The 288,358-nt window shown below is 39.0% G+C and overlaps 2 protein-coding genes across 2 annotated transcripts; both read left to right on the top strand.

The window, feature by feature from the left end:
• Positions 1 to 18,258: 18,258 nt before the first annotated feature.
• CTXN3 (cortexin 3) lies at positions 18,259 to 18,504 on the top strand. The gene has a single exon (XM_078451394.1). The coding sequence runs from the start codon at positions 18,259 to 18,261 to the stop codon at positions 18,502 to 18,504; it is 246 nt and encodes an 81-aa protein (XP_078307520.1).
• A 48,957-nt stretch (positions 18,505 to 67,461) lies between these two features.
• Positions 67,462 to 279,430, top strand: CCDC192 (coiled-coil domain containing 192). The gene is made up of 8 exons (XM_060637897.2): positions 67,462 to 67,767; positions 72,641 to 72,692; positions 102,006 to 102,113; positions 126,217 to 126,348; positions 127,590 to 127,646; positions 210,990 to 211,122; positions 232,220 to 232,291; positions 279,085 to 279,430. The coding sequence occupies exons 1-8, from the start codon at positions 67,706 to 67,708 to the stop codon at positions 279,369 to 279,371; spliced, it is 903 nt and encodes a 300-aa protein (XP_060493880.1). The 5' UTR covers positions 67,462 to 67,705; the 3' UTR covers positions 279,372 to 279,430.
• The last annotated feature ends 8,928 nt before the right edge of the window (positions 279,431 to 288,358 follow it).

The following is a 288,358-nucleotide window of genomic DNA, read 5'->3' as shown; positions in this document are numbered from 1 at the left end:
TTTTGAGACACTGCAGGTAGGTCAAAAATATGAAAAGGGAGTACCTAAATGACTTACCTCTAAGGATCTCAAACCTGAGACAGGGTTGGTTGCCTTATCGCGGAGATCCAGCTCCCTGCCCTCCACCTGCCTCCCAGTCTCCTCCACACCATGCTCTCTCCTGACTTCTACTGGCATAAGACATTTCTGCAGACCAAAGGGTCAGCGCTCAAACTCCAGATCTGATGCAGTCTCTTGTAGTGTCCACATCCCCTTTCTCTGCCCACTAAGAAATGAATGTTTTTCCAGAGTACCCTATCAGAGTTTGAGTTATTCTGAGACACCGTGTCTATTTATCTGAGGTGCTACAAAAGAGAGGTAGGCAAAAATACTTCAAATGCAATCTTTGTGTTCTTGAGCAAATCACTTCATCTCCCCAAACCTTGTCTATGTAGCTATAAAATTGGAATAATGATATTAAGTATCTTGGGAGGGTATGGCCCCTGTGAGGTACTGGTTGGGACACTTGACCCATTAGGGATGGTGTCCAGGTATGGGAGCGGATCTAGAAATGTCAGGCTGTGACTTTGCCCTCTACTCAAGAGCCAGAGATTCTTGGAACTGCGCTGGAAGGGCAGCGTGCTAGATGGACTGTGTTATTGTGCCAAGCTAGAGAGGAGACGAGACATAATCTGAAAGAGAACCCAGGAGATGAGAGGCTAGAGAAACCAAATGAACCCAGGCATGAAAATCCAATCTGAGACTGGGAGCAAAGGGAAGACAAGGAGGTTGAAGCAGAAGATCCAACCAAGGTCAAGGCAAACTGGAGTAATGACTGGATGGGAGCTAATGTGGGTCCAGGATGAAGCTCAAGGATGCTGAGATGACAGGGGATGCTAGACAAAGGTTATCATGGGTGCACCATCTATGGGAAGTCATTATGTAAAGGGTAAAACGCTAGTTAAACATAGTGGTAGACTATGACATTGTTTGACAGTGTCCCATGTTCCTTCCTAGGGAAGAGTTAGACTTCTTAGCCTATGAAATTCAGACGTGGCCATGAGATTTACTTTGCCCATGTAATTTAAGCCATCTTGTAGAGCCTTAAGAGCCAACACATGATTTGCTATGCTCTCTTTTCCCATGACCTCCATGGCTGGTAGAGGCTGTCTCCTCTCTGTCTGGGTCTTGGAATGAGGAAAATGATCACACTGGAACAGAATCCTCAGGTAACCCTTAATGGACATGTAGTAAAAAATAAATTTTGCTATTTTCTGCCACTGAAAATGCATTCGTTTTTTAATTGCAGCATTATCTAGCCCATCTTGACAGATACAAATGCAGATTACTGGTTGCAAGCTGGTGATTAATGGTTATGCTTGGTTAGACTTATTTTAATATGGCTGGCAAAGTATGGCAATGATGTTGCAAGAGAAAACAAGTAAGAAAAAAATACAACTATAATGTTTATTTAGGACAATGTGTAATAGAGAATGTAGTCTGTGGGTAAAGTTGTTACTTCTGCTAATATCATAGTCAGTCAAAATAAATTAATAAATAAATTAAGAGAAGGCTCAGCCTCCTTTATTCTCAAGTATCTTCTGGTTTAATCAGAAAGTGAGAACAAATTCACACACACGTGCACGCACACACACATACACACACGAACACACCCTACTTTCACTTGATAAAACAAGTAAAAGGGTACAATTCTTGCCATCGTAAGAGTTTAAAGTCTAGGGAGACTGAAGGTATAAGGTTGCTGAATTTTATCATTGCAATTGTATTGTTATTCTAATTATTGTTACCGTTGCTTTTGTGGTGTTAGACATTAAGAAGCTATCACAAGAGTGGTTGTGGATTGGAGTTGCAAAAATAAGTTCCATTGTTTGTCTTTGTCATATTTAGTCTCCTAAGCCAGGTAGCTTTTGAATGGACAATACATGATGGGAGAAGGGTAATTTGTTATTTTAGATAAACAGATGCCTGAGGAAAAGTTGTGGTTCTGGAGTGATGGGACTACAGAATGAGAAAGGTTTTGGGAAAAAAGATGTAAGGAACTGTAATCAGGTAGTAATCAGGTAGACAAGGCTTGGACTCCATCCTCAGATGGAAATCAAGACAGAGCTCCAAGAGCCAGCAAGAGCTCATCTGAAATCATAGAGGCTAATTTTCGAAGGCAGGACCAGAGAAGGGGTGACTGTTCATGATGAATGGGCCATTCTGCCATCCTGACTTGGCCTAGAAATGTGGGCATGTGCCGGGAGTGATAGAGATTTTTCTTCATCCTTTTCTCATCTGCAAACACAGCTTTTCTGGGCTTATACATTAGTAATCCATAGTCCATTGAATATCGTGTTGGCATTTAACCCAAGCCCCTAACCATATTCATGATATGCAATACCAATTGCATGGCTATTGGCAATGCTAAATGTTCATTTTTCTCAATTGGCTCCATATCCACTTTTGAATTAAGAAAAATGTTGAGCACAAGAGCAAGGACCCTTCCTAATAGTGATGCTGAAGGGCATTCTCATGAGGATGAAAGCAAAAGGAAGTGAGACTTAGTGACAGTCTGTTCTGCCTCAGGGCACTTTAAAGGTGCTGTTCTCCAGCATTTCAAGTGAAGAGTTGCCTTTTTCACAAGCTCTTTGAGAATGTTTCCTGAATTAATATTCAGTCTCTATTAATTACCCATGCAACATTTTCAGCTTGGCATTAGTAATATGCACTGAACTTATTGATGGCTATGTGGTTGCATTTGTTATATATATATATTTCCTAAAAAGTCAAGTTTATAAAGAAACAAGGTTTTTTAATTTTTCAATATGGTGTCTAGTGCTTCAGCCAAGAAAGCATTCTGAAAAGATTTTATTTTTCAAAATTTGAAAACAAGTACATCTAGCCTTTTTTTAGATTGGCCATGGGAAAATTCACTGAATACATAATAAAAGTGGTATTTTGCTACCACTAATGATGTATAATCTACTTCACAACTTTCTTCAAACGTTTTTGAAATTTAATGGGGTATAAATATATACACATAAATTAATGAACAAATAATTGAACACAAGTTAGCTAGCTAGCTAGCTAAATAGCACGTATAAAAATTAGATGATGTCTGAATGATACGAGGAAATCAAGGCCATAGTTTGGCTTTTATTGCATTGCATGTGATTACAAGAAATCACGTTTTAAGGGCACCCAAGATGTTTGAAGAGTGCCTAGAAGGACTAGTTTTACTTATAAGCAGAAAGGACTGTAATCCTGGGTGGGGGAGATTCAGGGGTTCAAAGAAGCCCCCATCCCCAAAGAATTATCCACTCATTTGTTGCTGGACCCTAAAATGCCATTATAAAGAGACTCATTGCCTGGGTTTCAAGCAAGCATTTTATTTCTTTTTTAATGGTTTGCCCATATTACTCTTACAGTTTTTGCAAAGTGGAATGGCACATAGTTAAACAATATGCACATGGTTAAACAATCAAATTGCTTAGAAAGCCTTATAATGAAAAGTAGCCCTCCCGGGTGCTACCATCCCCTCTCAGGTCTAATCTCAGACAGAACAAAATTTTAACAGTTGCTCTTTTCAGGTTTTCTGGTTATTTTCTTATTAACAAATTGACCTCACGCTTTCCTATTTTATCAATGCTGACATTCTCTTTTCCTACCCTGCTGTCCTAAGTGACAATTTGGCTCAATCTTCACCACTGCCTCTCCTGATAATTAGATCAGGGTTCCCGGGCCCACTGGATAGTGTACAACCACAAAAGACAGGGGCGTCACTCGCTTGTCCCCAGACCTTACACTTTTTCCTGTTTGTAGCCCTGTTTCTCCTTCCTGAGCTTCGTCCCCACTGCTGGAAAGATCCCTCCCTCCTCCATGTCAGTTCCAGCTGAAGCCCCCTCTGCAAGTTTTCTGAGCTCGCTTCACCAGTCAGCCCTCCTTGGTTCATTTCCTGTCCCCGAAATAGAAATAGACCAAACTCCTTTCTGCCTCTAGTTCCACTCTGCTGTCTTCATCACTACCGGCCTTTATTGTGGGCACTGTTCACTACCACTTTATTGCACATAAGATGGGGAGGAAGAAAGAGAAGATGCACGTATTTTGAAAGGAAATTTCAGGCAGAAGTTCTCTAAGCAGGATACAGTACATGCATATTTCTAGTGATGGGTCCATGGGTTTAATCGAAGAATCTGGGATACCCCCAGAGTTAAGCTTAAGCTCTTCCCTCAAGAAGTTAAAATGCTTAATCTTGTGGTGAACACAGCAAAATGTATAGATGGAGCTGTGGAATCACTATGTGACACACCTGAAACTAATGTTACATTGCACGCCAACTATATTTCAATTACAAAATAATAGTAAAATAAAATGCCTAATTTGGCCAGTCAAGGAGGGAAAAAAACCAATTAACTTTATCATTTTCCAAGGGTAGACTTCATATTCCCCATCTCATTAGTCATATAGGTTTCTTATTCAAACTACAGATTCTTGGCCTTAATGAATTAAAAAAATGTGGGTCTATAAAAAGTAAAAAAAGAAAAACGTGGGCCTGGGCTCCTCAAATCTGCATGCTTAACAAGCTCATGAGATAATCTAATATCACATATAATAGAAATAGAGATGACAGATAATATTCACACACTTAATATATATAAATATAACATAGATATTATTTACAGGCAAAATTATAGATGGTAGGCTGCTTATCAAAGTTTGAAACATAGGATTGGAAAAGAAAGATGTATTCTTAATGCCTGCCTTTTAAAATAATATGCTACATGACCAGAACTTTTGATTGATCTCAATGAAATATTGAAATACTTGTAAAGTTAAGTGATTTTTCAAGCAGCAATTGGTGACATCACCCACTGAGGCAGCTGAAATTTGCATCCAGCGACTGTGTTTCGTAACTTCTGTTTATGGCCATTTTTTTAGCCTCCTTTCCATCGTTTCCACAAGCTGAAATATCAGAAATTGGGATTCGTTTTTCATAAATTTTTTTAACCCGCATTTTTAAATGGTCTCGTATGATTATTTTTCTCCTCTGGGGATTTTCAAATTGATTTTCAGTGGCAAGATTTTTAGTTCCAGAATTTGGTCAGGTATAAAAGTCAGGCTAACAGTTAAGTAATTCTCAGGCCTATTCTATTTTATTTTCTAAATCATCTCAATGTTGTAATTTGCTCAGTCCTCCAACTTTCCATGCAGTAGAGGTCCCTTCTAATGTACAGCTGTTGAACAGAAAGAATAATGCCAAAATAAGAGCATAAAAATTTAGAGGAGTGGTTTGTATAAAACTCTAATTGGCACTTTACATGACATTTTAAAGGCATTAAGTATTTCAAAGTCATTAAGAAAACTGTTATTATTGTACAAGTCATTTAAAAAGAATAAATTTATCCACCAGGCTGTTAACTCCTCAGTATGAATTTCTTTCGAAGAGTGAATAATCCATACTGACGTTCTCATACTTTCCTGCTGTAATTAGAATTAATATCTGAAAGTTTGCAAATATTGTCTCTAAATAGAACAGGGTTGGACATCAGTGTTTTCAAGATGCATTTCCTTCGTTGATACTTTTTTTTTTAATGTTTATTTATTTTTGAGAGAGAGAGAGAGAGACAGAGTGTGAGCGGGGGAGGGGCAGAGAGAGAGGGAGACACAGAATCTGAGGCAGGCTCCAGGCTCCGAGCTATCAGCACAGAGTCCAAAATGGGGTTCGAACCCACGAACTGTGAGATCATGACCTGAGCTGAAGTCGGATGCTCGATGGACTGACCAGCCTGGCACGCCCCCTCCCCTTTTTTTTTTACTTATAAAGAGAAAAATGAGTGAACTTGTTCATTTTACAGGGCAGTCTGAAGTCTTCACATGAATTACATTCTATCAGTGTTTTGTTTCTTGCAAATACATTTCCACTGAGTTGCAGCATTGATTGCTCCTCGTTTCATTTCAAATACTACTCTGTTCCAGATTCATCAGCTGCTAATTGAGCATTCAACATATCACAGTTGTGATGGGTAGAGATGCATACAAGAAAAGATCAAACCAGGAGGCTGCCAATTTGTGGCTGGACTTTCACCTGCTTGCTTTTAATAATGCTTGAATATAGATCCTAATTTATAGGCTTGGCGTGAATATTATTAAACCTTCCCTCCTGTCCCTTGTGCTTTGAATGTTCACCGACCCATGAAGATAGCTGAGTGGATAAATAAACTTATACTTAGACCTGGCAAATCAGCGGGCTATTAGAAATAGAGCTTATTTTAATTTAAAAAAACCCAACTTTATATGACATGATATATTGGTTTACTTTTTTAAACTAAGAAGAGATAAATATAAAAATAAGAAATAAAATGACTTTCACTTTTTTCTTTTTATGAGTTCAAAGTGGTAGAGCCATTAACACGCATCCTGGCCTGCCTGCTTTTCCACCCTTAATTTCATATTGGTTGGTGGTTTCCTGAGTTAAACTTGGCTTTAGCCTCTAAGGGAAGATGAGAGATGAAGGAAGGAGAGGCACCAAGGGGGCATCAGGGCAGAGGGGTAGACCAGGAGGGAAGAGGGCTGAAATGAGATACCAGCACTGCTGCTCTGCCTCACTCTGCATGTCCTTTTATTAGAACTTTTCTGAAGAGAGCGGACAGCTATGTTCAGTGTTGCCCCAAGGGGAGCGAAGACGATAAATGCAAGAACTTTTTTTGTTTGTTTGTCTGGGACAATGAGAAGCCACAGACGACCTTGTGAAATCAAGTCCTGTAGAAGAGTGAGGACATAATTCAGCGGTCTGCTGGCTGAGGAGTGAAGAGGGTGTGCGGGAGCAGGAGGCAGTGAAGGTGGGCTGGTCTGTGTGGGAGTGGGCCACCACTGCTGGATGTGGACCTCCTCCAGCTCCTCACCAGGGAGCCTCTGAGAGTTGTGCAGTGACAACCTTGAATAAACTCACGCACGGACTGACTTCCCCTATTTTTCCTTCTTTCAGCACCCAACACAGAACACATCTGATGCTTCATGAATGAACTGAGCGAATGCTTCTGGACTACATGAAAGGAAGATGTACACAAAGGAAGAAACAGATTATTACAAAGAACCTAGTGGTGAACATGAAAAGAGAGTCATGTTTCTATGTGGAAGATCAGTTTGAAGATCAAACCAAGAATCCATTCAATTTTGAGAATCAGGCAGTCAGAAAGAAACGCAACAATGGTCATGTTAATAACAACAGCTTTGTGTTGGCATAAAGCTGTGATGGCTCACGGAGCGTTTTTTCTTTGTTTTTTAATAGTCATTGTCTGTTACCTTATGAAAAAGTGCGACATGGAACATTGAGGGAAGAGTTGTAATCTAAAGAATATTCAAGGTGACACTTGAAATTACAATGTAGACAAAGTTCTTAAAATAGATATCTAGGGGTGTCTGGATGGCTCAGCCAGTGAAGCATCTGACTCTTGGTTTCGGCTCAGGTCACGATCTCACAGTTCATGAGCTGGAACCCCATGTTGGGCTCGGTACTGACAGTGCACCGCGTGCTTGGAATTCTCTCTCTCTCTCTCTCTCTCTCTCTGTCCCTCCCCCACTCATGTGCACGCTCTCTGTCTCTCAAAAAATAAATATTTTTAAAAAGTAGATTTCTAATAATATTGACTCATGATGTTACATGGTTAAAAAGAAAGACTGAATTAACACTGAGAAGTAACCCTGGGATCAGAATACGTAAGAGAAGCACAGCTTGAAATCATTCTATTCAATACAAATCTGTATTAGTCTGAGCTTTATACAGCTCTGTGTAGCATTCTAGGTTCCCGGTCTAAAGCTGGAAAGCAGAAATTTGAGGAAGAATTCCGAGAAGAGGTAAAAAGAGTATTAAAGAATCAAGAAACAGGACCTACTATGAAACGTTCAAAGAACTCGACTTTTCATGAATCCTTATTGACTGTTTCAGAAGTCACGACGAGTCACAAAGTGTAGCTGCATGGCGGGGGGTGGGGGGGGGAGGGCTCAGTCTCATAATTTCAATTACAATGATCTTATAAAAGAAACAGCCAACCTTCGCTGTGGGACCTTCCCCAAATGTTCTTTGGTGGACCAAGCTCAGCTTCCTTGGGGGAAGAGCGCTCTCACAGAATTGTATGGTGGATAATGACTGACTTTCTGCCGCTAGGATATCATGAAAAGGAAATATGCCAGCCCATTTAGACTAAGTAAGCAACGGAGACGTTAGTTTAAACAGAGGTTGTCAGAGCAGGGTATGGAATCTAATTCTCTGGAGAGTGTTAAAAATAGGCCAGGCACTCATCTCTCTGGGATGGTTTCAGCCTGCGGGGGAGCTGAAGGGCAGCCCCGGCCTCTCATGTTCTCTACCACCTCTATGAGTCTGTAGAGGAAAACAATATCTGAGGAGGCCTCATGGGCAGGGTGAGTTCACAGTAACTCAGGCTCATTTCTAACTAGAGCGCTTTCTCAGCCCATGGAATGATAAGTAAGGGTGGGGTCAGAATGTTCCCTGAGCCACACTCTGTGGGCATTACTGAGACAGGTCCCTCCATCTACCAGCGCCGACGGCTGAAAAGCACAGAGGATACCAGTTAGTATTGAATGATAGTGCTTTGTCAGATTTCATTTGTCCCTTTGCTCTGTGTGTGTGTGTGTGTGTGTGTGTGTGTGTGTGTGTGTAAAACAGTCAGAAAAACTAAATAGAAGGAGATTCAGTTAAAAATCTTGAAAACATATGTGTAGAGAACCCTCATATTCTGGTGGGCTTCGCTTCTAATGGCAAGCGTTTGATTCTGACATTAGATCATAACATTTGGCAATGACATCTTCCTGGGTCTGAGGTCTATCCAGGATTGTTGTCTGTTGCTAGCAGATGGAAATTTTCTTCTTAGAAAATGAGCTCTGTTCCAGTCCCCTACAGCTACCGGGTAATGGCCGGCTTCTTGCGAGAGCCAAAGAGACAGCAAAGCTGACAGGCACAGTCAGAGTGAGCTTTAAATACCATGCACCCCATCATTTGGTGGGTGGGTGTTGTTGCTAACTGTGTTTCCACTTCAACAAAGAAAGTGGTGAGTTGCCAAAAAACAAGGATGTTCCATCTTAGGGATTGTGTTGAATTCTTTCCAGAGAAGCAATTTTTTTTTTAAAGATGAATTTTATCCTAAAATATTTTCCAAATTTATTTAGGCATTCTATCCAAGGAAAATAATTTAAGTATTGTGCCATGTAACTAGAATCTGTAGAATTAGAATAACTTTCTCTCACCAAAGCTCTATTCATCAGCAGTCTCTGACAGCCTGTGTGGGGTGGGGTATGGGCCAAGGTCACAATTACGCAGGCTGGCCAATGATACACGGGACCTGGAAAACTATAGCCTAGCAAATTTACAAACAGGTGGTAAAAATATGATTTTTTAAATTGTTCTTTCCTTTTCGCCTCCTATCATTACTACTTTTCTGAAAGGTCAGTTTTGTTTTCTTTAGGAAAAACAGCCTTTCCTTCATTTCCCAAATACTATGTTGATGCCCTTCCTTAGAAGTCTTCCTCTTAATTAAGTTGGCCCGAAGGTCATAAACCGTAATCAATATGGAGGCTGGTCGCTGCAAGGTGCTAATTGACATCCCCAAAGAGGAACCGTGTCAACAATCGATACAGAAGAACAGAGTACTGGTAGATTTATGGCTTTGATTTTGAAAAGGTATGGGAATGCCCTGTGATGTTCCCCCCCCCCGTACTCCTTTTGAATGTTAATGCTTTCTTGAAGATGATTTCAGACACACTGCTAGGATACTGCCTCTACTCACTGAAGCAGAATCCTCTGAAGAGTTGCTGAGGCAGAACTGAAATCATGGCTCGCCACAAAGAAGCAGCCGTATTGGCCGCTAATGATGCCTCACACAGAAAGGCGATGCTCCTTTAACTCGGGGGTTTTAATGGGAAGTTTCTAAGCCTGAAACAACAGCTTTAGATCTGGGGTGTGCCATCAGCTGCTAGCAGCTACCACTGTCTACTGCTTCAACACAGCTTGATCGGGAAGAATGGGAACTAAAGAGGCTTGTAACTACCTGTAACTGTTCCACCAGGAAATGGATCAAGTGTTTGTTCAGCCAGACCCAGGTACTTGACCAACACTGTGTCTTTGATGGGCTAATTAATGCTTTTCTCTAACTTTACGATTCATGCATGAGCAATGATCACATAGATGCTTTTGGATCCAAGATCTGAATTTAGATCTAGATGCCAGATAAAGTCTAATTAAACAGTTGCCGGGTAAAGTTAATACGAGGGGGGTGAAATGTAATGGTACCTTTATTTTTAAAGCATGCTTAAGTTTATGCTACTGATACTGGATAAAAGAGTAGTAAAATAGGCTTTTTTCTTTGCTAAGCTGCAGTAAATTATTCTCGAAAGCTATTTGTCCATTATAGTATTTTTTTTTCCATTCACCTAAAACGTCCAACCTCCCAAAATGTAACAGGGATGTTTTAATTTGTTCACAAAGAATCACAACTCAACAACTCATAATGATGATGCTGACCATCCCTGGTGCCCCTGCGTGGTGAGCCCTGTGCAGCTCCAGCCTTCTGAGGTATCAGCAAGCACGCTTTTGCATTAGCAAACACACAAGGAAACAGAAAGAAAACTGGGTATGACAGTAAGGTGTATTGTATGAAGTTACAAGTTCCAGTTTGCTACTGGTGCCTTTTGGTACCCCCACGTACTGCCTGGGCACTCACGTGGGATTTTTCTCAGCAAGGCTGCAGCCGTGCCCTGCAGTCCCTTCAAAACTCTTCTAGCAGATGTTAGGAGGAAAATGAAGACAGGGAAGAAGTAAAGCTGAGGTTAGGGCTCAGGCTGAAGAGAAAGCTCTTGTGCTGACCCAGAGCTGGTGAGCCAGAACAACAGGGTCCACTCCCAAACCCAAGCAGACATCTGCAGGCTGACTTTGCAGTGACAGTCAGAGGGAACAGACCTCTCATTGCAGCAGTGAGGGCTGGCGACAGTTCCAAAACTGCCTGTTGACATTTGTAGCTGACCACATTCACATGTATTTAAAGTCACTGTTTTAGGGCTTTTTAGTAGCCTTGGGTCTGTTTGTTCAGTGTGTAAAATAATATCTGTCCTTAGCCATCCTGTGAATTCTGAAACATCAGTGCTATTGTACTGGATCAAGAAGTCCGTATTCAGAAAAGAAAAATATGGAGGTTGCCATACATTTATGTGAGCCAAAAAAAAAAAAAAAAAAAAAGGGAAGGGGAGTGTATGTTGGTTAACATACATGAAGTACCTAGAAAGAGCCAGGAAATCTTTACCTGAATTTATTTCTGGGCTGATCACTAAGAGGGCCATGAGTTCTCTGAATTTATAGGAAATATTTTGCATCCCTGTGTGTATATCCTGGAATGCAAATTATTGTTCACTGCGTTCCTACACAGAATTTCCACAAGATTCATAGGTAATAGCTTTTGTTTATGTAGTGATTGGATTACTTAGATGATGAGGTGGCTTTTGTGGAGGGCTCACAGTTAGTTGTAAGGGGAGATATATAACAGGGCTGATGGGGATGTTTACACATCCAGGGTGGGTGGGTTGGGACAGAGGGTGGAGTATATCTCCAGACACTCCAGTTATGCAAACAGCAATGCAGCTGAGGTTTTGTTTAGCTCAAAAAAGTAGAGGTGATTCTATTTAGCCTCAGTCTCAGGGTATGTACCACCGTTAATCACCCAAAGGCATGCTAACATTTCAACAGTCAGTTTCAGAACTGTTGCAGAATAATGCAGCACTTTGAGGAAGTTTGTCTCTGCTGGTCATTGCAAATTCAATCTTGCCTACCCAGTCAATTCCCTTCCTGTTACAGTCTACAAATTGGTCTCGCTAGTCTGCCAGATAAATATAAATAAGGTACACAGGATGTCTTTGTAGCACAGAGCGTCCTGTCCGTTAAATGTGAACGTAAACTATACAAACCTGGGAGTGTTCTTGTTCCACAGACACACTGTTTTTTACATCTACTTTTGGAAAACATGTCGAGTCACATAACCAGGTTTCTGGCTTAGAAGTTTTAAAAATGAGGTGCGGTGCTTATGTGGTTTAGAGGTACTTAAAAATACAGACACTATGGCTTGCCTGCACCCTGCATATCATTAGCAGCGGGGGGACGACCGACTTTCTACTCATTCTGACATGCCGGAGAGAAACTTGTGAGTCAGCATCCTTGGGGAGATGCTTCTCCTCTGGTAACTGGTTTTTATGATTTGGGCCAGTTTACTTATAATCTCCGCTCCCTGGTGTGCTTGTTTGCATAATAGAATTTAGAGATAAACCTCATTTTGCACAAAAAAACGGCGCACAGAGAAAATGCTATTCATCATCACATATTTATTGAACGCCCACTATGAGCCGGGCAGGACTCCACATGACATGCATCCATTGTAGCTATTATCATTGCAGCCCGTTGCAGGAGAGGGGGTATGGGAACGGATCCCCACAAAAGTGAGATGGTGGGATCAAATGCTCCACAGAGCGATGTCTCCAATGCGCTGAACTAATTCTGTGGCTGTCACTTTAAAAATAAGAAAAGACATATATCATTGCTTTAAGGTCTATTTTCTCCAGATAAAATAATTTTCCTTACTGTTAAATGGTATCATGCGATGCTCGTGCAATGAAATGTCCAAATGAGCCGAGCTTGAGGGAGGGTCATGTTGACATTTACAGTTTCCAGGTAGGTCATCTGGATTCAGGATATTTTAAATGGCAGCTCTTCCCCACCCACAAGGCCAATTAACTAAGAAAGTCTTGAGCCCTGAAACAGAAAGTCATGTGCTAATTTTTCTGTTTGATGGGACCCTACCCATCAGCACTGAAACCAAGGAAAAGGTAAAAAGCCAAATAACTACTTTTTCAAATCATGAAATCCAAGACTGACGAAGAGTCACAGTGACCCAGACTACCTGTCTATATTCTTAGAAATCAGACCTATTGCAAACATGAAGGTCTGACATCCCAGTCGGGCTGGATGACATGTGCTTTTTCACCCCTTCTTTCTATCAGCTGGCACCTCCAAGTTTGAGTTCAGTTCCTTGGTTGGTAGGGGCCAGAGATTTGATTGAAACTCTGTTTAAAAAGGCAGTGACCCCAGAGCAGCAAGGGATTCCTCAAGGAGCTTGCTGTTTCCTAAGGAGACAGAGTTGAACACCGCGGAGACTTGCCCTGTGTGACGTGCTGCCCCAGGACGCAGGTGCTGGGCTCCAGGGGACAGAGCAGGAGGCACCCTGGCCGCTCTGGTGAAGGGAGAGACACGCAGGCCCCACCAGGGAGGTGGTATTTGGTGTGTACCCTGAGGGAGGGAGCGAAACCCACAGGCGCGAAGAGAGCGAGGAGGAGGGCATCAGGCAGAGAGCATCATGACTAAAAGCTCAGAGGTGGGAAACCTGGAGGAGTTCAAAGAACAGCCTGTGTTAGGTACAGCTGCAGAGCAAACCAAGTGAGAACGGCTTCCTCAGGTGTCTGCACACTCAGTCACACGTAAGTTTTTGCCTCTTGGTCATTTGACTCCGGACCAAACGCAATTTGAGGTTTGTTCTTCTGGAAACTTATTAGGAAAATAAATTAATGCCTTACAAAACTTCCATTGGAAGAAGATGACCTAAATCTTGCATTCGAGAAAACAGGGGTATCAGGTCTGTCTGTAAGGGGGTTAATGGGCAGTCAGGGTCCTTGGACATCGGAGCCCAAAGGTTTTCCGAGGGAAGAAGGGTTGAGTTCTGAGCTGAGAGAGATGAATTTGACGCAGTGTGTCAGAAGCATGAGGAAAGAAAGACAGGCCTCTTTGCAAATTATTATAAGTAAGGCGAGTGGCTATTAGTGCCAATGGTGATGGCTAAGATGAGCTGCTCACTTGGGGCGTCATAAGTAATGCGGGGGTTTTACACTTTGTGCCCATCACAGAGTCCGGGGGTTTGACTTAAGAAAAGGAATGTGGTATATGATTTTTGAGAAGCACTTCTTTTTAATTAAGCCTTCCTTGGTCCGGTATGAAAATTAGACTTTGCTGTGTCCTGAGTACTTGCAAATAGACCTGCAAAGGGGACACAGGGCTGTGCCGTGGACGGGGATGCCAGCTAGGATTAAAGCACCGCTGTGAGTACCGTGGTCCTTGTTGTACTTAAAACAACCGCCTTTTGTTTTTGTTAGCACTTAGGATGGTTGTGTCAGAATCCTTTCAAATAATTTACTTGCCCAGATTTCTCTATTCACCTCAGAGGAAGATTTCATTATTCAGGTAAAAGCACCCGTGAACATTTTCTAAGGATCGTTTTTTGCCAATAAGGGACATTTCACTCTAAGGTAGACGTTTTAAAAGATCTTGATGTCTTTGCATATTTTTTTACTGGGGCAGTCAAGTGATTACATTTCTTTCTTTTTCTGCATCTTACTCTGTCCGCTGCTTCCTTTAACTTAGATGTGCTGTTGAGCTTTCCAAATTTGTAAATTATTGATTAGCTGATTGCGGGTTTAAAATCAAGCAGGCTCGTCCAGGGATTTCAATCAGTCCCAGGCAAAGCTTGGGCAAGAGCTGGCTTTTCTTCCTGGATCTATGTATCCCCCATATACCCTGATGAACTCTCTCCGGATCTTCTCATCTATAGCCATTATCCCCCACCCTCTCCAGGACTTTCCTCCTGGGCCATCTGCCCACAGAACCTCATGTCTGCTGCCCCCAACCCCGATGGCCCCTCACTTCCGGAAAGACACTTCACTTTCCTTTCTGTCTACCATACCTCCCCTCCTTCAAATAAAAGCAGTTTTCCTAGACAAATTCCTGTTAACGTGTTCATGTGTCATTCTCCTTGGTAAAATATTGCAATTTAATGAGAGGCTTTGATGATTTGACCAAATGAAGTTATTTTAATAGGAAGTGGGTTATCACAGTATGGTGGGAGGGGAGAAGCTTGCAGTTTATAAAGGGCTGTGGAGTTTTTGAAATACTTTCATCTCCGTTTTCTCATCAGTTTGGTTTATCAGCAAGGGGCTGGTGACGAAGGGGTTGGAGGATATATATTTATATTTTGGCAGGCTTGTAAAAAGCATGTGATGAGGCTATAGAGAGGGTTAACCATATCACAGCATCTGCTTTTAATCAGCAGAGGGTGGTAACACTGCAAATTAAAACTGATTTTTAGATCATTCTAAGAGTTGACTTCCCTGGGAAGAAGCCAGGCTCCAGACTCATTGACAGGGAGACGGAAAAGGGAAACGTAGCTGATAATGTGAATCAGGATGACTAGGTGACTTGCTGGGACTTCTTGGAATGATTACCCATCACTGCAGCCCCCAAGTGAACGGTGGACCAGCTCGAAAATCTGAGTTCTGGAGGAAGCCTAGGAAGTATGAGCTGGGAGAAAAGAAGTTGGCATTTTGCCTTGTGTGAAGGACAAGGCTGGGGAAGACAGCTCCCGGGCATCAAGCGGACACCGGAGGTGAGAAGGGAAAGGCTGACCAAGGTATCGCTATATTAGCCCCCCTAGCTTGTGTCAAGGGAGCCGTCACAGGCTCAAATGGTTCTATGTCTAGTTCTTCACCATGTTCAATGAACTTCACAGATCCAGAAATCTTTACGTTGTGTGTATACACAGTTAATGGCCTTCACTTCTCCTGATTTCCTTTCTGGCTTACATAATGTTTTCGTAAAGAACTTCCAGAAAAGTCATATCTACCTCAGCCGTGTTAAGAACAGACAAAGAAAACGGCTCTGGCCTCATTCGGGCTGGAGGGAAAATGGACATAGAGTGGGATTCCAGGAAGTCAGTGGAGAGGGCAGGGTCAAAGTGAGGGGGTCCTCCATAGGACACAGAGAGACCAGAGGGACCATGACAGGGGTAGCTTAGGCGCCTCTCCCTCTATCAGCATGTGACTTTCTTTTGACCCAGCTCTTGGTAATTTATTTTTAATTTTTAATTTTTATTTGTTAGAGAGCACAACCAGGGGAGGGGCAGAGGAAAAAAGACAGAGAATTTTAAGCAGGCTCCACGCCCAGCACGGAGCCTGTTGTGGGGCTCAATCCCACGACCCTGGGATCATGAGCTGAGCCGAAATCAAGAGTCGGACCCTCAACCGACGGAGCCACCCAGGTGCTCCCCCCTTGGTGGATTTTATACTTGGCATGAATAAGTCTAGTTTGGATATTTCCTGGGAGTGCAGATGGCCCATTACTGGAAACACTAAGGATGCTGCAGAGGAGGTTCTGGCCACCCTTTCCTGCCCCCTCCCCTCACCCAATTATCTGCTGAGAATTAACACCCGATGTCGGGAGGGTGCCTAAAAACAAGCGCACCAAACCAAACCCGATCCATCAACATCCTCTATATCCCCACGGAGCTCATTTTTAAGAAATATAGTCAAATTTTATCATAATCTTACTTCAAAATAAAAATGAATGATAAACAAATCTACCGCAACGACTCCAGCCTTAAAAATATCTAGTCATAGAGCTGCAAAATTTTTTTTTTCCTCCTAACTGGTAACTCCTTCCTCCCAGACAGTGGTTGTAAATCTCTTTATAAACTGTGCCTTAAACCGCGATTTTATAAACTTTGAAGTGTCATCATACAGGCAAACTGTTATTATGATTACTAATGCAACAATTATAACTATAGAAATATTGTATTACAGCTTTAGGTCATCATTTCTATTTTCATTTGGTTGCTTCTTCTAATTGAATATCATTTATTTTGATTCCATGTTAATTCCTATAGCTGACTACTGTGCTGTGTAATTTTTCTTATAACAGACTCATACATAGATTTAGTTCAAAATATCCGAAGTTTTTAAGGCCGTTGTGGATCCTCCAACTTGCCTTTATTTTTTTAATTTTCAAACAATGTTTAATGTTTACTTACTTTTGAGAGAGTGACAGAGAGAGCATAAGCGGGGGAAGGGGCAGAGAGAGAGGGAGCCACGGAATCTGAAGCAGACTCCAGGCTCGGACTGTCAGCACAGAGCCTGATGCGGGACTCAAACCCATCAACTGTGGGATCATGACCTGAGCCAAAGACAGACGCTTAACCGACTGAGCCACCCAGGCGTGCCTTCCAACTTGCCTTTAAAGACAAACAGTAATATTCATATATCTTAATTTATCCACCGGTAAAATGGAAATAGTGATAACTTATCTCTTCCCTTGTCTTCCTCCTTTTCAGGTGGTCTTACACAGTAGGAAGCTACTGTAAAACTTTTTAAAAAAAATACAGCCAATCAATCCCTTTTCCCTAGCTCAGTTCTCGAGGTGCTTCTCAGGGTCAAGTATTGAACCTGGTCTACGTTTTCTGAAGAAAAAAGACAAGCAGCGGAAGCTTGATAGTCTGGGAGTCTGAGACGCCTCCTTTCTCCCTTGAACCAGGCAACAGAAAGGAAAGAAGCAACCTGGCTCCCATAGGCAGTTCTTAAGTGAAGCGACTCTTGATTTTGTTTGTCTTTCTTCTCTGTATACTTTCCGAAGTGTTTTCACAGACATTCATCCTCATTAAAGCACCATGAGATACACAGGCATTTCTGATTCCGTTTTTACAGCCTAGTGACTATAAGGTCCCACACTCATTTAGTAGTAGAATGGAGGCCAGAGGCTGGAGCCCAGAACTCGATACTCCCTGGGAGTTTCTGTATTAAGCACCTTTTCCAGCCTCAGTTTCCTCCCGCTGAGGCTCTAGAGGTCTTGGCTTTCACGGAGCTTGTAGTAGAGTGGCTAACCTATGTTGCGTCTAGCTAGAGTCTTGGCACATAGCTGGTGTTCCATCAATGGTATCATTATAAGAATGATGTGAAAGTCATACTATTGGAGGGAGTCTGGAAGAGACTTGGCAGGGGACACTGGCTTTGGATGTCAAGTTGGCAGCACACCCCGAGGTCAACATTACCTTGCGCGTTTCTCATCTTCTGTACTCTGGTTGTCTTCCCCGCCCATCCCTCCTGGCTCCAGGTGGCTGCTCTGAGGACAATCTGGTAATTTCATGCAAGAGTAAAATATTCTTTCCCGTAATTACACAGAATTTAGCATCTTGGGTGAAAAAGTTTAGAGATTCCTTCTTCTCTCTGCAAAACATGACTGTGAGCGCAGAAATAAAGTTGCTCGTTGGTAGTTTATTCCCTCTCCTTTCCCTTTCTGTCTTCTTGCAGATAACTCAGCCTGTCCAAGGCGCAGTAGCCACCATGACCTCAGTAGACTGATGATGGAAGAAAAGGAAACTGGGAGATCCTGTGCTCTAGCTTCCCTGGACGATGGATGGAGGACAGCCCGTCCCTTCACCCCTAGTGCCCCTTGAGAACACATCATCAGATTCTAGCATGTCTCTGGAACAGAAGACCACATTTGTTTTTGTGATTTTGTTGTTCATTTTCTTGGGCATCCTCATTGTCAGGTGCTTCCGGATTCTTCTGGACCCGTATCGGAGCATGCCAACCTCGACTTGGGCTGATGGACTTGAAGGGCTGGAGAAGGGGCAGTTTGACCATGCCCTTGCTTAGCGGAGGGGGAGCAGGATCCCCTCCGGAGGAGGTGACGTGCATCATGATTTGGCAAGGATTTCTCTTTAGCCAATATTCTAAACACACCAAGTTTCATCAACACCCGGTCGTAGGTCCACAATCCCTCATTTATTAACCATGCCGTTGGGTTACAAAACATTTGAGGATACGGGGGATGAAGGTTTCCAACACTCGCCAAAAATAGGAAGGTTTGAATTTCTCTGTTTACTCAACGAATGAATACTTCTGAATACGTGTGGTGGTGAAAGCAAGAGCACCAGCACTGACATAAACTTTGCCATAAAATGAAGCACTCTCCCCCCTCAACCAGAGAATAAAGAACAGAATGGCTCTGAAATGAATCTGGTCACGGGGCCACGAAGAGACTTCTTTGCTCTGAAGGTGTCTCTCAGTTTGCTTTACCATCGTGGGAATCGGGTCCCTGGCAGAGAGTAAGGAAGACTGTGCTGAGTGGACCGAAGAAGGTCCCTATTATCTCCTACAAAGCAGGCAGCTTTGGGGAGCAAACAGCGCAAACAGTTCAGCGCAAACGGTCCCATCCCTAGTAAAGATGAGTGAGGATGAGCTCATTTTATTTCTCAAATACAACTGAAATCAAAGACTTGCGGAGGTTTGAAAACGCTTCACCAGGCCAAGTACACTCTAGGTATTTGTATTAATAACCTGTGTGGAGGTGTCCATACATAATGCGAATTTACTTTTTTCACACACGTGACTGAAATTCTGGGTTGCAAGGGCAGCTACGAGTCGTGTTTGTAAGCAAAAAGTTAATTGTCTAGAAGAGAAGACTTTCACAGTCTTAAGAGGAATGTGTGTTTATGACTGAATAGGGAAGCCAAATAAAACTTTGCAAGAAACGGTAGCATCTCCTCTCCTATTTCACCGAGACGAATGCACTGGTGGCCACGTGTGAGACAGAATGCGGAGGACAGACAGTGTCCCGAGAGACAGAAAAAGCTGCAAGGTCATCGAGTTCAACCCTCTCACATTTCAGAAAGGGCTCCCACAGATCGTCCTGCCTGCGTACAACCTGTACTAAGCACTATTTAAGACCCCAAAAAAGAGAGATGAGAAAACCTCTTATTCCAACTTCTAATGTAGGAAAACCTTGTACCTAAATGAAACTCCTGAAGCTGTATTTATAATCTATGTCTTCTAATTTTCTCCTCAGCTAGCCATCCTATTTTTTTTTTATTAAAAAAAGAGTTAAAAAGGCCAACCATGCCTGAAAAGGCAGCCCTTAAAAAAACTGCTTTATTGTCTCCCCCCCTTTTTTTTTTTAACATTCTTTGGAGGACCTGCTGTGCAGATTTCCCCCCTCCCCATGTTGCCTTTGACTTAAAAATATTTGTTAATTAATTTTTTAAAAATAATTCCTACACCCAACGTGGGGCTTGAACTCACAATCCAATATCAAGAGTCAGCTTTTCCAAATGAGCTAGCCAGGCACCCGTCTTGAATTAAAAAAATAAATTAAAAAAATAACAGCTTTATTGAAATATAATTCACATGCCATAAAATTTACACTTTTAAAGTGTACAATTCAGAGGCTTTTAGATCCTTCCCAGAGTTGTGTGACCATTACCACTGTCTAACTCTGGAATTCTACACCCACTAGCAATGACTTCCCATCCCCTTCCACCCAGCCCGTGGCAATCTTGAATCCACTTTCTATCTCTATGGGTTTGCCAATTCTGGACATTTTATACAAACGGTATTATAGAATATGTGGCCTTTGGTGTGTGGCTTCTCTCACTTAGCATGTGTTCAAGGCAAGTTCATGTTGTAGCGTTCCTTTGCATGGCCAAATAATATTCCATGTTTGGCTATACCTTGTTTTGTCGGTCTATCCTCTGTCATGGTTATCCATTGGCCAGTCTGGAGAATGCTGCTGTGAACAACTGTATAAAGTCTTTGTATATTTACAAGCCCATGTTTTCAGGTCTCTTGAGTATATTCCTAGGAATGGATTTGCTGGGTCAAATGCTAACTCTATGTCTGACTTTTTGAAGAATCTGAGACTGTTTCCCAGAGGGGCTACATCATTGTACATCCCCACCAGCAACTTTTGATTCTTAACTCTCTCCAACTACTTAAATTTCGTCTTTAGCTGTAGATTTTATAATTGAACACACCACTTCAAGAATGAGTCCGATTCAAAAGAGAGAACTACCTTGTGATACCTACATGCTGGTAGTTTACTGACGCCTCCAAAGATCCTTTGCTGTTAGATCTAAAGTAGAATGCTGATGCCAATCTGTAGTCATCCCAGGGTCCACTATGTCACCTGAATATTTTTTCTGTTTTACGAATGCATATTTCTTTAACCCGCTAATTATAATGTTGTTTTTTTTAATTCAAATGTACCCATGTCACATATGTCCCTAGTCGATTTTTTCTATTTTAATGGGAGTCTATTTAAACCCATTCAAGTAGCAGGACACCTGGGTGGGTTAGTCAGCTGAGCATTTGACTTCATCCCAGGTCATGATCTCGTGGTTCGTGGGTTTGATCCCGGCATCAGGCTCTGCGCTGACAGTTCAGAGCCTGGAGCCTGCTTTGGATTTTGTGTCTCCCTCGCTCTCTCTCTCTGCCTCTCCCCTGCTTACGCTCTGTCTCTCTCTCTGTCTCTCTGTCAACAATAAATAAATATTAAAAAAAACACACTCCTTCAAGTATTTATTTAAGCGCCTGCTTTGAGCCTGGCATTTCTAGCACTGGAGAAACAGGAAAAGTACAGGGCAATTTTCTTGCTCTTGAGTACCTGTCAGTCTTGGTGGAAACCTAAGAAATGAAAGAAGGCATGCGTCTGAATTCTCATTCAAATGACTGCTATGGACCTATGGTTCCCACACTATCAAATTCATCTGGGACTTTAAAAAATATATATGCCCCCCACACGAATTGTTCTTATAAAAGTTGTACATGATCATGATTAAAAAAATGTGTAAACATCAGGGAGAAATATAAAGTAAATATTCATAGTCAAAATTCTGCCTCCTTAGGTTACTCTTAACTCCAGTTTTTCCGGGGGGGAGCTTGTTGAAAATGTAGATGACTACAGCCTTCCATCCCTAAATTTGATTCTATAGAACTGGTTCAGCGAACAAATACTTCAAGAAACAGAACATGGGACAGATGGATGTGGGTCAAGATAATGAGGGAAATATCCTAGTGGGACTCAAGTGTGATGGTCCATGTTTCAATGTTGGCTATAAAGCTTTACGCAATGGGAGTGATTGTGATGAAATAAATTATATCTTGACCTAACAGGATGGAGATGTTTTGGGCATATGCGAAGGAGGAGAGGAGGGAAAACAATAGAGTAAAGGAAGAGAGGGGCTGGTGTGGAGCTTGCAGCCAGGAGGGCAGACTGGCTGGGGAAGGTGGAAGGTGGTTGGGGGGTTGCCGGAACTTGTATAGAAAGGATAAAGGTGGACCGGAACAGCAGGGCGTCCTTAAAAGCAAAATGCAGTGTGGGAGTCAGTGCAGATTGGTGAGAAAGAAAATGACATGAAGAGTGGCTGTCATTTCGAGTTTACGCACCCTTCCTCAGGGCAGCATCGGGATGGGCTTCTATAACGGGAACAGACCGAAATAGCCACCTGGCCTCTGCGGCTCTGAGCCCGGGATTGCCAGTAAGTGCCACGGGGCCTCTGGAAGCCTGCTTTTCTTCCCTTCTTCCCTTCATTGCTCACTCCACTTCTGTCTCCCCTTCTCAGATTACTGTTCCTTGTTCATCGTGCCCTCACTGGGTCTCCCCTGCTCCTCCCCTCTCTTGGTGAGAGCAAGAGTATCCTAGCAAGTGATCACAAGCTTCGGGCTATTCGGAGTAAATCGATCCCTTCCGTGAGAAGTGCTAACTCTCTGTTTTAATTACTCACAGCTCCTTGGGGTGAACAGTGTATTCTCGAAAGGTCACATAAGCCCTCTCTTTCCCAGCTTTCTGGCTTCCGGAGTCACAGTGCAGCATTTTGCCTACCTTACAAGATATTTATAACAAGTGCAGCTGCCCTCTACCTTGTATATCCGCATCCCAGGATGAACACATTACTTTCCCAAGGTCACTCTAGAGGAGAGCTACGTCTGGATTCAGAAAGATGTGGCAAACTCATTGTCAGTCTAAGCTCTGCCTGGTTAATGCCCCCAGGAGACCCCAAGTTCTAGATCAAAAGTGCTCCCTCCAAGAGACCTTTTTTAAATATCTTAAGCACTGAGTAAAGTAAGTCTAACATGGGGTGTGAAGCAGATTAACTTGACTCCTGCTGTTAAAGTAATGAACATTCCAATCCAGATCATTCTTTCACTATTTTTAAGGGTTAAAGCTGAAACAAAATAAGCAACAGTTTTAGGAGGCAGAAGTTGGAACAGATGCTTATGTATGTAGGAAAAAATATGCATTTAAGTTCCTTTTTTATTGGCTTCATTGCACAGTGTTTTATTGAAAACCTGAAGCTTTCATATTGTAAATGTATTGGTGAATTTGGTGAGATGTGAAATTTTATTTGTCCACCATAAGTCATTAAAAGAAAAGGATAGTTAAGCTGTCAACTTTCAAACCTGACATGTAAAACATATTGAGACACAATTATTTTCAAAGATATTTTAGTCCCCAAACCCTAAATAAATTCTGAGATCTGATTTGTGATATTTGAAGTGTGTGTCTTGTGAGACAAATTATGCACAGGAGTGGGAGGCGGAGTCTCAATTGTTGAGGAATCTCAAAGTTGTAGAGTAGAGCCCTTATCTCCAAAGTGCCCAAATCAGTAAATGTGTAGCTGTTATCTGGGATCAAACTAATCCATGCCGGAAAAAGTCATTTGCTTGCTGTGAGGTATAAAAGAAGGACACTGTAAACTCTGTATCTCTTGTTTTTTTGTTTTTTGATGTTTATTCATTTTTGAGAGACAGAGACAGAGTGCAAGTGGGGGAGGGGCAGAGAGAGAGGAAGACACAGAATCCGAAGCAGGCTCCAGACTCCGAGCTGCCAGCACAGAACCCGACGCGGGGCTCGAACTCACAAAACGCGAGATCATGACCTGAGCTGAAGTCAGAAGCCCAACCGAATGAACCACCCAGGCGTCCCTGTATCTCTTGTATCTTAAAAGACTCAACAAATCATTTCCAGACAGAAGTCTATCTCTTCAGAAGCGAGGCCTCCCCAGCCTACAATGTGCCCTGGCCTGAGGAGCCAGGCTCCAACACTTCAGCCAGTCTGCGGCCTTTTCCAAGGTCAGTTTTTAGAATAGCATTCCAGGCTGATTTAGCAAAGAATGGAAATTTTGTTTCCAGTTTCCTGCCATAAACCACACCCAGGTCTTGTCACAAAGCAACACAGGACCCTACTCTACCCCTCCATTCCATGGCCTTTCCCCATATCCTGACTGATGTTACTACGCTTTAGGGTAGGAGAGATTCTCTTTAAACCATCTTTCAAAGGTGATTTCGCCCTCATTTTTTTCCCAAGCCCTATTACCATCCCTAAGAGCTCCAAATTTATGCCAGCTTTTAAGAAAATGGCTCTTCCTGGATTCTTTGGAGTCTGAAAAGCTGGAAAGAAACACGGCTGCTGTCTATTTCAACACCTCACTTTCCACGTAAAGAAAGAGAGAAGCAAACAGGTCAAATCACATCCTCCGTCATCTCTACCCGCTGGCTACAGCTGTATATCACCTTACATAAGTGGTGTGAGAAGGAATTCAAACAGAATGGGCAGGTGATAAATCCACAAAGTAAAAACACATCCATTTGCTAACTGTCATGATGGTGATTCTTAAATAATCTCACTCTCCTTTTCTCTCCCCCCTTTCTCTCTCTAGAGGCGGGAAACAAATGTTTCATGTCTTTACAACAAACAAACAAACAAACAAACACCCTATGGATAATGTATTTTCTTTTGAAGTATTCCCAGACTTCACTTTAAGTGTCTGGACAACCAGAAGCATCTAGGTAGATTATAAAGGATTCCTTAGAAAAGATTCTGTTTCTCAAAACAAGGATAATCAATCTAGGGCAAAGCTTCAGAGATTCTTTATTTCCAAATAGACTTTTGAGCTGTTTTTCTTAGCCGAAGGAGCAGACGAGGGAGATTACAACATAATGTTCGTAAAGGCTTTGGATACAGCCCTATCTCTGGCTTATCAAAGAGATGTCTGGATCCTCTTGGGGCCCAGATTGAGCTTTAGAAGATATACAATGAAGTATTTCAAGTTTGAAAGTACCCTTTATCCTTTTTTGTCATGCATTTTTTCCTAGTTACTTCACTTCTTTCTTTCCCTCTGTTTTCTGATAAATGGAGTGTCAGAAGCAGCTTAATGTAACATTGAATTCAACACTTCTCTGGTATATGAATATTAATAGTCCTTCACAGTCACTACAAATGGCCGTCTGGCTTCTGCCTGACCACATCTAACTTCTTGAGAAGTCCTTTGCATTTTTGGCTTGCCCTGCTTCTTGTTTCTTGTTGTGTTTTTTATAAAAATATTTCCCTATCCACCATAAATGTGGCTTTTGGTAACTGTCACCAATTGGACATGGTTTTTTCCTTGGAAGTGACGGATTTCTAGAAGTGTCATGTTTTTTTTTTTTTTTTTTAACATGACAAAATGTTATTGTTGAAAACAGTGGACGAATCGCTTCTCTTTGTGCCCATCTTTCCAGCGGAGGCACTGATAGCTTTTTGTTCTTTTCAAAGCTGGGTGATGAGAGACAGTATCTCCCATCCCATAGGAAAATCATCGGACGGGTTTGCTTGCAGACTATGATAAAAGATTGGGATTTCCTAATCAGGGTTCCTTTCCCATAGTGCAACCCACCATGTGCAGGCGCTTCCTGGTTCTTTTGGTGTTGCCCTGTGGGATTGGAGTTGAAGGAACTGGCACAAGAAAATGCTGATAAGCTGGGTCCTGTGATTGCTGTAATGAAGTGTCCTGTGTCTCTGAGTCTTAAGGCTTCTATCAGCATCCATGAAACTGTATCAGGCTAACTTATCAGCTTGCAAGTATGGTAAAATCTCAGCTCCTTCATAGCTCTTGACATATCATTATTCCCCCAGTATGAAAAAAAAAATCCCGTTCCTTTAACTAGTTTTCATACCATCAGGTCTTTTGAATCATCTCTTGGTCTTATCAAACATTTTGGATACTCTTCAGTTTAACCATGTCTCTGCTGCACAGCAAGGAAGATAACAGTCCAGACGTGGTTTGACTAAAATGAGTGAAAACAAATTGTCATTTATTTTGTTCTGAAAGCCACATGTTGTAAGACAGCCCAAGATGAAATGATCTTTTTGGCAGCCACATCGCTGTTGACTCGTATCAAATTCACAGTCAACCTAAACTCTGGAGCATCCTGACCTATGCCAAGGTAAAAATTTACGTATGCCAAGGTGACGTCAAACATAAGGTCCCACCCCATTCTTGTACAATTTCTAAATTTTGCATCTGAGTCGAGGGATTTAAATTTTCTCTTTTTTGATTTCACTGTATTCCATTTGGACTATCACTGTGGGCTTTTTATAACTTGATTCCCTCATTAACATATTCATGGTGCTCACCATCTTTATCCATAAGATAAAGATAATTTATGTTATCCATAAGTTGGCTGAGCAAGCCGTGTATATATTTATCCACGTTAATGAGAAAACTCTGAACATATCAGAGCTGAGGAGAGAGCCCTGGGCCGTGCCACCGAGGTCTCAATGCATTTAAGGCATCATTTGGCAGCAGTAATTATAAGCGACTGTTTCCCGCAGAAGCTCCATGGAGATGCTCACCACGGGTAAGCATGGAGCACGAGTGCTCATTGAAGTGTGCAGCAAAGCCTGAGAAGACAGGGAAACCCCCAAACTGGTATTTGGGGAACTTTCAGAGCTCACTGAAATGCTAGGCCAATCCCAACTGGCAGGTGGGAGCCACACCGATGTCAACAAGGGACTCAATCCACATTCGCTAGAGCTTAAAACTCACAGGCAGTGAAAAGACTTAGCTATTCTCACTGCTCTGCCCAGCACTGTCGCTCTGGTTATACATGAAGATAATCATGTAATTTCTGCCTGAGGAAAACTTCTCTGGGTGGCAGAGATCATCAGTCATACGTTAATCCAGAGGATAAAGCACGGAATAGTGAAAGCACACACGCCTGGTATTCTGGCAGCTCGGGTTCCTTACTGGTTCCACAAGGAGCTAGCTGGGAAGCTTTTCAAAGTCACTTAATTCCTCTGGGCCTCACTTTCTTTCCTTGTAAACTGGGATGTTTGGACTTCTTAATCTCCAAATACCCTTTTACTTCTTTAAAAAAAAAAAAATTACAGCCAGGGGCTCCTGGGTGGCTCAGCAGTTGAGTGTCTGACTTCGGGTCAGGTCATGATCTCGCAGTTCATAACTTCAAGCCCTGCATCGGGCTCTGGGCTGACAGGTCGGAGCCTGGAGCCTGCTTCGGATTCTGTGTCTGCCTCCCTCTCTGCCCCTTCCCGCTCATCCTCTGTCTCTCTCACTCTCTCTCAAAAATATATGAACATTAAAAAAAAAGAATCTTAAAAACAATTTATAGCTAGAAATTTGGAAACCACTTATTGAACACCAATACGAAAGGGACTTGAAGGACTCAGAGAATATGCCCCAGGTCACAAGGCCAGTGGGAGGCAGAGTGAAAATTTGAATCCAGTTTTCCCTGAATGCTCCCCTACCTACAAAATAGTACTAGTCAAACCAGTGGTGAAAATTCTAAAAATAGGAAAAACTCCAGAAATAGAAATAAGGTTTTCTAGAAATACTAAGCTGAATCAACATTCTGCTGAGGTTTTTGTTGTTAATATTGTTATTTTTAGGAAACCACCTGGAAAAGAGGTTTTATGGGCTAGAAAGTATCCTTTGACAGGGCTTTGAGGTTTTCTTAATATAGTGAGTTTTGTTTTGTTTGGAATACTCAGCCTGTTGACATTTCGCCTCCCAACCCTCATTAATTTTGTGATCTTGGGAAAACGAGTTAACTTTCTTAGACCTCATTTGCTCATCTGTACAATGGGCATGATATCACTACCACCTCCCCTCCCCCAGTTTTGTTTTTATAAGAATTAAACGAGAAGATGAGAATAGTCCTTGACTAGCAAGCTTTCAACAAACGTTGGCTTCGTGACTATACAGTGCAGGAGAGGTCTTTTACATGCATGTCTCACTGTGATACTATGTCATTTTTTTTTAATTTTTTTTAATGTTTTTATTTATTTTTGAGACAGAGACAGAGCATGAACGGGGGAGGGGCAGAGAGAGAGGGAGACACAGAATCGGAAGCAGGCTCCAGGCTCTGAGCCATCAGCCCAGAGCCCGACGCGGGGCTCGAACTCGCGGACCACGAGATGGTGACCTGAGCCGAAGTCGGACGCTTAACGACTGAGCCACCCAGGCGCCCCTATACTATGTCATTTAAATACGTGCCTCATACACAAAACTCTGCCACTAAAAATTAGGCCATTAAGGGAAAATTTTTTTTAATTGTGCTTTTGTGATTAATTCATTTGTTCTTCCAAGTTCGGGATGCAATGAGGAAAATGTCCATTTAAAGTGAAGATTACTTTCAGCTCTGCACCTAATGTAAACGCTCTAACTTTGGAACTAACATAAACCTCTGGGCATTGAAAGACAAGGCTTCTCTTTTTCATTCCCCAGAGGCACTCTTTCATCAGAAAAAATTTTTTCTTTACAGGAGCCAACTCGCAAAATCTTTGGAAGCAGAAAGGATTCTCTCTCAGGTTTCTAAGCATTGTTTTGCTGGTGACCTTGGTAAAGTCAATTGAATTCCTTCACGGTCCCTCATAAAATGGAAAGACAGTAATAGGTTGTACGAGTTAGCAGATAAATCAAAGATTCTCTTGGAGTGCTTATAATCTTGCCAAAATATTAAATATCAAAATATGAATGTTTAAAAATAATGAAGTTCTGTTTGTGTTCCAAAAAGGAATCAATTAACCACACATTTTATTGCTAAAACAAGAAATACTGGGGCGCCTGAGTGGCTCAGTCGGTTAAGCGGCCAACTTCAGCTCAGGTCATGATCTCCTGGTTTGTGAGTTCAAGCCCTATGTCTGGCTCTGTCCTGACAGCTCAGAGCCTGGAACCTGCTTCAGATTCTGCGTGTGTGTGTCTCTCTCTGCCCCTCCCCCACTCATGCCCTCTCTCTCTCTCTCTCTCTCTCTCTCTGTCTCTCAAAAATAAACATTAAAGGGGCGCCTGGGTGGCTCAATCGGTTAAGCGTCCGACGTCGGCTCAGGTCGTGATCTCGCAGTTTGTGAGTTCAGGCCCCAGGTCGGGCTCTGTGCTGACAGCTCAGAACCTGGAGCCTGCTTCTGATTCTGCGTCTCCCTCTCTCTCTGACCTTCCCCCCATTCATGCTCTATCTCTCTCTGTCTCAAAAATAAACGTTAAAAAAAATAAATAAACATTAAAAAATTTAAAAAAATGAAAACTACACAAGAAATACTGCAAAGGTGGCAAATGCTCCTTTGTAGTCCCTGAATAACGTATTTGGTACTGAAACACTGGAGAATTGATCATGGATGTTTTCTAGCAGGATAATCCCTGCCCCTTTCTAGCCTGCCTCCCCTTCTAAGATAAGTAAAGCCTGTTGCAGTTATTTTTAGTTGTAAATCAGTTTTAAATAGGGAAAACATTAATCTTGTGATTACCCTCCCCATAGAGTTCCAAGATGGAGCTTTCTCGGAGGTCACACTGTTCCTATGAGTGATCTGTAACTGAAGTTTCAAAGAATACCCAGGAATGAAACTGTGTTTATTTAAATATCTCACCAACGCAGGAGGAATATGAGAATGATATGTCCTCTAACTTTTGCAAAGGAATTCTTGGCAGTAACTCTGGCTGACTCTTTAAAATTGGATAGCTCCACTCAGTACATTGGACCGTTTTCCAGGATATCAGGTTATTGGTCATGGTTTTTTGTAGTGAGGTTTCTACGGGGCAAACACCTCTGGGAAGAAAGCTACAACTGGAACATGCTATAGGATACCATGGGGAAGCTGAGCGGAGTAGCTCCTACGGTCTGCTGTAACCACCATCACCACCCACAGGCGAATTTTCTCAGAATGTAATCTTTCTCTTGTGCCCTGGGAAACACCTGCCTGTTTTCTTGGGTTGTTCTGCATTACTGGGTCATTCTCTTACCTTCCTTCACCTTTCTGGGGAATTTAAATTGAAGAAGCAAAGGCTTTCACATGCTGCAACATCACATTTTTCATGAATCTATTCATTCATTTATCCACATAAATCACTGGTGCCTAGTGGGTATCAGGCACTGTACTAGGACCTCGTTAGGTTTACCGAGATAATGACAGAGCACTTACTGTTAAGGAGTATACATTCTAGGTGGGAAGCAGAAAACGATTCAGATTCTGACTACTTACTACTTCATAATTTTTGCAGAAGCTAACATTTTGATAAAATTTTGCCCAAGGTGCCTCCTGAATTCAACCTGTGTTTTAATTTACCTTCTGGAAACAAATCACTCTGTTTTTCAATGGATATAATTTTAAAGCATTTCATAGAATTCTGTAAAATACGATACATGAGCAAATGTTACAGATGCATGTAAATGTCTTGAATGAGGTGGTCACGTCCCACAACCACCCAATGCTCCATTTCTGGAAACGTCTTTCAGGTGGATTTAAAGAAAATCTTTGGATTTAGGCCAAATGAAGAGTCCTAAGTTCTAGGAAATTGAATTAAATCAGGTAAATGGTGACAAAAAGTTGTCCGGGTAAACCAGACCCCTTCTTCCCTAAGGAACCAGTGCTAAAGTGTATAAATGAAGAAAGGGTTGATATTCAGATCATCTGATTTATAAATAGTATTCACACTGCCTGAAAGCTCTGATTAATTTAAGGATAGGAATTACTGTTATCATCTTTATTTACCTTATATTTCCTAGCCAGCCAGAGTTAGATACAACAAGGATTCAATAAGTACTTGTCAAATAGCATGGACGCAAATTTAGTTAAGTGCCCAAGTGTCTTCTTATCCCTGTGATAAACTTCTACTCTCTGATTCTTAAGGTCAAAAACATGGAAGGCCTGTTACTGCCTTTTCCTTTCTTTCTATCCACCCTCTCCCATTAAAAAAAAAAAAATTACTACTAGGCCCTCTCGGAGCAAATTTTGTGGGTTTATTTTTTATGTGTGGGGATCTTCCCTGGGGTTAATTTTCATTAGGTATAAGTTTTACTTTCTAGCCATCTTTTGAGCCCTATGTAAAGGACATATTTAAAAATAGAAATATATTGATGTTTTTGTCCCTTTTAAGCTAATCCCATCTTATATTAAATTTTTGCTTTTTAAAAGTCACTCCCCAGCCCCAGTTTGTAATGGAATTTAGTATAATAAACATTTACTTAATAAACATAACCAGGACAGAAGAACTGGGGTGACAGATTATCTTACATTTAAACATCCACTGGCAAAAACTAACCAACTCTTTTTCCATTTAACTTGACTAGATCTTTTTGGCTGGCAGCCTTTCTGTACTCAGCTGAGCTGGAACTCTTCATATTTTAAAGAGACACATGGATTTTCAAACTTAATCTTTAAACCTCTTATAGCATGGTCTCTGCCATAATTCACTAATTCCCTTCTGCTTATTCTAATGAAAGGAAAGGCTTACGCTGGAGGGATGCAATTATTATTATTACTTTTGATCAGTAACAAACTTTAAAATGGATGTGGAGCTTTTTTGTTCAAGGAGATCAAAATTCATGGCATTATGGTTTCTACTTTTTACATTTTCATGCATCTATTTTCTCATTATCAGCTTGATAGCCAAGACTCCAAGTTGCTATGTCATTTTCCTTTGTTTAGTCATTTATTTGATAAAAATGCATGTAGAGTTTCCTATGTGGAAGCCATTTTACCGGGCATATATTGTGTCAACATCATGGGCTTTGATATGTGTAAAATCTAAGAGGAAGCTAAGGATCACAATATCCAGGAGGCTACAGACTGAGTATGGGCAAAGAAGGATGGGTCTCGGCTGGTTGGTCATAATGAAGGAGGTGCCATTTGTCTTAGATCTTGAAGAGTAGGTGAAACTTCAGTATGCAAAATCAGAAGAAAGAAGAAGAATGAATGACGTAATGTAAGACGCACATGTCTGCAAAGTGACAGATCTGAGTTCTGACCACTCTCAGAAACTCACTTCCTGAGCTCCAGGATCTCTGTGTCTTCATTTGTAAAATAAAGGATTGAGCTAGAGGCTGGAGAGGATGTGGAGAAAGGGGAACCCTCTTGCACTGTTGGTAGGAATGTAAACTGGTGGCAGCCGCTCTGGAAAACAGTGTGGAGGTTCCTCAAAAAATTAAAAATAGATCTACCCTATGACCCAGCAATAGCACTGCTAGGAATTTACCTAAGGGATACAGGAGTGCGGATGCATAGGGGCACTTGTACCCCAATGTTTATAGCAGTACTTTCAACAATAGCCAAATTATGGAAAGAGCCTAAATGTCCATCAACTGACGAATGGATAAAGAAGTTGTGGTTTATATACACAATGGAATACTACGTGGCAATGAGAAAGAATGAAATATGGCCTTTTGTAGCAACATGGATGGAAGTGGAGAGTGTTACACTAAGTGAAATAAGTCAGACAGAGAAAGACAGATACCATATATTTTCACTCATATGTGGATCCTGAGAAAGTTACCAGAAGACCAGGGGGAAGGGAAGGGGGTGGGGAAAAAGTTACAGAGAGGGAAGGAGGCAGACCATAAGAGACTTAAATACTGAGAACAAACTGAGGGTTGATGGGGGGGAGGGGGAAAGTGGGTGTTGGACATGGAGGAGGGAACCTATTGAGATGAGCACCGGGTGTTGTGTGGAAACCAATTTGACAGTAAATTATATATAAAAAAAATTAAAAAAAAAGAAAAGGCATGGGATTAGTATGATGGTCTGGAATGAGTACTAATATGGATGAGCTGGTGTGTGTGGGTTCACGTTGAAAGAAATAATAGGCTTTGGTCTTGAATAGCAAACTGAGAAGATTACCTTGAACGATATTAACGATAATAATGACATCCCCTATTAAAACAGGATTAGATTTTAGTTGGCAGGAACAAAAACTACGGAGTCTGCTCCACCCAATGTTTGACACTCAGAAAACAAGCAGCCCGGCTTGACATCTGCATGAGGTATTGTCACTCTTCCCTTCCAGCTGCTCCAACTAGTTGCTTTAGAAAAGTTTGGTTATTTCTTGCTCTTCTCAGAGAGGAACCTGTTCCGCCACTTGGGACCTTGAAGACAGAATATGATCAATCCTGACATTTCAAAGGAGAAGCTGAGATCCTTGAACAGCATCAGAAACCCTACCTACAACCCTGTTATTTTTTTCTACCCTGTTTTTACACAAGGTGCTAGTTCTGTCAACATGTTGGGGGGTTTAGGAACTCATGAAAGAGGGTATTATTTCAGTTTGTGAAATATTTGCGAAGGTAATTTTCTTTGAAACGGGTTGGATCAGGTTAAAGTGACCAGCTCCTAGAGAGATGCTATTTGACTCCCACAACCTCAAAATAAAAGTGTTGGGGGAAAGATTCTTCCAGGTAAACAGACCTTCATTTTGTCCTGCATTACCTACTACCCCAAAGCATCACAGCTCACTTGTGAAAGAGCAAGGAGCTGGGGGCTATAATGCTATAACAGTTTGGATTGATAGGAAGAGAGAAGTAACTGTCATCAAAAGAAATGGTTTAATTTGAACCTTTCATTAGGAAAAGTGATTTGGAGACAGAATGCAGCACGGATGAGGGGCAGTGGAAGAGGGAGACTGCAGGCAGAGAAAAGTTTCAGGAAGCTTTAGCCAGATGTAATAGTAAGACTGGAATGAAAGACATTCGAGAAATGTTGAGAAAGAAGATTAGAATGATCTAGAACAATGCTGTCCAATAGAAATATAAAGTGATCCATACATATAACTTAAATTTTCTGGTGGCCACATTAAAACAAAACACAAAAAAAATAAGAAAAATTAATTTTAATAATATATTTTATGTAAGTCAAAATTTCTAAAATATTGTCATCGCAACATGTGATCAATACAAAAAAGTATTGATGGGATATTGTGCATTCTTGTTTACCACACTAAGTGTGTGAAATCCAATGTGCACTTAGCACATATACGTCATCACAATTCAAGCTAGCCACATTCTTTCTTTTTTTTTTTTTTTTTTTTGAGTTTATTTATTTGAGAGAGAGAGAGAGAGCACAAACAGGAGAGGGGCAGAGAGAGAGAGGGAGAGAGAGAGAGAATCCCAGGCAGTCTCTGTGCTAAGCCCAGTTGTAGGGCTTGAACCCAGGAACCTGTGAGATCATGACCTGAGCCAAAACCAAGTCAGACACTTAACTGACTGAACCACCAGGCATCCTCAAACTAGCCACATTTCAAGGACTCAATAGTCACATGTGGCCAGTGGCTACCATAGTGGTCACTGCAACGCCAGAACAACAACAAATCATATATGTACTGGAGTCTGGAAAAAGGGAAGGGAATATCTGGGGGTTTGAGTCTCAAGGAAGAAGAGTGGCTCCTTTATTACAACTGGAAATCTTAGAGGATGTATGCGGATGGGGAAAGAGAATGGATGTAGAGGATGTGCAAGTAAGGATTCCATCATTTTGACTTACAGGTGCCAGTGAAAGAAGTGTTAAATATGTAGCCTGCAATTCTAATGGAAGGGTTACAATTTGCATGGACCACAGAACTCAGAATAGACAGAGAGACTTGGGAACTTGTTATAAGGGGGTGACAACTGAAAGGTGGTATTCAGTGAGCTTACCAAGCACAGGGAGAGGAGAGAGGCTTGAGAAGGGCTGCAGTTGGAGAGGACCAGGAGGAAGGCAGTCTGATAAATGAGGAAGGGTCACAGGCAGAGAGGCCTGGAAGGAGAGGCAGGTCTGGTTGCAGCAGGGTGAGGGATATTGAGCTGAGGTCTACCCAGGATTCAGAAGGCACCCAGGACATAAGAGAAATGGAAGCACAATAAGAAACAGGTAGTAAGAAATGCATGTGTTAAGTTTGAGTTTCAGTCTGCCATGACTGGCTTTAGAGAAACTACTGTTTTTCTGAGCTTTCATTTTCTAAGTAGAGTAATAGAATAATACAAGGTAACTCATATTACTTGCCTCCTCTCCTATGTGCCAAATACTGTGCCAAGGGTTTTAGAAAATTCTCTTACTTGGTTTTCACAAAAGCCTTGTGAAATAAATCTCAGGCATCACAGTGTGATAGGGTGTTATTAAATGATAATATGGCCAAGGGACTCACTTACAACTTACCCTAAATGCCTTTCTTCTTAACGAAGTTCTCAAGAAGTAGAGAGATGTCTATGGGACATGGCAAATAGCAGATTTATAAATTACGCATATATATTTTTTATCCCCCTCTCCAAAAAAACCACCTGTCAGCTTAACACCATGCTTTCTTGGGCCTTTGGGCATATTAATCCTCCAAACACCAAGTGATGATATTAAGGTTTCTCCTGAAATCAACTTTGCCATACTCATGTGGTTTAAACTCTCTTAGGTCAGAAAATGACAAGATTAAAAAAAAGTCTAAGGCTGGGGAAAGATTACATTTTATGCTTGTAGCAGAGGCTAACCTTGATCATTCTCAACTTGCATTTGGCATAAACCTCCTATGATTTCATTCAGACCTCGCCTCCCTACATCTTTGTGACTATATGATCCATCTTCTAGAAATTGAGGCTAAAATGACATTGGTTTTTTTTGTCCCCCATCAACAATAACCAAAACTAACAACAGCCAACGTTTTGTGCAAATTGCCAGCTTAGGAACATAACCTATGATTGTTATTCAACCATAGCAAAATAGTCAGCATTTGTAGAGTGTTTTCTGTTTACTAGGTATATTATATGCTGATTATGAATTAATTTGTTTAAATATCCCAGGATTCTGTGAGTTAGATGCTATCATTGTCCATAGTTTATAGGCAGAGGACACTTAGGTCAATTGTTCAGGTCACACAATTAGTAAGTCGGAGAGCTGGAATTCAATGACATTTGTGAACACTGTATATTAACTAATAGAAATTAAAATAAAAACTAAAAAAAAAACAACCCAAAGACAGTGTGGCTTTAACCACTAAGTTATATTATATTTCAACCAGAGGGCATGGATGTCTGAAATGCAAAGAAACAGTCTAAAAAGTTTAGGCCCCACTTTAAGAACGGATTGTAATTTCTTAACCAAATTTACAAGCTAAATGGAAATTTTGTTATTTCATTTTATCGATGCACATTTATTTGGCATCTATGATACAGCACACAAGAGAGAATGTTGTAATGCAAATTGATCATCCAGAGTCCTTGCCCTTGAGTCATCTATAATCTAGTTGGGGAGACAAAATGACACGTGGAGAAGACAGCAATAAAAGTGTGTAGTTAAACGGCCAGTCACGTGGTGTATTAAGCTGTATACTGGAAGGACGAAGGGAGAAGGCAGAGGGCCAGTGTGGGCTAGGAAAGACTCACAGAGGATCTTAAACGATAGAGAGAAGCTGGATTAGGAAAAGAGATGGACGGATACAGCAGTCAAGAAGAGCAAGATAAAGATGAATGGAAGCTCGGAGAAGGGAATGAGGATGATATGGTGTTTGCTAGTCTTTATCCCTCGCTTTCCTTCTCCTTTTGTCCCTCCCTCCCTCCCTCTCAGTATACACACACATTGCTACATACCTACGTGCTTACAGGTGCATAGGAGAGTATGTATAAACACATAGATTTAACTCCAAATAATACTTGTCTTACACAAGTATTATTAAAAGTTAGTAATTAAACATTAACCATTAACCATTAAAATGTTTCTGATAAATTTGAACGTGATGGGTCTCTGGGAGATAACAATTTATAATCTTTCAATCTGCAGCGGATAACCCATAAAAATGAGAGGATATGAGAGAGAAATAATATCCAGCAAAACCACCTTTCTTTCAGAAATCAAGAATAGGCCAATTCTTACACTAAGAAGACATTTTTATTTAAAAAAAAAACCTCTTTATATGGTAAAATTGATTGTTTTTTGATTGACATCATACTTGACTCTTCACTTGTACACATTTTTTTGGTTCACCATTGCTATGAGCAATAGAAAGAAAATTGCTCTGTAATATCATCCCTCTGTGTTTGGCAATAAAATCCAAGAAAAATAAAATATTCCTTCAGTACAGTGAGTTAGGGGACTGAGATGAAAATTTCAAGTTTTATGGGTTGAAGTAGAGTTGTGAATCATGGATGCTGTTACTAAAAAAGCTACTTTCTGTGACCAGGACAAGGAATTCTTATATAAAATTCACAGTATCTTTTGCTGCCTTGATTGTGTAAAACAGAGGGACCAACATTTCTGCTTTTATTTTTTAAAAATTTGAGACATAGTAAATTGGATTTGATTTGCCACAGGAGTTTTACAATGGGTAAAAAGATATTGCTTCACTGCGAACTGAAAACCACTGTAATACACAGCCTGGGATTTAAAAGCTATCTTATTTCACGTCAATTGAGTATGATATTCTGGTTCTGTTACTGTATCTTTAACAACCCTCCATGAGCAATCTGTGAAGGAACAGCCACGTTTGTATTCTGTGGATGTGCTCAACTGGGCAATTCTATTTGGGCACTATCATATCTGGGAGTTCACTAACATGAGAACCAGGTGGCAAAATTGATTCTCTCCTCTTTTCTAAAACACATTATGAATTTATAGATGTTATAAAAGTAATAAGTAATACTAATTATTCCTGATTCCATCAAAAGGAGGTACATCTGTATCTGAGTCTTTGTGCCTGGGTGTCTAACCAAGAAATTCACCTCTTGAAGGAATCACACGTACTCTGGATTTCTAGAGTCACTTTTGCCTTAATATTTAGGCAAAAAGTTCATGGACACCTCGCATGTGGTTGGAAACGTAGCATGTTTTCCAACAGTGAGATTGATTTTTGTTGGGGTCGATTGGTGAGTGGCGTTACTTAGATTTTTTCCTGAGGACTTCTGACTTCTGGTTCTTGCTCTGTTGAATTGTCAATCTCTTCTCAGTCTTTCACTTGCTATCTGTCAGGCCTTTCTCACTACTTCACTCTGCTTTGCACTCTCTGAATCTCTCCACTAGAAAAATACCTCTGGACCTAGGCTATGTGTGTAATAGGTTTTCCGGAAGGCCTGCTAGGTTAAAGAAGGGTTATGTAAAATATGTAGCATATTTGATGGAATCCAACCTTCCATGTTAGACAAGCTTGTTCTTAAACTGGATCATTGCCACCGCAGCTGATTTTCACTGGTTATATATTTGACTTTGGCTGCATTCTACCATCATGTTTTTGGGTTCCCCTCTCTCTTCAGCTTACCGGTGTCTAACCTCCAAATTCAGTACTGTAGAATAGTTTATCTGTATCTTCAAGTGGAAGAATATTACCAAAAGTGGCCGTACGAAGCTCTGCTCTGGAGACTTCATCTTTGTCATCAAAACACCCCGTGATATGATGTGTGTGGCTAATTCATAAATTTAAAATGTTTTTCTAAAGAGTGATACACATGGGAAATATTACAGAAGAAATGATATGTCTGGGCCTGGTTTGAAAATAATGTGCGGGAGAGGAACGGGTAGAGGAAGAGATGAAACAATGATGAGGATGAATTGTTATGTCAGTATGGTTGTGTTGGGTCAATATTGAACATGACCATTGAAGGTGGCTGACAAGTACAGGGTGGTCCACTGTACTTTTCACTCTACTTTTCCATATGTTTAAAATACTCGATAATAACTAATTTTGTTCTACCATATATACATATATTTAATTTATGTAAAATTAGCTAATACATACTATAATATATACATAATAGTATATAATTAATAATGATACTGTATATAATTAAATATAATTAACATAAGTCAATCTAAGATTAGTAGACTAAAAATCAGAGGATAAAGGCAAATGCTGGATGAAAGACAAACTTAAAGGCACCCTAGAGATATTTTAAGATGGGGAGGTGCAGTGATAACAAATGTGTTAGTTATCTTTCAGTGCACAACAAATCCGAACAACATTTAGTGGCTAAAAACAATAAATATTTATTATCCTAAAGTCTCACGGGAAAGGAATCTGGGCACAGCCCACCTGGGTGTCTCTGGACCAAGGTCTTTCAGAGGGCTGCAATCAAGTTATCGACGGGGGCTTAAATTATCTCAAGGCCTGACTAGGTGAGTATCTGCTTCCCAACTCATTTATGCAGCTGCTGGAAGGTGCCAGATCCTCACTGGCTGTTGGCCAGAGAGATCAGTTCTTTGCCCACATGGTTCTCTCTATTGTGTAGCTCCACAACATGGTAGTGGCTTTCTTTCTTTTTTTCTTTTTTTTAATTTTTTTTAAAACGTTTATTTATTTTTGAGACAGAGAGAGACAGAGCATGAATGGGGGAGGGTCAGAGTGTCGGAGACACAGAATCCGAAACAGGCTCCAGGCTCTGAGTTGTCAGCACAGAGCCCGACGCAGGGCTCGAACTCACGGACCGCGAAATCATGACCTGAGCCGAAGTCGGCCGCTTAACCGACTGAGCCACCCAGGCGCCCCGATAGTGGCTTTCTTTAGAGAGTGAATGAAGAGCAAACTTAAGACAGAGGCTATAGTCTTTTTGTAACCCAGTTTCAGATGACATACCATTGCTTCCGCTATGTTCTATTTGTTAGAGGCACATCCCTAAGTCCAGCCCACGAGGGAGAGGATTACATAAGGTGAAAATATGTGGAACTGAGGATCAATGGGGGCCATAAGAGAGGCTGCCTATTACAGCCTGCATTTTAGGCCCCAGTAATTCACATTCCTTCCACATTCCAAATGCATTCACCCCCTTGGACGCTCCTCAAAGTCTCATTCCATTATTGTGGCAGCTCAAAGTCTAGAGTCTCATCATCTAAATCAAATCCAGATGTAGATGAGGCTTCTCAGATGTAGCTTCTTAAATAGTACCCTGTGTGCAGTTTCTTTCACGTACAGACCTGTGAAACTAAAGGTCTGTGTCATCTGCTACTGATACACTTAACGCATAATGGTGGAATAGGTATAGGATAACCATTATAAACATTTGTGGTCCGAAAAGGAGAAAAATGGTAGCCACAAAGGAGACTTTGGTGCACGGCGATTCTGACTTCTAACTGACAGAATGTTGGAAATTCTGTGATTGGGTCCAGCAATCATTCTCCACGGCTTTTGGCTCTGCTATCTGGTCTTGTATTAGTCAGCTCAGGCTGCCATAACTATACCATGGGCAGGGTGGCTTAAACAACAGCAATTTATTTTTTCACAATTAGGGGCCAGACGTTGAATATCAAGCAGCAGCACTGTTGGTGTCTGATGAGATATTTTATCCTGGTTTGCAGATGGCCACCTTCTCACTGTGTCCTCACATGGCCTTTCCTCTCTTAATGCATGTGCAAGAGATCTGGTGTCTCTTTCTCTTCCGGGAAAGGTGCTGGGCCTATCTAATCAGGGCTCTACTTTTATCATCTCATTTAACTGTGATTATCTCCTTAAAGGCCCCATATCCAAGTATAGTCCCATTGAGGATTAGGACTTCAATGTATGAATTTTGGGGGACACAATTGAGTCCATAACAGGGCTTTTGGTTCTGCTTGCTGAGTCATCCTTCCTTTTTCATGAAACATCTCATGTATTTGCCAGTGAGTAGCTTTCTCAGTCTATTTTCTGACATTTGGGGGGATCCAACTTCGTCTTTGTACTTTTACACTGTTTCTATCCTTTTTGTACATCTTTTAATCTCAAAGTGCCTTTTCTATTACTCTGAGGCACTAGCTTTGATCTTCCTGAGGTCTTAAAAGATTTTGCAATGACACTCTTGGCTTCATCTCTAGACCAAGGTCACAGTATCATGTCTTCGGTATTTTTGCCAAAAATGTACAACTGAATTTAATCATGAAGAAACATCCAACAAATCCAAATCGAGAGAAATTTTACAAAACAATGAGCCAATGCTCTTCAAAAGAGTCAAGGTCATGAAAGACAAAGAAAACCTGAGAAACCATCCCAGATTGAAGGAAACAAAAGAGATGTGACAACTAAATACAACATGGGGTCCTAGGTTGGACTCTAGCCCAGAAAGTGGACATTAAGAGAAACCTGGCAAAATTTGAACAAAATATGTAGATTATTTAATAGTATAGTAATATGAAAAGGCTGGGTAAAAGTATATTAGCATATTGGTATATTGTCCAAGGAGTATTTACACCAGAAGACACAGGACTTAAGAGAGTAGGGCAGGAAGTGGTCAATAGTGGGGGAATTGTCTGAAGAACAAGGTAATAGGTAGAATGTATCACAGCCAATCTTAACCATTCCCAATTTTGGACCACCAAATTAAACTAATCGTGGTCATGAAAATACGGTCGATACTGGGTACCGATATCTATGTTGACTTTGCTCATTTTATTTATTTTTCTAGATAGATATGTAAAGATACACAGATAGAAATGTCTTTCTCATTATTATCATTTAGATGCCAATTCAATATGCATAAAATTTGGGATAAATTATTCATTTGTAGACCACTTATGTTCATAATTATTAAATAGCAGACCAAGAAATATATAGTATGATATATCCAAATAAGCAGGAATGGTATAACAAAAAATGTCTTGTCTCTGTAGGTTTGGATACTGGAATGCTGTTATGCCAGTAGAATGTTGATTGCACCGTCTTACACAAAATTAGATAAAGTAAAACAAAGAATGGGTACCTGGGCCACAAATTCAGGTTAAGGATTGTGTTTTCCAGGGGCAAGGGAAGATAAAAACTTGTGTGGAGTGTGGATGGGAGACAGAGGCAGAAAATGGGGCTCTGTAAGTTCGACTGTTACAGGAATGTGTAAACTGGGGTGTGTGTAGTTGAGGTTTGTGCTGACATGCAAGGATACACTCATCTCCAATCTGGTGAGTGTGCAAAACCAAAGGCATTTCCAGATAGGTCTGATTCAAAATTGGGGTCCTATCACAGGGGCTAGAGCAATATGAAGCATCCAGTGTAGCCAACTGTGAGAGTGTGGTACCTGATGTGTTAATTATAATAATTAATGAAAAAATGGTAGGCAGGAAATAGTGGAGTATAGAAGAGTCATTAGAACAGTTTTTATCAGAGAGTTTCTGGCTCTGCCCCTCACCAGTGATGTGAGCTTTGGAATATTAATTATTAATTTTGATCCTTGGTTTAGAGTAGTAAAACCTGTCTCATAGAGTTATTGTGGAAATTAAATCAAGAAATGTATATCAAAAGCAAGACAAAGAGTAAGCATTCAGTGAATGGAAGCTTCTGTTTATATCATGATGACAGTGAGGATGATGTCAGGCTGCATCTAAGCACAGTGGGTTTCGGCCACAGGTGTCCTATGAAGACACTGAGTTACAAGGCAGATGAAAGGAAAAAAATCAAAAGAATTTTCAGGATAATGGTCAACATTCTGTGGTTTAAGGGCAAAAATTATAGGTTGGTGAGCCTTGGAAGTTTCGGGGTTCCACTCAAACATTGCAGATCCTTGGAAGAATCCAACAAAATGATTTCTGTTTTCTCTGCCTCACAGATAGAAGTAGAACTAATATGTTCATTTTATCACTCAGGAAATGAAGAGGATTTCATTACATCATGCTGTTGAGGTTTCTCAACAGCAGCACTATTGATTTTTTGGGTCAAATAATTCTGAACCCTGATCCTCTGAAGGATGGGTGGGTGGAGAAAGCCAAAGGGGAGAGCAAAGTCAACAGCAATTGAAAGACCCTGAAGATGAATTTAGCAAGCTTGCATTTCAAGGGCACGGAATGGAGTTCAAATATATAACACAATTTTCTATAATCACAATGGAATACATTTTCTGACTTTGAGGCTTCACATCTTCATCTGCTCAAATGCACAAACATAGTCGTAATTTATTCTAGGTAAAGTCAGTGAAAATACGGTGATTTCTCTGGCAATGCTAGCACATTATATTAATTATAATCCAAACACGTTCTGCATAAAGCTTTCTCTTTGGCTTTTCTCCCTTCTTTTCTCCCTGGATTTGAGTCTAAGTTGGAGGATTAAGGTAGGTTGATAAAGAAACTAGCTCAAAAGCCATGCAATATTGTTGGGAAGGAAGCCAGATCCTTCTCAGTTTTGATGTGTTTTGATCCTATGCAGATGTCCTTTGAGCTGTAACTAATTTGCTTTGATTTTCAGGCACACCTCATGTTTTAGCACCCGCCAGAACATACGATTTCACAGTTGGAGCGTGGTCAGTTGTTCATCAGCCTCTGCCCAGGGTTTATCCATTTAGAAGTTTGTGATGTTTCCATGGTCTTTGGTTGTCACACTATATTACTGTTGGCCCAATCTCTAGGCTTCTTTTGCTCTGTTTTCTCTTGGCCTAGTTCTTACCCCCACCAATCTTGAGATTCAAGATTAAGGGATGCTCAGAGGCTCTCACTCTGTCCCCTACACTGTCTCTTACCCATCTCTGCTCTATTATCTGCAAACTCTGTTCTCAGGCAGAACACTGACTTGATGACTAATTCTGGGAAATCAGACTGGATCAGGAAGATATTCTCTTCCATCATTATGGTGCCAGGGACTTCTCCATGTATGTTGCTCTTTCATTGAACCTCACCTAGGATGCAAGAGAGGTTACCTTTTGTCATCAGAAACCAAAATTTAAATGACATTTCCATTGTACCCTTCCCCAGCTTTGGGTGTGGGGAGAGTGACAGGGAGGGTCAGGGTCAGGCACCAAGACAGACAAAAGTCTATAGGTTCTTGATTCTCTTCCACATTTGTTCCCTTTCCTGCACAGCTTGGATGGTTTTCTGGTCTGGGGATAGGAGAGGAGCATGGATGTACTTCACCAGATTGCTTTTCCTTTCAAATCTTTCTGGTCATACTTTACACTTGCATCAATGGTTTTGAATTTAGGAGCCGTGAATTTGGAATCTGCTCTCCAGCCCCATCAGATCCTAGATAAATGGCAGGCTCATCTCTCAAGATCCATCATGGAAGGGGTACAGGAAGAAAGAATAAATTGATATCTCAAATTATCCCCCTGAAAAGTGAATGCTGTTCAGGTTTGACTTGGCCTCTAATAGAAATCCTGCCTTCTATCATACTTCTGCTGACAGTAACTTGTAGGCTGCCCTAAAAAGGATTCTCCTATGTCATACACTCCTCTGATAAAGCACCACTAGTTCTCCTTGGGCCAGTATTCTGGTTTTATTCATTCAATGTGCATTCCCCTCTGTTGACAGGTCCCTGTTGTCCACAGACTGCACATGCTCACAACCTCCCTTCATTTTTCTGGATCTTATCTGTAAGACATAAGGTCAGCTTTAAGCACCTTATGACATCTTTCCCCTGCATCTTTCTTTTCTAACTAAGACGTAGTTCCTTCTATTTTGAGTTATTTATTATTTGTTTCATAACTGTTAGTGTTAAAAAAGAGCCAAGAGTCCTGAAATGGGGTCACTTGTGCTAATCCCACATCCCCAAACCAAGATTAACACCTAACCTAATTTCCGCCAGGAATTTAATCCTTTCTTTATCGAAGTATAATTAACATAAAATGTTTTATTAGTTTCAGGTGTGCAACATACCGATTCGACAGTTCTATACGTTATTCAACGCTCACCATGTTAAATGTAATTACCATCTGTCACCATACAACGTTTTACTACATTACTGACTATCTTCCCTAGGCTGTACCTCTCATCTCCATGACTTAATTATTTTATAACTAGAAGTCTGTACCTCTTAATCCCCACTAATACATTGCCCATTCCCCCATCCATCTCTCCTCTGGCAATAACCAGTTTATTCACTGTGTTTAACAGTCTGTTTGCTTTTTGTTTGTTCATTTGTTTTGCTTTTCAGATTCCACATATAAGTAAAATGATATTGTATTTATCTTTCTTTGTCTGACTTATTTCATTCAGCACATACCTCCTAGGTCCATCCATGTTGTCACCAGATCTCATTTTTTTAATGACTGAGTAATATTTCATTGCATGTATGTATGTGTGTATGTATGTATATATATGTGTGTATGTGTGTATATATATGTGTGTATATATATGTGTGTATGTATATATGTATGTATATGTGTGTGTATGTATGTATATATATATATGTATGTATACATACATACACACATATCACATATTCTTTATCCATTGTCTTTTTGGTATTAGCCCAAGGAATGTAATCTTAACCAGTAGGTCTGGAACTTCCTGGTCAGCGATAGTGAAGTAATCCACCAGATAGACCCCTCCAGTCCCCCAAAGGAAGGCGACCTTGCATGAAATAATCTATTCTTCATTAATAATTCCTTGTTCCACCTCCCTCTGCCTAGAAAAGTCTTCCATTTTGTGTAGCTCCTCGGAGCTCCTTCTGGTTAGACAGAGATGCTGCCCAACTCATGAATCACTGAATAAAGGCAATTAGGTCTTGAAATTTACTCGATTGGTTTTCAGGGATTTTTTTTTTTTTAAACATTGTACTTTTTCTCCTACAAGAAATATGTTACACGAATGTAGTGATCATGCCCTACACTGTGAAGCGTTTAGCATGGTGCTGGTACAGAGTTGATGCTAAATACTGATTCATTGTTCTACAATGGTTTAAAAAGAAACATGGAAGCCTAAGCACTGTTTGAAATTTTTTCCTAAGTTTTGACAACAGTTTGATTTCTGTTTCCTGGAGACGTAATAGGCTTCTGAAAAACAGAAATGAATATTGCTAATTTTCTAAATTTTGACCACATGACTTATAACAAAATGATGATCACAGATGTGACAAGCTTTCAAAATTGACAGGTAAATAGTCTGGTTGGCTTCTGTGTTTACTACTACTCTTTTTCAGCATGTTCAGCATGTTCACACTGTTTTCAGAGTCTGTTGTCCTTGACATTTTCAAGTTCTCTTTATGAGATATAGGTATGAAAATATATTTTAAAAAGTAAAGAAAGGCCACTACAGCATTCATACGGAGACTTGTGCTAAGGAATAATTAGATACATAGCTGATACCAACCATAATAATTTCCCAGAATGTCTTTCTTTCAGATAAAGATAAATTCACTAAAAATACCACTGGGTAAATCAAAATTACGTTCAATTATAAAAAGAATTATATTAGAGGCACCTGGGTGGCATAGTTAGTAAGGCATCCAACTTAGATCTTACCTCAGGTCATGATCTCACTGTTCATGAGTTCAAGCCTCACATCAGCTCTGTGCTGATGACACAGAGCCTGCTTGAGATTCTGCCTCTCCTTCTCTCTTCTCCTCCCTGGCTTGTGTTTTCCCTCTCTCTTTCTCAAAATAAACTTAAAAAAACTTTAAAAGTGACTTATACTATTAATCTATAATTATTTGTATCTTACTAATAAGATTTTGTCAATACTCTATGCATCTAGCAAATGATTACTAATTACTTACTACTTGCTAGGTATTGAGGTTATAGTGGTCTCTGTTCTCATAGAACTTACAAAGTTGAGTTTCTAATTCTATAGAATGATTTAATTTTCTATGTAAGAAAGGACTAGAATCAAATTAAGAATATTTTCAGGCATCTGAGAGACTCTCTCACTGGTTCTATTTGTGTAAACACTTTTTTAAAAATCATTTGAAATAACAGTTAAAAAAACATTTTGTGAACATGCTCAAAAGGGCAATGGAACTTTAAAAATATATGAATATTTTTTATTTTGATTTTAAATATGTATTTGCATTTTCACTTGTGGCCACGAAGACACCTGGATTTGTGTTGAAAGACATAGCACAATGATTTATACTTTTTAAAGATAATTGCCTCTGAGATACTAGACGAGAAGAAATGGTTCTCAGAAATCCCCTGGCTCACTCACTGTCATCTGAATTAAGAGCTTCATTTTCATATTAGCACTTGGAAGGTAAGCACCCCCAGCCTCCAAGGGAGGTGATGTTCCCTGGCTATCATATGACTCCAAGTGGGAGGTCAGAGAAACTGCTCAACTGTTGACAAGCAGAGGCAAGTAAACATTTCTGCCAGAAACATACAAATCTACCATTAGTAACATCACTTTTGCTTCTCTGCCCTGGTGGATAGCAGACATTTAAAATTTTTTTTAACATTTGTTTATTTTTTGAGAGACAGAGAGAGACAGAACATGAGCGGGAGAGGGGCGGAGAGAGAGGGACACACAGAATCCGAAGCAGGCCCCAGGTTCTGAGCTGTCAGCACAGAGCCCGATGGGGTTGGGGGGCTCAAACGCATGAATCACGAGACCGTGACCTGAGCCAAAGTCAGAAGCTCAATCGACTGAGCCACCCAGGCACCCCAGGTAGTAGAAATTTTAGAGTCCTCCCAGAAAGATGCCATTTGTAGGATATAATTTCACTTTAAATAGCTTTCGGTAGGATGTCAAAAAGGATCTCTAGAAAGACAAACAAACCAGATAGCTAATAATTCTTTGGGTGATTTAACAAAACCCCACCAAACATTCCTCATGGCCAAAGATGGTCATTTGACAAGGCTAGAATATTACCAGCATGTTTGTTCTTGGCACTGTGCTCTACTCTGCTAAGGTCTGCTGCACAGTGGTGCTCTGCTGACCTGGGAGAGTATTACTAAATATTAGGAATGACTTGATATCCTATTTTGACAAATGAAACACAGTATGAGAGGGAAGAATGGGCCTTCTGTAGTTGCCCCTCTTCTGGGCAATTACCGAAGGCGTGGTGCACAGGATCCCGAAGACCTTCCCTTTCCCTGCGCTAGAAACGGCACATAAATTGCCAATCCATGTCCCTTGGAAAATTCAAAAGTGATCCCACAATTAAAATGTTTCTCTGTTTAGACAGTGTTAGAGCCTAGCTGCTCAGCTTTTTTTTTTTTTTTTACTTCAAAGCCAAACAATGTATTTTCAAACAGCATTCTCGTTAAAGGAGATTTTTGTAAGCTTGCTTTGATTCTTTGCCTTTGATTCTTTGAATACTCATTTGGGTCCTGGTGCGGATAGCTTGGTTTGCTTAGTAAAGCCCACATTATGGTTTTCTCAGTGTAGGTAAAGAGTTCTAGTAAAGGAAACTGCATCCACGAATTGCTACCATCACACTTATTTTTGAGATGTGATATACTAATAATAGTTCCTTTTTAAAACCACATTAAATGGGTCATGAGTAAGTGCCAAACCATCTGAAACATGACTAAGTGAATGAGGAGAATATACTCCTGGAAGGGAGCTAATAAGTAGAGGGATTTTTCTTGAATTGATAAATACTGGTGAGGTTCTATGGTGGGGAAGTATTAAAATATTAGGTTACAGGAGACTCAATGGGACCAACAATCTTTCTTTTACTGCAATCTTAGAAAGGCGGAGGTTCCTAATTCACATGGGGTAGTGTTCTGCATATCTCAGATGATCTGAACAGAACCACAGGTAGTTCTTTTCAATGAGATCTTCACATTTGCCAGACATCTCAGAATGGGAAAAAACCACAGTGCAAGTCAGGGAAAAGGAAAAAGAGTGGAATGACCATTTTCGTATAAGTTGCTCTGAGCTTCTGTTTTTATAATAAATACCACATAATATAAAATGAATGGAAGAGAAATTACCAAACATCCCAGAAGCCCATCTCAGAAAATGTAAAATCAGAAAAAGTCTTTTGAAAACTCTCCTAATGAGTCTCTCAGGACTGAAAGAACTGTAGCTATTTCAGCCTTGTCCTTCTGACCCTACTTTCCTTCTAGTGAGTCAACAGAATTCAGTAATCAAATGTTTCATGGGATGCCCAAAGGTCTGAGATAATTCCTAGGCACAGTTGATGGAGTTACTACTGGTGAGAGGCAGAAACCCTAAGTACGTCTTTGTTGAGTCTAGGTCTGACTTAAAACCAGAGGAAAACCATAAAAGCATCAAGCCAAGAGGACAATTGTATGTTTGGCCTTCCTGTAGAGACAATGGTAGTACTATTAGACTTCCACATTGTCTCAGAGCAAGTTTCTAGATTTCCTCTATCATAAATTCCCTTCCTGAGATTCTCAGAGCAGCCCATACTCAAGGACAAGGCGCCGTGCAAAAACAAGATTTAATTAGGGACCCAGGAGGTGGCAAGATTTAGCATTATGCAATCAAATTAAATATTCTTCTGCAGCTTTTTGTTTTCTTAACAACTTAGCAAAGTTACTCAGAATATAATAAATCCAATGGAGAATAAAACCAAGTGATTAAATCAATGGTGGCAAACTCTATGACCTTTTCAGAGCGTTCTGAGTTTTCCATTTTTGTCTGAATCCATTCCAAGAACTAACTTCAGAAACAATGTGGAAAATTATTTGATCCGGTGTGCAAAATTCAGGGTTTTGTCAGAAAGAATCAAATTGTGCCTTTATGTCGAGGATTTACTGAGGACTATTTCAGTGAGTTCTTTACCTTTAAAGGTTTTAGGTATCCACTGTGGAATAACTGGGAAAGTAATGGGATCTAGCTATGGCTTTATTCATTAATTTGTTTATTCATTCATTCATTCATTCACTCACTCGCTCATTCATTTGTTCACTCACTCACCCATTCTTTCCACAAATATTTGTTGATAACTACTGTGTACTGTGCCCTGTGTCAGGCACTAATGACACCATGTTGATTAAAACCAAACAGCCAGGGGCACCTGGGTGGCTCAGTGGGTTAAACGTCCAACTTCGGCTCAGGTCATGATCTCGCAGTTTGTGACTTTGAGCCCCACGTTGGGCTCTGTGCTGACAGCTCAGAGCCCGGAGCCTGCCTCAGATTCTGTGTCTCCCTCTCTCTCTGCCCCTTCCCCACTCACACTCTCTCCCTCCTTCAAAAATAAATAAACATTAAAAAATTAAAAAAAAAAAAAAACAGCCTTTGTCCTCCAAAGCTTACTAGTCCAGTGAGGAGGAAACCTATGCTATCAAATAATAACTACACTATAAACTTCTCTAAAGGGACACGATGCTATAGCAGGAGGCCTTAACCAATCTGGGCACTAATGGAAATCTTGAGGACAAGATTTAAGCTGAGACCTAAAGGATGATGAATGAGAAGAGTTCACTGTATGAGGAGGAAGGAAGAGTATTCCAGATAGAGGGAATAACATGTACAAAAGCCTTGGGCAGGAGAGAGCATGGTGTTTTAGAAAAGTTTAAGAAAACACAATGTGATTGGAAGCAGCAACAACTCTAAAAATGGTGTGGCTCTTGTTTTTTAAATGTCATTCTTTACTAACAAAAACCAGGACTCCCTGGAAAAATGGCCAATTCCAGGGCTGGGGAAGGACAAGTACAAGATGAGACCAGTAAGAAAGTGCTCAACAAATACACAGGGCTTATCAAAATTACACTGAAGCAAAGCCAGCTTTAAATAATGTGACCAAATTTCTGGCAATTTGAATATCAAAATAATGATAATAGTACATTATAAAACATTAACTGCAACAGGAAGCCATAAGCGCATAGTGATGTAATTACTATACATGGATAAATTCAAAGTTTGGTGAAGAATGAGATATTTACATAGTCTCAAATTTGAGACCTTTTTTTTTTTTTTTTTAATTTTTTTTTTTCAACGTTTTTTATTTATTTTTTGGGATAGAGAGAGACAGAGCATGAACGGGGGAGGGGCAGAGAGAGAGGGAGACACAGAATCGGAAACAGGCTCCAGGCTCCGAGCCATCAGCCCAGAGCCTGACGCGGGGCTCGAACTCACAGACCGCGAGATCGTGACCTGGCTGAAGTCGGACGCTTAACCGACTGCGCCACCCAGGCGCCCCTCGAATTTGAGACCTTCTTACAAAATATTTCTCAATTAAAAAAGGAAAAAAAATTATGGAGAAACTTGGCAGATACTACCTTAAGGAATCAAAGTTAACATCATTAGTAATCATAAAAGTTGAAATAACGTGCTTTTTTCTAGCGATCAATCAGAAGAACACAATACCATTTCTGATTCTTGCATAAATGCACAACCGTCATGAAGAAAAACCAGACCAATCCAAAGTGAGAAAGATTTTCCAAGATAATTGGTCTATAATCTCCAAATTTGAAGATGATAAAAGAATGAGAAATTGTTCCAAGTTGAAGGAGACTAAAGAGAGGTGATAACTAAACACAATGTGGAACTCCAAACGGGACCTTTGGCTATAAAGGATATTTTCTGAATACTGCAGAAAAATTGAATGGGACCCAAGGGATGAATTGAGATTTTGATGGTCGTCTTTTAAGTATGGAGGGGAATACCCTTGTTTATAAGAAATGCACTAAAGGTTTTGGGGGTAATGGAGCACCATATCAGAAATACACGCACCCCAATAATTAGGGGGAAAAATTCTGTGTTCTATACTTCCAACTTTTCTATAAGATCGTTTTGACTGATTAAGATTGTTGCAAAATAAAAAATAAATCAATTAATAAAAAAGAGAGCAAAAGGCCAATATAGCTAGAAACCCTGGCCCTCAATTTCACCACCCGAACAATAGGGAAGGTATTTGAAACCCATATATTTCATTCAGCTCCATTTATACTACAGTGGGCTACCTCGTCTCCCAAAATGACATACAAAAGAAAAAGAGTATGTATTAGTTTTCTATTGTTGTGTAACAAATGACCGCAAACTCAGTGGCTTAAAAATACTCATTCATTATCTCACAGTTCTGAAATCCCGAAGTCCAGAATGGCATGGCGGGATTCTCTGCCGAAGGCTGAAATCCAGATGGCAGCTCTCCAAATTCTCACTGTGTCCTCTTGGGCTGTCCTCTTCCAAACTCACTCCTGTTACTGGCAGAATTCAGTTCCTGGAGGTTACAGGACTGACGTTGCCACTTTCTGGCTGGGAACTGCTCTCAGCTGCTAGAGAATGTTCTCAGGTTCCTGTCCTGTGGGCCCCCTCTGTCTCAGCAATGGAGAAAGAGACTTCTGCACATGGACTCCCTCTCGCAGTTTGAATCTCTTTGGCTTCCTCTTGTTTTACCATCTAGAGAAAACATTCTCCTTTTAAAGGGTTCGTGTGACTATGTCAGGCCACCCTTATCATTTCTCTATCTTAAGATCACTTGATTGGTAATCTTCACTTCTGCAAAATCGCTTTCACCATAACACAATCAGGGGAATAATAATGGGGTGGGGGATGGGGAGATTGTGGGGGCCATCTTAGAACTCTGCCTGGCACAGGATGGAAGAGAGAAATATGTAGAGTCACTGTCAAACAATATGGGTAAAGAAGGAAGGGTAAGAATGTGCCTCTCGAGCGTGTGAATTGGGGGTTGGGGAATTTTGGACTAAAATATTTGAAACATCGTCAGCAGTGAAATGCTTTGATTTGTCTTTATTAGGCTGTGAAAACAGGCACTGTGTGTTTCTGATTTACTGTTGCATTCCCAGCACTCACCTTAATTCCTGGCACATAGTAGATAATCAGAAATGTTGAGGGTATGAAGAATAAACAATAAGTGAATGATTAGCTTTGACAACCAAAGATTTATTTTCTTATTTAACTAATCAAAGTCTTCAGTGCTGCTCCCTCAGTGACGTGTTCTTCCAGAATAGCTTTGTTAAGGGGAAACCTGACAGTTAATATTCAGTTCCCTTTTGATTGATGATATTTGTGGGTATGTAAAAGTCCAGACTTCTTTTTTTTAAGTGAGTATAATTTGCCAAGAAGACTTGGAATACATTCAATGATCAATAAAACCAGCTAATGCAGTCAGATTGAAAAAAATCTTATGATGCTATGTTTCAGTTAATGTATATTATGATGAAAGCTGAAAACATTCCCACATAGGAGTATAGGAGGAAATTATATTAAAGAATATTTTGGAAATATTTTTATTGTTATTATTATAAAATGTGAATATGCTCAAAATACAAAAAAAGAAAAATACAGAAGAGTAGGAAAAAGAAAATAAATATCACCCATAATCCCACAACTCAAAGATAATCACTATTAATATTTTTGATATATATCCTTTCAGATTTTTTTCCTCTGCAGCCCTGGTTAACAATATACCAGCACATACAGGTACAGTTCCTCACAGATAATTTTATATAGAGATTTTGCACTGTCTCTGTTGTTTAAAAGTACACCATGGACAGAGTTCTAGGACTATAAATGTACATATGAACCATTATTTTTATTAGCTGTAATATAATTTTTTTGTGGTTGTAATAACATATTTTATTTAGTCAGCCCTTCCTGGTGGACTTTTAAATCATCTCCATGTTTCTAGAAGTATACATTTCATTGTAATACCACCACCTCCAGTCCCACCTCTACATAAATCTTTGTATTCTGTCTTCGTTATTTCTTTTTAACATTTATTTATTTTTGAGACAGAGAGAGACAGAGCATGAACGGGGGAGGGTCAGAGAGAGGGATACACAGAATCTGAAACAGGCTCCAGGCTCTGAGCTGTCAGCACAGAGCCCGACGCGGGGCTCGAACTCACGGACCGCGAAATCATGACCTGAGCCGAAGTCGGCCGCTTAACCGACTGAGCCACCCAGGCGCCCCTGTCTTCATTATTTCTGTAAAATAAGTATGTCCAAGTACTAGTGATAAATGAAAAAGCATGCCAAACTTGATATTACCAGATTTTCCTCAGAAATAGTTAACCCACAAGCAGAATGATTATAAAGTACCTATTGATCCTCACCAACAATGGTATTAACAATTCAATATTTAAGCTTTTCCAACTTGACACATAAAAAAATAATATGTTGTTTTAATTTGCCTGTGTTTTTAACATCTTTATTTTTCTGTTCAGCTTAAAAAAACATTTAAAGCTGGCTGTTAGACATCATTATCTCTTATTCTTTTGCCAGAAAGTATATTTTTGACCTCTTATAAATATTTAAGTCATTATCTAAACAATTTCCAAAATGCATTAGTACGGTAAGCAGCGTGGCTCCCACTGATCTCAGCCCTCTGGTATTCACAACTTTCTGAAATCCCTCCCCTTAAGGGTGAGCTGGCCTTGTGACTCCCTTCTTTGTATTGCCAGTACAGTGTGGCAAAGGGGAGTAGACGTCACGTCTGTGATTAGGTTATGAGCTAACGTGACTTCTGTCTCGTGAGCAGTTTCTCCCTCCCTTGGCTGCTTGCTTTGATGAAGCAGCTGCATGCTGGAGAGGCAGTGTGACAAGGAACCAACAGGAGGCTCTGGCCAAGGCCAGCAAGGAACTGATGCTCTCGGTCCAACAGCCCTGGAGGAAGTGACTCCTACCAACAACCACGCAGGCTGGAAAGTGGATCTTTTCCCAGATACATCTTCAGATGCGGCCTGAGGCTTGGCCAACGCTTTTGATTACAGCCACAGCTATACCCGTGCCTTCTATCATACTGTCTCACAATGAGCTTCCCTCCGTGGCACGTTTTATCTCCCAAGTTTATAATGTGGACTTTCTGGTGTACGGAAATGTGACTTTAACATATTGTATCTTACAGTATCAAGATCAAATGTTTATTTTGAAATTCCTATATAAACACGTTATCATAGACTATTATAACAATACGGCGATTTTAGAATAGCCAAAAGGAAATGTGGTCTGAGATTTATTTACTTTTCACAACAAATCTTGTGTTTGTGCCTGTTATTTTTGTTACAGGACTTATTGGATACCCTCTCAACATTTTACTTTTCAGCTGTCGCTGGGATTCTTAATGACTCTCTTCTGCTTTGATTTCACAATAAAGATTGGACATTCTATACCAAATATATCTGCATGTACTTGTATTCATATAGGTTTGAACAGGTACTTATATACGTCCAGACTTGTCTAGATTTCATGAAAGATAAGAAAGGTAAATATCTTACTTCTTGATCCTGGGGTGATAATTCCTCTGGGAAATGTTTGTTGGAGCAACTAGATTGTATAAAGGCATACCCATTCTGTCGCCAAAGATTTTGAGGGCATCTCTGTTTTCTCCTATAGAATAACAATACTTGTCCCTCAACATTTCTATGTTAATGTGTGTGAAAGTGTTTAAAAACTTAAAGAGTTTTATTAATGTAAGGAATTTATCACGACTGTCTCATTTGTCCCTCTGTCTATGAGGCACGGTAAGGGATCTTGAAATTGTAACTTAGGCGGGGAAAGAGAAAGACTGTCCTCCCCTTCCACACTGTTTCCACCTCTCTTGACTCCTTGACTTCTGCTTTCACCACATTACAATGCCACTTCAAGGGATTCCTTTGTCATGGGGAAGGGTAACTATTTTTTTCTACTCCGTTAAGTGTCTATTAATTATGAGAGTTAGAGGAAAATTTTAATAACACCTTATAGGGACTATATTCACACATTCACTAAGTGAAAATCACAAAATGGCAAATTCAGCAGTGAACCAAACAAGTGTAAGTTTTTATCTGCCAAGTATTTTTTTCTCATACAAAGGAAGGGGACAACACATGAATTTGAAAGGTGAGAGCTACAGGTGGACTGATGTGGGCCAAGAGAAGAGTTCAGAAGGGAGAGGGGTGAAAGGGGAACATATCACCTCATTCACAATTTTTATTTATGTATTTATTTTTAAAACATTTTTTAAGTTTATTCATTTTTTTTTTTTTTTTTGAGAGAGAGACAGAGACAGAGACAGAGTGCAAGCAGGGGAGAGGCAGAGAAAGAGAGAGAGGGAGACACAGAATCCTGGCTCCAGGCTCTGAGCTGTCAGCAAAGAGCACCACACGGGGCTTGAACTCATGAACCGTGAGATTGTGACCTCAGCCGAACTCGGACACTCAACCTACTGAGCCACCCAGGTGCCTCAACCTCATTCACAATTTTAACCCCAATCAAGCCATGTCTGAGTGACCACTATACATTCTGTTTTATTTTATTTTATTTTATTTTATTTTATTTTATTTTATTTTATTTTATTTTATTTTATTTTATTTATTTTATTTTATTTTATTTTATTTTATTTTATTTTTAATTAATTAATTAATTTATATTTTAGAGAGAGAGAGAACATGATGGGGGAAAGGGCAGAGGGAGAGAGAGAGAATCCCAAGCAGGCTGTATTCTGTCAGTGCACAGCTCGATGCTGGGCTCGAACCTGTGACGATGGGATAGTGATCTGCGCCCAAATCGAGGGTCCGATGCTCAACCGACTGAGTCACCCAGGCGCCCGACTGTGTTTTAAACAAAACAGAGTGGTTGCTTCCTTTCTGCCCAAAGTCAGAGTCCTTCTTCTTCTTACCAACTTGTATCATCTTTTTTTGGTTTAACATCTTATTTTATTAAGAGAAGTCCAAAAGCCGGTGTTAAAGGCTAAAAGAGCTCTCATCCTTGGCAAGTCAGAAGAAATAAAACCTATGATGCTTCCCACGGAAGAATGAAGAGATTAGTCTACTTGCAGATATACCATAAGTACAAGGGGAAAGACTGGTGTCATAGGAAAGCTCAACAGAAGACACATCTCAGAAGGAAGACGGGGAATGATCCACTAAGAGAGGCTGAGGTCCTCATTCATAGAGCACTTACAGAGTAAAAGATGGGCTTTCTGGGAATTTCCCTGAGGCGTCATTAATATCTAAGAAGGGACAAGTAAGGGTTTTACCTCTACTTTCTTCTTTTGAGGACTTTCAGAACGAACAGATATGTCACACAGGATGATGGAGACAGAAGACATAATTTGGAATTGAACACTTAGATGTCACCCAGTATTTCCACCTCTGTGAGCAACTCATTACATCTCTTGACACCTCAGTTTCCTCACCAGTAATAATGTCAGCATGTTGTCTTGAAATCCATGGAGATAAAAAGTGTGAACTATCTTGTTCTCTACATTACACTTGCAATTTTTATTGCTACGTGTGTATAAATTCCAGAACATTTTAAGAGAAGCAGCATGACTCAGTTGTCCAAACACAGATGCCGTGACAGAACTGTAACTCTGCCACTCATAGGCAGCAGGAAAGATTTGAATCTCCATTCCATTCCCTTAGGATACATCTAAAGATATGCCTGGCACAGAAGAGCCTTGCAAAGTTTTTTCACTTACCACACACACAACTAAAATAAGCCTGGCTAGATGTTTACATAAATCACAATCCTTTCTGATGACATGAGTCTTAGGAGAAACCAACCTTTGAATTAAGTGACCAAGTTTTTTGCATTCTACAGAAAGTAAACGTAAAAAAAGGTTAAGTATGAGGGGAGAGTAACTAATATTTGTTCTTGAAAAGATGTGAGGCAGTCGGATGGGAGGGGAGGAGAATCTTGTCAGTTTCCCGAAGTGTATACTGAGACAGTTAGACCTTCTTACAAACATTCAGTGGATGAATTTGAGTACTCTATCTACTTCATGACCTACAATGTACACATTATTTTGAGTGTGTGGTGGGCTAGAGGAAATGCACTATAGATTTTTGGTGAAAAGTATGGATTTTAGTTCCAGAAATGTACATGTTTGCTGCAGGATCTTTATTTCCTAGTTGTGAGATCTTGGGTAAAAGATTCGTGCAAGTCTTGGTTTCTTCATATGTGAAAGGGCAATAATCATAATGATTGTCAACCACAGAGTTTTAAGACTTAAAATTAAGTAATAATAAAAAGAACTAAGTCTGGCACAGTGTAAGATCTCAATAAATCATGGCTCTGCTTATATTGCTAATTTTGATGCACCTTTAATTGTTTAAAAATAGAAATCGTGGAATACATTTTAATGATATTTCTAAAGTTCTGATTCCATTCATTTTCATAATTAAGACACGTACGTATTTCTCATTTTATGGCAGCGTTTTCCTCTTTTGTGGATATATTCTCTCTTGAAAAACAAATCATTTTGATAATGAAGGCTGAGCATTACATTAAAGAAATAGAATTTTTCAACTTTATTGAACATAGAGTCTTTTGAAAATCTTATGATAGCTATGTGTCCTCTTTCCGACCCAAAGCACAAATCCTTATGTGCACAAAACTTTGTGTATAATTAAAGGGACACATGGACCTCCCCTAGCAAAGTTGAGATTTGTAATGAAATGAATAAACATTCAATATTGCAAATAAGTCAACCTTTAATTTTTCTGTTGTATAAACTCAAATTTTCAAATAGTGAATTTTAGTGAAGTACCTTATATACACTATCGCTGTTTAATGGGGTCTGAAGCGAAGTTAATGTCACAACGTTTGCTAGATAAAATGATCTTAAACCCAGGCTTATTATTCATGCTGTACGGAGCGGATTTTTATCCAGTGAATACTCACTGGTATACTGTCAGTGTTACTGTCAGGGGCTACGATTGAAACACACAAGTTCATTAATACTTTCTGTTAATGCGTTTTCTATGCTAAAAAAGCGCAAAACACCGTGAAGTTTTTCTCTCAGAAGAGTTTTTTTTTTAACTTTATATTTTCAGTAAGTATCTTCCAGAATTACAATAAGGTATTTATTCTCCTAGCATATCAGTATCTACTGGGAGTAATTGAACATTTGGATCTTAAAATCAATCAGTAAGGTGACAAGTTTACCACTAAATACTTGGCTTCACTCCTGGACTGGATATCATATTAAAGTTAATGTAATCTGGTGGTTCAATATTTGAAAATAACAAATGGTTAATAGACTCTAAAGACTTCCCTGCCAGCAAAATTTGATACTCCTGCTAATAAAAACAAATCACAATGATACCTTTGAATATATGTCCAAAGCTATGTTCTGCAAGACATAAAAAAAATCTTGAGGCAATAGAGTTTAGCTATTAGGCAACTTTAAAATTTTCATTTCTGAAATCTTAAATTAGCCAGGGAAGTAATTTAAGGAGAGGTTCTCACCCTAGGATAACCTGAGTTATCGTCTCATTTGTGATTTTGATCTCCTCTACATCTCCAAACGTCAACTAATGGAGTCTTATTGTTAGCTTCATTAAAAAAAAAAATTTTTTTTTTTTTACATTTATTTCTTTTTGAGAGACAGAAAGAGACAGAGAGCAAGCAGGGGAGGGGCAGAGACAGAAGGAGACACAGAATTCAAAGCAGGCTCCAGGCTCTGAGCTGTCAGCACAGAGCCCAACATGGGGCTGGAGCCCACAAACTGTGAGATCATGACCTGAGCTGAAGTCACACGCTTAACCCACTGAGCCACCAAGGTGCCCCCATTTCTTTTTCATAAGCGATAGGACTTAGAAAATCCATATGATATTTACGGTGTTTTTGATTTTTTTGCTTCTAATGGCATTAGCTAAATCAAGAGGCAAATACAAGCAGTTCCGCAGCAGCAGAGAAATAACTCCACTGGCAGGAAGTTTGTTTGGTTGCTGACATTTTGCATCTGCCATGGTGAAATGACAGCAAGATCATTCAGGAAATTCGATACACCCGCAGAGAGCAGCCAAACATGACAGCTTATTTTGGGAACCATTCTATCATGAGGGTACTTTCGTTCTTGGAGTAGTCTCCAGAAAGCCTCCCTCTTATCAAACTGTGTTTTGATTAAAGGGACAGCTAATGTCTGCTACATAGAAAGGGGTCTTCAGTTGACAATGCTGTTTTATTATTGTCAATGTTTTCTATTGTAAAGAAGATACTTTACTGTTAAATATTTGATTGTTGTCTGTTTCCACCAGCACAGCTTGCAAGATGCTTCCTGGAAGGCTGGGCATAGTCAACTGATAAATTTTAAATAGTAAATATTTATAATAATGTATATGGCATTTTTATTTGTAAACAATATGCTTCTTTTATTTAAAAAGTTTATTTATTTATTTTGAGAGAGAAAGAGAGAGAGCATGAGCAGGTGAGGGGCATAGAGAGGAGAGAGAGAGAATCCCTGGCAGGCTCTTCACTCTTAGCACAGAACTGGACATGGGCTCGAACTCAGGAACCGTGAGATCATGATCTGAGCCATGATCAAGAGTCCGGCGCTTAACCAACTGAGCCACCCAGGCTCCCCTACAATATGCTTCTGAAGAAGGATTCTTGGCAATATAACTGCTATTTCTCTACATATTTATTTGTGATCATTATACTTGTAGTACAGTTTGCCAAAATTTATTTAGTAACTAAAATATAGAAATTAATTCAGAAGATACTGTGTTTTTACCAGAGCATTTACATGAAAGCAAATAATGTTAATTGTAGATAAAAATTAAGACTATGTGTCACCTAGGTGACTCAGTTGGTTAAGAGTCTGCCTTCAGCTCAGGTCTTGATCTCATGGTTTGTGAGTTTGAGCCTCACACCAAGCTCTCTGTTGTCTGTGCAGAGCCTGCTTCAGATCTTCTGTCCCCTTCTCTCTCTGTCCCCTCCCCCACTTGTGCGCGCACACTCTCTCTCTCTAATAAATACCTAAAAATTTTTTTAAAAAAAGAATGCACTTAATTATGCTTTTCATCTTCCCTTCTCTTAAATTATCTTCTTTCTCTTATTTATAATTTCTACCCAATCTTCAGATTTACTATTCATGTAACTTCTTTTGCTAATGCAAGTCAGAATGGCCCAAATAATCCTTCAACATATTGAAGGTGGGTAGGTAGCTCTATCTTACCCACTTCTAAATTGCTGAATTGCTTTTAGATTTAGCAAGTATCTCACAAACCTTCTCATAGAATAATAAAATAATCATCAATGTCTTACAAGGACAAGCAATAATTCACTGGTTGAGATGTGTCTGGCAGACGGTGAGCTTTTTTTTCCCTGTGTGGTATAGGTTGAGTGCTCCTACTTAATGCTAAGAACAATGACAAAACTGATTTTTTTGAGTTGGACTAGTTAAAGAATTCTTTTCTTGTTTCTGAACTGTCACACATTCAACATCTTAAGTTTCAAATTTTTTCTCTTTGGCTTAGATTGCAGTTAATAATTCTTTTCTTCCCCCAAATTAAAACCATAAATACATTTCTCAAGACTTTTTAGTCATTCAGGATTACCTGAACTTTTGAAAATTTTCCTAAGTTGTCTATGAATCAAATACTGCCTGATGCTGACTTAAATGAGCAGATTCTAAGAGGAATCATTTCTCCACCAGTGTCATAGACTCTGGGTCTAAAGTTCTCTCTTGTGTAGCAAAAAAGCGGGACTCAGGATGAGAAACGAGAGATGGTTAATGCCTGGGAAAAGACAAGAGCCCCAAATAAGGGTACTTGCCCATTTTTGTTAGGATCAGAAGCCTTACAAACATGGCAATGGATATGCACAAAGAGACAATGAATCTGTGAACATTAACCTGTGGACATGAGGGAAAGACGGTCTTAAAGATATTCAGGGTTAGGGGTTTGGGTTAATACAGAACAAAATCCTGATGCTGGGCAGTCTGGCAGAAGGTTGTTTACAGAAGACATGAGGCACACCCCTGTTTATCTTAGCTAGCCTAGGGGATGAAACAGGTAGGGGAAATAACCTCAGAGTTAACAACGCACCTTTCTTTTGTTAATCATCCCAGCTCTGGGCTGCTTCACCTGCAACTCAGCGTTCTATAGCCCAATTTACCTGTTTACCTAACTTGGTCCTTTCTTCCTATTGAAAGCACCTTTCTGCTATAGTACTAAATTGGGGGTGATTCCACCCTGAATATCTAATCTTGTTTGTTTCATATACCTATGTATTGGGCAGCTTTGTGCCCTTATTTTGGGGCCTTTGCCCCTCCCTCTCTATTGTGGGGGCTCTGCACCTTTCTATTTTTAGTGCCTTTGCACCTCAGTGTTCTTGGGGTGCCAATCTCGTTTACCCAAACTCAGGTGTGAGCATCCTATGGCTTTGAATTTCTTTATGCCTTGTTAATCCATTGGTATAAGCTCAGGGAATTTCTAAGCTTATTCCCCACACGCCACACTGATGTCTCATGCTGATTCCTACTTCTAGGACAGCAAAATCTTCTGTCCCCTGCATTGAACAAGTACCAATGGAGCTGACTGTCTTTCCTACTTGTCATTTGCTTTCAACTCAGGTTCACATCAAGTTCCAAAGTGCTGTCTTCTTAGTGAAGGACAATGATGAAGATATGACCTACGGGTTAAAGATGTGACTTGTTTGTCAAGTTCAGACTCTGGTATATGGAGTGGTTGAGAACTCTTTCCTGTTATTCAGTGGCCTAGTATTAGCACTTTGGTAAAGGAAATAGGTGAACTTTTATCACACGTCTGTTCTCTCCTGTCTTTATCCCAACTGAATCTTCTGATCTCTCCTTCAATGTTCTATGTACTTCAGAAAGGTTATAGAAACCTTTCAAAATCCTTGTCCATTTGTGCAAGCAACACACACACACACCCAAATACACACACACACACACACACACACACACACACACACACACAAATACATATTTAGTGCTGGGTGGAGAGCCTGGTGCAGAGGAAATACTCAAGTGAATGAATTCAGTGAATACTTGAAAAAATAAAGGAATAACTAATGAAATGAACTACACTGAAGTATGAAAGAATATGAAGGAAGATTTCAGTGAATTTTCAGGCTGATCAAGATGTTTTGATTTGTCACTGGTTTATGAAGGTAAACATGAATGTTCATCATTCTTTGGGATAGAGAGATTAAGATGGGTGTCTCTTCTAAGTTAAATAAACACATTATTACATACAAAAATTTCAAAATAATTTCTAAGCCATAGCTACAAGGTGATTTGTAATTCTCTGAATGTACTTAGATTAGTGAGTACAAAGTATTTTAAATATAAATATATTCTAAAAATAAATTATATGTAAACCACCAGTTTGTATATAATTATATATAAATTATATATATAAATTATATATATATACATTATATATAAATCACCAGTTAATATATATATAAATTATATATAAATCACCAGTAGGTGATTACTGCTCAACTTCATAGTTTTAAGACTGTGATTCTCCAATTATATTTCATATCAGAGTTTTAAGTATTTTCCTTACCTTTTCTTTAACATTTTGTTTCCCTTGCTGGTATATACTTTACCAAGAAATAGTAAAACTATACAGAAATAATGATCTTAAGTGTTATAATAGTAAATCAATCTTGCTGAATATTTTCCTAGTCTAGATCATATGAAAAACAATATGTAAAAAAGCACTTATATGGAAATATCCTATATTAGTAAGATGTGATTATTATTAATCCATCATAAAATAAGAAATACATATGTGAATTATATACCAATTATAGGCAAAGGTACACCTGCATTGAGTAGTGTTAGAGGCCCTCAAAAATCTACCACACTTCCCTACTATGTAGTACTCATGGAATCTGAAAGGCACTGATCCTACTCCCAGTTCTAAGGATGGGTTCTAAGAGATCTTTTTTCCACCGCGACAGTGCTTGGTTTGGGGGAGAACATAGAGTTTGTATTTAAGCTAATCAATATTTTCCCAGTGGTACCTGGGGAAAACAAACAAAAACCCCAAACATTTCTCCAGCCATAGTGATCCAGCTGTTTCAAATTTCCCAGTGAGAACAAAACATTGGACTTTTGTCACCTCAGCAGTGGACACAAAGTCACCTCAAGTCCCAGTCACTACTGGAAGCCGTTCTCTGCCCATGAAGAAAACAAGCCCTCAGAAGAGGCCAAGGCAGTTAATAAAAGACTCGCGAGATGGAAACATACTGTGTGCTGATAACATCACTGATTGATCTTGAAGAACATTTAACCTCTGGACTTTCTAGTCACATGAGTGTGCAAATTCCCTTATGAGTTAACTCCTATGAGTTCCCTCTTCTGGTACGTATAACTGAAAGTATCCTTCAGAGTACAATATCCACCAAAACATGGCTATCCATTTGACTGTGAGCCAGGAGAAAATCCTGATGAAGATGGCTTTTCTGATACAAGCCTTCTTAGGTTTCCCTACTGTCACCTTGTTTGCTTTGACTGACTCGTGACTAAATTTTTATGGGAAGTATAAGAAAATTGTTAACTAAAGAAAATATAATGTTTGGATACATTATATTTACTTTTAGTGCTAACAAATCTCTAAGAAATTTTAATACAGACACAAAGGTCATTGATTCTACAGAGCCTAGAATAGCAAAGCATGAGAAAAACATGAAGGATTGTAAGGAAAGCAATGAATGTAAGCAAAAGAATAAATGAGGATTGTGCTGTAAGTTAAACAATTGGGTTTCCTAGTAAAAATCCAAAAAAAAAAGAAAAGAAAAGAAAAATGTAAATGCAAAGATTAGGTTTTTATTGGTTGGAAGCAATAGAAGCCAATTCTGGCTAAGAAAAGAGAAAGGGAATTAATTGGTATTTTACTAGGGCTCATGAAATCAGCCGAGGCTGCAGTTAGGGTTAGGAATGGGTAGCAATAAAGGGCCATTCCAGACACTAGGAATCAGGACTCATACTAAGGACAATCCAAGTCAGAATGTAGCTATTTAAGGGAGGTGACGAGATGGAGGTGGGTGGTGACCTGAATGAAAGTCATTTCAGCAGAGTCTATGAACCTTTGGTTGGAGGACATTAGAGAGGGATAGAAAAATAAATGACTGTTTTTGATGAATTTTTCTATGAAGGGAAGCACAGAAAGATATTAGATCAAGAGAGGTTTTCTTATTTTTTAATGTTACTACTTAGTAAATTTCTATGATGATGGGACTAAACCATTGGCTAGAACACTCTACCCTGCAAGTGTCCCTAGGCTGGTTCCTTTTCCTCCTTTCTATCTCATTCTTACATTACTTCCTGCTCTTGGTCATATTTTCTTGTTTCATCTTCTCTACACTGCTTGTCCCAATCTGAAAATATCTTCTTCATTTGTTTGGTTACCTTCACCAACTGAAATACGAAACTAAGAAGAACAGCAACTTTGTCTTTCTTAGTACTGTATCACCAGCATCTAGAAAAATGCCTGTCACAGAGCATACTCTCAGGACATCTTTGTGGGATAAATAAGTAAATTGATAACTAGAAATTCAGTGGTTTCTTTCATTCTGGTATCACCTGTTTGAGATTCAAAGTCTCAGGATCAAGTTGCCAAAGAGCCAATTGCAGACCCTTTGCCTGGACAGGGCCTGCCTTGTCTTGGGTTCTATGTTGGGGGCTGATTGCCTGAATTTACTGTCTTTTTACAACTGAATGTGAGAGGAGAAAGGCAATCCCACAGGGAAACCTGACACTATTTGGGATCCCCAAATGACAAATGCTTACTGCAGTACTGAACTGTAAGGAAGAAAAAGGAATGTTTACTTCCTGCCATAAAAAAAAGCCATAAATGAAAAGTTTACACTCCTACTCACCATTGAACAGCTTTCAAACTTATTCTTGTGTTTCCTGAGGAAAGACTTTAGGACCAATTGGTAGGTGAGTCTTTCCGCTCACACAGATAAACTTTCCCCTCCATTAAAACAGGTTGGACGCCTAGAGATAATTAGACCCACTGTGTCAAGCAATCAGCAAACAGTGAAGAGGTCACAAAAAACAATGACAAGAGAGCTGGATAATTCTTGAGAGAAACAAAGGAAAGCCTTTGCAATCAGTAGAAAGATGCTTTGGTTGTTCTGGTTCATGGATTGATGTGTACTTGTTTCTGTGATGTTCCTTTGGTTTTTGTCTCATCTTCTCCCTCTCCCCTTGTCTTCTCCTAACAAAGACACACCCAGACTCTCAGACATCGGCACAGTCACCTTGAGTCCAACATCCAAGGTGAAAGCTTAGTGAACCTCCCTGGGTCAGCTCTGTGAAAGCGGTCATTTATCTCCACAGGATTGTATCACTGGAAGAGGAATAACTATGAGGTATTTCTGTTTGCTTTCCTTTGTTTATTCATTTGGATGCCTGGGATCTGTTCAGTCAGAAGAACCCTTTGGAAATCTAAGATCTGCTTCCTTTACTCTTTTCCCAATAGGACATTCATGCCTACTAGAACCATAACCTTGATAGAATGATCAGCTCCATGAGAACATGGACAGTATCAGTTTCATTTATGCCTAGCACCATTTCTAGCAGACAATGGGTTTTCAAAAAAAATATGTGGCAAACAAGTGAATAAACAGTTAAAAGTGAGTGGACTGATGAAGGCCAAAGGGCTATATCCCCAGCAGGGACTGTAAAGACCTCCATGGTGGCTTTCTTTCCGCTCTACAGCTACACCACTTCTGTATCACTATCTGTTCGAGCTCTTTCCTCATTGCTGTTTCCTCTTCTGCCCTCCTCTCTGGTCTTACTGGCACTTACGCATCAAAGCTGTAGAAGGCTTCCTGATAAGCGGTAGCGCAAGAGCACATAAAGTATATATAAGCATTAAGATGCCTTCTTGTTGTATGCGTATATATGATTTCTGATTCTAGGGAAAGATGCATTTTTGACGGATCACAAAGTGACTTTTAAAAAGGTCTGTAGTAGTCTATAAGAGCCCTGAGGAGCTTCTAGTTTTTTTTAGTTTAAAATATTGTTGCTGGTGGGAGCACGAATGATTTATATACATTTCTAGAAGTTTTGTTAAAACACTCCTTTTTTTCCTTGAAACTAGAGGGCAAATCATAGTTTTTCTTAAAATTCAGTCCAGCTTTTAAAAATGAGACCATTTCAAGGACTTTCATGCATAGGGACTTTTCCTTAACTTAATCATAAAAACCAGGATCATTTTGTTGTTGTTGATACTTAGCTTGTTCACAAGAATTCTGCAGGCCGATATGTCTTCAATAAACCTGCTAAGTTCTTCACCACCTCCTTCCGAAATCCTTCTCTGATAATATTCATTTACGGAGGATTAACAGTGGAAAAGTCACTTTGTTTTTCAAGGACTTTTCGAAAGACTGTTTTTGTACCAGCCATATCTCCCCACCTCTCTTTTTGATCAGTGAGATGTAAGATAAGATTAATAACCATTATAAATAATTAGTGCTTACACTGCCTTTCACCAGCCATTACTGAGATGACCTTCTTTTCATAAACTGGTACGAACCAACTACGTGTTGAACATCTGCACATTCCTCTAAAGTGCACTTAAATATAATCCACCTTGTGGGTTTTTTTTTTAATATGATAGGCTAAGGGAACATAACAGGATATTAGAGTTGGAAGGGATGACAGAAACAACTCAAGCAAGTCCTCTGTAAATAAAAACCCCAAGGTGTAAAGAGAAAGGTAAGATTTTCTATATTCCACATAGGCTTATACACTGGATACAAAGCCAATACCCAATCTTTGTATTTCCACACCCTACCTAGTTAGTGGTGATTTTTCCACCCAGAGCACCCATAGCTCCATAGTTTATAATTTTGCTCATAGTTACACTTTTTAGCTAGTAAGTCCAACTATCTTCACTACTATTGCAGTCATTTGATCTAATTTGCTCTATCTCTAGAAACAAATTCTGTGATTGGAAAAACTGCAGTCTGTTATTTTGAGATGGGCTGTGTGATGAGGTTTGGGTAAGCCTAGGACATAAGGGATCCAAACCCCGAAGTGATTCGGATCATTAGACTGCCGAAGTCCTACATGTACTTCCTGCCAGAGCAGTAAGAGGAGTAAGTAAGAATACGCGCTAACCAGGGTCCACAAATACATCCAGGGAGAGACGTAACAACTGCCTGGGAGAAAATGGCTCTTGCCTTTAGATAAGCAAAGGAAAGAAGGAGCAGTGGTGCAGATGAGCTATGACAGTGAGCAGAATGCCATTACCACCTCTGCAATCCTGCATCAGGAAAGAAGCCTTAGTTAGGACGTGGCCAGGTGGGATCTTCTGTCTGGGGTCTATGGGTCCCAGGTAAAGAATATCATCACAAGCTGGGGGTAGTCTGTGCCAAAACTACTGCTAGCCTGTAAACCAATCCGTTTCTGTGTATGCACCCCTCTTAGACAAGCAGTGTGACCGTTAGCACTGGTTCTAGATGCAAACAGGCCACGGCTTGAGCACAAAACCACTGCTTCTGGCCCACTTTGAATGTGTTTTCCAGAAATGATGAATATGTGGTGATTCCTCAGGAATACTCATGCCTGGATCTGATTTGTGAAATGTTGTGAGGGGTTACTGTGGCTTTGTAATTGAGGTTTTTTTTTTTTTTTTTTTTTTTTTTTCCTTTGGGAAGTTAACTGTTCTTCCCGCAGCCATTGTGGTTGCCTAGCAACAGGAAACAGTAGAGCAGTAACAGGGATTCTGTAACTAAGGCATGGAGATAGTTGATGTCTGTCCCATGAACAGGGTATCCCAGTGACCCTGACGAGATGGGAGAATGTTACAGCAAGAAATCTGTGGCCCCAGGGTATGAAACCCCAGGGAGAAGCAGGTGAGTTCCCAGCTCCTTCTGTCCCAAAGAATTCTTGGAAATTTCTAGATAGAGTGGACCTTACCCAGTGCTTCAAAGGAAACCTTTCTTTAAAGCCTGGGGAAAAATATCAAACAGTCTTTTCACCTGTTCCAGGGAAATGACCCCTTTCTTTGAATGGTGCTTTCATAGGGCAGGGTCTGACACACAATAGTTGTTCAATAAATATTTGTTGAATGAATAAAATGTCCCTTACTTGCTCTTCTCAGAATCACATACGCACCCCAACCATTTTATTGGCATTGAAGGGAAAGGCTGAGAACCGCTGTAATGAAATGTCACCTTCACTGCTCCCTTGCCAGGAGATATCCACAAAAGAAGCTAGGTCATTCCAATGCTCCTCAAATAAAAACCCAAACCAACTCTGGCAACACATATGGAAGTAAAATTTACCTTTATAACTGATCTACAGTTAATCACTGGAAAATCTGCATGTTGGGACATTACTCATTTTCCCTTCAGATATAGAAATACCTTGTCAATTAGCATTTTCTTTTAAGCCTAGCATAGGAGATGACCACACCTCCTCTGAAGAAAGAGGTGGACTGTGGAGCATGGTGTCCTGTGATATGTACACATGTAACTGTAGTACTGCTTAGGCTTTAAAATGTATTTTTATTGCATGAAAGGTGTGGGTCTTGTTTTTATCTGTTTTTAACCTTGGGTCTATGGACCACAGATGCTGTGGGATATTCACAAATCCCCCCAAACTTCATGTGAAATGTTTTTTCTAGGTGCAGAAGTTCTGTGACCTTCAAAAGATGAACAATCTTTGGGAGGAGGGAGTCTTTTGTCTGCTAAAGAAAATGAAATTTATCAAACACCTATGTTCTTTTAATTTCCCTGAACACAGCACCTAAAGAGACAATATGTCAATGTGCTGACAATAGGAGAGGTGAACATAATGTTACCGACTGAAGAGAAAATGCCCTGTGATTAACAACTTTGAAATGAACAGCCAAGTGTACAACCAGCAGGGAAACCAAGTGAAAAGCAGGACTTTGCTCTCACTGCAAATTATCATTGGTGTTTTTGTTCTCCTGGTATATGGAACTGAGTGTTCTGTGCAAGTAGAGAGCAGGGCTTTGATGTAGGACACAGCTGAGGACATGCTACCTTGGTTAACCCTTAGATGGGTTCAGTCCAGCTTCTTCACTTCTAAGCAGGAGCAAAATGGTCACATGTGCCTGGTCGTCTGCCCTACTTCTCTCTTCCCTCTTCTTCTCAGGCCCTTGGGGGAAATCCTGTCTATAGTTTATAGACATCAAATGGGAATTTGCTTCTCTGCTTGTCTGAGAAAAGAAGGTTAGGCCTTGGATGCAATTAACCCAGGGACTAAAAAAAGGCATTTTCCCAGGAAATTCTTCCCCATAAGATTCGGCTGCTCAATAGCTGTTTCCAAACCAGTTTTATCAACATCTGTTCATCACACGGACTAAGTGGTAACTGATTACTACTCCAACACAAACAAACAAACAGTGTACAAAGTTTGGACAACAGATAGATATTTCACTTAAAGGAAGGAAATACTTAACTTCTTATCAATTACTAAGAAAAAAAATTACTGTAAAGCCGAAATGTCATATTAATACTCCCTGCTGATAGAAATTTAAAGAATTTTCTCAGTTTTTCCATGAACCCTGAAGTAAAACAAAACCAGTGCAATAAAAACAAGCTTCATAAATACATTTGTTAATTCTAATTTGTTTTCTCTCAAGGCTAATAGGCTTTCTAAAGCTTTTTTTCTCCTGAATTATGTTATAAACATGACTTGTGCTGTGTATGCCGAGTAGCTATGGTTACTCTGAGGCCATGACTCATGACCTTTAAATATTATTGTCAGGCAGCCAAAGCTCCTTCACTTTTAAATCAGTAGTTTTGCTTCAGGCATTATTAAAAGAAGGTGGTTTCACTTGAACATTTGTTGTACATCTGAAGATGCACTTAAGGGTACTGCACCCACAATGTTTTGTTTGTTTGTTTGTTTGTTTGTTTGTTTGTTTTTGTTTTTGTTTTTGTTATTTTTTTGGCTTCATTCCATGACCAACTATTAATTTCTTGCTTGGTATATCATTGGGTGAATGAAAATAAACAAGGATATTCCTTGTCCTCTAGGAGATGTCACTGAGATGTACAAAAACATAGGTAGACAAATAATTATTTACATGATTAAATGGCATCAGGGTTTGAAGAGACAGATATCCAAATACTGCTTGTGGACACAGGGGCAAGAAACAGTTTTGATTGGTAGGATCAAAGAAGCGTCAGGAAGAGCCAGAATTTGAGTCATGGAATGAAGAACAGGTAAGATTTTCACAAACAGAGAAGAGAGTAAGAGCATTTCTTGTCTGAGGAAACAACCAACGAAAAGGATAAACATATATTCTGGAAGTATTGAGCAGTACAGTTTGATGAAAGTGGCATTTTTGCAAGATCCACTGATAGATGATAAAATTAGATGGTAAGAGGGGGCAGTTTATTAAGGTCCTTCAAAACCATTTGTTGGTTTGCCCGGCAATATGATGGCAAAACTTTGTTTTCCATTTCATGGTAAAGAGATACTGTCAAGTACAAAGCACCAAAATACTGGTTTTTGCTGATTAGATATGATGTGAGAAGAGCAATTACATCTCTCAAAACCCCAGTGTGTCCTTCCACTGAGTGGGAATCTAATTAACTTTGCTCAATTGTCACTGATTACTTCATGAACATTTTAAATGGTTTTATATGGTTTTGAAAAGTGAGAGACCTGCACAATAACATGGAAAAAAATAACACATTCGCGAGGGAGAGAGTAGGACAGAAAATAATAAAAGTACCCTAGGATTTTAAAGTAAGGCTTATTGGTTGACAGCAGAAGAACAAGACTTATTAAGACTAGATATTTACTAAATCATCCATGGATTAATTCATTCATAAATAAATATTTATGGACCATTCTAGTCTTGTTCAAGATGCTAAAGACAGGGTAACAAACTAGAAAAAAATTCTCTATCTTCAAGAACTTTGTACTTTCAAGTGGGAGGAAGCACAATAAATATAATAAACAAACAAGTTCCACAGGATGGTAGAAGGTGGTGAGTACAGCAAAGAAAAATTAAACAAGGTGATGAGGATGGAGAGAAGGTGGAGGTCAGTTTTAAAGGAGGCACATATGAGAGGCCTCAGCGAGAAAGCATATTTGCACAAAGACAAGAAGGGAGTGGAAAAGAGCCAAGCAGGCAAGTATGGAGTACGTGTTCCTGGCAGAAGGACTTGAAATGGGAGCCTAGATGAGAAGGTTGAGGAACAGCAAGGAAGCCAGCATGACTGACTGAGGAGAGTATCAGATGAATTCAGAGAGGCAAAGGTGGACTTGTATGGGAAGGGGAAGGAGGGAGTAGGAAGTCCTACAGTACATGGGAAGGGTGGTTTGGTGAGACCTGTAGGGCCTCATACACCATTGTACAGGTTTTGGCTTTTATTCTGAATGAAATGAGATCCCATACTTTGAGCAGAGGAGTGAAATGATATTCGTTATTGTAGGTGTACTGAAAATAGCATGTAGACAGTACCATCTTGGAGGTTCATGCAATAATCCAGGCAAGAGCTGATAGTAGCTTGAGGCTTGAACTAGGGTGTTAAGAGAAGATGGTAAGAGTTAGTCGGATACTGGATATAGTTTGATTGTAGAGCCAAGAGTGTCCTGTTAAAATTGCTTATGGGATCTGACACAGAAAGAGAGTCAAGGTGTCAGCCTGAGCAAGTGGAAGGATATTGTCATCATCAACTAAGATGGGGAAGAGTGTGAGCAGAAGATTGGGGGTAAGAATTAGGAGGTAGGTTTGAAAATGTTGAAACTTGAGATATCTATTAGGCATCCAGTGGAGATGTCAAGAAAGCAATTACACGAATGAATCTCGAATTCGAGGGAGAAGTGTGGAAATGTGTCCTTGGCAGTGATCGGCATATTGATGAACTTAAAGCCATGAGGATGGGTGACATCAACAATGGAGCAGATATGGGTAGAGGAGAGAGGAAGCCTGGGAACATGCCAAAAGTGAGAGCTCAGAGAGAGACAAAGAACCACTGAAGCAAACTGAGAAGTAGCAGCAAGTGGGACAGGAAGAAAACTTGGGACCTTAGGAAGCCAAGTGAAAAGAGCATGTCAAGGAGGAAGTGATGAATCATGTCAAAAGCTGTCATGTAATGTGAAATGTGACAAATGATCATAGCAGTAACAGCGATGTGGAGATCGCTGATGAACTAAGTGCAATTTATGTGGGTGGTACTTAGGAGAATGTGAATGGAGCTGCAAGGAGGGAAGGAATTAGAGACAATGAGGATATAGCTTCGTTATAAAGGGGGTCAGAGTAATCAAGCAGAAAGAAAAGGGTTAAGAGACCTCAAGATGCAATAAATAACAGCATGTTTGCAAACTACTGGAAATGATCCCAGAAAGAGAGATTGATTGAGGAACAGTGTAGGAGACAAAGAATTCCCCAAGTCTGCTGTTTCCACAGGATGGTATGCTTTCTTCCACTTTTCCTTTTTCTTTTTTTAGTTGAAAGAAGAGATTTTGCAGGTTTTCAGAACAGACTGTACTGTTCAGACTGCTTATTCTCAAGAGAACCTTTAAAGGCTATTTTATCTTCTTTGAGTGAAGTTTACATTCCATAGTTTTGATTTCCTTTAGAAATGTTCAGAAATTGACATTTGGAGGAAATACTTTAGAACAATTATCTTCAATGTCACAGTGTAGGGATCTATTTGATGTGGGGTGTATATGTGTGTGTACAACTGTGTGCACTTCTGAAATAAAATTTTGGAATTCTAAACTCTTATTTTATTTCAGCACCACATCTGCAAGTTCAGAGTCAAATACACAACAAAGACACAGGACACTGGTAAGAAATGAAGTTTGCAGAAATTCTTTCTTGTTTCTTTGTTTTAAGCATTACAGTTAACGAAACTTTAACTTCCCTAATGAATGTTGAGATTTTCCTGACATAGTTTTGTTTTCACATTTCATTAGTAAAGATCTTAAAAACAAAACATGGAGTGTTCTTTATCTTGTAGAATGAGGCAAAGTGGGTAGAGTGCCAGCTAAGTGATATTACTGGGCAGTAGGGAAGTTAGGTGAGCAATGGTGTGGCCCCCCAATATCATGAACATCGTGGTTACCTCAGAGTATTCGCTTATACAGGAGGAAATTCTGGCATTCAAACAAGGTACAGATTGGGTAAATCACATTATTTGGTTTATTTAGGCTAAGGGTTAAATCACAGTCTTTTCCAGATATTTCTAATTCACACCCTTACAAATCAGCAAATGACAGACCTAGCTCTGACCCTTGAGGTCTTGTCTCTTCTATGAGCTCTGTTACACCCTGGGATAGTCAGGTCCTTTTTACCTGAGCCTCAGTTAGTACCTGCCCAAGCCTCGGGTAGCCAAAGTACAGGCTGTTGAGAAATGTTGAGGTTGGGTGATGGGGACATGGGAGTTCATTACACTAGTCCTCCACTTTTATGTTAATTTGAGGATTTCCCCTAAAGGAAAAATAAGCTGTGTACTCCTGATTCAGTTTTAGTAAGGGGATCCCCTAGACTCTACCATAGATGTTTCTAGAACAATTCTGAAACCCAGACAAGAACCAAGTCATTTAAAGTCTCAGGATCTTATTTTTAATCCATGAAATGAGGATGATGAACTTTAATAGTCTACCTCAAATAAGACGTTTGGGATATGAAAATGGTGGGTGAAGTCACACAAGTAAATGGAAATATAGTTATTCGGTAATAACAGCATTCAAATGGGCTCCCCTATGGGCTAGGGACCTCACTCTTTGGTTTCTCTATTTCTTTCTGGATTCAACAGTTCTCCTCTACCACTCCCATCCCATCTCAGCATCCCCAGCTAAGAACAAATGATCTAATGAACTGTATATCCAGAATCTCACTCCTGCAGTTATTTTTGTTCCAAAACATTAACATCTCTTTTATTTTATTTTATTTTTTATTTTTTAAAATGTACATCCAAATTAGTTAGCATATAGTGAAACAACGATTTCAGGAGTAGATTCCTTAATGCCCCTTATCCATTTAGCCCATGCCATCCCTCCTCCCACAACCCCTCCAGCAACCCTCAGTTTGTTCTCCATAGTTATGAGTCTCTTCTGTTTTGTCCCTCCGTTTTTATATTATTTTTAACATCTCTTTTCTAAGTCATGTTCATTTAACCTGATTCCCGACAGACTGAACTTGTCTCTCAAATCCATAATTATTTTCAGCAGGAGGGGTTTTGTTAAAGAAATAGAAGTCAAGGGAGACCAATCTAGAGTGGTAGAATATGAACTTTATTAAAAATCTTCTTTCTGAGTGTAGTTGTTATTTAATCTTATATTGTGTGTTTTCAGCTAGCAAAAAAAAAAAAAAAGCCTAATAATGAAGTTTTTTAAATGTATATATTGGAACTATTCATAATTCTGTTGCCCACAGAGAAAGTATCCCTCACTGGCACCGTATAAAAACATTTTTTTCTCTGCTTGGAACCCTTGGGTTAGCAGTTAAATTGCAGTTTTGGAGAGACTTCAGCTCACCAATCTCTGTTTACTGCCTTTCCCTCTAACAAGGCTAATCAATTAGCACCCTAGAGGTAACCCTCTAGTTGGCTGCATATGACACTGAAAAGGACAAGGTGCCAATTACCACATTTAGGATTTCTGTTCAGGGCTCCCAATTAGCTTCCTGGAGTTCAGAATCTACTTCTTTCAATTTACATTTAATACAGTTGGGATCCCCAGGGTTGAAAGTAGTTGGTTCTGCTGTGTTCTGCTGTGTTTTTACATTTCTAAAAGAATACATTCAGCTGAAGGAGGTTAGAATTAGGGACCTCAAGGCCATAAGATATCCGCAGTTAGTGCTGTCTTCTCATCAGACAATCCCTTTCGAATCTCGGAACTCTTGGACGGTCACTCAGCAGAACTGACTCTGCTATGTATCATGAGGAACCAAACTGCAAGTAGATCTCAGATGCCTCTTTAAAATTTATTTTGATGTTTATTTTTGAGAGAGAGAGACAGACAGACAGAGCACGAGTGGGGGAGGGGCAGAGAGAGAGGGAGACACAGAATCAGAAGCAGGCTGAACCAGGCTCTGAGCTGTCAGCACAGAGCCAGATGCGGGGCTTGAACTCACAAACTGTGAGATCATGGCCTGAGCTGAAGCTGGAGGCTTAACCGACTGAGCTAGCCGGGTAGCCCATCAGAAGCCTCTTTTAAAATAGTTGCAGTTTGCTGTAACAGAAGAGAAGGAAATTGAAGGATGAAACCTGTTTAATTCTGTGAAGATATCTTGACCACCCAAACGCAATGAAACCTGTGCTACCTATCTGAAAATGGTGGTTCCCTATTCGCCTTTACTACACTGTTCTCTGCGCCTTTAATTTTTGAACTCTTCTGGTAAACTGCATCCTTAGAGTATCAACTGGCCTTTGTTTATTCATCTCTGTGTCCCCAGGATAGAGTCTCTGCTGCCAAAATAGCACTCAGTCATTACTGTCTGAGTCCATTGGACTGAACAAATGGACTGAGCCCCAGGCATGGTATTAGGTGATGGACAGATGCTATCCCTCCGATTCCTACAGCACCAGATGGTCATGGTTTTCAGAATCATCACTATCATATTGATACCTTTCTTCTTATTATTAACACTTGAGAAATTAAGAAATTGAGATTTGGGGAGGTTGAGAAAGTTTTCAGATGTTGAATGACCAATGAATCTGTGTTCACCAGATAGAGGGAACATTATGGGATAATACAGTGTTATTTTCTTTAGATCCCCATCTCAGGTGCGAGGCTGTCCCTGTTTACCTGCACCTTATTCTTTTGGGCCCGTTGGAGGATTAGAATGTTATTTAAACTGTTGCCTTTGCTGCATTTTAAGATCTTCTGGCAGAGAACAGCTAGTGCATATAAATAACCTCATTTGAAACTGTTTAGGAAATAGAAATTATATTGAAAGGAGGCTTGACCTGAGCCAGATACCTGGCTCCGAATTTCTCCCTCTGAACTATTCCTGACCCACTGTGACACACAGAAATGAATTATGTAAAACATATGATGTCAGTGGTTATGTGGAGGGGCACATCCACAAGTGAGGGTGTGGGTATGAATTCATTAATGCTAGAATATGTATGAAGTATTTCACTCATTGTGCAAAACTAAGCTTATTAGAAAACCTCAGAAACCATTTGGCTTTCAAGTAGTAATTAGCGATGACTTCATTAAAGAATCATTATTCTAGGTGCTGAAACTATGAAAGCACTTTTTTATTTTTAATTGGTGAGGTCAAATTCATAGCACACTACAAAGAACGTCAGCTTTCCAAAACTAACTTAAAGGAGCTGAAATATTTTGCATCTGATAAATGGGGAAAGGCAAGCAATGCCTTAAATTGTGCCAAACTGTATAAATTCTGTTTTTCTTTTAGTACTTGGTATGATATAGTATTATGTTCGCAGGAAGCATGTATTTGGTCTCATTATGATATTTCTAAATTTTTATATTCTAAAATGGCTTTCAGAAAATCCTTCCCATTGCGGAGAAAACTTTCAAATTATTTGTTAATATATCACGTGTGTTTGCAATGAACATTTCAAGTTATTTAAAGGAAATCTTCCTATTTATTCTGAGAATAAGATCAATATAGAACTGCATCTCTATGTATATTTAAATATAAAGATTTGTGGATGTTCTAGAAAATGGAGTATTTAGGTATTTATTTTTCCTACTTTAATAGGTGAGAAATGATGTGTCAAAATTTTTGTTTTGGATTTCTTTCTTTCCTCTTCTTTCTCTTCCTCTCTTTTTTCCTTCTCTCTTCCTTTGCTTGCTTTTCTTTCTTTCTTTCTTTCTTTCTTTCTTTCTTTCTTTCTTTCTTGTCTTTTACTGAAACGCACTTGACAAATTTGAAATGTACAAGTTGAATTTGACATACACATACAAACCAGTCAAGAAAATGAAACTACCCATCACCCTCAGGAGTTTCTCAGGCTCCTCTCTAATCCCTCCCACCCACTTCTCCACACCTGCCTATATACCATTCTCAAGGAAGCACTGATATGCCTTATGCCACTGTCTATAATTTTGCATTTCCTTGAGCTTTATGTAAATGGAGTATGTGATATATTAATGCAGTTCTATATTGGTCTCATGATAAGAATAAATAGGAAGATTTCCTTTAAATCACTTGAAATGTTGATTTAAAGCATGAGTGATATATTAACATATCATACAGTATGTACCCCCTTTTACTGGCTTCTTTTACTTAGCAAAATTATTTTGAAATTCATCCATGCTGTAGTCTGTATCAATAATTCATTTTTATTGAATAGGACCCCACTGTATTGAACCCATCAGTTTGTCTATCCCTCTACCTGTTGACTGACATTTAGGTTATTTCCAGTGTTTGACTCTTACAAATAAAGCTGCTTTAAACATTCATGAACAAGTCTTTGTGTGGACCTATGCTTTCTTTTCTCTTGGGTGAATACCTAAGAGTGAAGTGATTGAATCATATGATAATTTAACTTTCTTAAAAACTGTCAAACAGTTTTTCCAAAGTGATAGCATCATTTTACATTTCCACCAGCAGTGTGTGAGAGTTTTAGTTGACCCACATTCTCTCCAACCTTGGTAGGGTCAGTCTTTTAAGTCTTAGCCTTTCTAATGTAGTAGTAGTATCTCAGTGTGGTTTTAATTTGCATTTCCTTAATAGCTAATGGTGTCGAGTACCTTTTCATGTACGTATTTGCCATCTTTATGTCTTGTTTGGTGAAGGATCTACTGAAATCTTTAGTTTGTGTTTAAGTTCTTTTGTTTCTTATTATTGGATTAGAACTCTTGATGTATTCTAGAGATAAGAAATTTTTCAGATATATGTTTTGAAACTATTTTCTCCAGCCTGTGGTTACTCTTAATCTTACGTGTCTTTAGAAGGGCAGGAGTTATTAATTTTTATGAAGTCTAATTTATCACTTGGTATTCTCTTGGCTCATGCGTTCGCTATCTAAAAATTCTTTGCCTGAGGTCACAAATATTTTCTCCTGTTTTCTTCCTACAGTCTTAAAGTTTTAGGTTTTACATTTAGATCTAGGCTTTATTTTGAGTTCATCATGCCTTGATGATGACTCAAAGCTTGAGTCTCTCTCAAGGAATCTCCCTCAGCTAAAGGAGCTCCAAGGCTCTAAGGCCTTCCATCTTCATGGGATCAACATTATCCAATGAATGGTTGTGTCAGGGCCTCAGGACCAAGTCCCCTTCTTTAGACAGAGGACAATTCTGAAAGGCCAGAGCCCATCCACAGCCCCCATAGAATTTCTGAGGCTGCTGTTGCATTCTGCATCTCTTTTCCTTTAGAGGTGTTGCTCCCAAGAGCCACCTCCAGTAAGCTGCTCCCCAGGGACCCTAACCTAAAAAGTCAAAATAGGTCTAAGGGAACAAATAAGGTTTTGCAAATGGAAACTCATAAGAAATGCAAAACAGCTACTGTGCTGTCACTAAGGGCACAGCAAAAGATGTGAAGAGAAACTGTCACTGTGACTCTGATACCCCTTCAGAGAAGTCTTTCTTCATATAAAAGATTTAATGAATGTATGTTTGCAGACTTTAAGGAAGCAAAAGTTTGCATTTAATAAAGTACGATGTTGTCTATTTAGTCCATCTACAAAATTGGCTTTTTCCCACAAAAGGACACAAATAGTTAAGAAATTGAATGTTTACTTCTAGCAATATCTGCTAGTTATCTAGATGGTATCTAACATGACTCTGCAAGAGTGATGCTATCTCCCAGATGCTGGGATGTGAGATGTTAGTTGGAGTGTTTAGCCATTGTTCAACCTCTCGTATAGCTTCTTTCATGTTGACATCTTGCAATAAATGAGGGGCCGATCCATATCATGCTCTCCTGCTCCCATCCCCACTCTGTCCCTGGACAATCAACTCTAGTTCATCTAACCTAAATCTATAGCCTAAATTCTATCACAGAAGCAACTTCAACAGAGATTTTGGGTCTAGCAATGCATAGAATGATGGTAACCATCATAGACCTATAACTGGTGAAAAAGGTATTTTTTCCTTTGGTTATTATCAAGAAAGATCAAAACTTCATTTTATTTGATGATCATTAAAATTTATGCATGTTATCAGTTGCAGTGGGCAAATGGCTTATTATTTTGTTTAGGTGAAGAATTTACTTCTTCACAACACTCTATTTGTCATAGTTATTAAGAGACCCTCTGGATGGAATCTTCCCTCAGAATGCATTTCTTCGGTCTGGGCGGGCAGCAATGGAAGGAGGGGTAAATTGGAGTTTAGATGCACTACTTCCACTCCTATGCCATTAAGTCAAAGAAGACACAAGGCTTAAAATAGCTTCAAAAGCTGAGGAAGTAAAATCACATCATGAGCCTAGAAGAAGTTTCAAAAATGTTTTTTGATGGACAAAAATTAGAGCACTATAAAACCAGATATGAAAGAAAAAAGAATATGGGAGCCTGGGTGGCTCAGTGAGTTAAGCATCTGACTTCGACTCAGGTCATGATCTCACGGTTTGTGGGCATCCGACTTCGACTCAGGTCATGATCTCACGGTTTGTGGGTTCGAGCCCCACATCGGGCTCTGTGCTGACAGCTCAGAGCCTGGAGCCTGCTTCGGATTCTGTGTCTCCCTCTCTCTGCCCCTCCCCAACTCGCACTCTGTCTCTGTCTCTCAAAAATGAATAAACATTAAAAAATAAAAAAATAAAATAAAGAATTAAACCTAAGGAAAATAAAAAGAAATGCTAGAGATAGATGCAAAAGAAAACATTAGTTCTAGAATTTCTTACTTTAATAATAAGCTCTATTTAACTTGAGAACAGAGGCCACAAAAAAGATGTTAGCAGTTCAAAATGAGGTTGGCCAAAGAACTAGGAAGTGTTCTTTAGAAAATGATCCTTCACAAGCAATTGGGCAGGATGACCTATTTCATTTTAATTTCTATGATAGAGTAAATGTATAAGAAACAAAAGGTCCTGTTTTCACATGTAAATGTGCTCCTTTGGTTTTTATAAATGTCAGCAGGCAAAGAAATTCAGAAAACATGTGGCACTGAAACAGATTGTTTACAGATAGGATGTTTTTCAGAATTTCCCCAAGAGGCATCAGTGGCGCAAAGGGCCTCTATAAACTAAAGCATTTGAATGTCTGCAAATTTGTTTCATCAAATGCCCATGACATTTTTTTTTCCCCTCCACTTGGCTCCTTTAAATGGCAAAAACTTTCAAACAACAGGCATTATTTGGGAAAAGCATGCCAATTTGTGCTGTGTAGTGCTGACACATTTTATTTTCTGTGAGGGTGGAAATGTTGAGAAGTTTGCATGTGTGGCAAGAAGGAAGTTGTGAAATACCAAAAGGGGGCAGAAGTTAAATGTATATATATTTAAATAGATACAAATTCAGTACATATACTTAATTTGCTTCCAGGTTTACTCTGCATTAATATTCTATATAAACTCAAGTTTCACGTAAAATTTGCTCAACTTCCAAAACCTGAATGTTTAGATCAAAGGAAGACAGGCAAGGGGAAGTGTATTTTGGGACCATCTAATCAATGAGTCTGACTTTGAGAACACACTTCAGTTGCTGCAGTCTGAAGAAAAATGCTTTTCAAAACTTCAGATTTTCCCCAAGAGAGAATATCTTCCCAAAGGGCTAGGACAGCTACTCAATCTAGCCTTTCCCAAAGAAGTAAGTCTCCTTGAGACAGGGAGAGGGATCCAGGAGGAAGAAGCACAAAGGATTCAGGATCTTGGGGATTAAGCTTGGCCTCTGGCTGCCCTCAATCTCGTCAGGCAGATTAGATAACATTGGTTTAATTTGTTTTGATAACTGACATTTGCGGCTGGGAATAATAGCCCCAGGGCGTCATGTCAATAGCAGAGCTGTTTGTGTTAGATCAAGTATCAGAGTCAATTGGTTCTTTGAAAATATGTCTAATAATGTGAACCAATGTGATGTGTTATCTGTACTTAATGAGGCTTGGAGAAATCAAATATTTCTCCAAGTTTTGATTAGAGTTCGTTTCTTCAAAAAGTTGACTCTCTCCTTGGACAAATTTATGCATAATATGCAAAAATGAGAAGTTAATTTAGACTCTGAAAATTCTTTACCTTGTAAGAAAACTTACCACTTACCACTATTTCAATCCATTTATGAGGCATTTATAAATATTCAGAGTAAGTAATAGAAAATATTTGTCACATCTATTACAATACCCTTAAAATATTAAGGTCACATATAAATCAATGAGGAAAAAATTAGCCTTTAAAAAGAAATTGGACAAAGGACACATATCAAAATTTACAAAAGTCTTAAGACATACAGATATCTAATAAGCTGTCCAAACTTACAAATGTCAAATAATATGTCCAAATAATAGAAGACAAACAAAGTAAAAATTTTAAAACTTAGATATCACATTTTATCTCTAAGTGTGACAGATACAAAGAGTATTTAGGAGGAAGGGGTCCAAGATGGAGGCATAGGAATATCCTGAATTCAGGCCCTCCCAAAGACACCCAATCTATAGCTACATATGGATCATTTCCCTCTGAAAAGATGTGAAAACTAGATGAACTGCTTTCTATAACAAAGCATCAAAGGACCACATGATGTGGGTAGGAGAGGCAGAAACAGTCTACTAAGCCCCGCACCCCTAGCCACAAACACAATAGGGAAGAATCTCACCAGACAGGAACATCTCCTAGAAGAGCAAGGTATTGGTGTCCCACATTGGGCACCCCAGCCCCTGGGATCTGCACTGGAAAGATGAGCTCCCAGTAGATGTGGCTTGGAAAACCAACAGGGCAGATGTCCAAGAGTCCCAAAGCGCCATGGGAAACTGAGGTTCTGCTTTTGGAGAGCTCACATGTGGTCTCACTCACCCCAAGACCCAATGAAAATATAGCTTGAAAAGTACCTAGCCTCTATCTGAGACAGATTCACTTGCTGACCTAGGGGCACTGGCTGGAGGGGTAGGGGATGGCTGGAACGTCCCTCAGCAATGGAGGCACTGGGGACACCATTGTTGCACGTACCACATGCCCCGCTAGTGCAGGTGCATTCTCCTATGCCCAGTGGTATAGGCAAGGGTGAGCAGTTGGGACATTTGCTGAGGCCGGAAAGCACAGTTGGTTGCAGGCTCCCTGACCTCTAGCTGGAGTAGTAAGCACAAACAGTTGTACCGTTCTCTTATTCCCAGCCTAAAGCTAGCACACTCTCACAGACAAGGCACTCTCTTGCTGTATTGCTGAAGCCCATAAATGCATGCAGTTAAGACATTTTCCCATTGCCTTTCTGAAGCCCTGTCTACTACACTTTCGAGCAGCCATGCTAAAGCCAGAGAGTATGTGCAGTTCAGACAGGGGACACCTCTTGATCACCTGGGGCACATGAAGACTGATGCCCCAGAGCTCCAAGGGACTGTAACAATCAGAAAGACAGTGCTGGTCAGACACCATCCTCAGGGCACTGTACAAACAGCAGGTTGAAAGACAGCCCCAGTCGTCCCTGAAAAATGCCTATTTTCTTACTCTGGAGCTTCAGCCTGAAGAATAGGCTTCAAGTTTCTCATCTAGAGCTAAGGAGGTATATCCAGGGAATTTAAGCAAAGGGACACCATCCTTGGGTATCCCCTTGGCCTCACTACAGCTTGATAAGACCTCAGAAAGGGACTTAAATGCTTGTCTGGAGGCCTGAGTTTTGCAACTCTTGTCCAGGGGGACACCTTTAGACCTCCTGGTCTGGAAGCCAGCAGAGTTTACAATTGCAGTCCCACAGGACTGTATATAGTCGCATACTTTAAAACCTGCTGCTGAAGGGTCTGACTTCCAATCAACCTGAAACTAGGTGCTAAATAAGATTCCTCCCCTTGGATCACTGACAGGTCTTCATACACACCTAACACTGGGGGTATGTCAAGAATAAATCAGGCAGTTAAGAGAATCAAAAAGTTCAAGAGACAACCAAGAGCTCGACAAGGTTGAAGGAGAAGGATCATCACCTTCACAAGGTCACCCCTTCAAGGCTGAGACATGTAGCTGTTTTGCATCATACATAGAAATAAACACAAAGAGTAGGAGTGATTGGGTGGCTCAGTTAGTTAAGCATCAGAATCTTGGTTTCAGCTCAGGATCATGATCTCATGGGGTTCGAGCCTGATGTTGGGCTCCACGCCAACAGTGCAGAGCCTGCTTGGGATTCTCTCTCATCTTCTATCTCTGCCCCTCCCCTGCTCGCTCTATCTCTCAAAATAAATAAATAAATAAACATTAAAAAAAAGAAACAAAAGGGTCAAACAAAATGAAGAAACAGGGAAATATGTTCCAAACAAAAGAAAAAGACCTTAATGAGAAGTAATCCACCTGATAAGGAATTCAAAGTAATGGTCATAAATATGCTCACTGAACTCAGGAAAAGAATGGATGAATGTAGTGAGAGCTTCAACAAAGAAATAGAAAACATAGAGTACCAAATAGAAATCACAGACCTGAAGAACACAATAATTGAATGGGAAAATACACTAGAGGAATTTGATAGGAGACTGGATAAAGGAGAAGAATGGATTAGTAAGCTATAAGAGAGGGTAGTGGACCTCACCTAAACAAAGCACCAAAAAGACAAAAGAATTTTAAAAAATTAAAATAATTTAAGGGAACTTCACAACAACATGAAGAATAGCATTCCATTATAGAGGTCCCAGAAGGAGAAGAGAGAAAGGGACAGAAAACTTATTTGAAGAAATAAATGATAGATAAAAACTTCCTTAAGCTAAGGAAGGAAACAGACATCCAGGTCCAGGAATTCCAGAGAGTTTCAGATGAAATGAACCCAAAGAGAGCCACACCAAAACACATTAAAATAAAAATGCCAACAGTTAAAGATGAAGACAGAATCTGAAAAAGCGTCAAGAGAAAAGGAAAACCCTATAAGGCTATCAGCAATTTTCTCAGCAGAAACTTTGCAAGCCAGAAGGAAATGGCTTATGACATCAAAGTGATGGGAAAACAAACAAACAAACAAACAAACAAAAACTCCTCACCAAAAATATTCTACCCAGCAAAGCTATTATTCATATCTGAAGAAGAAATAGTTTTTTCCAACAGGCAAAAGGTAAAGGAGTTCATCATTATTAAACTGGCCTTGCAAGAAGTATTCAAGGGTCTACTGTAAGCTAAAAAGAAAAGGCATTAATTAAAAACAAGAAAACATACAAAAGTGAAAAATCTCACTAGAAAAGGTAATATAGTGTCAAGGTAGTAGACTAACCACTTATAAAGCTGCTAAGAAGATTAAAACAAAAGTAGTAAAATTAACGAAAATTATAATTAGTTAAGCATTACATAAAAGAAAAAGCTGTGAAAAGTGACATCAAAAACATAAAATGTGGAGGAAGCAATAATATAAAGTTTTGGGATGTGCTTAAAATTAAATTGCTACTAATTTAAAATACACTTAGATACATAGGATGACATATGCAACACTCACAGTAACCAAAAAGCAAAAACTTATTTGTAAATCCACGAAAGAAAATGAAAACAGAATCTAAAATAACACTAAAAATGCTATCAAACCAGAAGGGAAGAGAGAGAGAAAGAAGAAAGGAACACAGAGGAACTACAAAAACAGCCAGAAAACAACTGACAAAATGGCAGTAAGTACATATCTATCAATAATTACTTTAAATGTAAATGGACTAAATTCTCTAATCAAAAGACATAGAGGGGTTGAATGGGCAAATAACAAGACACATCTGTGTACTGCCTACAAGAGATTCACTTTAGACACAGAGAAACTGAAAATGAAGGGATGAAAAAATATATGTTGTGTTAATAAAAACAGAAGGAAATCTGGTGTAGCTATACTCATATCAGACTAAGGAGACTTTTTAAAAGACTGTAATAAAAGACAAAGACAGGCACTACATAATGATAAATGGGTCAATTCAGTAAGAACATATACCATTTATGAATATATATACACCCAACATAGAAACACCAAAAAATATAAAGCAAATATTAACAGATCTAAAAGGAAAAATTTCCAGCAACACAATAATAGTAGGGGGTTTTAACACCCCACTTACATCAATGGATGGACCATCCAGACAGAAAATCAACAATAAACATCAGCCTTAAATGGTACATTAGACCAGATGGACTTAATATATAAATGTATAAAACAGTCCATCCAAAAGTAACAGGATACACATTTTTCTCAAGTGTACAAGGAACGTTTTCAGGATAGATCACATTTTAGGCCATAAAATAATTCTCAATAAATTCAAAAGGACTGAAATCATATCAATAATTTTTTTTTCATACCACAATGGCATGAACCTAGAAATCAATTATAAGAAAACTGGAATAACTACAAATACACGGGTATTAAACAACATGTTACTGAACAACTACCAGGTCATAGAAAAGAATCAAAGGATAAATAAAAAAACTACCTAGAGACAAATTAACACCAAAATCTGTGGGATAAAGCAAAAGCAGTTCTAAGAGGGAAGTGCATAGCAATACAATACAGGCCTACCTCAAGAAACAAAAGAAATCTCAAATTAACAATTTAATTTTATACCTAAAACAACTAGGAAAAGAAGAAGAAACAAACTCCAAAGTTAGTAGAAGGAAGAAAATAGTAAAGATCAGAATGGAAATAAATGAAATGGATACTAAAATGATAATAGAAAAGACTAATTAAACTAAGAGCTAGTTCTTTGAAAAGACAAACAAAAATGACAATCTACCTAGACTCACCAAGAAGAATTGAGAGATGGCTCAAATACATAAAATAAGAGATAAAGGAGAAGTTACAACTGATATCACAGAAATACAAAGAACATAAAGAGACTACTAGGAACAATTAAATGCCAACAAATTAGACAACCTAGAACAAATGGATAAATTCCTAGAAAGTTACAATCTTTCGAGACTGAATCATAAAGAAATAGAAAATGTGAAGAGGCCAATTACTAGTAAGGAGAGTGAATCCATAATCAAAAACCTCCCCAAAACAAAAGTCCAGGACCAGAGGGCATCACTAGTGAGTTCTACTGATCATTCAAAGATTTAATACCTATCTGTTCTCAAACTCTCCAAAAAATTGAAGAGGCGGGAGAGCCTCCAAACTCCTTTTAGCAGGCCAGGATCACCCCAATACCCAAGCCAGAGATTACACACACACACACACACACACACACACACACACACACACACACAATAGGCCACTATCCCTGATAAACATAGATACAAAAATCCTTAGCAAAATTTTAGCAAAACAAATTCAGCAATACATTAAAAGTATCATACATCATAATCAAGTGAGATTTATTCTAGCTAGGGATGCAAGAATGGTTCCAATCCACAAACCAATTTGAATAAAAGATAACAAAATGAAAGATAAAAATCATATGATCATCTCAATAGATGCAGAAAAAGCATTTGACAAAATTCAACATTCATTTATGATAAAAATTCTCTATGAAGTGGATATGGAGAATGTACCTTAACATAATAAAAGTCATTTATGACAAACCATAGCTCACATCATACTCAACAGTAAAAAGCTGAAAGCTTTTCCTTTAAGATTAGGAACAAGACAAGGATGGCCACATTCCCAAAGTTACTCACAGAATATTGAAAGTCTTAGCCACAATAATTAGGCACAAAAAAGAAATAAAAGCTATGCAGATTGAAAAGGACTAAGTAAAACTATTTGTGGATGACATGATACACCCAAAGAGTCAACCAAAAAACTGTTAGAACCAGTAAATGAATTTAGTAAAGTTGCAGGATACAAAGTTAATACATAGAAATATGCTGCATTTCTACATACTAATAATGAACTATCAGAGAAATCAAGAAAACAATCTGATTTACAATCATATCAAAAAGAGTAAAATAGCTAGGGATAAATTTAACCGAAGAAGTGAAAGATTTTTACACTAAAAGCTGTAAGACACTGATGAAAGAAATTGAATATGACACAAAAAAATGGACATATTTCACGCTCACGGATTGGAAGAATTAATATTGTTAAAATGTTCCTACTACTCAAAGCAATCTATAGATTCAATGCAATCAAAATTACAATGACTTTTTTCACAGAACTAGAACAAAAAATTCTAAAATTTGTATGGAACCACAAAAGACCCCAAAAGGCCAAAACCATATTAAGAAAGCAGAACAAAGCTGGAGGTATCATGCTCCCTGATTTTACACTGTTCCACAAAAATACAGTAATCAAAACAGTATGGTAATGGCATAAAAACAGACACAGAGATGAATGGAACAGAATAGCAAGCCCTGAAATAATCCATATAAATATGGTCAGTTTATTTATAACAAAGAAGCCAGAATATAAAATGGGGAAAAGACAGTCTCTTCAATATATGGTATTGGGAAAAGTGGACAGCTATATGCAAAAGAATGAACTGTGCTCTTATCTTACACAAAATACAAAAATCAACTCAAGGTAGATTAAAGATTTAAATCTAAGACCTAAAACCTTAAAACTTCTAGGAGAAATAAAGCGGGTAAGCTCCTTGCTATCATTCTTAGTGATTTTTTGGGGATCTGACTCCAAAGGCAAAGGAAATAAAAGCAAAAAATAAATAAACGGGATTACATCAAACTAGAAATCTTCTGCACAAGAAGACAAAATAAAAAGGCAACCTACTGAGGAGGAAAAGATATTTGTGAAGTGTGTATCTGATAAGGTTTTAATATCCAAAATATGTAAAGAACTCATAAGACTCAATTACAAAATAACTGATTAATAAATGGACAGAGAACGTGAATAAATATTTCTCCAAAGAAGAACAGAAACGCCCAATAGGCACATGATGATCATTAATCATCAGGGAAATGCAAATCAAAACCACAATGCAGTATCATCTAATACCTGTTAGAATAGTTATTATAAAAAAGATAAAAACATCTGTTGCAGAGGATGTGGAGAAAAGGGAACTCTTGTGCTCTGTGTATGGGAACGTAAATAGGTGCGGCCACTGTAGAAAACAGTATGAAGGTCTTAAAAAAATTATAAACAGAGGTGCCATATGATCCAACAATTCCACTACTGGGTATCTATCCACCGAAAATGAAAACACTAAATCAAAAAGATATAAACCACCTCCATGTTCAATGCAGCATTATTTGTAATAGCCAAGATATGGAAACAACCTAAGTGTCTATCAACAGATGAATGGATAAAGAAAATGTGGTACATATACCCAATGGAATATTATTGAGCCATTAAAAAGAATGAAATCTTGCCATTTGGGCAACGCGGATGGATCTCAAGGCCATTATTCTAAGTGAAGTAAGTCAGGCAGAGAAAGACAAGTACCATTTGATTTCACTTATCTATGGGACCCAAAAAACAATCAAAACAGGACCCAGACTCGTAGATACAGAGAACAGATTGGTGGTTGCCATAGGGGATGAGGGCTGGGTGGTAGGTAAAATGGGTGAAGAAGATTAATAAGTACAAGATTCCAGTTACAAAATAGATAAGTTATGGGATGTAATGTACAGCATGGGGAATACAGTCAATAACATTGTATTAACTTTGTAAGGTGACAGATGGTGACTAGATTTATTGTGCTGACCAGCTGACAATGTATATAAATGTCAAATCACTTTATTGTACACATGAAACTAATATAATATCATATGTCAATTATACCTCAAAAAAAGTATTGAAGATGTCATTATTGGCAAAGTTGTAAGAAGACTATGATTCCCATATACTCTTGGGGGGAGTGTTAATTTTGGAGATGTAATCAGAAATATGTATCAAGTATATACTCCTTAAAATCCAGTACCACTTCTATCAGTTATATTAAGAAAATAAAAAACAAATCCATAAAGATGTATAAATATGCTTAGTACAGCGTTCTCTAATAGCAGGGAAAACTATATGCACACAGTAAAATTTATTGTGACCTTGAAATACGTGGACTTTTTAAAATTAGAAATTATGGAATATGGGGGCACCTGGCTGGCTCAGTCAATAGAGCATGTGACTCTTGTCTCTTGTTCACAGGGTCGTGAGTTCAAGCAACATGTTGGCTGTAGAGCTTACTTAAAAAATATATGGAATATAACATCTATCATCGTTCAAGTATAGATTATACCTAGGACATAGTGTTAATTGCAAAAGATTCCAAATTAACCATGTCTAACCATGTATAGTGTGAATCGATATTTTACACATTGTGCATATTACAGGTATACACACACAAGTCCAGAAAGTAATGGACCAAAAAAAAAAAAAAAAAAAGGAAAGGAATGTGCCAAATGTGGTCTTCATCTGCTTGGGCTGTCATAACAAAATACCACAGGCTGGGTGGCTTAAACAACATTCATCTCACTGTTGTGGAGGCTGAGAAGTCAGAGACAGGTGCCAGCATGGTTAGATCCTGGCTTTGGAGATCATGGCCTCGTGGCTGTATTCTCCTACTGTTGGGGTGGGGAGAGGGAAGAGGGCAGGGGGAGAGAAGGGAAGGAAGGAGAGGAGAGGGAGAGAGAAAAGGTACAAGAGGGACAGAGTATTCTGCTTTCTTCTTTTAAAGAGACTAATCCCATCATGAGGACTTCACCCTGATGACTATGTCTAAATCCTTTGACTTCCCACAGGCCCCACCTATTAACACTATCACACTGGAAGTGAGTACTTCCACTTATGAATTTGGGCAGGGGACACTTTCAATCCACAACATGCAGCAATCTCTGGGTTGTAAGAATCTAGATAATTTTCACTTTACTTTTATACCTTTTCTAATGTCTGAAGTTTTAGGACATAATATATAAAAAATCCATGGCAGAAATGATCTCAATACATGTCTTTTCTCCTTTCTTCTTTCTTATTCCATAAAATTGAACTCTACTTTCTCTCTCCTCCTTTTCTCACCCTCTATCACATGGTGAGCTCCTGCAGGAGGGAATTTGATTAACTCATCTTTATCCCTTGGGATTGAGCTCTGGGTTCTACATAAAAGGAGCTCAATAAATATGTGAAAGATTCTCATGTGTTTGTTATTGAATAACTGGACATATAGTTTCTTTTTCACTCAGGGAAGACAATGTTCCTGAATCATACACTTAATGCAAAGGAAAATTAAATTGTATGATATTTTTAAACTAAATGTGGTTCAGAAACATTCTTTGGAAAGGAGTAAGCTCTGTTTTGCTTCCCTCAAATGCCTAAGGAAAATGCTATAAATTCTAGAACAGCCCGCTTTCCCTAGGGGCTATTTCTACTTGGAATCTTCCTTAAAATAGAAATATCTAGGTCCACGGTGACTATATTCTGAATCCTATTAATTTTTCTCCTTCTGAATAAAACAGCATTTGGGATTTTTGCTTTCAGATGTGTTCTGACATTCTTTTCTGATGATCATGTCTCTGAAAATCCAGAAAAAAGCCTCCCATAATAACTTTCTTTGTGACGACTTAACATGTAATGCTGAGATCAAAATGGTCCAATCTCAAAACTAATTTGTGGTTTAAAAGAAGCAGTCTAGTACAAGGTAACTTTCAAATTATTCAGGTTCCTAACCTTTAGTATACAAGGAAAATAGTCATCATCATTTACCATCTGGATCAAATAAACCCAACTAAATTTTTTTACTTTTAAAGTCATTTTTTAATATTTATTTACTTTTTGAGAGAGAGAGACAGAGTACAAGCTAGGGAGGGGCAGAGAGAGAGGGAGACACAGAATCTGAAGCAGGCTCCAGGCTTTGAACTGTCAGCACAGATCCTGAGTTCAAACTCACCAACTGAGAGATCATGACCTGAACCGAAATCTGAGGCCCAACTGACTGAGCCACCCAGGTGCCCCTAAAGTCATTTTTTGAATAATTTACTGAAGAATAAAGGAATACTTTAAAAACTCATTAAAATTTTTGATAAAAATTGGAACATAGTCAATACCTTTGTTATCTAGAAAAAATTTTGGTATGTAAAAATCATAGAAGAAAAATATGGTTACACATCCTCTTAACAAAAAAGGAAAGTCCAGTTGTCATAAGACATTGTGTGATATTACTGTCTTTTATGAGAATACTCTATTTCCTATTTTGTCCTTAGAAATGTGGTTTATCGTTCACTGATTCATGAGTTTGAGGATATTCATCTGAGTCTCTAGAAGTCACGAAGTCACGATCGGACAATGTACAGTCTATTTCACTTACATGATTAATTACATTGTTAACATTAGTGTCCAGAGCTATACTGTCCAATAGAAATATAGTGCAAGTTATCTATGTATTTTACATTTTCTAAGGGCTACATTAAAAACTTAAATAGGTGAAAGTAAATTTTAGTAATATTTCATTTAACCTAACATATCCAAAATACCGTCATTTTAACATGTACTCAATTAAAAACTATATTACTAGGGGCACCTGGGTGGCTCAGTCAGTTAAGCGTACAACTTCGACTCGGGTCATGATCTCACCGTTTGTGAGTTCAAGCCCCGCGTCTGGTTCAGTGCTAATGGCTTGAAGCCTGCTTGGGATTCTGTGTCTCCTTCTCTCCATGCCGCTACCCTGCTCTCTTTCTGTCTCTCAAAAATAAATGAACATTAAAAAATTATTTAAAAAATGTATTGAGATATCTTACATTCTCATATATTGGGCTGGGTCTTCAAAGTCTTAGGTATATTTCACACTCACATCTCATTTCAAACTAACTGCTTTTCAAGTACTCAAAAACCACATAGTGTTAGTAGCTAGCGCAATGGACAGTGCTGATCAAGAGTGCCGCTCTTTATTTCATCTTCTAACTTGTCTCAGAACTAGGAAATGCACTCCTCTGTCAATTTTCTTTTGTTTGGGCATTATGAATGGAAAATGAAAAATTCAGCATTCTCAACCATGTTTAGTTGAAAGCCAAAAATAGAGAAATAGCATCTCCCCTTTTATACCTTGAGAGATGATGCCATGATTTGGGCATCACAGTAAGAAACTGAAGGATGATTATTAATTCTACCATTGCATTGTACCTCCAGTTAATTCCACAATTCTTTGGCTTCCTTTTTTAGCCTTTTCTTTTTTTAAATCATAGTTGGAAATAATTGATAAATGATGATAAAAAATAACTCCCACAATGATTCAGTAGCAATATGTTTAAAATGCAGGAAAAACAAGATCACTAAGATCACACAATATATGTTAGCTTTATAAAAGGCTCCAGTGGATGTGTTGATAATTGCCAGATATAATGAGTTTTATTATTTTAAAAATTAATGTACATATTCCCTTTGTTCTTTGTAAAAATCTCTAAAATAGGATAAAAACCATGAAGTATAGATTTTTTTAAGAATAGAAGAGCTCAAAAAAAGAAACTCAAAACTACTATTGGGTCTAATGAACTCTGATGGTATATTGAAAATGAAATTGCATTAATTAGTATATTAGTATATATGGAGAAATTTCACAGATAAATATATTTTTTAAATCTTTCTTTTTCCGTAAGTTTCTATCTCACAAGACAGCTTGTATTAAGTTTTTGCCCCCAAAATTCCTTGAGGGGTGCCTGGGCTGGCTCAGTCAAAAGAGCATGTGACTCCTGATCTTGGGTTATGAGTTCAAGACCCACATTGGGTGTAGAGATTACTACAAAAGATAAACTTAAAAATAATCCTTGGAAAACTTTTTTGCATAGTCCTAGTCCACATTCTTGCTCTTCTTCTCTCTGCTTTTCATCTCAAAAGAGAAAAGGCTAGCAAGAAAGTCAAAAAAGGGAAGAAATGGAGACAGCCAAGTAAAAACCTGCTTTAGCAGGTGGAAGAGGGTATAGAGGCTGAGCCTTCTTCTACTACATTTTGAATTTTTGCTCTTACAGTATGCATACTGACTTATTTTTTCTAGTGAGGAGTAATCAGGCTAGGTACAGTCATATAATAGGAAGACCAGTCAAGTTTCTAAGACTTTCTGGCCTTCATAATCAAACCTCAGCATCTTACCTAGGCTGTAAGCTCCCAGAAGCTACACAAGAGAAACATAAAAACAAACAAACAAACAAAACAAAACGAAACAAAACAAAACAAAACCCAGAGATTAAAAAGGGGAAGATTTTTGAAAAAACGTTCTATGGCTCAGGGGTTACACTAAGTATTTTTCTGAATTACCACATTTAATTATCACAGCAGCCTCCACCAAGTTATCATTTTCTCCACTTTTATGGATGAGGAAATGGAGGCTCAGAATGATTAACTTGCTCACTTAAAGTCATGCGCACGGTAAGTAATAATCAGTCAGATCCACATCTCAAATCAACAAAATCCATTCTAGTTAGTGTTAAGTGGAAAATGAATTACTGAAGGATATTAGGTATTTCAACAGGTTGTCCAGGAGAGTCAGAGAAATAGGTGTGGAAACCACGGTCAGTTAATCACACCAGATACTGCTGAGGTACCTATTATTGCTGCCACTGGGCACAGGCCCCACCTCACCTGTCGTTTCCCCTGAATATGAGATATTACTTCTAAGTCTTCTGTCACCTCAGCCTCTGAAAACAGGATGACCCTGTCTACCTGTCCAGATTCTGTTCTATTTGGCACCTTTTTCATACCACTCTCCTCTACGTTGAAGGCTCAGGCTGATGCGTCTAATTGGTGGAGCCTAAGTCACACGCCTACATCTTAGATGCAAAGGATGTTTGGGAGGGCGTTCCTGGCTTTTACACTTTGGAGAGATGGGATTCGTGAGATGGGAAATTTTCCAAAAACAGAAGGACACTAGGCCATCGAGACAGCATGATAAATGGCTACCTCAGGGTGCATGATGAATTAGCTATAATGGTCTTCTCATTTCATAGATGAGGAAGCTGGAGCCTACTGGGTAGCTAATGTTGGCCATGCTGTGCCCTCTTCTTAGATATTCTGGCCATGCTCCTTAGTCATATTTTGACTGAGAGGCCTTAAAAGAAGTGGAAATTCACAGCAAAAGAGAGCTCTCCCATCTGTCCTCTGCTTACCTTATCATGTTGGAATGTACTATGGAAACTGTTACTGAACTTTTATCTGATCTAAAAGGATCCGTGAGACATTTCTCCTTTAGATCTTGGTAAAGAGAGGAGAGTGTACAAATGTTGGGGGCAGGGGAAGGCTTCTCATGGAAAAGGTTTCTCACGGAACATCAAGTTCAGCTGAGGATTTTCTAGCTAGGTTCTGGAACAATATCATTAGAGTACTGAAGTTCTGATCATTACAGTTACATTTCTTGAATTTTTTTTAAAGTTTACTTATTTAGAACCTAAAATTCACTGGTAGAAAAAAAACTACCTTCACACCCAACACTTTCAATTGTGAGACAGTTGTTGTTTGTTTTACATGGTATAGCAATAATTTATTCACCAAACAGTGTGAAAAGCCACAATTAACTTGGGCAGTAAAAGGCTATCACCTCTCCTATAAGCTAACCCAAAAATCCTAACCAGAAAATGCAAGTGCATTTCCTAAAACACTGGGATAGAGTGGGGACATGAAAACGTTGTTGGTTAATATTTCAAAGTACTCAAAGTCTAAACCTACATCTGATGTGCGAAAAAATTAAATAATCCTGTCACAGAAAGACTCAATGATTCAAAACACTATCTTTACTGTTGGGAAAGGTATTTGTATCATGTCCCACTTAACAAAAATATTATTTAGAAACAAACAGTATCCTCTGAGCATTTTTTCTTAAAGAAATAAACATCCAAATTTTTTCATTTTGTTCTCCCAACAATCCTGTGAAGTAGGTAAACAGCACTTGAACCACTTTTAACATCAACTAATTTCTTTACTCCATTATTTATCTGTTTATACATTTGTTTTATACTAAGTTATTTTTAACTGTGGTAAAATATGTATGACATAAAACGGACCATTTTAATGATGTGTAAAGTGTGCAGGGCAGTAGTGCAAAGCATGTTGAGACTTTTGTGCAACCAGTCTCCAGAACGTTTTCATTTTGCAAAGCTGAAACTCTATATCCATTAAATAAGTCTCTATTTTTCTCTCACTCATTTTTTTTAAAGAAATCAAAATCCGTTTTTATAGCAAATTACCTATGTTCTTTAAAATTTTTTATTGTGAGTGAAATACGATGTCATTATTAAACTTAAAATGTTCGGTAGGATAGGTGAACACTGGCTGCTGTGAGTCGGCAGTTGCCAGAACCAGGCCTTCCGGGGAAGGTATGCTTCCTACTCTACCTTCCAGAAAGAGAAACTAGGTTTTGAGTTTGGGGCATTTCCCTAGCCCTAGGGAAAAAAGATTATTATTTTTTTAAAATTTTTTTTTTAACGTTTATTTTTGAGACAGGGAGAGACAGAGCATGAACGGGGGAGGGTCAGAGAGAGAGAGGGAGACACAGAATCTGAAGCAGGCTCCAGGCTCTGAGCTGTCAGCACAGAACCGCAAGATCATGACCTGAGCCGAAGTCGGCTGCTTAACCGACTGAGCCACCCAGGCGCCCCATAAAAAAAAAGATTATTTTTTTATTCACCTGTGTGATGTACAGTAGAGGCAGCAAGAACACAGTGATATTCTCATTCATTAAAATTTGGTATTTTATTTTTGAATAAAAATTAAAGGTAGCTAGAATATAAATCAATTCCTAAACAAGGAATCCCTAATTTGGGCTATAGGGATAGCATTGAGAATGTGGCTTCAACAGTCTACAATTACATGCAGAATGGTGGTCATGTGTGCTGTGTGTGTGTGTGTGTGTGTGTGTGTGTGTGTGTGTGTGTGTGTGTGTGTGTTTGCGTGCACATGCATGCAAAACATGCATGTACACTTTTCTTTCTAATAAGAGAATTCATAGATATTATTAGGTTCTAAAAGAGGTTTGTGATGCTCTCATTTCTAAGAAATTGTCCCATAAAATCAAAATGGTGGAGGTCACAGAACAAATTCTGTAACATAATATGAACCCAAATTTAGGTATCCTCATACCCAGTCCCTGCTTTCCGGCTAATTTCCCGTTAAACAATGGTAGATACACTGTTTACTAGGGACCTTTTCTCCTCTGATGGTAAGAAGCTATAAAGCAATGTGATTTCTGATGGATCTAGAATCTTTGAAAAAGGTTAGGACTGCCACTCACCTCCTTCTAACATCTATCAGAGTCCTCATCAAAGAGAAAAGAGCAAGTCCCCAAAGCAAAGAACTGTATATTATGAGTGAGCATAAAAATATTGAATTAACTACCAAACTTTTGACATTCTTTGATTTTTACACTAAAACTAAAATCATTCGATTTTTGTATTGGAGAGAAATTCTAAGCCTAAGAAATCTGGTGAAGGTATTAATCCTGTCGGTCTTGTTACTACCAGTTTCTCCATTGTTTAGCATAGTATCCAGCAAATAGTGAGTCTTTAATAAATATTTTTTGAATGTAATGAATTGAAATGCTTTGAACTGAACTAAAATGACACCTTTAGCTTGTTAAGAGTTTCAGGTAAGCCATTATTTAGTTATTTATGAAGCTATCAAATGTCACATGGTCATTTCTCTTTAACCTCCAGGGCAACAGTCTTTTTATAAGTTAATATCTGAGTCAACAATTCCTTTTGAATCCCTCTTCTTTTATTCTTTTTTCTATCAGTGATGCTATAGAAGTGAAAAAGTAGTGAAACCTTACACAGGAAGAAAGGTTGACCTTTAGAAATGTGGTTTTTTTCTAGAAAAGTAGTATCCTGGAACTTTGCGATGGCAACGTGATAGACCGTACAGGTCCGTGTTGGACTTAGACCTGGGGAATTCAGAGACCAAAGTTCAGGAAAGGCTGCCTTATAAAACATTCAATTCATAATTTAACAAAGATGACTTAGACAGAGGGTCTCTATACTTTTAGATTTCCTAAACCCACACAAATTTCCACCTCCAACATAATTGGGATTAGTTCTCATAGCACTGCCAACTTTTCAATTTTTCTGAAGAAAAAAACACTAAAAGAATAATTTCCATATATTATCACCATCATTTGTTAAAGAAACATGCTCTTAACACCAAAATATATAGAATGATCAAAATCTCAGAATAAAGGACAGTTCTTTAAATGGAATACATTTGGCTTCATGAAAAATTCATATTTTTTTAAAGAATTTTACTTCCGTCTTTTTCTTGCTCCTGGTGGAAATGTTATCACAAACCAATACTGATCAATGGGCTAGCATTTGGGAAGCGCTAATACAATTAAACTCATGTGGTCTGAGGTTTCTTCGTTTCCACTTCCAGATCTACTCTCCACCCTCCCCCCACTCTGCTCTTTTCTGGGGAAGCTGGTCTCTCTGAACTTGTCGTTCAGGAGCTCTTGCCCTCTGGTTTTATGGTAGACTCAGCCCAATGGAGATAGAGAAGAGCACAGGGTGAGAGAAGGGGAGGTCAGGCTATTTATTTCACTGGTCCATCTACCATTATGACTAAGCACAGGTTGGCCGTGGTTCTATTTCTCTACCCAGGCCGTCAGCTCATAGACATGGCCCCCTGCTCAAGCTCTCTTTCTAGCTTCTCTAATAATACTCTGCTATTATCTCTTCAGGCTCTTGACTCCCTTCAGGTCAAGATGAGGCAAAGGTAGTCTTTGGCACTTCTTGGGAGTGTCTTTCTTTCTTCATGCCCTTAACTGTGCCCACATGTTTGTAAATAGTCCCTTCCCTTAATCGCTCCTTTGGAATGACTTTCTGTTTCCTGCTGAGATGTGCCCAACACATTTTTCATTTAAAAATGAAAAACTGAGGCCCCAAGAAGTAAAGCCCAGATGTCACACAGCTCAGGTCACATGGTCAGGTCCAGAATATGGCCTTCCAGATTACAAACAGTGTTGTTCTTAGTCAGTGCTCATCTGTCATCCTCCCGATGGCTATTTTCTTCCCAGTCATACTGATAGGCACTTTCTGGAACCATCTTTTCACTGGACTTTGGCAATAACTGTAGTTTATTCAAGTTTTAAATAAAAAAACCTCATATTAGCAGACTATTTCAGCAACTCCAAAACAGAGGAATACTGTTTCCATTAGAATGGATTGGAATCAGGAAAAACTGAGTTTTTTAAATTGCTGCTTAAGTAGAAATTGGCAAATGAGACTAAGAAACTATTGCAAAAGCTAAGCACAAAAGGACACAAGGATGATGAAATTTCCACTGTAAAATGAATGCTGATCACCGAAGATGGGGGTAGGGAGGACATAAACTGTCCAGAGTAAGGGGCTGAGGTGGGAGCCTAGGGAAAAAGTTTCATCAGCATGAGAGATACAAGCAGGTTGTAGAAGGGTAAAGAAGTTTAGAGCCTCCAGTGCCTGTTAAGCAGGGGGGAAAGCAGTAGTAAATAGAAGAGACGTTGAGCTGAAGCTTGACCACTGCGAAATGTGTTGAAAGCATGTTTTATCGGGCATGAAGTTACTGCGTCACTGAGGAGAGGCTACTGTTGGAACCCTGGACATTACAACTTTTAGACTGCTGGAAATATTTAATCGTCTTAACTGGACCCATGTCAAAAAGCTCTTCTGTGAAAGTGCTATTTGGTATAATCACACCTTTAATCAGCCATGTTACTTTTAAATAAACACACATGCACATATTTAACCTATTACCTTTGTTCTTGTTGCATACTTGAATTTCCCACTGTTATCATTCCATCATTTACTCTTACTTAAGTGTCTCTCTGAGGACATTCTCTTTATTAGGGTTTAAAAATAAGCTAGAAAGTTTTAATAGCACATGCTTCTCTTTAAAGGAGTTGGGGCAGTGGAATGACCAATAATAACATTAAGTGAGTGTTTCATCTGTCTAAGTTACCTGCTTTACCATATTTAGTCTGCACAAAAACCATCATCCAATTCCGTGGCCATCTCCTTGCATTCTGCTACCCTAGCTTGTACCTGGCCTTTGGCAAACAAAATTTCCCCAGTGCTCTGATCTCTGTCAGCGTCCCAGACCAGATACGTGGAGAATATTCCCCAAAGAAGCCACTGTTAGCAGAGAGGGCTGCCCCTCTGGTGTAACCATCAACTTTGCCTGCTGCGGCTTCATCAATGACTACTTACTGGGCTCCTACTAAATGCTCAGTGCTGTTTAGTCTGGTTTCTGCAGGCATGGGCCTTTCTATATATTGCACATGGATTCAGAGGCAGGGGAAGGATTTGGTCAGAGACCTTGAACCAGTCCTGAGGAGGGGAAGGAGTGTGTATGGCTGAGGAAGAAGAGGGAGGTCATCCGAAGATAAAGAAATACTGACGTACTTAAAAGTAAGGAAGGGGATGATGAAAAGATACTGAGATGGCTTAGTGACATCGAGAAAATTTAAAGTAGAAAAAAAAGAATAGATTTTCCTCTAGATCCTCAAGTGAGGAAACTCTACAACTAAACAAGAATTGACTGCTATAATTTTGTATAAGATTTGTCAACTAGAAGACTGTTAACTTGAATACACATGCATAATGCTCTAGTGTCTTTACTGTAATCACAGTTTACTGGATTTTTAAATTTATTTTTTATTTAAAAACTTTTTTTAAGTTTATTCATTTTTCAGAGACAGAGAGACAGAGCATGGGCAGGGGAGGGGACAAGAGAGAGGGAGACAGAGAATCTGAAGCAGGCTCCAGGCTCAGGGCTGTCAGCACAGAGCCTGACGCGGGGCTCGAACTCAGGGACCATGAGATCATGACCAGAGCCGAAGTCAGACGCTTAACCGACTGAGCCACCCAGGTGGCTTTTTACTGGATTTTTAATCTGTCCCATTCTTTTAGTTAAATCATCTTGGTTATCTTAGTTCCATGTACTGAAATGACTGGTTTGATATTTAGGTAGACATTTTTAAGGCAAAAAGCAGAAGTTAAAAAATGGAACTCCCATTGAATTGCTGGAATTTACCACTTGAAAATCCACAGACAGGTTCAAAACCCAAACACCTGTATAAATCATACATGTGACAGCATTTAACAGACTTTTGACTTGTATAATTCACTCATCAATTACTTTAACTACCAAGACAGATTGCGTTCATAATAAACACAAATGGCTTTAGATGGGGTGTGCCTAGAAGTGCCTGAAGAATAAACTTAATGGTAGAAATCTCATCTGCTGGTCTTCTGCCCTTGTATCCTGCAAAACTAGGATAAGGACTAATGACACCTACCTTCTTTAGGGTCCTTGAAATGACACACACACCTATAAAACATCTAACCCTACGTATGTGCTTATTCCTGAAATTATTCTTGATTGAATTTGTATTCCTTTGTTTGGTAAGTGGGGGTTGCCTTCCATTAAAGACTGCTTACCTTTATATAAACCATTTTTACCTCTGTGTAGATACACTTATGGCTCTTTCCCTTAAGGGGGAAGGAGAACAGGAAGGCAGGAGAGTGACAGCTTATACTGGAGTACGGATGCAGACGATAGACTGCCTTCTTCACAGTTTGCTCAGGACTGTCCCTACTTCACAACACATGGCAATTTCTTAAATCTATCTGCATAAAAAGTCCTATGATACTTAATAACAGTCTTCAATCAATTCTGTTTCATTTGGCCTTGACTTACAATGCTTTTATCTTACTGGAAATGATTGTCCTTTTTGGCTAGGGAAATTTGGGATGTTTGGAGAGAAAGACCCAGAGAAACAGATTAGTTTGATCTTACTTGATCTACTCACAAAAAATTTAAGAAACTACCTTTTGAGATCAAACGTTAGGAAGAGTTTCCCTGGAAATGGAAACTAGATCTGGAAATCCCAATCTTTTTGGAATATTTGGGCCTCTTGAAATTTCCCCTTTCTGCATAAAATGTTTCACAGCATGAATTATCTACAGGTGTAGATATATAAGAATATTGTTTTGAGGGTAATTTTTAAAGATTTTTTTTCTGGACTGACTTTTGAAATGTATTGGAATCATTATGGGATGCTGAGGATCAATGATTCATTCCAAATATCATTGTTCTAGCCCAAGATGTTCATCCCCCAAAGTCTAATTGGTGCAGGGGGTGTGTGAGAGGGGGATTATGCAGCCGTGTGTGATCTAGGAACCAGGCTGTTTTGGAACATAGCATCATTTCTTTGCCCTGCATCCTATGGAGTTTCATTTTATCGAAAGCCCATGGCAGGGTCCTAGGGTTGAAAGTACTGTATGAACAATTGTAGGATCTTTATGGCTGGTTCCATTTACCACCAGATGGCTCTATTGTATCGTTAGGAAATGCACACACGTATAAAAATGGTGGGATCCTAGACCAAAGGAAAAATACAAAGCACCAGCCAAAAAAAAAAAAAAAAAAAAAAAAGAACACAGTTCTTTCTTTTTATGGGGTTAATTGGAAGCAGTTAGAGGAGCCTGCACATTTATAAGGAATTCACAAGGAAGGTCACAATCCTAGCACATATGAGGTCTCCCCTTTCAAGGTTTCATATTGCTGTGTAATTATTAATTGTTGGGATAGCCAGAGTAGTTAGGAAGTGCTCTTGTCTGGGAAGGGCCTGTGACTGATACTTTCTTACCAATTGTGTATACTCTCCGCTTGTGGATGAGAAAGGGCAACTTCAGAACAACTTGGAGAGGCAAAGTCTACGTATATCTCTGACTACTTGAGTCCTATTAGCCATATTGTGGGCAAGAATGAGCCGATTCCAAACCCTGTGGTATCTTTGCTTGAATGAACCTTGGGATGGGAAGGTGGCAATCAGAGGAAGCAGGTTTCTCTGAGTTCACACGGTTCTATTCCTTAGGAGAGGTGAATGCTAAAAATAGAGGCACTCTAGGTGACATGTCTCACTAGGAATGTGAAATTTTGGTCTTAGCCTCTTGAAGGAAAGTTCTGTTTGTATCAAGAAAAAAAAAAGCTGCAAACTAACCAAACTCCAGTGTGGATAATTTTAGTCTAACTTTCTAAAGCTGTTCATTGTCATAATTTAATATGCGTTTTTTTACCCTCCTTTTAGACACTAAACTCTTGAGTAAGACCGTTGTTTTTATAACATTTCACTCTTTTAAATTACTGTGTTGAAGAAAAAGAGATGATTTGTGTGAGTTTATTAACTCTATCCTTAGCCCTTAAAGTTGTTTGAGATGCACTCAGGAAGCTATCCGTATCACAAAATAATATTTGATTATTGTTTTAAAGAAAGAGTCCCTGGAAACCGGACAGATGGCGTTTACTTTGGCACAACTTGAGGCCTTGGAGATTTGCCTGAAGGAAGCAGAAGAAAAGGCTAAAACCTTATCTGAACAGGTAATACCTGTCGTTCACACTGGACATGTATGTTCCTTAAGGGTGCAGGAGAACAAGTATAAATCTAAATGCTTGTTTAAAAAAAAAAACAAAAAAACAGAAGCAGAACAAACTGTTAATTCCCAAAATAAAGTTGGGGGGGGGGTTGCTGCAAAATGGTACAAGCTTCCAGTTATAGAACAAATAAGTCATGGAAAGAAAAGGCACAGCATAGGAAAGAAAGTCAGTGATATGGTAATAGTGTGGTATGGTGACAGAAGCTAGCCATACTTATAGTGAGCACAGCATAATGTATAGAGATGGTGAATCACTATGTTGTACACCTGAAACTAATGGAACATTGTGTGTCAACTATACTCAAAGTAAATAAACAAATAAATAAATCTGTTAAAAAATTTTTTTTATGTTTTATTTTGTATCTGAGAGAGAAAGAGAAAGAGTGTGAGCAGGGGAGGGCCAGAGAGAGAGGGAGACACAGAATCCGAAGCAGGCTCCAGGCTCCGAGCTGTCAGCACAGAGCCCGACGCGGGGCTCGAACTCACGAATTGGGAGATCATGACCTGAGCTGAAGTCGGATGCTTAACCGACAGAGCCACCCAGGCGCCCCTAAATAAGTCTGTGTTTTGACCTCTGCCCCTATTGATGCACATACATGCATGCATACACACACGAACACACACACACAGAGGGCTTCATTCATTTTAGGTATAACAATAATTACTTCAGTCTTCATGGATCTTTCCGGCCTTTAAAACTCCTTTTACATTTATATTTTGATTTCCATTCACCCTAGCCCAGGAGTTAGGCAAGCCATCTTTAAGCAAGTAGCTCTCCTGAATCAGTGAAGCGTATTTGCATTGCAAACATCAGATAAGTCCAGAGGTCAGATAAAACCTCCAGGGAGCACAGAGGAGCAATTTTCTCAAATTGTTGGAGGACACAGAGATTTGGCTTCCCTCTTGGGTCTTTAAAACTCACAGAAGTGGTGGAGCCCAACCAGTAGTGGGCTGTACTCGACGCTCTAGAGATGACCTAGCAGGGCTCTCAGGTCAGACACGGTGACTGTGGGAATCAGCAAAGCTCAGATCAGGGACTGGTCCATTTCCCAATATTATACTTTGTAAACAGTGTAGTGCACAGCACAAACCCCAATGTTAATTGTTGCCTCTCCCCCTGGGCAGTGGGGTTTGGCCCCTGAGAGCAAAGTCACTCCCGGAGATAGTGAGTGGAGGAAAAAGGACAGAAATGTTATAAACATTTATCGATTTATTGTGAATTGATACATTTTGTTATATATTTTTAGAAACTTTTGAAGAAGTTTCCAGTTTTTTTTTGTGTCTGTCTAGCAAAGTCTGCTTACATCAGAATTTTATAAGAATTTTTGTAGAGGGGCACCTGGGTGGCTCAGTAGGTTAAGCGTCTGACTCTTGGTTTCGGCTCAGGTCATGATCACACAGTTTGGGAGTTCGAGCCCCACATCAGGCTCCTCGCTGACAGTGCAGAGCCTGCTTGGGATTCTTTCTCTCCCTCTCTCTCTGCCCCTCCCCTGCTCATGCGCCCGCATGCACACATTCTCTCTTTCTCTCATTCTTTCTTTTTTCTCTCTCAAAATAAATTAAATAAATAAATAAATAAATAAATAAATAAATAAATAAATAAGATTTTTTGGAGAGACTAGAGTAGATGGTGCTTGTGTTATATATTACAAAAAGTATAATTAGCATATAATGTAATGACACACACAGATGGCCTCCATTTCTTTTTCCAATTTACCGAAAAAGTGCATCTCTTCCTTAGGAATGTGTTTATTATTTACTAAGCATGGTTGATGTAAAAACTTGCGTCAGTTAATGAAAGGGTGTTGCCTTAGGCCCAGACCCATTTGGAAAAGTTTCTATGTCAGCCACATGCCATAACCCTGGCTTGCCAATGGGTCTTGCTTCTAAAACAAACAAAAACAAGTCTCAAACTGTAGCAAAATTATGAGTTATAAAGAATATAATGATGGACAAGAGCCTCCAAACCTGGAAGAGATTTTGATGACTAATGAAAAGAGGGCACCCTGGCCGGTATTAGGTTGCACGGAGAAGATATATGTTTATTTTGTAATTGAAGGCCTTTTAATGTCTTCACATTTAAACCAATAAAATTTGACTCGCCCATAAAAGTAATCATTCTGTTTGTTCTTTATAAAATATTTTTATTTTACAATAAAAACAAACAGCCCCTAACACTGAAGATTCTTAGCTCCATGATCCTTTCTGTAATATCAAACAATTAGTTCCATTTTTTAAAGTATTTGCAGATTAAGTATATAAAATGGTAACTGGATTTTACTCAACTTCTCTGTACCTACAGTAAGTAAGATGCTACTTAGATGTTTGGGGAAGAAAGATATATAAACAGGGCTTCTGTACCCAAATAGCTCACAACCAAAAGAATCATTGAAAGAGGAAGTAAGGGGTGCCTGGGTGGCTCAGTTGGTTAAGTGTCAGACTTTGGCTCAGATCATGATCTCTTGGTTCGTGATTTTGAGCCCCGTGTCGGGCTCTGTGCTGACAGCTCAGGGTCTGGAGTCTGCTTCAGATACTGTGTCTCCCTCTCTCTCTGTCCCTCCTCTACTTGCACTGTGTCTCTCAAAAATAAATTTTGTTTTTCCAAAAATGAATAAACGTTAAAAAAAAAAAGAAAAAGAAAGAGCAAGTGAGTGAAAATACGTACTTGTATAGCTCCAGATAAACTGTACAATAGCACTAAATTGCAGGGTCTGTGTGTGTTCCTTTCCTGAAGTATTGCCTTTGGAGTTGCCAAATTTGTATAACCAAGTGAATTTAATTGAAAAAAAAAATAACCATATTACAGGCATTTTCAACATTACATTTTTAATTGAGTATTTTATTAGATTTGGCTGTCTCTACTATTAGAGTTGAAGAGTTAATCAAATAGAGACACTGCTGAGAGGACTCAGTCCTGAAAATTTTGCTTTTTCCAGTACTTTAGTTTTTAGTCTTATTCTTGAAAACATAAAAAATACGAGAATATTCCCCTCCCCCCCATTTAAATTCAGTAGACAGTTTTAAAATGTGATGACAGAAGAATAGGGAAAGGCAAGGGAAGTAAAAGACCTTCCGTGAGGCTGAGATAGGAAAATATTTCAGAATCGAACACCTGTGTCAAACAATCAAACATTTGTCCACTGGGTGCCACTGTCTTCCTTACCAGACTATGCCACTGAGTGATTACAAAAACAGAAGTTGTCATCAGTATTCAAGACAATAATGTGTGTGTGTGTGTGGGGGGGGGGGGTGGCTATTTTTTCCTATATCCAAGTATGCCTGTTAAAGCTTCTTTTAAATATCATTAATTTAGGACTTGTCATAAGGATAGTGGAAAATACTAGCCGGCTTTCATTGGTAGTCCAAATTATTTTTGTCAGTCCTATGGCTGAATATTGGCCAGAAAGGCTGGTCTGGTGGCCCAGAAACAGGTTGAGGAAGCAGAGGTAATGGTGAGGACAAAGATTTCTACTGGAACCAAGGAGTGGAAGCTCATGGTATTGTCAACTAATAGATCCTGCCTTTGAGAAAAGGGTAAATTTCACTGTTAGCCAAAGTGTTACCTCCTGGCTTTGCCTCTTAGAGAAGAACATAGAATTTGCTGAGAATGGAAAGTATAGATGCCTAGGGCTTCATCTACACGAAAGCATCTTTTGGTCCTGTGCCTCAGTTTACTTATAGTGAAACTTTCTAAGGTCCCTTCCAGCAGAGTTTCTACTGGTTCACTATGAAGAAGAAGAAACCTACAAACAGTGACAAAATAAGAAGATTGTGTCCACTTCCTCTGTGACATCACACAGTAAACAGAATTCCTTGTTGGTTTCCCTCTAGCTAACAATTTTTCTTTATTTCTCTGCAGTCATGTCTCTGTTATAAAAATAAAAGCAATATGAGATCAGGATAATCGGCGATTAAGATTTATAATCTGAGCTATTTACAGCTGTAAGAAGTTTGCAGCAACTCAGTTGGCCAGAGTGAGAAAGAGGCATGAGAATCAAACTTTTGTCCTAGGTAATACAGTAAATAACTCATCATTACCAAGTTTTGCTGAAGAAAATACTTGATTATATTTCCAGTAGGTTGAGATCAGTGGGAGGAAATGCCTGGAAATTAGGTAGTAAATAAAGGACCAAGAGGACCAAGTAGAAACAAGGGAAAGTGTTAGGGACTAGAGAGAAAGGAGTAAAAATGCTTCTGGAGGATCATAAAAAGCAGTTTTTGCATGTGTGCTGGTTTCTATCAGCAGTGCAGATGGGAGGGATGAAAAAAGGGGCTTGGGTGGGCTGCAATTTGTGACCACACACAAACAAATAGATCCCACAACTTTTGTGCTGAGATCCAACTGTTTCCTGTGCAAAGGAAATGTCAGGAAAAGCCACAGTTTCACAATGGAACCCAGATCCAGAGGTCTCCCAGTGCAGAGCGACTCGGCAGGGCAGTTCCTGAGACACTTCCTCAGGCAACAGTTTTGGCCCATGTCTCTCCCATTCATCAGCAGCTTCTAGTTCCCAGCTCCTAGCAGCAGACCCAGAAGAGCCCAGGCTCCACTACTTGCTAGATTAATGACCTTGGGCAATTTATATAATCTCTATGAGTCGCAGCTATCTTATCTAAAAGGGGGTAAACAAACTGGTATCGTAGGGCACTTGTGAAGAGGAAATGAGACAACTGTATCTGGCTCTTAGTAGTTTCCCAATAAAGATTCATTTATCTCCACTTTTAGTGGTCATAACAAAACTATATAGGGGCTCCTGGGTGGCTCAGGTGGTTAAGCCTCCTCTAACTCTTGACTCCTGATTTTGGTTCAGGTCATGATCTCAGGGTTGTGAGATCAAGTCCCATGTTGGGCTCCACAGTGGGTGTGTAGTCTGCTTAAGATTCTCTCTCCTTTTCCCTCTGCACCTCCCCAGTACCTCTCAAAAGAAAACAAAACTGGGTGGTTCTCTGTGTCACATGTCATGGGCTAACGTGTGTGTGTGTGTGTGTGTGTGTGTGTGTGTGTGTGTGTATAAGGAGCTTCTTTTTTTACTGGTGTGTCTCAAAATGTTCGGAAAGACACCCAAGTTGCAACATATCAGTTCTTCAGCATTCACCCTCTTAGAGTCTCTCAAGCAGGAAACCTCTCCTCCCACCCCAGTTCCCTTGTCCTAGCTTGGCTCTCTCAGGATCTAGCTTTCTCTTCCACTCTTTTCAAGGTATTCTTGTGGGAAAGGGACTTTAGTACTTTAACCTTTTCCATCCTTTCTGCTTCATCTCTTGGGTCTTTTATTTCCGCCCATTCTCTGATTTTGCTCAGAGTGGGAGCTGAATGGGCAGTGGTGGTATGTGGTCATTGCAGGGTTTTATGGGGAAACTGAGGAATGGGGGAAATCTGTGATCATTCCTTCACCAGGGAGGTGAATCCACTGACAACTACATAGTCAGAATTAGCTTCAGGTGTCTTAGGGATACCATACCTAGAAAATATTGGTTGCATATGAAGTGTGCCATACACTCTAGCTAGTAAAGAGATGTGATTTGATGCAAGAGCTAGGAGGCTCATGACCTGAGCCAAAATCAGGAGTTAGAAACTCAACTGACTCTGCTACCCAGGCACCCCATCATGGTTCCTATTTGTAAGAACATATGGTCATAAGCCAAAACCATTTAAAAGACATTTCCTGGGGTGCCTCAGTTGGTTGAGCGTCTGACTCTTGATGTGGGCTCAGGTCACAACCCCAGGTTTGTGGGATCCAGCCCCAAGTTGGGCTCTGCACTGAGTGTGAGCGGGCTTAAGATTGTCTCTCTCTCTCTCTGCCCCTCTTCCCCACTTGCACACACACTCACTCTCTCTCTCTCTCTAAAAAATAAAAAAAAAAAAAAACATTAGAAAATAAAAGAAGTTTCCTAATTCAAGCAGCACTGAACAAAAACTTATCTCAGTTCCCAAAGTGGAACCTGGAGAGCTCTAGCTGATTGCTGGGCACTACCCCCCAGAGTTTCTGATTCAGTAGATCTGGGGTGGAGCCAAGGATTTTCCTTTTTACAAATTCCCACTCTAAGTTGAAGTTCCAGGCCTCATCCAAATCTGTGGGCAAAGGGTCCTCTTCATCCCTGTCCCATGTCCCAGCAGCAAAGAAACTGATTGAATCACTTAGGATTAATCTTGGGTACATAAAACAAACAACCCCCCAAAAGAGTGGCCTAAACAAGACTCATAGAATATAAGTCTAGACACAAGCAGCCCAGGATAGGCCTGGTAGCTTCACAACCCTCAAAAGCCTGGGCTTAGTCTCTTCATGCATTCACAAACACGGCTTCCAACATCCAAGATGTACTTGCAGAGGCAGCCATTCTATACACAGGTCAGGCAATACGAAGAAGGAAAAAGCAAATGCAAAATAGGGCAGACAAGTGCCACCTGTGCAACCCCTTTTAAGAACTTTTCTCAAAAACTCAGTTAAAAAATTCTTATATCCCTAACCACTGCTATTTATCTGGGGGCTAAGAAATATGAATATTTAGCTAGGTGCATTGCCACCCTAGGAGTATGAGCATTCTTTTACTAAGAATGGGAGTATTGAAGATTAGGCTGGCAAATGGAGATCTCTGCCTTGCTCATCCAACCCCTTAACCATTCTGTTGCACATAGTGCTTTGTCCTGGTAACTTCAATGTTCTACATCTGGATATCAGGTTTTCCAGTGCCGTTTGTTGAAGAGCTGATTCTTTCTCCTCTGAGTGGCCTTGATAGCCTTGTCAAAATCAATTATTCATATATGTATGAGTCTGTAGACTCTCAGTTCTGTTCCACTGCTCTGTAACTCTGTGACTTTCAACAGGGACTCTCTGGTTGGAAACCCCAGGTAAATTTTTGAGTGGATACTTAGATTCGGTCTTCTGGGTACTTTACCAAGATACTTTCTTATTGTGAGAAGGTAGTGGACCTCTCTTATTTATGCAATAGCTGGAGATGGAATGAATTGTCTAAGTGATCCTTCACCTTAAGCATTTAGTATAGCAAGCAGGCAAGCAAAGACAAAAGACTAGTATGTTTCACTCTAATAACCCAAAATAATTCATCATTTTATACCTAAGACTCTAAAATAAACTCCCATTATTTGCTTCTTAGTATTCAATCTATATTTTCTTTAACTTTGGGAATAGAAAAAGAATAGAGATCTTCAGCAAGTTTTTAGAGGCTAGATATGTGTTTGAATGGCTAAAAGTGATTCAATACATACTGAGACTGCTCTCCCAAAATGTTCTGGTTCTTTTTTCATTGTTGAAATGCAACAGTAGATCCCTTGATGTCAAGTTTATTTGAAATAAGTAATGTGCCCTTGGTAGGAGTATTCATTTCTGCAAATGCTCAGAAATTATGCTTGATGTGCCAATCTGAAATCATGAGTTTTTGTGAATGAGTTTTTGTTTTCCAATCTATTTAGAAGTCTACTTTAATGCCATAAAGTCACAAGCAGTCTGTTTAACCTGGAATGGGTTTCTTTACACCATGAAACCTAGTTACTGGAAATTTCATTTAACACTTTGCTTCTGGTTGATTTTACAGCAGAATTCCCTCTTGACACACAACCACATTGCCTCTTACTGAAGCAGATGCCAATTCCCCTCCCCCACCGCCCGCTTATTGGATTGTTGGGCATTAAGTGAGAGCTTCAGAGAATGTAAGGGAAAAAAATATGAGCTGGTGAAGAGATGTGTTGTTTTGAATAGAGTCAGGCACAATGAAAAATGGGCTTCTGTTACTATTGTTGTTACAGGCGGGACGCATGGACTGCTGGCCTGTTACATAACTAAAGACTTCCTTTTGCTTATAAATGTCAAGATCAAATAGAGGTCAGTTTTAAATAGCTGACCGGGCACTAATAAATGTGACTTTCTTGTCTAAGAAAAAGCAAAATGCCTTATCCCTTATGAGTCATGGCTCCGCTGATAAGAGCAGGTGTTTTTTGTGTGGACATTTTCTTTATAAGGTTTCGCAGAGATGGTAAACTTTTACTTTCCTTAATCTTTATAAGAAAATTAGTAAATCAGGTATATGCTTTTGGTAAATTATTCATTTAATGTTTACTAAGCCTGTACTGTGAGCAAAGCATTCTTCTAGGTACTCCCATGTATGTTAGCCAAAGGCCCTGGAAAGTCTTATCCCCATTTTGCAAATGACGAAAGCTCTTTTGTGGGACTGCAGTCCCTTATCTGCTCTTTCCGTACATTTCTTCCTTGGTGACTTGCCCTAAAGCACACAATGTGCCAAGAAGAGCCACCTCCTCATCATTAGTCCTGATCTTCTTCATGATCCCAGACCTGACTATCCAACTGCCTACTGCATAGTGCCATCCAAGTTCTCATTCAACTCAAAATCTACCTGTTAATTAGCTTCCTGCTTCAAATTTGTTCCTTCTCTCAAATTTGTTCCTCCTTGTCCCTAAGCTGGGACAGGTGCCCCCAGCCACCCTGTGGTTCATATTAGAAATCTAGACAGCTTTGATTCTTTCCTTTTCCTCATTCCACACATCACCTGCTAAGCATTATGAATGATGCCTCTCAAATAGTTCTTGAATACATCTTCTTTTCTCTATCTCTCCCATCATCATCCTGGTTCAGGCCACCAACTGCAGAAACTTTCATTATGGTCCTTGTTTCATTGTGGTCCTCAATACCACACCCAGAGGGAAGATTCCACAACGCATATTTCTCCTTGGCTTAAATCTTAAATTAGTCCCCTTACACCATCAGGGGCAAATCTATATTCCTTAACAGATCCTTCCATCATTAGTAGTCAGATACCCCCTACTTGTTTCTCCAGTTTTATCTTACACCACTCCCTGCATACCATGTTTGATTCCTCGTACATGCCATATTCTCCCTTACTTTTCTCATTTAAGAAGAAACAAAAGGTTTTGTTCCTCAGAGCCAAGTTTTATTTAATATATTCTTTTCCCTGTGCTTCTACCTACAATTGCTCCTGCTACTTCCTCTTGCCCTCTTTCCCATTATCCACAAAATCCCAACAAACTCCTATTTTAAGATCTTCAATTAGATGCTCCTTCCTCAAAAATGCTTTTCTTCTTCAAGTTTGGGTTAGATGACCTTCATAGGTTCTTTCATAATCCATCACCCACTTCCCCACCACCACCAATTATAATCACCTTACTTTACCACATGCCTCATGGAAGAAGTCCCGACAGTGACTTCCCTGAAGTCTCAAATCAAGTTACAATCCATCCACTTTATCTCTCTGATGTCAAAGCTCATGCCCTTCCCAATATAGCAATTTGAGTTGACTGATAGGCAATGGGGAACCTTTAAACAGGGCATATTCATATTTGCACTTCAAAATTCTGAGGGTACTCATAAGGACAAATTTGTGAGGAGACCAGAGCCAGGCACATCGGTGTGTAGCTCTTGAAAAAATTCAATTTGGAAATGGTAAGTGCCCATCAGTGGTGAAGAGAAGATAGACTCAAGAAATACTTAAGAGTTGGATTTAGTGATTAATTAATGGAAAAGTAGTACCCAAGACAAAATTCAAGCTTTAGGTGACTGGGTGATCAACCGTTACCCCAACTACCTTAATATTTGAATCATTAAATATTAAAGGTGATTCATTTCCTTTGGAAGGGTCTATGTAAGCTCAATTTGCCCCACGTATGTTCTGGATTCTTCTCAAAGCTCTGTAATTTGGATTTCCTCACTTAGGTCTTATGAATGTTGTAGTCCTTTAATATTCCATCAGACCCTTGATCTATGTCTTTGAAATAGGCTTTTCTTCTCATTTGTCAGTTCCTGGGGTTTTAAGGTGAAAATATCAGATGGCCATGTGTTTTGTGTATGAAGATCTTATTTATTAACCTCAGGAACAGTTTAACGTTTAAACTTAAAGTTGTATAAATGCAAGTCTCTTGCCATCATTGAAGGGATGTATAGTCACAGGGCAGTTCTGGATATTCCTTAGAGGATGTTCAAAGTCAAAACTATGAGCATAATAATACTAACAGATTATTGGCATTTTCCATTATCATTCTTTAACAACTAGATGTTTCCCAGATGTTACAAGAAAATATTGAACGCAAAGCAGGTATGTGAAACCAGCTGCCCTGTATTAAACTAGACATTGAGGAGGTCAGGGGAGAAAGGGAAACTCCTGAGAGAAACTCAATAATGGCAGAATGCATTTCCCCCAAGCCAGAGAGCAGAGTCAACTCTGAGTCCGACCAGCAGGGGGAGTCTGAGCTCTGTTCCATGAAAGAGCTCTAAGAATGTGCTGGAACTTGGACAGACTGGGGGTATCCTAGGAATGAGTCAGTCCTAGGCCACTACAGCTGTTGACTTTAATTTCTCAGAACCTGATATTATTGTTTTTTGACTTTTACATCCAAACATTTGACCTTTATACCCAAGTCAATGATTAATTGCCTCACTTTTTCCCATGTCTCATTTCTCTCTGATATTCTTATCCATTCATAAGACCCAGAGAGTTTTTTTGCAGATTAAAGAAATCTTAGGAATCTCTGTGCCTGCAACCCTAACTTTATATTTCAATTATTGATTGATCTTTAGTAAATATTTCTATTTTCGCTCAGAGCTTAAACTTTCCTCTATTATTCAGAGTTTCTTTCATCCCAAAACTTGGGGGTGTTAAAGGTTGAATTATGTCCCCTCCAGATTCAACTGTTGAAGTTCTAGCTCCCAGTACCTCAGAACATGACCTTATTTGAAAGTAGCGTTGTTGCAGATGTAATTTGTTAAGATGAGAACATAGTGGAGTAAGATGGGCCCCGAATCCAATATGCGTGGTATCTTTATAAAAAGTAGAAATTTAGACACAGACATACAGGCAGAAAGTCACATGAAGACAAAGGCAGAGACCAGGGTGATGCATCTACAAGCCAAGGAATACCAATGATTGCTAGCAAATCACCAGCAGCTAAAGGAGAGGTGTACAAGAAGATCCTCGGAAGGTTCCTTAGAAGGAACCAACCCTACTGACTTTTTAATCTTGGGCTTCTAGCCTCTAGAAATCTGAGACAATAAATTTGTGATGTTTAGGCCACACAGTTTGTGGTACTCTTTTACAACAACCCCAGCAAATTTATATAGGGGTAACTATGCTTCTAAATTATAGGCCTTTGCAGATCTATTTTAAGATGTGCATGAACCTAGAAATGGCTGGAAATAGATTTTTAAAGGCAGAAATATTAATAAATGTAAAAGTCTGTTTTGTCCAGGATTGAGGTAGGATGAGGAATGTGTTGTTTGTTTTTAGCTATAAAACTGAAATGAGACAAAACCAATTTTGTGAACTAAGTGTATCTTCAGACATAGGGGTTCCTGCCCATTCCACAGGTAGAAGAGGTAATTTATAAAGTGCTTACATCTGTTATTTATTGCCAAAGAATTTCATAGTTTTTAGTACTAGTCCAAGTCAGCTTACAGAGCATTTAGCACAAGGGAAGCCTTTGTTTTCAAATGAAATCACTCCTTTCTCTGTAGTATGAGCTCTGCAAGATTTGTTGAGACTCAGTTTGTTTTTGAATGACCCTGGAAACCTATCCTGCAGTATTATTTGCTGTGTGTCTGTGTGTGGGTTGTGTAGGAGATCTAGGAGAAGAGACAATGAGAAGAGATAAAGATGAGAATTCAAATTAATTAATGGGGTGGTTTCCATAATTGCAATCACTGATGGATTGGGTGGATGATGAGAGAAAGGGAAGTCTGGAATATGTTTGTGGCTTACACATATAGATGGGTGATTCAAGACAGAAGTCTGGGGAACATATAAAATATGTGGACTTCATTTTGAATACATTAATTTTTAGATGCCTAGTGTACATTCAGGTGCCAATATTAAGTAGGTTGTTGGATATACATATACTTTAGCCTGAAGCTAAATGGTTGTATGTAAAAACAAAAGGGGGGGGGGAGTAACCAACATGTTTAAACTATGGCACCTAGGGGTGCCTGGGTGGCTCAGTTGCTTGGTCAGTTAAGCGGCCAACTTTGGCTCAGATCTTGATCTTGCGGTTCATGAGTTTGAGCCCCACGTCGGGCTCTGTGCTGACTGTGCAGAGCCTGGAGCCTGCTTTGGATTCTGTGTCTCCTTCTCTCTCTCGTCCCTCCCCCACTTGCACTCTGTCTCTCTCATAAATAAACATTAAAAAATATTAAACTATGGCACCTAATGGCTAGTGTTTAAACCATAGCATCCAATGAGATCAGCTGGAGAATGAGCATAGATAAAGGAGGGAGTTGGGCCCAACACCAAACTCTTAGGTTGCAATATTTAAAGAATTGAAAGGAAAAAAAAAATGTTGCCAAGGAAACTGAGAATCAGGAAGAAATCCAGAGAATCATGTCCTGGAAACAGAAAGAGGAGAGTGTTTCAAGAAGTACTTAGATGGAGTACTAAGAGTACTTAGTACAAGAAGTACAAGAAGTACTTAGATGGAGTACTGGGAGATTGAATGAGATGGCTAGAAATCTGTGCATTATGTTTGGTAAAATGAGGATCTAGGCAATCTGGACAAGATCAGTGTCAATAGCATAGTGGAGGGCAGAAGGCAATTTAAAAAGAGATTAGGAGAGAAACGTAATTCAGAGTAGTCTTCTTCCCAGTCCCTGGGGAAATTTTTTCCCTGTAGTTTGAGACAGAGAGAAAAAAAAAGAGAGAAAGAGAAGGCACGCCAAGGATGGTGAAGTGAGAGAATTCTGAGAATCTAATGTAAGACTCAAGAAGTGCCTCTACTTTCTAGTTAAAAAAACCAATTAGTTCTCTTTTTAAGCCAATTTGCATTGGGTTTCTGTAGCATAACCAAAAAGGTTCTGACAAATACAGGAATTTGGTGACATACTCGAAACACAAACTCAGTACCACTCCCCACCAAAGCAACATCCTCTAGATGTTTTCTTGATTGTGGTCACGGAAGAAAAGGACAATGAACATTCCCAGGGGTCAGAAGCAGACACAAACACATCAGAAACGTTCACTCACTGCACGGCCAGGACAGGCCTTGTTACCTCTAGCCAGTACAAGGTGGTGTTTGCAGTGGCCAGTGACAACTGGACGTTGTTTCTCCTTTTCCATTTTTTTTAAAAAGGAGAATTATATCATAAATACCCTGTTTATAGGGAGGGTATGTTTTATATTTAATCTTTAGGTATCATATTATGATGTGTCTCATCTGCATGCGATTGAGGGAAAAATGCACACAATTTGGAGATCTAAATGTGGAACAAATGCAGTAACTTGATATGACTCTGGGTTATCTCCTTTTGGTGGAGAGGTGAGTGCATTTTAGGATTCATGTAGAACAGACGCATCATATTATGCAGGTACATTTTGGGAAATGCATATGCTTCTGAGCATAATGGTATAATTGTGCTTACTTAACACCTACAGCATGGACTCTAACTGGCCTCTGTTTTTATGTCTACCTTTTCTGGAGAAATGTTTTTCCTGGCTCCAATCTTATAATAATTCTGTGGTTGTCAATCATAGTATTCTTACCTACAGGAAATGATCATTAAGCACATGACCTACGTTCTAATCAATTATGGCACTCCATTTTCCTGGCCATAAAGACTGACCCAGGGGAGTCACATGAACTAAGATGGGCTAAACAGAGTCCTTTTTCAGTCTGTTACTAGAGGAAAAATTGTCTTACTATTGAGGTCATGAACCTGGAAGGCTTTAGGTAACATTTCTTCCCACTGTGTGAAGAAAGATTGTCTGCACTGGGAAATAATGAGACCAACATAAAGGCACAGCACTAAGATACAGAGGTAAAAAGAGACAGAGTATGATTACCTCACCTGAGTTTGTGGATCTAGTTGTGAGTGAAACAAAAATCTACTTCTGTGTCCCCAGTTATATAAGCCAATAGTTTTTTTCTTACAAAAATCGTTGGAATAGTCTAAGAAAGTGACAACAGGGTAGGTAGGCAACTATTTTAGGAAAAGTCATTATTTTAAACTATCAATGGACATCTTTTGTTCACGAGAATTACTATTAACATGTTTATATGCTAAAAAGGATCGACCAGAAAGGGTGAGATAGATAATGCAGAAATGAATGGGGGGGGGGTGGTGGTGCGCAGTTCAGAAATTACAGGGGTCAAGACTTTGTGATCTAGAAGATGGGCTTCAAAGCCAAGTGAAAGGGCTGGGCTTTGACAAAATAATATCTTCTCCATTTGTTTAATAAAGTCTTATAATAAGGCCAGCACAGAAGAGCTGTGCAAAACATAAGTATATGTGCAAAACATAGGTTTTGTGGTAGAATAGTTCCAAGTTGGTTAATTCAGTGGCTCAAGAAAGTCACCAAGAACAGGGGTGCTACCCTTTGCCCCACCATCCTCAGTGTTAACTGTGTCCTAATTCAAGAATTAAATGCAGTTAAAAGATACTGAAAAAAAGAGACATACTTCCTCCCATGGGTCTTTAAAAAAATCTGGTAAAACCCTTTTCCTGGGGCTCCAAGGGCCTCTCCTGGATAGCAGGCTCATGCTTAAAATAATCTTTCATACCTGGGAATGAGACCAACATGGCTGGTTTAGTTTAATTGTGATTCATTCCCTGGAGCTGGACAAGGCCAAGCTTCCCTAAACACATGGCTGCTAGCTAATCCAAATTGGGTGCCTGGTAGCAGGGGATAAATGGGTAAACAACTGTCGGGAAACAGATTAGCAGTGCCTGCTGCAGTAAGGTTCATAGAGTAAGGCTCGTGGGAAGGTGAGGAAGTAGCCATCTGGCAGCTTCTAGTTCTTTAGTAAATTATTGATGAGGTAGCCATTTGGGGTGAGGGGGGAGAGTGGAATTTTGAAGAGAGGGAAAGTAAGAAATGATATTTGAGGAAAGCATAGAGAATCATACTATCTTGGAAAAGAGGAAAGAAAATTTACTAAAAGAAAAATAGAATGATATTTTGATTTCAGGGGAGGGGTACTCAACACCGAGATTTATGTTCACTACTTTAAAATGAAAACGGTCAATCCAATTTTGTTAGTTTTCTCTAATAGCATTCAAGGAAATGACATAATGCTAATAATTTTCTTGACCACTGAGAGCTAACTAGAAAGTCATTTTATTTTGTGAAAATCAGATAACATACAATTAACCGTTTTGAAGGATGCAATTCAGTGGCATTTAATGGATTCACAATATTGTGCAAACACTACCTCTCTCAAGTCTCAACACTTTTTCTTCACCCCAGAACACTTTGTACCTTTTAAGTAACTGCTCCCCACAAACCCTCATCCTATCCCCTAACAACCATAAATTTCCTTTCTGTCTCTAAGGATATACCTCTACGGATATGGATATTCTTGATATTTTGTATGAAAAGGATCATACAGTAGGTGACCTTTTGTGTCTGGTCTCTCTCATCTAGCCTAATGCTTATGCAGTTCATCCAAGGTATACCAAGTATCAGTACCTCATTTCTTTTATGGCTGAATAATATTCGTTATATGTCTACAACAAAGTTTCTCTATTCCTTCATCTGTTAATGGACATTTGGTTTCCATCATTAAGCTAGTATGAATGATGTTGCTGTAAGCATTTGTATACTAGTTTATGGGTAGATGGATGCTCCCACTTCTCTAAGGTGCATATCTAGAAGTGTAATTGTTAGGTCATATTGGTAATTCTCTAACTTTTTGGTAAAACACCAAACTGGTTCCCACCACAGCTGTACTATTTTATGTTCCCAAAAGCAATGTACAAGGTCCCTGTTTCTCCACATCTTCACCAGCACTTTCCATTTTCCATTTTTTAAATTATAGCCACCACAGTGGCTTTGAAGTGGAATCTCATTTCAGTTTTGACTTGCATTGAACAATGCCATGCTCTTGAACTTTTTCCTTTTCTTTCTTTTATTTTCTTTTCTTTTTTGGAATTAGGAAACATTTCCATGTTTTCCCACACAATTATTAACCAAAATTACAAAAGCAGATTTATAAAGTCACATATCAATAACAAAAAAGGAAGGAAATGAAACGTATGACATCTTGAAAAGTTCCACTGGGCTAAAACTCTACAGGTGAACTGTGGTTGCACAACAAGCTATATTCATTCCTGCATTTTCTCAGTAAGTTCTTCCTTATATTTGTTAGAATGATTCACTCTCTTGTTCATCAATTGAGATTTCCCACTCTTTCTTGACTCAGTTTTGCTAATTTGTGTCTTTTTAAGAATTTTCCCATTTCATCTAGGTAATCTAATTTGTTGGCATCCAACTGTTCACAGTACGTTCTCCTAAACTTTTAAATTTCTGTAAGGTTGGTGGAGATGTCCCTACTTTTACTTCTCTTTCTAGTTATTTTTGCCTTTTCTCTCTTTTTAAAAAAGTCAATATAGGTAAAGATTTGTCAACTTTGTGGATCATTTCCAAGAACGAACTTCTGGTTTCATCAATTCTATTATTTTTCAATTCTCTGTTTTGTTTATCTCTTCTTAGTCTTTATCATTTTCTCCTTCTACTGGCTTTGGGTTTGGTCTGCTCTTTTTCTTTCAGGTGTGAAGTTAATTTTGTGATTGGATGTGGTTTTTTTTTTGTTTTGTTTTGTTTTGTTTTGTTTTTAATGAAGCTGTTTTCAGCTATACATTTCCCTCTGGTACTGACTTTGCTGCATCCCCCAAGTTTTGGTATGTTGTGCTTTTCTTTTCATTGGTCTCTAAGTATTTTCTAATTTGTCTTTTGATTTCTTCTTTGACCTGTTTATTCTTTAAGAATGTGTTGTTTATTTCCTTTCATTTTCAAGGTTTCCAGTGTTCCTCTTGTTAGTGATTTCTAGCTTCATTCCATTCTAGTTGGAGAAGGTACTTTGTATAATTTGAATCCTTTTAAATGTACTGTGAATTATTTTATGGTCTAAATGTGGTCTATCCCAGAGAATGTTCCATTTGCACTTGGGAAGAATGTGTATTCTGCTGTTGTTGGGTGAATTCTTGTGTATATGTCTATTAGGTCTACTTAGATTGTAGTGTTGTTCAATTTGATTTCCTTAGATCTTCTGTCTAGACATTCTATCCATTATTAAAAGTGGGGTACTGAAGTCTTGAACTACTCTATTACTGTTTATTACTAATATTTTCCCTTAAATTTTGTTAATTTTTTTCATATATTTGGGAGATATGCTGTTTGGTGAATGTATGTATATAATTTTGATTAAGTGGCACTTACCAATATACAATACCCTTCCTTGCATTTGGTAATAATTTTGATTCAGCATTTATTTTGTCTGCCACCCCAGCTCTCTTCTGGCTACTATTTGCATGGAATATCTTTTTTCATCCTTTCACTTAGAACCTATTTGTTTCTTCAAGTCTGAAGTTAGTCTCTTGTAAGCACTGTATAGATGGATCATGTTTATTATCCATTCCATAAATCTCTGTCTTTTAATTGGTGGGTCTAACCCATTTACTTTTTTTTTTCAATATATGAAATTTATTGTCAAATTGGTTTCCATACAACACCCAGTGCTCATCCCAAAAGGTGCCCTCCTCAATACCCATCACCCACCCACCCCTCCCTCCCACCCCTCATCAACCCTCAGTTTGTTCTCAGTTTTTAAGAGTCTTTTATGCTTTGGCTCTCTTCCACTCTAACCTCTTTTTTTTTTCCTTCCCCTCCCCCATGGGTTTCTGTTAAGTTTCTCAGGATCCACATAAGAGTGAAACCATATGGTCTCTGTCTTTCCCTGTATGGCTTATTTCACTTAGCATCACACTCTCCAGTTCCATCCACGTTGCTACAAAGGGCCATATTTCATTCTTTCTCATTGCCACGTAGTACTCCATTGTGTATATAAACCACAATTTCTTTATCCATTCATCAGTTGATGGACATTTAGGCTCTTTCCATAATTTGGCTATTGTTGAGAGTGCTGCTATAAACATTGGGGTACAAGTGCCCCTATGCATCAGTACTCCTGTATCCCTTGTAACCCATTTACTTTTAAAGTACTACTGATAATGAAGGATGCACTTCTGCCACTTTACTATTTGTTTTCTATATATCTTACTTCTTTCTTACTCTTAATTACTCCAATGATGCCTTCTTCTGTGTTTGATTTTTCCTAGTATATCATTTTTTTGGTTGTTGTTTTTTGTTTTTAAATGTTCATTTTTGAGACAGTGTAAGTGGGGGAGGTGGGGGGGAACAGAGGATCCAAAGCAGGCTCTGCACTGAAGACAGTGTGCCCAATGCCGGGCTTGAACTCATGAACTGCGAGATCATGACCTGAAATGAAGTCATACACTCAACTGACTGAGCCACACGGATGCCCCCCTTTTATACCATTTTGATTCACTTTATTTTGTATCTTTTTAATTTATTTGCTCCTATAATGTGTATGTTAATGTGCCTGGTAGTATCCCACAGGTCCCTTAGATCTGTTCATTTATCTTCCTACTTTTCTTTTCCTGCTCCACAGACTGGGAAATTTCAGTTGGTCTACCTTCAAGTTTATTGATTCTTTCATCTGCCACTTCTATCTCCTGTTAAACTCTTCTAGCGAATTTTTCATTTTAACTATTTTTCTTTTCAACTTCAGAATTTCTAATTAGTTTCTTTTTATAATTTCTATCCCTTTTATTCATATCTTCTATCTGCTCATACATCACTCTTCTGATTTTCTTTACTTTTTCTCCTCATCTTTTCTTTCAGCTGTTTGAGCATATTTAACACAGTTAATTTAAAATATTTGACAAGGGGCACCTGGATGGCTCAGTTTGTTGAGAGTCCGACTTCAGCTCATGTCATGATCTCGCAGACCATGGATTCGAGCCCCATGTTGGGTTGTGTGCTGACAGTTTAGAGCCTGGAGCCTACTTTGGATCCTGTCTCTCCCTCTCTCTCTATCCTTCCCCCACTCATGCTCTCTCTCTCAAAAAATAAAATAAACATTAAAAAGATTAAAATATTTGTCTGGTAAGTCCAAAATTTCAATGTCTGAGTTTCTTCAGGTACAGTTTTAATCATTTTTAAATAAATGCACCATACTTAACTATGTGAGGTTTGTAATTTTTCATTGAGAGCTAGACAAGTATTGTAATGTGGTAACTCTAGAAATCGGATTCTCCATCCACTCCTCTCTAAGAATTGCCATTGTTGCTTGTTGAAGACTGCAGTTGTATGTTTACCTAGTTTTCCTAATTAATTTTCCAAAGATTATATTTCTTTTCACATGTGGTCACCAAAGTCTCCTGTGCCATTATCTCTGCAGTTAGCCAGTGACCTGACAGAGATTTCTTTCAATGCCAGTCTCTTTCTTCCTCCAGTATTTTCCTGGATCCAGGTGTCCTACTAGACTCCAGAGTTCTGAACTGATTGGCTCTGACAGTCCTTGCCAGCTTAGTAGTTATTTACATGGAAGGACCACCCTGCCATCTTCTGTGAAGTCCAAGTCATTTTGCTTTAACCACAATCTTGAATACAATTCTAAAATATATCAGTACCCTTTCTTGACTCCATCAATAAACTGTACAATGGATAAAATTTTACCTTTCTTTCCCTTTTAGCTATATTATAATACTTTTATAATGATTTTTTATTTAACTTTGGGGTAAATATTGAAAGTTGAATTTTTTTTTAGTGGATTTACACAGACTTGAAGATATGACATGGAAGTTGCTTCTTTGTTTTACCTAATTCTGAAGACAAATGTTGTTGTTCATACTTTTTAAGTCATTTCTTCTCTCCAAACTTTTTGACACTATTGGTAGAAGAGAAAGGGATCTGCTTGACAAAAAGAGTCAGAGGTAGAAAATGAGCCTTCCAGCATCCTGTGAACCTATGTTCCAGCAAAAGTGGCTAACTAGGGGGCACCTGGGTGGCTCAATCAGTTGGACGTCCGACTTCAGCCCAGGTCATGATCTCACGGTTCATGGATTCGAGCCCCACGTCGGGCTCTGTGCTGACAGCTCAGAGCCTGGAGGCTGCTTTGAATTCTGTGTCTCCCTCTCTCTTTGCCCCTTCCCTACTCACACTCTGTCTCTCTCTGTCACTCAAAAATAAATAAACACTGAAAAAAAATTTTTTAAAAAGTGGCTAATTAGGATGTATGAAGATTAGTCATTTCAAGAACAGATGTCTAGTATTTCTAATCTCTTTTTGTGAGTAGATACTAAGTTGGGCTAAACTTTTTTTCTATTCTTCCCCAAACAAGGTTTTACTCTATAAAACCAAGCCGTTGTTATGAAAAAAGAAAAAAAAAGAAAAAAAAAACAAGAAGAAGAAGCAATGACCAAGGTCCCCAGAGTTTTAAAATTCAATTATGGTATTTTTCAGGCTAACTTGGATTTCCTTTTACTTTGATGCCTTTTTTTTCGTCTCATAATTTGAATTTGGATTTAGGCAGCATTCCTAAAGGCTTCCTGAATTGAAAATTAGATATTAAAAAGTCCTAAAACATCCATCAAAACAATGGAGTGAAAAAAATGGCAACTAACATCTTGTGACTCAACAGTAGAGCACAATCTTTCAGACGATGCTAAAATAGAATAATAATAATAAAAAAAAACTCTGATGTATAATTTTCATTTTATTTTATTTTCTTCTCATCTCTTTTTTCTACCCTTTTGGATTACGAGTCCTATTTGATGGGTTATTTCCAAAGGGGACTCAGTATGACCTTATGCAAATAAATAGTTTCATCATTGTAAAATAGAATGCAACAAGAAATTACTAGATCTTGCCCCTAATGTATCCATATATGGAAGAAAGAATATGATCCCTGTATCAGGCTGCTGTGAGGTGATGATACATACATATGAGAATTAAGTTTATAAAATTAATAAGTGGAATGATCTTAGCAAAGACTGCTCTGGACCAGTTTGAGTGTGTCTTGTAAGTTTTGACAGAATTCTCCATTCCTCCTTCTGGGGAATTTACAGTCCAGTTTGAACACATATGACTGGAGAAATACTCTGTAAAAACATAGCAACATAGCATATAAAATCCTATTATGGATTTTTAGCGTCCGTGAGTTGTAGAATTGAGACTAACACATAGATCCCTGACTCCAAGTCAAGATTTCTTAGAGGAAAGCTAAGCCTGAAGTAAATATATCTGAATCAAAGGGATATTGAGACAAAGACCTTTTATAAGAGGGCAAGAAAGAGATGGGGTTGATGTCTATATAAAAAGGAAGCAAGATGTTAGGACAGAATTCTTGAGTTTTAGGAAAAAAAGAAAAAAATTTTCTTTCAGGTAAATAGGTAAACATGTGAGAAATAATGCTGAAGGCCATGTAGTTAGTGGGGGGGGAGAGGGGACCACAGGCCTCATCTTTATAGGCAGCCTTAGAATTAGGGTTGGATATAATGTAAGACCCAGAGTTGGAGGCAGGCCATTGAAGATCCAAAACCAACCTCTTCTTATTAGCTATGGGCAAGCTAATTCACTCCTAAAAGCATCTAGTTTCTATTCTTTAAAATGGTTATAATTAATAAAAAATATAAACCAAACTCCTTATAGAGTTTTCAGCATTGGACTAAGGTAGCTTGTGTACAGACAGCACCCAGAATGAGTGGTATGGTGTAACTACCAAACAAATGTTAATTACTGCTGTTTTTCCATAGAATTTACTTATTTGTGGTCAAGAGCATGGGGCTTTGGAATGTGACAGTATATCAGTAGAATGCTTATGGTAGTAAGCAACAGAAAATTCAATTTCTAGATAATAAGGAAACTTATTAGCTCACTATGTGTGAGTCCAAGGTAGGATGTGCTTCAAGATTTGGTGATACAGTATTTCAATAATGTTGGTCACTCTTCCATTCAGAGTGTAGCTTCATAATATACGGGTTTCCTGGATGTTTGTAGGATGGCTACATCAGCATTCATATCTGGTAGGTGAGAGAGAATGCTTCCCCAAATCATCAAAATTCCTGCTGAGCAGTACAAGTGAATCACATATCCGCATTTATTAACTGTGGCCAAAGAAAAGCCAAACTCTGATTGTTTAAGACTTTGATTCTTGAACCAATCAGCAGAAAACAGGATGGGATTTTCAGGATTCTCAGGTCCCACTTTGGGAGCTGGGGTCAAATTTGGGCTTTAGGGAATCAGACCCAGTGTCCACTAGTGAAAACCTGGGTTGTAACACGTAACTCGCTATGTGCTTGGGCAAGTTACACAACTTTACTAAACTTAGTGAATTCCTTTATCTGCAAAAGGGGAATGAAGATGAATTCCGATACACAAATAATAATGAAAACAAAAGGTTCTGCAGAAGGCTTGGTGTATAGTAAATACCCAGTAAATTGTTAGGGTCATTGCTATTATTCAACTGCATACTTTCATATTACATAATAGTTTTAAAATTCTCTGCCTTTCTGGGTAAAGTGTAAGCTTTTTGAGCATATAAGCAATGTCACTCTCATTTTTTACCTTTGAAGGCTTACTTTTAATAAATGCCCAACATATTTCTATAATAAATGAGTGAATAAATGAGTGTTGAATGAATGAATAAAAGCTTGAAAATAATAGAAGGCAGATATAAAAGAAAGACAACCAGAGGGGAACTGGATGAGTTATAAGTCAGATAGAATATGGGAACAAAATTGACCAATCTAAGACTGTATTTGAGAGGAAAAAAATGCCAGATGTGAGAGGACTTTTCCCTAAACACTAGAGTGGTTGTAGGAAGTAAGTGAACTGAATACAGTTTGAGTTTAGGGTAACCAGCTCAAAGGTGCTGTGATGTCTTCAGACACTGTGTTTTACAGTTTGATAAATATTTGAATAAGACTTTTATCAATACTGTAATCTAGAGGAGGTAGAATACATCATCATCATCATCATCATCATCATCATCATCATAATAATAGCTACTAAGTACAGGAAATATTTCAAGCATTAGTCTACATAAACTCATATAATCCTCAAACCTGTGAGTTAAGTACTATTCTTTTCATCCCCGTTCCCATTTACAGATTGGAAAATCAAGCCCGTAGAAACTGAGAAACTTGCCTCAATCACATAGTCTTTAGCCATTACACTCTGTACTGTGTAATAAAATAGAAGGGTGCCTGGAACAACCAGGCTACATCTCCAAGCTATCATGTACTCGGTTGAAATTTGTCACTGTCCATGAGGAGCCCAACAGGTCTCCAAGGTCACTGAGAGCTGAGAGGCACAGCCAACAGTTCATGACATATGTGTTCCCTCTGGCTCTCACATTGTGCTTTTATAATCTCCAGAACATAACAGAATGGCTGCGAAGCACCAACTAAACAAATAATTGCAAGTGAATGATTGTGTGGATCAATGGCATTTTATATATGACGTTCCCACTTTATTTCCGTGACGGAGCAACTTCTTTAGGCTTCCCCATTTGGTAAATTAGCTTTAAAAACTTACTGCGCTTTTCAAGATGAGACGGCATGCTTCGCAAGAATTTTTGGAATAGTATGAAAGAGATGCTTAAAGGTAATTCATGCCTCCAAGGACACACTGGGAACTGGAATGAATACAAGGTGTGTGTCCCTTTCCAGAGACTCTCAGAATTGTTGCTGAGCTATAGAAAAAATGCACAATAAGCTGTCTGAATGAAAGGAAATGCTAGTCCAGGGGCTCTCCAAGGGAATTCAAGAATGAGACACTATGAAACTCTCCTTTCCTCAAGAGGAATCTACAAACAGTAAAACAAAGCTCATCATCCTTAGACATTTTCTAGTGATGGTTTAGCCTAGATCTGCCTCCAATCAGATCTTAAAAACAGTACAGATTTCACATGTAAAAACAAAGTACATTCTTGAAACATAAAAGGGTGAGCATTGAGGTTGTTGCATTAGAAATCTCTCTGCCTGTTGTAATTATGTAGTCTCATCTCTTGCCCAGAAAGATCTTTATTACTAAATATAAAGTCAACATTATTTCATTTTCTCTCTATACTAATCTTTTCCAGCTATGAGGAATATTCCAGAAGCCATTTTCATGTTTAATAGATATTGGTGGTAGGTAATTCATGTATCAATTAGAATTTTGAAAGGAGCTTTAAAAAAATCACTGTACTTACATGCCCTTACAAGAAATGTCTTTAGCTTGCAGCCTCTGAAGGAACAAAATCAAAACTGCTTGAGCAAGTTTCCTGGCTGGAGGAAAAACTACGGGCTCTGGATCATAAGGAAGACAGTGGTGAGCCATATGAAAAAATGGTTCTTGCAAAAGACCAGGTAGGTTGGAGAAGGAAAAAATAATGTTTATCTTAAAAAGTTACCTAAACTTCTATGAAATGACAATTCTGCAGTCATTTCTGGCTAGGTTGGAAATTCAAATTTAAGTTCAAGATGGTAAATAATATTTGTGTCGGCTAAATATAACTACTCCCTGATGAATATTCACATATAATAATTAATTTTGTTAGTAACATCTTAAAAGTTTGTTTGATATGTATCCTTTGAATCATATTATATGAATATGCTATTTATTTTGTAAGTGGTATTAACTATACAAATGTCTCCTCATTAAAAAAAAATATTTCAATGTTTATTTATTTTTGAGAGACAGAGAGAGACAGAGGGTGAGCGGGGAGAGGCAGAGAGAGGGAGACACAGAATCCGAAGCAGGCTCCAGGCTCCTAGCGCTCAGCACAGAGCCTGACAGGGGGCTCGAATCCACAAACAGGAAATCATGACCTGAGCCAAAGTCAGACGCTTAACCGACTGAGCCACCCAGGTGGCCCCAAACGTCTCCTCGTTTTTAAGGTTGAACTTAGTCAAGGAATAGTTTCTTTCAGTGTAGTAAAATGGATCAAAAATTTGGCATATGCTTTAATGAATTATTTTATAAAAAGTTATTAATTTAATTTATTATTAAATAAAATAAATTATTAAATTAAATAAATTAAATAAATTAATAAATAAATTTAAATAAATAAAATAAATTATTAAATTAAATAAATATTATTAAATAATTTAATTATTAATTTTATAAAAAGTTATTAATCTCTGAATCTCTGGGCATTTACATAAGTTTTTTTCTTGGTCAACTCAAATGGGTTTGTAACTACCTTTGAGATATCTGTCTGTCTATCTATCTATCTATCTGTCTCTATATATATTCACGTAAAAACATATGTATATGTTACAAAGACAGTATCAGACCCATCTGATACCATATAGATATGTATATATGTTATAAGACAGGTTGGCATTACCTTCTGTACATCAAGGAAACATTATTTTCCTACTCATTTCCTAAGTCTTAACATATTTGTGTTCTTTGTTGGTGGGCTCTTCAATAGAATCAAAGTGAGATAGGGATGGGAGCGAGGATTTCTCAATGATGATTTCCAAAGCACCTAGCTGACACAGTGCTCTGCCATTCACAGGATTTGAGAACTGGTATATATCTGAAATACTTTATATTAGAAGAAGAGTTATACATTTTGTTTCTAAACGTGTCTCCTTTTCAGTGCATTGAGAAATTACAAGCTGAAGTGAAAGCTTCCCAGGAGCAACTTACAGCCCATGTAAGTGTTTTTCTTTTTTTTTTAATCCCTTAATTTATACCAGTGTTACCGTGGGAATGAAGCGTAATTCCTCAGAAGTTAAAACCATGGTCTTCTTGCTGCTAACCAAATCACCAGGCTAAAAATCAGTATTGCTATTGCCTCTACAAAGTTGCTTTCCATAAGTAGAATTCTGATTTATGCTCAAGATAAAAATTACAAAACTTATCTCTCACATATAACCAGATGGTCTAATCAGGTACCATCAGGATAAGAGAACCAGAAACTAAGGGTAGAAAGACATGGAAACCAGGCTAGTGGAGTGAGTGAATGGAAGTGGAAATGACCGGCACATCGAATACACGCCTAGAAGAGTGCTTCTTAAACTTCAGTATATCAAGAATTACTTAGAAAACACTTAGAAACAAATTGCCTGGACATTCTGTTTTCTGCATGCCTAGGATATGACCTGAGAATTGACAATTCTAGACGATGCCATATTCAGGTAACGCTGATGCTGCCAATTTTGGACCATATTACAAGCAGCACTGCGTTACATGTATTCATTCTGCCCAAGTCTTGTGATTTTTAGGCAAGTGACCATATAAACAAATCAGGTACACAACTGTTCATTTTCCCTGCAAGTACTCCCCTGAGGGAGACTCTATGAACTCCTAGGGTATATTTCACTGATATTTTAGCCTATCTTCATGCAGAGAACAACTAATGAACATCTGCCACAATACCCTTGTGTGTTCACACACATAAACCAGCTGTAACCCTGCCTCTTTCCTTTCCCAAGGATCTGAACAATCCCGATGCCTTACACCTTTCCTCAAAGACTTGCTCACCTTCTTTTCAGCAATCTCCTCTATTTATCTTGGGTGCTGAGAGATGACTTTTTCTTAAAGTTTATTTATTTTGAGAGAGACAGAGAGAGTACAAGTGAGGATGGGGCAGAGAGAGAGGGAGAGAGAAAATCCCAAGCAGGGAACTCAGGGGTCAGTGCACAGAACCTGTCACTGGGCTCCAACTCACGAACTGTGAGATCATGATCTGAGCTGAAATCAAGAGTCAGATGCTTAACAGACTGTGTCACCCACGCGTCCCAGGGGGGATGACTTCTTGATCAAGAACATTGGCCAGCCAGGGGCGCCTGGGTGGTTCAGTCGGTTAAGCTTCTGACCTTGGCTCAGGTCATGATCTCATGGTTCATGGGTTCGGACCCTGCATTGGGCTCTGTGCTGACAGCTCAGACCCTGGAGTCTCCTTTGGATTCTGTGTCTCCCTCTCTCTCTGCCCCTGCCCCACTCACACTCTGTCTCTCTCTTTCCCAAAAATAAATAAACATTAAAAAAAAAAAAAACAATGGCCAGTCATGTTAAATGGCCAATTTGAACAACAAACTTTTCAGACCCATTTGAGACCTGAGGGGCTACAGTCCAGAAGTCCTATAGAAAAAGACTGCAAAATAACAAATTCTGGTCACCATCCCTTTGAAATTTGAAATGAGCTAATCAGGATAAAATCACGGTAAATGCCTTTTTTTTTTTTTTTTTTTTTTTTTTCTGGGATAGACAAAAGCTAATCTGCTTTTAGCTCTGACCTCAGAATGTCTTTCGGCCTTGTATGTCCAACTGACCAATAGTGAAAATGATTAAAGCCTGCATTTGTGACATGGTGACATATTCAAACACAAGTATATCTCATTAGCTCAGTGTTCTGTTGCAGATGCCTCCCCCAGCTGACCTTGAGGGTGACAGATAATTACTATTGCCAGAGGATGTCTCCTCATGCCAGATTGATACCTACAGCCATTCGCCCAGGGTGGGTTGAGTTCAGAAATTTTTTAAGGAGAGCAGATTGTTCACTAAGGTTCTGATATTAGCTTCCAGCATCTCTTCATGAAAAGCTGATTAAAGAAACATAGTCACAGACGCCTTCAGGAAATTCCTGTGGTGTCTTCCTCCATTGCCTAGCTTTTGCAGATTCTATTCCTGTACCATGCTGTTCCTGGCCCAGGTTTGTCTCAACTGGGATTTCTTTCTTGTATTAGGGTATTAACATCAACATCTGAGATCTCTTCTGTGTAAGTGCTCCATGTTCAGATTTTAATAGAGCAGTGTGATCACAGAAGATTTGCTTCAACTCATCAAGAAGATTTAAATGAAAATATTAGTTAATAGTGTTTATTGAGAGTAGATTATGTGTCTAACTGTGTGGTACATGCTTCACCTACTTTCTATTTTAAATCTTGACACAACCCAACAAGGTGGGCATTATTTTCAGGTAATAAAACTGAATATTCAAGCTTAGATCACTTGTCACACATGTCAATTCTGAAACCCATGCTTTTGCTATTAAAGTTTGCTGTCTTTCCAAATTATGTTCTCCACATGCTATTTCACATATCAAATGGTGTTTATAGAGGTTCTTTCTGCAATCTTCCTTCTCTCTCCATTCACTCTGAATGATTCATCAGTTCATAATGCTTCAACTCTCACTTCCATGCAAATAAACAACCCCCACCACCCCCAACAAATTCTTTCTATCTTGATCATCCCCTAATTACACCTCCTTAGTGCTGTAATGAGCATTTCTTAAGACAGTGTTCCTGAAAATAACATTCCAAATGATGTTAAGAGGTATTCTGGAAAATAAATGGGAGAGACATTGGAAATGAAGTTAAATTAGATGGGTTTAGTGGCTGTAAGACTTACCAGTGTGTAATCAATCTTAAAGAAAGGGCAATAGTATGTTGTTTTCCAATGACCATAAATGCTGTTTTAATCACACAAGATTGGAGACTGCTAGCATATTGCATCAAATTAAAGCACTGTGCTTGCTAAATATGACTTGAATATCTTGCTGACACCCTAGGCTCAGCATATACAAAGTCAAATTTATCATCTTCTAATCCTATCTCTTAAATGTGCCCCTCTTTTTGTAAACCTAGTCACTGCAAATAATATCGCATGACTGTAATTTATTCTAGATCCAAACTACCAAACAGTATTAAAATCCTACCTTTCTCTGTCTTCATTCCACATTTAGTTAGTCGTCAGACTGTGAGTATGTTTCTAAAAGTTATCTCACTTTTGTGTCTGCTCTGCCATCATACTGCCCTATCTCTAACTCTTCACGATCATCTTATATCTTACTGCTACTGACCCCACATTATTAACATATTCGAGTTCAGGACCTCCCACTGTTCCTCACCACAACCCAAATCACCACGTAGCTCTCTTGCTTTCACACCATCAAGTTCTGTTTACAGAGGAGAGAAAGGATAAAATCCATGTGTGAGTCTGCGGGGTGGGGACAGAAAACCAAACAGAGCCAAAGAGTAACACTGAAAGGGAGGATGAAACCTTTTGGAGTGCCAGAGAAGAGAACAGAGAGTGAAGGACCAAGGTGGTAGAACGGAACTCTGTAGATGGGGAAGGGTCATTCTGGAATAGGACACTGGAAGTTTCTTGGAAGTTTTAATATTGAGAATACAGTATTATTAATAGTAAGAATACATTATTCAAGTATGAACTTGAATCGCCCTGTTCGGGAGTCATGTGTAAAGTGTGGAATGTCTGTTCAGACCGTACCTCCTAAACGTAACACTACTGTAGGATATGATCGTGTAGTAGTCCACTGGCTTCCCTGCCTCTACTCTGAATGAGGTTTCCAAAGGACCATCCCTACCCCCTCATCTCCCTCTTTCTTTCCCCAACCTCTCTCTGCCTCCCACTGAATGAGCCAATAAAATGGCACTGCTGTCTCTCTTTACACATCCCATGTCAGTTGGTGCCTTGTGAGTTTGCTCTCTGTGTTGTCTTGGTTTTGGACTATCCTTCCCTCTGCTCTGTACCCAAATAATTCTTACTCTTCTTGCAAGACTGATATCAGGGATTAAGCTCTCCCTTAATCCCCAGAAAACCTTCTCTGGGCTCCGACAGCCTCTTGTATATACATCTATTTTAGCTCAAAATAGTACTTTTTATTGACACTATCTGTTGATATTTCTGTCCCCTACTAGACTTGAAGGCCACTGAGGGCACCACCAAGAATGGTTCTCTGCATCCATTATCTCAAGTAGAGGGCCAGGCGCATTGCAGCCACTCAATACATTTGCTAAAGTGAATTGAATTTTTCTCAAATCATGTAATTTCCCCTATTCCAAAGCCTAGGGTAAGACAATGGTCGCCCATTACTCCAGAACAAAGCCCATCCTCCTGACCATGGCATTTATCACACTGAAAATGAGAGCGTGTCCCCTTTTCCTTCCTGCTCTGTATCACACATCTATGACTCCCAGGAATGCCCATGCATTCCTGCCCTAGGGGTTCTGCTCATGGTTTCTCTCTGCCTGGAATGTCTGTCCCCACCAACAATTTTAATGAAGAATGACAGATTTTCCCCATTCTTCATCAAAATTGTTCCTTTCAAGAAGTTTCTCCTGACCATCAAACCAGAAGTAACCTCCCTTTCTTTGGCACTTTCACAGCACATCTCTACACTTCTTTTTTGTTACTTGTCACACTATGGCCCACAAGAGAATTGAGTGATGAGCTAGCTCTTCCCCAAGACTGTGAGCTCCTGGAGAACAGGGAGCAGGTCTGTTTATCTTTATGCTTTGCACAGTGTCTGGCTCAATGCCTTGTTCATATTTCACTGAAGTGAATTACTGAAATGGCTAAATTAAAAATAAAGTGATTTTGGCATTGATAGGAGCCTGCTTTGAAATTGTATTTCTTAAAAAAATGCCAGTTACATAGGGTGCTACTGTAATCTGAAATTGATACTTTCAAGGTGTAACACGGATGGGACAAAAGGTAATGATATCTTAGAATGGAAATAGAATGAAAAAGCAGCAGCAAAAGTAAACACCTTTCCGGGAAACCCCTATTTCAAAAGAAGTAAAAAGAACACCTAAAGGAAATGATGATCTTTACATGAAAAGTAACAACCTTGCAGCCTCCTTTTATTCAGAGTTCACTTGTCTAAAACCCAAGAGTTGAACTATATTTTTGTATAATTAAATTCATAGCTATAAAATGGAGAGAAGACAGAAGCCTAAACATTTCAGACTGAGTTGTCACTGCTAATATTTTGAAGGTTAAAATCTCATCTCGTTAACTTTATGTAGTTACAGCTTATACTTCTCAAAGATTATAAACTGTCATGAGTGCACACATAGGTACCTACTCAGAGGCACCCACAGGGCTAGTCTGCCCAAGGTGTTTTTATCAATCCTTCCCACACGATTACTTATCTATTTAGAAACCTACATAGGATTAACAAATATTTGAAGCAAATGTTTATAACTGTTCAAAGGTACTTGTTCATGTTAGGGCAATTTGAGCCAGGACTAGGTATCTTAAGGAAAAATATCCTTTTAAAATGAATGTCTTCCAAATTGTTGAATCCATTGCTTCACTATTTTTACTATTTGAGAGTATACGTAGTCATCCTTGTCTATCCACTCTGTCATTGACGCCCTGAATATCTGCAGTAACCCAGAGGTTTGCCCCTTTGCCTTACTTCCATCTCAATGGCCCGCCCATCTCCTGATCTGGTTACTCCCCAGACCCGACCATGGCTGAAAGTTCTACAACATTCAATGGGATTATTTCGAAAAGAGAAATCTGGCTAACTGGGAAATAGACACTTGAATGTTATGTTATTTTTAATCCTATCTTGTATGCTTGAAATATTTCCAATAAAGTAAAAGAGTTAAGAATATCTAGAAGAAGGAGCCATTCCAATGAACTGTACAGCATGATTCAAGCTGTAGGTTAGATGAGTGTGTCTTTGAAAACAGAAGCTCCTGATCTATAGTTCCTGAGGACATACTTAAACCTGGAAGCAAGGGTCGTGAAGCTCAGAGTCAGGAAAATAAAGCATGGGTGGGGGGTGCCAACATGAGTACTTAAGAGAATTTTCCTGAAAACTTTATTTCATTTCTTCCTTTCCTCCAGTAAGGAAGCTATCAACTACTTTCTAAGAATCTACAGGAGTCCTCAGTTTAGATCAAGTGCAAACTCCTCTTCCCTAGAATTCCAGGCCCTCTGTTAATTGATCTTTTCCTACTGTGATAGAAGACATGGACTGTTTTCATTATTAATGTTGTTTCTTGGCTACATGAGCATACATTAACATCTTTGGCAACAGTACCCTGATATCCTTTTCAGCTGTGTCTCTTCCGTGATGCACCGTCTTGGAACTGTAATTCAAAGTACCCTGTCATCTAGTAGCTGAGGAGTGGGCATGTTCTCTAAGCCAACTGGATTCTGAATATTAATTCAGGTGAAGCAAGAGACGAAGAACATTTGGAACTGATAGATCCTACCAGAGATGCCCAGGCATCATGATGAAGGGGTTTGTGCTCTTGGGACCAGAATTGTTCTAGTTCCTGTCTAGTTATGAATCTGATTCCTGTCCATTTTAGGAACCGTCCAACAATCTTAATTAGCTTAAAGCAAATTCCCTTTTCCTTTAAACTTGTGAGAATCATATCAGGGTTTTAGAGGTGAGAAGCTGTAATTCTTATGCTGTCCATGTAGTTCTCACAGAATGGTCCCTGGACTAGATTCATCAGACTCACTGGTACTTGTTTGAATTGCGAATTTTGAAGCCTCATCTCATACCTCCAGAACCGGAAGCAATGGGAGTGTGATCCAGCAGTATGTATTTTTAAAGTCTTACCAGTAATTGTGATGATGGCTGATGTCTGAGAAGTGCTGTATTATCCAGTAAAACCCCCATTTCCAGCCTAGACCCTCTGTTCTTACCAAAACCATGGGTCCTGACTAGCATCTTGCTGTTGGGGGTCAGCTTCTCTGTCCTCATGTTCCTGATTCTAAGAAACATCTCCAGGCCTGATTCTTAGTACAGCAAGCTGAGAATGTGGCACACTGGACATGTTTGTTCAAATGATGAGCCAAACAGAAACAGTCTCCCTGCTCTTCTCAACCAAAGCCCAGACTTCCATGTACTCTAAAAGTATCACTTCATTCCTGAAGTTTGTCATGACTAATGCTACGATAAAGTGACAGTAATGAATAACAGCTTCGAGTCATTTAACAATTTATAGTTTCCTAAATGCTCCCACCACATTATGTCATTTATTTTTCACAACAATCCTGTGAAGCAGGCATTACTACTACTCTTCTATCAGATGAAGAAAGTGAGAGTCAAAGACAGTAAGAAGCCTGCTCACAGCCAACAGTTAGTAGGTAGCAAAGCAAACACTCGAATTATAGATATTTTGACTCTAGGACCCCTGTTTCATAAGTTTGATTTCACTATTGATTGATTGATCAATTGATTGAGAGAGAGAGAGAGAGAGAGAGAGACAGAGAGAGAGAGCGAGCACACACACACAAGTACATGAGCAGAGAAAGGCCAGAGGGAGAGGGAGACGGAGAATCCCAAGCAGGTTCCATGCTCTCAGTACGGAGCCCCATGCAGGGCTCAATATCATGAACTGTAAGGTCATGACTTGAGCTGAAATCAAGAGTCAGATACTTAACTGACTGAGCCACCCAGGCAGCCCTAATTTTACTTTTTTTCACTTTTAATTCAGAATTTTTGCTGAATACGTATGCACATACACATAAGCCAGTGTGTCAACAAATTGGTTTTTATGATCTTTTAACTTTATTGTACTCTATCGACCTCATGGCTGTTAATCACCCTGAGGGACTTTGGTAGTAGGATCTAATGGTGCCCTACCTGAAGCCAATGAGGAATGGGGAAATTCTTGCCCTATGAGCCATTCTTTTAGAGGCAGACATGTTTATCAAAATGGAAGATCCCTCAGTGATTATTTATGAACACAACATGGCTCCATGTGTGATAAGTCTCAGGAATATTTTTATTGCATTAGTTGATTATATTTTACTCAAACCCTCTCTACAGTCTACCTTCTTTGGTTAGTTTGTCTGGAATGGATGACTATTTGGCCCCTCATTTGAACCCTGTATGTGGTTATTCCATGGTTCATCTCCTATATGCTTGATCTGGAGAGGTTAAAAGAGAAGAATAACAGAGGCTTTCAAATCCCATTGGTGAGTGTTACTGCCAAACTTCTCTGAGGACTTGGAAGAGGAAAGGGTTTGGGCTCTCATTTCATACCAGCAAGTTGCTCATAACTTAGAATTGGTGCTCTCTGAACTGTGAGCCATTTAGCAGACCTGGCCCAGTAAGACGTGGCTAAATAGCTAATTTCTAGCATACTGACAAGGCAATATTCAAAATAAAACTTTGGAACTCTATCAGGATCTTATTAAACTTATCTCTCTCTCTCTTTTTTTTTAATTTTGCCTAGAAATCCAAGGCACAATAAATTACTGCGGGAGGCACTAATCTTAGCTGTTGGATCTCCTAGTGAGGGCAGATGCAGGCACATAGACCTATGGCATGAATTTGGTCAATCACATCTTCCAAGCCTAGATTCTGGCCAACACCCAGGAGGTTCACTTTCTCCTCAACCAGATTTGCATGCTGTTTCTTCATTTTCTATAGATGATGACTAAGTTTAAGCTGAATAAACACCCAAACCACCCTAGCTCTTTAGGACCATTGCATGTGCCTGATCTTTGTCTAGCCACCTAACTGGACACAGAGTATAGTCCTTTCACTTTTTTGTGAATATTTATTAGTTACCTATGCATTTCTTCAAGTACCTATTTTGGTGCCTTACTTGATAATCACAGGCTTCTCACACCAACATTTTATTAAAGGAATGTACAAATTTTAGAGTCCCAAATATTCTAGTACAGATCATTATTATAATCTCCATCTGCTTGTCAAAAAAATCAAATTAGAGTGGCACCTGGGTGGCTCAGGAAGTTAAGTGTCTGATCCCAGCTCAGACTCAGGTCATGATCCCAGGGTCATGGGATCAAGCCCTGTGTCAGGCTCCACTCAGAGTGTGGAGCCTGCTTAGGATTCTCTTTCTCCCTCTCTCTCTGCCCTTTCCCAACTCTCTCTCTCTCTCTCTCTCAAAACAAATACACATTTTAAAAACTTAAAAAAAATCAAATGAGAATAGTGCAAGATTATTCACAGCATCTTCCCCCTGTTGATTCTGAGCTGCATTAACCTAGCCATTAATGCTCACACAGAACTCATTCTATACTATTGCTAAAAGAATCTAATACAAGTAATATTTTAATCATTTTTTTCTTAAGAATTAAAATCACTTAATGAGTGAGTATCATGAGTATCATGCCCTCCCATTGTAGAGAAAAGAAAGATAAGCTATTGTTATAGATCATGAGGGCAGTTTAAAAGGTCCTATTATCTGTTTCCTGCCAGAGACAAGGGTAGTAATGGAGAACTAGGCACTGGGCTTGAAGGACCTGACAAAGGTTCCGCAAGTTCTGTTCTTCTTATTTGTGATAAGAAGCTAATAACATTACTTAGCTTCACAGGGTGCTTTAAGAAGGTACAAATGTGTGAAGTGGGGTGATACACATAAAATAGCAACGTGCCTGACACATACAAAGGTTCAAAAAATTTATTAAAAGTTATTACAAAATGAACTGTTTCAGTAAAACTGATCCACAATTTTTATAGGGTTGTGGTTAATAACCTTATGGAACAAAGTACCTCATATTAGCCTACATTCAGTTTATTTTATAGGAAGTTAAAGAGAAAATTACTTTCTGAAGACAATCTTATATCCTATCAACATTTATTCAGCTCATTTCTTCCCCTGGTGAATGTCTTTTTAAGCCTTTGGTAGAAACATCTCCTTGTAATTTTTCTGTTTCTCTGTCTTTATCCAACATGATAAATTTCTTAATAGTAGAGCCTGCATCTAATTCATGGTGTCTTCTCCATAGTATGTTCTCAATAAGTATGTGCTAAATGACTCAGTCAGTCAGTCAATGAGTGAATGGATGAATGAAAGTGGCAGAAAGTGGCAGATACTTCTTTCAATTCAAAAAGTATCATTTCAGGGCCCACAATTTCCAAAAGCAGATATCAGTTCTAGCCCCAGCCTACCTGGCTATTTCTACCAGAGAGCTCTGTGCTTAACTGTACTCTAGGGTCTAACCTGGAGTGTCACTCGATATCTCGCTTTAATAAGCTTGGATGAGAGAAAGTATATCACAGGGTAGTGCCTGAAATATAGTTCATGTTTTCTTTTACAGAGCTACCCTAAAATTCTTCAAGTAAATGAGGTCAACAGAGAGCCAAATCCTAGACTGTATCAAGTTGCCCTAGAATTGCTTTCATTGAATGTGGGAGAAGTGGTTTGACATGATGCTAATGACTTAGTTTTGGAAGATTTATAAAATGTCCCATTCCATAGAGTATCACCAGAAACACAGGTAACACAATGGCACTAAATTCATATCTTTCATTAATCGCTATGAATGTAAATGGACTAAATGCTCTAATAAAAAGATATTGGTTGTCAGAATGGATAAAAAAACCAAGATGCATCTATATGCTGACTATAAGAGACTCATTTTAGATCTAAAGACACCTGCAGATTGAAAGTGAGGGGTTGGAACACCATCTATCATGCTAACGGACATTAAAAGAAAGCTGAAGTAGCCATACTTCTATCAGACAAACTAGCTTTTATTTATTTTTATTTTTTTAATGTTTTATTTATTTTTGAGAGACAGAGAGACAGAGTGTGAGCAGGAAAGGGTCAGAGAGAGAAGGAAACACAGAATCTGAAGTAGGCTCCAGGCTCTGAGTTTTTAGCACAGAGCCCAATGCAGGGCTCAAACTAATGAACCACAAGATCATGACCTGTGCTGAAGTTGGGCACTTAACTGACTGAGCCACTTGGGTGCCCCAGACAAACTAGATTTTAAGACAATGATTGTAGGTAGAGATGAAGAAGGGCATTATATCATAAAGAGGCATATCCATCAAGAAGATCTAACAATTGTATATATTTATGCCCCCAACCTGAAACACCAAATACATAAATTAATTACTAACAAACATAAACAAACTCATTGATAATAATACAATAATAGTAGGGGACTTTTACTCCTCACTTACAGCAACGGACAGGTCATCTAAGCAGAAATCAACAAGAAAATAATGGCTTTGAATGACACAATGCCCCATACACAAAAATAAATTCAAGATGGATGAAAGAAGTAAATGTGAGACAGGAAACCATCAAAATCCTAGAGAACAAAGGCAGCAACCTTTTGACCTCAGCCACAGCAACCTCTTACTAGACACATCACCAAAGGCAAGGGAAACAAAAGCAAACATGAACTATTAGGACTTCATCAAGATAAAAAGCTTCTGCACAGGGAAGGAAACAATCAACACAACTAAAAGGCAAGACTATAGAATGGGAGAAAATATTTGCAAATGACATATCTGATAAAGGGTTAGTATCCAAAATCTATAAAGAACTTATCAAACTCAACACCCAAAAGACAAAAACAAATAGCCCAGTGAATAAATGGGCAGAAGACATGAATAGACACTTTTCCAAAGAAGACATCCAGATGGCTAACAGACACATGAAAAGATGCTCAACATCACTCATCATCAAGGGAATACAGATCAAGACCATGATGAGATACCTCCTCACACCTGTCAGAATGGCTAAAATTAACAACACAAGAAACAACAGGTATTGGCAAGGATGCAGAGAAACAGGAACCCTCTTGCACTGTTGGTGGAGATGCAAACTGATGCAGTAACTCTGTAAAACAGTATGGAGTCTCCTCAAAAAACTAAAAATGTAACTACCCTGAGATCCAGCAATTGCACTATTAGGTATTTACTCAAAGGATACAAGAATATAGATTTAAAGGGATACATGCACCCCAATGTTTATAGAAGCATTATCAACAACAGCCAAACTATGGAGAGAGCCAAAATATCCATAAACAGTAAGTGTATAAAGAAGATGTGTGTGTGTGTGTGTGTGTGTGTGTGTGTGTATAAAGTATTACTTGGCAGTCAAAAAGAATGAAATATTTCTATTTACAATGATGTGGATAGAGATAGAATGTATTGTGCTAAGTGAACAAGTCAATCAGAGAAAGGCAAATACCATACAATTTCAGTCATATGTGGAATTTAAGAAACAAAACAGATAAACATATGGGAAGGGTGGGGGAGGAAGAGAATAGAGGAAAACAAATCCCAGGAGACTCTTAATGACAGAGAACAAACTATAGGTTGACAGAAGGAGGTGGGTGGGAGATGGGATAAATGAGTGATGGGTACAAAGGAGAGCACCTGTTGTGATGAGCAGTGGGTATTGTATGTAAGTGATGAATCACTGAATTCTACACCTGAAACCAATATTGCACTAGACATTAACCAAATAAAATTTAAATTAAAAAAAAGAAAAATAAAGAAAATTGTCCTATCAAGTTTATTATTACTTGGTGTCAGACTGTTATTGAGGACATTTATTATTATATCAGAGAGTATGCCTTTCTGCTGTATGAATATTGGTATTTCACTAAGCACTGGGCTTGCTTTTACTCCATGGATCTTGTTTCTATAATGGTTATTTTAACTACCAAGAAAGTCTAGGGTCAAGTTATTTGTGCCTCATCTCTAACAAGTATTTAGGTAGGATGTCAGGACATGAACAATGTGAACCAAACTTCTCACTTGCCCCATCTTATTTTCTTGCCTTTAAATTCATTTAACTACATCTTTCAAATTTATTTTAGTGGCCTCTAATTTAATATATTTACCTTTTCAAGCTATTCTAAGTTTTTTCTGATATGCATGTTTACCAAGATAAATCAATCGATCATAAAGGAAGTAATCAGACTGATTGCAGAGTTGGTTCCATTGACTACACCGATCCAATAATATAAGTATTTTACTTAAATCTCTCAATGACTGCTTATTAACAATAACAGGGTATTGGCCATCATGTCAAGAAAGGACCTTGACCAGATCCCTACCACTTTTCTTTTGATGGTTTAACCTCCTGACCTTGTCCCCTGCCTTCTACTGACAATTGACATTCAGCAAGGACATACTTTGAGGATCCGGGATTCACTCAAGATTCTCCTAGGTTCTAGGTTCCATCCCTTCCCAAGGTGGACCCTTCCCTGTGCTTCACCCCTTCCCAAGGTGGACCCTTCCCTGTGCTTCACCCACTGCATGCCTTTCAAAACCTGGGGTGCATCTCCCTCAAGTGACATGCTTCTCTTGACTCCTCAGGCAGAAACTGTCTTTTCTTCCAGTGCATATTCTACCGATCTTTTCTTTACTCTCTATTCCACCGTAATAGTTGAGTCCCCAAGTTCTGAGACTTGGCTTTAGTCTCACATAGTTCTTGATACAAAGTAAGTGTTCAGTAAATGCCTTGTTAAACAAATGACCAAGTAAATAAGAGAATCTATCTATGTGTATATGATAGTTGCTTCTCTATGTGCATTTTAGAAAACAAATGAAACAACAGCAAATTAAGTATGCTCCTCTAGTTGGCAGCAAATCATCTAGAAAAGATTCTAAGAAATTATTTATTAATAATATTACCCTATTTTCAAAAGGCAAGAAACAAAAACAAAAAAATGTATCTCAAATGGATACAAATATTAAACTTTATGTTCTCCTGATATAATTTTATACTGTTATTAAACATTAACGATAATGTTTAATTTATACTTATTTATTTATACTCTATTTAACTTCAGTAAGAATTTGAGGTGGACTATAATAAATGTATGTATGAAACAGATGTATTTTAAGTACATAAATAACTATAAATGAGAACATATTGAAATGAAATAGCAATGAAAGGAGAAAAAGTAGAACCTGCAAGTTTAAGTCATAACTTTCCATAGAGTATACTTGAAAGAAATATAACTATGCTGGTCTTAATGGTAAAGGCAAAATGGAGAAAATAACAGATGAGTAGTTCTTATTGTATTGGTGGAGGAGATATTACTAATTATTTTCTAGTGAGCTAATTCTGAAATGAGACTTTATGTTGGATTTCATGTAGGGAATACTGAGAGAGATAGTTAGGAGGCAAAAAATATCAGTAATCTCAAATCAACAAATGCAGTTATAAATTTTATGTGACTGTTTCTATGACCCACATCAAAAGAAGCCAAGGATATAACATGTAAATGGTTCAAGTAGTCTCTCCTCATTGTAGTTATAGTCTAGTTGGTATTGTGTGTTTTCTAAATCCCCAGCTATTTCTGATAATCCAGCAGTAACATACAACTACATTCAAAGGCCAAATAAGTAAAGCAAAAGAGGGAGTATGGCCAGAACAAGTCATGTGGGTCTGCAGGGTGCATATCATACATAAGAAGGAGAATAAAGCTCAACTTACCAAGTTTTTCAGAAGATGAAAGTCTAGATTTTTGTGGGAAAATTTTCCACTTGTAAATGTTGGCAACTAATTAAAATAAAATAGACTACTTTGTGTGGCAAATGAAACAGATTTATAGGTATCCTAAGTATGAACCTTACCTTGGATTTTGACTTTAAACAACTCTTTTCTTACATCTTTTCTATAATTTGAAAGATGTTCCCTACAGAGGACATGATTGTGTGGTGACTGTAGGTGGGAAGGAGTTAGTTTGTTTTTGTAGTTGTTGTTTTAACTACTCAAATTTTATTACAACAATGCTACCTGTTGTCACAAATAGACCCCAGAATTTCAGTGGCTTAGCACAGAGAAATTTCTTGCCTATTCAAGTTACATTCTATTTTGAGTACTCTTTTTGGTATGTAGGCTCTGCTCATTCATTGTTCTTCAGGGTCACTTGTTGAAAGACTGATGAAGCCCCTGACATCTTCCACATGTAGATTCTGATTACGATTTGGGATCGTCTCTATTCTAGTGGGCCAGAAGGGAGGAGATCATGGAGGTGTGTGCTTCAGAAGCTTATAATGGTCTACAGAGTAATCCCACCCCCACCCCCACCCCGCCCCTATCTTGTGGAGGACATGTTTAAAGACCACCCCCCTCCCTGCCGTAGATGCCTGAAATCACAGATAGTAATGAACTCTATATATACCACGTGTTTTTCTAATACGTACATACCTATGATAAAGTTTAACTTATAAATTGGGCATAGCAAGAGATAAACAACAATAACTAATAGTAAGAACAAGTGCAATAATATAATAAAAGTTATGTAAATATGGTTTCTCTTTCCCTCTCTCTCTCTCTCAAAATGCCTTATGGTACTGTACTCCCTCTTCTTGTAATGATGTGAGCTGATAAAATGCCTCCATGATGAGATGAAGTGAAGTAAATGGACATGGGCATTGTGATGTAACGTCAGGTTCCTCCTGACCTTCTGACAATATGTCAGAAGGAGGATCAGCTGCTTTGAGACCATGGGTGGCCACAGGTGACCGAAACCATGGAAAACAAAACCACAGATACGGGGGAACTACAAAACTGCAAGTGGTGTACCTCACTTCTGCTCACGTTCATTGGCTAACGCTTAGTTGTGAGGCCACAGTAATTGCAGGGGATGCCAGGAAAGGTAGTCTGGCTGTACACCCAGGAAGAAGCGGGAGGTATGGATCAGATTCTGCCACACCAGTGTTTAAGTCATTTGTCTTCACCTGGATCTGTAAGTATTTATAATTGGACCCCAGAGGAATCAGATTTGGTTCATTATTACTACTACTACCACTACTATCACCAACCCGGGTAAAAGTTGAGATTAAAGTTTATGCAATAAATACCAGACAATCAAAAGGTCTGAAAAGAATGTACAATTTGCCTCCGTGTCTAATTTCACGATGTTCAATGTACAAAATACAACTTTTTTTTTTTTTTTTTTTTTTTTTTTTTTTGCTTAAATAAAATCAAGTCTGATTCAGGCCCCTACTGTGATTGTTAGCCAGAAATTTGGTCTCCGTTATTGTTAGGAAGAATGGTCTTCTTTCCTCCCTGAGGTTTGCACAGGTACCCCAAGGATTTTACTATCCAAAGTGGAGAGGGGACTGACACTATATTCTAGTGCATTGTGGCTGCTATTTTTCTGTTCTGAATGCCTATGGACCCATTCAAAGACCTATGGTTCTTGTCGTTCAGTGCTAAGTTTTAACAGAAGATTTGTGGGAACTCGTGCTATATATAGCACTCAGGGCCAAGTCTCCCTTGGCACACCTGCCTATTTGAGGTCATATTACCCAAAGGACCTAGGTAGAAGTGGAGTACTCTCCCTGCCATCTGAAGAACACCCAATACCTCACCCTCTTTGTTTTGGATGAATCAACTTCCTGCTCTCAGGTTTGTTTATTTTCTTTTCCATTTCAAAGCACCAGATTCCACTCCTTTTCTACTTGAGATATTTTTAGGTTCTTTTATTAATGAGACCAGTCTTCTTAACCAAAAGCTTTCCAGATGCTCAAAACTTCATCAATGCATGTTAACTTCCTCTCTTTCTATAGTGATCAAGGGTATTGTCGGTGTTGGCATAATGGTGACTTCTCTTTATGAGACTGAATGAATTTTCAGTTTGGATTTATTGAAATTTATAGACTATCTAAGAGTTATAGGGAAATGTATATTTGGATAGTTAAGTAGAAAAGTCGTGAATTGTGTAGTTCATTTTGTTGCTAAATGTGAAGAAGTATGATGATTACTAATTAAAATAAAATCTGAACTGTTAACTGTAGCTGTTAGCCCTGAAATTGATTTTGACTATTCATTCGTATCTCAGATAGTTTCTAATCCCCGAGATTAGTCTTTCAACATTCCTAGGTATACTAGGCATTAACATCCAAAAGAGAAAATGTGAGCTCTCACACCAATCATGAGGTGTGATAGAGTCACCAGCAAGGTCTAAGAAGAGAGAGAGACAGAGAGACAGAGAGAGAGAGAGAGAGAGAGAGAGAGAGGATAAGCACCCATGCTTCTCTCCTCAACTTCTCCTTTACATGACCCACACACTCCTCCTCCCTCCAATAAATTGGGTATGTTGGCTAAATATTCAAGAAATGCTTAAGCATCACCTGCTTCTGTAAGGACTTTTTCCCACTGCACAATCAGAACAGACTACCTGGGATTAGGACACCACTCTATTAGCTTTCTAGTCATGTTACCTTGGGTAAGTTGCTTGATCTCCATGAGTCTCAACTCCTACCACTTCAAAAGGGTTATAATAAATGAACCTAGCTCATGAAATTGTCATCAGGATTAATAGAGTTAGTGTCATATTTAGAAAATTCTTAGATCAGTAACTGCCATGCTGTAAATTTTATATAAGTGCTTGCTAACTAACAAAACACAACAAAAACAACACCAGCATCAAAAAATGAAAACAAAAAACAAAACCCAGCGAACATTCTTCTGGCTTCTTCAGTGCTAAATTTTAATGGCATTCTTGGTGGGAAAATTCAGCATCCTGTTTAGCTATAAAATGGAATAATCATAGAACCCAACTTAATAGGGTTATTGAGAGGACAAAATAAGTTGATAAAAGAAAAGGACTTAGAATTGTGCCTATGGCATAGCCCACCCTCATTAAGGTTGACGTTAATTACTGCACCTGCTCTTGCTGATTATCCTATCATTACTTGCAATATATGCTTTTGACATTTATCTAACAGTACCAGAATCCATTTTGTTGAGTTTAACTCTTAAGTACTCCATGGTATTCACAATAAATATATGTCTCTGTTGACCCAAAGAAGTGTTAATGCATATAAGAACTTCTTCTTGGGGTGCTGGGGTGGCTCATTCGGTTGGCTGAGTGGCCGACTCTTGATTTTGGCTCAGGTCATCATCCCAGGGTCATGGGATGGAGCCCTGTGACAGACTCTGTGCTGAGCATGGAGCCTGCTTAAGATGCTCTCTCTCCCTGTGCCCTACCTCCGCACATGCACACGTGTGTGTGTGTGTGTGTGTGTGTGTGTGTGTGTGTGCATGTCCATGAAAAAAAGAACTTATTCTTACAAGGACTTGTGAGAACTTATTCTTTGTGCATGAGGAGGGCATGTAGGAGACCCTCTTCATGCGCCTAGAGAAGCCCAGAGGAACTAATACAGGCATTTCTGTTCATCATTGCTTGAGCAAGAACACAGTGATTGTGTTAGGCAGATGTCAATGCCACAGGGAATGGAAAACTACTGCTGAGAAGTTTTGCAACTGGAAAAGATCATCTATGAAGCTTAGAGGCGATTCTGACCACACTCTTGTCCCTCCACCTTTGACTTTCTAACCTTTACTTTCTCAGCCCCCAAGGAAATGCCATCCTACCTGATTCTGTCCAATTCTTGCTTGACCCCTTAAGGAAAAAATCCCAACTGGGAGTTTTGAGTATGCATATTCCTCCTGTGTAGTGCTAAATGAAATGCAACTGGTTTAGCCAAAGTTTCTTTGACATTCATTTTTGGATGCACATTTCTGGAAACATTAATGTAAATCTAGTGGGAAAACCAGTGGAGGGGAGAGGAGAGTCAGTGAGCACACACCTTTTTGATGTTATATTCTTTACTTTCCTGATTTCACCAGTTGGCCTTGTTTTAGTCTGTCCTTATTCTGTTTAGCCTTCCCTTTCTCAGAAACTGCCAAGAATTCCTCTAGAACAGAAGCACCCACAATTGAGTTGAATGAGAAACCTCGGAATTATTAACAATTTACTTTTTAAACATAAATTTTAATATAGTTTCCTAGAAATTACTGATGATGTCAATAGCCTATTTTGAAAAATAAAAAAGGGAAGTTGTTTCTAATTTTAAGTGGTAATTAAAGTAACTGCTTATGTGCAGATGTTTATCATTCGTAATGTTTCACATATAAATAATTTTATCTTTTGCCCAATCTCTTCCCTTTGTTTTAAATGTCATTAATTGAGGGCTGACATAAACCCCACTGGGAGATTGCAGGGAAGAAAAAATGTCCAGGAGAGTTCTCTTTAGCCTTTATAAATGAAAAGGTATTGTCATAGCCTTGGAACCTGTAACAACAATTAGCAACCATATAAATAAATGATTTACACAGACTCATCTAAATGGGTGTGATTTCTCCAAGAAGGATAACCAGGCCACAGAGTTTCTAAATGGTTTAGGTATGAGTCATTTCAAAAATGAAACCTAAAATAATAACTCCACACCTTTTAAACTTTTTTCATTAAAAATGTATGGCAATATTGTGTTACAGGATCTAAGGAGGACTTGAGCTTCTCATAGAAAGGATACAACTAAGTCACAAGACTTCAGGAAGAGGTTAGGGAATATAAAACCATAAGAAATAGTTATTAATTGTTCATTCTTCAACTATTTTTGTTAATCGTACAAGCCAGTCTCATATGCTTCGGGCTTCATAGGTGCAGGGAGCCCTGGTTGCGAATTGTTATGGTTTGTCCTCATGGAAGAACTGGTTAAGAGGAAGGATTCAGAGAAGCAGGAGGAGGAGGCTTGGCGATCAAACAGGGAGGCTTTTGCTGGCCTTGGGGAAAATGCAACATACACCAGGGTAGAAGTGGGGGCCAGAACAATGCATACAGTCAGACTGGAAAGTCTGAGGAGTGAATAGGTGGAAATGAGAATGGGAGGCATTATTTTGCTTTGCAGAATTGCTAATGAGAATACAACTAGATGTTTACATTAAGTGTTAAAAACAAGTTATGTCCAGCTTGAGCTCATGGGAATGTTTCCCCCTCAACAGTATTCCATGCCTGAAACACACTCATCCCCAGAGATAGAGCTCATGCAGTAACCAAAGTAATTAAAGAGCTGGATCACGGTAACCCTTAAAGAGCCGCTATGTTCAGCTAGTCACTGTTGTAGATAAAAGTTACCCTGGATGGAAACCTAGGATTGAAGTGGATTTTAGCCTGACCAACTAGCATGTTAAATGCTCAGAGATGTATGATTTGGACAAGGTCAAAGTTTAGTTGATGAGGGACTCAGAGGATGCTTCCATGACCTCTCCAAAAGTGTGCTCCCTAGGGCATTAATTTGCCATTTGGCCATAGATCTTAGGATAAGTAAGAACTTAGTCTTCAAAATGACTTCCTAGAAAATTGATCTTTTGCTGGTCGGTTTCAAGTCTGACCCCTTTGGAAATTCATGCCAATGAGATCACATGCTACTTGGCTCCTACTGCTCTCCCATTTATGTCTTATGTTATCTGTGTGGCCTCAAACAGAATTAAGGATAAACAACCATATTCAAAATCTTCTTTAAGTATGGCAAATTCATTTTATTAAGATGCTTTCATTTTGATTCCTCTTCATGGATGGGTTTTTATTTGTTTTATTTTTATGTCTGAGACCATGATCTGAGAAAACTTTTAGCCTAAAAACATAATTTCCTACAGCCTTATGAATAAATATTATGACAACAGGGTCTCTCTTCTCGCAATGCCCACATGTCACCCTAAAAATGCATGGTAGTAAGACTTCAGGCTAGTGTTTCTCACTCTGAAATGGTATGTTCACAGGTGTATTCTTAGGCTCATATGGTATATGCATATGCCATGTGCCTTGGAAGCTATTGTATCATCATCTTCAATATATTTTAGGAAGAGCTGATTGATATTTTTGACATTTTCTGTGGACTGTCACACATGCCAAAGCAAAATAAACCTAAGGTAGATAAAGGGAAAATACCAGAACATCAACTGAAATACTACCTTCCTCCTCCTGGATTTCATTTCTGAATGCCTTAAGAGACTCCAAAGGTGGTACATAAGGCTAGATCAGTGCAGTAGTCCATTTGAGGATGGAGGGGGGTGGAGAGATAATGAGGTTTAACATAATTTCCATATACTGACAGGTTCCTGCATGGAATTTACCTTTAGCATCACAAAAACTATGTCCTTATAGGCCTTCTACATTGCCCACTGGAGTCTGGGGAGTGTCTATATAGAAAAGTATAAGAAGGAATTTGTCAAAATCAATGGTTCAGCATATTCTTATCAGATGTTATTAACTGCAAAACATGTCCATACAAAGTTCAAAAATCACAGATTTATATTTTTTCTCAAAACTTTCCATCCATCATTGATGCTCAGATATAGCAATTAGACAATGCATTTTAAGGCCATTGTGGTACATTCCATATGTGTTTGAGAAAGGTAGTGGGTCAAGGAGGGTGATTAAGAGATAAGACAACCTGAACTTATAAGCCTGATGGACTGGGCAAAGAAATCATGATTCAGAGTTAGTGGTCAGCTGAGAGTATCTCAGAAATCAATATAATGTTGTGTGGATTAATACTTTACTAGTGTCAAACATCACAATCACAATCATTCAGATTGCACCTGTGAAATTTTTTATATTCTGAGAGATAAAGAGTATTTGTCAACTTAAGCCATGCAAACAAGGGCTTTTCTGCAAAAGAGGTCTGTCATGGCCCTAAAGCTAATCAGTGAATTAGGGGGCAATCTTCTCCTAACAGTTCAACACCAACAGGGTTTCTAAGGTAGAGTCCTGTGATAGCAATCCTACTCTCATTTAACAGAAACACATTCTAATGAATTTAAGCAAAAAAAGAATTAACTGAAGATCAGGAGTAACTCCCAAGACTCTCCGGAAGGTTGTCTCCAGAGGACCAGGCTTGGAAACTAAAGTTGGGGATGATGCTCTAATCGTACCACAGAACTGTCCCAGTGGAAGTGTCCACCACTGCATCACCCCACCTAGTAACTCTGAGGCCAGCCCTAGAAGCTTCCAGTAGAACCTCCTTCTGTACAGGATATTTCTGCTGTGAGTGGAGGGCATCTGAAACGGTTCTGACATGAATTGTGGCATGAATGCTTCTAACTGGTGAAGAGGAGGTCTCAAGTCTGACTTGAGGGTGCAAGGAAAGTGGCAAGAGAATTTTAGATTTCCAGCTTGAGGTGAGGACCCATAAAGTTGGGAAACTTCTACCCTAAGGAAATTGTTCAAAATGCCTGGAAGGCAAAAAGAATAGCACAACACCTGCCAAACCCAGAATCTGGGTCCTTCGGCGGGCTTAACTAGGTCAGCTGTTGGTTCTGAGACACAAAGAAATTGAGGGAGATTCAACCATAGCCTGGGAAAAGTGATTGAGTTACTCCTTGCTGTTTGTTTCTTTAAATCTTGTCCTTTGCTATGCCTGAATTTAATCTGTTAAAGAAAGGCAACAGTGTGATATTAGCAGTTATTTATATTAATTTAGTAGTTACCAGTTTGGTAACAGCCCTAAAAAGAGATGAGGTACTGATTCATGCTACAAGAAGGATGAACTTTGAAAACACTATGCTCAATGACAAATGAGCCAAGAATATACACTGCAGGAAAAGACAGTTTCTTCAAAAAATGGTGCTGGGAAAGATAGACAACTACATGTAAAAGAATGAAACTGGACCACTTTCTAACACCATACCTACACAAAAAAAACTCAAAATGGATTCAAGACCTAAATTCCTGAGAGATCTGGAATTCGTAAAAATCCCAGAAGAGGACACAGGCAGTAATTCCTCTGACATTGGCCACAGCAACATTTTTGTAGATATGTCTCCTAAGGCAAGGAAACAAAAGCAAAGGCTACATCAAAATAAAATTTTTTTTGTACAGCAACGGAAACCATCAATGACACAAAATGGCAACCTACTGAATGAAGGTTTGCAAAATCATTTGCAAATAATATATCCTGTAAGGGGTTAATATCTAAAATATATAAAGAATGTATACAACTCAACAGTGAAAAAATAAACAACTAGATGATTAAAAAGCGAGCATGGGTCATGAGGCCAGGAATCACCTCCAGGTCTGCTGTCTGTCCATATGGCTCGCCTGCCCTCCCAGCATCCCTCACCACTGCAGTCTTAGAACGTGCAGGTGGAGACTATCTCCCCCAGAGATGGGCTACTGTCCCAAAGCATGGCCAGACCTGTGTGGTGCACGACACAGGGATTCTTGAAGATAGAAAGAAATTTGATCCCTTCCAGAACAGAAAGAAGCACTTTAAGTTTATGCTAGGGAAGCAGGAGGTGATCTGAGGCTAGAAAGAAGGCGTTGCCCCCGTAAGTATGGGTCAGAGAGCCAAAATATCTCCCCAGACTATGACTACAGTGCTCCTAGGCACCCAGGCATCACCCCACCAAATGCCACTCTTGTTTTTGTCCTTGACATGGAGCTTCTGAAATTGGAATGACAGGAATGGCATCTTCCCTGAGCACCCCATTCTTGGATGTGCCATGGAGGGATGTGGTGCCTCCAGAGGTGCACACACGAATCTGCCAGTCGTGTGGAGCTTTTCCTGATTGTTCCACTACATTTCTTTCTTTCTTTCTTTCTTTCTTTCTTTCTTTCTTTCTTTCTTTCTTTTTTAAATTTTTTTAATGCATGTTTATTTTTGAGACAGAGAGAGAGCATGAGCAGGGGAGGGGCAGAGAGAGAGGGAGACACAGAATCCGAAGCAGGCTCCAGGCTCTGAGCTGTCAGCACAGAGCCCGACGCGGGGCTCGAACCCACGGATGGTGAGATCATGACCTGATCCGAAGTCGGATGCTTAACCGACTGAGCCACTCAGGCGCCCCATCCACTACATTCTTTAGATAAGCATTGATACCGAATGAAAGTGTTCTGTCCCCATCGCTTTGCTCTTTCTCTTTCTCTTCATACGTGTGTTGACCTAAACTATATGCCATGAACCTCAAGTTATTCATTTTATTTCATTTTCTTGTTGGGGTGAAGTTTCAGTTTCAGTCTTTTAGATCTAGGTTTCCATTTAAGTATTAGTCAAGTATTAACAGCACAAGTAATGGGTTAACTTCAGAATAGGAATTGGTGGGGGAAGGAGGATGCAAGAATCTTTATTTTATTTTGTTTTTCTGGGTGAAATTTTTATCTATTATTCATTAAACATTCTTGCTGCTGCCATACAAAGCTGTAGTAGATTTTGAGATGCTGTTGAGGGACAAATTCCTCTTTAAGTTGACAGATGTACATAGGTTGAATTAAAAGCCCTACCCAAAACTGAAGCAGAGAGGGGGAGAGCCTTTGCCTCCATTGCCCCACCCGAGCCTCCCCTTAAACACTCTGCCTTTTTTTCTTTAAAGTTTATTTATTTATTTTGATAGAAAGAGAGAGAGAGATGGAGGCAGGGAGGGGCAAAAAGAAGGAATGAGAGAATTCCAAGCAAGCTCTGTATTCTCAGCTTGGAGCCGGTCATGGGGCTCAATCTCACGGACCATGAGATCATGACCTGAGCCTAAAGCAAGAGTCAGATGCTTAAGTGACTGAGCCATCTAAGTGCCCCAAACGCTCTGCCTTTTGAAGACAGATAGTTCTCACTGCAATGTTGGAAACTACACGGATTTGCACCCTGGCCTGCAGGGACCTCTGAAGCTGCCTTTGTGGCCTCACTTTTTGTTTTATCTCCCACCTTGTGGTTTTTCTAATGGATATTCAGGACTTTTGTAATCTTGTAGCTATCCAAGCTCTGCTTCCTAAATTGTAAGAACTTAATCGAAAGTTTAAATTGAAGGTGCTGTTTGTAGACACTTAACACCCGATGAAAGCCCAGCCATCCTGACACACCCTTGAGTGTTGTCTTGAGAAAATGATGCTGGTCATCACAGCTTCAGTATCTCCTGGTTTTTGATATTCAGCTCCCCCTGCTGATTTCAGTGTTTCTTGGCTTTTCCTCCCCCTCTCAACACTTTGCTCTCCCTTGTAATGATTTGGTGAGGAAAATTTTTGCTGCCTACCTCCCACACCCACCTCCCTGAACTACACACGAGTTTCAAGTTTTAATTACCACTATAAAAGTGCTTTATTCTGCTTTTCTCAAAAACAAACCAAAAAACAAACAAACAAGCAAAAAAACCTGGGCAGAGGCCCTAAACACACATTTTGCCAGAGAACACATAGAGATGGCCAAGAGACACATGAAAAGATGCATAACATCACCAATCATGAGGGAAATCCAAACAAAAACCACGAGATATCACATTATACTTGTCAGACTGGCTAAAATCAAAAAGACAAGAAATAACAAGTGTTGGTGAGGATGTGGAGGAAAACGAACGCTCATACACTGTTGGCGGTAATATAAATTAGCATAGCCACTGTTGAAAACAATATGGAGATTCCTTGAAAAACTAAAAATAGAGATACCATATAACCCAATAATTCTACTAATGAGTATTTACTCAAAGAAAACAAAAACAGTAATTCAAAAAGATTTATGCATGCCAATGTTTATTACAGCATTGTTCATGATAGCTAAGATATAGAGGCAACCTAAGTGTCCACTGATATATGTCTCTCTCTCTTTCTCCCTCCCTCCCTCCCTCTGTCTCTGTCTCTCTCTCTCACACACACACACACATGCACACACACACAATGGAATATTACACAGCTATAAGAAAGGATGATGGATGGACGGGTGTTGTGCTAAGTGAAATAAGTCAGACCGAGACAACTACCATGTGATTTTACTTACATGTGTAATCTAAAAAGCAAAACAAATGAGTAAACAAAGAAAAAGCAGAATCAGACCTATAAACACAGAGAACAAACTGATAAGTGTCCAGAGGGAAGGGAAACAGGGTGATGGGCAAAATAGCTGCAGGAGAGTTGGAGATACTGACTTCCCACTCTGGAATGGGTAAGTCATGGGAATAAAAGGCACAGCATAAAGAATGTACTCAATGACACTGTCATAGTCTTGGGTGGGGCAGATGGTAGTTACACTTGTGGTGAGCCCAACATAATGTAAAGGGCTATGTACTGACATCATCCTACATATAACCCAAATTCAGAACCACTGCTTTAAGAAAGAGGCTAACCATACCTAGGATATATTGCACATTATGCCATATGGGATGATGGCAATCATCAAAAATTACTGTAAGAACTCAGAGGAACCATCCCTTACCCAGGCTGGAGATGAGGATTCCTCAGGGAAGCCTTCAGGCATGGCGTGATAGCTGAGTTGACGATTCCAACATGGGGAAGTGAATGACGATTCCAAAATTGCCAAGTGAAAATGGAGGTGAGCACGAGAGAGATCTAAGCAGAGGGAGCAGCCTATTCAGAGGCAAGGAGAGGTGAAAGATCCTGTGTTATCTTGAGGAAAGGAATAAGTCAAAGAGTACAAGACACATGTCATCTATTTTGTAGCCAGTGACAGCCACCGGAAGTTTCCTCTGAAACCAACTGGAGCTGGAAGTACCAGCACTTTCAGGTCACAGCATCTTCTGATTTTCTTGCATTTGAGCAAAGGTGGCAATATCCTACCACTTTGCGTATGAACTAACAGTGGAAAGGGACAATCCAGCAGTGCTGGGCTGTTCCAGGGAGGTTATTAGCAGTTGCAAGGCATCCTGGAGTTGTTTGTTTTGTAAAATAGTTAATACGCATCTACTCGTATCGGGTGCAGGTGCACAGCCACTTTTCCAGAACTGTTTAAGCCCATGGCACCAGGTAAAAATCCTCTACTGTCCCTAAATAAAGTAACCACTGAACAGCAGGAAGGGAATAAACTAGGCAATTACTAGAAAACAAACTGAAAAGGAGTTTCCTACAGAGCAAGAGGTGTCTCTTTCTTTCTTATCGTCAAAAGAACTTTGGGAGTTGGAGAGTTACCACCTAATTATGTCAACAGACCCTGCCTTTGGGCTCGGCCCTGGACTCTTAGTATCTTTCAAGTGTGATTGCTATACAAATACAGGTGGTTCTCAGGTAGGGTAAACAATGCACGTGTTATTTCCAGAGGAATATTTGAAGTTGCAGGGAGATTGCCTTTATCTCACGTGGTGTAGTCATTGGTATGATAATCCATATTCTCTTTTATTGAGGCTGGGTGGTCACTTCTATAACGTAACTTTAAAGATCTGAAGTGGAAGAAGCTTACTTCTTGGCAAATATTTAACTCTACAGTGAAAGTTAGCAAAGGATCCAGGCCTTCTGATGGTTGTTTCTTTTTAGATATATTCATAGTATGTGTATATTGTATACGGCCTCATGCCCACTGATACCTTTTCACAAAGACGTTTACTCTCTGCTTGGATCCCCAGAACTCATAGGGAGTTTCAACAGCTGGTCTAAGAGTGAAAAGTCACTGGTGTCACACCTGGAGTATGTGGAACGATGGTTAGGCTCCAGTTCCTCAGCACAGATGAATAGTCCATTGTCTATGAGGTGTTTATACTCAGTCGGGCAACTTTCATCTCCATTTTCTGGGAAACTTTTATCCTTTTTTGTTTTTACAAAATATTTTAAATATTTTTTATTTCACGTGTATATGTACACACACACACACACACACACGTCAGGCAGGCAAAGGACTTCTTGCAGTGTTGAAGGATACTGAGGGCTAGTGGCGTGCTAGTGAATGTTTAACAACCAGCTCCCTGGAGTTCTGGAGGAACCCTGATTCCCAGTGCTGGCCTATCTCAGTGGTTTACTTCCTCCCGCCATGGCCCTTTTTAAGCTACTGCTGTTAGATCAACCAGCTCCCAACTTTCCTGAAATTCTGACAACTTGCTCTCACATGCCTGTATGAGCTGCCTCCACAATGTCACAGACGGAGGCTATGGTACTGAGAGTAGAAAGGGCTGTGGCTTGTATAGGGCATCCTGGGGCTGTTAGAGAGATTCATTTAAAGACCAGACTCTTTTTTAAGAAATCCAAAGAGTTATCTTAACTCCTTTTCTTGATCCACAGTTGACAAAAGATTGGAGAACTCATTTTTCTAATGATCCCATGAATCTCTTCTAAATTCTGCAATTAATGTGGAGTTGGCAAACAGGTTTTCACAGACTTGATGTGTTTATCTCCATTTTATTAGTGTTGAATCTAACTTTGTCCAAGAATCCCACAGTAGGTCATAAAACCCAGCTCAAATTGATTGTCCCTGACATCTGGAATTTGGAGTTACCGAGAAGAAAGAACGTGAGAGATCAAATACCTACTCAGGTGGTCCTCAAGCCCACTGATGTCTGAAGAAGCTTTTCTAATGGGTGACAAGTTTTCTCGATGGCAGAATGCAACTGCCAGAAAAGCCTTCAGATACAAGATGATACTCAGAAACCATGGAACCGAAGGGCTAACAGTCAATTATGAATCTTTCTGTTAACTTAATTTTAAGATAATAAGTATTTCCTAAGCTCTCTTGGCTGCCTTGGTTTCAAAGGACAGTAGGATGATTTAAAGGCATTAAAATCCAGAGACAAGTCAATCATTACTAGATGCTGGCATGTGCTAGAGGCACCTGTGAAACAATTGTCTTGTTACTTTTTCCTTAAAGACCAAAGACAACATTCTAGACTTGGGAGGACCCTGCCTTGGAAAGATAATCAAGAAACAATGACTGACAACTGTTTGTCCTTCTCAGAGTGAAGAACTTTCACTTTGTGCTTGGGTACATTAATTAGTTTCGGTTACACCCTTCGCAAAAAGCCCTTTCCATCTGTTACTCACCCATGGGGCCCAAACAACCCACAGGGCTGAAGAAATTGAAAGAGACCAGATAAACTTAAAACCTCTGCTTAAGGCCTCATTCATTTATTTCCAAAATATTTACAGGATACCTGTGGTGGGACGAAGCAGTAAACAAAACAGACAACATCCTGCCCTCGTGGAACTTATATTCTAGTGGGGCAGGAAATACACCAAGCAGATAAACTAGCCAATATATAAAGTAACAGAGGGTGAAAAAGCTAAAGAGACAAACAGAATATGAAAAGGGGATAGGGATCCTAGGAGAGAGGTTTTATTTTATACAGAGTGACAGGAGAAGGCCTTACTTGGTAAGATGTCATCAGGGCAGAGACAGCAGGTGATGAGCTCTGGGACTGTCTGGGAAAGGACACTCTACTAGAGGCTCCAGGAAGTGACAAGGCCACATGACTGGTTTCAGAGCACAGACCTCTACAGATGAAAAGTTCTGAAGCGTGACAGATAAAATGGCCCTCAAGTGTGAAGTGCTCCTGCAGAGTCAGAGAATGTTCAAACTCCCTTAGGTCTCCAAGCACAGTGAATGACAGTTTCAGGTTTAGACTATGTCTGTGGTGCATGCTGGATGCTCTCCTTGGTGCTGGGCTGGAAGGTAAAATTTCCAAGGAGAGGGGGAGCCAGTGCCCGTTAATATTCCTCAATAAGTTCCCAAATCCAGCAAAACCCCTTGCCTATCGGCTCTGCATGGCCATAGAAAAACCCAGGCACACCTGCCCTCCCCAAAAGGTGTCTATTATGGTGTTTGGTTGGTTTATACTTGTCCTCTGGGTAGTTCCTGACAGCAATAGTAGATGGTAATCTGATCATACAGATGTCTCTCTCACATTTTGTTTGGGCAAAGTCAGTCTTTTCAAATCTGTGGATACAGTTGATGTTGAAAAAGCCTTGGGCTGTTTGCAACCACACCTCTTTCCCCCTACCATCTGCCAAGGTCTTTGGTCAGAAAGAGTCCCTTTGTTTTTTATTACTGAGTGCCAGGTTGGTTGATCCATATGCCCTTGGGAGAGTCGAGAAGTCTCCATTAGGCCACCTTAGTATTGAAATTCACATTCTGCTGTGTTCTTAACATATTCTTCTTCTCTCTACTTATTTTCCCAATCCCATACGAAATATGATTTTCCTAATGAACCAGCCTCTTTCCACTACATGGATTAAAGGCTACAAGCCTATATTTGTCTAACTTTGCCCCATGTTAGCCAATAAATTCTTTTAATTCTTTAAGTCTCTGCTTTATTTCTCAGTCAATGAGCTTGTAGGATTGCTCTCATTAGGTCCATCCCCAGAGCTCCATTCTCTCTCTGACCACCAGGGTCACCCTGAGAGTCCTTCTTATACATTCCAAATCGGTCACAGGATTTTCCCCAATGCCCCTTTACAATTATGTTTCAGAGGTTTTATTAAAATTGGTGAAAGGCATTCCTTTCCAACTGTGCCCACACAAAAGAATCATTATTGATTTGACCCTCAGTTGCCAACCAGCCAATATTTTCTTTGCTGATGGAAATCATGGGCATTTCCAAAATTCTGACTCCTTGTGCCCCTCAGCACATCAGGCCAACCAGGTTGTCAAACTAGCTGTGTATACCTCCACCCAAGAGCAAGATACCTAACCATAATCACACTCCAGAAAGAAATGAGAGCAAACTAATGGAAGACTAAAGACTTCTATTCCTATCCTTTACTCTTTGAGAAGTAGTAGTAACACCTAAAAAAGCCTATCTTCAAGGACATTTCCAAGGCCAGGAGCTCTGCCTCACTTAAGAAAATAACTAGCAGCTATAGTTTTCTTTGAAACATTAACAATAATATCAACAACTTCCTTCATAGCCACTCAAAAGGAAAGGATAGGGAGAATAACATAACCTTTAAGTTTTCATTGAGAAAGGTACTGGAATTGCTCAATGCCCCATGACATTCATCTGAATGGATCCTGTCTAAGGGTGCCAGCTGGAGGAAATATTATTTATAAAAGCAAACAAGCAACATTCAGTAAGGAAGCAGAACCTGTGAAGTAATGTGGAAAATTTTTATTTCAAAATTCCCATTCTCAATGCTTTCCTCACTGGGGGGTTCATATAAATTAAACTGGTTTTGTTTGAATACTTCCTCAACTCCCCAAATCCTTCACTCAATTCAGCTCTTTCTGAACACTTTTCTCATGGAATTTCACAGACCCTAGGACAAAAATACTGTTGCCTAGATTTTGGGCACCATTTAATTTCACCACTGTCTTAGATCGATTAAGATGATATCCAAGTCTGCATTAGGAAATCTATTGTGATTCATGGAGACAGACCCTTGTGTGCTCTGTAGAATAAGGGGTCACCTCATTACTCACCTGCCTTCTCTCCTCCTGCTGCCATGGGAGATGCTGTCCTCCAGTTAGGGTCACTTCCTCAATGAAAAGAGAATGTTCAGGAAGTCACAGAGGTCCTTATGAAATAGCCTATTTTTTCACCACCTATGTTGAGATAAATGAGGTTGTGTTAATGCCAAATCTTTGAAGCCAAACATTTATTTCCAGAGAAACAATGAATGTTTTCATGAGAAGGTTTTAATATGGGAGAGGATAAGTTTGGTAGTTTTTCAAGCACATGAGGGTGTTCTTTCAGATAATCTGGAGATCTAGACAGGAACACCACAACAGAGCTGTCCAGCTCTTTGACCAGATTTTGATACTCTTATAAAACTAAAAATGGGGTGCCTGGGTGGCTCACTTGGTTAAGCATCTGACTTTTTTTTAATGTTTGAGAGAAAGAGAAAGAGAGAGAGAGAGCGCACACACACAGGAAGAAGGGGCAGAAGGAGAGAGAGAGAGAGAGAGAATCCCAAGAAGACTTCATGCTCAGCCTGACCACGCTGGCCAACCAGGCTCCCCACACATCCAACTCTTGATTTTGCCTCAGGTCATAATCTCATAATCATGGGATCCAACCCCATGTCAGGCTCCACACTAATAGTGTAGAACCTGCTTGGAGTTCTTTTCTCTCTCTCTCTCTGTGCCCTTCCCTTGCTTGCATGTACTCTAAATAAACAAACAAATAAGCAAACAAACTTTAAAAAAAAACCCTAAAAATCAAAGTACCTTCATTTTGAGCTCTTCATTAGCTTGAAAAGCCTTATGGAGGATTGACTAAAAATGTTAGTCCCTCGGAAAGGGATTGCTAATAGCACTCACCTCTGTTTTATCTACTAAAACTCATTCCCAGTTCAGAACGAATATAAAAACCCTCATTGGCATCAGAGTAATGGTTCAGAGACACAGCCCAGAAGCCAACAAGTCATATTAGTGGTAACTCTTTCTAAAACATAAAGAGTACTGCCTTTGAAATAAAATGTGTACCTGAAACTCTGAGCAGAAACACACGTCATCACCTCCTCATCAGTCATAAATGGGGATTTCCAGGGTCAGCAGGACACTTAGAGGCCATCCGGTACAAAGTCCATGCTCTTGAAGGATCCCATTCCAGTCCTTGAAGGATGACCAGATATGCTTCAATAGGCTTGTCTCTATTCAATAGGCTGGTGCTCAGCAGTTCAGCAGCCCTTCAACTCAAAGTCAAAGAAGCTACAGCTGTTGCCCAAAGGAATGGCTCACACCCCCAGGTGCTTTGGGGAGGACCTTCTGGTGGGCTTCCAAGTGATCCAAAAATAGAAATCCTTTCTTTCATTTGCAAAATGTGTAATTCTATATATATTCACCTTTACATAGAACTATGATTTTTCACTAGTTAAATAAAAAATGAGTTATTATAGATAACTAATATTAGCAGTTCATAAACTCAACTCAGCACATTGGTATAATTTAAGAAAGGAGGTGAGGCACCTGGGTGGCTCAGTTTGTTGAGCATCCAACTCTTGAATTTGGCTCAGGTCATGATCCCAGGGGCGTGAAATGGAGCCCGGCCGGTTTTACGCTGAGCGTGCATGGAACCTGCTTAAGATTCTCTCTCTCTCTCTCTCTCTCTCTCTCTCTCTCTCTGCCCCTCTCTCCCACCTCTCTAGAAAATGAAATAAAATAAATAAAAAAAATAATTTAAGAAAGGAGGTACTTTATAAGTAGTCTGTTACTGGAAAGCTACTGGTATGCATGAAAACAGGATGCTTTGTCCTCAGAACTTTGTTAATCTTGTGGCTGATTTTTGGTTTTTGATGGTTGCTTTTTTTTTTTTTTTTTGCTTTGTACTTATAAACTGATATTGATTTATCTTTATCATTTTCAATTTACTGAACATTTTTTTGGTTATTGAAGATCATTTGGTTGGAGATAATTTGCTTATTATTTGATAACAAGTATTTGCATTAGTGGTATTTTTGGCTTACAATATCTTTTAAAGAGATAGTTACTAAAATATGTGCAAGTTAAGGTTTAAATAAGAATCATCCAGGTCACTAATGCTAAAGAAGATGGATATAACCCGCACACCACAACTTTAGCCAACATTCACCAAATGGCTAATAACATACACATTGTTTGGTAGATGCACTAATTGAATTTATACAGATGAGTGAGTTTCAATATACTATCAAGATAAATGTGATAAAATGGATTTTTTATTTTGTTTAGGGAGCATTGTTTTACAGCACACATGTATAAGCTCAAGCTGAAAATTGTTCTTTTTTTGTTATCAAGGAGTTATTTTCAGTTGAAAAGGAGGAAGCAACCAGGTAGATGGACTAGAAATTTTAGCTTCTCTCTATCCTCCATCACTAAAGTGGGCCATGATTAAAAAAAAAAAGGGGGAAGAACCACTTTTCTGAATCACTTCTTTCAACCACAGCACACCCTGAAATGTATTAAAGTCACAGACGTGTAACCATGAGCCTTTTCCTTTTTTATCAAGGACATCATCAGATTGCCAAAGAGCATTTTAGCATAGGTGAAATCAAATAAGTTGCAAAATTCTTCTCTTCTTTTGGTTGCCCTGTGACCAACCTGTGTGTCTTCTGAAAGTCATTCTCCTTGGGGAGTTTTGGCCCATAGTAATCATTTTTTTTAGCACAGTTGACACACAATGTGACATTAGTTTAAGGCATACAACATATTTGTCCAACAAGTTTAAACATTATGCTATGCTATGCTCACCACAAGTATACCTCCCATATGTCACCATCCATTGCTATTACGATATTACTGACTATATTGTCTATGCTGTGTCTTTTATGCCTGTGACTTAGCCATTCCATACCTAGAAGCCTGAAACTGCCACTCCTCTTCACTTCTTTTTGCCCACCCTCCTACCACCATCACCTCTGGCAACCATCAGTTTGTTCTCTGTGTTTACAGGTCTGATTCTTTTTGTTTATTCATTTGTTATGTTCTTTTTTTTAGATTCCACATATGGGTAAAATCATATAGTATTTGTTTTTCTCACTCTGACTTATTTCACTCGGTATAACACCCTCTAGGTCCGCCCTGTTGTTGTAAATGGCAAGATTTCATCTTTTTTATGGCTGTGTAAGACTCCAGTGTGTGTGTGTATGTGTGTGTGTGTGTCTTCCTTATCCATTCACCTACTGATGGACTATTTAGGCTGCTTCCATAGCTTGGCTATTGTATGCAATGCTGCAATAGACAGAGGTGTGCATATATCATTTCAAATTAGTATTTCACTTTCTTTGATAAATATTAAGTAGAATTATTGAATCATATGGTAGTTCTATTTTCAGTTTTGTTGAGGAAACTCCATATTGTTTTCCACATTGGCTGTACCAATTTACATTTCCACCAACAGTGTGTGAACATTCCTTTTCCTCCGCATCTTCCCCAATGCCTGTTATTTCTTGTCTTTTTTGATTCTAGCCATTCCGGCAAGTATAAGACAGATATCTCATTGTCGTTTTGATTTGTGTTTCCTGATGATTAGTGATGTTGAGCATCTTTTCTTGTGTCTGTTGGCCATCTGTATATCTTCTCTGGAAATATGTCTATTTAGGGCCTTTTCCCATTTTTTAATCAAGTTGTTTATTTATTTTTGGTGTTGAGTTGTATAAAGTCTTCATATATTTTGGATATTAACCCATTATTGGATATATTATTTGCAAATACCTTATCCATTCAGAAGGTTGCCGTTTTGTTTATTGATGGTTTCCATCACTGTGCAAAAGCTTTTTATTTTGATGTACCCCAATAGCTTATTTTTGCTTTTGTTTCCCTTGCCTTAGGGGACATATTTAGAAAAATGTTGCTATGGTCAATGTCAGAGAAATTACTGTTTGTTCTTTTCTAGGATTTTTATGGATTCAGGTCTCACATATGGTCTTTAATCCATTTTGAGGGTGTGTGTGGGGGGGTGTTAGAGAGTGGTCTACTTTTATTCTTTTACATGTAGCTGTACAGTTTTCCCAGCACAGTTTATTGAAGAGACTGTCTTTTCCCCAGTGTGTATCTTGCTTCCTTTGTCATAAATTAATTGACTATGTAATAGTGGGTTTATTTGGGGACTCTTTATTCTATGTGTCTATTTTTGTGTTAGTCCCATGCTGCTTTACTACAGCTTTGCAGTATGTCTTGAAATCTAAGACTGTGATATCTCCAGCTTTGTTTTTCCTTCTCAAGAATTCTTTGGCCATTTGGGGTTTTTGTGGTTGCATACAAATTTTATTATTATATGTTCTAGTTTGTGAAAAATGGTGGTGTTATTTTGATAGGGATTGTATTGAATCTATAGATTGATTTGGGTAATATGGACATTTTAGCAATATTAATCCTTGTAATCTACAAACATGGAATATTTTTCCATTTGTTTGTGCAATCTTCAGTTTCTTTCCTCAGGGCCTTATAGTTTTCAGAGTACAAGTCTTTTACCTCTTTGGTTAAGTTTATTCCTAGGTATTTTATTCTTTTGGTGCAATTATCAATACAATTGTTACTCTAATTTCTCTTTCTGCTACTTCATAATCAGTACATAGAAACATTACCAATCTCTGGGTGTTAATTTTGTATCCTACAACTTTACTGAATTCATTTGTTATTGCTCATGGTTTTTTGGTGGCATCTTTAGAATTTTCTATGTATAGTATCATGTCATCTGCAAATAGTGACAGGTTAACTTGTTCTTTACCAATGTGGATGCCTCGAATTTATTTTTCTTGTCTGACTGCTGTGTCTAGGGCTTCCAATACTATGTTGAACAAAAATTGGCCCACAGTAATCATGAACTGAATTTTGTTTCTAAAATTTTCTTGCATTTATTTGTTTTTGAAGGAGAGAGAGACTGAACAGGGTAAGGGCAGAGAGAGAGAGAGAGAGAGAGAGACGGAGAATCTGAAGCAGGGTCCAGGCTCTGAGCTGTCAGCACAGAGCCCCACGTGGGGCCCAAACACAAGAGCTGAAGTCAGATGCCCAAGAGAATGAGCCACCCAGGAGCCCCATGAACTTAATTTTTTAATGACCTTCGAGATAAGTTCCTTTTACTAGAGAACAAGAATAAAGACTGCTTCTCAGGTTTTTTTTTTTTACCTTTTACGTCCTGATGACATCTCGGTGACAACTTTAAGGAAGTAATATTTTTAAAGAAATATGATCAGTGTACTTTTGTAAAGATAATTTGAAATCAAATATTAAAATATTTATATTCATTTTTAAGATATGGTGAATCAAGGTAAAATAGAAAGGCTGAACACATCATTATTAGTGAGGTGGATGAACAGAGTCACCTATGCAGTCTCTCCAAGGCCTGTGTTCCAAGATGTTGGCAAGGGTAGAGGCAAGATATGTGTCGGGCTGGGAAGCTCCACAAAGTAAGCCATAAAATTTCCTCAGGTGCAAAGCCTTTTCCAGAAAAGTCAATTTTTTCCTTCATTTCTTCTAAGAAAGAAGGTACCAGGTACCACCTACCGATTTGGTCTGTCAAGACGCTGGATTCTGGTAGTAAACTTCAAAGAGTAATTTTTAGTGCTTTCAGTTTTTGAGGCCCAACATAATAGTCACTGTGTCCTTTGGGAATAAATCCTGAAAGAAAAAAATGTTGCCCTGAAGTTCTTTCCACTTCAGATGTTGTTAACACAGCATCTACAAACTCAGTTTCAGTTTAGGAAAATTTTTTCTACTGATGAATGATTAGCCTCAAGTCTTGGAGTTGTCCGACGGTTTAAAACTTTGATTTAGACTGGCATAGTTTACTGTGTTTTAAATGCAGAACCTTTCTGTTCTTAAATATTTAATCAGGGTAAAAGAATTAGGTGTGGTCAGCAGAAGAGAGCCTTGTGCTGGTAATTGTCATTAATGCTGGCAAGTTTCCCTGCACTGGACACAGCTGTGCAAAACACAAGGCCTGTCTTAAAATACTGGACCAACATATAAATGTCAACACAATAAAGGATAAAGGGATTCTTGCCTCCAACTTGATCTTTCTCTCAGATTGTAACTTCTTACTCCTTCGGAGTAATCCCCACTGCTCCAGACAGAAGAACAAGAGGTGTATATACCCTTATAATCAAGTCATTTTAAAATCTCTATCCATTTCTTTTTTTGAGAAATTTAAAGTATCCTTCACCTTCTATACATGAACTTTGGAAAAGGCTTGACTTCTCTTGGGTAATTAGAAACCACTGGGAAAAACACATTACACTGGAGAAGAACAATGAGTCACGGCACTTATTTATTTGCTCTATTATTAAGTAACAGAAATGGCCTAATGAGTCAACGTTTTGATGCATTTGGAGTCAGTGCCATTTAACTTTCCTTCCCTATCATCATACTATCCTTGAGAGTTGTAGGAGGAATTAGATAAAGGTTCACTTAAGGTAACTTTTGGATTTTTAAGCATATTTGAATAATCGCTTATATTAATTAGTAAAACATTCAAACAAAAAGTGAAAATAATAGGTCCATCAGAAAGAGTGTAGTCTCTGTTTACTGATTACTTTTTATCTCTTCATTTCATAAATACTTACTAATCATCTCTTATGTGGAGGCTCTGTGCACATACAACAATGAACAACATAAAAACTGCCTTGGTCTTCTGGCACTTTCAGACTGGTGGAAGACACAATTAAGACATTTTCAATGCAGTGAAAAACGGTAAGATAGGGTAAATATGCATCTTTGTGACAACACCCGAGAAGAACCCTTAATTGAGGCTGAGGGCAGGTGAGAGTTTTCCCAGAAGAAATGTCCTAACAAGTGAGATCCAAAGTGTACGTAGAAATACAGGTGAGACAGACTATCATGCAGATAGGTATGATGTTCATGTCTTCAAAAAGGACCATGGTCATTTTCTGGAATAGAAAGGTGTCCAGAAATAAGGCCAAAGGCTGGCAAGAACCGTTAGTAGCTACTGAATGGCTTTAGACATAATCAGACCAATATTTTAGAAATGTCAAACTAGGGGCAGTGTAGAAAGTGAACTGGAGAATACAGCCCAAAGATGGAAGCTAATGGTCTTCCTCAGACAGGAGCAATGGGGATCAAAAATGGAGGCAACATAGGTTGCACCGTGAGAGACTGGAAATGTACAGAAGGCACACAGGAGAAACTGGTACAAAGTGAGAGCTTGGGCAAGGAACTAGCAGCTGGTAACAGTCACTGGAGGAGGAAGCTGTTGATGAACAGGTTGGGGGCAAGATGATTAACTTGATTTTAAACACACTGCCTTTGATTTTCCTGTGGGACATGTAAAATGCACATGGTTAAGATTGAAGTTGAGAAAGCAGGTCTAAGGTGAAAAATGAGAACAGGCCTGGAAACAGTTTTAAGTGCTAGTAATGAAAATGAGAAATTTAGATCCTCTTTCTATATGTATTTTTAGAATTGTCTTATGGTAGTTAACTTTATAAACTTCTGAATCTGCAAAGAAGAAAACAATCTCCCACCTTTGTCCTTCAAATATCTGTGACAGCACTATAATTTCTCATGAGTTTATTTGTTTATTTTTAACATTATTGCTGTAACCAAAGAGAAAAAACAGCAGGGAACAAGAGAGACTGCTATAGGAGAATTAGGTGAAAAACAGCTACCCTGTGAGATGTATTTTAAACATATAAAAAATGAAATATTTCCAATTTCATAAAATATTTGCAATTAAAATTATATGCATGAAAGAAGTACAATATTTTACTGGGTTTTTATTCTTCAGTTTTTTAAAGGTTATTCTACTTCTCAGATTAATAATTTTCAGAATCAGTGCTTTGTATCTTTGTCCATTTCTGTGGTGGCCACTAAACCTACTTAAGGAGGGTAGCAGTAGCCTTTCTGTAACCCTCACAACTGTTTACTAATGATAACTCAGACACAAACGGGGATCTTTGGCAACTGAGAATAACATATTGGTGGCTTGACTAGAATCATGAAAAAATGGACTTTCTTCTCAGGACATTACTCATTTCCTCGAAAAATTTTAAATTTACATTGTGAAGTGGAATGAAAATAAACCATGAATTTGTATCTCTCATCTACCTTTGATTCACTCCAAATTTATTTCTGAGACTCAAATGGTTTTTAAAGCAGTTTACAATGTCAGATCAGTAACATATTCTATATAGCAAAGAAACAAAAACCAAAAAACTGCTCATATGCAAAAGATACACAGGTGCCTTCTGCATTCTCAAGAAAATAAAGGATTCTTTTAGTGCGCTTGTGTGTTTAGTCCTGTTGAATTTTTTTTTTCCCCAAGAGTTTGGTAGATACATTCTTGTCTTGACCAGGCCACTAATGCCACTAAAGAAAGTGACATCTGGCAAGGGTTTTCATTTATTACTACAGAGACTGAACAAAAGGGGTGATTAGTTTGAGTAATACTTTGCTAAGGCTCCCATTTAAAAAAAATGTCACAGACTGGGTGGCCTGGACAACAGAAGTTTATTTTCCCATGGTTCTGGAGGTTAAAAGTCCAAGATCAAGGTGGCATACAGTTGGTTTCTCCTGAGGTCTCTCTCTTTGTTTTGCATCGGTCACCTTCTCACTGTGTCCTCACATTGTCTTTCTTTTTCACAAATGCATGTTCTTATAAGAACACCAGGCAGACTGGGTTGGGGTCTACCCTAACAGTCTCATTTAGCTCAATTACCTCTTTGAAGATCTCATTTTAAGCTTCAATCCAGTTACATTCTGAGATACTGAGAAGATCAGGACTTCAACATAAGAATTTTGGGAAGATACATTTGAGCCCATAATACCTTGTTTGCCTCCAATTCTCAGGCAGAGGAGTAAGAACACCAACAGGCAAGAAGAAATGAACACTGTTTCCTCCTATGCCTGTAACTTTATAATCCAAAAATTAACCAAAAAGATTCTTTTTAAAACTTTTGTTAATATTTATTATTTATTTTTGAGAGAGAGAGAGAGAGAGAGACAGAGAGGGAGAGGGAAAGTGGGGGAGGGGTAGAGAGAGAGGGAGACACAGAATTCAGAGCAGGTTCCAGGCTCTGAGCTGTCAGCACAGAGCCCAGTGTAGGACTCCAACTCATGTACCATGAGATCAAGACCTAAGCCAAAGTCAGACACTTAACCAACTAAGCCACTCAGTCTCCCATAAAAACATTCGTCTTTATGGAAAAGTAAAACTTTAAATTTATCTAAATACAGAATGCTAAATGACAGCTTAAGGACATTGTTTGGCAACCTATGGAAATCATAATAGAGTATCTGTTAATGTACGGTTTTCAGCAAACTCACCAAGCAAGCTTGGCAAAGAGGCAAAACCTCCAGGGCTGGTGAGTTGTTTACATTTAGTAATGAGGGATGTGACTTCTAAAATTGTACAAACCGTACCTCATGTTTTTTGTAAAAGCACTAAAAACTTTCTAAATCTCATTGACAGTTTGGAAGGTAAGTCCTAACAGCAAAATAAATATTTTTCACCTAAAACTTCTATTATTTCTTATGTCCCAAAGTTTTTGTATTTCTTGTCCTGTCAAATATTAAGAAATGCTATTTTTTTCAAGTTCACAAGTATTTAGCACTAAATGCAGTTAAATAGGAAATAAGTTTAAAATAAAATCTGTAATTATATAAGAAATCATGCTTTCAAATTAAAAAAATATTGTGCATGCATTTGTGTATGTGTGTGCATGTATGTCTTCAATCATGGAATGAGCAAATCATGTTGCATGTGAGGCATTTTTACAGTAAGAGCTTTCTCACATACCTTCCTTCTCATCAAAATCAACACTCCTATATTGTGTGCATGTGCATGGTTTTTGGACAGTTACTAGAAAATAATCAGATAATGCCAATAAGGAAAATATTTAGTGAGTATTAATCACTGATTATGACATCATGATTTTTAAGAATCTTGGAAATAAAAAAATAACTACGTAAAAGTACTTCCTAGTGGTAGAATTTCAAATATTATGGCATACTGGAGGAAATTCTATCTTTGGTGTCCTTCCTCTGTCAGTGACACCTGTCAAAGCTTCAAGTTTCCTAGTGCTCCAAAGATTTCCCTTCATTACAAAAGGATATTGAATTAGTAAAGATGGGCATTATCAAATAAGTAGATACTTAGTCCACCTATCTTAGTAGTAACTCTCCTAGCAGATTCTAAGGCAAAGACATAGTCTGTCAACCACAATGACCCAGGGCTTTCAGCATTTGTAGATGACATACTGGATAAGGAAATCTCCCAAGCTGCTGTACAGAAGTTGAAATGTTGGGTAATATTTAACAATCTCCCCACCCCCGCAAAAGGGTTTAAATACATAGTCTAGATTGAAACCAAAAGAGGGAAATTCTCAGATACCAGACATGCTGAGTGCCTCAAAATAAGAATGCTAAGTTGGAGTCAATGCCAAGAGGCTTGAGGGAAATGAGGAATAAGTTATTGATTAATGGCTAAGGACTTGGATTACATGGGGAAGGGACACTAGACCGCGGAATCCTGGGAGCAGGGACCTGTAACTAAGCTTCCTGCATAAAGCTAGAAGTCAAGTAATACTGTTTCATAAATGAAATGGAAACAAGGAATTCCTGGAATAACTAGAAGGAAGTTTGCTATTTACCCACTGCTGTGTGTTGAAATATAACCAACCACAAGAAATTGAAAACCTAAGCCTAACAGAGTTCAAGGATAGAGGTCTGAATTCATGTGATACAGAAGGTACTAAATCTTCAAACTGAGAAATTAACATAAAAAATTTACCAGAGATCAGCGCAAATAGGACTGCCCTGGGCTGAACCCCATGGAAGAAGAGTTTATAACTGAAAAAAATGACCACCTCCCTGAATAAATTAACCATATAAGAATGAGTTGACAAACAAATGAAAGATTTATATAATACATTGGTAATGGAGAAAATGAAACAATTTTAAAGGGACTTCCAAGTATTTACAATGTTCAGAAAGAAAGAAAGCTGTATGACAAAAACAGGGTGGTATAAAAAAGAAGAGGAAGACTTGAAACATAACAGAAAATCTAGAAATAAAAACAGTTATTATAATTTCTAAAGTTCGAAAGGGCAAATTTAATAGTAGAGTAATATAATTAGATTAAGTGAATTAGAAAGAAATCCAGGAGAATCATGCAAAATCCTTCACAGAGGAATAAGTAAATGAAAAAATATAAAAGAGAATTTAAGATATAAGGCAAAAAGAATGAAAGAGCTCACAGCATTTAAAGAGAGTAGAGAAGCAATATTCAAAGTATTAATGCATGGGAATATCTTAGCATATAAGAAATGTGTACATCTCCAAATTAAAAGATTTCGTCAAGTTTTTGGCCAGAAAAAATGAAAGTCCCCATTGTAGTGGCATGGCAAAAGATAATAATGTGATCTTTTAACATATCAATGTCAAAAAGAGAAAATCTCAAAAGCCACCAGAAAGAAAAGATATATTGCCTGCAAAGAAACAAACTGATAGCAGACTATTCATCAACGACTATTGTAAGAAAACAATGGGAAAAAATCCTTAAAGGGCCAAGAGAAAATAATTGTCATCTCCAAATTCCAGACACAACTAAATTAGCACTCAAGTGAAAGTGAAATAAACAAGATAAATGGAATCAGAAAGATTATGTAATTTTCCCATGGAAAGAACTTCTCAAGTTCCACATCAAGAAGAAAACTAAATCAAGAAAGCAGTAGCTGAATGAAAACATGAATGGTGAGCAAAGAAACAGACAGATTTTGGCATATACAATTTAGTACTGACTGTTGAAAAATGGTTTTTTTAATGCTTTTTTATTTATTTTCAAAGAGAGAGAGGGAGTGGGGAAGGGGCAGAGAGAAAGGAAGAGAGAGAATTCCAAGTAGGCTCCAAACTTAGTGCAGATCCCAACATGGGGCTTGATCTCATGACCCTGAGATCATGACCTGAGCTGAAATCAAGAGTCAGATGCTTAACCCACTGAGCCACCCAGACACCTCTAAAAATGTTTTTCAATAGACTGATTTAGAGAGCTTTAACAGCGAGCTAGTACTCCTTTTTATACCACCACCCCCCCCCAGAATGACTAAAATTAAAGAGATCAACATCTAGTATTGACCAAAAATAAATAGTAACTAAGACTCTTAAACACTCCTGTAGGCAAGTAAATTAAAACCATCACTTTGAAAACTGAACTTAAGCATTCCTTGTGACCCAGCAAATCCATTGTGCTAGAATATGTCAAGAGAAGGAATTTTAACCAGAAGGAATGTCCTAGAATGTTCACAGAAGCTCTATTTATAATATCCCTACTGGAACTTCACAAAAACACATAACAGGATAATGGATAAATAATTCCTATATCCATATGATGGAATATTAAACAGTAGTAAGAATGAACAAAAATATAGCCAGCATGCAACAATACCCAAGAGCCTCACAAATATAATGCTGAGCCAAAGAAGTCAGACACAAAAACATACATCCTGTGTGATTACATTTAGTCAAATGTAAAATCAGGCAAAATCAACTTCTGATATTAGTTCAGACAGTAGTTCTACTTGAAAGAAGAGATATCTGAAAGAGGGTATGAGGGGGGCTTCTAGAATAATGGAGATAGTCTACAACTCAGGCTGGAGTCCAATGAGTTGCACAGTTGCACTCAGTTTGTGAAACCACTAGGCAACATACTAATAAAATACATACTTTTCTTCCACACAGTTTTCCGCAATAAAAAAAAAAAAAATAAAAGGATAGGAGCCCTTACAGATTACTAACTTATTGCAAATGGGGAAAAAAGACATTTACAATAATGCTATATCTGGAAAACACCACTTTGGCCAAGTACGTGATCCAGCCTAGCAATATGAGTAATTGGACTATATGTTATTATATGCCTCCTGATAGAAAATCCAAACTTTATGTATATAGTCTTCCAGTCCAAAATGCTTAATCTAATCATGAGGAAAAATAAATGAGTCCTGACTGTCTGACATTATACAAGCCAATTATCTCAAACTCTTGAAAAATGTCAACATTATGAAAGAAAATAAAACAGGGACTGCTCCAGATTAAAGGAAACTAAAGAAATATGACAGGGCACCTGGGTGGCTCGGTTGGTTAAGCATCAGACACCTGATTTTGGCTCATGTCATGATCTTATGGTTGTTGAGATCAAGCCCCGCATCATGCTCTGCACTGATGGCATGGAGCCTGCTTGGGATTCTCTCCCTCTCTCTCTCTCTCTCTCTCTCTCTTCCCCCCCCCCCTTTCTCTCCCTCTCTCTTTCTCTCTCCCTCTCTTGCTGCCCCTCCCACATGCTCACAAGTGCTCTCTCTCAAAATAAACATTAAAAACAAGGAAATATGACAACAAAATCCAGGGTATGATCCTTGAAATGATGCTGGGTTTAGAAAAGAAAATGTTATAATGGCTATTTCCAGAGCCATGGGAGAAATTAGAATATGGACTGGATAGTGGATGATATTCCTACATCGCTATGAATTTCCTGGATGTGAGGGCAGCTTTGTGATCATACAGAAGAAGGTTGTTTTCTGAGGAGATGCTTGCTGAAGTTTGTGTGAGGAGTATTCCATGATGTGAGCAACATACTTGAGAGTCTAGGTGGCAAAATGCTAACTTCTGAATCTACGTGAAGAGTATATGGTGGTTATGGTACTTTTCTTTGAACTTTTCTGCAGGTTTGACATCAGTCAAAATAAAAAGTTGGGGACGTAGTGAACCAAGATGTACTATCATTTTATACAATCTGAACACGAAAGGTTGTAGGCGCTGGGGTGAGATTTGGGTTCGAGAATCCTAATGTGCTCATAACATTTGGAATGTGACATAAAGAAAGCAATAGACTTTGTTAGCTTAGGTAAATGTGTTTTAAAAAATAAGAGTTAAAAGGAAAATAGAGGAACTGCTGAACTAGTAATAAGACAAAAAAAGTGAGAGATGAGAGAGAATCTCATGAGAGAATTCTGAGAGGAAAAAAAAGAGGGAGAAAAAAGAAGTAAATAAACTCAACCAATCCAACATAAGGCCTGAAATGACAACAGGAAAAAAGAGAAGCAAAGACTTGAAGGGACAACAGGAAAAAAGAGAAGCAAAGATAAAGTAGTAGAAAATATCAAATAAGATGAGAGAAACAAGTCCAAATATAAATCACAATAAATGGCAAACATATTAACGTCAGTACTAAATGTCAGAGATGAACAGACTGGATTAAAAATATAAAACCCAGCTCTGTACAGCTCACCTGATACACACTTAAAGCAAAATAGCATTGAATAAGTAAATATAAAGATATATATAAAGAAATACTAGGCAAAGATAAAACCACAAACCATAACTGGATAATAGTAATAATGAGAAGAAACAAAGTGGAACTTAAGGCAGAAAGTTTTGATACTGAAAGAAAAAGACAGTGCATAACGATAAACCATCTTCCAAGAAGATCTTAACACCCAATGAACACGAACAGTCTTTCACTGTGACCGAGAGAGAGAGAGAGAGAGAGAGAGAGAGAGAGAGAGAATATGAATGTGTATACTGATAGAATTACAAAGAAAAAGAGATAAATTCACTATTACAGCTGGGTATTTCAATACACTTCTTTCAGAAACAACGGGTAAATCAGAAAAAAATATTAGAAAGAGTACAAAACATTTCAAAAATATGACTGACACTTTTTCTTTCTTTTTCTTTTTTAATGTTTATTTTTATTCTCGAGAGACAGAGAAAGACAGAGCCCAAGCAGGGGATGGGTAGAGAGAGAGGGAGACACAGAATCTGAAGCAGGCTCCAGGCTCTGAGCTGTCAGCATAGAGCCTGATGGGCTAAAACCCACCAACCACGAGATCCTGACCTGAGCCGAAGTCGGATGCTTAACCAACTGAGCCACCCAGGCGCCCCGACACACTTTTTCTAATATGTAGAACTCTGCATCTATAAATTAGCAAAAGTATATTATTTCAAACATGCACAAAACATTTTGAAAAAGTGGCTAATATTCCAATGATTCAATTATCATGTAGGCTATGATATCACTGAAATGGAATTAAATTCAAATATATTAATAAAAAAAGTTAAAAACACATTTGAAAACTAACCATACACACACATGCACATTAACATCACACACTCACTTCCTTCTCATCAACATAGGAGATTAAAATAAATCACAGAAGACACAAAATACTTAGAAAATTGTTAATGTAAGAACAGTATACTTAACAACCCATGAGTATAACTTAAAGTGATATTTAGAAGGAAAATCATAACTTTAACTCCATTTATTTCTTAAAAACTAAAAATAATATCAGTTAACTTTTAATATTAAAATGCTAGGTAAAGAATAAAATTGTAAATTCCAGTAAAGAGAAGGAATCAAATAAAAAATAGAAAAAAATATGAACTCTTACATGTCAATTTTTTCTTAAAGAAAAAGACAACAAAATCAGCAAAGGTATGAAAAAAATTACAAGTAAAACTGAATGGCCAATAAATATATGAAAATATCATTAATCTCACTAGTAATTAGGAAAATAAAAATTAATACAATAAGATACAATTTCATACTCATGTGATTGGATAAAATAGAAAAAGCATCAGATATTGGAGACGTTGTGACAAACCCAACATCTCACAAAATGCTGGCAAGAGTTTACATTGGTGTATTCATGCTAGAAGCATCAGGCAATACCTAATACAGATGAAAATGCCTATGTCCAAATCCCTCCCATTACACTTCCAGGTTTATTTCTTTTAAAAAAAAATTTTTATTTATTTATTTTGAGGTGGGGAGGGGCAGAGAGAGAGAGTGAGAAGAGGGCAGAGAGAAAAGGAGAGAGAGAATCCCAAGCAGACTCCATGCCTAGTGCAGAGCCCTATGGGGGCTCTATCTCATGCCTGACTGTAAGATCATGACCTGAATAGGTATCAAGAGTCAGATGCGTAACTGAGCCACCCAAGTGGCTCCTCCAGGTATATCTTTTTTTAAATTTTTAAATTTTTATTTATTTTTGATAGAGACAGGGCACAAGTTGGGGAGGGGCAGAGAGAGAAGGAAACACAGAATCCGAAGCAGGCTCCGGGCTCCCAGCTGTCAGCACAGAGTCGAATGTGGGGCTCAAACTCACAAACCATCAGATCATGACCTGAGCCGAACTCGGAGGCTTAACTGACTGAGCCACCCAGGCACCCCCTCCGGATATATTTCTTAAAGAATCTCTTGCACCAGGAAAATCACTGAAGATATAGGAGATTCACAAAGATAGAGCTATACATATGCTTTTACAGATAGTATCACAGCATTAATGTGGAATTTAAAAAACCACATAAAACAGTGGCATAAAAATGCTTACAGTAAGAGTACATGTAAAAGAATAAAATAACACAATAAAAAAATTTTAATCTGAAAGAATCACTAAGATATTCCAAGTAGTAGCTGCATCTGGGGAAAACAGGAATTTGGAACATATAACTAGGGGGTTGGAACATGGTAGCTTTCAAACTTGTTGGTAATATTCATAAATGATACATCCATCTTGATGGTAATTTATATTGCCTCTGAAGCAAATCACAAAAAACCAAGCTACATATTTATGTCTTGTTCATATCTAGCTGAACACCAAACTAAACCAAGCCAAGCCAGGGTTCTTCAGAGTCTAGGCATCTTTGAATTATCTTGGAGACCACATGTGTTATCTCAAATGTGCCAGCATGTGCTGTCCAAACCCCAAGCCACTGTGGGCCCTCTTAGGGCTTGAACCTTCTGACTGCTGAAATGGAGGCCAAATAGCTACTCTTTTCAAGCGATGATTCTCAATCAGACAAAGAAAGGGGTTATTCTGCAGGCAGATAGAATTTGAGGGAAAATTTTAATTATGGCCTCATTAAAAGGCTTGCCCTTTTCTTTTTATTTTTTTCTTTTTATTTTTTTAATGAAATTTATTGTCAAATTGGTTTCCATACAACACCCAGTGCTCATCCCAAAAGGTGCCCTCCTCAACACCCATCACCCACCCTGCCCTCCCTCCCACACCCCATCTACTCAGTTTGTTCTCAGTTTTTAAGAGTCTCTGATGGTTTGGCTCCCTCCCTCTCTAACCTTTTTTGTTTCTTCCCCTCCCCCATGGGCTTCTGTTAAGTTTCTCAGGATCCACATAAGAGTGAAACATATGGTACCTGTCTTTCTCTGTAAGCTTTGCCCTTTTCTTAAGAGATAATCTTATTCTTCGGTTGTTCCTTCTCCACCCCCACCCCCTGTACTTCTTAGTGAGAAAATATGGCTTGGAGCAAAATTCAAGTGTCAACATTCTCATCTGCCCCTTCTTTCTCGTTGCACATTCCTGCCTTGTTCTCTTTCACTGATAAATTGGTAGTAGATGATTCAGCTAATTAATTCTCCCATAGCACCTAATTTATCCCTGTACTCTAGTACTTTTATTATTTGGATTATTTCATTAAAATTGTATTTTGTTAAAGTGGTCATCCCTTTCAAAATGATTTAAGCTTCTAATTCACTGTCCTAGAATCCAATATTATGCACATTAGGTGTTCAATAAATACATAATGATTTGAGATTCGTTGATTTATTTCTTCTGGTCTCTGTTTATACTACATTATAAATACAGAATAGCAAGCTGTTGGAGGGCAGGGATATTATCTTCTTTGTACTCTGCTCCCACATTTTACTATTCCTTATCTACATAGAGCAATTGCTTCATATTGCTTGAATGTTGCTTAGGCAGAAGAGCATTTTTATTTTTTTTCTCCATCAAAGCAAAGCTCTCTATCTACGGGCCTTCAGAGAGTTCTGATGCTTAAAACCAGTACGTTTTTTTGCAGATGATCTATTGTTTGTACTCCTAAAATTAATAAACCTGTTTTAAAAAGCTGATATTTTAGCCATGTAAGATCAAATCACTATACTTAGCTATATAATAGTGTTAGAATAAAACTGTGTAAAAACAAATTGAATTCTTTGTCAGGAAATTTCTTAATTTCCAACCAAGATAGAGACCTTGAAAGTGTCTTCTGTGGCTCAATCAGTTAAGCATCTAGCTCTTGATTTCTGCTCAGGTCATGATCTCACAGTTTGTGAGATTGAGCCCCATGTGGGCTCTTCACTGTTCGCACAGAACCTGCTTGGGATCCTCTCTCTCTCTCTCTCTCTCTCTCTCTGTCTCTCTCACTCTCTGCCCTCCCCTGCTCATGCACAAGTGCTTTCTCTCTTTCTCTCTCTCAAAACAAATAAACATTTTTTTAGATAGAAAGTGTCTCTTCTGTCACAAACCAAAAAACTTACACGTATTTTAATATGCAGTCAAAATTAAGAGAAAATTAATTAGAAACCAAGAAATGGAAATCACTGTAACAAAAAAATGAAACTTTAATGTCAGCGAACTATTACACTGCTCAAACTTTATAAACCATACAAACATGTTCCCTTTTGTAACCAGAGCATCTTTGCAGGCAAGGATTTCAAATTGAAATACAATACAAAATCATTAGCACAAGAATTTTTTAAAGGGATCAACTGTTTTGTGCAAACTCCCTCTCCTGGGTAGAGTCAAACAATCCCAACCCTGAGGGTCAGCAGCTAATTGCTTGAGTCTCCAGTGCAAGTACAACAGCTGTGAGTGTCTTGAACCCATAAAAACATCATCATCTAATGAGTGAAGAAAATGTGATTGCATAATAATAAAATGCAGGTAAATGTGTTGTTCAGCATCCCAGTAGCCTAAAGGAGCCCAAGTACAATTTTCTTTCACAAAGCAGAGAAAAGCAGATTTTAAATTACTGGCGAACTTGCTATAAAAAATTTAAAACTACATAGTTCCAAAACATTTTCTCTCTTCAGCCAGTCTACCAGCTGTCTCCATAAGCATCTGCAACTTGAAAGGAGAGATTATAAATAGTGATCATGCCTTTAAATCCTCTTTAAGCTAACAGACATAATAAAACAAACAAATAAAAAAAATCATACATACACACAAAACCTTACTTCTTTTTATTTGGTCCTATGATCCCTATTAGGTATACATACACCCCCAAATCATTCCACAGGAAATTCAGAGGGATTTCCAAATAGGTGGTACAGTTACTTAAATTAAAATATTAAAGAGAAAATTCAGATAACACCTTGGATTATGGTGCTTCTGAACAAATCTTTCTCCCCTTATTAGAATGTAAATACCTTGCGCATAGGGATTACACTTTTGTTTGTGTTTAAGAGTCACCTTGGAAAATGGCATCCACGTCGCAAAACAAATTCATTATTTGATACTGAAGAAGAAGAATTGGGCTAGAATCCCTACTGAGGCTTCTGAAATGTGAACTCTAAAAAGCATTTCGTACACAAATTCATGTTATCTGTCACCCCGACTTAGGTAAGCAACTCCATTCACTCTTCTGGTTCATCTCTCTGATACCTAACACACTCTCAAACTTGGCCTCACATGACAGCCTCTGGGAAAGAAGTATCTGTACTTGTTAGTCCATAGGCCACCTAGCACAGGGTCACACACAGAGGTGACATGTAACAAACGTTGACGAGAAAAGAATAGAGATAATGCAGTGCTTTCCTTTCATTTAGAGGAATTTAGGGCTAGTTAACTGCGTACAGATCATTCAGTTGAAAAATAAAAGTTGTTACTGGAGACTTTCAATTGGGGATACTGAGAAAATACCGAAGTCTTCAAGAGACATTAATTTTCAAGATACACTGTAATCATGGGAGTAAACGTGAATGTACCCAGGAAATAAAAGCCACAATTGAAGTGGTTATTTTCTGAAGGTGGGACTATGTACAAAATGTCTTTCTGGGGATTAGTGGATGTGCTGTCAGGAAGGCTCAGTCCTCCCATGGGCCTTTTAACACCTCTCTTTGTTCATTTCACTATGACCTTTCTCAAGACCAAGCTTGGCTATGATGATTTATTGCTGGTTTTCCTTCTCTCTTGTCAGTACTGAGAAGAGGGAAAAAGGAAATGAGGCTAAGAAAATGAAGAACCCTAAAAATATTTACAGCAGACTGCCTAGTCACTAGTTCCCATATCCAGTTTCTAGAACCCAACACTGTAAAAGCAGTGTCATTTGTAGCCTCCACCTCAGGGATACGACCAGAACTTGGATGGAGCAAAGACCCTTTTGCTATGGTAACTCAACCTCAAACACACTGACCACCTGGGCATTTTCTAGTACTGATGAAGTCCCCTCCCAAAGAGGCCAAACAATGCCAAGCAGTAGCTCTATAAGAAGCCACCGGTGTTCTCTTTAGGGAAATGTTTCCCACTGAGCTCTGGTGTTTTCAGATACTTCAGGCTCCCGTCTCTTCTTCTATATAGAAGGCGGATATCCTTCCTTAATTCTACTGATAAGCTAAGGATAACATGATAACTTAACAGGAAGTGTCAACAGTTCTTGAAACCCTGGGGCAATAATAAGGCTGCCCACCACATGTATTACAGTGCAACTTGGCAACAATATAAGTGTTCAATTATAGTACAACCGTACAATAGTAAGATAGATGGCCAAAGTCATGTGCTCATTGGACATGTAATAACATGCTCACCATGTAATGCTCACCATATAATGCTAAATGAAAAGAGAGGGACACAAAATTGCATCGTTGGTATGTTACCAATGCTATATATATATAAAAAAAAAGCCAGAGAGATATACACCAGAGTTGGCAACAGCACTATCTTAGTAGGATTCAAGGCGATTTGTAGTTCTTCCTTAAATTTCTGCTTTTTAAATGTTTACAATGAATGTATGCTCACTTTTAAATCACAAAATGAAAATAATCACTGGTTTATAACATTATACATTTGAATCTGATTATGAAAAGGAAATTAGAGAGAAAAGAAAAAAAAACAAAAACAAAGGATCACTGCCCTAGTTACAGAGAAGTGGTCAAGAGATTGGGCTCTGCAGTAACACCCTACAGCTTCATTACCTTAGATTAACTTCCCTGAATTTGTGTTTCCTTGTCAGTTGAATGAGGATACTATATTTCATCAAATTTAAGATTCCATGGATTCTGAGACACATACACCACCATTTTATGTGCCAATATTAGGTTTTAAAATGCTGCCAATACTCCATTTTTAAGCCATACTCCTATTTAGGAAATTTCAAATAGTTGGGCGAGCATCCAACTCTTGATTTCAGCTCAGGTCATGATCCCACGATTGTGGAATCAAGCCCCATGTCAGGCTGAGCGTGGACAGCCTCTCTGCCTGTCTCTCCCTCCCTCTGCCCCTCTCCTCCACTTGTGCTCTCTCTCTCTCTAAAAAAAGAAGGAAAGAAAAGAAAAGAGTGTGAAACAAATGTGTCAAAGCACCGATGAAAGTAGTATTTGTACCTACTCCCTACACCTTTGTTAGGATTGAATACCATCTACATAAAGTTCTTTTAAAAAGTCAATGACACTTAATAAATGCTTAACAAATGTAAGCCATTATGGCAGACTCACTTAAGATAGCCAAGACAGACCCTGAGAGGGAAGGCAGAGATTTTAGTTTGAGAGGTCTGAGGATGGCAAGTACACTGACATGGAGAAAAGGGTGCAGGTAGCTGAATACTAGGGGAGAATGACCCTAGTCATGAAGACCGGAAGCCAGGTGCCTTACTGTTGCTTAACTAGGTGTGAAAGCCACCAGTAGAAAATAGAGCCATTGTTTTAGAAAGCAATATTACATAGGGTCCTAAAACTTGAATCTCTCAAATAACTGTGTAAGAAGTTGAGGTTTGAAAAGAGAAAAGGGGGACGAGGAAGAGGCAGAAAATTTGAGGTTGATTGGCTTTAAGTACTGCAGTCATCAAATTGTTTTATTCATCCCTAATATTTATTAAGTCACCACAGGACACAGAGAGCCTTGCAGTTGCATGGGTATAGTGGACAGAAAGCCACAAGAAAAAAGTATGTTCATGGTCTCTATTCCTACAGACCTTCCAAACAAATGAACAAAATTAAACTATGCATGTAGGAATACTTGGAATTTACATGCCTAGCTGTGTATATTACAGTAGTACTGAATAAAGACAAATGCAAAAACGGAGATAGGTTGAAAATAAGTTTTTATTAAATTGTCACACATTTCTGGAGCAACAAAGCTCTAGGAAATTAATGCTTTTCTTCAATTATTTCTTAAAAGAACCTATAGTGACTTAACGTAAAGAGCATTCATAATGATCTTGGCCTAAGAGCAAGAGTAACAAAAGAGCATCATTAAACACATTAAACACCAATATGTTTCATCATTTTGGTCACTTGAAGGATAAACCTATTTGTTTTTATTTACTCACATATAAAGTACTTAGCAAATATTTACCATGCAAACGTTTAAGTTACATGAGTGCAAAAGTGCAGGCAAAAGCTACTGCCAGGAAAGAAAGAATGTTGACCAAGTGGGAGAAATCTGGCAGAATGAGTCAACCAGAACCCTGACCACTGAACCTTTTCAGGTTTTGTATAGAAAGAAGGCCTGGCCTGGAAACGGTCCAGAAAAATGAAATACTCTGTGGTGCCAGGAATCATATCGAGGTCAAACAAAGGGAAAAACGAACTGCTGATAGAAAGATATTCCTTCAGTTTTTATGTGCATTTAGCAGCCATGTGAATTTTAGAGTGCAGAACAGCAGCTATAGTGGGATCCATAACAAACTTCAAGCTTGGGGTGAATTTTGAGGCTCAAGAGATCCAAACACATCATTTTGGTATATATTACCATTTGGGAAGAGCTAAGCCCTTACATCTATCCTCCAAGTTCCCAAAGAGCATGATTTCTTCTTTTCAGAAGGAGAAAGATTCATTGAAGTACATCAGATGGGGTCAATGGGAATGACTAGCATTCAACACTTTGTATGGGTATTGATCCCAAAAGGGTAATGTTTAAATCAAGTATTTGTGCTTGGCTTTTTTTTTTCCTTTTTTCCTTTTTTTCCTCTTTTCAGAACAATCTTGAGGGTCTTCATAAAATGAGAGATTTTTGCAAATCTGAGAGTGAAAGGGGCTTCACCCATCTTCTAGTCTTACATTGTTGAGGTCATGGAGGTGGGAGGCCACTGTGGGTCATGCTGAGCTCCTTCTTAAGGTATATTCTCACCCTCCTCCCTCGACTGCACTGTCTGACAACAAAAAGAGTTGTCCAACCTGTATGTGGGTGACTCCCACTCTCAATTAGCAATACAAGCCTTGTAGTGGGTCACTGCCCCCACTGGGTGATCAGTAAGCATGACTTTGTGTGGGCAGTTTTAACCTTTGGACCAGAGGATGCAAACTCATTATTTCTACAGTGTCTAGGCCGGTTGTACAAATGAGCTCAGTGAAGTCATGGTTAAAAATTCAATCGGGCAAGGGCAATGACAAACGTTAACTAACACGTGGTCTCAATGGAGAAGATGAAGAGGCTGAAGGAGGCTGTGGTGGCTGGGAGAGGGCAGGCTCCATTTTAAAGGGGCAGCCACCCCTTGGCTCTTCCTGGTTGCTGCCTGAGGAGTGTGCACCTGTTGTGGGCTCCTCTGAATTCTCAACTGATGCCAGCTTCCAGGGCATGCAACCTGTGCGGTCACCCCAGGCCTGCTCTTAGAAGGGCCCACACCTTGCTTTCACACTCTGTTTGTCCCGGTCATGAAGTTCGTAATTATTTTTGAATAAGAGTGTGTTCTTATTCTTTTGAATAAGAATTTTCCTTTTGCTCTGGATTTCCAAAATGATGTAGCATGTCCTGTTTCCAAGAAAATCAGTGTGTGCATCTATAGTTTTCTGTAATACATTCCAGTATTTAAACACTGGCAACTGAAATTTCAAAATGTAGTGAATGGTACACATTTGCAAACTAACTGCTCCTAGGAGTGAGCAACAGACTTTAATCCTGTAGATCCTCACCTCAGGGATTATCCTAGACTTTTAGCACTTGCAGCTGTGAGATCTTTGATGCAACCTGGTCAATCCCCTTATCCTCCGGATGATGGAACAGTCACAAGGACTGAAAATAGAAACACAGGCTGTCATATAGAACACCCACTCTACTAGGTCTGTTGGGAACTTTTCCTGGACATACTTCCCATACTCAAGGAATGTGAGTTTTCTGGCATCTGTAAGAGTGTATACTTTCTGCTTTGGAACTTCAGTTTCTTGGATGGTGGATCTGCCAAGAAAGTTTGTTTCATCTTTGGGTGACTTATACTTTTTCCTAAGTGATATTAAGCCACCATCAATTTTATTATGATTTACATACTCATTTTTCCAAGTAATACCTCTTGACTTAGCCAAGTCAAGTCCAAGTCCTAGTCTGTATACTTCTAGGACCCAGTCTACTGCAGGATGAACACCACCAGATCCTGCCCAAAGGCTGCAGACTTTTATGTGGGCAATTTCTTGTTTTCCTCTTTTTTTTTCACGCCACCAGTTTTGGTAACACTCTATGTGATGTAAGAGGCAGGGAAAATAGCATGCGAAAATGTATAATCATTTTCCACCATGACGTTTAATCTCCGTTATCATCAGTACATTAGAAAAGAATGCATTCCTAGGTTGCCAGACAGTAAAGAGACTGACTATTTTTAGGAATTTTCATTGTGTGTGGATCTAGACTTATTTTTTAAGAATGTGAAATAAACAACGTCCTCTCAAGAGTTTCCCAGTTTCTATTTCTTTGCTTTCATGCCCCCATTTCTAGATCTTTCTCCCTGTCCTGTTCTGTGTTGTTCTATGGCCTACAAGAACTCTGGTGGACTATTAGTAATTGCATATGTACTTGGACAGATCCTGCAACAGGCAATGATTACATTTCTAATAGTGAAATTTTATATCTGAAGCCACTAGCATAACCAGGTCATCCCTGTATACCTCAAAGTCTTATTTTCAAAACAGATTAAACAACTTAATGGAGTATAAATTTAAAAGTTGTGGTGGATAAGAAAGGTGTTTTTAGGAACAGGTGTCACAGACTACCAAGCAAACTCTCAAAAACAACTAACCTGTGCTTTAAATATAATGGAGGCCTAGTCCCAGCCAGATTAAGGGTTTGATTTAATTTAAAGCAGGTGTTGTTTTTGTTTTTTGGTGGGGGGGGGGGTTGTTTTGTTTTGTTTTATTTTTTGGTATGTTCACCCTACCCTGTAAGGGTGTCTGTTCTTCCCCAGGTCATTCTAAGTAAGCCAGTGGATTTTTTATGCACAGTGCTAGACTGGATTTCCTTCTTACAGAGACAAAGGTTGGGGAGGAAAGGCTGTGTGGCAGACAAGTGAGATGTTTGGGAACACAGCAGGATGTGGATGGCGTGGCTACTCTTTGTGCATTCATGGTGGCAGACTGCCGGGCCACCAGGCCAACAGTGCCCTATGTTTGCTCCTTTGTTGTTTCGTGCCATGCAGTGCCAGCAATATTCTGCCAGCTGATACCGTCAGCAGGTGCCCCTAAAATACCAAGTAGGCCTGGGAAGGCAGGAGGAAGTAATGTTTGCGGTCACATAGGGCCTCATGCCATCATTTCACAGGGCATTGGCTTTTGTTGTTTGTTTATTATTTTTAAACCAAAGGGTGCCATCCTATTCTTTGTGGTTCTTTGAAGACAGCAAGATTCCACTGCCTTTCTCTGTTCTTAAGGGTTATGTGTAGAAGGTAAATAACCCCAAGATACTAAGAGGGAGCTGGACTGACTTGAAAAGACAACTTTTGGAATAAAACAAGTGAATGACAACATCCAAGCAAAGCAGAAAAGAAGTTTTCACTTTAAGGAATAGCCACTATCTACGCTATGGCACCTGTCTAGGACCTCTTGGTGTAGCAAGTGTGTTACTCCTCAGGGAAGCATGGTGTTCGCACACAGATCATAAGAAAGATTGCATTCAGCATCCGGCTGTGATAAGGAGATGGAAGTCATTGTGTATACGACCAGCAGACTCTTCCTATCTACCTACATGTTTCAGCCTTGTTCTGTTGGTGAAAAACACCACAGTGCAAAATAAGAGCATCCTGTGGGCTTATCTGTGACTTCTACTAGAGAGGTAATCGCTTGAGGTTGAAAGCAATTTTAACCATCCACAGTTTAACTCCATTTCCATGTTTACTTCAAAATACTGGGTCTATGGAATGGAGTCAATTTTCAGTCAAAACCTGCTCTATCAAAGGATAGTCCCCATCACCCCATTTGAATTTCATCAAATGAACAGTTCAGAGAGAAGAAATGGTTTAGATAAAAGAATGCAATGGAGTATTTGGGACAACTTACCCAATGTAAATTGTCCCCAAGGAAGAACGATGTTCTTGTATACTTTATATGGAACAAGCTTGTTAACTTAGAATCTCATCATTTCTTTTAATCTGAAAGTAACCAGGGATATTTAATTTCATTCAATCAGTCAAACATATCTTCATGTACTCAACACCTATGGATGGGTCATGGATTGTGGAACCATTCTGGAGAGGGTTGAGGACTGAGTGGGAGATGTCAAGTACAAACAGTAAGTGTGGGCCTGTCAAGAAATTTGATTGTGGAAGAAAATAGAAGGTGACAGGTGGAGGGAGATGTGGAATGAATAAGATGGTTCATTTGTTAATTTGTTTTTAAGAAAGGGAAATACTATCCATATTTGTAGCTGTTAAGGATGACCCTACAGAGGGATTGTCTGAAGATGTGGGAGAAGGAGCATGGGAGACAGCAAGAGTCCCTGTGAAGGTTGGAGGAGATGGGATCCAGAGCATATAAAGGCAATAGGAGGGATGAGCTATGTACAGATGGAGGGCACCTCTTCCTCTGTGACTGCAAGGTAAGGAGGGAGGAACGGATGCCAAAGCAAGTAACCGTGGACTTTGGGACCTGAATTTGAGGCACCTCCTGTCTCAGTTGTTTCCCTAAGTGAGTTTTTTCTTTTCTCTGTGTAACAGATGAGCAAAGACATCTGTGGAGAGTGAGAGTAGGTCAATCTGTTTAGGAGATTTGTGACTAGTAATGAGGGCCTAACCTAGCCACTGTTGGAAATGAGAGCAAGCTGCAGAAAGGGCTCTGAAGGATTGTTAGGCTATTTTGAGAACTCACTGATACTAGAAACCAAGACTATGGAGTGTCATTAAAATGAAAGGTGGGGAGGTTCTTCTCCCACAGAACTCAGCAGCACGAATGTTGGTCCCAGAGGGACAAGGACCAAGGGAAGCATGGGATGATGGAGGAAAGGTGTGGAGGATACTGAGAAGACAGGTAAAGTGACAGGACATGAAGCCACACTCATCTGAGTTCAGGGAGGTAGGATTTGCAATCATCTGTGCACTCAATCCCCTTACTTAACAAATAAGGAAACTGAGGCTTAGGGAGGTTATGTTTAACCTCTGATTTTCTGAAGATTGTCATCAAATCGTTATAATGCATTTCCCAGTTTCCTATATGAACTTTGTAATAAATGAGGATTTCATTGCTGAGTAACACCGTGGCTTCAAAGACATCAACAGATATGGAGAAGCGGCATGTAACAAAAGGAGATAAAACTATGAATCTTCCTAAATTTTAATATACAAAAAAATATGCTAAGTCAAGAGGGACATATATGTGGTATACATATTACCTATACAAAAGGCTTCCGTGTACCTCCATGTACATAGGGAGTACACTGTGCATCTGAAATTAACACTCTAGCTACTTTCACTAGGATATAGCCTCTGTACAGGCCAAGACTTTGTCTTATCTACAACGGTATCCCAGAACCTGGAACCGAACCTGGATGAGTAGGCATTCCAATATCTGTTGAATGAGCAAATACATTAAATAAAGCTGAGTCTTCCCCTTGACCTCCTATAGATACCTTCAAGTCAAAATGGGTCTCACTTTGTACTCATTCTCACCTCCCCACACCTCCACCCCCACAAAAGAATCTGCTATTTCTCTGTGTTAGTTATTTCAAGTAATGATGTTGCCATCTACCTAGTCAACAAAAGTAACAAAACAGCGAAATACCAGTGAACCACCCCGTCTGCCATGCCTCATTTCTAGGACTACCTGGTTCCTATGCCCTGTCAATGTTATCTTGGAAAAAGTTTGATCAACACTTTCCCCTTCCGGCATTCCCACAGTCCTGTTCTGTGCAGGCCTTCATCATTTCTCAATTTGATTATTGCATTGCTCCTATATTTAGGTTCACTGACCCAAATTTTCCCCCCTGCTGGTCCAGTGTTATTTCCAAATAACCATTCACTGACTAAAAATAGGATCCATTATTTTCTACAGAATACATTTTCTTAGCGTGGCCTTTAAGAGTTTTCAAACTCTAACCCATTGCTACACTTTGGGTTTTGTCTCTTTCCATTTTGCACTTGTGCGGTACAGAACTGACCCATATTTTCATAATTGTATGCCTTTTCTTGTACGGCTTGCTCTGTTGAGAATTCTTTGCCTTCTACCCTGTATGATAAAATCATAATTATTCTTCACATTTTCCAACCATTATTAATTCATCTTCCAACGAACTTTGTCACTTGAATTTCATGCAGTAACTAATTAGATAATGTTTTATGGCTGATGGTATTGCTCAAAAAAAAAAAGAAACAACCCTACTTTTAAAAGATATATAACAATAGTAGTCATAAAAGATTAAGAGAAAATGGCAAATCAAAATTAAAATTAATATTTAAACCCAGAATAATGGACATAAAATACTAGCAGATAGGATATTTGACTTTATAATTAGATTTCAATAAGACAAAAACTCTTTCATATACTTCCTGTTGGCAAAATATACAAGTTTGAATTAAAAAACAGGATGGGGTGCCTAGCTGGCTCAGTCAGAAGAGCATGTGACTCTTGATCACACAGTCATGAGTTCGAGCCCCACAATGGGTGCAGAGATTACTTAAATGAAGAAACTCAAACTTAAAAAAAAAAATAAAAAACAAGATAGGCTAGGAGATGGGCACTCTTAAATAGTTTGCAAGAATGTAAGTTGGTATATGCTTTGAGAAAGGAAAATTAACACCCTTAAAATGTTTTGATGCAGATATCAACTCCGTTTATGAAATTGCCCCTTGATGGGCCCCAAGTGTCTAACTCCTCAATTGTCCCCATGTTTTCCTTATTAGAAATTGAGATTCAGGGGCGCCTGGGTGGCGCAGTCGGTTAAGCGTCCGACTTCAGCCAGGTCACGATCTCGCGGTCCGTGAGTTCGAGCCCCGCATCAGGCTCTGGGCTGATGGCTCGGAGCCTGGAGCCTGTTTCCGATTCTGTGTCTCCCTCTCTCTCTCTGCCCCTCCCCCATTCATGCTCTGTCTCTCTCTGTCCCAAAAATAAATAAAAAACGTTGGAAAAAAAATTTAAAAAAAAAAAAAGAAATTGAGATTCAGACAGGAATGGGGTCTTAATGGGAATGGTAGGTGCTTCAGTAAATAAATCTTGGTTGTGTGCCGTGGATTTGTTGCTTCTGGACAATGTAGTTTATGTTTCAAGAAAAAAAAAAAAAAAAAAAAAAAGGTAAAAGGCCCATTAAGGGTTCAAGTGAATAAGTTACCCACAGCCAGAACATTTGTAGTGGCTGGTCAGGAAACATGAAACAGGATTTGTCTTCAGGCAACCTGCGTGAATACCTATGTGCTGACCATATTTGTGAAGATTTATAAGAAGCCAGGGGGAAACTAAAGATGCTCCTTCCACGGTATGCTTTTCAGTGGAAGCAGCAAAGGGTAGTTTGGAGAGTAGTTTCCTCAACCCTCAAATCCCCCATGAAAAATACATGAGCTAAAAGAGTGTGCTTTCTATACAAACAGGCTTAGACCAGTGTCCTGGCCAAAGATATCATCTGGATTACTGTCCCCAAAGTCTCTAAACTAGAAATTGTGGACCCAGTACTAAGGCTCAAAAGGACCTGAGTTTGACATCTTCACCAAAGGGTCAAATCATAGGAAGTAAGAGAACGACAGAGGGAAGTCTGACCTTTTTGGTTGTGTTTTATTTTTAACTTGACTTGCAGAGAACACAGGGGCTTTCACTTAGAAGGAAAACATGTATCAGTGTAATTGGTTTTCCTTTACTAACTTGACTGTAAAATAAAACAAATCTCTTTTATTCTTTTCTATTCTAAGTGGATCGTCTTCTCATACATTTGATGGCTGAAGTGCTCAGTGATTGCTCAATCACCTCACCCTGGCTTCTCCTGAGCACAGGCCTGATTCTTTCTTGTGATTACAGACCAGGAAACATTTCTAGGTCCTGTAGTAAACCCTCAACATGGCCGCACACTCCCAGTCCTTTGTTTTGAGGCTCATCACACAACTTCACAACAGGTGGGCTGTAGAAGAGTTCAGTCATCATCCAAGTGGACAGTGAACTCCAAATCCCCTAGCTCCCAGAGGGGGTTTCCATTTCCAGACTTTCCTTTTCTTTGTCCACATTTACCACACATCTTTTGGCTATCCAGCACCTGAACTCACCTCCATTAGCCTTCATCCTTTCTTCCTGAGAAACCTCAGGTGCTTTCTTTCCTGGAGTCAATCTGGCATAGCAATTAAAAGTCTAGACCTTGAGCTAGCCTTCTGGGGTTGAAAACCCATCCCTGCCACTTAGTAGGTATGACTCTTAAACCTAAACTCTGCCACTCACTTTAGACAGTCTTCTGTGCCTCAGGTTCCTCAAGTGCAAAAAAAAGGATGATTACAGAAGTGTCTCTACCATGGAGAATTCTTAGGAGGTTCTCATGAGTTAATATATGTAAAAGGCTTAGGATAGTACCTGGCAGAGAAAATAATGAAGAGATGTCAACTCTCATTATTACTTCAGAGACACTTAGTTCATCCTGGGAGGAAAGGCAGTACCCATTGTTTAAACTGCAGTAACTCCAGTTATGTAACTTTCACATGGAATATACAATAGGGGCAATTTACCACCTACCCAGAGATAAAGGCTTCTGGATAAACATTAGAAACCCTTCTCGACATCTTGCATTGAATTGAGTTGAAATCAGTTAAGTATACATTACCCTACTGTGCCCTAGTGCTATAGACAGAATTTCTAGCTACAATTTCACCTGCATGCCCTTCCAGTTCAGCCACAGCCCGTAGTGGCTGGATACTGACTGAATCAGGCTCATTGCTGGGGGCCCACTCTGATCTAGGGAAGTCACAAAGAGTCCAGCCAGCCCATGGTATACAATTAATTTATACTCGACTTGGTTTATATACACATAAGACCCATGAGGGGCGGGGAGACATAGAAAGTGGAGCGAGTGGAAACAAATCTTCAGGTTCTCAGCATACATTTTTCTAAAGCCAGTCCTGTTTCCCAGACTCAATCACTTGATAGCTCAGGGTTTCCTAGGCTAAAGAAATTGCTTGTGAAGAAGACACTGTCAACACAGACTCAGAAAATTCAAATAAGACCGTTCAAATCTTGAGTGAAAACAAGACCACTTGGATTTATCATACTTGGCCAGATTTCTGCACTTACTCAGATCAGGACCTGGGAAACAGCAACAACAAAAGGAAAAACAAAGGGAGGAGAGTTTATCTGCCTTTTGTGATTACATCTGCCAAGTGACTGTGAGCAGTTGTTTATGGCTTTAAGGACAGTTGTACAATAAAGGCCTTATTGATTATACAGTTTGGGATCAGTGCTGTCACCTAAACTTGCCACTTCTGTGCATGTGGTTTTGTGATCACATTTAATCTCTTTGTCTTTAGCACTTGTGGAGCCTTGAAGAACATCATATACAATCGGCGAGGTTATGCTGTGAACAAGGACGCCGAGCTGAAGGGCATGTGGGGACTAACTTCCAGTTATATTCTGCTTATCTGAGCACCTTGGCTCAGGAAAGGACCCTTCTAGAGGAAAGCATACTTTAAAAAAATTCATTCAGGGGCGCCTGGGTGGCTCAGTCATTTTAACATCCAACTTCAGTTTGGGTCATGATCTCGTGATCCATGAGTTCAAGCCCTGCATCAGGCTCTGTGCTGACAGCTCAGAGCTTGGAGCCTGCTTCGGATTCTGTGTCTCCCTCCCTCCCTGCCCTTCCCCTGCTCACTCTCTGTCTCTCTCTCTCAAAAATAAATAAACATTAAAAAAGTTTTAAAAATCCATTCAAAGATACTCCATCAGCTGATGCACAAAGATGCATCTCCCTCCGGAGGCATCTTTATTTATCTCCCACACAGGTAGGTACTCCATGGTACGCAGCAGCAACCTTGGGGGACATTTTGCACTGCTCAGAATTCTGATCCCCTTACCTACAATGGGGGAATTCTCCAGTACATAGATCTTCAAGAGAAATGGAGCCCACCAAGCACAGCAGGCCAGATAACTTTCCAGGCCCCCCTGCAGCCTGGGTGAAGTAATATGACAAATCACATGCACATTTCCTGTACTGTGAACGGGGGGTTGGAGATGCACAGAAAAGGGCAGGGAGAATTCCTCAGAGCAGGAGCAAAGTCCAGTTTCCAAAGAAGCAGAGGCAAAAGTAGCAGGAGCTGTAGGATGCACTCAACAGCCAGGGCCACAGTAAAGGCTCTGTAAGAGGGGCGCTGCCTACAACTCTAGCCTAGTACTGCCAGTGAGTTTGGTTGTTGTGCTGGCTGCTGCAAAGCCTCCCTAGTGTCCAGGTTGTTTCACAGTCTGATTTTCTCCAAGTTTCTCAGTAGTAAGCTTTTTGTATTTACATTGGTTCTCAATGGTTTACAAATAAGATTGTTGAGCGGGGATCAGGATGGGGAGTGCTTTGATGCTGGTACATCCATCGTATCGAGCTAAAAATTATACTAGATGGGGTGCTTGGGTGGTTCAGTTGGTTAAGCATCCGATTTTAGCTCAGATCATGATCTCGTGGTTCACGAGTTTGAGCCCTGTGTCAGGCTCTGTACTGACAGCTCAGAGCCTGGAGCCTGCTTTGGATTCTGTGTCTCCCTGTCCCTCCCTCCCTCCTTCTCTCTCTTTCCTTCTCTCTCTCTGTCACACACACACACACACACACACACACACACACACACACAATAAACATTAAAAAAAATTTTAAATATATCCTAGAAATGTTATCAGACAGGACTCTACCTTTCTACCACCACACACATAGGCATCCCTACTTCTTCTGGGCCAACACTTACCTGGTTTGGGAGCTAATCCTCACCCACCATCTCAGGAATCTTAGAAATTCAACTATTCATTATTTTCTGGTAAATTTAAACCATTCCTCTCAACTACATCCTTTCTGTCAACATTTGCATATGACCACAAAGCCCTGGTTAAATAAAATGATTTGCCTTGAGCCCACATGACTAAGCTAACGATCTATCCCACAATTTACCCACTGGAGTGCCAGAATACTAGGTGTTCCAAAAATGGGTTCCCGGTGTGCCATGAGATATTGAAGGTTACAAAGATTTGTGATAATACTTGTTTGTAAATTAGAATCTCTAAGAGTAGGACACAAGATGCCCGTTTTAAACTTTTTCTTCCAGAACTCAATGTAATTTGTAAGTCTAGAGAGTTAGGTCTTCCTTCATTTCTGGAAATTTCTCTACATTTTACCTCAAATACCTCACATATTTCAACAATGACCTCAAATATAAAATTTACCTCTCTTGTCCTTCTTTTGGAAACCACCTTAGAGATTCCTCTCTGTACTCTATGTCTCTTAAAAGTCTTCCATATGTTCTATCTCTTCACTTCTGTAGATTCTCATGATTTTCCCCTAGATTGCCCACAAATGTCCTAGATCTTTTATCTGCTTTATCTATTCTCTGGTTTAACCCATACATTTTTTGATGATTTTTATTTCCAAATTTTTACCTGTTTTTTTTTCATACTTGTTCTTTTTTCCCCATAATGCCTTATTCTTGATTTTTAAAATTATTTTTGGACATTAAAACCCTTTCAGATTCCTCCATTATTAAGAGTTTCTAGGTATGGTTCTTCTGTTGGTTGTGTATGCTGACACTCTCCTTCTTTCTCACTGCAGGGAGTCAACTTCTGTGCTTTGTAATTTTAGACTGTGAGCTTATCTTTAGTGGGGATTGTTTCCATGGGAGCTCCTAATACACTGTTCCAAGTTTGCCTCTCTTCATGCTTCATTAATTCTGAACCATTTTTAAAATACATTTTTGGCTAATGGTTTCTGTATGACAAGATAAATATGAATCAGAACCACAAGCCATACACAACATGGATTTGAGATGTAAATTTCTCCAGGATGTCTTTCTTGCATTCTTGAGATGCCCCTGAGTTGATGAGGGATGTATTTTTACCCATTTTTGCCAAATTAAAAATCTCTTCCTAGCTCGGCTTGCATGCAGGAGAAGGGCAACCCTATCCCAGCCCCTTTTAGGCAGAAGGCCTACAGGGTTGACTCCCATTCCTAAATGACCATGAAAACTGCTACCCCTAAGGCTGATGTCTGCTTACAATACCCCTGTAATCTGCTTCATTTCCACTCTTATTCAAGATTACTTGCTTTGAGTTTCCATTGCATTTTTAATAACCAGATAGTTCACATTTCTCCTTTGGGGCTTTTACATATGTGTTTGGATCTGTAATATATTGTTTTGTGTTACCATACAGTTTGTGTGGGAAGGGTGTCTCCCCAAATCAATCCAATCTGTCATCTTGATCAACAGTCTTGACTCACATTTTTAACAGACTCACTAGGTAAATCTTACACACACTAGAGCTTGAAAATCACAACATTATGGAATCCAAAACTTTCCTTTTCCCCACTCTCCCACCCTCTCCACTTCACAAATACATAACCAATCACTCAGATTCAATTTACTTCCTAAATATTCTTGTCTTTCAGTCCCCAATTTACTGGAACAACTGAAATGCTTTTATAACTGAAATTCCTTCATCTAAATATTCTCTCGTGAAACTGTACCCACCTTATATGACCAGGGTGATCTATCTATAGCATGTATTTCTCCAAGCCTAAAATTCTTCCATTTCCTGCAAGATAAAGGCCAAACTTCCTAGAACCATATAAAAGATATTCTATTTTCTAGGCTATATGTCTCCTGCTTTTTATCTTGAACTTGACCTCATGAGGTTTCCTATATAGACAATATTTATGAATACTAGTCTTATGTATACTGGAATGACCTTGTCCTGTACCTCTTTCTTTCTAATCTATCCAATACATGTTTTAAGATTCAGGTCATGCAATATTTCACCTAGGAAACTGTCTTTGACCCCCTCCCCCAAGGGAGGGCTAAGGACCCCCTCCGACTCTATACATGCTCTGCCACAAAATATTACACTAGATGTTAATGTACTCGTCTCTCTCACGAGACAAAGAGCTTCCAAAGAGAAGGGATTATGCTTTACCTTTCCATTCCCAAAATCTGCCTCAGAGGCTGGCACCTAACACAGTGTTTATTGAACAAAACTAAATTATTGAGAATCACAGAAAAACAGCTCTTTCTAATGAGCTGGATTCTCTCTTAAATTTTTATCTGATTTGGAATGTTTAACCTGGTCAGAAAAACATAGCCTCAAAAGTCTTCATCTAAGAAGTTTTTTAGTAGATTATGTGCTTGGAAAATTGGGATCAGGCCAGTAGAAATTTTCAACTCTTGTTGATATGCTCTCTTGGCTCTGCCAGGTTGATAGAAATAGCATTTCTAGTATAATTCCTTATCTAATTTACAGTTTTTCCCCATTTACTCTATCATAGAAAATAGTAATAACAGTCCTATTGAAAAATAAAGCAATTGAGAAAATTAATAAAGAAATAATTAGATACAATAGATATTTTATCTCCTTAAAAATATGCACAGTGTGACTCCAGTTTGTGATATTATAGAAAAAAAAAAACCTGAAATAACACAAATGAGCCAAGACTTGATAGTAACTACATTCCACATCAAACCTTTTTAGACTACGTTACATTCCTCTTTTTCATATACTGGAATACCTTGGAGTACTTTGAGGTCCTATAAAATTTTCCACCCATAATGGACAAAATTAGGCTACCTCTTAAAAATCTTTGAGATATTTTATGCTGCAAAAATGACAATTCTTTTTCAGCTGTGTGTGTGTGTGTGTGTGTGTGTGTGTGTGTGTGTTAAGTGCTCACAGGGATTATCAAGGAACTTAAAGCATTTAATAAGCACGAGTTACCTTTTTTAAACATCTTGAGTTACTTTTATACAAGAAATATAAAATATGACTTTAAAGATAAAAAAAAGATTTTCTTGAAGTATCCTTTTTATTGTCTCTGTTCCCCATCTCATTTTGAACATTTGAGGCTCGGAGGTTTTAATCAGGATGAGTTAATTCATCCATATGTAAACACTGAGGTAGTTTAAAAATTTCCATTTGTCATTAGAGAAAGTGAACACCAGGCACTCGCCTCACATTACTGTGTTGTTGACAGAATTGAGAACAGGACTTAGAATGTTCCTGCTAGAACTCTTTGAAGCTTATGAAAGTCATTGAAATAACTTTGAATAATGCAATGAGTGTGAAAGCAGGGATGGGAACTTTCCTTAGTTTTGTGACCTGAAAAGAGTTCTAAAGGACTCAGGGGTAAGAAATAAGGATCAGAAAAACTGAGGTTTTTTGTTTTTTTTTCCAAGTCAGAGAGAGAAGGAGTGCTGGAACTTTGAATGGCTTGGTTGAAGTGTGGCATTGTGATTACAATCTCTTCACATGTACCCTAAGGAAGGAAGCTGATATACTCCACAAATTCTTTAACTGCACTGCCATATCATAGTATTATTCCCAGAACCTGATACTCCTTTGCTCCAATTAATTCCTTTCTTTCTACAGCTGAAATTAGTCATCTATGAAAAAAATAGCAGACATGTTACATAGACCAAGCCTGCATAGACCAAGCCTCCCACATGTGCAACTTTCTGGAGTTTTCTCCGTCTTTCTGGAGTTTTTTTGCTGTTTTCCCCTTTTTTCCCAACTCACACTCATGCCTGCGTCATGCATACAACACACATATGTCCTTAGGACACTCATACTGTCTTTGTAAACAGCACCTGGCTCTTGTCTGTAGATATCCCTCTAGTTGACCATTATAGATGTGCACATCAGAACCAACCAAAGCTTAAAAGCTGGATTACCCAGCCTACTTCCAAATTCTCTCAAATTTTGATTGAGTAGACCTGGAAAGAAACTTGAGCTGAGCTCAACAACTTCTCAGGTGGATTTGATGTGCAGATGTCAAAGTATAAAACAGGAGGTGAAGTCTTAACAGCCCCCTTCTGCAAGGTCAGTGAAGGAAAAAGAGCAACTCATCACTGACTTGGCTTCTCTGATAATAACCTTCTCCTGTGTGTTTCTTTTCTTTTTTATTTTTTAATGTTTATTTATTTTTGAGAGACAGAGAGAGTGTGTGTGTGAGCAGGTGAGGGGCAGAGTGAGACAGGGAGACAGAGAATCAGAGTAAGTCTCCAGGATCTGAGCTGTCAGCACAGACCCCAACACAGGGCTCAAACCCACAAACTATGAGATCATGACCTGAGCTGAAGTCAGACACTTAACCGAGTGAGCCACCCAGGCGCCTCTATGCGTTTCTTTTCTAACAACAACTGATATGTATCAACTTTTACCCATTTCTTAGGCTATTGCTTTCTTGAATTATGTATGCTTAGTGACTCCAGGCCCGTTTGTCTGCCAGGGGAATTTTCCATTTCCTAGTAAAAAAATTGTAAGTCATAATGATACTAGTATAGACCTTTCCTTCATAAAAAAAAAAAAAGAAAAAGACCCAATGTCAGACATAAAAGGAGTGATTTTAGGATTGGAAAGGATTCGATTTCTAATTTTAGAGATCTATTATAGAAATTGCCTTACCAAAATACTTTGTAAGACCTGAGATGGCTTCTCAGTGTCTTCTCACTTTAGAACCACTGTAGTTTGTTGACAATAAAAACAAAAGTAAACATTTTTTTGGAGACAAAAATGCAATCTGTAATGAAAAGATGAAAAGTTTCAGTCACCTAGGAAAGGCAAGTATTATAATTATTGTATAGCTATGATCACTATTTCAAGAAATGTCTTTCATACAAGACCCAAGAAGTGTAAGCAACCCATGTGTCCATCAACAGATGAATGGACAAACCAAATTTGATATTGACATACAATGGACTATTATTCAGCCCTAAAAAGGAAGGAGTCCCACATTGGTCATGGAGCCTACTTAAAAGAAAAAAAAAAAAGGGGAGGAAATCCTGTCACATGCTAAAACATGGACGAACCTTGAGGACACTAGACTAAGTGATATAAGTCACCAAAAGATACATATTATATGTTTCCATTTATACGAGGTATGAGAGTAGTCAAATTTACAAAAAAGAAAGTAGAATGGTGGTTTCCAGGGTCTGAAAAGATGGTGAGCTGTTATTTAATAGGTGCAGAGTCTCAATTTTTCCAGAAAAAAAATTTCTACGGGTTGGTTGCACAACAAGGTACATACACTACTGAACAGTACACTTAGAAATGGTTTTATGGTAAATTTCATGCCATATGTTTTTGCAGTAATTAAAAATTTTTAAAAAAATATCTTCAGTGGAAAAGCCTAGACTCAGTAATTGATATTGTCAGTTGACATAAGGCACTATAGAATTGAAATTAAAGGAAGGAGAAGTCAGCTTAGACTCTGATACATGATATGTGAGCAAAATTAGGAAGCATGTTATTTATCTATTCATTCTTTCAGACTGTCAAAAAGATTTATTTCTTGTGTATCTCCTGAACTTTAGTTTTATAGAAGTTTGTCTGGCTCCAGGTCAGCCTCATTCTTACCTGGGGGTGGGGATCAGATTCAGTCCAAGGTGTCCCAAGTATATATTTTTCTGGGGTCCTGACATTTTCAAATCTTAATGGTTTCCTATCAGTACAACATTGCTCCTATTATCACTAACAATGACCTGAAAGTTCCTCTCTAAAGCAGAACTGATCAAATATGGCTCCTGAACGTTTTCTGGGTCAGGACTAGAATAGACAACTCACCATTTGTATACCTTGGGACACCTTCAACCTGTTCCCGATTAACAACTCATCTGATTACTCCTAAATCTTGCAGTCTCAGACTCTGGGAAGTTGTGACACCACTAGTCACTAGCAAGACATGAGGCAAAGTGGCTTTAAGCCCAGTCCACATATTCCCCTCCCTACCCATTATCCTTGCATATCTGAGATGCAGGTATGTTGATGGGAACAGGCTTGGAAGTCTACCAGATAGGACTCTGAAATCTAATCAAAGATTTCTGTTTGAGAGTTCAGATTCAGGTACTGTCTTTTCACTGCTAGCTTTCTTAATGGAAGCAGAGAAAGTATTTTGCTAAAGACTGAAATGAGAGTAACAGATTCTTAAGTCCAACAAAACCAAGCAACGATCTATATTTGATGACTTGTTTTATGACAAGGACGTTTGTCTAGACTTGTTAAAATATGCAATATGAAACTTGCTAATATCCACATAGCAAGAGTTTACATAATCACCACACCTTTGCCTCCCTCTCTGACTTTCTACATATGATTCACAAGCATCTAATATTTCCTTTACTGGGTTATGCCTTTACAACTCTGTCTTGCACACATATAACCCAATTCACACATAAGGTCAGATACTGAAATTAATCTTTTGTTCTAAGGAATATTGAAAAGAACCATAAATAAATCTAAATATCTTTGTCTCTCTACCTGTGAAATATGGCTTCATGACATAGACGAGACAGCTTCTCTAAATAGTGAAGAAGGACAAGATAAAAATTTTTAACTAAAGTCACAGCTGGAACATTGTGTATGAGGAATGAAACTAGATTTAGGTTGCAAATACTGCTTAATGTTGAGACCATTTCCCCGGGTCTGTGAAAAGATCCCTCCACAGAACAGGACTGACACTTTTCAGTACGGAAGTCTTCGGATGTGGCAAACCACTGCTATTTCTTCTTCCATCTTTAAAGGTTTATGGTGCATTGCCTCAGTGGTGAAGGGGCAGGAATTGCAGGAAAACCCTGAGAGAGATACTAAGCTAACATTGTCAGATTGAAAGGTTTTCTCTGAGAAAAGAAAATAGAGATTTTGTTGCACTATTGGAAATGAGTTTTGTGTGTGTGGGATCAAATGGACAGTCTACAATGTCACCATTACTAGATAAAATGTCACCTATTATGCATGCCTCCTCAGTAGACATTCATCAGATAGCATGAATGTGAACAGAATTGGAGAGGAGACTACAAAATGTCTTTGCAGTCAGACTACCAGAGTGACCTTGCCCTGCAAATCACGGGCAAAGGAACTTCAAGATAGTTCGGTTTTAGTCACTGGGTTATAGTTATAGGTGTTGTCAAGACTGTATGTTTGTAATTTATATGATTACCAACTGTTTTCTTTGCTTTGTATCTCCAGCATCTTGAGGAACTTGGTTTTTCTAACTGAAGGCCAAGACACTGTTTTAGTGATCCTTGCTATGCTGTCGGAGTCTTTCTTATAATATGACCTCCTCTTTATAACAGTGACTGGGTGAGAAGAAACTGAGACGAGGAAAATCAAGAAAAGAGAATTTTTAGAGTAGCAGTATCAACTGAACTGCTAAACACTATCTTATGTTCTAGATAAAAGTAGTTGGTGTCAACATAGGCAAGACTTTCTATCATTGGTTCTGGTCTGTGGGTCAGTAGTGCTAGATGTGTGTGACTTCCCACCATCTGCTTCATGAATTTATTCCATTCACTTGAATTTATATTGCCCAATTAGTCTAATATTCAAGTGAATCCTTTTTTTTTTAAATGAAAGAGTCAGAAAGGTAAATCACATCTTGAGCAAGGATCCAAGTTCAATGCTTTAATTTCTGGTGATTTCTCCACACATATTTCAATGTCCTTGATCAAACTAAGTGTCAAACATTGTTAACAACAAACCTAATTGGACGCTTCAAAGTTTCTTAGGGGAAAACTTGGCTTGAGATTTTTGACTCTTATGCAACCACTTTTGTTTCTAGACATACACCACATTAAAGCAACTGAAAAGTTGAAGAATAGGGGTGCCTGGTGGCTCAGTCGGTTGAGTGTCCAACTCATTATCAGCTCAAGTTGTGATCTTGTGGTCATATGATTGAGCCCTGCATTGGGCTCTGTGCTGAGCATGGAACTTGCTTAGGATTCTCTCTCCCTCTCTCCCTCTGCCCTTTCCCTGCTCATGCTCACATTCTCTCGAAAGAAAGAAAGAAAGAAAGAAAGAAAGAAAGAAAGAAAGAAAGAAAGAAAGAAAGAGAAAGAAAGAAAGAAAGAAAGAAAGAGGGGCATCTGGGTGGCTCAGTGCGTTGAGTGGATGACTCTGGGTTTTGGTTCAGGTCATGATTCCAGGGTCATGGGATCAAGCCCTGTGTTGGTCTCCATGCTGAGCATGGAGCCTGCTTGATGTTCTATCACTCTCTCTCTTTCTCTCTCTCTCTCTCTCTCTCTCTCTCTCTCTCTCTCCTTTTGCCCTTTTCCGCTGCTAAAATAAAAATATAAAAAAGAAAAGAAAAAAAATTAAAGAATAGACAAATTACTTATTTAATTGCAGCTATATAATACTCAACTAACAGATATTACTGTAAGGACTTATGTTCGATAATTAATTTTTAAGAACCACTAGCTCAGAAGTTCTCAGAGTAAAGATTCTAAGATAATAATAGCAGTAACAATATCAACTAATGTCATGCCACTCAACAACGTACAAAACACTCAGCCATGCACTCACTTTATTAGTTTTAACATTGTTATACATGAAATCAAGTCCATTTAACTTTAAATTTTTTTTTCAACGTTTTTTATTTATTTCTGGGACAGAGAGAGACAGAGCATGAACGGGGGAGGGGCAGAGAGAGAGGGAGACACAGAATCAGAAACAGGCTCCAGGCTCCGAGCCATCAGCCCAGAGCCTGACGCGGGGCTCGAACTCACGGACCGCCAGATCGTGACCTGGCTGAAGTCGGACGCTTAACCGACTGCGCCACCCAGGCGCCCCGAAGTCCATTTAACTTTAAACTTACAAGTTTATGCTGTAAAAAATGTGTTAATTCTGCATTCAGAGAGCAGTTTTTTGAATATGGTATTTCATGGGAAAAATACATATTGCAGAAAGCTTCCCACTTTGCTGCTTTCTCTATTTTCTTACACACTGTACAAAGCTTGATCATGCTATATGAGAATCATTTATCCTCTTATGACTATTCTCCTTTCCTCTATTTAGAGTCCCTTATCATTTTCGTCAGTTATCTTAAGGGCCAACTCTTACACTCACTGAGCTTGTATCCCCTGTCATTTCTCTGCTTTCCAGGCAGAGTGGGATTTCTGAAGGAGAGATTTACTGAGAAGGTTAACTTAATTAGGTTCTCTTTACCACACCAGAAAACCCTTCAAGGTGATTTAAGCACCTTGGTGCTTCAGCATCTTAATTTTCCAGTCTTCAAACACATGTCTTTGCTTTATGATTCAGGGTAAGTCATATATGGCCAATAGCTGCCAATTTCCGCTCAGAAGGCTGCCTTAGTCAAGTTCAAAAGGAGTTTTGGGCACAGAACAGAACGAAAGAAAACGAAAACAAGCATGTGCCCTATTATAAAGTCATTGCAGAGAAAAACATTTTCATAATTTTAATAATCATGTTGGAAGAGCTTGGCAGCACTTTCACAAGGCAGACATGGGAATTCTTTCCCCCCCACCTATATATTCTGTACTCTGGCTTCTGTTCTCTTCCACCCACGTCACTTTCTATAGCAGTTGGCCAGTGATACCAATACCTGTAGAGGTGGGGCTGAGAAAGTCAAATTGCTTCATGTACAGCTTTGGCCCTTTGGGTTCTCTCTGTCCCCGGGGAAGATTGGACTGGAAAACAGCTTCCTAGGAGGCTCTGTTAGGTGTGACAAGGCACTTCTCTCTTTGTTCTCAGGGTGTGATTTGAGACTGTAAGACCAAAAATCGGATTTGGGCTTTACCAAGCACCGACTACACTTTCTTTTTGAGAAAGACCTTGTGAACACTCAGTTTTATTTTGTGCTGTGCTCAGCCAGTATGAAAATTTATTTATTGAATTATTGCACTGTAGGTTCTTCCTTTCTCAAAACTCTTGGTTGCCAGCCTGATTAATGTTTACTGGGTAAGAATGATAAGGCAGGGTTACACTCACACAAAAAAGAGCTTACAGGTAGGCAGCACCCCTTAATCTTAGGAGTGAGTTTGTTTGACTGAGTACAGATATTCTAATGCTGTATGAGGGCAAGTTTCTCTTATGGGTCCAGCTTCTTGTTTCTTTGAAGTGAAAGGGATCTCAATTATCTAACAACTCTGCTTTCTTTTCTTTTTTTAAAAAATATTTAATGTTTATTTATTTTTGAGAGAGAGAGAGACAGAGCACAAGTTGGGGAGGGGAAGAGAGAGAGAGAGAGAGAGAGAGAGAGAGAGAGAGAAACCAAAGTGGGCTCGGTTCTGAGCTGTCAGCACAGAGCCCTATGTGGGGCTCAAACTCACAAACTGTGAGATCATGATCTGAGCTCAAGTTGGATGCCCAACTGACTGAGCCACCCAGGGACCCGTAACAATTCTGCTTTCTGTCAAATGTAACCCCAATATGTACTGTATAGAGTGACCTGAATCCAGTCCTTTATAGCTCTCTGTGTGACAAGAGACTTAAGGTAAAGTACCTGCCTAAATAACTGCTATTTTTGACGCTGGGATCTTATACCTTGGGGGTTTTAGCTACTGCTCCAAGTTTCAATCATATACTCATTTCACTGCCCTTCAGCTTGTATGGCCAAGGAGCAACATGATATACTGGGGAAACACACACACACACACACACACACACACACACACACACACACACACTGAAATGAGGAGTCAGAGAATCTGACTTTGAGTCTTGTCTCTTGCAGTTTTATTAGCTATGATACTGGCCAAATCATGTCATTTTTCTCTGCTTATACTCCCACATCTTTAAAATGCTAGGGTTGGGCAATTTGGTTTCAAAGACTGTACTCAATTCTGTGTCATGTAGGATTCAGTGATTCTATCTGATTTCCTAAATTGTGCTAAGGGATCAGCCCATGTCTCAAAGCTTCATGATCAGAAACTGAACACTTCTTACTTTAAGAAATGGATTTAGGGGCACCTGGGTGGCTCAGCCGGTTAAGCGGCCGACTTCGGCTCAGGTCATGATCTCGCAGTCCGTGAGTTCGAGCCCCGCGTAGGGCTCTGTGCTGACGGCTCAGAGCCTGGAGCCTGTTTCAGATTCTGTGTCTCCCTCTCTCTGACCCTCCCCTGTTAAGGCTCTGTCTCTCCCTGTCTCAAAAATAAATAAAACATTAAAAAAAAATTTAAAAATAAAAAAATATTTATTAAAAAAAAAAAGAAATGGACTTATAGAATATAAAATGCCATCTCATTTACACAGTTCACAATGTAGGACCCTTAGTATGATATTGAGGCATTCATGGCATAGGAATGGAAGGGACAGTCTAAAGCTGGACTGCTCAGATTTGAACTGTGAGTCACCATTTGACTTTGGGAAAGTTACTTAAAGATCTATGTACTTCAGGGTTTACATTTAAACAGGGAATTGATAATAGTTCTACTTCACTGGTTTGCTACAAAAAAAGAAATTAAGTAGTAATGTATAAATGTATCAACTTCTCAGAACTATGCCTGGCTTATTATACATGGTAAGCATTAGCTTCTCTCTTGAACATTCTCAGTAAGTCTGTGTACTACATGCAAGGAGGGGTAGCTTATGGTCCTTGGCAAAATTTTCAACTGTTGGACAGTTCTATTGTTAGACATGTCTACCTTATCATTGGATTTCATTTCAAATGTAAGTTCTCTCTTTATCTTGTATTAATTTGTTACTTGTCTTACATAAACACGTGCACAGGCATTTCTGGAAACTAGGACATCTACTGGCAAACTTTGCCTCTGTCTCTAAGAATTATTTATCCCATAGAGGGAAAGAACTGAGACTTGGCTCCAACTATAGGTAAACCCTTCTGTAGTGACTCAAGATGTTTGTCTAATTAATTACTGGGATTTTGTTTTCTTTTTATTACAACTTCCAAATCCTCTGGGAGTAGGAAACAGAAGTAAAATTTATTTGTATAGCATGCTTTAACACAAAATAAGCTATTCAGATGGGAGGAATACTTTAGAGAACTGTAAAGTGTCAGCTATGATTTCCCAAGTCTGACTATGTTTCATGTTGGTCATGAAACATCAACAGCGGTTACGTGGGGCCGGACTCTTGGTCAAGGCTGAGATGAGGCCTAAAGGTTTGTGTATTAACTAATCCCCGTAACCTTGTTAAATGAATGGAGACTATGCTCTGTTTCGCATTTGTGATTGGTCTTTCATTCAAGGTGTTTTGTAAATAAGTTTCATCTGATCTACTCTTTGTCACTTCAGATGACCTAACAAAATGGTCACAATCACCAGGATCAATCCAAGATCCTTTTATGAAAGACACTAAGAGAGCTCAGAGCAACACCTGGCACAGACAGCCCTTAGTTGGGTTCATTACACCTTTCCTTTATTTCTTAGGTTCTCTAGTGATATCATAGCAATCCATGTTATAAGTGCCTCACCATCACACTTCAGCATCACTCTTTTATAACCAAGTCTGTTTTGTTGCCTTTCTACTTCCACTAAGCAGAGCCACTCACACTCAGTGTCACTAACAAAGTTAGCTTTAAGTAACTTAAAAATTAATGGTGCTATTGATTAGTGAAGCTTTATGCTACCACTGAGAAGAAAAATCAGTCTTTGGAATCAAAAGAACTCAGTTCAAGTCAAGTTAGCTACTTACTAAGAGATTATGGTTACCATGATCTACTCAAGTTCTCCTGGGTCCTCAATTCTCTTACCTACAAAACAGAGACAAGATCATAGATAACAATTAGGTTTCATCAATGAGCAGTGGCTGCTGGGAGTGTGGATTAAGGATTGTGAAGTCACTGATGCAAACTGGGGTGAAAAAATCCCCAAAGTGAGGGCCTGCCATGGAGTAGAAAGGAAACTACAAGGCACCTATTTGCCATTCCTAGACTTCTAAAATATTTACCTAAGGATGGCATAAATACAAAACAAGAGATGTAAAATTGATTTTTTAAGCCGAGTTGTACCCAAAAGCTACTATCATCACTTTAATTCGTTTTGTTAACAATGGGCTATTATAGAAAAGACATGAAAGGGGAAATCTGCTTCTATGTTCTGTATTCAAACCAAATTCTCTTTTATGTTCTTGGTAGTGAGCATTTTATCAGTGGCCTCTGGAGACAAAACCTGTCTTTGTTATCTCTGCTAAGTAACGAAGGGGACTTAATGGGGTGGATTTCAGACAAGGTGGGAAGAAGCTATGATCCGGCAAGCCTGACATAGATGCCACAGGCAGCAAGAGGTAGGGCTTTAGAAAGCTGCTCACATCATTCCACCAAGGCAGCCACCTACTCTGCCAGGCATCCGGCCGGCTCTGGCAGTGGAATGGATCAAGGTTATTTGCATATCTGTTTTCAGGACATTAAGTTTTGTCTACCCATCCAAAGTGAGGAGAAGATCACTGCAATTATGCAGAAAGCTTGCTTTAGAAGAAGAAAGAAGAGGAAGTGGAGGAAGATGGGGAAGGAGAAAGAAAAGAAGACAAATCTTGAAAGAGAAGAAGACAAATCTTGCTCTTGTTAAAGAACAAATTTCATTTTCTAAAGTGTGACAAAGACCTCTTTAGAAAGGATACCTTAGTGTTTTTAGTGGAGGGTCGAGAGTTTCCCTGATGTGTTTCAAGGAATAACGACAAAAGAGAAAGACCTATCTACTACTTTGCAACTATAGAACTGGATACTGTCATTTGTATGCTATGTCAATGACTCTCCACCAGCTATGTGACATGGGATTAGGGACCTGGAAATGTCATAAGCCCAGCCCAATTTCTCATGGCCAATAGTTGACAAAGCCTGGGCTTAGAATCTGAGGCCACAGTTCAAAGTATGTGCAAAGACCAAGAAATTTTAAACAATGCTGGCAACTTTGTGATGAAACTCATCTATAAATAGTTCCCTGATGATTTCTAATTCCCGATGACTTGGTATAATGCAAGCTATTCAGCAATGTGATATGGATAGATATTTCCTTTTCAAAACATTGCACAAATACATGATTTCCTCCTTCTGTCCGCCCTGTAGGAGAAGTAGGAAAAGAGCAAGGTAATAGGAATTTACCTCCAAGCTATAAAGCCTTCCTGTCCTTTCAGTAATCATGGACAGGAGTTCCTAGTTACTAAGGAGACAATAACAGACTCAATTACGTTCAAGTACAACACTTGGGTTGCCTGGCTAAAGAATGCCAAAAAAGCAAAGGAAAATATTATCATTGCTGAAATCATTTGATGTCTATGACTAATAAAAAACATGTTGGCAAACTGAATTTTTAGAAATGCCCAAAGGGCTTGGTTAGATCTATGAATTAATAGCATACAGCAGTTCTGTCTGGAGAAAAGAAAAAAAAAAAAAGACAAAGTTGTTAAACTCTTTTAACAACTGGTTTGAACAACCAAAAGATCCCAATAGAACAAATCAAGGTTCTTTATTCAATTTTTTTTTTAAATCTAAACTTCCCTTCCCCTTTCCATTATAGCTAAATAATAAAGTTTGCACATTTTGGGTCACATTATCCTGAATAAGGATATTCTTGAATAAGGATAATATCCTTGAATAAGGTCCCCACAGGCCTTTTTTGGCCTTCCTACAGAACATCTCACAAATTCCAGAGCTGTTTTTAAGGGATCCCTGAAAACTGTACCCATCTCAGAGACTTTGAGGGCTGAGGTATCCATTCATAAATGTGCTGTGCCCCTAAGAGACTGGAGGAAGCCAGAGGTGGAAAGAATTGGGGGTAAGCCAGACCTCTAATTACCTCCCGACCCAGGTCCCAGAGTTTACCATGGGCCTGCCTGAAGATGTTCATCCAGTCTCTGCTTGATCATTCCCAGAGCAGGAGGCCTTTGCCAGGACCCATCCTACCTTGTTATGAATGCAGCCCTGATTATTGGAGGGTGCTTTCTCACGTTGTGCCAAAATCTGCCTCCTCTTGACTTCTTTACTTATTGTTCCCCAGGTATCTCTAAAATAATACTGTTTAACTCAACTTCCTCTCCTCTTGAATAGTACCTTAGATCACTGAAGTCACATGTCATGACTCCCCTGTATACTGTCTTCTCCAAACTAAATATCCTCACTTACTTTTTCAGATCATAAGGCAAATATACAAATATCATAACAATAATAAAGGCAAAACATACAATCACCATAAGAGGAAGATAAAAAGGTGGTCTGAAAATTTGATTTTTTTTAAGGAATGAAGTTTTTTTAACTGAAAAGGTGAAATGTTTAACTGATATTGAGAAGCATTATGTCTTTCCACTGACACATATTCATCAAGTCACTCTATCCACCAATTCATCCTGTCAAAACAGAAATGTAGCTTGATAAAGACTTTTTCTTGGTGACACCATGCCAGCCCCTGTTGGCCACCTCACCGAGTCTTTCCAAGTTACATTTAGTTTTTGCTTAGGTTTATTTACTATCAATGCCTACTTTGAGAAAAGTTTCAAAAAATAATACTTATCTGCATATGAATCATTGCAAAATGATTTCAGAATGTGAATACCATCTATTAAGAATTAAGGGAGAACCCAGCAAACCATCAGAATCTTAGAGGAGAACACAGGAAGCAAGCTCTTTGACTTTGACCACAGCAACTTCTTACTCAACATGTCTCCAGAGGCAAGGGAAACAAAAGCAAAAATGAACTATTGGGACCTCATCAAGATAAGAAACTTCTGTACAGTGAAAGAAACAATTAACAAAATTAAAAGGCAACCAAAAGAATGGGAGAAAATATTTGCAATGAAATATTGGATAAAGGCTTAATATCCAAAATCTATAAAGAACTTATCAAACTCAACACCAAAAAAAAAAAAAAATTCAGTGAAGAAATGGGCAGAGGACCTGAATAGACACTTTTCCAAAGAAGACATGGTGGCTAACAGACCCATGAAAAGATACTCAAGACCACTCATCATCAGGGAAATACAGATCAAAACCATAATGAGATACCATCTCACACCTGTCAGAATGACTAAAATTAACAACTCAGGAAACAACAGATGTTGGTGAGGAACTGTTTTTACCCTGTTGGTAGGAATGCAAACTGGTGCAGTCCCTTTGGCAGAGAGGATGGAGGTTCTCCAAAAGATAAAAATATAACCACCCTATGACCCAGCAACTGTACTACTAGGTATTTATCCAAAGAATACAAAAATGCTGATTTGAAGGGGAAATTGCACCCCAATGTTTATAGCAGCATTACCAACAACAGCCAAACTATGGAAAGAGCCCAAATGTCCATCACCTGATGAACGGATAAAGAAGATATGATAGACACACACACACACACACACACACACACACACACACACACACACACAGGAATATTACTAGTAATCAAAAAGAATGAAATCTTGCCATTTGCAATAATGTGGATGGAACAAGAGTATATTATGCTAAGTGAATTAAGTCAGAGAAAGACAAGCATGCTATGATTTCACTCAAAGGTGGAATTTAAGAAGCAAAATGTGAAAATAGGGGAAGGGAAGGAAAAGTAAAATAAGATAAAAACAGGGAGGCAAACCATAACAGAGTCTTAACAATAGAGAACAAGCTGAGGGTTGCTGGAGAGGAGGTGGGTGGGGAATGGACTAAATGGGCAATGGTTTGTGCACTTGTTGGGATAAGCACTGGGTGTTGTATCTAAGTGATGAATGCCTAAATTCTACTCCCTGAAGCCAATACTACATTATATGTTAACTAACTTGAATTTAAAAAAAAGAAGTTTTCCAGTAGGACAGAGACCAATTTGGCAACAGTGGAAATCCATTCATTAGCACAACCTTTACTTTCTTTCTATGTTATATATCTTCAAAGTGTTGCTTCTCATTACCTCCCAAGAAAACCACCTGCAATTCTTATTAGAGGATTTGTGGTGTGGTTTTTTTTGTTTTGTTTTGTTTTCTTTGGTGGGGAGGGAGCGAGGGGGGGCACAAAATAAAACAACCTAAAGTGATAAAAAAAAAAAAGAATTAAGGGAGAAGCAATGTGATGAAATGAAATCTTTTCTTCTTACTCCTCTCAGTATTTCCTTATAGAAAATTCCAAGCACGGAAAAGTTGAAGGACTTTTACAGTAAACATCTATATACTTAATAACTAGATTAAATTACTGTTTTGCTAACTCTGATTTGTCACTTGTCTATTGGTTACTCTTTCTATCCATCACCCTAACTTTTTTATATAGGTCAGTGTAAGGTACATTCACCCTCACACTTAATCTCTAATGTGTCAGCACGCATGCCATTATTGGTTATTTTCTGACACTTTTTTTTAAGTTTATTTATTTTGAGAGAGAGAGCATGTGCGCTGTGAAAGAGTGCGGGGGAGGGGAGGAAAGAGAGGTTAGAGAGAATTCCAAGCAGGCTCCCCACTGTTAGCACAGAGCTGGATGTGGCGCTTGGTCCCACGAACCAAGAGATCGTGACCTGAGCCAAAATCAAGAGTCAGATGCCTCAACAACTGAGCCACCCACGTGCCCCTTTTTCTGACACTTTCAGTTAACACTGTCTTCAGAATCCCTTTGCCATTCTTTCCCTCATTTCCTTTACTTTCTCACTTTCAACATCATTCCTCCCACTTTCTAGCTCCTAAGTTCTAAATGATAAAAACAAAGGGTGAAAAATCTGAGCATGGAACAGTCCTGAAGCAGCATCAGGACAGGATGTAGAAAATCACACAGGGCCTCAGAGGCATTATCACCCCAGACCTGCAATGGATGAGGTCCTCATGAACAAACAGAAACCAACTGATAAGATAGGGAGGTAACAATGAACATGCCAACCTAATAACTTACTATGGGAAACACAGCTATCAAATACCCAGGCATTTCTTGATCAGCTCAGTTTCTCCCTGAACTAACCCTAAGGGTGGGCCAGATGGTGAAGGCTTTTGATGAACAGACTCAGAGGCATGGAAGTAGTTAGAAGCTGTGAGTGCCATGGAGCCTTATCAGCAATGATGTTTCAACAACTGGACAGCATCATGACTGACACCAAAAGGGTGCTTCATAATTAGCATAATGGAATGAGTCTGTGATTACTAACTACACTCTAGGAGAACTGCTGAACCAACCAGGAGCTCATGCTGTGGATCAGGGCACCTCTCAACTGAACCGTGCTGGGGAACCATGCCAGATTCTACCCTTCCAATTCCCTAGAAGTTCCATGACTACCATGCTCATTTGAATAACACATTCTGTCTTAGCCATATGTATGTCATTAATTCAGCTTTCGTGAAATCCTAATCCTGCTTCAGCCTAAAAGACGATCTGTCTTTAAAATGGGGGGTTTAGGGGGGCCTGGGTGGCTCAGTCCATTGAGTGTCCACCTCTTGATTTCAGCCCAGGTCATGATCATAGGGTTGTGGGATCAAGCTCTGTGTTGGGTTCCAGGCTCAGTGTGGAGCCTGCTTGAGATTCTTTCTCTCTTTTTTTATCTCTTTGCCCCTCTCCCCAGCTCACTCTCTAAAAAAATGAATGAATGAATGAATGAATGAATGAATGAATGAATGTAATGGGATGTCCATGACTATCTAATCCCATATTCGAAAAACTGATTTTACTGGTTTCACTCTCAAAAAAAAAAAAAAAAAGGGAGCCATTCCCAGCCATTCCCTACCACCTGATGTTTTCTATGTGAAGTTTTCCTTGGTGTGCAAAAGCCATTCTTTTCCTCTATCTCAAGATTTAGGTCTGATAAGAAATGTTAGTCATTTATTTTCTGGGATTCCTAATTACCAGTCCATTCAGACTTGGCAAAGTGAGCCCGTCAGTGGAAAGATAGCATCACCCAAGTGCAAATACGAAACTTTTCACAATAGATGGCTTCTCTGTAGTGACAGCTACATCTGGTTTTGACAAATCAAATTCATTTTGCCACCCATAAAAGTAGTCATAAAGTCTCAAGGTGAACCCTTGGGTTAGGTAACACCTTCCTAAAGTAGTTCTTTCAAAGGTTTAGATGTCATCAATCAGATTATTTTATAGCAAGCAATTCCTGTCTTCTACTGCTTAACCATTTGTACCCCTGATCACTTTCCCTGTATAGATACCATGGTAAATATCTGCAAACATCAGCATTTCATGCTAGCATCACACTCTTCAGAGTTTATTTGAATGCAAACCATTATGGTGTTAGCGTGGAACATTAGACAGAAACAAGGCTCTATCTCACGGGAGTTTACTTGCAGACTGAGAAAAAAAGTCAGACCCTTTTAGGCACTGGCACCTCAGCGGTAAAATGTCAACCGCCAACTAAAGTTGATCTCCAATTGCCTCTATTACAAGTGACCAAAATACAAGGTTCGGATGCACATGAAAACCTTTCAAGAGGGTAAAAGATACTCGAATGTAGAGAGTGGCTTTTATTACCGCAATGCTTCAACAGGGTCACAAGCACTCCGCTTCACAGACCTCAGAAAGGGCTTCAGCTAGATAATCCAAGAGCAGTTCATGTAAGCTGGGCTTCGAGGCCATGTTTGTCCAGACTTCATTAGTTCTTTTTATTCCTTTGATGCATGGGTCTCTAGTGATGGAAACTCTTATTTTTTTTTTTAAGAAACTAAAGCACAAAAGGAAACTGAAAATGCTGCAAACTGATTTGGCAACAGCTAAGCAAGAGGCTGCCATCACAGTCCTGGAACTGAATGAGAAGATAAAGACTCTGTGTGAAGGAAAGCCAGCCCCTAGAGGTCAGTATTACCATGTGACAGTTGCATGCCGGCCCTCTATCCTGCGAGATACATGGTTTTACTGGCAACAGAGCTAAAAGCAGGGCCACAGTGCCAGGCAGCATACTGGCCCAACAGCATGCAGGTCTGGCCTGGCCTGACCTCCTTTCCACATGAATAGTGACATTACACAAACTACTGACTCCAGGCTGGGTTCACTTTCACTGTAAGTGAGGCAGAGAATGAATAAGCAGTTCCTTGAAGCAAAGTCTCTGAGGCTGAAGAGCTGGACTTGGAAGAACTGATAAGCGTCTCTGCACAAGCTGGGCGGCAGTGAGGGAGGTGAGCCGAAGGAGGACCCGATGGATGAAGCTCTTGAGTGGAGCGGGGAGATGAGTGTGGACAGGCCTGTAGGCTAAGGCAGGCCCAGGGAAGTTAAAAAAAAAAAAAAAAAAAAAAAGCGTTTAAACAATAGGTGAATGAGCCAGAACCAAGCAGGCAAGGCTGGGAGAGGAGGAAATCTGGGTGGTTTAGAAAGATTTTAATAGCCGCTTTGGTGTAGATCTTTAAGTCTTCTCTAAGAGACTATAAACACACATTGGGGGAAAAAGACCCCTCAGACCGTCGTCATTAGCCATGATATGAGTTACCATTTAATACTTTGTGCCAGACATTTTGCTAAGCACTTCACATGAATTTAAGTCTCAGAATAAGCTCTGAAGTAAGTACATTTATGGATCCCCAAAGAATAAACAGAGGCTTAGGGATGTTGGTTACTTGTCCCCAGATTAGTGTGAGCAACACCTAAGGCCATCAGCCTCCAGACAGCCACTTACACTACCCAGTGTGCCTATGCACCTCTGAACAGAAGGCTATTTTGTCTCTGTTCTACAGAAGTGCTATCCATCCTCATTCTGCCTGGTGGATCTCTTGCAAAACCGTGGGCCCCTGGATAAATGTCTTCCTCTCGTGTGTGGCATTCTTGTAAAACCAGAAACATGCCATTATTCTTCCTCTGGTTTCCTTTATTATTCATAAATAATTCTGGAAAAAGAGGAGGACCGTGGAAATAAATGGAGGAGGGGAAAGTAGGCGATGTGGTGGCTTCAGAAAGGGAGACACATCAGCATCCCGGCCATGTGGTAAAGCTTTTAATATGAGTTTGGATTTAATTTTCTATTTTGAAAAGTGCTATCCTGGGGATGAAATGGCATGGAACACAGTCATCTTGAAAAAAAATGCTGAAGGTCAATTTGTTTTTCTCTTTCCACAAAACATAATGATAGCTTATGAATTTGCTTTTGCCATCATGAAAACCTAGGGAATAAAATCCACTCAACGATATTATCCATTTAAAGGTCTTTATCCTAGGGCACCATAGCCAGATTTCAGGTTAGTTGTGTAATAAGAAACTGATAATAATTGTACAGCACATTGGAGAAAGTTCTCCAATTCACCTGAGAGAAGCTTTCAACTTATTGACTATATTTTTCATCTAGTGAAAAGAGATAATACTGCAAGGTATATAATTCTCATCGTTGACAAAAATATCATTTGCTGTCTAATGACAAATCCTGTCTAATGAAAAATCCTGTCTAATTTTGTCCTTCTGATATTTGAGTAGGTCAAAATTAAATTATCCTGAGGTACTGGGACTCTCACGGTTCAAAGAGGGTAGAAAACATTAAGTCCCACCTTCTGTGCCCATTTTTTTCTCTGTATTTGTTTTTTTTAAGCTACTAGAAGAAAAATCCACAAAACCTGAATGCATTATGAACAGCTACAAATTTAAATAAGGGCAGATATTCCAAGGTCAATCAGGGATGAAAAGAGTGACTCGTTTTGGACCTATATGTTGCTTCTTTTTTTGGCCGAAAAAGTGAGTCAGTGGACTGACTTAAATCAAATATTTGCACTTTCTTGCTCTCCCATCACTCCCATGTTCCTCAACCTGAATTCAATAGTCCAGGAGACTGTCAAAGCACTTGTGGCCCCAGAGTCATATTGGCTTTCATTCGCAGAGACTGTGGTCACCTTGTCCTACGTCTTAACACACTTGAAAGTAAAGTCTGCAAAGATGTCGGTAGCTTTAACACACAATGCCCTCCATTTAAACACACACCAGTTAGGGTTGACCCACCTCCCACACACATGTCTAGACCAGAACAATAGCCCTCCTCTAGTTATCTTGTATCCTTTTATAAAATGTTTGTTTTCAGTTCTCAGACCTCTGTTTGCAAATGACAGATGTCCCAGTCATAATAGCTTAAGGAGAAAGGGTGATTTATTGGCATAAACAAACTAAGAAAGGGCATGCCATTAGCCTTATAGTCCAATGGATACAGAGTCTCAGACACTATCAAAACATTCTGACAACACTCATCTCTGCTTCTGTCTCTATTGAGACTTCATTCTCTCAAGTGGGATGTAACAAGAGACTGGAAACGTGGCCATAAGCAACTAGAGGCTGTCCCCATCTTTCCTCCAGAGAGAAAAGAAAGCATTTTTCCATCAACTCCCAGTTAGAAAAAGTACAATAAAGCATTCTTTCCTAGCTTGAGTTGGATACCCATGCAAGGACATGACCCAATCTTTGTGGCCAAGGGTGGGGTACTACAGTTGGGCAAGGTTCCCGTCATGCACCCTGCCACTGGGTGTCATGATAGAGGGAAATCAGAGTGGAAAAGAAGAATGTTCTGACTGGCAACTCCCAACAGAAGCACTGGGCTGGTCTGGGAGAGAAGCACTTCCTTAAAGGAAGGGATAACCCATTACTAGAAAGAAAGAGTAAGGGACAAAACCAACGTGTCCAATAGAGTCTCATCTAATGGTCAAGTTAAAATATAATGCAATGCTTGCCTCATGAGTCACCCACCCATGAGTAGTGGCAATTTTTAAGTAGATTCTTCTTGATGAACAAAAGGACTTCATGATCCAAGAAATAAATGTCCAATGGTACAATTTCAGACCCCATAAAAATGGAGAGTGAACCAAACTACTATGGGAAAGGAATCCCCTTCCATCCTCCACCAAGTGTCATCATGGGTGCCTACTCTAAAGGCCTGCCTTATTGTAACAACTGAAATTGCAAGAGGGCAAAAAAGTTTTTATTCTAAATGACATGCTACTTGGATTGACGTAAATCTACTTCTCTGTTATAATTACAGATTATGTCTGTAGTTCTAACAAGCAGATGGAGATATTTCCAAATAAATTAGAATATTTTTTACCCAAGTGTGCAATTTTTTTCCTCGTTTGGTTCATTTTCTAAGTAAATCTGTATATATAGTAGGTTGGCATTCAGCTCTTCTGATCAGAGGGATGTTCCTGATCAGAATATTAGGAATACCTTTAAGCATATTCTCACAGATCCAACAGTGAGTTACCAAACTTTTTCCTTTTCGTTTTACATCAACACAGTAAACTACTTCATTGGCTATGTACTTAAATTACCTCCAAGGAAATAAATGATTTAAGTCAATGGAAAGTTCAACCGAAAAGAAAAACATCTTTCTTATAAAACTGGCACAGCAGGAAACTTACAGCCTGAGCGTTGTTTGTGGATTTTACTTTGTGCAAATAATCACAGCCCAAGGCAGATTCCTTCCGTCATTTCCACAGCCTACATCTGAAGTGCTTACAGCTTTATTTACCAGCATAATTCACTAAAATGCCTACTGTACCCCTTAAGACTCGCCTTTGGGTAAACCTTAGTACACAAGAACCTAAAGTTAAGTTTCAGAAACAATCTTTGTGTTCTTTGCTTCCTTTGCTTAAAAGGACAAAGCTCCTATGCAAAAGACATTGGTGACTAAGTCCCCTTGTTGGTACATGAGCATGAAATCACTTGCTGCGATGGAACTCCTATCTTTTAACAGAACATCAGAGACCTGGTTCAGAGATTTCAAGCCAGTGTACAAATGTAGTGTTCCGGATTTTTTTTTTCCTTTTCATTCTTTTCTCCTAATATGCACAGCTAGTATACCAAGTAAGGTATCTAGCCTACACATACAAGTTGCCATTGCCCAAGTGACAACAATATCAATTCTAAGTCATCTCTCAATTTTACTCCTGTTCAGAAGATTCTCCCAGTTAGTGCAGGTAGATCCCAGGACAAGCTTATCCAGGCAGGACTCAGTGTCTGAATAGAGCTAGCCATTGTGTTCAAGGAGGTATGGAAAAGGAATGACATTTCAGTGATATTCAGTGACACAAAGATGTTTTTGTTTGTTTTTTTATACATGAAATTTATTGTCAAATTGGTTTCTATACAATACCCAGTGCTCATCCCAACAGGTGCCCTCCTCAATGTCCATCACCCACTTGGCACAAGGCTGTTTTTAAACACTAGTCATTTTAAGGATTAGACTATTGCTGTTCTATATTGTTCAAATAAAATTTAAGAGATTTATCTCTTTATCAACCAACTCTATCAGTCAACTGGGACCAAAATTTTCAAGAGTATCTTTTATCATGATGTCCACCCCAAGGACTCAACCCTCTTATTCTCTCTCTTCCTGTAAACTTCCTTAGGATCAAAGCTCCTATAGAAACTTGGTGTTAAAAACAAAACAAAACAACAACAACACAACACAAAAAAAAACCTGGGATTTGAGGGTGATAAGAACATTCTGGAATTAAATAGTAACAGTGGTTATACAACATTGTTAATATAGGAAAATGAATGAATTTTACACTTTAAGGTGGTTAATGTGGTGTATTTCATGTTCTATGAAATCTCAACTGGGAAAAAAAACAGTGATTAAAACAATCCTCACTGGGATGTAATGACTAACACCTTGTCAAGTTTAAGTGTATTTTAATGAGAGTGCTTTGGGTCCAAATAAAATCTTGACTTGGTGGAGTTCCAAGCATTTAGAGAGAGGTTATATTCCGATTTGCTGGAGTAAGGCCAATCTTGAGTAGCTGTCCATTTGTGTCCAGATTTTTTTCAACAATGCCATCTTGCCCTTTTTGACTTTCTCTCAGCACAGCTCTTCATAAGCCTGTCCTTCCTCATATTAAGAACCAATTACTTGATCGATAGTTCTACACCAACATTCTTTCACTACTGAACACAGATGTTTATCTTACCAGAGTTTTCGAAGAACGTAACAAGGAAGGCCCTGGGATCTCACTGTTGGAAATGCTCGAACATTGTTGAAATGCACTGTTCACCACCCATTTCATCAGGCTGCATGGGGTTCAGTCTGATATTTGGTCAAAGCATAAACAGACTGCCTGTACTTCCCTACTGCTGTCAAGGGTGTTACTGCCATCACAGAAACTGACAAGAACTCAGGAAAACAAAAAGTAGATATCTTCCCCCTCAAACATACACATGATTATCCCCACATCTGCAGAAAAGAGTATTCTGTTAAGCACTCCCACTGAATCCTCAAATACCGGAAGCTATTCCAAGGTGAGATATTTTACATGTAGACCAGTAAACACCAGCAAGTCATAATAGGGACAGTGAGAGAGTGTAGGAGTGGTAACTTCGAGATGTACTTTCTAAGAAGTTCCCAAGGAGTTTTAATATTTATGGCAGAGAATAGCTTATATTCATCTTTATAATCTCTAGGTCTCATTCAGAGATTGCCTGTCAGTTTGTCTCTTCCTTTGTCTACTGAAGTCTTCCTAAAATAGGCTGGCTTCTTTAAATAGAACTCCACAGCCAAAGTATGATTTCAGAAGTCCCCTCAAGGACAAGCAACTGCTCCAGGAGTCTGAAAAGCTTGGGGATGCATCATGAAGATCCCAAGAAATGTGACTTATTAACTATGTGCAAATTTAGGGTGGTTCTAATTTTCAAAAGGACATTCTAGAAACCTCTAGTCCTGAAAATCACTCCCATGAAAACTAGGTGTTGCTCCGGACTCTGTTGGGTGCAAGTGACAAAAACCAAACTGTAACTATTTTCAGCAGGCTGAAGCACAGGGTTCGTGGACTGCTCATTCCGCTCTTCTTTGATACTAGCTCTACTTGAGCTACTGCAGGCACAGATCCGGAGACGACCTGGCTGCCCTGGTCTATAGTGAACATCTGTTTCTGCCTGCTCACAGCCACTTCCTTCTGTCTTTGGTAGAAGCATGATTTTCCTTGGGAGATGTGTTCCTCTCCCATTCTCTGAGGTCCTATGGGACTGTTTAATTACAATGTCCCTTTCCTCCTGCCCAGGAAGATCCTTGTGACTTGCCATCTTACTCTCCTAATAAGCATTCTTTTTTTTTTTTTTTTTTTTTTTTTGCTTTTTTGCTTTAAGTAGTCAGTATTGGCTTATAATACTTGCAGCTAAAGAACCTAAATTTATTTCCAACTCCAGGGAACAGAACTTCTTTCTCACAGAATCTATTCAGAATCTTACACAGGAATTTTATCGACCCTACTTATATCATATTCTTACCCATGGATTGATGGCTATGGCCAAGACAGTGGGATGTTTTCATGGACCACAAGTGTGTCACATGCCAGAGGTCAAGGGTTAGGAACTGGTATCAGAAAAAAAGATGGTAAAACATTCTGGACAGAAGACCAAAAAACCTCTCATTGTCCTCTTTAATCTACCTTAGTTAAGCTTACAAACTTGTAGAAAATACCCAGGAGATGAAGTTCAGGTCTATCTTGTCAGTGAAGTACAAAATGTATCTTCTCTCTCTCCGTATCATTTCCCAACTGCGTATTTAGGCCCTTCCTTTGCAAAAAGTCTGGAAATCTATTTATTTTATAATTAACAAAGGGTAAGAAGATCCATTCTGAAATTTTTGGTAGGGGTCCAAAATTTGGACCTTTGTAGCTATACCAGCTGTGGGAATTCAATGATGTCAAGGTCCCCTCCCTCCTTTGTTTGTAAGACTAATTTTGGAATTATACTATTATCAGGAAATGGTATCCTTCCTTCTGTCCATCCCTTAGGATTTTTTTTAAGTCTCCTGGCTTCTGTATCCTGAGAGGTGGGATAATAGTGCAAACGCCAGCTAATGTCGAACAAGGCACATGGGAATTGGAACTTGATCAACTTCAAAGTTTTCCTACTTAACCATGGAGACTGCTATGATCACCAGAAGGGCATGTACTGTTTGGCAATGCTGTTAAAGAACCCAGACTAGAGCTGAGAAGAAAGGTGTTTCCTCCTAGAAATTTGCAGAGAAGTAGTTGAACCCTTATCAAACACTGGCAGATGGACATTTGTCAACATAAGATAAATGGAAGAATCTGTGGGTTACAATTGTCAGAGAGTTGGAACACCACTGGAGCTGTTCCTGGTACAAACATCTTGATGCCAAAGTAGAAAAAGTGAATGATGTTCTCTCCTGCATTCCCCAGAAACCTCAATATTATTTCTTTTGATGACTCAGTGTTTCCTGATACAAGGCTGAAGTTAGAGAATAACTATATTGGTAATATGAATAACTTTGGAGGAATGAATGAACACTCTAGAAAGAATGCATAGAACAAGAGTCTGCTGAACATAGTGGGTGTCTTCTCTTTGAAGGCACAGGATTGATTTCTGGTAGTAGGATAGTGTTAGATATATACGCTTGTGTATATATTAGATATATACCTCTATGCATATTGTGGTGGTCTGTAAGAATATTTATTTTTAAAGATATACTGCCTTGTACCAGATTATCCCACTTAATCCTCAATCAAATAAAACCACAATTTGATGCTAGACAAAAACAACAGCAACAACAACAAAAAACCCACATAACTGAGAAGAAATAAACAGTGCATGTAAGAGGAACAGCATCAGTCCTGATTTGCTTAATATGCAACTGGAACCAGGAGAAGTGTGTTAATTATGCTGGCATAATAATTGGTGCCTATAAGATCTGAAAACATTATAGCTCTTCTATAGGTGCTTTCCTTCATCCCAGAAATTAGAGCTGAGAATGTTGCTCTGCTTTTCTGGTAAGACCCGGAAGTCCTGCAACGTCAAGCTGCCATCTTGACCGAGGCCCGCTGTTAGAACATCTGCTCCAGAGGGATTAAAGGAAGATGGCAGCGTAGGAGGACGCTGGGCTTACTGCGTCCTGCGGATCACTTAGATTCCACCTACACCTGCCTAAATAACTCAGAAAACTGCCAGAAGACTAGCAGAATGGATTCTCTGGAGCCAAGTGCAGACGAGAGGGCCATGGAAGAAGGTAGGAAGGGTGGAGAGGCGGTGCGCGCTACACAGACTGGCGGGAGGGAGCCGGGGCAGAGGGGCGGCCCACCGGCAAAGCAGAGCCCCCGAGTCTGGCTTGCAAAAGCAGAGGGGCCAGACGGAGTATGTTCTGACAGCAAGTGGGACTTAACATCTGGAAGGTTATAAGTTAACAGCTCTGCTCAGAGAGTGGGAAGGCTGGAGGACAACTGGAGGGAGAGTTGTTGAGCCCTGGACGACACAGCTCAGCTTGACAGGGAACAAAGGCGCTCGACAGCGCCATCTCCCTCACCCATGCCCCAGCCAAAATCCCAAAGGGAACTGGTTCCTGCCAGGGCACTTGCTTGCACCTTCCAAACACCCAATGCTGTGCTTCTGCGGATCCATCCCTCCGGTGGTGGGTCTGACACCCTCCCGGTGCCGCAGGGCCCCTCCCGAAGCAGATCACTGAAGGATAAGCGAGCTGAGCCTGCCCCTCCCACCCCTGTGCACCTTGCCGATCCACTCCAGCTAATATGCCATATCCCCAACACCACAAGCCTGGCAGTGTGCAAGTAGCCCAGATGGGCCACCCCACCCCACAGTGAATTCCGCCCCTAGGAGAGGGGAAGAGAAGGTACACACCAGTCTGACTGTGGCCCCAGCGGTGGGCTGGGGGCAGACATCAGGTCTGACTGTGGCCCTGCCCATCAACTCAAGTTATTCAAGACAGCACAGGGGAAGTGCCCTGCAGTTCCGCACCACTCCAGGGACTATCCAAAATGACGAAAAGGAAGAATTCCCCTCAAAACAATGTCCAGGAAATAACAACAGCTAATGAACTGATCAAAAATAATTTAAACAATATAACAGAAAGTGAATTTAGAATAATAGTCATAAAATTAATCGCTGGGCTTGAAAACAGTATAGAGGACAGCAGAGAATCTACTGCTACAGAGATCAAGGGACTAAGGAACAGTCAGGAGGAGCTAAAAATGCTATAAACGAGCTGCAAAATAAAATGGAAGCAACCACGGCTCGAACTGAAGAGGCAGAGGGGAGAATAGATGAACTAGAAGATAAAATTATGGAAAAAGAGGAAGCTGAGAAAAGAGAAATAAAAAAATCCAGGAGTATGAGGGGAAAATTAGAGAACTAAGTGATGCACTAAAGAGAAATAATCTACGCATAATCGGTATTCCAGAAGAGGAAGAGAGAGGTGAAGGTGTACTTGAAGAAATAATAGCTGAAAACTTCCCGGATGTGGGGAAGGAAAAAGGCATTGAAATCCAAGAGGCACAGAGAACTCCCTTCAGACGTAACTTGAATCGATCTTCTGCACGACATATCATAGTGAAACTGGCAAAATACAAGGATAAAGAGAAAATTCTGAAAGCAGCTAGGGATAAACACACTCTAACATATAAAGGGAGACCTATAAGACTCGTGACCGATCTCTCTACTGACACTTGGCAGGCCAGAAAGGAATGGCAGGAAATCTTCAATGTGATTAACAGAAAAAATATGCAGCCAAGAATCCTTTATCCAGCAAGTCATTTAGAATAGAAGGAGAGATAAAGGTCTTCCCAAACAAACAAAAACTGAAGGAAGTCATCACCACTAAACCAGCCCTACAAGAGATCCTAAGGGGGATCCTGTGAGACAAAGTACCAGAGACATTGCTACAAGCATGAAACCTACAGACATCACAATGACTCTAAACCCATATCTTTCTATAATAACACTAAATGTAAATGGACTAAATGTGCCAACCAAAAGACACAGGGCATCAGAATGAATAAAAAAACAAGATCCATCTATTTGCTGTCTACAAGAGACTCATTTTAGACCTGAGGACACCTTCAGATTGAAAGTGAGGGGATGGAGAACTAATTTATCATGCTGCTAGAAGTCAAAAAAAGCTGGAGTAGCCATACTTATATCAGAAAAACTAGACTTTAAATTAAAGGCTGTAACAAGAGATGAAGAAGGGCATTATATAATAATTACAGGGTCTATCCAACAGGAAGAGCTAACAATTATAAATGTCCATGTGCCGAATACGGAGCCCCCCAAATATATAAAATAATTACAAACATAAGCAACCTTATTGATAAGAATGTGGTAATTGCAGGGGACTTTAACACTCCCCTGGATAGAAATGGATAGATCATCTAGACACACTGTCAATAAAGAAACAAGGGCCCTGAATAATACATTGGATCAGATGGACTTGACAGATATATTTAGAAGTCTCCATCCCAAAGCAACAGAATTTACTTTCTTCTCAAGTGTACATGGAACATTCTTGAAGAGAGATCACATACTGGGTCACAAAACAGCCCTTCATAAGTATACAAGAATTGAGATCTTACCATGCATACTTTCAGACCAAAATGCTATGAAGCTTGAAATCAATCACAGGAAAAAGTCTGGAAAACCTCCAAAAGCATGGAGGTTAAAGAACACCCTACTAAAGAGTGAATGGGTCAACCAGGAAATTAGAGAAGAAATTTAAAAATATATGGAAACAAATGAAAATGAAAATACAACAATCCAAATGCTTTGGGATGCAGCGAAGGCAGTCCTGAGAGGAAAATACATTGCAATCCAGGCCTATCTCAAGAAACAAGAAAAATCCAAAATACAAAATCTAACAGCACACCTAAAGGAAATAGAAGTAGAACAGCAAAGGCAACCTAAACCCAGCAGAAGAAGAGAAATAATAAAGATCAGAGCAGAAATAAACAATATAGAATCAAAAAACAAAACAAAACTGTAGAGCAGATCAATGAAACCAAGAGCTGGTTTTTTGAAAAAATAAACAAAATTGATAAACCTCTAGCCAGGCTTCTCAAAAAGAAAAGGGAGATGACCCAAATAGATAAAATAATGAATGAAAATGGAATTATTACAACCAATCCCTCAGAGATACAAGCAATTATCAGGGAATACTATGAAAAATTATATGCCAACAAATTGGACAACCTGGAAGAAATGGACAAATTCCTAAACACCCATACGGTTCCAAAACTCAATCAGGAGGAAATAGAAAGCTAGAACAGACCCATAACCAGTGGAGAAATTGGATCAGTTACCAAAAATCTCCCAACAAATAAGAGTCCAGGACCAGATGGCTTCCCAGGGGAGTTCTACCAGATGTTTAAAGCAGAGATAATACCTATCCTTCTCAAGCCATTCCAAAAAATAGAAAGGGAAGGAAAACTTCCAGACTCATTCTATGAAGCCAGTATTACTTTGATTCCTAAACCAGACAGAGACCCAGTAGAAAAAGAGAACTACAGGCCAATATCCCTGATGAATATGGATGCAAAAATTCTCAATAAGATACTAGCAAATAGAATTCAACAGCATACAAAAAGAATTATTCACCATGATCAAGTGGGATTCATTCCTGGGATGCAGGGTTGGTTCAACATTCGTAAATAGATCAACGTGATACATCACATTAATAAAAGAAAAGATAAGAACCATATGATCCTGTCAATTGATGCAGAAAAAGCATTTCACAAACTTCAGCAACCTTTCTTAATAAAAACCCTCGAGAAAGTCGGGATAGAAGGAACATACTTAAACATCATAACAGTCATTTATGAAAAGCCCACAGCTAATATCATCCTCGATGGGGAAAAACTGAGAGCTTTTTCCCTGAGATCAGGAACACGACAGGGATGTCCACTCTCACCGCTGTTGTTTAACACAGTGCTGGAAGTTCTAGCATCAGCAATCAGACAACTAAAGGAAATCAAAGGCATCAAAATTGGCAAAGATGAAGTTAAGCTTTCACTTTTTGCAGATGACATGATATTATACATGGAAAATCCGATAGACTCCACCAAAAGTCTGCTAGAACTGATACATGAATTCAGCAAAGTTGCAGGATACAAAATCAATGTACAGAAATCAGTTGCATTCTTATACACTAATAATGAAGCAACAGAAACACAAATAAAGAAACTGATCCCATTCATAATTGCACCAAGAAGCATAAAATACCTAGGGATAAATCTCACCAAAGATGTAAAAGATCTGTATGCTGAAAACTATAGAAAGCTTATGAAGGAAATTGAAGAAGATATAAAGAAATGGAAAAACATTCCATGCTCATGGATTGGAAGAATAAATATTGTCAAAATGTCAATACTACCGAAAGCTATCTACACATTCAATGCAATCCCAATCAAAATTGCACCAGCATTCTTCTCAAAGCTAGAACAAGCAATCCTAAAATTCATATGGAACCACAAAAGGCCCCGAATAGCCAAAGTAATTTTGAAGAAGAAGACCAAAGCAGGAGGCATCACAATCCCAGACTTTAGCCTCTACTACAAAGCTGTAATCATCAAGGCAGCATGGTATTGGCACAAAAACAGACCAATGGAATAGAAACCAAAAAATAGACAAAAAAATAGACCAATGGAATAGAATAGAAACCCCAGAACTAGACCCACAAACGTATGGCCAACTCATCTTTGACAAAGCAGGAAAGAACATCCAATGGAAAAAAGACAGTCTCTTTAACAAATGGTGCTGGGAGAACTGGACAGCAACATGCAGAAGATTGAAACTAGACCACTTTCTCACACCATTCACAAAAATAAACTCAAAATGGATAAAGGACCTGAATGTGAGACAGGAAACCATCAAAACCCTCGAGGAGAAAGCAGGAAAAGACCTCTCTGACCTCAACCATAGCAATTTCTTACTTGACACATCCCCAAAGGCAAGGGAATTAAAAGCAAAAATGAACTACTGGGACCTTATGAAGATAAAAAGCTTATGCACAGCAAAGGAAACAACCAACAAAACTAAAACGCAACCAACGGAATAGGAAAAGATATTTGCAAATGACATATGGGACAAAGGGCTAGTATCCAAAATCTATAAAGAACTCACCAAACTCCACACCCAAAAAACAAATAACCCAGTGAAGAAATGGGCAGAAAACATGAATAGACACTTCTCTGAAGAAGACATCCGGATGGCCAGCAGGCACATGGAAAGATGCTCAACGTCGCTCCTCATCAGGGAAATACAAATCAAAACCACACTCAGATATCACCTCACGCCAGTCAGAGTGGCCAAAATGAACAAATCAGGAGACTATGGATGCTGGAGAGGATGTGGAGAAACGGGAACCCTCTTGCACTGTTGGTGGGAATGCAAACTGGTGCAGCCACTCTGGAAAACAGTGTGGAGGTTCCTCAGAAAATTAAAAATAGACCTACCCTATGACCCAGCAATAGCACTGCTAGGAATTTACCCAAGGGATACAGGAGTACTGATGCATAGGGGCACTTGTACCCCAATGTTTATAGCAGCACTCTCAACAATAGCCAAATTGTGGAAAGAGCCTAAATGTCCATCAACAGATGAATGGATAAAGAAATTGTCATTTATATACACAATGGAGTACTACTCGGCAATGAGAAAGAATGAAATCTGGCCCTTTGTAGCAACGTGGATGGAACTGGAGAGTGTGATGCTAAGTGAAATAAGCCATACAGAGAAAGACAGATACCATATGTTGTCACTCTTATGTGGATCCTGAGCAACTTAACAGAAACCCATGGAGGAGGGGAAGGAAAAAAAAGAAAAAAAAAGATGTTAGAGTGGGAGAGAGAGCCAAAGCATAAGAGACTTTTAAAAACTGAGAACAAACTGAGGGTTGAGGGGGTGTGGGAGGGAGGGGAGGGTAGGTGATGGGGATTGAAGAGGGCATCTTTTGGGATGAGCGCTGGGTGTTGTATGGAAACCAATTTGACAATAAATTTCATATAATGAAAAAAAAAAAAAAAGAAAAGAACATCTGCTCCACAAAGATGGTCTAAACATGGTCCAAGGGCCCATTTTTTATTTGGCAATCCCTATTGAATAAGGAAAGAGCTCTGTTCCCATTCCAGGGGATTCTGAAAAGAACTTGGCAAACAAAGGTGGGAAGATCCCTCAGTCACAAACTGAACTTGTATTGTTATAAACTGATTAGAATTCAAAAAGGTCAATTTCTGAGGCCAAGGAAATAAAAGGATGCACGAGAGATGGTGTAGAGACACACAGACACCGTGTATGGACAAAAACAAGAATTATTATGAGTCCTGAAGAGCAGAAAAAGTGCTTAAAAGAACCAGGTCAATAGGATAAAACTTTCTCAGTTGTATAAAATCCTAACATTTCTTTAACTCTAATATTCCTAAGTTTATAACATAATAGGTAATAAAAGTTTTATCACGCTGAGCTATGTATAATAGGATTCTGACTTCAAGTAAAAGTCTCATCCTCTAAGCCAATCCCAGTAGGTCAACAACCTATTTGACAAACAGGCCCTTCCAGTCTCTTTATCCCAGCTCTACAGAGAAACAATTTTGATGGCACTGTATAGTAAAAACGTCTTTATGACTCTGGATGAGTGCCAAAATCTTCGGTCTCATCCTAGGTTGCTAGGTATATTTCTGATAAAAAGGTAGTTAATTTTCAACATGCTTTTATTTTTTATAAGGTATGCCACAACCAGACACTAGTTTCACTTAAAGATTACATATATTAATCCATATATTAATTTTGTTTACTATCTTTCAAAGATTACCTAGAGTTTTAAAATAAACTTTTAACTTCAAAGTTGTAAGATCTCACCTATCTATAATGATCGTATTACTAGAACTAAAAATCAAGATACTGACTGACAGAAGATCTAATATATAAATTTACATTCATACTCAAAAAATATGCGAAATCAGGATTATGCTATGGAATCCCAGGTATATGATCACTATACCTAGGGTTCAAAAAGGATTTCATGAGATAGTGGAAGCCACATTTATCTAATTGGTTTTACTTGAGGACTTTCTCAGCTAACAGTAGTGGGGTCTCAGAAGAGAAAGTTAGTGGAATGTAATTAACACCACAAATCCAGGAGAATGTCAGGAGACATTGAGAGAAATACAGAGTTCCCTACTCTACAAGTGAGGCTTGGGCTTTTCCTTCATTAATTGTATCCTAAGAAGATATTAGAACCAGACCTTATACAATCCATCTATCTTAATACTATAAACATTTCCAGATGCAAGCGAATTATCTTTTCTTTTTTATAATCATAACTTTTCCATATAAGTCCCAAGAGCCAGTAATTGAATTTGAGAAAAGATGTCCTTCTTTTGAAGTTGCTTTTGATCTAAAGCCAAAGGGAAGTAATTTATTTAGCAGAAGCTGTGGCCTCTAAACAATGATGTATATGTGGGAATATTGGCAAAGAAAATAAAGTACCTTCATTTATTTGTCAATAAAGCAGTACCAAGATGGTAGGAATTCAGTTCAGAATAAATTCTTAAGGAAATAGAAACTGGTTTGAGGTTTTATTTTTTCCTTCCCCATGAACACATGCTGATGAACACTCTTATTTATGTTATATAAAAGGCTTTGGTTCTTTGAAAACATTCCCAAAGAAAAGTGATAGACCTACAGTCTTTTATTGCCTCAATTACATGAGCTTCTCTTCTGGTTAATTTAAAGTAATAAATAAATACTCTTACCATTTCTAATGACTGGTTTCACATGTATATTTCTATTTTGGTGAAATTTTATTTATATTCTTCCTGGATTTATTATATGCATCCATTATTTTAAACATTATTTGGTGCTTATGGAAGCTAAGCAAGAGTGAAAAAAATCTTGATTGAACTTCAAATCAAGGAAGGGAAAAAACATAATAAAAAGATTACACTAGAAAAATAAAATCTACATGGAATGAGCCAAATTTGAACATAATTGAAATACTATAGCCATGTACAACTACTAGGAATTTCCCTCCCTCCCCACAAATTACCATTGTGCTTGGTACCTAAAGGCTTTGCACCAGCTACATCCTTTTCATAAGATGTCATAACCTTTTACCCAAACCCCTACCCTTGCTCCCTTTTTCTTCTGATCCTTCTTCACAAAGTCTTTTGCAACTATTTCCATCACCATTACTATCTCCCCAACCACTCCTTGGCCCTCCCATGAATTATGTAACCAATAAAACTTGTGTACACCAAAGTCATAACATCTATTATAAACATCTCTTTGCTTATTCTTTTTTTTTTTTAACTAACAGACTAAAGGTTTCTTGAAGAGAAACAAGAGATAGTTATTTTTCTTTGTATCCATAGCCTAGCACAGTGCCTGATGCCTGATAGTCATGAAATGTTGGATGGATGGATGGATCCTGAATAAAACTTAATGGGAGTCTGTCCTGGTGTTCTATTGTTTAGTATGTTCATGAATTGCTAGGTTATGGAATGAGTTTGCTTATTAAATGAAAAATTCAAAACCAACCTGCATCACAGATTTGCCAGAAAATCAGTTGTACTTTCAGATTGCCAGAGATACCCATGAGGACACTAGCTCAGCTTCTGGATTCAAGGTTGAAATAGATTGTCAAATACTAGGAATGATTTGAAGTATTACTGATTGTTGAACACTGTATCATAGCCAGTTGATTCTGACGTATCTCCAACTGTGCTCTTTTGTGACTTTTCATTTTAGCATTTCAACTGTTACCGCTCGCATGTACATATACTTAGATGGCTTAAAATCTGGCACACTCATGGTTCACGTCAGAAGTTTGTCATTAAATTGGCCAATCCTGTACAACTGAACTGAACGTTAGTTCCAAAGTCCCTTACATCTACTCTTTAACCTGGCTGGTCTCCCTGCTCCACTTAGCACTCTGGACCGGTACCTAGCATTTCTGTGTTAGCCATACTCTGTGCCTTGAGCCACCCTGACCCTGCCCATCCTGCATACCATTACCTGAATTCTTCCTGACATCCTGTGGCTTCATTACTGGTCAACAAATGTATGATTTTTTATTTTGTTTCAATACTCCAGATTACATCTTGGGCTCTCATTCATTTAGTGATTGATCAATATACCACTTGATGCCTATGTGCTTCCACACATTTGTTTAGTTAATAAACAGACAGATTCCAGACAGCTTTTTAGATAATATCCTGCCTAATCCTACCCTAGCCCTTATGATTCTCTCCCCAGGGACCTAATGCTCCCATAAAGCTGGTCTTAGATACCAAGATGTAAGATAGATACCAAGATCTCTTAGGAATTTATCCTTCAGTGGTCTGGCTCAAGTCAACTCTTGCTTACTTTCATTTAGATCATGATTATCTAATCTTTGGTCCTTCACAAATGGTCTTATTTATTCCTGTCCTTCAACCATCTCAGCACTTTACATTAAAAGAAGATTTAATTATAAAGAAGTACAGTTTGGGTAATGTCACTTCCATAGTCAGAAATAACATCAATGGCTTCCCATTGCCTATGAAATAAAATTCATGTTTTTAGCCTGACATTCAGAGCACTCCATGAACTGGCCTCAGCTCATCTTTCTAGATTTATTTCTTAAAATTTTCTTTTACGTACTCGTATTCCCTCTCTCCATCACTTGCCTGACAAAACTTGAGAATTAACCATCTCTGGTTTCCACTCCTGCCTACAAAGTAGCAAAACCTGCCTGATTGGTTTCACTTCACCTGATTATAGACCTTACATGAGTATTTAACTCTACCCAGCAAAACAGCCACAATTCTTTTTCCAGGAGATGGCTTTCTCACTCTCCAAGACAACTATTCTGTATCCTCATATCTCTTCTCAAACTTCACTCCCCTCCTCCACATGTAAACCCAGCTGATGACCTCGCCTACAATTCACTGATGACACAGGTCGTCAAATGGGGACTCCCTCCTCTTTCCACTATCAAATCTAAATTCTTGCTTCATATTGTCACATGTTCTGCTGGTTGCCTTCTGTATCAGTGGAAAAAGCATGCTTCCTCCCATTCAAGGCTCTTTTCTCCTACTAGTGCTCCCAAGCCTGTGGCTGTCACCTTTCTAGGTATGTCACTTATTTGCCTTACCTCACACTTGCAGCTCCTTCCTCTCATAGGAACAGGTTGGTGTCTCACACCTGTGCAAAAACCTGTGATTCCTCATCACTCACTTTTCCCCACTCTTATTCTAAGGTAAACAATTCCACACAGTCTTCCTTTCCTTACCTCCTTCCGATTTGCTTTATACTCCACGATGGTCTTATTCTGTCCACCCTATTCAGATGATGGTGTTCCACTGAAAGCACTCTAATCAAGGTCCACAACAATCTTCATGACACTAGACTGAGTGTAAACTTTGCTGTGTTCACCTTAATTGAATCCAGAGCTTCATACAACACAAAGGACCACTCCTTTCTTCTTGACACGTTTCCATTCTTGGCCTACATCAAACCACAGAGTTCTGGGTTTTGTTCTTAATAGTTACTTCTCTAATTTGTTGAATTCTGCTTTATAGAATCTCTAAAGATCTTCAAGACCTAGTTCAAGGCCTCCTCTTCTTCTGAATCTTCAGTTTTTCTCTGGATTATTTTGTTCATTCTCGTGGCCTTAAATATCACTGGGAGTTTAATAATTTTCACATTTGTATCTCCAATCCATCTTTTGCTCTTTGAACTCCAGATTCATATATTTGCAGGTGAACTTTATCCTTCCTTTTGTTTATCTAACCTTCCAACTTAACTGTGCATCAAACATGGTCTTTCCCTATCTCCTCCCATGTTAGGCAATGGCATCACCACCTTTTTGGTTACTCAAGCTAAATACATTGGTAAAAAGAAAAGCTACAGAATGAGATCACTGCAGTAGTAAATGGAGTTCTGTGATATAAAATAAAGGTTGGAAAAGAAGTAGAGAACACATTGATGAGGTAGGTCAGCGAAAACCTCCTTAAGAAAGAAAGGATGTTTCAAGTGAAATACAAATTATGCGAAAGAGTCAAGCAAACAGAGAGGCAGAGGAAAAGCCTACTCCAAAAGGAAATGGCAAGTTTACAACTGTTTCAGAATAACAGTTTTGTGTATTTTCATAATAGTAACAAATTGAGTATCGCTAGAGAGAAGTAAATGAAGGGAAAGGTAGCAGACAATGAGTGTGTACAGGTAGGTGGAGACTAGATCCAATGTGAGCATTTCGGTAGTCCAGGTGAGAGGTAGTGGTGACTGGGACCAAACAAGTAGAATTTCAGAGAAAGGATTTTAATTAACTTTTCAAAAATTTTTTGATTGTGATATAATATACATAAAATATTTGTCATCTTGGGGCGCCTGGGTGGCTCAGTCGGTTAAGCGTCCTACTTCAGCTCAGGTCACGATCTCGCGGTCCGTGAGTTCGAGCCCTGCATGGGGCTCTGGGCTGATGGCTCAGAGCCTGGAGCCTGCTTCCGATTCTGTGTCTCCCTCTCTCTCTGCCCCTCCCCCGTTCATGCTCTGTCTCTCTCTGTTTCAAAAATAAATAAAAAAAATTTTTTAAAAAATATTTGTCATCTTAACTATTTATAGGTGCATAAGTCAGTAGCATTTAGTACATTCACAATGTTGTGTAACCATCACTACTATAAATATTCAAAACTTTTTCACTGTGTCCAACAAAAATTCTTTACCTATTACACAATAGTTGCCCTTTCCTTCCAGCCCCTGGTAATCTCTCCTCTACTTTCTGTTTCTATGAATTTGTCTATTATTAATACTCATATAAGTAGAATCATGTGATATTTATCCTTCTGTGTCTGGCTTATTTCACTAAGCATAATGTTTTCAAGGTCAATCCATGTCATAGAAAACATTAAAATAGAATTCTTTTTTATGGTTGAACAATATTCCATTGTATGTATCTGACACATATTTTATCTAAAATTTATTTAATCTTTGATATTTTTAATGTTTATTTTTATTTTTATTTTTGAGAGAGAAAGAGAGAGAGGATGAGCAAGGGAGGGGCAGAGGGAGAGGGAGACATAGAATCTGAAGCAGGTTCCAGGCTCTGAGCTATTAGCACAGAGCCTGACCTGGGGCTCAAACTCACAAACCGTGAGATCGTGACCTGAGCCAAAGTTGGACGCTTAACCAACTGAGCCACCCAGGCGCCCCATTTAATCTTTATTTTGGAAATAGAATTAGTGAGACGTATGTTGAACTGGATGTAGGGATGGGGATGAAGGTAAAAAGGGTGATTCCTAGGATTCTAGCTTGTGAAATTAAGTTGTAGGAGACTAATTTATGGAAATGGAAAACACTTGAAAAAGACATTCCTTAATCCCAAACTGAATTCATAACCTACCTGATGGAGGAGGATTCCAGAAGGATGAGGTCTCCATTGAGTCTGAAATGCTAAATGTGAATTAACCACGTAGAGAGCAATGCATGGGAAGAGGTTGGATACAGAAGAAAATTCAAAGAAAGGATCAAATGGTAAAATTCATGATGTTTTTTGCTTTATTTCTTTTACCAGGAACATCCTTCCCTAATTCCTCATGTCCCTGTCTAAAATTGTCCTGATCTTCAAGTCTCAGGTGAAATGCCAACTCTTCAAAGCTCCTTAGGCACTTACTTATGTTCTTTTAATAGCACTTACCCTCCTTTGGCTTATGTAACAGTTTTTGCCCATTTTTTACCTATTTACCATAAGCCCTTTGAAGGCATGTATTACATCTTTAGTATATTTGTATCCTCCCACCATACCCAGTATTGTCACCCTGCATAAAGAAGATGGTCAACACGTGTTGGTTTTAGCAGAATACCATTGTTAAGAATAGGAATAAAAAAGGTTATGCCAATCACCAAGCCTAAAACAAGGCAAGAGGCTATAAAGGATGGGTTCCAAAAATTATTATTTGAAGATTTTTAAATTTTTATTTTAGAGACAGAGTGTGTGTGAGCAGGGTAGGGGGCAGAGAGGGAGTGAGAGAATCCCAAGAAGGCTCCATGTTCACTGCAGAGCCCAATGCAGGGCTAGATCTCATGACCCTGGGATCAGGACCTGAGCCAAAATCAAGAATCAGATGCTCAACTGACTGAAACACCCAGGCACCCCAATTTGAAGTTTTTGAGTTCTTTATATCAGAATTAAATAATTATCTGATGTTATTACAGTTTTGGAGCAGTGGAGACAGCCCCCAAGTGACAGAGTAAACATCATAGGAACTTATTACATCAAAAGAAAAGGTAGACAATACTGAAATAATTAAGGGGTTGTTTTTTTTTCTTATGTCCATTGTTTAGTTTTGTGACCATGTAAATATAATCATCACAAAGAACAATTCCTGAAATGAAACTAGCAGTAAAGAAAATTATTGATGTAGTCATTTCTAACTTTTATCAAAATTGGTTTAGTATCTAAGCTGCTTATATTAGTTGAAGATGCAGCTTAGATTTCCAAATGCCTTAAAATAATCTATGGGAACTTAAAATATGTTCCTATTATAATGAGAAGTACTTCCAAGTGTGTATGTAGATTTCAGTTATGTCTGTGATATATAGAGAATTTAATCTTCATTAATCTAACAGTTCACTTGACAACTAGCAGTGGTCCTCTGACATCATTTGTGTCCAGTTTTATGAAGATGTGGCATTGTCTTACATGATGTTCTAAAGAGAACCTAGGTAATTATGGATTTTGTTTAAAAAAATTAGAAATCTTTATTAGAGTTGGTCAAATGGGCACATAAACATTAAAAAAAATAAAAAACAAACTCAAGTGTCTAGTTAAATATAAACCCATGGCTCAGGGTTAGGAAAAGAAACAGTAGAGAGTAGGTCGATGTGAAAATAAACCAACAGAGAAAATAATGCTCTCCATTGTTCAGAGTGACAAAGAATTGGCAGACATCCAAATGCCACAGGAGACAAGATTAATACTAAGTACATCTGTCAACATCCTGTTTGAAAATCTTAGCCAGGATCAGAGGTATCTGAAAACATCCAAAGGGGGTTTCGCCTAAGAATGAGTCATACTCTCTGCAGCAGAAAGCCCTAAAACATCAGTATAGGATGTTAGAAGTCAAACAGAAGGTAGTGATCATCTTGTCCAACTCCCATGTTTTACCAATGAGAAAAATGGGGCCGAGAAAACCCTTTCCATTCTGTAGCACTGGGAGACACCAGCAAGTAATGGACAAAATACGGACTTTGGAGCCATACAGAATTAGATTTGGATCCTGGCTTAGTGACTCAGACAAGTCACTTACTTTCTTTGGGCCTTACTATCTCTGAGCCCCATTTTCCTCAACTATAATATGGGAATAACTATTTTGGAAGGTGGTGATGAATTTAGAAATAAAATTCATAAAATATCTGGTAGAGAGAGAACCAACAAATGCTAAATCTTACTATCCCCCATGCTAGGATTACTGGATCACCTCAATCCAAGTATATGTTCAATATACCTTCAGAGATGCCCAGTCAGGTTTCCTCCCCCCAGTAAAGAATAGTGGTGAGAATGATACCATTCATTCACTTGGGCATTTAATAATCTGGAAATATTTAATGAGTCAGTATTGTATAAAATGCCAAATGGAACTTACAAATTTTTCCAGTTCTTCAACATAGCAAAGTATAGTTGAATACAAGGAGCAGAAATCTAATAACTTGGTGAAAACATTCTAAATACTACTGAAGGAATCTTTCTGAACTTAATCTTTCATACTTAAATATGCGTGGGGATGGAGTGTCAATGTTGCATATATGGATGTCAAACTAGGTTTTGTAAGTACACGATGACCTTTTTTTAAAATTTTTTTTAACATTTATTCATTTTTGAGAGACAGAGAGACACAGAAAGAATGGGGAAGGGGCAAAGAGAGGGAGGCACAGAATCTGAAGCAGGCTCCAGGCTCTTTGCTGTCAGCACAGAGCCCGACATGGAGCTCAACCCCACAAACTGTGAGATCATGACCTGAGCCGAAGTCAAAAGCTCAACTGACTGAGCCACTCAGGGCCCCACATGGCCTTTTTTTAAATTCAACAAGACTCTAAAAAAATCTTTTTATCCTTATTTTTGAGAGAGAGAGTGAGTACAGCAGGGAATGAACAGAGAGAGAGGGAGGGAGACACAAAATCCAAAGTAGTCTCCAGGCTCTGAGCCAGCAGCATGGAGCCCTATGCGGGGCTTGAACTTGCAAACTGGAAGATCATGACCTGAGCCACAGTCAGTTGCTTAACCTACTGAGCCACCCAGGTGCCCCAAATTCAACAAGATTTTAATTCGACAACATTTAAGATAGAAAAACAAAATCTAAAACTTCAAAGATTGAGTGAATTTATAGGGAGGTAAAGGAAGATTCCTGAAGACTTTATGATTTGCCAGAGTGAGACACAGCTGAAACATTGATCTTTAGCTATCTCCATTGTAAGTGTACATAACATGGAAATATAGGCCCAACCACTGACACAAAAGACTTAATCAATCACAGCCAACCTGGTTGCTGAGACCTTTTAGTCCTAATTCTAATTTACCTGTACAGACAGAGTCATTAGCCATGACATGTTAAGTGAGGAGGGACAATTTATGTTTCTACAGCCAGGCTTATGCCATGTTGAATGCACTCTTAGGATCATCCCTTTAAAAATGAATATGAATCTGGGGCACCTGGGTGGCCCCATCAGTTAAGCATCCAACTCTTGATTTCAGCTCAGGCCATCATCTTGCAGTTTGCGGGTTCTAGCCCCATTTCAGTTTCTGCACTTACAGTGCAGAGCCTGCTTGGGATCCTCTCTCTTCCTCTCTCTCTGCCCCTCCACAACTCATGCTCACTCGCTGTCTCTCTCAAAAAACTAATTAGTTAAAAAAATAAAAATAAAATAAAATGTTAAAAAAATGAATAGGAATCTGAATAGGAATCTTTTATGCTGAGACAGGATTAAGTCTTTAAGGAAATACCCTGTTACTGGTTTCTCCTAGTTACCATTTAGGTTGTCTCCATGTATGTGCCTAGAGTTGCCAATATGATAACTTAGATCTAGGGAGAGGTGAGAAAGGTATGAGATGCCAAGGATTTTATAACTAGAAAGGATGTTAAGGCCTATGGACTAAATCAAGGGAACCAACGTGCTCTATTTATCCCTTAAAGTATGGGCCTATGCTATATGTTAGATATTTTGTGTTAGTTTCAGCCATTTCACAATCAGGATATTTCACATTATAAACGGGACTTCCGGCTTCTCTGGAAAAGTTGGACACTGTGGCAATCCTGGGTCTCATTTCTTGCCTGCCAACCTTTGGTGAGAATTGGACAGTGGTGGCCCACTTCAATGCAATGAGTTTTCCCCAGTGTCCCCATCTCCACTTCTCCTCAGGGGCTTCACCAGGCCAGTTCCACCTGCTGACTTTACCTTCACAGCTCCTGATAAAGTCCAAACCATATCTGAGAGATGAGAAAAACCAAAGCCCAGAGAGATCAAAAGACTGATGCGAGCTCCAGAACCCAGATCTTCTATTTTCCCCTTTTAGAAAGTCTTTCATGACTATTAGTGTGTTGGCTACTTCCTAAGAGATCATATAAAATACTATCCAGAGCAGTAACCCTAAGAAACACCTCGGTAAAAAGTAATGGCACCAGAGAAAAAATACTATTGATTATCAGATGCAATTTAGCTTAATCTTAGGTTACAAATATATTCTTAGAAGGAGTCCTAATTATTATCAGGCAGTTGGCTCCTATAATTTTTTTTTTAATCTCTAAACTGGCTTTATTTGGATGTCAAATGTCACCATACATTAGGAGTCACATGGAGAATTACTGGAATGTTAATTCCTAGGCCCTTTTTCAAGGAGGCCCTGACTTAGCGTGTCTATGGTGTAATGTAGGAATTTGCATTTTTGATGACTATCACAGGTAATTTATTATACTTACTCATCAGAGTAAGAGGTCACTTTCACATATTCAGTTCTGGTCTCAAGCTCCAGACCATAATCACGTGCCTCTGTCCCCTTCACTCAGAGAAAAGAAGTTTACTGTGGTCCCTACATTCTTTTCCTTATTTTTTCTGTGTTCTCTGCCTGGTGGTTTATAAAAGAAAAACCCAAAGAAGATATGACTGACAGAGTATGAGGGATCTGAATATAATTGCCTAAATGTAATTGCTCAATTGGAATGTTTTTTTCCATGGTGACTAGGTTAATAATTACAGTATCTCCCACCCACTCTACTGACTCGGCTCCTCTTTCTAAAGAATGCTTCCTTTGAATTGAAAAAATACAACTCGAGTTGAAAAAAAAAAAAATCCTTTCTGAACCAAGTGGACCATGAGGTTTTGAAACTATGCTTTGAAACTTCATGTCAACTTGTTTTGTGCTTCTTCCCTAAAATTTGTGTCCTTTAAAGGGTTCATACTTTGTCTCCTACACCTCTTAAATAGATTTTAAAAAAAAACATTAGAGAGGGAGGGAGGCAAACCATAAGAGACTCTTAAAAACTGAGAAAAAACAGGGTTGATGGGGGTGGAAGGGAGGGGAAAGTGGGTGATGGGCATTGAGGAGGGCACCTGTTGGGAAGAGCACTGGGTGTTGTATGGAAACCAAACTGACAATAAATTTCATATTAAAAAAAATGGGAACAATAAAAAATAAATTAATAAATAGAAAATAGTTTTTATAAATAGTTTTAACATAACCACACAAGCAAAATACAAACTGCTATACAGCACTTCTGTCGCATGTAACCACCATTTGATTCCACCTAGCTGCACGAGATTTCATATGCTATATTATAGCAGAATCCACTTAAGCTTATCTTATTTGAAGCAGTTTTAAAGAGAAAAATTCTATATTCAGTCCAAAAAAAAGTAAAGAACGAAAAAGAAAATAAAAAAATTAGTTTCTTGGAAGAGGTTGCCAAAAAGGGATATAGTATCCGTCGCCAATTAATCCACACTGAAATTCCACAGAAGGAACACCACATTAAAGCAGATAAGGAGAAGAAGAAAAATTTCATCGAAGCTGAATTCCCAGTAGGGTAGTTCTGAGTGTAAATTCGGGTTCTCAGGTTCTAAATGCTAACAACAGAGCAATTCTTGATGTAAAAGCAGGCATATCTAATCAGGCCACCCTTCTAAGGAGAGGAAGGCTTTGGAGGATTTTTTAATATCGTTTAATGGAAACCAAACTTATGCCTGCATGGAATTATAGAGTATTAAGAAAAGGTCATATGTAATGTTTTCTTTTCTCAGTTTTCATCCTAGGAGTTGACTTTAGAGAATTTTCTCATTCCCATGTTACCTTTCAAACTTTTGCATTAGAATAGATGTTTTACTTTAGGAAAGCCCTTTAAGAAATTCTTTGAGAATATGAAAATACTTGAGTCTTTCAACTTCTAATGTGTTTTACTTCAAATGTAACTTTTATAATACTAAAATATAGGGGAGTGCCTGGGTGGCTCAGTCAGTTCAGCCTCCTACTAGCTTTTGGCTCAGGTCACGGTCCCAGGGTCTTGGGATCAAGCTCTGAGTCAGGGTCTGTGCTGACAACGCACAGCCTGCTTAGGTTTCTCCCTCTCCACCCCACCCCTGCTTGCCCACTTCCATTCTCTCTCTCTCAAAATAAACAAACTTAAAATAATACTAAAACAGGTTAATGTGCTTCAGAATTCATTACCTGACATGATTCTATCCAGTAATTTAGCCCTCCCTAATGTCAAAGGAGAAGTTTCAGGTACTGGGTAGTATGTAATACTTTTGTAAAAAGGTTAAAAAAATTGGGGCACCCGGGTGGTTCAGTCAGTTAAGTGTGCTCTGGGCTGATAGCTCGGGCCTGGAGCCTGCTTCGGATTCTGTATCTTCCTTTCTCTTGGCCCCTTCCCCACTTACACTCTGTCTCTGTGTCTCAAAAATGAATAAATGTTTAAAAAAACCCACAAAAACAGACACATAGACCAATGGAAAGAATAGAGACTCCAGAATTGGGCCCACAAATGTATGGCCAACTCATCTTTGACAAAGCAGGAAAGAACATCCAATGGAAAAAAGACAGTCTCTTTAACAAATGGTGCTGGGAGAACTGGACAGCAACATGCAGAAGAATGAAACTAGACCACTTTCTCAAACCACTCACAAAAATAAACTCAAAATGGATGAAGGACCTGAATGTGAGACAGGAAACCATCAAAACCCTAGAGGAGAAAGCAGGAAAAGACCTCTCTGACCTCAGCCACAGCAATTTCTTACTCAACACATTTCCAAGGCAAGGGAATTAAAAGCAAAAATGAACTATTGGGACCTCATGAAGATAAAAAGCTTCTGCACAGCAAAGGAAACAATCAACAAAACTAAAAGGCAACCAACAGAATGGGAAAAGATATTTGCAAATGACATATCCGACAAAGCGCTAGTATCCAAAATCTATAAAGAGCTCACCAAACTCCACACCCAAAAAACAAATAATCCAGTGAAGAATGGGCAGAAGACATGAATAGACACTTCTCTAAAGAAGGCATCCAGATGGCCAATGGGCACATGAAAAGATGTTCAATGTCACTCCTCATCAGGGAAATACAAATCAAAACCACACTCAGATATCACCTCACGCCAGTCAGGGTCGCCAAAATGAACAAATCAGGAGACTATAGATGCTGGCGAGGATGTGGAGAAATGGGAACCCTCTTGCTCTGTTGATGGGAATGCAGACTGGTGCAGCCACTCTGGAAAACAGTGTGGAGGTTCCTCAAAAAATTAAACATAGATCTACCCTATGACCCAGCAATAGCACTGCTAGGAATTTACCCAAGGGATACAGAAGTGCTGATGCATAGGGGCACTTGTACCCTAATGTTTATAGCAGCACTTTCAACAATAGCCAAATTAAGGAAAGAGCCTAAATGTCCATCAACTGACGAATGGGTAAAGAAGATGTGGTTTATATATACAATGGAATACTACTTGGCAATGAGAAAGAATGAAATCTGGCCATTTGTAGCAATGTGGATGGAACTGGAGAGTATTATGCTAAGTGAAATAAGTCATACAGAGAAAGACAGATAACCATATGTTTTCACTCCTATGTGGATCCTGAGAAACTCAACAGAAGACCAGCGGGGAGGAGAAGGGGGGGAAAAAAGTTACAGAGAGGGAAGGAGGCAAACCATAAGAGACTCTTTAAAACTGAGAATAAACTGAGGGTTGATGGGGGGTGGGAGGGTGGGGAATGTGGGTGATTGGCATTTAGGAGGGCACCTGTTGGGATGAACACTGGGTGTTGTATGGTAACCAATTTGACAATAAGTTTCTTATTAAAAAAAATAAAAATAAATTAAAAAATAAAAAATAATAATTTCAGTTTTATCATTAACATAGGAGCTTAGCAATCAGATAGCTTTAAAACATGCTAGCAAATATCTTACTGGCCTGAAAGAATCCTAATATGGTCCAAAATATTAGTTAATAGAGAAGGAGAGGTGGGTTAGTTCCTAGAATCAGAGTTCCCTATATAATAGAGGGCTTACTTATAGGTGCAGAAATTTAAGAAAAGAAAAAAAAATATGCTCTACTTTAGGCAGCAATAAGTAATCCTGTTTTGAATGATGAAGTGGGGGAAGAATGGACAGGTAGAATAGACAGGAAGGAGATGGACATTAACACAGCACAGCAAGCATGAGAGGTTAGACCCATGAAATACCCAGGATACAGAAGGACCAGACTTACAGGGGAGCCCCCTTCCCAGAGCTTCATCCTCAGCATTGTCCTACCAGCTGACTGGGGAGGGCAAGGAGGGAGAACGATGGAGGTCATTGTGGCTTAAAAGATTCCAGGGTAAGTCTATAGCAATTCAGTACTTAGATCAGAATTATGGTTTCTAAACAAGACTTGGGGTTCTCGGGCACATGGGTCATATTTACGGAGGACAGACTCGCTCTGTGAGTAGGGGTCCCTGACCTCAGTTGTGCCTTCTCGGTGGTGCCTGCTCTGGATTCCAGGGAAGTGATAACATCCAGAGAGTGGGTTTCATAGAGTCAGCTAGCTTTTTAGGAAGAAAGCAAAACTTTTATGAATGAGTCATGAGTCATAGACGTGTTTTGAAATTTAGTTCCAAATGTTACAGAATGCTGGTGATTTTAAACACCGGAGTAAAAGAATTATGTCTTTATTTTTCTGTTCTGCATTTTTTAGAGGATGGAGGTACGGTAGGGGAGAATTCTTTCCATTAAAACAAATGAAATGCTTTCAGACAGAGGTTAAAAGAGGACTAACAAGCAACCGTTCTAAATAGACATTTGCCTGAGGAGAAAAGATGTACAAGACAAGCAGTGGGAAGATTAAGATACCTTCAGAAACAGAAACACAGGCCCTGCTCTGAGGCTGCTGACTGAGCCCCCATCACCTCACACAATGTTTGTAGAAAAGGAAATGTTTGGAGAGAGTATCTGGAACAAAAAAGGGCTGGCTTAGTCATAAAGCTCCAATGTCAACGAGCATAAGGCCTGCTTCTGAACTTACAAGGCATATACACAGCTTCTCAAATGCCATCCATAAATATGAAAAGTTGCCTTACACACCCTCCCACAGAAAGAAAGAAAGAAAGAAAGAAAGAAAGAAAGAAAGAAAGAAAGAGAAAAGAAAAAGGATCAATGAGAAAAAAGGGACTTCACCTATTATCCATTCAAGGCCAATCACCTAGCAGAGAATTTGCAGATTCAAGTGTCACTTGTGGGCTTCTGATAACCCAGCTTGAAGACTCAGCTCTGATCGTGATCTTGCAGGAGCAGACTCACTATTTGCAGTGGTTTCAAAATTATATTAAGTTCTCAAAATAACCTGCATGTTTATCTTTGAATATTTACCCAAATCCCATGGGTGTGTGTGCATCGCAAAGGGATGGCAATGGGCATAACAAGGGGGCATGGGCTCTAAATTCTGGATGAGATAGCAGGTCTCCTTAGTGGTTACCCTTAAGTTCATGTTTCCACTGATGATCAGTAGTGGCTTAAGATCCCCGGAGAAAACTGTCCATCCAGATCCAATAAGCACCTGCATTCACAGGTGTTTAGTATGATGTGAAATTTTACCTGTTATTTGCCAGAGACATTTTTTTTTAATTTTTTTTTTAACATTTATTTATTTTTGAGACAGAGAGAGACAGAGCATGAACGGGGGAGGGGCAGAGAGAGAGGGAGACACAGAATCTGAAACGGGCTCCAGGCTCTGAGCAGTCAGCACAGAGCCTGACGCGGGGCTCAAACTCACTGACCGCGAGTGCCAGAGACATTTTAACATTCGCCTGGAATATCTAATTCTCAGGAGATGAATAGAAAATGAAAAACAGGGATCTGAATCCCAGATTCAGATTCACAAAATATGTGTGCTCATCTTAGTATTTTGGTTGTGCCTCAGGTTCCTCATTGCTCTAAAACTGCAATAGTGTTGTAAGAGTTTGTTGGGAAAAAAAAAAACATATGGAAACTTCCACACCACTTCCTTTTCATGGAAGTGTCTCTTTCTCCTAGAGATGCTACATCTATACAGTGGTGTGGTTTATTTCAACTCATCCCAAATTCAGTGGTACAGGTCAAGTGGAATTATGTTTATTCTACTAGCTACAAAAGAGGCACTTAAGCCAGTACAGTTTCAAGGGGAGGAAAGTGAGATTCTACTTGAGGGGGGTAGCCAGCTTATGTTTTTTTTTCTTTTAATGTTTATTTATTTTTGAGACAGAGAGAGACAGAGCATGAGTAGGGTAGGGGCAGAGAGAGAAGGAGACACAGAATCTGAAAAAGGCTCCAGGCTCTGAGCTGTCAGCACAGAGCCCGATGCAGGGCTTGAACCCACGAACTGTGAGATCATGACCTGAGCCAAAGTTGGATGCTTAACCGACTGAGCCACCCAGGCACCCCAGTCAGCTTATGTTTCAGAAGAGCATGTGGGATGGGACATATTGATGTGGTCATCTTTGGCAAATATGGTCAGTGGTACATGACTTGTTGCATAACCAAAGTGTGAAGGTCAAAACCTGAGTATAGTCTGTTGGCATTTTCTTTTTAACAAATTCCAATTTCTCCTCAGGAAGATAAATACTTAGAGTGAATGAGTACAAGGATTTTGGATTCAGGAAGACAAAAGAGAAAAGCACATTAAATATTGTAAAACATTCTCAAAAATGGACCTATGACTCAAACTGATACGGATTCTGAGCCATGACTTCATGGACATAATTCCTTGGCTTCCTACAGACTTAGGTATCAAATACGAGAGATAGAACATTTCCTTTTATTTAATTAGGTTTTCTTTCAAATTACTTTTTATTAAAGCAGTACTATATAAAAGCTGATATTGCTGTGTGGCTCAAGTCTTAACTAAACAATGGGTGTCTCTTCTGCATAACGACTGATTTGAGAAAAAACTTTAACTTCTGGGTTCAGAATAAAACTTTTCCCCAGACTACATATACTTTGGTTAAAAATATGTTTAAGTCTATATAGGTTATTTTTTTAAGCAGAAATATAAATAGTCCAAACAATGAGACACAATTATCATCAATTTTATTTCACACAGTAAAAAACAAAATCTACTTGAAGCAAACAAAACAGAAAATAAGTTCCGTGCTTTCATGAAGCTTATGTAGTGAAACTCATTCCGTGTTGTTTCACTAAAATATTCCTCAAGAAATTAAACTGTTTTGTTAAATGACAACATTGATAGGTAAAGGCATGAAAAATCGTTCCATTCCAAATGGCAAAATCAGCCATTCCAAAAACTGAAATGGCATGAATAATCATCCATGATTTGTCATTCTTCTGGTTAGACCTAGGCCAAATAAAGAGTGCTTAGGAGGTTGTTGCCAGATTGATGTCTCATTTGCATTTTTATTAATGATTTGTAAAAGTTTTTGCTGATGAAAAAAGTATGTGTGAGGTGCTGCATATCTTGTAAAACTATATTGACATCCCTACTGAATTTGATTAGAAAAGTAAACAAATATAAATAGTCTGAAAATTAACAGAGAAATCATAATCATTAGTTGAGATATGAAAGGCAAACACGATTAAAAATAAAGCCAAAAATAATGAAAACTTCTGTTCAGTCATTCAGTCTGTATCTTTTAAGACTGCCTTTCAAAGAATGATTCTGGAATCACCTTCATCAAAATTACTTTGGATATGAGAGACACAAATGTGGAATCCTGACTTATCCCAGACCAGAAAGAATAAAAGAAGAGAAGGAGGGTGTTTGTACACCAGTTTTAAAGAAAGTCTAAGGCAAGAAGAGGCTGGCATCCAAGAATCTTCCTCCATACTCTAAATCAGGCCCTCCTCACCTTCTATGTATCCCCACCACACACAATTTTGATGGCTCATCTCAAACTCCACCACCCTGAAGCTATTCCAACATTCCAATCCTATTTTAACTTGGTCCCTCATTGACCTATAGTCCTGATCCTATGCTTCCTCTTTAGCCTTTGATTATGCTGGATTCTCTATCATTCCATAATTGTCATATCTGTAAGCTTTGTGCCAACTCCCCAGTGCCCAAAGTAAGCAGTCAATCTTTAGGACTAGTTGGTCAACCACACACAGTCAGAGCAGCGATGAGCAACCTTGTTTTCTAAACATGGAAATGTGTCAAGTGGAATGAGGTACAAATGAGAGTATCAGGGCAAGCAGGATGAAATCTGCTTCATGAAATTCCTTCAAGGTGTTCTGTATAAAGATTCTTGGAGCACATTCTTGCACCAAAGCCATAGATTTAAATGCACAGTCCCAACCAGCACCATCTCTAGCCTTAGACCAGCAAAAATAAAGAAAATTCAGTTTTTCCTGACCTCCCTGCCTACACACATCTTACTCAGGTAGTTGGAGGCCCGGAGCTGCACCAAAAGTAGACAATGGTCTTAAATGGTTTAGGCAAGGTGGCCAAGGAGCTGGCAGATAGCTTACTCCTTAACTACGTGAAGATTAGTATAGGGGAGGAAAAGCTATATCTCGACCCTCTTAGGTTTTGTAACTGGAGGGTGTAAATTTAACTGAAACAAGATAAGTGCACCTGGGTGGCTCAGTCAGTTAACCGTCAGATTTCGGCTCAGGTTATCATCTCGACTCCGTGAGTTTGAGCCCCACATCAGGCTCTGTGCTGACAGCTCAGAGCCTGGAGCCTGCTTCAGATTCTGTGTCTCCCTCTCTCTTCCCCTCCCCCATTTGTGCGTTTGTCTTTCTCAAAAATAAGTAAGTGTTAAAAAATATTAAAAAATAAACTGATTAGTTTCTCAGTAATAACTGAAAGACAGATTAATAGGGGAAAGCATACAAATGTATTTTATGTTAATGTTTTTACGTGATATGGGGCTTCATAGGAAAGAAGTGAAAACCTCAAAGTGGTTAGTCCTGAGAGCTTTGGTATCATCTTAACAAAGGTTGATACACTGGAGATGAAGAACAATGGGTTTGGGCCTTTAGAAGCAGTGAATTGTGGGAAGGTAAATATATATGGGAAACTAATGAAGGATTAGGGTCATGTAGTGAGTTTTTTTTGTACAGATTCAGCTTAGCATCAACTCCCTCCCCAGTGATAAGGCTGGTACAAGGAAGGGACCTTTCTCATGGGATATTTATACTCTGCTCTTAGTGAGAAAGAGGGAGAGGACAAAGCCCTTCCTCCATCTGCTGTTTCTCAACTTCCTTCAGTTCCAAATAACCAACATGCCAAAGCAGTGTTCACTAGCTACCAGTTAAAACCTGAAAACTCCTGTTCATTCGTTCAGTCTGTATCATTTAAGAGTGTCTTTCAAAGAATGATTCTGGGATCGTGTTCATCAAAGTAACTTTGGATATGAGAGACACAAATGTGGAATCCTGGGCCTATCCCAGACCAGTTAAATTAGAATATCTGGTGTGGGCCTGGAATCCACCTGTTCAACAAGCTTCCGAGCAATTCTCAGATTTTGTGTTTTTTCATGCACGAGGCTGCTTTCATGCACAGCAAGGCATGGCTGGATAGCCCCCTTTCTTTGGGTCTGTGTTCCAGAGTTCACTACAATCCTCACTGGCCCCTTTGACTCACTCACATTTATCTGACTGGTCCATATAGGAGTTTGTATTTTCAACCCATGGTTGAAAGCCTTCCTGGTTGTGTGATGAGAGGTACGTGATCAGCAGCCTCTGATAAATCAGACTTGCTAGAGATGTTTCCGGAAACCTCTTCTGTCCAATTTACTTCAGTTCAGGAAAAAAAAAAACCTAGAAACGTAGTGACTCTAATATGACAGATGGCTACATTTAGCCTCTTGGGACTTGGGGAAAGCTTATAACCCTTCTCTCTACACCAAACTGCTGTCAGGAAGCTGTCTAAGAAGTGATTCCCAGAGCCTTATCCTTTGATGGCTGGAACAAGGGGATCAATATAAACTATCTTTATGTCACTTCTACAACTGCTGCTGAGAGAGAAGTCATTAGGGAATATCAGAGGTGACCTTAGGATTCTTTCCCAAGACCATGCTAATTCTGACCCTTGGGAAACAGAGGTCAGGAGAAAATGTCATAGGAGTAAGAGAAAGGCAACACTGCTTGAAAATTAATGATAGTCCACTTAAAATCAATTACCCATTAAACTTTTACCTATATCCACACAATCAGAGCATATTTAGATAAGCATTCTACAGATAAGCTGCTTATTCTTACCTCTACCAAAAATACAGTACCTAATGACTATTTCATTAATAATATTAACTAAATTTTTAAGATAAAAATAACCCATCTTATTGTCCCAAATTATTTGTTCATAATACCTTTCTAAGTAAATACACTTATATACAGATATAGTTTTATAATCAAAATACTCTATTTTGTATTCTGCTATTAAGATCTTTTTTTAAGCTCTTAATGTTTATTTTTTTGAGTGAGAGACAAAGAGAGAGATTAAGCGAGCTCAAGGGGGGGTGGGTGGCTCAGAGAGAAGAGGGAGACACAGAATCCAAAGGAGGCTCCAGGTTCCAAGCTCCAAGCTGTCAGCATAGAGCCTGACGTGCAGCTCGAACCCACAAACCGTGAGATCATGACCTGAGCCGAAGTTGGACACTTAACTTACTGAGCCACCCAGGTGCCCCTTTAATAAAATCTTTCCAACTTTAGTACTATGGGGATCCCAAATATGGTGAATAAAATGTACATACAAGAGCATAATCATTGAGGAATATAAATCTTTCTTTTAACAATAACTTAAAAACCTAGTAACAGCAGGAAGCTATGACAGTTTTTTTCCATTATTGAAGCTGCATCCTGACAGGGACAACATACTCACTAAGGAAAAAAAAAAAAAACAACAACAACAAAAAGCAAAACAAAACAAAAAAAACCTTTCTGCCATCATTCAGTTTATTAAATGCTTTTCAAATGACTTTCATAAGCATTGCTTACTTGATGATTCCCCCTTTTTCACATACCTCTATATGCCTTTGTGGAACACAGATCATACGTGGCAGTAAAAGCCAACTGATGTATCTATTGTTGGACTGGTTGTCTACCGAACATTCAACACCCGGCATGACTATTAAGTGAGAAGTAAATACCCACAAAGACTGCTGCTTGTCAGAACTATTAGCAATATTGGGTTTATGTGGCATTGCAGAGAGAATTATAAATGGTAACACTAGTTATTCTGGGCAGGCAGAGGCTATGAAGTACCCCAGTCCTTCAGGGCTTATTTTAAGGGGGTGAGTCAATGGGGACCTGATGGGCTCAGTCAGAAGAGCAGGGAACTCTTGATCTCAGGGTCATGAGTTCAAGCATAGATTTTTGTAATAAAAATCTCAAGCGTGGCTAGATCGAGATGTTTGGATAATGTCAATGGGATTCAGGATTCTGTCTCTGTCTTCCAACCCTACTTTCCTCTACAGTGGGTTCGTTCCCCACTTGCTGGATTGAGGGGGACACCAGGAGGTCCATACTTGAAACATCTATGTTCGGCAACCCCAGTCGGACAAGAATTCCTTTTTCAGAGCCGTCTCACCTAAGTCCTGCAATTCACTCTCTGGAGGGAATTTTTTTGGATAAACAGTTATGATTGGATAATGCAAATTTTTAGATGGGTACGCTTGGTTTATGTGGGCATCAGTGGACCCTTCAGCAAGGTCAGCTGCACCCAAGTTATATAGCCTGAGAGCAGAGAAGGGGAAATTACCCCAACAAAGTTGAAATGGTTTTCCTAATAGTAGCACTAACAGGAACAGACAAACACACAATAGCTAGACAGTGCAAGCAGACATGATAAAAACTTGGTCTCAAGTCCTGATTTACAGGACCATATTTAAACCGATGGTTGTTAAAAAGAAATAAAATCCAGAGGAATGGAAACTTCTATTGAAAACTGTTTTGTTCTAAGATGGCAACCAGTTATTAACATTAAATTCAAATGAGTGAATTTCATCATGACAAAAAGTGGCCGGAACAGATAATGAATCATCCCCACCACCTGCCAATTGTATTCTAATCCTAAACGCTGGATCTTGTCAATATGTTACTTTGCATGGCAAAGGGAATTTTGCAGATGTGATTAATATTAAGGAGTTTGAGATGAGGCGATTATACTAGATTATCCAGGTGGGCCATACGGACATGACTCCTTAAAAACACAGAACCGTGCCTGGCTGTGGTCAGAGAAAAATGTCATCATGAAGGGTCAGAGAGATGTAACATTACTGAGGATGAAAACAGAGAATAGCAATCAGGAGCCAAGGCATGTGGACAGCCCCTGGAAAATGGAAAAGGCAAGAAACTGATAATCTTCTATAGCTTCCAGAAGGAACATAGCCCTAACATCACCATGATTTGAGCTCAGTGAAACCTCTATTAGTCTTCTGACCTCTGAACTGTTAAGACAGCAATTTTGTGTTGTTTGAGCTGCTGTATGTGACAATTTGTTAGGCAGGAACAGAAAACTAATACGGCAATTATTTTGGCACTCTGACATATCCTGTGGCCTAAATTCTCAGGACGTGGTCAGTTCACACCACTTGGAATAGCTCAGAATGAAGACCTCATTTTAGCAGAGACATTTAATGCTCGCTGAATGCACATGTGTCACCAAACTTTTCCAGGCTCTGTGCAGTCAGAGAGAGTCATATGATTTTGAGTTTAAGTAACATATTCCACATCTTAGGCTGAGACAACGAAATGCCCCTGCTCTTCCCCTGCCCAGCTCTTTAGTTCTCTTCCCCAGGCAAATTGGAAGGCTCTTGTTTAAACGGTGGTGCCCCAAGACACAAACATATGCCCAGATACCTGAGATTTTGCTAAAAAGGAGCTGCCTGGAGAACCACTAGACTTGCAAAAGATTTTGCACGACTGAAAAATAAAGTTCTGTATTTTAAATTATCGGCATTTCCAGGTTTGTTTGTTTCTGCAGACTTATCAAGACTATCTTGACTGGTATAGTTACTTGGAATAATGCTATTTCAGGAAACAGAGGATCCAACCTATCAAGTTTATTATGGAAACTACTTTCTAATTCCCTCTCTCTTATTAACCTATTAAGCTGTATCATTTATGTTTCAATTTCTCTGTACATATAATTAGGAGATATATAATTTTATATAGCATGTGGGAAAATATTCCTCTTATTTGTGTTGTTTTCATCATACAATAATGTATTTTAATTTAGAAAATAAAAAGAAGTTTTGTATTTTTTTAAGTGAGAAATAATATTCTCATTTTCCTGTTATTGACTGGTAATGATAATGGAGATTCTATGCTTTCACGGTAAGTTTATACGATGAAGATTTGTATTTGTATGATGAAAATTGCTTTTGTTCTACCAAAATTTTACATTTAGGACATTTGCCAAGGGGCACCTGGGTGGTTCAGTCAGTTGAACATCTAACTCTTGATTTTGACTTGGGTCGTGGGATCGAACTTGGCATTGGAGAGCTCTGAGCATGGAACCTGCTTAAGATCTTCTCTCTCTCTCTCTCTCTCTCTCTCTCTCTCTCTCTCTCTCTCACTCTCACTTTCTCCCTCCCTTCCCCTGACCTTTCCCCCCTCTCAAGCACTCTCTCTCTCTCTCAAATAAAATTAAATAACGTTTTAAAAATTAAAAAAAAGACATTTACAAAGATATTAATGAATTTCAAGAAAACTGCACACTTAATGGCCATTGAAAGGTCTTAACTGACAAGAAAAAGTAAACTCTCAATCTGAAATGCTTTCCTAAGAGAACCAGAATGGTTAAAAAAAAAAAAAAGTAAACCCAAAATATAGTCAAGTTTAAATAGAGTAATGACTTAATATTTTCCATTTAATCATCCAGGGTGATAATAACAGCTTAAGAAGAGCTAGAGAAAGATTGCCCAATTCCTCTCCTTCAGTGGATGGAAGACAAAATTAAGGACTATTGGGTAATATATGCCAGCAACCAACAGGAACAGAGATTATACCTGAGGGCAAATCTAAGGGCAGTCAGAAAGTAGTTATGTTGTTAAGAGTAAGCAAAAGTCGTATCTTTTTAATTGTGGTAAGATATACGCAATATACAATTCACCATTTTAACCATTTTCATGTGTGTAATTTGGTAGCATCACAATACATTCGCATTGTGGTATGACATCATTCCCACCATCCAGCTCCAGAAGTTTTCCCTCATCCCAGACTGAGACTCTGTGCCCACTAACTGCTCACTCCTCTCCCCCAGCCCTCGGTAACCACTATTCCATTTTCTGTCTGTATAAATTTGACTATTTTAGGTACTTCCTGTAAACGGAATCATTCACTATTAGTCCTCTTGTGACTGACTTGTTTCTCTAAGCACAGTGTCTTCAAGACTCACCCATGTTGGAGCAGGTGTCAAAATTTCCTTCCTCTTTAAGGCTGAGTAATATTCTATCGTATGCATCTACCATATTTGTTTAGCCATTCATCAGTCAGTGAACATTGGAGTTGTTTCCACGTTTTGGCTGTTATGAATAACACTGCTCATGACTACTTGTGTACAAATATCTGTTGGAATTTCTCCCTCAATTTGGGGTTGGGGGTAAGTATCTAAAATCACAATTGCTGGATCATATGGTAATTTTCTTTTTTGCCTGTTGAGGAATTGCCATACTGTTTTCTGCAGATGTTGTGCCATCTTGCACCCCCACCAACCATGTGCAAGTGTTCAATTTCTCCATATCCTTGCCAACATTTGGTATTTTCTGGTATTTTGGGGGGTGTTTTTTTCTTTCTTTCATAACAGCCATCCTTATGGGTATGAAATGTTATCTCATTGTGGTTTTGGAAAAAATGACATCTTTTTACCATTGAGAAATCCTACCACTGGCTGTGTGTGTGTGTGTTCCATTTTTTTTCTGAAATTAAAAATGTCTGACTTGCTGCTTACAAGAGGAATCCTACCAATGAACGATATTGAACTAATGTACAAGTTAGCATTTTAATCTTTTTAAAACGAGACAAATAAATAATTCATTTATATAGGGGCAACATTCGTTTTCAAATATTCTCTTTTAGAACAAATTGTTTCATCTAACCTAAAACCTTAGATTTAGATTATGAATTTATCTAAAGTAATTTACATTGAAAACATTTTTTGAACTATTTCTTGTTTTTACTTTATTTTTTTAAATTTTTTTTTAACGTTTATTTATTTTTGAGACAGAGAGAGACAGAGCATGAACAGGGGAGGGGCAGAGAGAGAGGGAGACACAGAGTCTGAAACAGGCTCCAGGCTCTGGGCTGTCAGCACAGAGCCTGACACGGGGCTCGAACCCACGGACCATGAGATCATGACCTGAGCCGAAGTCAGACACTTAACCGACCAGGCCACCCAGGTGCCCCTTGTTTTTACTTTAAATTGGCTCTCTATTAATTAGCTATCTCAAATAAATATTTAACCTCAATTTTACTTCAAGAGATTTTGAATTTCCATTAAATCTATTACTAGTGGTAAAACATGAAAAAACTAAGTCACCAAAATCTTTGGTATTGTGGTGACTCTTCTCTAAATAGCATGGCCAAGGAAACCTATAATAATCCTTATCCTTTTTTGTTTAACCAGTTGAGTAATATGAAGTTAGAATCTAGATATTTGATTCATAGTCCACAGCGCTTCTAGACATAATAGCAAAAGTGTATAAACTCTGCAGTGGGGCGCCTGGGTGGCTCAGTTTGCTTATGCTTCCGATTTCAGCTCAGGTCATGATCTCGCGGTTCATGAGTTTGAGTCCTGTGTCGAGCTGTGTTGAGGGCTCAGAGACTGGAGCCTGCTTCGGATTCTGTGCCTCCCTCTCTCTCTGCCCCTCCCCTGCTCACACTTTGTCTGTCTCTCTCAAAAATAAATAATAATAAACATTAAAAAAAATTTTGAACTCTGCAGACAAGGCAATCAAATTGTAATAACTAGGAAGTATATTTGGGAGGGAATATAGGTGCTTCTTGTCTACTCAGCATTGGTGTTTTGTAAGAATATACTCACAATTCAGGGTGGCTTAATGCCATCATTTTGCTCTTCTGAAGAAGAGTCATGCCATCTGATGCCTCGTCTTACACACACACTGACTATACACATCTCACTGCTTGTTCATCCCTAGAACAGCAAACTTTATGGTTCTTTCTCAGGAAAGATGATTTTAAAGAGGGAAATACTTAAAACATACTAATACTCTAAGCCCAACCATTTCCCCTGGTGATGTAATTTGAGAACTCTTTGATTTGGGCCAGGTCAGGTTTTCCCTTAGAAACTTAAAGGTCTAAGGCTTTCTATTAAGTACTAAATGAAATAAAGTTTACAAGAAGAGGTTTTCTAAACTCAATTTTTACAGAAGTATAAAGGAGAATTATTCCTAAAACATTATCAGTCATTCTTGTCTCATCTTTCATTTCACTTTCCCAAAACAAAATAAAAACTTCAAGTAGATCACAAATAAGTTTTAACATCACTACACCCTGATAAAATTTAAGTACATTAGTGCTATCATATCACTTGCTCAAGGAAAACTTAGAAATATCACACTGGTTTCTGATTTGAATTTTTGTAGTACTAAAAAAGTGGCTTGAAATACCCTGATATAAGTGCTAGTTTTAGTAATTTACTTTTATTTCTCCTCGGATTTCCTTTTGCCATTAAGTGTAGACCTTGAGACTAAGATTTATTCCACAAAATAGGCAGTGGCAACTGTATAGTACAAAGAGTAATTGTTTAACTTTGGCTTTCAAACTGAGGTTAAAAAAAAAACTCTTTATTTCTGAGAGAGACACACACAGAACATGAGCAGAAAAGGGGCAAAGAGAGAGAGACACAGAATCAACATGAAGCAGACTCCAGGCTCTGAGCTGTCGGCACATGGCTCGAACTCACAAGCTGTGAGATCACTACCTGAGCCAAAGTCAGATGCTTAACCAACTGAGCCACCCAGGTGCTCCCAAACTGAGATTTTTGAAAGCTCCTTAAGAAGATAGTAATTTTGAAAATCACGCTTTGAATACGAAGAGTAATTTTCTCAATCTCTCAAAATCCTATTTTTTCAAAGGTTGCAACCTCTAATATTCAATCGTTTTTTACCAATAAGAAAGGAAATCTATTATTTTTCATCCTAGAACATATATTAAGAACAGAAGCTTGGAGAACTGGCTCAAGATTGCACCGAAGAAAAGAAAAGGAGATTAGGTTATGTGGCATAAAAATAATTCTTACTTTACTGTCCTGACAAGGAAATGCCAAAGAGAGAAGAGAGAGAAGGATGTGTACACAAAGACACAAGGCCAAACCCCTGGGAGAAAGCAATGGGCAGTAGTATAAACACCCCACTGAATTGTGGTGAATTCAATGCTATACTACATAGCCTGATGAGTCTGTCCTCCTAGGTATCCCTTACTGACCGGTCAGCATCTCTGATTCCCCGTATCTTAGATACTAGCCCAGGAAATACAGACATTCTCTTGTGTCCCATCTGGGGTGAGGAGGGAGGGACTAAAGAGCTGAAACTCCAAGAGGGCTAGGGTTGGGGCAAGGAGACTAGTTTGAGACCTAGAGAAGACACCAGGGTCCTCAATGACCAGTTCCACTGCGACATTTGAAAAGCAGCTGAAACCAGCTCAACAGAAAGCAATCAGCAAAGGATACAAGAAAGCATGGGGACAACAGTGACTTCACAGCAGGACAACATAAGTATCAGGCACCTTTTTGTCAAACCTCAGCAGTGTGGTGTTTACTATGGCAAAGTATGAGATAAAATGGCGAGAAGGCCCCAGAACTGACTTAAATGCTGTAGGGACAGACTGACGACAGTTTTCAACTACAGGGATGTAAAAACCCTGAGTGGGCAAGTTCAGGTTCATTATCTTCCCCTGGCTTCCAAGTGACAATGGGAGATCGATAAAAAAAACAAGAAATCAATTAAATTTTGAGGCATACCACACTAGACATGGATAAATATGTTCTTCAAGATGCATTGCATATAAGAAACGTTTTTTTTTTCCCTTTTGAACCTGTTTGCAACTTTTTGATTTTCTGCCTTCTTTGTAGTCTTCTGTGCCATTAGTATTCGATGGGCCCAATCTCAACAGCTGTACATGCTGTAAAGTTAAACAATTTGTCCATCATCATATGGCTGCTTAATGAAAGAACTGAATGCAGCACTTGTATTTTTCTGACACCAGAAGGTCCAAAGGTGCCTTCTCATAAAGAGAGGCTGTTTTGTTTTGTTTTTAAGTTTTAGTTATCAAGTGCAAAGATGATGATACACTGAATTTTATTGTACTAATGACAAATGGTTTCTTTTATTTTTATTTTTCTGGTCAAGAGAGAGAAATAGAAAAGCTCAAGCCTTGATAAAATGGCTTATAAATATTATTTCATTTCTTAGGGAAGACCATAATCTCAATTCATCTCTGAGATGTTTTTTATTAGCTCTCCTATTAAAGAACATCTGTACAAGGATCACATTTCAGTATTTTCAAAACGTGCTCATTTTAATTTTGGCACAGTTTCCTTACTTCCGCTGGATCTGCCAAGCCAAACACCTGTGTGAAAGAGACACGGCAAACAGATCACACAGAGGGAGTGACGCTAAGATGATGGAGACAATCAGCGTGTGCTACAAAGACAAGGTGACCTTCCTGCGTCTCCAGAGCCCCAAGGTGATTTCAGGTCTGCACCTTCTCCCTGAAGCTAGAGGCTAGACCCCTTCTGTCCTGCTTGTCCATCTGCAAAATGACATATGCCTGTATGGCTTTCAAGGTGATGTGCAGTAAAATTCTCTGTTGATTTCTCTTTAAACTGGATCCTTATGTACTGGGTCCCTAGAAGCCTTTGGCAACCTCACATAACAGAAAATTCAAAAGCTCAGAAGACAAGAAGCGTGCCAGCATTTGATACTGGCTTCCTAAGTCATTACAAAGAAGTCATGTTCAAGTGAACCAATGCTGTACCTTTCTCAGATTTGCTGGTTAACGTATCCATCTTTATTAGCAAGGGAGTGGGGCAGAACGATGTAATATAAAAGGAACCTTCCATTTGTGCTTCTAAATGATTCTGTGTGTAATAGGGAAATCTAGACAACAGTAAACTCCCAGCATTGATCTAGTAATTGTTCAGAACCGAATAAATATACAGGAGTTTAAATAGTTGTACGTAATACAACTCCCCCTACCATTCCCATTGTTTCCCCATTGCGGTAAACATGGGATTTTCTGTTCTCATGCAGGAGCCATAAGAAAGGTAGTATCCAGTAGTAAACAGTGGACCACTGACTGTCCAGATCACATTATTTCACATGACCCCATATACAAGCTAACATCAGTGTTCTGCCAAAGTATAACCCATGGGGAATAGGCCTTTGAGGTTGTTTAAAAGTGGTAGGCTGTGAGAGAGAAGCCTATTTCCTTTCTTAGAGCCTAATTTAGCTGGAAAATGAAGATAGAATATGAGTTTCCTGTAGCTTCATGCATTGTGTAATTTTATTGGACATAAACAAACTTGCTCTGAATGGCTTATAGGAGCCAGCTGAGATATTTACTTTTATGCAAAATGTGACCTTCAAGCTATATATAGCACATCATCCAACAAGGACACAAAATAGTTCTGAACAATGCCCCTTTACAACTAGTCCCATCATCAAATCCGACAACGGAGATCGCTTTCTTAAATTTCACAAGGCATACGTTGAGCCCTACAATATTGTGAAGACATCAACCAACCTTTGTGAAACACGTGTGAGCCACTAAGTGTGCGAGCCCTGAAGACAGGAAGCCGGGTGACACTGTATCTCTATCCCCAAGGAGCTTACATGCCAGAGGAGAGGACACAGATGTAGATGTGCCAATACTAAAGATTGTCCACTGCATTCTGATGCCTGAAGAAAAACTGGACAATAAGCCTGCTGCTATTATTTAAACTTGGGAATTCTTCATGATTCCAGAGGTACTGTCACTTACTTGTAATTGAAATGGACGTTTCCTACACCTTCTCCCATACACTGATCGTAGGAAGCTAAAAATGCACACATGTACGGTATTCCTCTCAGCCTAAGTTGGAATGCTCCATGATTTATATTTATGGACAGATATTCACATATAGAGAAATTTTGTCTTCTTGGACCACAGAGGGGATGACTACATAGGGTAAAACTGAGAAGGAGGGAGTGTATTAATACCACAATTCCCTATTCTTGCCTCATTTTAAGTGCTTTTACCCAGTTATTTTAAGCCCTATGCCCACTTATCTCCCACCCTCCACCACCTCCTACCAAAAAAAGTTTTTGTCAGGAAACAAGAAAATATCAAGCAAGGAAATGCTACTAACATAAGGTGGTGTCTTCAGGCTGCCCTTCCAGTAGGCTCCCTATGAAGCCTAAGTTGTGCATTTTCATGGGCAGGGTCTAACAACAGGTTGTATAGCTGTTCCTGTTATGACCAACGGAAACAAGTTCCTGGGGATAGGAAAAAAAAATTGTACTCCCCATTTTTTTTTCTTTTAAGTATGATATCTAAACTTTATATAGAGGGATTGTGGAACTTGAAGTTTTCCAGGAAGCCAACGGCTTGTGCATTTACAGAAAGCACAGGAAAAAAACTGTCTCCTTGATAATGGGTGCAGCCTCTTATCTGGATCAGATCCCTTTGGGTAATAACTAAGGCGTTCAATGGAGCTGTCATATCCAGTATACGTGGTATTTTCGGGAAGAAGGATTTTTCACTCTCTGATTAGATTTTTATAAGTAACTAAAATCTCTGGTACAGTTTCTTCTCCCCTGTTCAGTTCTCATTGAGTTCCACAGTGCTTCCCTGAAGACTTCCTAAGGCTTGCTCTGTAGTACCACATAACCAGGTTGACACCTAACCATGAAAGAACCACAACCAGCTCCAGATTGTCCCTCCTGTCAGCTTGTTACTTAGGACAAGGTAGTCTTTGAAATTTAAAAGTAAATTGAATTTTAGTAAAGCCGTGTTCTGCATGTAGCCTTCATCAAATACCTTGTCCTATAATCAAAAGCTACACTGTCCAAAAGCTCTTTCATGCTACCTAGGTGCATACCTAGCTATGGTGTTTAGCAGCAGAAGAAATGTTCTGTTTCATGTGTGAACCTTCCAGAGATAGCAAGATGCAGGAATGAGATCAGTGGTTTTGGAGTCAAAACAGATCTAATTTGAATTCCAGCTGAGTAATTTTTTGCTGTGATGGGGGGGGGGGGGAGCGGGTTTCTATAAAACCAGTATTATGATGCCTATTATACAGACCAAGAAAATGAGGTCCGAAGAAGTCATTTACTCCAGGACACATAATGAGTAAATGGCCCAGGGAGTATTCAGATACAGACAACACTTTACCATACTTCCTTCCAAACTGAGTCTTTACCTCACTGGGGCTTGAATGCTTCACTATTTTGAATTAGTATCTGTTATAAGCCTACATTTACCTCTTTACTGTTGGTAACTAAGTAGTTCTACATCCTGAGGCCTCTCTGAACACAAAAGACAGAACACATCCTAAGCACACTGGAACAAAAAGATTTTCAGGTTCAGTTCCACCTAGACTGCTGCTTTCTATAAGTACTGTGAGATCAAATTTTGAAACCTAGCTGTAGTTACTGTAGTTAAATCCGATGTGGAGATGGTCTATTTTGGAGACTTGTAAGTCACATGACTTTAGGTCCCCTGGAGACACAGAGGAAGGAGGTGTAGAATTTTCTCCTAGACGTCTCTGAAGATTTTAGGAGTCATTAACAACTATAGGCCTTTTAGATTGAGATCGCCAGTCAACTTCCTGAGATAAAACCAGATGAATTGCCTGAAGACCAGACAGTTCTTCAACCAATGGCTCACACTAATAGGACATTTGCTAGAGGGCAAAATGGGAGTTAATATGGTTAGCAAGACCCATCCGTCTGAAATTCTTCACTTATCCCAAGTTGAGGAAGGTGGAAAAGGCAATCAAGAATACGGTTGAGGGAATATATACCTACCACCAACAATTTGAGGTGTTTTTTTTTTTTGTTTTTTGTTTTTTGTTTTTTGTTTTTTTTTTAGCGAAGTATAGTTGACATAAAATGTTATATTAGTTTCAGGTATACAACCTAGTGACTGCACAACATTTGAATTTGTTTTGACTTGTACTTTTTGGTGTGTTTGTATGAATATGGACGGAGGTTAGAGAAGGTAAGGAAGAGAATAAGACAATTGGAAGGAGTAGAATTATTAGAATAAATGTTCCAATACCAAAATAACTGCCCCTTGGAAATTACAGCAGAAAGGACAAGTAGGAGAGAAGACTGATCTAGTGATAATGAATGTCATGGAGGAAATAAGTTTCACATTTTTTGGATCTGGAAGGCTGATTGGTTCAGGATGTTTATAATTGGAGACACTCACAACCTTGCTTAATAAATCTTGCCTTGCAGAGCCACAGATGGAAATTTCTTTTATACTGTCTATCCTGACTAGTATAGGTCTACAATCTCTTATCTGAAACTGGGAGACCAAATATGTTTCAAAATGCAGAATTTTTCAAATTTGAAAGGTAATCCCAACAGGGACAATATTCCATAATCAAATATATTCATACAATATTTACACTGAATGGGTTATCTAAATACTATAAATAGCTTTCCATCAGCTCAGATCAGATTTTGCTGCCAAATGAATTCAGATCAGGTCAGGTCAGATTTTGCCACCAGATGAGCTATGAAAAACTTTCTTTTTCCAGAGCTTCTAGGATTTTGGGAAAAGAGCTATGGAATTGTCAACCTATACAAATGGAAACTTCTATTTGACTGTTCTATTAAAGGGAAACATCAGCTAATTTATAGGAAGATAATAATCAAGGAAACTTTCATTCAGGGAATGTGCTTAGAAATTGCAGATATACAATAATACTACTACAGTTAACATTTCTTTAGCAACTATTATGTACCAGGCACTATCTTAAGAGCTTAATATTAATTAACTCACATAATTCTCTCACAGTTCTATGAGGTACTTTATTTTTTTTAACGTTTATTTATTTTTGAGACAGAGAGAGACAGAGCATGAACAGGGGAGGGGCAGAGAGAGAGGGAGACACAGAATCTGAAACAGGCTCCAGGCTCTGAGCTGTCAGCACAGAGCCCGACACAGGGCTTGAACTCACGGACTGTGAGATCATGACCTGAGCCGAAGTCGGACGCTTAACCGACCAAGCCACCCAGGCGCCCCTATGAGGTACTATATTGATGTATTGATAGGCCTATTTACAGATGAAGAAACTGAAGCACAATAAGTTTTAGTCATTCTGCCAAGCTCATACAGCAAGTTCATTGGAGGGGTCCCAGTTTGAAGAAAGATTGCTCCTTTCCATAAATACTCACACTATAGTGTTATGTTCCACAGAAAGAAAACAATTCTTACGTATCATTCTACCCACAATCCTGTTTAACTCTATAGGAAACGAAGGTGGGTATATTACATGTAAAATTATTCTAATACTTCTCAAAATGCTTGCTTTCATCATGGAGTGTATGTGGTGTTAGAGAATATTTGCAATTCTTGGTCTTGCCACTTAGACAACTAACAGATTGTTGATACAAACAAACTTCTTACACATAACAGAAGGAGAAATGAGCATTTATTTGTATTTTCCCCTGAGAGTAGACTGGTTTCTAGTTACTGTTTTATCCCTAAGGCCTAAGAGGCACTTTTCAGGATAAACAACTTTGTCCGAATCTCCAAAACAAATAAGCCCCATTCAGAAATGCTAATTTATATTATTCCATTTGTTTACACTTCTCTCCTCATCAATATTAATCCATTACAATGTTTTATGAAATCAAACTTTTATGTTAATTTGTTTTTGGGTAGAAGTATATAACATTGATGGAAAGGCAGTTAACAACCTCGCATTGGGTGGATTGTATTATTCTCCCGGTCTCTACAGACTTCTGGCCACGCTTATCTGTATGTGTATATAGAATGTACGTATGCACATGGAATGTGTGACACATCCAGATAGGATCACAACTGATTCCACCAGCACTTGGAAAATGATGCTGCTCATCCAGTTCTACCACTCTAGATACTTGATTGCTAGAGTCAGATGCTTCCACCTGGTTCCCATGCCTATCTCTAACAACATCTAAAGGGTTCTTTGACTCAGAACATTGTCAAGATGAAAGATTGGGAAGGCCTAAAGCCAAGTATGGGACACACTATATACAGTTTTCTAAAGTCACTTTCAGTAAACCATGTAGTTCTTTTTTTTTTTTTTAAAGATTTTATTTTTGAGTAATCTCTACACCCAATGTGGGGCTCGAACTTACAACCCTGAGATCAAGAGTCACAGGCTCTACTGATAAGTCAACCAGGCGCCCCCCCCCCCCCAAACCATGTAGTTCTTATATTACTTTCCAATACAATTTAAGGAATTTGTGGATAAGGAAACAACTCCTTCCTGTTCCTGCCCATATTCTGCACCATTACCATTGACCTGCAAGATTCCCTGTTCTTTCCTACCCCTTGCACTGTCCCAGTTTCAAACTGTACATGGTAGAGTCACTCTCTCGTATCAGAGCTTCTGTGCACAAAGCATACAATTCCCAGTCTCCCTATCTGCAGTGGTACCAGGTTCTCTCTCAAGGCACAGAGTCTTTTTGTCACTGAAGTTTTATAGCAGATTCTACTTTGTTTACTGCACAAGACTGTGCAGGGACTTTAAACAGTCACTATTTTCTTTTTTTTTTTTTAAATATGAAATTTATTGTCAAATTGGTTTCCATACAACACCCAGAAAGAGTCACTATTTTCCAAAGCATCCTCTGCAAAATTTGCCCAGCAAATGCTCAGTCCTGTAGCTTTTGCTTTTACTAGGCTCCTTTGCTAGGTCTCATTTTCCTTCTCTCCTTCTTTCTGTCTATTTCTCTGTCTCTCTGTACTTCTATATACCCTGTACTACAGAGGCAGCATGGGCTATTTAGACAGAGAGTTCGACTTTCAGGTGGGCTAACTCCAGATGAAAGATTCCCCGTTGGATAGCAGCCACTTACCCTCTATTACTTCCCATGTCACGTTATCTACTTCCTCTTTGGTATTTTTGTACCATACAGACATTTGTTTATACAAGCACAGATACACACACACCTGCACCCCTGTATCATCCTTTCAGAGACAAGATAATCTGAAGATTTAAGTTTTAATAACATTTATTATAGCAGTTATTAATATAGAACCAATTTTAAAAATGTTGTTTTACAATTTTAATTGAAATTCTTGCTTAGCAGCATTCTTATTTTCCACATTTGAGAGACTCATGCTCATATGCAAATATCTAACTTTGTGGTTTACCATGAATAGGGTTCATAATTTCCAGGAAGCTAAAAACCTTAAGAAGTATTTCTTCTGCTCAACTTTGGCCCTTTTGGCTATTTTTCTATAAGAGAAGACTGACGAGAAGTTTTGGGGTCATCGTGACATTAGAAGAATACTAAATAAGCCCTTCACTCCTATCCATCCATTTTTAAAGAAGACAGGGTCATAGTCACCATCATAGCTTCCAATTTAACTCAGCAAGAATCTGGCACTTATCATGTACCCGCTACTGGGCAATACAGATGTAGTATGGGCTGTTATACCAGGCATAAGGAGCTTAAATGGCAACATGTAAACTAACAACATGTAAACAATGCAAAATAGTTTAGAATTTACGCCCAGAAGTTCAAAGTCCCTAATACAATCAGAGGACTCTAGAATCAAAAAAAAAAATTCATCGATTATATAGATTAATATTTTTGTTTTATAAATGATGAGGCTGATACAAAGAGGGGATGATTTGTCCAGAATTTAAGTACTTATTACAGTGACGATCTATGTAGGTGTAGGGCTCCAAACCTTCCTCTTACATCTTTTGGGAGCTACTCTCCCTTCCCATCCTGAATTATATAATTCACTTCCTGGCTCTTGGACACTATTAATTTGTCCAAGGGTATATTTTAGAATGTATAAATATATATATGAATATAATATACTATAAATATATATGTATTTTTACTTTTTGATGTGTATAGCTGTCATTTTAGAAATGTTGACATTCTGGGCATTAAACATCACTGTACACTAAAAAATATACGCTATTAAAATATCTCTTATTATTTAGATTTAAAAAGTCTCTTCAAATGATAAGTATCAAAGGCAAATTTAAGCCTAAACTAACTGAATTCTGTGTGTGTTCTTTAGCCAAGAAGTAATTAATTCAGTTTCCTCAATATCAAAATGTCACAATGAGTAACATCATCTTTCTCAAAACCAACAAATTGCATCCAGAACAACCAGCTTCTTCGTCTGCTAGAATTTTGATGCTGGTGTGCTTTTACTAGATATTTCCTATCCATTTGATTTTTTATGATTTGTTTAATTTTAAGCTATCTTCCAGACAAGAATTATTCAATTTATTGAAACTCTTGCCAGGGAAATGGCTACAACATTAAACTCATAATAATTGAGAGAGGTCTTTCTTTATTCATCATTCATTCATACATTTTGCCTTCCTGACTTTTTTCCACTTCTGTCAGAAAATTACTATTATATGGGCCAACTGGGTGGCTCAGTTGGTTGAGCGTCTGACTTCAGCTCAGGTCATGATCTAGCAGTTTGTGAGTTTGGGCCTTGTGTGGGGCTCTGTGCTGACAGCTTGGAGCCTGGAGCCTGTTTCAGATCCTCTCTGTGTCCCTCCTCCACTCGTGCTCTGTCTCTCTCTCTCTCTCTCTCTCTCTCTCTCTCTCAAAAATAACTAAATATTTTTTAAAAATAAAGAAGGAAAATTACTGTTATAAATAGCATTGCTTTAAATGTACTACAATGTTATAAGCTTAAACATCAATTGCTTAGCCCATCCACTGGTTGAGAGATGAGCTAGTAATCTAAGCCAATGGAATGTGAGGGATACTTGCTTAAGATTAAGGGGGAAAAAAGCCTCCTGTTTTTCTTTAGTAGATAGGGTAGAGACCCTAGACAGAAGAAGGAGAGTCATCCCAGGAAGACAGTGGCAGTCATCTGGCTACCAGAGTAGTGCTAGGCTTAGGAAGAAGCAGACATTGTAAAGAAAGAGCAGAAAGACCAGATGATCTTCAGTTCTATCACTGGGACTACTAGTTCAATTCTTTTCAGAAACTAGCCCTATATCTGGAGTGAATACATTTTCTTTATTACTTAAGCCACTTAGAGTTAGGCTTTCAGCTTTTTGGACACATAAACACTACTGAATAATACACTATTATTAGCTTTTGTTTTTTCTTTAAGTAAGCTCTACGCACAATGTGGGGCTTGAACTCATGACCCTGAGATCAAGAGTCACTTGCTCTACTGACTGAGCCAGCCAGGAACCCCTCTATGGCATTTTTAACAATTTTGTTCACTGTGGTAGATGCTATTAGTCACCTGCATAAAAGACATTATTCTTCATCCTTCTTAATACAACTCCAATTTTATTCATCATTTAGGCAGATAATGTACTTCAAGGAACATGTATGTTTACTAGTTTTAAACAATCATAGTCATTCTATTTCCTTGTCAAGGGATTCTTTAGGAATATGATATAACTATGGACTAAAGTGAATAAGGTAAATTCTGCTGAGAGCATCATGGAAAGTTTAATACTTAAAAAGGACAGACCAAGACTCCTTTCTCTTCCAACTTTTAGACAACATCCTGTGAAGAATATAGCCATCTTGCAAATAGGAAGGACAAACAAGAGAAGCCAACCTGGCTTTCCTGAGCCACAAAGTGAGCTAACCCTGCAATTCCCCAGATTTCACCTTACATACAATAATAAACTCTCCATTGTCTAAGTTGGTGATAGTCACCTGATCTGTTATTTGGAGTTGAAATCACCCTGACTCATGTACAGATGTTCCTTGGCTTGTAATGATATGATGTTCTGATAAATCCACTTTAAGTTAAAAACACTGTTAGTCAGAAATGCATTTAATACAACTCACCTACAGAATATCCATCATAGTTTATTTAGCCTAGCCAACCTTAAATGTGCTCAGAATACTTGCACTAGCCTACAACTGGGAAACATCATTTAACACAAGGACTACTTTATGACCAAGTGTGTAATATCTCATGTAATATATTGGATACTGTACTGAAAGTGAACAACAGAATGGCTACATGGGTAAAGAGTGATTGTAAACATATCAGATATTTACCTTCATGATTATGTGGCTCACAGGAAGCTATGACTCACAGTCCCTTGCCCAGTATCATGACAGAATATCATACTCCATATTGCTACCCCCAGAAAAGATCAAAATTCAGAATTTGAACTATGGTTTCTACTGAATGTATATCACTTTCACACCATCATAAAGTCAAAAACTGTAAAGGTGAGGCATTATAACTTGAGTACTATCTGTATTCATAATATAATATTAAATCCTTGAGTCTAATTCCTAGTAAAAATAATCTTGCATAATTGATTAAATCCAAACTGAGTCTTAAAAAGTAACAGATACTTGGGGCAACTGGGTGGCTCAGTCAGTTGAGCATACCACTTCGGCTCAGGTCATGATCTCATGGTTCATGAGTTCAAGCCCTGCGTCGGGCTCTGTGCTGACAGCTTAGAGCCTGGAGCTTGCTTCTGATTCTGTGCCTCCCTCTCTCTCTCTCCGCCCCTGTTCATGTTCTGTCTCACTCTGTTTCTCAAAAAATAAATTAACAGTAAAAAAAAATTAAAAGAAAAAAGTAAATACTTTCACAATTTTGGGTATACTTTGCCACTTGAAGATTCACTTCAAGTGGTGTAAAGAAAAGAGCTGACTAATTAGTTCACATTAAATAATTTAAATAATAATTAAATGATATATCTTAAGCTAGAGACAAAATGAGAACTTACCCTGATGAAAATTAATGTGCCCCTAAGCTTTTATTTATCCAGCTGGTTAGAACCAAAGGACACTGGGAGGGCCATCTTGGAAAGTAGCCAGAATAAATGCCCACAAGTCTTAATGGTAATCCTGCTGCCAGTTCCTAGCATTCCTATTATCTTAGCATTTTTCTGGATCAGAAATTAATAATAGATGGAAACAAAAATGAATGAGACACCCAGCCTATTACTTTCTTATTTCAAAGCCAGGAATATTCCATAAACAACTGAGAAATGCTCAGAATATTTCCTAAAGGATAAGTTGTGACTCCAGACCTGCAGGAGATGCCAATGGGACAGGGCTTACATTGGGCTTGCATGGGTACCTGATGGTAAGGGTAGGTGGGTCGATGAGGACAAAAAGTGGCCAATGTATTTCATACCCACGGCCTATCCAAGAATTGTGGTGGTAATGGTTGTAATAATGAAAACCAGGTATAAACATTTATTGTGCTTTGTGTGATTTGCTGAGCAAGTTCTTAGTAAAGTGACACAGTAGGTGCTATGCAAATGTTTATTTCCTTTCTCACTTACCTTTTCTCTCTCTTTCCCTCATTTCTTACAATTATGAAGGGGAGTGATATGGAAAGAGGAGACAAAGTGAAATCATAGTTATGTAAGTTATTTGACACCTCTAAAAATTATATATATTATTTTTCAAATACTAATATATAATACATTTAAAAAATATTACAAAACTTTCCAGTATCAGAATAGAAGCATTTTGCTAAGAATTTCAATAGTTGCCTAGGCATCTTTTTGTGCTTCTCTATAGTGCTTTCAGTTTAAGCCCACCCTGAAAATAACTCCTTTGCCATTAGCTTTGATAATGTTTTGAAGGCATATAAATTATGTGATGAAAGAGGTAACTAGTGGAGAAAATATCTATGAAAATTAACATTTGTACCAAATATCAAAAGATTTCCTAATAAAGAAAAGTTTGTTTGAATTCCCTCATGGGGAATTTCTCCATCACTTTTGAATTATGTTCTGTAATTTGAAGATGAAATTACATCTTGACATTTCAAAAAATAAAATCAAGCTGATAAAATTGGAATGGCATTCCATTAGGAGGAATTGAAAGAACCTCGTTCCATACACTGTCATCAAGAACAGAGCTTTTTTTTTATTTTTTTAATGTTTATTCATTTTTGAGAGAGAGACAGACTGCCAAGGAGGGGGCAGAGAGAGAGAGAGAGAGAGACAGAAACCAAAGCAGGCTCCAGGTCCCAAGCTGCCAGCACAGAAATACCAGCACAAAGCCCAATGCAGGGCTCAAACCCATGAACCATGAGATCATGACCTGAGCTGAAGTCAGATGCTTAATTGACTGAGCCACCCAGGTGCCCCAAGAACAGAGCTTTTTTATGCTTCTAATTTACCTTAGCAGAGACATCCCTGGGCATTCACCCTTCCCTGAGTCCATTTCTTACTGCTATCTTCTTACTGTGAAATGTAAACCAAAGGCAAGTTGCATAAAAGTAAAAAAACAATTAAGAAGAAGTTACACTTGTACAAGAGGTAAGATTGATAAGCAGTGCCTGTTTCTGTGAACTATTCCTCTCAAGGGTGCACTTTGATATTTTCCTACCCACTTCAACTCTGCCATTGTCTCTCATGCACTTCAACTAACTACAGGACTTCTTCTCTAAAACCCACATTTTTCCTGATCTCTTCTGAGCTGAACCTTGGAGATCCCAACAATAGAAGTCCAAATTCTCAGGTGTGTCATTGTAAAGTCCATTTGTATCATCTGAAAAGTGAGTACCACCAACCGTTATTTCCTTATGGCCATCTATTATATTTCCATAAAGTGACTAACATGAAGAAATAATGGAGTCTAGGAAAGTTCTTCATAAAATAGTACTCTATGGAAATTAAGAACACAGTTTTTGAATGACAAGTACAAGCTGAAGGATGTTACAAGCGTATATTGCCTGATCTAATGGATATGGAGACAATTAGACAAAGTTAAGAGCTATTTAGACATATGAATCAAGAGGACTTAGTGACAAGAGAGATGGAAGAGGACAAGAGTAAGGGAGAAATCCAAAATAATGCTCAGATTTCTGATTTTAGTGGAAGATGTGTGATGTTGCCATTTTACTCAGCTAGGGAATACAGAAAGGAAATTAATTTTGGAAGTTACAAAATGAGTTCAATGGAGGGAGCCCCAGGTTCAGAGCTCAGGTCTCCCCTCGTGTTGTAAACTGGGGCAGGATTCATGCAAATAGATTGCAACCAAGGCCACAGAGAATACCCATAGAGAGTAAGAATAAAGCTTAAGACCAAGAGTTCAAGGATCTCCAGGCAATAATTACTCTGAAGAGGAACCCACAAAATGAGATAAAGGAGTAGCCAGAAAGTTTGGAGGAAAACAGTGTCCTATTACAGAAATCAAGGGAAGAGTGTTATGGGAGGCTGTCAACAATTGCAAATGTTCAGAGGCCATTCAAGATGAACATTAAAGCAAGTCCGATAGATTCTGTAACACCAGTAGGCTCAGCAAGGCCAAAGTGAATAATGTAATGGAAAACAAAAGCTAGAGTGCACTGGGTTAACAATGAGAAAGGTATGCGGAAAGGGAGTCAGAGTATAGACAACTCTCTGACAGTAAAGGGGACAATAGTGATAGAGCAATAGATGAAAGGGCATTAAGCACTGAAAGGGTTTTATTTCCTTTTTAAGATGATACCAAATGAGTACATTTAAGCGATAATGGCTTGGAGCCAGTAGGAAGGTTAACATTTGTAAGGAAGAGAGAATAACAATGGTATAGGATTCCAGAGGATGCAAGAAGGTCTGGAATCCAGAACTCTCTGGATGTTTGGACACCTTCAGTTGTGCTTTGTGGACATCCAACTCTTCGGTGACTTTACACCTAAATGAGCTTTCTGGGAATCCTATAATGGATAGATTTTTCTCATTACTCAGATACTTGTTAGTTTCCCCTTCTATATTTGCTTCCTATTACTGCTGTAACAAACTACCACAAGTTTAGTGTCTTATAACAACACAAGTTTATTATTTTATAATTCTGGAGATCACAAGTCCAAAACAGATGTTACTAGGTTAAAATCAAGGCATCAACAGACTGTGTTCCTTATAGCAGCTCTAAGGCAGAACCTGTTTCTTTGCCTTTTCCAGCTTCTATAGGCCACTTGCATCCCTTAGCATGTGGTTCCTTTCTCTGTCTTCGAAGCCAGCAGTAACATCTTCAGGAATTTCTTTGTCTCTGACTTTCCACCTCCTTCCTCTAAGGAACTTTGTGATTAGGTAAGATCCTCCCAGATAATCTAGAATAATCTTCCCATCTCAAAATCTTTGACTTATACACATCTGTAAAGTCCCTTTTGTCATGTAAGATAGCATATTCACAGTTTGGGGGACATCTTTGGGGTCGCTTATTCTGTATAACTTTGTGGACATCTTTGTTGGGGGGAGGGCACTACTCTGACTACCATACCTCCCTATTTCTAAAGTACTCTGACAAGCTTGCTGAGAATTATGGATGGAGCCCTAAGAGCTTCCTCTGGTTGATGCTTTACATAATTAAAAATCTCAGTAATTAAACTCATCAATGTCATTCTCTAACGAAGGAACATTCACTGCTTGGAGAACTATTCTGCATGATGTAAAGATTCAACCTGGCCAGTACCAGCAGCAGGTGATTTTATCATTTTTAGTATTTCAGGGTAACATAAATCAACAATTTAAATCAATCCTGTGTGATCCTTCAACTGGTATTTTTTAAGGGGGGAAAAAAACCTATCCTGACATTTGTTAAAAAAAATAAGGAAGACTTTATTGAGGACTACTGAAATTAGCGTTGAGAATAACACAATAGGAGGAGAGAGGATGCTGAATATGACAAGCACAAGTTGGGATTTATAGCGGGGGGTGGCATGGTGTTGAGAGGAAATGAATGTGAGGGAAGGCAGGCCAAGGCGACCAGATGTCACCTGGGCTGTGGTGAAGGATGAGGAATTTGATCAGATATGGAGGATGATCAGACACAAAGGGTGGGGATTCTCGATAAAGCGATTTAGCAGAATTCTCTCTGCCACTGTCTCTTGACGACAAGGTTTAAGGATGAGGAATAGTAGAGAAAAGGGATCAGAAGAACCTAAACAAAGTTTGGTCAATAGAGTCTTTGTCACTATAGTATTTTTTGCAATTTATTACCTCTTAAGCATACATTTCTTATCTTCATCCAACAAGGGCTGAGTCCAGACCTAGGAGGCTGGTAAAATTCAGTGATGTGGTTATGATCATTCCAGGGCTAATAAAAAGGAAGAAAATGAGGGCCACAATAAAACTTAAGGAAGAGAAGAAGCCATTATGTTATGAGGTCTAGCTGCCATGTTACTCAAAATTTTACAGAAAAATGACTGCATCCAAGTGTCCTTTTGTGAGGGACATTTAATGGCACCGTCAACTCTATCAAAATGACTTGCACCTCCTGTCCACAAAACCCACTCTTCTGCATAGTTTATACAAGCAAAATCCTGATCTGCAGAAAAGAAGAATTATTTATCCTATCTTTTTCCATAAAAAATCACCAATTTTTATTGTCATTTTCCAAGAATAATACTGCCAATACTATCCTTACTATATCACCATATAATTTCCAAAACCATGCAATACCAGAAACTATCACAAGGAACTATTTGAAAATCAATGTAAACTACTAAATTGGCATTCTTCATTCTATAGAATTAGCCTCATATAACCTCTGTGCATCAAGAAGAAAAGTAGGGAAGAGTCTCACTGTTAGACCCTAGTGCAACAACGTAGTCCAAATGATATATAATCATCTTTATGCTGATTCCTCCAATTAACTTCGAGTCCATACTGATTATCCTGCAGATAAGCATAGAAATAGTCCTTCAAATATTATCTCTTCTTTTTCTTCTTTTCTCATACTCTCCTACATATCTCCCTCCTGTGAATTTCCTTTTCTCCTACCAGGATCCATTTTCACTTTTGGGCCTCTAGCCAGGCTGTCGGTCATTGTGCTTAACCCACTATCCTCTTCAAAGGAGGCAGAATTATAGGAGGGAACTTCAGATCCTACTTGTAGGAAAAGGTAAAAGAGGTTCCAAAAAAAACCTTCCTTCTGCTTAGATTGACTACCTGTTGGCATAACTCACATGCATTGTGATGCTAACCGTGTTTCTGTTGTTTCCCCAATCGTGTTGAAGAACTCCTTCTTGTAGAATAATCTGGTATGATCTGAGACCCTGAAGAGGGTGGGAAGGCAACCTGCCCTGAAAGGCAGCAATGGACCAAGTTGTCCTACATTGTCCTACCTTTACCCGGATATAACAATTTACCCTAGTGGTATAGATGGAAAGTGAGACACAGAGCGGCACTATGCCTACCATCCAACATCTGGCCACTGGGTGTTTCCCCCATCTCCCATCACGTAGCAGCCTATGTTCATTTTGTGGCATCATCTTTGAGATGTCCTCACTTGCTTTTCCACATCAACAAGTTCCTCCCACCTCCCAAGCTAGTACCTTCATCTCTCTCTCTCTAAGTCTTCTTGGGCATTATCAATTGACTCCATCAAGTTCCAGGAAGAAAATCCTGGATTCAGATCTACAGAAGGGGATTTCGCTTGCCCCCCCTCTGTAGTGGTTGCAAATGTTAAACTCTTATGAAAGTTTGTGACTCACTTTACTTGCCCCCAAGGGAAGATCTCTCAAGCAGAGAAATCTCCTAAGACAGACTTTTCCTTTCCAGGTCGATTTTTGAAGAAATACATCCACCTATCCACTGAGAAACAGAAACAAAAGCAAAAACAAATACAAACAAACTTCCAAACATTCATCATTTTCTGGATTCTGGAGATGACTCAGCCAAGTGAGAACTGGCAAGATGTTGCTGAGATTTAAGCAAATTGTGGGGGGAGGGAGGGGAGGACCACGGATACAGCCAGTCAGCTGGTAACATTCACAGGCAGAGCCTTGTCAGGTAACAAGGGAGAGGCAGTGAGAGTATAATAGATGTGATTGCTCTTCTGTTGTGTGTACTGCAACCTTGTCAAGAAGAGGCATGCCTGGGAGATTTCCGACTTACCTTTTAGGATTTAGCCAGAAATTTAGTTTGCCATGCCTATTACAGGTCAGCAGAAATTCAACTGTCAAAACCTGGCCGATCATCAGAATCACCTAGGGAGCCCTGTAAAGCCACAGATTCCCAGACACCCTCCTAGATTCGCTCAAGCAGAATTTCAGCAGTGAGACTTTCGCTTCTCTGTATTGATGCAAGTCCCTTGGTGTCAGCATGGAGAACCATTTTTATAGCTCATAGAAGCTAAGTCACAGATCTGGAAGAGATCTATTCTAACTTTTCCAACTTTCTATTTAAACAAAAACTTAAATTCATAGATGTTAAGTGCAATGTTGTCCAATCACAAAAGTTTATTATCTGGGGAAAATGCAGTTGTGAAAAGCTTTGTGCAAAGAAAATAGGTACCTGGGGAGGAAATCTAGGAACCATCCTAGTGATGCATCAGTGGAAACATTTGGACTGGCCATTCCTACAATGGTTTTGTATCATATATACACTTAACTTTCATTCATTTATTCACTTAACAAATGACCTAACACATGTGCCAGGCACTGCTTTAGGTACAGAAATTACAGTAGTAAACAAAGCAGTCAAAGAATTCTGCCTTCATGGAGCTCTTGTTCTAGTGAGGTAGGGAGATACTACCAAGAAGATAAAAATGAAACAGATATAGCATGTCAGAAAAAAACAAAGCAGGGAACAGGGATTTGACTTGTCCAGTAGTGGGGGCTGGGTTGAAATTAGGCTTTATTGGGTGAAGTTGACTTTGGAGAGGAGAGACTGGAAGCAATTGAGGAAGCTAGTCATGTATACATCAAAGGTACAATTATCCAGACTGAGGAAATAGCAAATATAAAGGCCCTGGGTAGAAACATGCCTGGTCTATTAGGAACGATGAAAGGAAGGACAGATGTGTCAGTGAGGCAAAAGAGGACCAGATTATATAGTATATAAGCAGGTGGGTTTTGAGTCTATATGAGATGAAAAATGATTGGAAGATTTTAGACAAAAGATTATTAAGACCCAACTTGTATTTCAATGAGACCTGTCTGAGCAGAGAGGAAACCAAATTGAAAGGGCAAGTAGCAGAGGCAGTCTGACCAGACATAAAGCTATTCCAATACTTAAACTGTAGTACATGGTGCTGGGCAAGAGAGAATTAACCATTTCAGTAAACACTAAGATGGGCAGGGGTGCCTGGGTGGCTCAGTTGGTTAAGCATCTGACTCTTGATTTAGGCTCACATCATGATCTCATGTATAAATAAAAACACTGAAGAGAGGAAACTTCAAGTAGTAAGACTAACCTGATTTATTTTTTATTTATTTTAGAGAGAGAGAGAAAGCGTGCAAGCAGGGGAGAGGGACAGAGAGAAAGAGCTAGAATCCCAAGCAGTCTTCACTCTGATGCAGGGCTTGTTCCCAGGACCCTGGGATCATGACCTGAAATCAAGAGTTGGATGCTTAACTGACTGGGCCACCCAGGTGCCCCAAGACTAATCTGATTTTTAAGACATAAAAACATGTGCTATAAGAATGCAAAAAAAAAAAAAAAAAGGTGGCGGGAGTCCTTTATTTTAGAGACTTACTATTCTCAGATGATAACTGTGAACATCTACAGAAGGACAGAAAACTATGAAGGTTATTGTTGAAGTTTTGTTTATTATTCAAGTAATGATAGAAATATATTTACAAGGATGAGCCAATTTTCAAGTCCAAGTATGGCAATAGATGAAACTGGACTCCCGTGTGGTTACTGAGAAATATATACAGCTTCCAAAACCACATGAAGGTGAGTCAGAGTGATGGGCATTCGTACAGAGGAGGAAGCTGACATAGTCTTTTAGGCCAAACAATAATCCTGGGTGGCTCTGATGAAATAAGGTATTTAATCACCTCACTGGGAAGAGTCTCTCTTATTGAGTAAATACTTGGCAGCTTTGGTCATTAGCTTGAAAAGCAGAGAGAAAAGTAAACGTTCACGTGGTAGTATCCAGCGGAGATGTTTGTTTAGGCTAAATCCTGAATGTCCTTTTGGGCCTAACTCCTAGCCGCCTCTCCCCTACCCAGCCGTGGAAGGGTGATTACAGGAGTCAACAACACATCTGACTCATTCTCTATGTGCAGGGTCCCAGAGACTAATTACAGGTGAATTAATGTTTGAAATGACCATGGGTACCCGACCAGGGAGAAGTGTGCTTCCCATTGTTCGAGGCATGTGAAGCAGAAACCAGATCAGGGGTGCCTAGGTGGTTCAGTCAGTTGAGCGTCTGACTCTTGATTTTGGACTAAGTAATGGTCTCACGGTTTGTGAGATCGAGCCCTACATCAGACTCTGTGCTAACAGCACCGAGCCTGCTTGGGATTCTCTCTCACTCTCTTTCTCTGTCTCAAAATAAATAAAGAAAAGAAAAAGAAAAAAGAAACTAGATCAGTGGTTCTTAGTATTTCTGTGTTCATTTAATGCTTTTGGGCGGTGGCATTAGCAAAGGGATCGAAAGGCGAACATCCCTTTTTAGATACAAGTATTTAGAAAATCTAAAAACAGCCTCCCAGACATTCACTGGGTCAACCTTCAATAATTTATCATTGTTGACATGAGACTATTAACTTCCCAGATGCACGAAGCCACGTTTTCACATAATGGAGGCCTTCCATCCTAGTGTTACACCCCATGTCCTTTCTCTAATTAATGAGCTGTATCCTGTTCTTCTCCAGTCTGTCCATTACAGCTTTCTACCCACCAGATACTTCTTTACCAACGTGCAGCTGCACTGAAAGTAAAATGCAAATTTTGCTCATTGATTACAAGTGGCAGCTGACTTACAAAGAGCTTGAGGGACCCCAGTGCCTGAGAGCCACTCCCTTAGAAAAGCATAAATTAGGGATACTGCAGATATAATTCCTATACAGGTGAGATCGGATGGACCCAAAATACACATTCTAAGAGAAGTCTAAGTTTCTAAGCTACTCAAACTACAGAATTAATACCTCTGCTGTTATCTATTTAGTTATTAGCATTTAAAAACATTTTTTTTAATGTTTATTTATTGTTGAGAGCAAAGAGACAGAGTGTGAGTGGGGGAGGGGCAGAGAGAGAGAGAGAGGGAGACCCAGAATCCCAAGCAGGCTCCAGGCTCCGAGCTGTCATGTCAGCACAGATCCTGACGTGGGGCTCGAACCCATGAACGGTGAGATCATGACCTGAGCCAAAGTCAGATGCTTAACTGACTGAGCCAACCAGGCGCCCCTAGTTATTAGTATTTTTGACATAACTTGTCATGTGGCACTTTGCTAAGAGCATGAAAATTTTAAGGGTATTAAAAAGGAGAAGTTGGAAATAGCCAAAGGCAAATGTCACATTTTCTTCTGGGCCTTTTGTCTTTTCAAGGCTACGTAGAAAAGTGAACATATATATGTGGAATTTAAGAAACAAAACAGATTCACACAGGGGAAAGAATGGAAAAATAAGATAACAACACAGAGGGAGGCAAACCATTACAGACTCTTAAGCACAGAGAAGAAACTGAGGGTTGCTGGAGGGGAGGTAGGTGGGGGGATGGGCTAAATGGGTGATGGGCATGAAGGAGGGCACTTGTTGGGATGAGCACTGGGTGTCACACGTAAGTGATGAATCAGTAAATTCTACTCCTGAAACCATTACTCCACTCTATCTTAACTAGCTTGGATTTATATCAAATTTTAAGAAAAAAAGAAAAGAAAATAGTGAGCACAGTCTGCCCCAGCTCTGGAAAGAAGAATGCTCCTGTTGTCAGTCTTCTTTCTGAACCTTTTTAAGCACGCACAACTGTCACCATCTTTTCTCTGGCCTCCTCTTTGCCATGACCCTAAGCCATCATCCTCATTCACACTTATTTTAAGTTGAAGCAGAAAAACGGGAAATCATGAAAAATGGCATGTGCTGGTAAAAACCTCTACAACTATAGCAATTATGATTTCATACCCTGACTGTGGCTAATCAGGTTTGTCCCTCCCTTTGGCAGAAGAATTTCTCTTTGCTCTCTGTCTCATGGAGCCCTTGGGTATGGGGATAAACCTTCGATTATCTGGTCAGGTGACAGAATCTTCCATGCTTCAGGCAGACCCAACCTTGGCATGACTATCTGATCTGCTAGTGAAAATCGAGGAAAGACCACCAGTGTTCGAGATGTGGGGACGTGTAGAGCTGTGGGGAGCTTTCAGATAAGGGAGCCTGGACTCCAGGAGAACAGGGCAGGTCAGATCATGCAAAGGTTAGTGGTGGACTCTGGATGAATCACTGGGTGGCCTTGGGCTATTTCCACTACAAATAGGATGTGAGACTCCTGGAGTCCCCCACTTTACTGAAGAGGTTTAAGACACTTTTGTGATTTGTAATGTGTTTAGAAATGGAACAAAAATATTTTTATTCTATGTGTGAAGAGGTCATTAAATGGTAAAATACTGAATCGTAAAATACAGCTGTATGAGAAATTCCCTTCTTGGTATATATACTTACCCCCCACCCCAGTTTTATTGAGATATAATTGACATAGAACATTGTGTAGTTTAAAATGTACCATGTGTTCACTGGATACATGTGTATTTTGCAAAATGACTGCCACCATATTGTTAGCTAAGGACACCAACCCATCACATAATTACCATTTCCATTGTGTGGAGTGAATATTTGAGATCTATTCTCCCAGCAGCTTTCAAGTATGCCATACTGTATTATTAATTATAATCATTACACAACACAATAGATACTCAGAAGATTCTAACTAGAAATTTGCACACTTTAACCAACACCTCTCCATTTCCTCCACTCCCCATCCTGTTAGTAACCCCCACTCAACTTTTTTCTATGAGTTCAGCTTTTATGTACATTATTCTTGGTAAAATATGTCAGATAGAGAAAGGCAAATACTACATGATATCACTTAAATGTGGAATCTAAAGGAGCTGGTGTATATATGTACTTTGGCTTATCTCCTTATCAGCATTTTCACGTAACGCATGAAAACAATACAGAGGGAATCAAAGCCCTCAGGTTCTCTCTCTTTTTTAGGTTGTCTTTTCTCTGTGCTACAGTATGAATTGTATCCCCAACAAAATTCATATGTCAAAGCCCTAACCTCAATGTAATAGGATTTGGAGATATGGTGCCTTTGGGAGTAAATAGGTTTCAATGAGGTCATAAGGGTGGGGTCATGAGATTAGTGCCTTTAAAAGAAAACATCAGAGTGCTTGTGGTCTCTCTCAGTACCAAGTGAGAACACAGTGGGAAGGTGGCTCTCTGTAAACCAGGCAGAGTTCTCACCAGAACCCAACTATGCTGGCACCCTGATCTCAAACCATCAGCCTCCAGAACTGTGAGAAAATAAATCTCTGTCATTTAAGCCACCAAGTCAATGGTGTGGTTCTGTGTTATGGCAGCCTAGGCTGACCAAGACACCCTGCTTCTCTTTCTACCTTCTGTCCACACCATTCTCTCCTGGGAGGGCAGAGACAGAGGATATAGACTTAGTAACAGTGATGGCCTATGTAATGGCGTCCTGTTGCATTTTTACCCCTTTATCACTGAAATTAGATGAACACATTATTCCACCTATATTGCATTATTAAAAAACAAAACAAAACAAGACAGGCACTTTTGACCAGTTTGCCTTTTGTAATGGCAATAAACTCCTTTCTTTATTATGCAAATTGGTGGAAAATAACTCTTCTGGAAAACAGAAGAACAACTAGAGCAAGAAATGATTGAAGAAGAGGTCAAAGAGAAAGGGGACAGGCACATATATCAGGGAGGGAGGCTCCTGATTACCTTCTCCATCCCTGAGCCTCACCAATGCCCAGCCTTCCCTATACTGCCCACTGTTCCTTTCCTTCCTGTCTTCTCACTGTCTATTACTTCCACTTCCTGTCTTTTCTTTCCTCTTCTGTAGGAACTCACCTCAACCCCTAAGAACGTATTCTCCCAGCCCAGATTTCCATGCATACACCTTCAATGGTAACAGAGAAATGATCTGTATGCTAATGGTTGAAAGCCTCAACAGTCCTCACTCCCAAATAACAACTGTACATGTTAAACAGGACCATCTACGAGGAACCCATCTATGTGGGTTTTAGAAAGTGTTCCTCCAAAAGGAAACTCTAGCCCAACACTAATCAACAGAAATATGAGAGCCACAAATGCCTGCCACATTTGATACTGGTATTTTAAATTCTCTAGTAGTCACATTTTTTAAAAAGTAAAAATAAATGAGTGAATATTGTTTTAAAATATATTTTATTAGGGCACCTGCATAGCTCTGTCAGTTAAACATGTGACTCTTGATTTCAGGTGAGGTCATGATCCCAGGGTCATGGGATTGAGCTCCACATCAGGCTTCACATACTTAAGATTCTCTCTCTCTCTCTCTCTCTCTCTCTCTCTCTCTCTCTCCCCCGTCTCTCGGCTCCTCTCCCTCACTTGTGCTCTTTCTCTCTCTGAAAAATAAGATAAAATTTATTTAACACAATATATCCCCAAAATATTATTGCTTTAATATATAGCCAATTTTTAAAATATAATGGGATATTTCACATTTCTTTCAAATTAAGTCTTCAAAATCAAATGTGCATTTTATTTTTTGTCATGTTTATTTTGTTTTTGAGAGAGAGAGAGACAGAGTGTGAGAGGGGATGGCAGAGAGAGAGAGAGGGAGACGCGGAATCTGAATCAGGATCCAGGCTCCAAGCTGTCAGCACAGAGCCCAATGAGGGGCTTGACCTATGAGTCGTGAGGTCATGACCTGAGCCAAAGTCAGATGCTTAACTGACTGAGCCACTCAGGATCCCTTCAAATGTGTATTTTATACTTCCAGTACATCTCATTTCATATAGCCACATTTAATTGCTTAATGCCACATGTGGCTAGTGACTACCGTATCGGACAGCAGAGCTCTGGTCAGATGAAACAAAAGTTGAGACCCTGGTGTAACAGCAGATAATGAAGGCCTCCTGCCAAGTGGACTAACTCTCCTGGGCCTAAAAGCACAAGCCTATTGCAGAGACAACAAACTAAATGCTCCTTTGAGACATGGAGATATTTTTCATTGCTTTTAGAGAAAGGTACATCAACTACCATCTCCATCAATATTATGGTAAAAGTTCAAATATTCAGAACAAAAACATCTCCATGGAATCTTGAAATGTAGTATATTGCTAATAACAATTTCTAAGAGCAGAAAACATCTCATCTTTCCTCTTATCACTTTTGTGAGGCCAAAACTATCCTGCCCACTGTGTAATTCCATGCTCAAGCTTTTGTCTCATGATCATTTGGGAAAATTACAAAAAAAAAAACCTGAAAATTAGTTTTATTTGCTGAGAAGGGGGTGATTCCCCACCTACATGGAAAATCACAGCACAGGTGCCCTATCTTTAGCAGGTGTACAGGTATACAATAGTAGCAGGCATTTGTATCCTGGACTGGCAGTTATGTTGCCTTCGGGTGCAGCTGTGCGGTTGGTTTACACTGAGGACTGAGTAAATGCTGGACCTTTAATTATACTAATTAACCGTCAATACCATTAATTCATACACCATTAGTTCGAGTATTCCTACGGTGATACCCAAGTTGTTGACATCCCTTTTTATAGTTGATGTCTTCCCTCTATATAACTCAGAGAAATGATTTTATGGTGGAAATCTCACTCTCTGGGTGAGAGTGGTAAGGAGGGTGGTCTTGCTTAAGTCTAATAGGATTTACCTGCTTCTTTCAGCAGGTAAATTTTGTGATGGTCTACCAGAATTTTTTTGTAAGGATTCCCTGCTATCAGCCACTAATATTTTATCTCTTTGTTGAAGCCTCTCTCTCTCCTTATTCAGGCTTTTATCCTTATCTGAAGGGTCAGAAATTATAAAGCATAAACTTTTATATACAGGGGATATTTGAGATTTTATGAAAGAAATGCTATAAACCCTTCAGACCTAAAGAGAAAGAAAGAAAGAGAGAAAGAAAGAGAGAGAGAGAGAGAGAGAGAGAGAGAGAAGAGATAGAGAGAGACTGAATCTCTATGGAAGATATTAGGCTAAAAATTTTCCTAGATCCCCTCAAATTGTACCTCTGCCAACTTTCAAGCTGACTTGGGTTAAGTAACATGTCTTTTTTCATCACTTCCCCCAGAAGGGGCAAGGACAACTTTTTTTTTCCTATTTGAGTTAAAATTCAATTTAAAGTCCATTTCTACTTGATTGTCACTCTTGTGAAAGATTCTTAGGCAAAAGGATACCATGAAACTTGGGATGCTGTTGTTTACAGATTTGATTTTCAAGGACGCTTCATTCCCATGGTTAATTAAAAGTTAAATGTGTACAAAAAAGAGTTGGCAAAGACTGATTCTCCTCCCTCTCTAGAGGTTTCCAAGTTCTTTTTTCATGAGCACCCAGAATCTTTTCCCTCACCGGACCCAGATTCCATTCTCGGTCTATCTGACCAGATGACGCAACATCTGTGTTCCCTTTTAAGAACGTGAGAAATAAAGCTTTTCCATCTTCCCTGTCTTTGAGTTCTGGGAAATCCAATTAAAACTGCTCAGATTTTCTTTTTCTTGTTTGCTTTAGAAGACAACCCTCGGGAAGAGTCCTGTGGCGGTCTCCCGCCTGTGGAAGAAGGTGATCAAAAAATTAACCTGATTATGGAGTTGTCAATGCAGGTTTCCCTTCAGACTGAAAAGATCACCCAGCTGGAAGAAGTTTTAGAGGAGAAGGAAAGGAAGATTCAGCAGCTGGAAGCTGAGCGGGGATCCCATCCTTTCCAAGAAGTTGACGAGTCTCCACAATGTTTACAAGAAGCCCCAATTTTCTTTAACAATAATGTCACCCCTGTGGTCTCTCATGAGGATATGTAAGGATTCCCAATAAGAAAATAATAAATGTTTATTAAGGGTCACGTGTGTGAAGTCCAGAACCCAGCTAGTCTCATCATTGTCGAACTCAACTTCAAGATGATGGGTTTGAATGTATCCTATAATGTGCCTATTGGAAAACAAAGGGAACTTTTCAGAACCAATGCCTGAATGTTTCCCCTTCAGACATTAGCAGTCAGGTAACCCACATAGTTGTGGAATACTACATTTTTAGACATCCCAGATAACTGTGGGAGAGAGAAAAACACACAAGTAGAGAGATGGCTAAAGAACATAGTATCATTTTCTTACCAGAGGTTTGTCACACTGCAAGGTACCACCAATCCTGTATCTGTAAGTGGCTCATCGTGAACAGAAACTGTCATGGAAGGCAAGCTTGCAACTGGGAAACTGGGGAATGTTAGGGTAATGAAGAGTGGAATCATTGCCAAGAGAGTAAACAGCCATGAGGTCTGTTTTTTCATGTCCTCTAGAATATATTTCTTCATGGCATGTAATTTATTAACATTTAGCAAGAGTAGAAATGCCATAAAATCAAAGCAATAAAAATAAATAAAGAATGGATGAATCAGTACTGTGGTCCTTTGGGAAAATTGTCCTGGGACAACTCCTTGGGAAAAGAGACAAGACTGATTTTTCCTGTTGGATCAAAACTAAGACCAAAGCAAAATATACTCCTCTGTGATCATCATAACAAGGAGGTGTGGACAGTACAAAATCATGTCAGGAAAAATAGAGGATGGGCAAAGGAAAGCTACCCTATAATTAACGGGCTACAAGAAATCAAATCATATTCCTCTTTTATGCAGCCCCCTCAAATAAACTTTCCCACACAAAAGGAGCAGCTAGGCACTAACTTTGGGGAAGACTTTGGTACTTAATTCTTACTGTTCTGGAACTGTATGATTCAGACAAATAGCTCCAGCTCTCCCATGAATCTGACTATATCACTATTTCTTGATTTAATTCAACCAGTTCAACAAATACTCCCTGAAACCCTTCTATCTACAAGAGACAACAACAGATGTTAGAAATATCATAGCAAATATGAGAATCATCATCTTTATCATCCAAGAGTTTATAGACACACAAGAGTCTCCTCAAATGTAAGGGAGTTATGAAATGGAAGAGGGAATGTGGGCGAACACAGAGTAAACCTGATTATCACTGCTTTAGTAAAAGTCCTCAAATTTATTGAACATGAGTAATCACTAAAAACTCATATTTCCAGTCTTTGGTAATCCCAGAAGGAGATTTTTCCTTGCAAACCAGTGGGAGGAGTCTCTTACCAAATGCAACCAGCCCATAATCTAATTATGGATCTGACTATCAACAAAACAAAGATTCCAAATGTGACTTCAAAAAAAGAAAAAGGAAGTAATTGAGTTTGGGCTCCTAAGAGCTTTATGATATTGACTCTAGATGTTCACTGCAAAAAAAAAAAAAAAAAAAAAAAAAACAAAAAACCCATAGATTCATACAAAGCTAGAATCTTCCTATATTTGTATATAATCTCAGAGTTTCACATGCAAGGTCAGCAAGTATGTACAGGTGCACTCCATGATCAGAAATAAAAGCAATTTACAACTCCCAGATCATGAATACACACCTCCCCCAAAAAGTGACTCAAGGCACTTTTCCATGGTCCCAAAAGAACCTTTTCCAGGGAGTGTTCTTCAGCCCTTACCAAATTCATTTCAGAAATCCCTTTTCTCTTCTCCCTTCTCCTTTTCATCTCCTCCACCCCAAGATCTCTTTGATCTATGTATCTGGCCCTGACTAGGTCTCTCTTTTCCAGCCTTGAGGTTTTGCCCATTGTTTTTTACAACATGGCTGACAGTTGGCAAGTCCTCACTGTGTATTTCTGTAAGAAAGCTTTAAACCTTTCAGTTTCTAAAGAGTGGACTATCTCGAAGGCAAACCACTAATTCCATAATTTTGATCTGTTATCATAATCAAGTTTCCATCCCTTTATTTTACCAGAGATTGTCTTAATCCCAAGGGATAAGGGGGGTGGGGTGGGGGTGTAACATAGAAGGAAAATATGGAAAGAGAGAAAAGAAAATCCCATCACATCCCAGATAGGCAGATATTAACGTCTAGGTCAATTTCCCAAGGCTAATGCCCTGGCTAGCCATCAGTATGAAAGCAGACTGATAGTGGAGGTAAAATAATAGATGGAACTGGAACTGCTGTTAATAATTAATTGAGTCTGTCCCCTCTAAATATCTAAGACAAGTCAATGAAGAAGAAAGCATCAAGGCTCCCATTCCCTGGCAAAACCATCCTTTCAAGAAGCTGATCTGGGTTACCTAGATTCAGATCCAGGGGATCTCCAAATCCGAAGTGGGGAGAAGATTCCACCCAAAGATTAAAAGACTAATTTCTACTAGTGACATCTTAGTAACAAGGATTCTTTAAATATCCAAATTTTATGGGGTGGTATGGGGATGGCTGGGGGAAGGGGTGTTTAAGATGGGGTATTGCTGGCCTCTGAGGCATTCCTAAGTAAAAAATTCATATTCTTAGCTGGATATTTACACCAGTGTATGCCCTCAGAGTTCATTTCCATTTTCTGCCATTCCTCCAAATAGCCAACCCCTGGTTCAGATGAACTAAATATCAGATTATACCCCTACACTGGAGCAAAGTCTATTTGCTTACAAACATGCTAAGTTGCTGAAATAGCCTGATAATCTTTCAAATATCTGGTGTAAATATCATGAGACAAGTAGCATGCTGAGGACCTTATTCCTTAATGGAAATGCGGTGAATCATCAGGTAACATACCTGCTTGAAAAAGTAATTTTCTAGATTTCAAAAAAATTAAAACATTCAACAAGTAACTCAAGCCATTCCCTAACATTCTAAAGACATTCATGGAAATGTATGCATAGTTTTAGTTCTTTTTTCCACCAGTCATTAACTTTTCTCAGAGAGAAAGTACAACTGAATGTGTGGCATGTCTAATTTAAATAAATGTTGGCTTTCATAATTTAGTGTCATTATTATGTGGGTGTGCTCCCAAATACTTTCATGGCCAGCTGCAGTTACAGCAAAGGACTTGTTAAGGACTATCAAGAGGGCAAGCCATTGGAGAAACCAGCCCAGAAATGTGAAGGCGGGACCCTTGGATTCAATGAAGTTCAGCAAAAGCAAAGAAATGATGATGCTTTCTGCCTAAATGTATTTCTGGCAAAGAATGAATTGAATCAAGTTTTCATTGTCTCCTACACTCTTCCCTGCTTATCCCCAAATGCAATCATTTTCTTCTACATTACACTGAAGCAAAGAATTTTTGGTTTAATGCAGCAAGTAGAGAAGTGTTGATGAATGTTGCAGGATTAAGTCAAATTAATATTTATTGGCAATTATCAAGTATAGGGATGCAGGGACAAAACTATCCCAAAAGATATAAGAAAACTATTTTTAAAGGACTTGGTAAATCAACCGCCTGAGATTGACTAAGTGTGACTCTTAAAATTTGAAAAAATTAGAGGGAAAAAAAAAGGGAAAAGGAAATTGTAAAGAGTAAATCTTTATGAACAATTTCCCCTGCTAGGACAAAAACATCTTTTAGTAAGATTTCCCAGACACAAGAGACCTTTTTGCTTAACAGAGGAGAATCAAGTTCAAGTAGGAAATAACCTTTTTAAAATAAAAGCACTAGCACACTGGGATAAAGTTCACAGCCAAAGATAGGGCTGGCCATGACATTTTCCTTACCTAATGAAATGAGAACTTTTATGGTAAAACAAAACAAAACCAAAAACAGTTCTTATTCCCAGCTTCCCAAAGAAAATGAACATCTGGGGTCAGATCCTCTATACATTCCCAACATGAACCTGCAGCAAAATGACACTTAATTGTCTGATCATTTTCACCTATAAGGTTTATATTCATTTGCTTTTTGTTTAACCAAGAAGGAACATGAACCTGCAGCAAAACGACATTTAATTGTCTGATCATTTTCACCTATAAGGTTTATATTCATTTGCTTTTTGTTTAACCAAGAAGGAACATGAACCTGCAGCAAAACGACATTTAATTGTCTGATCATTTTCACCTATAAGGTTTATATTCATTTGTTTTTTGTTTAACCAAGAAGGACCTTTGGGACTCAAATCCCAAAACACCCAATTCTTTATTCCTGGATGGGAAAATCACATGACATATTATCTAATAACTCCTAAATCCCTTTTCCTAAATGTCACAAATAAGTCTCACCAAGAGTTTATTAGCTGGTATCACCTTTTCCACAGTATGATGCTAGCATAGGCAAAGGATGATAGAATAGGAGAGGGAAGACTTATCCTAGCACTAACTCTTTGTCACATGGGGTCCAAACAATGGTAACAGTGAGTTCTTGTTAAAAGAAAACAATCTGGGGTGCCTGGGTAGTTGAGTTAGTTGAGTGTCAGACTCTTGATCTCATGGGATCAGCCCCTGGTGGGGCTCCGCGCTGACAGTCCGGAGCCTATTTGGGATTTTCTCTCCCTCCCTCCCTCGCTCCCTCCCTCTCTCTCTCTCTCTCTGCCCCTCCTTTGCTCACTCACCCATGAGTGTGCACATGTGCACACTCTCTCTCTCTCAAAATAAACTTAAAAAAAAAGAAAGAAAAGGAAAAAAAGCTATTAACAAAAGTGTTGATCTTATAATAACAAGGTATGTCTTAACACCTAGCTGCTATTTAAATCAAATTGGTATGAAAGAAACCACAAACAGTGGAAGCCCTACTGTCTTGTTAGGGATCTGCATTTACTAGCCATCCATTATGTGTATAGGAATATACCTAACATTTACATTACAATTTATAGTTAAAGTATTTTCAAAAGGATGATTTTATTTAATCTTCATGAGGTAGGTTGTAGCTAAATAATCTCAAATTTACAACTAGGTGATGTCAAAACAAAGACCTGTGGCCCCCAGGACCGTAGAACTTTCCCAACACTCACCATCTCTGTGTAGTTACAGAAACAAACACATTCACCATCTATACCTCTTTCCCAGGCCAGTCTTCATTTCCATTTATAGGAAAAAGAATTTTCTACAGGTACCTTGTTTCTCAGGTTTATTCCACACAAAGAGTCAAAAAGCTGTCTGTATTCAACTGACCTACTTACTGGGTTTAGCCAGAACAGGGTTTTGAGTTTTGTTTGCTCATTTTCTTTCCTTCTTTCTCTCTCTCCCTCCTCCTTCCTTCCTTCCTTTGTTTCTCTTTTTCTTTCTTCCTTTCTTTCTTTTTCTTTATCTTTCTCTCTCTCTTCCTTCCTTCTTTCCTTCCTCCCTTCCTTCCATTTTTTTTTTTTTTAATTAGGCTTCACACACAACATGGAGCCCAATGCAGGGCATGACATCAAGACCTGAGCTGAGATCAAGAGTCAGATGCTTAACTGACTGAGCCACCCAAGTGTCCCTCTTTCTTTCTTTTAAAGTAAATGCTTTTAAGAAGATGAGGCTGCCTTCTACAGATTCCACTAGGCTTCACCATTTCTAGTTGTCACATACCTTAAGGCTGCTTAACATCTTTATCTTACCTACCTGGCCTATAAGTAAATGGGTTTAGAATTCCTACCCAAAATACAGTGTGTATACCAGGTGAATTTTGTAATTTGTGGTTGCCACCAAAAATTACAGCATCTTGATCTTTTGATTTATAATCTAATATATACATTCAAAGTATTTTATATCCACATTCAGTGTTAAGGCTTGTTCTCCTCTGCATAACAGAGACAACACAACAAAGACCTAAAGAAAGTAACTAACCCAGAGTCCACTGCATTTTCCTCATGAGGTCAAGACAGTTTCTGAATCTTTCTGTTTTGATGTGTGTGCTGTGTAGATAAAGGAAATACTGATGGTAAAAAGTCATCTTGTCCACACCACCAACACAAGTAAGTAGGTAAATGATTATCAGAACTGAAATTTTCTAAAGGAAGGAATCCCACACATAGACAGTCTACTTGCTTTTTTTCTTTAAAGTTTATTTCATTTTGAGAGAGAGACAGACAGACAGACATAGAGAGAGAGGAAGAGAGAGAGAATCCTAAGCAGGTTCAGTGGTGTCAGTGTAGAGCCCAATGCAGGGCTCAAACTCACAAACTGTGAGATCATGACCTGAGCCGAAATCAAGAGGTGGACACTTAACCAACTGAGCCACCCAGGTGCCCCTAGACAGCCTACTCTTTAAAACAACAAAATTCACCCTTCAACTCACTGGCATGGATTCTATGGTACATGGAGAAAGAAAGAAAATCAGTTCAGTGACATGAGCAAAGATTACTCGTTGTAGCTCTACCTGCTTTTGTCTCCTACTTCGACAAAAAGGTAGGCTTTAGGTCTCCTCAGCACATTTAACATATTTAGCAATTATGCCTTAAATTTATAAATCAAAGTAAAAAATTATGCTTCTGTTTATCCTGACAACCCTTTGAGTTATGGGTTTCTCATTTACAAGTGGGAAACAGAACTCTAGACTTTAGAATTACAATCTTAGAGTCCACAACAGAAGTCAGCATGCCTAATATAGTTTCCCACCTTTGTTAGCAGGGCCAGTGAGTTCAGAATAGTTTTTGTATTTTTCAATGATTGAACAACAACAAAAAATCAAAGAGTAAGATTTGTGGAACAAAAATTCTATGATATTCAATTTTTGCTGTCCATAAATTTTACTAGAAAACAGTCATGTTCATTCATTTAGATATTGTTTTGGTTATTTTTCTGCTATAGTGGCAAAGTTGAGTAGTTATGATAGAGACCTATGGCCAGCAAGCCTAAATATCTGAGACTTTATAATAAAAATAAAGTAAATTTAAATAAATACTCCAAGTCATATAGCTAGTAAGTTTCAGAACGAGGCTTGAGTCTGATTTTCTCACTCCAGTTGGAGTATTCTTTGTGATCAGAGTACTAATGCTTTTACACAGATTCATTCTCAACTTAGCTTCATAAAAAATGCGTATACACACACACACACATACACACATACAGTGTATATATATGTGTGTATGTATATGTATATGTGTGTGTGTGTGTGTGTGTGTGTGTGTATGTACCCAGGAGTCCTCAAATCTCACTAGACTATGGCTAAAAATATAGGCTTATATGTCTTTTCTTGTCCTGTAGCAGAAAGCCTTTTCAGATTATTAATACATTTTTCTCCAAGTATGGATCTATTTTATTCGCACAATAGAAAGGTAGCTTGCTCTGTGTGAACTTGCCTAGGACCCAGAAGCTCTGTGTAAAAGGAACAGAGTATAAGGAGAAGCTGACCTTGAGATACTTCCTTTCTAGATTTTTCTTACCAAAGACTAAGCCCACTGAAGAAAGAATGAAAATTTGCCTCTGACAGGAAGTTGGGAGACAGGGAAGGCAGTTCTTGTCACTGCTGAAAGGAGAACAAGAGAGTTATGTGTGTCTCAGCAGCAGCAGGAGCCTGACCCTGCTCTGGGACATTGCTTTAGGGAAGTAACAGAATCTCAGAAGGACCAAGGAGGTTGGGTTCTGAAGGCCCAGGTTGCTAGGCCCTGCTAAGTGCCCATACCAGTGTGTGCCTTGGATATGACCAAGCAGTAGACCTGAGGAGACCAAGCTGACTGGGAAGACAGGGAACTCATATCATCAGGTGACAGAGAATGATCTCAGAACCAAGAATCCTGGCATAGGGCCAGGGAAATGGAAGATTCAAAATGACTGAGGTTGGGGGGCACCTGGGTGGCTCAGTCGGTTAAGCATCTGACTTTGGCTCAGGTCATGATCTCGTGGTTCGTGAGTTCAACCACAGGCTCTGTGTTCACAGTTTAGAGCCTGGAGGCTGCTTCAGATTCTGTATCTGCCTCTCTCTCTGCCCCTTCCCCACTCTTGGTCTCAAAAATAAACATTAAAAAAATAGTAAAATGACTGAGGTTAAACTTCCTGCCTCCCTAGTGGGTTAAGGACTTAGAGTCAACATTCCAATAATTTATAGAAAAGGAAGAAAAGGAACTAGTCCAGACATGAGTTTGCAGACTGAGATTCACATGAGCCATACTGTTAAAAGTCCCCATTAAAAATTCAAATCACAAAGCCTCCATATATCTATCTAAAAATTCCTGCTGGATTCAACATTCCATTGAGCTCTGCTCCCCTAACAATTTATGAAGATTCCACCATTCTCAGCACCTCAGTCGGTCATCCTCACCCTGAACCTCTGTTGCTTCAGAGAACGGCTGTCACCCCCTGCCATGTTATGACTGCCTGCCTCCTGCCCCCAGGCCTCCACTGGTACCGGGTTGAGCTCAGGCCGCAAAGAGAAGCACCTTCCTCAACTCTCCAAAACACAAACAAATATATTAGGCTGGGGTATTTAACAAAACTTCATTAAATGATTGGGAATAACCAAAACATGGTGCAAAATACCACACAGTTAGTTCAAGTTCTTGCTATGTTCTTTCCAAGTGGTGGACATCAGCTTTGCTACCACTGTTGGCATTTTACTACAGACATTCTGTTCCTTCCTCAGGGAGAGGAGCAGGTCACCAGTTCACCCAACCCAAAGCTGTTCATTTGGAATCCCAGGATGATTAATGGTGACAATATTCTTTTTCTGGACATAACTCCATCCACCTACAAGGTGTGGTCTGACTCCAAGGACTCCAACTGTATGTCCTAGAACCTGAGTTATTCAAGCTTAAATAACGCTCTCTGTGGGATACCAACAGGCTTATAACTTTCTATACCTGAGGAGGAAATGTTCTCAATGTACACTACTTTACAGGGGCACCTAAGTGGCTCAGTCGGTTAAGCGTCAGACTTCAGTTTAGGTCATGATCTCACGGCTCATGGGTTCAAGCCCTGCATCAGGTTCTATGCTAACAGCTCAGAGCCTGGAGCCTGCTTACGATTCTGTGCCTCCCTCTCTTTCTGCCCGTTGCCTTTTCACACTCTGTTTCTCTCTCAAAAATAAGTAAACATTAAAAATCTAAAAAAAT

Source organism: Panthera onca, chromosome A1 (genome assembly GCF_046562875.1).
Source record: "Panthera onca isolate mPanOnc1 chromosome A1, mPanOnc1 haplotype 2, whole genome shotgun sequence".
Lineage (NCBI taxonomy): Eukaryota > Metazoa > Chordata > Mammalia > Carnivora > Felidae > Panthera > Panthera onca.
The sequence above is the reverse complement of the archived record's forward strand: the minus strand, read 5'-3'. Positions and strand labels throughout refer to the sequence as shown.

What these genes read in the sequence shown, in the direction of transcription:
- CCDC192 (XM_060637897.2), top strand. Translation starts at nt 67,706, where the DNA reads ATGGGAGAATGTTACAGCAAGAAATCTGTGGCCCCAGGGTATGAAACC. An exon ending in GAAACCCCAGGGAGAAGCAG is followed by an intron (nt 67,768 to 72,640) that starts GTGAGTTCCCAG and finishes ATTTTATTTCAG; the next exon opens with CACCACATCTGCAAGTTCAG. An exon ending in AACAAAGACACAGGACACTG is followed by an intron (nt 72,693 to 102,005) that starts GTAAGAAATGAA and finishes ATTGTTTTAAAG; the next exon opens with AAAGAGTCCCTGGAAACCGG.
- CTXN3 (XM_078451394.1), top strand. Translation starts at nt 18,259, where the DNA reads ATGGATGGAGGACAGCCCGTCCCTTCACCCCTAGTGCCCCTTGAGAAC.